We start from the raw sequence: 255,540 nt of genomic DNA on the forward strand, positions 1-255,540 counted from the left end.
GAGGCGAGAGTGATTCCAACTCTTCCATATATTGAAGACAAGCAGCAAGTATCAAACACTATAAATGGCAGAATTGCTAAATGATTATGACAGACTATAGGCACAGATTGCTTTAATGGGGCTTTTCCTTTCTGCCCATGAACCATCTATTAGTTGTAATTGATAGATACTCTTGATATACTATCATAGAGATTATGAAAATCTGCATCAGTGAGCACAATTAATGCATATTCAGATAAAATATTTGCATTCTTTAGAAGAAAAAAGTGGAAATTTTCTTTTTATATAGAGATTGGATGTCATCAACCTCTCTGCTTACTTCCTCGAGTCAATGCGCTATACTTTATCTCAATGAAGCTGAAAGCTTCATTCACGCTTTTGAGTTACTTTCAAACTTAATTTCTCTTACTCTCCTCACCAGCCTCCCTATCTCAATTCTTCATAAGCTCCAGCAAATCAGAATTCTGCAGCTTGTATCCTCTCCTGCACTAGGCTCCATGTGCCTATTACCCCGATAATATTTGTTAATAATTCTTGCATTTGATATAGCTCCATACGATGTCATTTAGACATCTCAAAGGGCTTCACAGAATACACTGTGAAGTGAATTGACTGTATATTTTGTGGGTACAACATGGCAGCCAATTGCACATTGCAGTGTCCCACAAACAGTCATTTAAAATAAACTCAACCGAAGGAAAAACGATCTGCCAATCAACTAACAACCGGGTTCCTACTTACTGCGAGGAGTCCTGTAGCTCAGTGGTTAGAGCGCTCGCTTTGCAAGCGAGACACCTGGGTTCAATTCCAGGCAGGGCGAAACCTTGGGCAAGTTTCCTTACTTCACACGCCTAATAATAATCCCTCCAAAAAAACAAAAATAAATTGATCATTTTCAATCTACGACTGTTTGTGGGACATTGCTGTGCGCAATAGCTGCCGCTTCGCCCACAAATATACAGTCAATTCACTTTACAACATATTCTGTGAAGTGCTTTGGGACGTATAGAAGACGTGGAAAGCACTATATCAAATGCAAGGATTATTATTATTATTATAGGTAAACAGAAGTGTGGGGAGTAAGGAAACTTGCCTAAGGTTTCGCCCTGCCTGGGAATCGAACGCAGGTCAAGTGCAAGGCAAGTGCTCTAACCAACATACTACAGGACTCCTATCCTCGCCAGGTTCTACATTCCAGGATCAAATTTTGGATCCTTTTGCTGAGTTTTAAATACACCAAATCATTGCCCCACTCTAACTCTGCAAAATTCTCTAACTTCATTCTCCCACCTATTCCATCCTTTCTGCAAACTTGGGCCACCTGCACCTCTCTAGCCCCCTCCAACTTATGACTGAGTGAGCTTTCAGGCATACTGTTCTTGCTATCTGGAATACCCTCCCAAATTCCTTCCACTTTACATCCTTCCTCTCTTCTTTCAAACCCCTTCTAAAAACTTACCTCTTCAACCACAAAATTCCAATCCACTCCTTCTTATCCATCTACTTACCATCCCGCTCGAGTTCCATGACTGTTGAAGTTGAGTCCATAGCATTTGAAAGGGAACTGGATAAATGTAATTGTTCTTGGAGAAAAGTAATATTAAAGGGAATGGGGAAAGAAGCTGCTGGATGAGTCAAATAGCCTTTTCTGAATCCATATTTTCTGTTCTATTGGCTACATAATGAGCTACGTCATGGCTTTGAGTGAAAGCAGCTTTGGGAGAATGAGGTGTCAAGTGGTCTCAGCAACTGAGGATATGTACATGAAAGAAGCTGGGGGCATTTCATTTGATTTGGACACTATGATGGATCAATCAGGGCAGGTCTGTAGAGTGTGAAGTTGCTTGAGTACATCACGTACGGCCTGCAGTAAAACTATCCTTAAAGATAGTCTGCCAACCCTGAAGTTGTAAAATTTGTCTTTTTCTTTGAAATGTCTTTACTAATTGAACCAATGTTTAAGGGGAAAGCATGGCACAAATCAGGAACAGAGTAGACAGTTTTCACAGCACCTTGTCAATTTGATTAAAGTGCTAAAAGACATTCAATCTGTCTTGTTGTTTAAAGCCCCCGAGAACAGCCTGTGGCCAATCGCACTATTCCAGAATTTTCGCGTCCCTACTTCACATACAGAGCTGCCTTCTCAAGTTGTTATAACAAAATCAGATTAGACCTCCAGTGTTCCTCTAAGCCCTCCTACTGTTAAAAAGAAAGTATCAAATGCTGTTATAAAAAGTATACAAATTCTATAAACTAAAAAAAGGTGTTTATTTAAAAGCAATGAGAATGTAATATTTTGCTTGCATTTTTTAGAAAACAAAGTTTAATCTATTAGAAATAAATTTAATAAAATATCTCAATTTTAGGAATTAGTATTGATTGTGTCATGTTCTTTCAATCGAAAAATAGGGAATTATTTTCATCCATTAAAGCATCTACTAAAAGAGGATAGACTGTTAAAGCTGCAATGTGTTTTCATTTGTAAACAATTTTAGAGGAAACATCTGGATAAGTTTTAAGAGGACTAACCAAAAATGAAGCAATATGTGTAAATTTAAATTCCAAATTAATTAAAAATGTACTTATAGATTAATTAATTTTGAGTTGCCTAAACAAATAGAATATCAAAATAGAAATTAAGCAATTTAAAAATAATTTAGTAAAGTGCTTCGGAATTAGACGGGTAAATTATACTAAATGGCTTTCACGTAAGGAGGACATCTCAAAGCGCTTCACATGATATCTTGTAAATTGGAGTGACTGTAATTTTGTGGGCAAACATGACAGTAAATTTGACACAATAATGTTCCACAAACAGCCATGAAGTGAATGACCCATTTTATCTGGGTGATTGTTGACCAGGACACTGGAAAACTCCATTCTCCATTTGATTAGTGTCGTGGAATCTTCAATGTCCACATGAAAAGGCCAGAGAGTCCCTCAGTTTAAAGTCTCATTCGAAGACAACAGCTCCTAAAATGCAGCAACCCCATAGTTCTTGCCCAGTTCGGAATTCCTTACAGGTTTGTTTTTTGCCAAATCTGATTATAAATATGTAGCAATAGATCTTCTATTTTATGGTGAGAGTAGGATGGATCAGAGTTGACTGATACCTACAATCTTTGGTCCTAAAGGTTCTCCATTTAGGTTCTCCATTCTCCTGCCTAATAACTGTCATCATTTTATCATCAAGATGATACTTATTAGTACAGGAGAATGGAGAACTGATCACCTTCAACATCTAGTATAACTTCAAGCCTTTTTTCGTTCCCCTCTTCCCCCAGCTCAGATACAGTCTTGGTCAGATGCAAAGCTCCCTCTATTATAATCTCAGTGGTGTTTCTCTAAAACCCAGTGTTGGAAGAGCACTTTATACTGCATTAGTGTAACAGTTCTACATCCCTTAATAGCCATCAATATGGCCTCTCTGAGTCAGGCTGCTAATTTAGCATAAAATTATAGGCTTGCACCCACTAGGAATTTTGTTGACATGCTTAAATGGTTTAGAAAGAACAGTTGGAAAGAATATATTTTCAATCCCCAGTTATTCTTACCTCTCATAACAATCATAACTGGTACTCTTACGCAGAACATCTGTAATCTAAACAGAATTCAGATAACATATTTTACCCAACTAGGAATGTGATTGTGACTGTTCAGTCTCCAATATTGCAGCACTCCCCCACACTCTAACATACAAAAGTTGGGAAATTTCATCTTTTGGATGAGACATTAAACCAAGGTCCCAATTTAATTGTACTTTAAAAGTATAATATTATTTAAAGATAGGAGTTACCCTCAGTATCCTGTCCAACATTCCTCCAGATAAAATTGATCGTTCACCTCATGGCAATTTATGGGATTTTCTTATGTGCAAAATGTCAGTGCCAATGCCATCTGTGCCTTCAGTGGTACAGTGCAATAAAAACATTGAAGAGAGGTGGTTATTTTTATATCCTGAGGTAGGTTTGTCTTCAAAATAAACTGTACATGAAACAGCAAGGTAACAACAACAACATTTCATTTATAGAGTGCCTTTCACGTCGGGGAGGATGTCCCAAGGCGCTGGACAGTTGGGTCAGGACCCGAGCAGGGGGGAAATGGTCAGGGTGAGGGAGGGAAGGGAAGGAGCGAGGAGAGGGTAGAGAGTCGAGAGGGGAGCTGAAGGCACGGTCGAAGAAAAAGGTCTTGAGACCGGCCTTGAAGAAGGAAAGGGAGGAGGCGGCGAAGGCACTGGGGGATGGAGTTCCAGAGCCTCGGGGCTGAGAGGCTGAAGGCCCGGCCACCGATGGTAGGGCGGTTGGGGTGGGGGATGTGGAGCAGACCGGAGCCAGAGGAACGGAGGGTACGGGCAGGTAAGTAGGGGGACAGCAGGTCGGAGAGGTAGGAGGGAGCGAGGCCGTGAATGGCCTTGTAGGTGAGGATGAGGATCTTGAATTCGATCCTCTGGGGGATGGAGAGCCAGTGGAGGTGAGCGAGGGTGGGAGTGATGTGGTCCCGAAGTCTGGTGCGGGACAGTACACGAGCTGCAGAGTTCTGAATGACCTGCAGCTTGTGGAGGGAGGTGCCGGGAAGGCCGGCGAGGAGAGAGTTCCCATAGTCCAGCCTTGAGGTGATAAAGGCGTGGACCAGAGTTTCAGCAGCGTGAGGGGTGAGGTAGTGCCGTAGTCTGGCGATGTTTCGGAGGTGATGGAAGGCGGTGCCAGTTGTGGTGCGGATATGAGGGAGAAAGGACAGCTCAGGGTCGAACAGAACGCCGAGGTTCCTGATGGCTTTGAGAGGTGGAGAGTGCAGCCTTGGATACTGATGCTGTCAGCGCCTGAGGTGCGGAGGCGCTGACACGAGCCAACCAGGAGGGCCTGATGGTTCCTCCCACGAGAAGGTAAATGGTTCCTCCCACGATACCTGGGAGAGCAAACCATCATTTTTTCTAACCAAGATTAAATGGCTGAGCTGTACTGCATTGTACACAGCAGGAACGTTATGGGCCCAGGAAAATAAACTCCAACTCAACCAACTGAGCAATTGTTCACATATTGTCACTACTATTCTGAATTGTGCCTTGCACAGCAAACAGGGCAGAATCTGAGCACCAGCAGCTATTTGAATCAGTTCTGAAGTATTCTGCAAGCTAAATGTGACATGAATATTGATTGCGAATTTCCAACAAAAGGCTTTAAGCAACACATGTTGGAATCACTTTACACATTGACACTTTCTAAAAGGAGAAAGTGGTGCCAGCATTTTCCTAACAGTGAAGTGTGATGTAGTGTTGTTCCAAAAAGAATTTAACTGTGAACAATTAGCTAGTTGATACAAATACTCCAAATGAGTCTTTGCTTTTATGTGTAAGAGGGTAGAGCGAAGAAAGAAAACAAAGTGGCATTCGCATCAGCACTTTGAATATTCACACATTTTTATTGGCACTACAATGTACAAGCTGTAGATATCCAAGCACAGGATTTCTGACAAAAGCACTTGTCTGTTTAAACTGCAATTCTTCCTAATGCAATTTCAGCATTAAAACTGAGGAACAATATATTCTATTGCAATACAGTAGTGCTATGGGATGAGTTGCCCTGTTGAAAGGACTGGTTGAGAAGGAGTCTCATTGTAGCACCATCTTTGACAAGTACAAATGATTGACTATTTAGGACCGCGTGAAGATATCACAGTTCTTCACACAGGACATATCATTTTTAGTATTTCTTTCATTTTATCTGTTTTAAAAGCAGTTCCGCAATGCCTGTCCCCTTCAGCAACTAGGCTCACAATTTGTCTTCAATTCCAGCTTAAAATCCTTCAACTTTGATTTATGCCTACAATCACCTCTTTCCTCTCTGCTCAGTGCCTCGCGCACCACTGTACACCAGTGTCAAATGTTACTCCACTTAGAATATGGCCACTGTGTCCAGCTGATAGGGGCAAATTGATTCTTCTTTGCTATTCTTGAATTTCTTTGTAAAGCAATAAGTAAAAAAAGAACAAAATGCAAAATACTGCAGATGCTGGAAATCTGAAACAAAAACAGAAGTTTTTGTTTCCAACGACTTCTGTTTTTGTTTAAGTAAAAAGAAGAACATGGTTATCAGAAGCCTGTAATTTCTACCATTGCTAAGTTGTTATTCATTCTTGCTACCAATTGCCAGGACTAGCTCACTGCAATCCTTAACAGAAATTGTTACAGAATCATAGAATTTTGCAGCACAGAAACAGGACTTTTAGCCCATCAAGATTGCGCTGTTGTTTTTCTTCAAACGAGTGCATATTTAATCCCATTCTGTTGTTCTTTCCCCAAATCATTTAATATTTCTCTTTTTCAAGCACACGTCTCATCTCTTTTAAAACTATTTATGGTCCCTGCTTCAGCAATGAAGTTAAGCATTGATTTAATACACTCCCATTAATATTTAATTGTAGCCAAAAATGTAAGCAGCCATTTTTCAGATAAACAATAAATACAAGTTAAATAAACCAATTACACTATATACTGGGGAATCTTAATATACCCCCCCCCCCCCACCCCGGGTACTGAGCGTATAACTCAATATAACCCCCCCACCCTCTCACTTAAGAGACAGATCTACTATGGATCCACTAAATCTAGCTTCTGATGTTGACTTGTTGGCTTCCCATGGTAAAAAAAAGTGGGTTGTCTGGTTGTCATTGATATTACTTCATATGCATTGCCCCCCATTGCTGATTTCCTATGCACAGGGACACCACTAAAATTCCTGTCCATTGCATTTTCGCTATATATAGGAAGTTTCGCTAACGTCATTTTGCGAAGGAAGTGAGAACAACAGAGCTTTTTGCACATAACACAAGCGACATCAAAGGTGACCTGACGACCCGGAAATTGGTCATTATTAGCACTTCACGTAGAAAGCAGCTTCTGAGCTACTGAATCCAAAGGACCGCATTATAATAAGATTGCTATGTATTTTGCAATGTGATGTCACTGTACTATCACTGGAGGGCAGACTTCGTAGAAATCTTCACCAATTTACCTGGAAGCTAACATCCTCTATTAACCAGTCTGTTGAGCACTGAACTGGAGATCAAATGATACTAGCTTCAAATCTTGCCGTATCTACTCAGCCTTTCACCTTGGCTCAATTGGTAGCATTTTCGCTTCTCAACCAGAAGATTGGATCTTGAGCTCAGTCTAGGCTGATCAATGCAGTATTGAGAGTTGTATGTTTGGATGACACTTCAGATGAAATGTTAAACCTGCCTTTTCGAGTACATGAAAAACACAAGCACAATTTGAAAAGAGGACTTTTCTTCTGGTATCACAGCCAACAATGGTCCAGATTAATTGTTATTTCACCTGCTGGATGTTTGTGAAACTTTGCTGTGCATAAAATTGCAGCTGCATTTGCCTACAAAACAAATTGCTACACTTCACACCGTGCCTTGAGATATGCTGATGTGATAGGCACTATAAAAATGTAAGTTCTTTGAAATCAATTAAAAATTAAGTACTCTTGGAGGAAATCTCAACTGGGTCTAGCATACAGAATTTGGAAATTTTATAATTACTGTCTTAATCTTGAAGTTGGTTTCTGTATGTCCAGGCTCCATGACTCCATCACCCCCACCTGGCTCCATTGGCTCCTCATCCACTGGAGGATAGAGTTCAAAATCCTCGTCCTCATCTTCAAGGCCCTTTCTCTTCCCTACAAGTTGTTGACAAAAAAAATGAATCTTTGCAAAGACAACGAAGGATAGTGTCTTCTTCTTCACCAGATTGATGTTCCATTTGTCAAAGCAAGTGAAACGATACCATATTATGTTATGTTGACCTGATGTTTGGACAAGTACAAAATAAAATTCCAGGCAATAAGGATCAAAAAGGCTGTGTGATCGAATCCTGACATAAGACATTTCAGAGTGTAAAACAGTGGAACCATGTATGTGCATACCGTAAAAAAGGTGGCTGCTGCTTTCACGTACAACATAGAAAGTCAATACATTTTACAGTAAAATCCTGTAAAGGGCTTTGAGATATCCTCTCTACTATAACAAATGTAAAGATTTCTGTATCCAAAGATATAAATATTCCAAATAACTTCATTGTCTCTTGCATTAGTTGAACAGATTAATTTGTATCGATCCAAAATGTAACTATTAATAGTTTGTGAGTATGTTATACTTCTGAATTCAATACTTTGCCAAATTCCAATTTGTAAGTCTTTGTACAAATTTTAAATGGCTTGTCAAATTTATCAAATTATAAAGCATTGAAAGTACAAAAATATCTCTCCACTAAAATGGGAGAAACAAAAGTACATCAGATGCTGGAATATAGCCAGTTTGTCATTGTCAAATAAACCAATCTGAAATTGGTAAAGACCACAATTTGAAATGAAATGTGTTTTTCAGTTCACATTCTTGGATTAGATATTTGCCAAAGTTCCTCAATGGATTTGCAAATGTTAATGTACTGTGTTTAAGCCAATTAAATCAGTGAATTGTCCATCTTCAAAAGAGGATATAAATCATCAATAATTATATTATTGAATATGGAATCTCTGAATTAGAATAGGGCGTTACCACCCTTCCTTTGTGCAAATGTAGGAGGAGATTCCCATGGCCCAGAAGCAAGCTAGAACATTTTCCTCAAGTATTTTATCAATTTGCTCCTCAAAAATCCTTATTTTGGCAACGGAGGTCTGGGATGGAAGGGAATTAACAACTTTGATTTTGACTTGCTTTGGTGTCACATTGGTATGCCTCGGTTCATTACTACAGAAAGATTGAGGTAAATCCCTCAAATGTTTGTACAGCTGGACCTGCTGTTGTTTTCAGGGTCTGTACTTTCAATTTTGGATTGGTCACCGTCATATCCCTATCCTCCTTGTCCTTCACCCTCCTGATCCCAATCAATAGCTCGGGTGCGGATCCCTGACTGTCCAGAGCTTTGGGAAGTCCTCCTGATGTGAATTTGTTGTCGTTGGATTGCAAATTTTGTGGCTTTTTGTAAACATCATAAGAAATCTCCGAGTTTATCATCTTACTGTTCACATTCCAATATACTGATACTGGGAGGGTCAATAATAACAATTCATATAAAAAGACAATGAATCCTTGTCAAAAAGTATATCTCAGATTAACACAGTCTTCGGGACTATCCTCTTCACTGAACTACAACTTGTGTTGTTGGAAGAATATACCATGTAGTCTTTGAACACATTACTCAGGCATATTTGCTTTTTCATCAGTTCCAAAATGGTTTGTACTACATGAGCCGTAAGGGGCAGACTGTTCACAATATTAATCTGTTTTGCACTTTTGATACTGCCAAAGTACATGATGTCTGATTAGTCAGATCTGTTCCAATTCAGCTGGGGAATTTGGGACTTTATGGTAATCATTGATCATAAGGGCTAAAAATTCCAGTTAAATCTTAGTTGGCTATTGTCTCCAATCTAAAATCCCTCCGAAAAATGTTGATACCATAAACATATGTCAACATATCTCAAATTAGTCTAACCAATTAATTAGGTGGTTGTTCATGGCATTAAACCATTTTCATGGTCTATCCAATAAAAGCTTGGGTTCTGCACAGGTCCATAATCCTTTACAAATTGAAACCATTCCTTCAACAAATTTCTACTCGACTCTCACAAATAATAATCCTTGCATTTGATGCAGCGCTTTTCACATCTTCTAGATGTCTCGAAGCGCTTCACAGAATATGCTGTAAAGTGAATTGACCGTATATTTGTGGGCGAAACGCGGCAGCCAATTGCACACAGCAGTGTCCCACAAACAGTCGTGGACTGAAAATGACCAATTTATTATTGTTTTTGTTTTGGAGGCATTATTATTGGGCATGTGGAGTAAGGAAACTTGCCCAAGGTTTCGCCCTGTCTGGAATTGAACCCAGGTGTCCCGCTTGCAAGGCGAGTGCTCTAACCACTGAGCTACAGGACTCCACGCCTGTGCTTATATCCCTCTACCTCCACTCTAGACTCCAGAACCACTGCTGTCCTAACAAAATGTCTGTCAGACATCAAGTCCTGGATGAGAGCTAACATTCTACAGTTGAACGTCAACAAGATCGATTGGCTCCCGTCAGCGTCTCCTCACTTCAGGCACTGACAGCATCACCATCCATGTTTGCACACTTCACCTTACTAAGCCAGTCCAGAACCTTGGCATCTTATTTGACTCTCAACTGTCCTTCCTACCCCGCTCTGCCTAGCCCCACCTCCACAACATCGCTCGGCTCCACCACTGTTTCACCCCGCAGGCTGCTGAAACCTTCATCCATGCATTCATCACATCTAGGTTCGACTATGCCAGCTCCCTGGTTGTTGGCTTCCCAACTCTTCCCCCCACAAGCTGCAGATCATCTAGAACTCTGCAGCTCGTGTCCTCTTTTGCACCAGGCTCCACGATCCCAGCACCCCCACCCAGCTCAACTGGCTCCCCATCCCCCAAAGGATAGAGTTCAAAATCCTCGTCCTCACCTTCAAGGCCCTCCACGGCCTAGCCCCTCCCTATCTCTGTGACCTGCTGACCCCATATCAACCTGTCCGCTTCCTCCGCACAACAGGCTGTGGCTTGCTCCATGTCCCCCACCTGGCCCACCATACTATTGGCGGTCGGGTCTTCAGCCTTTCTGCCCCCACCCTGTAGAACTCCATCCCACATTCCTTTGCCTCGCTCCCTCCCTTGCCTCCTTCAAGGCGCGTCTCAAAACCCTCATCTTTGACTGAGCCTTCGACCACCCTCCCCAATCCTGACCCCCAGCTCGGGTCCAAATCCCTGACTGTCCAGCGTCTTGGGACATCCTCCCAACATGAAAGGCTCTATACAAATGTAATTTTGCATTGTATATTCTGTCTCTTGTCAGGTTGTCAAGGAGTTGTGTGTAGGTGATGCTATTTGAAGACAACAAGCAAGTACTATGGAATTTGAAATCACAGTTGTTTGCAATGGTGCCTGCTCTGCTGGGAAAAGAATATCATACAATGCCAGTATTACAGAGAAAAGTTTGCTCATCTAATCTAATTCAACAGCTATTGCAAGTTCCATTTCTCCTGATTCAATAAAAATTCACCTCAGGTATTTTGTCAGTCTGTAAAGACTAAACATGAGCAGCTAAATCATTAGCAGCTGAGTCACATAGTAGGCGATGTAAATGATCATCCAAATTTCCCAGTGGCATATAGTACTATCCACCCACTTCACAAGTCATGGCACAGGCTTTGAATGTTCCATTTTCAGCATTACATTGTCGCATGATTCACTTGTTAGATGGATTACTTGTGACACAAAAGCTTATACCTTCCTCCCTACTTGAAAAGATGGACATAATATTTCAAAGGTCAATAAAGAAATTTCTAGTCAGCAAGTAAGAAATATTTTTAACAATGGCAAATGATATTAAACTCACTGGTTGATTGGAAACGCTGCTGGCACCGGAAGTGTTTGATGTGCTGTGCTGTTAATGAGCAACAGTTTTAAGTAGGCATTTGGCTCACAGTAATTCCTGGAGAAGGGGAATTGACATTTTGAACCAAAAATTTGAACAAGAGATTTTTGATCTTGCTTAGAAAGTCAAGAATGTTAAGCTTGCTGATTTATTGCAACTCTGCTGAGTGTTGACTCAAAATTTTTATACAGTTCATCAGTCCATGAAAATTCCATGCAGCAAAGGGTTGATGCTTCAAAGCGGATCTTTTGTTGCATTTACCTTTCCTATTTGCAGCAAGTGTATTTGTTTTCAGGGTTTACAAATCCAGCAGGGGCATTTGAAATTAAAATCACTTACTAATTTAAATTGAGTGAAAGGTTTATTATACAGTAAACCTCACATTAAGTCTTATCTTTATAAATCATATAATTGCCCAAGACGTACATGCATCCAAATCCCATTCAGTTTCCTACCGAAAAAAATTAAGTTTTCTTTGCACTAGTCGTATTTTATGAAGCAAATCATCTCCTAACTCGTAATACCGCTACCACACTTACCAGCTGCACTGAATCACAGGAAATGAAGTTCTCACCCGATGACATGTGCATACATGCTGCATTGAATTATGGATATGCAATGTAGATTATGGATTAAATCAGATTTTATATGATTTACCCAAATTTGACTAAAACTCATAGTTCACGCAACTCATATTATATGTTATGGTCCTGATTGATACGACTGATGTGAGTTTTATTCTATTTGAAAGAACACGCTTTGTCTCGATTCTATGATGAATAACTTATCGTCACTTCCGCCTTCTCCCTTGCTTGGCATCCGCCCCGTCTTTGTGAAGCGCTCTGCGACATTATCCTTTGTTAAGGGTGCTATATAAATGCAAGTTGTTGTAATTCCTCCCGATTCTAGAGCACTACAAAAATTCTTGGGGTTCTTTTCAGCAGTGGATGTCTCTTCAGTTCTGAAACTGGAGACAGATCCATTAATTCAGAATAGCACTAGGATTGCCAAATGTCTTAAAATGAGTGTTAATTTATGCATCATTTCACCTTATGAGAGATTCCATAATAAATGTAAACTGCAAAATTATTTTATGAACTAACCTTCAGACAACATGCTCCCATGGTGTTCCACCTGCAATTATTTTGCAATGCTGTCTTTTTCGTGGAAGGATCTGAGTCAATGTTTTTAATTTATTTCTCACTTGTTCAACAGTTCACCTGTTGCTGTTTTCTCAGCTCTTGGTTCTTTTGTCTGCTTGGCTGTCTGTTTTTCTATCTTTACAATGATCGTGCATCTATTTTCCCCAATTGCTTTGACCTTCAATCTCCACACCTCCTTCTTTCTACATTAAGATAATTTTGCATATGCTTTTTATGCCACTAATATATTTGTATGTTCTTCAGGGCAATGCAAGCTGTGTGCTACTGGGTCTTAGCTCTTGAAATTAATAAAGGTCCTTGATTTAATCCCTTCCCTGACTCCAGTTTTTATTTTTCAGAAATATTCTAAATATTATGTTGTTGATATTATCCTGATATTCTCTCACGCACCCATACATTTCCATTGTATCTCTTTGATTCTGCTTTAAGCATCTCACTTTATGCCCATTTTTGATGAGTATAGCCAAGAACAGGAAACAAGGTGGGTGAAGATCCTTAAATAATTTATCACTGTTTTATATTACAGATTCTCAGGTCCTTCACCTCAATCTTTTCCCACCCTCCTCTTTTTGCAGTTTTAGAATGTTTTAGCATTGAGGCTAAACCCATGACAACACTTAAAAGGAATTTGGATAGAGATTTAAAGACTAAAAATATAAGATAGAGTGAAAAACCTGCAGTTTGGGATGAAGTGAGATAGCTCCGTGGAGGAGCTAGAACCAGCTCCTTTTATGATGTAATTTCTATGATTCTTTAAATAAACCAGATGCATTTTACTTGGAAAGGTGAAACATACATGCACCTCACTCTGAAAAAGTCAAGTTATCTCAAATATGTTCAAACATGTTTGCAATCCATCTAATTTTGGAATACGCACCAATTATAACAAAAAACTCAAATCCAACATTGCTCCAATGTTTACATGAATTGTGAGTTCAGAGGGGTCATCAAATTCCCAGGTGTTCAAATAGGTTTGCAATCTATCCTATTTTGAAGCCACTACTACCACCATTTACAAAATAAAAAATGATAACAATTTGCATTTATAGGGCAAAATCTGAAAGCATCTTAGAAAACACACCCAACATTTTCTCAAACTCGATATGAGCTTGGAGAGGGAAAGGTCAACAAACACAAAAATACCTACTCTTTTCCCCATTCAATGATTTTTCTGTTTCCTGGAGACCAATTTCTTGAGTCTTTAACTTGTTGCACCTGGGTGAGATGGGTGTGTTACTGTCACTGGAAAGCAGGCTTTCCAATTCCTCCCTCCTTTTATTATCTCCCCTCCCCACACACACTGAATACTTTTTTTGTTTGCTGCAGACAACTGAATCTTACATAATGCAATGGGAAAATGTGAAAGCAACCAGTGCAGGATTCACATAATACTGTCAGTTATCCAAGGGGGAGAGGTAAGCACGGTTTCCTTGAGGCTGAGCTGGCTCCAAGGTGACATGCTTGGCAATGGACTAGAACTGATCTTCTGTTGATCCTCTGGATCAGACCAAGATAACTGATCCTATGTTGGTGGTCCAGTCCTGAATCAGGTGGGTCCAGAGTATTTGGAGGCACTGCTGATGACAGACTAGCCAGCCTGCCTCACCAGCAGGATTTGGAAGGACAGACCAGTCACTGGGGGCAGGGATTCTTTCCACTTGGCTCCTCGTTAGCCCTGCAATCCAAAGCCCTAGAAGGTGGGAGTGATCCACGATGGTCAAGCAGCGGGAAGCTTACCAAAAACCGTGAGGCACATCTTCCAGTTCTTACCCCTACTTCTTATCCCTGCATTTGATCGGTCCTCTCTCTACCCCTCCCATAAATGAATGTAATTTCTGGTCTCTTGGAGGCCAATGTCTTGACCCTTTCTGAGGAGCGGGGATGGGAAAGCAAATATTGCCACCGCGGGGCAAGTTTTCCAATTTTTCCATCTTCTTCTTCCTCCCCCCCACCCACCCCCACAAGCAACCACATCATCTCACAAACCAACCCTTTTCTGACTGGTGGGGGTGGGGATGGAGGGGGTGGGGATGGAGGGGCAGGTTTCCCAATCCTTCCATCCTCTTCCACACCCCCCAAAAAAAAAACAAGCCAATTGGAGACCAGAGGTGTTGAGTGTCAGTCGCTGTGGGATGGGATGGGGGGGGGGTGGTGTTGGGGGAGGTGGTGAGCACACGGTGCAGTCAGTCACTGGAGGGCAGGCTTTCCCCTCCCTCCCTCCCTCCCTCCACTCCCTCCCTCCCTCCCCCCACGGTATCCAGGAAGTGAGGTGAGCGGCTCCCCCCCGCCCCCCCCCGCGGCCCCCCTGACCCCGGAAGCTGAGAGGCGCCAGGCACCGACCAAGATGGCCGCGAAATCCGACGGTGTGGGGGTTACCGGTTTCGCCCAACTGCACAACCTGGACGAGACGGCGACCGAGGGAGGTGACGAGCAGCCGAGCGGGCGGCCGGAGGAGAGCACCTCCTTCCACATCTGTCACTGCTGCAACACGTCCTCGTGTTACTGGGGCTGCCGGAGCGCCTGCCTGAGGAGCGCGCTGTGCCGGCTCCGCGGGAGGGAGCACCCGGTGCTGGACTGCCTGTGGATCGTCGTGGCGCTGCTCGTCTTCTTCTCCGACGTGGGCACCGACCTGTGGCTGGCGGCCGACTACTACCTGAAGCAGGACTACTGGTGGTTCGCGCTGACGCTCTTCTTCGTGCTCGTGCCCTCCGTCCTGGTGCAGATTCTGAGCTTCAGGTGGTTCATGCAGGACTACAGCAACGGCGGCCTCGGGGGCGTGGAGGGGCTGAGCAGCAGCAGCAGGAGGCCCGGCGCGGCCGGTTACAACCGCTGCTGCACGACCTCCGTGTGGATCTGGCAGGCGGTCATTCACATCCTGCAGCTGGGACAAGTGTGGAGGTATTGTGTGTGTGTGTGTGGGAGGGAGAGGGAGAGAGAGGGGGTGGGGGGGTGGGGGGGGGTAGAGGATTGCAGCAATTATCTGGGAGAAAATGTTCAGCAAACGTATCCCCCTTTTTTTTGGGGGGGGGGGGGGCGGGGGTGAGGGAGAGAAATAAAGTTTTTTTTTCGAATTGAGGAAAAAAAATGCATCAAGAATATCCCCCCCCCCACTCCCTCCTCCTCTCCTCCTCCTCCTCCTCACGTCTGGAGATTATGCAGAGGATTCATCTCCATCTCCACCCCGAGAAACGAGGATTGGGGTAATGCAGATTGGTTTAAAGAGAGGAATATTAGGCATTCACGTCCTGCAGTTGGGACAAGCGTGTGATGATATTGCGAGATGAGTGATGAATTCCTCTTCTTTTTCACCCCCCCCCCGCTGCAACAGATCGGCAAATTGGGGCAGTTTGTAACGTTGGTTTTCAGCTCCCATCAAAAATGGGAGCCGAGTTCCCTGCCTTATTATCACCACAGGTGTTGTGCATTCTGCAGTTGGCATCAATAGGGAGCAGACGTGAGAATAAATCTGTGCTCGAATGACTCATGGCTCCTAGATCTAGGTTTTGGAGGGGTATAGGGTGACCTCCATCGAGAAACATCCATTGATCCTTCCGGCCTTAATTGAGTTCACAGTGAATGGGTATTAATAATCATTTCTTGGAGGCGACACACGACTGAATGTAACCCTGAACATGTCCTATTGTATAGTTCGAAATCCGGCTCTTGGAAGAGAACGGAGCTATTTGAAATGAGGAATGTCCATGAATTGCAATAATCAATCACAAATATGGTGGTCTGGTAACTTTTTAAAAAAAATCCATTGCTGTCATTTGAGGTGCGGGTCAGGATGATCAAGGGATTTCTTAATGGTCACTGTTAAAGCATTGATTGTGTAATAATTGCAGTTCAGTATTTTCTTAAGTCATTAATATACTGTTGGGACAAGGGTAGCTGTAGTAGAAAATGCAGTTTATTGCTGCAAGCTGAGAATATAAGGTATTCACTTTTCTACCACGGATTGTTGCTCATAAAGATGCTGCAGCATATTTGTTAAGGGTTTATAGAAATGTGTATTTGCTTTGGTTGAACTTTTGTGTTATGTGGGTGGCACACCCATTGAGGATGAAAGCCAGGCCACTGTTGGTGTGTTTTAAGGTAATAAATAATCAAATGTGTTGAATTCTTGTGTGGGAAGAATCTCAGAAATTGACAAAATGTTGATTTTTTTTGATACATCGAAGTCACGTATGTCATTTCACATTTGTTTGTAGTTGGTAAGAGTGAACGCTTGCATGCTTATATGCAAATAAATTATTTAAAACTTACAAGTAAGAGGATCCTTTATTCTGGAATATCATTGAAGCATTATTGAATATTGGACTAACTACATTTGAATTAAACATTTCTGCTTGAAACAACAATAAAACAACTAAAGAACCGTACATGTAGCTGGAATTTGACATTTCAAGATGAATTAATTGGTAATCTTCCTTCTGACATGTTAAGTACATTGCAGCAGAAACAAATACAGAGTTGGATAAAATGTGCACTGCAGATGTTGAACTGTTAGATTTTTTTGGGGAAAAAAAGCAACCAATATTGAATATTCTAATCTTGTAGGAATGACTTGTCCTGTGATCATTTGGAGTGAAATTATATAATTGCACCTTGGCTAGCCTGGATTTTTAAAAAAAAGTCACAGAATTGAGGATTTTAAAATGCATTTTAGGTATAAAGTGCATTTCTACCTACTCTCGGTGCCCTTCCCTTAGTTATTTCTGACTTCTGTCCACATTCTTGGTTTCTAAAAATCAGTGCCTTGGGACGTCCTCCCGACGTGAAAGGGACTATACGACTGTAATCTTGTTTTAAGAAAATGTGAATGCTTACTGTAAATCAAAGAGAAAAATTGTGATCTATGCTTTGTGTCAATGAATTTAAACTGCTTTGAGCTCTGTGCTGTTAATATTGGGTAATAATTATATCTACTGAAGCTACAGGAATTGACACCTTGCCAGTGGTGACTTCTGAATTTGCATTCTGTTAGTACTTTTACAATTAGGCTCTGCAGTAGATGTAAGTGTGGTGAGAGGCATTATATTCTGTAGTATTTTTCCAATTAATATTTAAGAGCTGTGTGTGTCCCGTTGCATGGTCAGCGTTTTGTTAAATATTGTTTTAACTGACAGCCTGATCGAAGATGAGTGAAATGGTGATTCTCACACCCACCCACTCGCTTTCCTGGATTTTGCTTGGAGTATAGCTCTTACTGGAATAAACGCTTCACAAGGAGCCCAAGGAGAAGACAGTGGTGAATTTCTTTAAATGAACATAGTGGCATTTCTGCTTAGACCACCAGGATTGATTTGCTCACTTCAGGGCAAACTTTGTGTTTATCCATTCACATGTGCAGTCAAAGCCAAAGGAATGTAAGAATCCAGCCATTTCCACGTCAGTGGTAAGAATTAAAATTATTTCTTGCTCTGCACTGTGTGAGCTCATCTTGGCCAAGTTACTATGATTGTCTGTATTGCTTTGGCTGGATAAAAGAAAAATCATTCGGAGTTTGCACTCCTCTCCAGCTATACCTGCTGGTTCAAATAACCAGATGAGGACATGATGATTCTTGGTTGCAACTTATTTCCAAAATTAAATAGTGAATACTTTGAGACACTTTAGATAATCTGAATATCACTCAGATTGGGGGCTTGGTGTTTGGTCAGAGACATGTCAGGAGAGAAAAATAAATATAAGAGAAATAAAGAATACAAGATGAAAAGGCTTCCTTTGGAAAGAGAAGCCTGGAAATATATTGTTTGATTGCTCAGTGGGTTTTTAAAATTGGGACAAGAACACTGAGTTTCTGGGATTCCATATTCCTTTGAGTTCTCTTAAAAACTTTGTTTGGACATGTCTGAGATTGTTTTCCCCTTGTCAAATTCATATAAAACTATGTACACGTAAGAGATTTATTGGTTCTTCTGTTAGTTTGGTCTGACTTTTTATGGACAGATGAAGAATGGGGAGCTCTCCTCTAGAAGTTTTACTCTCTTGAAGAGATTTTCTTGGATCATTGCGCTTAACAATCTCAGATTTCGAGGTAGCTATTTCAGTGCACATTTTCAAGTTTTTTCAAGCCTGAAAAAGAAGATTTTACTTCCACTGTTCTTTTTGGAATATCAACTCAGTCTGGATGTCAAGCCTTTGTACAGATTTATCCAAAGTAAGTTTGAAATGATCATGTAAGTTGTGCCAGTAGTCTGCAGGGAGACTGATAATTCTGGATCTAGATAATATTTACTTTGCATGAGATTCTTTTCTCCAAAATTGCTTTCATTTCAGTATTGGGGAATCAGTTGCCAATATCAACATGATCCAAACCAAGAGGTTTCATAAAGCAATGACAGCTTTCTCCAACTGCTGCACCAGCATGAGTATTCTTTAGATTCATTCAAGCATTCAGTTGTTGCCGGAAATTGTGCTCCAGAAATTTATTTCTTGGGGAAATGGATTTCTTGTTGTTGAAGAAGAACAGTAACTTGCATTTATATTCCACCCTTCATGAAGTATAACGTCTTGGATTGCTGTTAAGAACAGTCCTCTTATAACCTTTGCTTCACAGTTAACCGATTTCAAACCAAAGTGTTCAGGTTGAATTCTCTAGCTTAATAGCTCGAGTTTTTGTGAATTCTAGTTTTTACTGAACTTTTTGTGAAACTAACAATTGCACCTTTTAGCTCAACAATCTCCAGTTTATTTTCTTGAATCATGAATATTATTAAGTCTTTAACTTAATCGTCCTGAGAGATGAATAATTCTTAGGCTTAGTTTATGGATTCTGTCTCTGTTATCTTTCATGGTTATTTTTTCTTTGAGGTTTGAGATGCCTTCTCCAAGCATCTTGAGTTGAGATGCTTGTATTAAGTTGCTTTGTATATCTATTGCACTGAAGTTTTGAATGCCAGCATTCGCATTCCCTTCTTTCAGGAACAGATAAACCATCTGATGGTGCATCTAAACCTCATGTTCCCAAAGCTTCATTACGTTTTTGTGCAGCATCTAGAGATCTGGAAAAAAGTAGTTCTTATATAATCAAAACAAGTTGGCCTTCCACCTTTACAGCATTCACATTATTCAGAAGTTTTTTCAGAAGAGGCTGAAAAAATTGTTTGCATGGCTTATAGCCCCCTTGCATCTTGCTCTCTTGAAAGTGCAGCATAGAATTTTACAGAACAGAAGGGAAGGCATTCAGTCCAATATGTAAGCTATCTCTTCCACTCCTTTGCCTGTTCCAAATTTCTTTTGTATTTTGTTTTTTCAAATATTTACCCAATTCCCTTTTAAAAACTGTTATGAATTCTGCTTCAGTCACTGTTGAAAGGAATTTTCTTTGGAAAGAAAGGTATGTTCTTTTATGTAGCTCCATAATCTCATTTATCTTGTCAAAGACGGAGTGATCTTAATCTTCCACTAAAAGAGGACGGCTTCTTCTCGGACTTGCTAGAGCTGAGGATCAATGGACACAGGGCAGATCTGTTGTCAGCTAATGAACTTTGCATTTCTGAGTCTCTACTTGCAGCATGACTCTTGAGCGGGAAATAGGTTACTTGATGGAGTTCATTTGTTCTGTTTTAAATGCTTCATTACCTGACATGAGGATAAAACACTGGGTGCCCCTTTCTAAATGTATATTTTGCATATTATGATTATAAAAAAAGTGAAATTTCAGTCTATCCAAAACCAATGCCAATGATCAATGTCAATGGTTGCTTTAGACTTGGAGTTTTGAGAAGTGAATTTTTAATCACTTTGAGCCAATATTAGATGGCCTTGGACAGTGGTGAAAGGCAGCTCTTGGATGTAGAAATCTGAAAGCATCTAATTCACGCACAGCTTTGTATTGAAGTGTCAGTCTAGCAGTTAATGCCTTCATTTTATGATTTTCACAACTGTTTTTTCATGAATCTCTGCAAGCGTTTAAATTTCAGTTTGTGACTTTACAAAATTATTCTTAGCGACTTCCAGTTGGGTGACTGAGAAGTGGATCACTTTTCGTTCCTTTCCTTAATCAGCTGCCTGGATAAGATCAAGACGAGTACACAATTTAAAGATTTACCCATTTTAGTCTTGGTTCCTCCCACCTAGGTGTCCCTGAAATTACTTTCCATGGTGCTTCCGTATTCTCGGAGTAGGAGAATTGCATTCAGCATTTTCCAGACAAGTATGATGTTGCCACTTCAGGTGCTTGGATGGAGAGACTGCCTAATGGAGTTGCTCCCCTCTGTTTCACTGTTGTCCTTGAGAATTGGGGAGGGAGGAGGGAGAGAAGCAATGGGACATTTTTGCCTACAAAATATACAGTCAATTCACTTTACAGTATATTCTGTGAAGCGCTTTGAGAAGTCTAGAAGATGTGATAAGGCGCAATATGAAATGCAAGGATCATCATTATTTTGTAGAACAGTTGATGCTCTTGCCAAGGAAGTTTTGACCCTAGAGACACAGAAATTCTTTATCCTATGTTAGGAAGGTTCAAGAGTTGTAGGTTTACTCTCTCCGAAAGCCGCTGAAACCCTGGTCCATGCCTTTGTCACCTCTCAGCTGGACTATTCTAACGCCCTCCTCGCCGGTCTCCCATCCACTACCATCCACAAAATCCAGATCATTCAAAACTCTGCCGCCCACATTCTCACCCGCACCAAACTCCACTCCCCGATCACCCCAGTCCTTGTCAGACTGCACTGGCTGCCTATCCCAGAGAAGATCGACTTCAAGATCCTTATTGTATTTGAATCCCTCCACTCCTCTGCAACCCCTTACCTTTCTGACCTCTCTCCTCAAAACAGTATCCATTGCCTTCGTTCCTCCAGGTCTGGCCTCCTCCTCGTCCCCCGAGTCCTCCTCTCCACCCTCGGTGGCTGTGCCTTCAGCCACTATGCCCCAAGGCTCTGGAATTCCCTTCCTCACTCCTTTCGCCTCACCTCCTCTCTTCCTATTTTCAGGTCCCTCCCTGCTGAAGACCTTTCTTTTCGACTGCGCCTTTGGTCACCTTCCTCCCCATCCCCCTGGCTCGGCCCCGGATCCGTTACAGTGAAGCGCTCTGAGATGCCATCCAGCGTGGAGGGCACTATATAAATCCAAGTTGTTGTTGTTGTTGCTGCTGCTTTGTCGACAGGGCAGGAGGCTTTTAAACTACAGTAATTTGGACTACAGGTCTAGAACTCCACCCTGAAAGAACAACAACAACAACAACAACAAGATTCCATTTATAAAGCGCCTTTCACGTCAGGAGGACGTCCCAAGGCGCTTAAAAGAAAATTTTAATGTTGTAAAATTACTGCAGAAACTTTGGGTATTTCAAGGAGACCATTATTGCTCTGAAGGATGCATGCATTCATGTTCATTTTGAGATTCTCTCAAAGCAAACAGCACAGAGAAAGTAAAACTATCCCATTTAGTCTTGTGTTAATACCCAGAACCTTTTGCAGTGGTGAGCTTTCAATGACAATCATTTCATTTCTACCCATGGCTAGATTTAGTCTATCCTCAGCTGTGTGAGTTTTACATCTCAGTTAGCCGTCAGTTAAACCCCAGATATGAGAATAGGAGGTTCTAGGTTCTAATTCAAATTATGATGGTCCCACTCAGCCTTTTCAAAATCAGTTAATTGAATTTGCATATGAAGAATATCAGTAGACCTTCTTCTTGGGATGGCCATGATCACCTTTGGAGAGAATAATCCAGAGAGATTTAAAGCAACTTTTCTTTTTCTGCAAGAGCCATCAGCCACCTCTCTGTGTCTAGCCTCAATGGTGGCAGATGCGCAGGTCTACTATTTCCTCTGATAAGTAGAAGTATTCAAAATTCAACCAAAGAAGACTTTGCAACCATATACCAGCTGGGGAGGACTTTATTACTGAACCTATTGTAATGTGGGGGGGTGCAGAATCCCATTCAGTGCGTATAGATTCTTCTGAGCTTCCATTTGACAGATTGGCTCTTAAGAGTGCTCCTTCATATTATAGAGATACTAACACTAGACCATGGGCCCTGCTAAAAAATGCCTGTTCACACTGGGGAGGATTTCACAGCATATCAGCAGACGTCCACCGTCTGCCCTTTGAAGTTACTTATTATTGGTGAATAACAACTTTGTGTTTTCTGTCTTGACATCCTTTCTGAACTCTGGAAAAGGTCCATGCAGGCTAGTGATGTGAAAACTGAATAACAGCCTGCGCTGGAGGATCAGTTGACATTGGCTGATGACAGGAGATGTCTGTTAAAACCGGTCTTGTGCCCTCTTGCAGGAAGGTGTAAGATGTGGGAGTTACAGCAAGTATAATAAATATTAGCTCCTGTAGGTAACTGGATGACCCATGGAAGTTCCACTATGGTGTGATTTTCTGTCTCGCATCGGAGTGGAATTTACATTCGTTGGCACAATGCATATCTGGTTAGCTGAAGGATTCATTCATTATTTTTAAATTATTTGATAGCCTTGTGGTATATACTGCATTTTGGACCCCACAGATTCTCCTCTGAATGAGATTAAATGGGTTGAAACCGTTTAAGTTTCATCAAACCTTTCTTGTCCCCTTCAGAAAAGTGGCTGCTCTTTTCGTCTTGCCAAAGCTTTTGATGGACCAGGGGAAAGAATATTAAATAAAAATGTGTTTACTGATGTTCATCCAAAGGTGTTAGCTCCTTTGTTTTGTCTGCTTTTGTATAAATCCAAACCAGAATGAGGCTTTCTTAGTGTGGATTCACTGGGGTTTATCTTTGATCTGGTTGGCTCTCTTACTGTATAGAAAAACACATTTTTATGTAATAAACCAAGCAGCAGGAAAGCTTGCCGGACAGCAAGCTGTGCTGTTTCAGCTCTAGCATTACTCCAATACATACTCTGGGCTCCCCAAGCCTTGGCTTTTGTATTCTGAGATTTGTTTATCATGGCACAGAAGGTCCAATTGGTGAAATTGTCGCTATGCTGGGCAGCTCTTTGTGTACCAACTCTTCTGATCGGTTCAACTTGTGCCTTCTGCTGCACACATAGCAACTGTATTCTCCACTCTTATAAATCCATTGACTGCACACGAGTGGAGTTACATATATAATGTCTAATGTACATAGATATCACTCAACATGGAGCATGGAACTCAATGATGTGCAGCAACATGGGCATGTGCGAAAATCTGTTGGACCCTTTACCAGATCAACCTTCACCTAAGTAATGTTAGTAGATCTTAAATGCAGCATTAGGCAGTTTTGCTCTTGGTTTTTTTCCCTGCATTTCCAGTGATAGCAGCTATCATTGTAAACCAACAGATAAACTAAACCAAACATTGAAAGCTACTACATTACGGCTAAGAAGTTCTATCTTGCTGAATCGGCAGAGTTACTGCATTATTTCTTTTGAAAATACTGCAGAGTTGACTAATTTAAACTAAAAAAAACACATTCTGTAAACTGGTTCATGCCACGTAGAATACTCAGTTTAAGTCAAAATGTAGATTTGTGGCAGTGATAGGACTTAAATATTGTATCTGAATGCCTACACAATTTATAGGGCAGTTATACTGCACACCTCCAGTGAATGTAAAGTTTTTCATGTTGCATGGCAAGAAGTAGAGCCATCTTAACACTTCAGTGCAAGATGTTTTGTCCCAATGTAAATCTGTGTAAAAGAATGCAGCAATTCCCCAGTTTATTTAGGGATGATTTGGTGATAATTTACCGTAGGTTTTCTTAACTTTTGGCTCCCTTTCCAAAACAACTGAAGCTGAGCCAATTTTTGTTGTTCCTGATGCTGGTTCCATTGCTGCCAATTGCAGTGTGATGGTGCACAGTTGAACAAATGACATGAAGTGATTTTTGGGGGGCAAGGGTAGGAAAGAATGCAGAAGAGTGAAGCCTTGTGTTTAGTGGCATAACATTGGAGCACTATATTTGTTTGAAAAAATGGATTAGCATTTGTAGTACTAATGCAACTAATACAGCAGGTTTAATCCCAGCCGCCCTTCACACTCTAATGGTGTGAATTCCTCTGTTAATAATAATAATAATTCTTGCATTTGATATAGCGCTTTTCACATCTTCCAGACGCCTCAAAGAGCTTCTCAGAATAGACTGTAATCTGCTTGTTTGGACCCAAATAGTTTCCAGATAAGCATTCTCTCCCAGCTGTGTGAAAGTGGAGGCTTAAGAGTAGCAGAGCATATAAAGGGGCATTGATTTTATGGGAAGCCCCTTTCAAAGAGAAAGCAAGCTCTCTACCCTTATTTCAGTGAGTTGGTGTATTGCATTAGGGTTATGTCAACAAAGGTTATTCTTGTACATAAACGCTGAAAGAATAGATTTCGATTCAAGTAATTAGTCATAATTACAGCAATTATGTAAATTAGGTGGTTCATGATATCCCAGTGTGACAAATATTGCTGTGAAAGATAACAGCTACTGCAGTGCTTTGTTTCATGTTTGTAAAAATAACCCACCCATTTTATGCTGTTTATATGTACCACTACGTGTTGATGATTGTGTGTATTTTGAATTAGTAACTTCAACCTAGATTTTTTCCCTCATATTCTGTGATAATGACAGATGTGGAGTAAGGCTGTTTAAAGCCATCTAAAGCATGTTTTAAAAATCCTTTGGTATATCAGTAAATCCAGATAAATGTCAATCCCCTTACAATTGGAATAATTGCAAAGGAAGTCTTGCAGAGTTGGTTCACTTTTGAAAATTCAGAGATATGTACTGTGCCATTCGCATTCATCTGCATCCTTTGCCGCTTACGGTCTTGGGAATGAGGGTTTGAGTGTGTTACAGTATTTGGAAGATTAGGTTCAATGTTGGGATTGGAAGATAGGGTTCAATATTTTGTTGATGTTCCAATATTTGCTATGCGAACATTGAGAGGCACAGTGTTTATAAACTCGGTCAACATCCTCAAATGATCGGGGGGAAAAAAATCTATCTCTGGTCTCTAAGAACGTTGGGCATTCAGCAGATCAAGGAAGTATCCCTCATTTTCATAGCTGGACCGTTAAAAGTAGTGAAGAATGAGCATTTATCCTACTTTTTTGCAAAAAGGGACTTCAAAAAGTTAGTTTTTCTAAGATTGGATTGGATGAAGAAGGCCCTTCAATCCATTCGATCTCATCTTCCAGAATACTCATCCTAACTCTACAACTCTGATCTTACATCCTCTAGTTCTGCTGTCTTGTTGGATCCCAAAGTATTCATCTGGATTTACTTTTTGAATCCCATTTAAAATCTTATACACCTTTATGAGATCCCCTCTGAGCTTTCTCTCAACACTGAAGAGCCCCAGGGTATTGGAATATATTGCATTCATTGCATTATGTATACTATTACATTGGACATGGGAAGCGGCCGCTGGAAGGGAGGGCTCCCTGTACACTGACCTGTTACAGAGCAGCCTGGAGATGGAGGCAGCTTCACAACGGGCACATCAATTTGCCAAGGCCCCTCACATGTTTAAGGATTAAGCAGCTGGTACGGAGTAAGGCTGGTATGCAGCATTGGACCTCAAGAACATCAAAGTGGCTGGCATGATGCAAGCTGTCTTCTAAAAGTCCTCACACCATGCTGAAGGTCTGTCAAGATAGCCAAAGACGAACCCCTGAGGCTTGGGGCAACAGTTGCTGGGAAGCATTACCTGGAGTCGAGTTCATCAACATGTGTTTGTACATTTATTGTTTAGAATCCATCTTGATTTGATTTTCAAAGAGGCAAGCAACTGCTGCTTAAACTCCTCACCTCCAACTGGTGGAACTATCGCTCAATGGAAAGGGATGTGTGTCACAGAGAGTTCCTGGTACCTGCCATTCACCTAGTGAGAGCTCAAACCTGCGCTTATCCAATGTGAAATAACCAACTGGTGACTATCCTTTTTGACAGGCTCCAAGGTGATATGTTTGGCAGATTTGAGCCCACTCTCTGGGCTGTCTCAGTAGTCAAGTTCCTGAGCCAAGTGGGTCGACCCTAACTGGTATGGTAGTCCTAGCTGCAAAGCAGCAGGAAAGCTTGTCAGACAGGCCTCTCAATGGTAAACTATGCAGTTTTAGCTGGTTAGACTCTACTGTATCACACAGCACACACTGGAGTCCCCAAGCCTTGGTTCTTGCCAACCTGCGCCTGTTACTTTCTGAAATTGGATAAGCAGGGAGCGAGTGCACATTCTATTCCAATGAACATCTCTAGAATTTCCTTGGTTTAGTGGGATGCATGGAACTCTGGTTTGGTTCGAATACTCTGAAGCATTTTGATTTGATTTCACCATGTGTCAGACACGTGGCTAACCAAAAAAAAATCATTGGACAATGTTTTCTTTCTGTTCCATATTCCTGAGACTGATCTGAATCTCTTACTGTAGAGATAAGTACATAATTGTATCCAAGAAACCTTTGAGCTATATCCTATTGGATAATTGGGTCAGTGCCACAAAAATGCATTTCTCTGAGATAGCAGGGCTTGAAATACCACTGGTCTGTGTGCTGATGTCAGGAACATGGCTGATCAGGCCTATTGCACTGCAATGGGTTCTTGTGGAGTGATGTAGCTTAGTGGTGAGAACACTTGCTTCGCAAGCGAGAGGACCGGAGTTTGATTCCCGGGCAGGGTGAAACGTTGGGCAAGTTTCCTTACTCTACACACCTCTGTTTACCCAGCAGTAAGTAGGAACTCGATTGTTAGTCGATTGATGGATCACTTTTCTGAGGGTAATAATCCCTTTAAAGAAACTTATAATAATTTGGTAACTCTATCCACGACTGTTTGTGGGACATTGCTGTGCACAATTGGCTGCCGCGTTTCGCCCACAAAATATACAGTCAATTCACTTTACAGTATATTGTGTGAAGCGCTTTGAGATGTCTTGAAGCCGTGATAAGGCGCTATATCAAGTGCAAGGATTATTTATATTACTGTACTATGTTTTATGCAAGATATTTGCAAACTGCTTCCAACAAAACACCTTGGGCATGGATGATACATTTATTTCTAGACTATTTGATCTATTGAGCTGTGAACTGATATTATGATCAAGTCCTGGTTTATCTCTGAATACTACATGGAGTTGGTTCTTGGTGTGTGTGGGTATACACAATTTTTTAAAAAATGTTTTATTTGGATTAAGTACAGATCAGTTTGGCTATGCCAGTGATATTTCAGTAAAGTAAGGTTCATATTTTGCACATTTGTTGACAAAACATGGCATGCTTGCATTATGGGGGTGCATTGTGTGCACCTACTTGAAAATGCAGTGTTGTTGTAATGTGTAATTGCTTTCGATAGCACTTCCCTCCCCCGAAAGAAAATCAAATTCTTAAAGGAAATTGTGTCCCTGGTGAAATGCTTGCTCAAGTGGTAAGATAATAGTGTAAATGCTTTTGTTTCACGAGGTTACAGTTGTGCTCAGGATTCTAGCCCGAGGGTACAGTAAACATAAATGTACAGATAACATCAGCTGTTTGTGTTCTATATTTTAATTGCCTTCAATGTCCATATTTAATGATCCTACCGGAGATGTTTGGCTGAACAAATAGGTTCCCAACGGTTTCATTTGCAGTGCAAATGCACCAAATATCTCCTTGCAGCAACCCCATATTTTAGAAAGGTTATTTTTTCAGTGGTAGTTTCATCCTTAATTTAATTCCGTGGAGTGTACTTTGCATTCGTAAATATGTTTCTCCCTGAGGGAGTCGGTGCCAGTAATTGTGAATTTTGTGCTAATGGCTTGCGATCGTTTCTGCAGCTGCTGCGATTCGCTCGGACTCTGGCACTTGTGGAAATACTTGTTGTCACTGCTACACGTACTCCACACGGTATGATGAGCACAAAAAGCTGGCATATGCAGGGAGAATGCCTGGCTGCATTTCACTGTAGGTGCCTATCAAGGATGTTTAAGCATCTTTGAGTTTAGTGGAAAGCGGATAAGCTCATGTGTATAGCTTGTGATTCAGTGCCAGCTGCATATTGGCTTTTCCCAGTGATGCTCGCCTGCAGTAATTATTAGGAAAGAGCGATTGGTCCTTGGTGACCACATTGTCCTGTCAGACCTTGAACTGCTAAGGTCAGGATTTGAGTTTCTGATTCACATTAACTGGCTCGTTTTCAGTGATTTTTTTTTCACACACATACTACATCCTGATTGGATACATCTGGTGCCATGCCCATCAGTTTCCCATTGAGTATTTGATAAAAACAACAGAGAAGTAAAAGCAGAATGTGTGCAAGTCGGTCAGCATCTGAAAGAGAAAAAATAAGTTGAGGTTTGAGATAGTAATCTTTGTCAGAACTGCCATGATAGGATTGGAGAATCCCCTTTGTGGGATTTAGGGAGTCTTGTTGACTGATCAAGAAAATAAACGTGAGGAGCAAGTGAAAAGTTTCAAATCACTAACTACATGTGCAAAGACAGTTAAGGGGTCATTGACAGAGTGTGTATTGCTGCAAACAGGTATTAAAAGGCTATAGTATGATCCTAAGGTAATTGGAAAGGGACAGATTAGCAATGCAAAGGGATTAGAAAGACATAGGGAGGGGTGAGCACGCAGCAGAAAAGAAGTATGTTCTGTCTGGTTTAGGTTGTCCCTGCCTGATAATGGGACAATGCTATTACAGTAAGAGGTGCCATCTTTCAGATGAGATGTTAAATCGAGGCCCTGACTGACTGACCTCCAGGTGCACATTAAAGATCCCATGGGACTATTTGAAAAGAAAAGGGAGCTTCTCCCACTGTCTTGGCCAATCCTTCATATAAAAAGGATCTTCACCTCATCATTTGTAGGATTTTGTGATTGCCAAATGGCTGCTATATTCCCAACAAAATGTTGTGCTTTTAAGATGGTTTGACATGATAAGGTACTACAATAACACAAGTTCTTCTGCCGTCTTAACTAAATGTAAGATCTCAACAACAACAAAATTACATTTGTACAGCGCCTTTCACGTCGGGAGGACGTCCCAAGGCACTGGACAGACAAAGTTAGGGACCCGAGCTGAGGGTTGGGGTGGGGGAGGGTGGAGGGCAGTGGGGGCAAGCAGGGAGATTGAAAGCACAGTCGAAGAGGAGGGTCTTGAGCTGGGTCTTGAAGGTGGCGAGGGAGAGGGTGAGACGGAGGGACTGCGGGATGGAGTTCCAGAGGAGGGTGCAGCGTGGTGGAAGGCCCTCCCACCAGTAGTGGGGCGAGCGAGGCGGGGGACGTGAAGCAGGCCGGAGCCCGCTGAGCAGAGGGAGCAAACAGGATGGTAGGGGGTTAGGAGGTCGGAGAGGTAGGGGGAAGCAAGACTGTGGAGGGCTTTGAAGGTGAGGACCAGGATCTTGAACTGTATCCTCTGTGTGATGGGAAGCCAGTGGAGTTGGGCGAGGATGGAGGTCACAGAGCCTGGAGCGGGCACTGGCTGCAGAGTTCTGGACTATCTGCAGCCTATGGAGGGAGGAGTTGGGGAGGCCGACAAGCAAAGAGTTTGCATAGTCGAGCCTCGATGTAATGAAAGCATGTATGAGGGTTTTGGTGGCCGCGGTGTGAGACAATGTCGGAGACGGGCGACGTTGCTGAAGTGGGGGAAAGCAGAGCAGGTCATGGCGCAGGTGTGGGTTAGAAAGGATAGTTGAGGGTCGAACAAGACCCCAAGGTTCCGGACTGGCTTAGCAAGGCGGAGTGTGCAACCATGGATGGTAATGCTGTCAGCACCTGCTCAAGTATACATCCCAGGTCAAGTTATTTTTATTTTTATCATCTCCTGCACTAGGCTCCATGAGCCTATCACCCTCATCTTTGGTGGGCTCCACTGGCTCCCCATTCTCCAGAGAATTGAGTTTAAGATCCTCGTGATCACTTTTAAATCTTTCCACCGTGTTGCCCCACATTACCAACCTGCCCGCTCACTCCATCCCACAGACCCGCATTGCATCCCCTGCCTGTCCCATAACCTGCGGGGCCTTCAGGCTTTCTGCCCCCACCCTCTCGAACTCTATCCTGGTGTCACCTTAACTCCCCCATCCCTTTCAAATTCAACCACCAAATTGGGTGCAAATCCTTGACTGTCCAGCCAGCATCTAGGGATGTCCTCCTGATATGAAAGGCACTGTATAAATGCAATTTGTTGTTTGTTTCTTGTGTTAGAATACTGCAGATTGCAGCCTTTTGTTTTACTAAAGCAGAACAGTCAATTCTGGTTAGATGTTTTCTGCTGTTTTGGGAATTGAAATAGTGCAATTTATGATTTCTCTCTCACTACACACACACACTGCAGGAAATCCTGAAAGTCTGTCAAAGTCCAATAGAGAGCAAGTTGCCTCTCAATCCAGGTGTTTCACTTGTGCTTTGTTGAATATCCTGGGTATGTAATCAGAATACTATTAGATATTGAGTTGTTGGTAAGGTGCAAATTTGTGGCTGACTCCCATATTATGAACCATCACACTCTATACCAGCTAAATGTTGTCTTTGAGCAAAAGGCTAGCATGATTGCCTTAAGTGCCTAATGTAACTCTCCTGCCCTCTTTTTGCTGGCGATGTGATCTCAAGGTGTGTAACATGCTGGAAATGCTTGATGTATTAGATAACTTTGACAGCTGGATCTAGGTGCTAGGAAATCCTGCTTGGAATGGATTCTCTGATTCAGACAATTGCTGGGTTTAGGCTGCCCTCATCATTTGCCTTCAGTTGTTGTCTTTGGTTGAATGTCTGGTGTCGATAGGCTTGTTTCCACACACATACAGAACCATTGATGTCACTTCGTAAGGGCTGCAATGATGTTACGACCTGTGTACGCATGTAAATGAGCAGAGCATTTACCAGAATGGACTACTACCTCCTGGATGTAGCAGAAAGAAAGTCGGGTGTAAAATTGCCTGACACTCGGGTTTCTGCAACTTGCGCATGCGCAGAATATTAGGTGCCATCACATATATGATATATACATGAAACAAGACTGGGATTTTTCATAAAGAATTTGCTGCTCATAATGAAATGTTGCAGGATGCGCCACTTCACCCGAGTGTCTCTGAGGGTATCATAAACCTGCTTTCAAGGTATCTAAGCATCTGCAAGTCCCTGTGCTGTTGTGAATTCTTGATCTAATTCAGCCTGCAAACTCTTGATATTATGTGTCATTGGGTTAAAGATCTTTTGGTGACTTTGTTAGATGTGAAATCTGTTCCTGGTCTGCAACATACAAGTTAACGTTGGAGGAACGAGTTGTGCTTCACCATGAGGTACTAAAGATCATTCCTTCATAGAAAACAGCAGTCAGTCCAAGTTTTCCTGTTGTTACTACCACGTGCTATCAGCTGCTCGCAGCAGGTGCTTTCTAACACAAGCTGGCTTAGGACACGAGACTCCCACTGGGTGAGTGATCAGCAGCACAGTGAGGATCAGCAGCAGTGACTTTCCTCCCCACTGACATAGATGACTCGAAGTCTTATCAGTGCTCAATCTGAAGGAGTTCTATCACTGTTCAGTATAAAGGGGTTCTGTGTGCTCTTTGACATTCATTTATTTTTTCACGTTTTCTGTTGGATCTCACTTACTTTATAACATAACTACAAATAGATAAGACCTGTAAATAAAGGAGCTGAGTTCAAGTGACCAGTTTAATTGTGCTGACATTTCATGTCATTTAATTTTACCAGACAAGGTAAAGGCTGGCATTGAGAGACTCTTGACTGTTTCCACGAACTGTGTGCATCTTTTGCAAAATCTGCAACAATAATTGGAGTTAGAAATGGTTTGACAATTTTAATAAGGCATCTTTTCAGACATTACAGTTGAATTGCAGGTTTTTCTTGCCCAGCTAACTTTTTGTTAGATGGGCCAACCGGGTTCAGCTGCAGGCGACAAAACCAAGGGCAGACATCTCAAAATTAACCCAAATGGTTGCAGGGTTCATAGAGATTTGGAGAAATCGTACAGCAGCACAAATGGGTAACGGTTGCATTTCCCAAAACCTTATACATGTTCATTTAACACGTGTGGTTAACTCAACATGTAAACAGTGAATCATAACCTTGATCTTCACAACAGCTAAAGGCATTGTTTGAACTATACTTTTAAGCTTTTCTGTTTACTACCTGCATAATAATTATAGAAATTTGCCATTCAAGTGAAGCCATTTGAAATGATTGCAGGCAATAAATAAAAGGTTTTTATGAATGATGTGACAGTTGCCTCCTAATTTGAGATGTGATGTGAAAAGTGCTATGTAAGTGTAAATGTTATTGTAAATTGTACTGTTGTATGTTGCTTAACAATACTGTATACCAGCTTCCTTTTTCATTAGGTTTGTAACTACAGTATCTGGCTATTTACTAAAGGGAAGTTGATATATCATCTTTGCAAATTTGTTCCTGAATTCTAGCTGACAAGTACGAGGTAAAAACAAATCATCACTTGCTTGTGTTGGGCTGAAAGAGACAATGCGTTGCTTCTGTGTCCGCCTGTATGGTTTAAAATCCAGTGAGTGTTCCTGCAGTCATACTAAAGCTTTTGAACCTCAGTCTGTAGCAAATTATTTTACAGCAAAATATATTTGTTCATCGCTTTAGGATATGAATAAAGATAAAATTCAATCATGCAATATTATTTTTGCGAACAAAACACAAAATACTGTAGATGCTGGAAATCTGAAAACAAAAACAGAAGTCGCTGGGAACACTCAGCAGGTCAGGCAGCATCTATGGGAGAAAGGAAAGTGAGTCAACGTTTCGGGTCCACGACCCTTCGTCAGAACTCAAATGCAACATTTCTATAAGGAAAAAAAGCAGGTAAAAAATTAACTTGTATAGTATGTATACTGTATTTTTGTCCTGTAAGGACCATTTTAGCTCAGCATCTTGGGACGTTCTCTCGACATGAAAGACTCTATACAAATGTAATTTGTTGTCGTTGTATTTTGTCCTGTCTTGCCAAGTGGCCTGAACCACTCAAAATAGGTTTATCTCTCCAGTATGTTTTGTCTATTCTCTTCCAAGATGCATCCCCAGAAGTAGGAGAACAGACTTATCCCATTCGCATTCTGCATCCTGGTGATTGTGAACAGAATGATATTGATGTTTGTGGAATCCAAAGGATTTGGTCGCTCAATCCACGACTGTTTGTGGGACACTGAAGTGCGCAATTGGCTTCTGTGTTTCACCCACAAAATGCAGTCAGTCCACTTTTCAATATATTCTGTAAAGCGCTTTGACGTCTCAACGACGTGATCAGGTGCCATATCAAATGCAAGGATTATCATTATTAAATCAGACTTTTGACCTTTCGGATGTCCTCCCAACGTGAAAGGCGCTGTACAAATGTAGTTTTGTTGTTGTTTCAAAAGGAGAGGCCTCTTTCAACTCAGGAATAGATTTAAATCTTTTCCTGATACCTTTTCCTTAAATCTTTTCCTCGTACATGCATTCATCACCTCAAGGCTCGACTACGGAAACTCCATCCAGAACTCTGCAGCTTGTGTCCTCTCCCGCACCAGGCTCCGTGACCCCATCAACCCCACCCTCGCCTGGCTCCCCATCCCTCAGAGGAGAGAATTCAAAATCCTCATCCGCACTTTCAAGGCCCTCCACGGCCGTGCCCCCTCCTATCTCTCTGACCTGCTAACCCCCTATCAACCTGTCCGCTCCCTCCACTCAGCAGGCTCTGGCCTGCTCCATGTCTCCCGCCTGATGTGCCCTACCATCGGCGGACAGGCTTTCAGTCTCTCTGCCCCCACTCTTTGGAACACCATCCCACAATCCCTTTGCCTTGTTCCCTCTCTTGCCACCTTCAAGGCAAAACTCAAGACCCTCCTACCCTCTCTGCTCTCCCTCATTCCAACCCTGCCCCCCATGCTCGGGTATTGATCCCTGACTGTTCAGCGCCTTGGGACGTCTTCCTGACGTGAAAGACACTTTACAAATGTAATTTTGTTGTTGTTGTTTTCCTGAAATGGATGCTTTGTATTATGCACCATTTATAACCCCTTCCCTAATCCTGCAATGTGAAAACATTATGGAAGTGAAGGTATGCCAAGACGTGAACCTTTTGTTTGGCAGTTCAGGACAAGTTGAAGAGTCTCCCTCTGTAACACCTTGCCATAACAGCACAAGACTGAAGAACTTGATCCAAATGGCTATGTTGTTAATTGACATTGGAGACTTGTCATATTAAATGATGCTTATTGGTGAATGTCTTTCTAGTTTGCTGAAAAAAATTGCAAAATGCTCGAATTTAATCGCATTACTTCTAATTTTGTATACAGTTTGATTGTGTTAAGAGCTGGCCTTGAGTCTTTTTTGTTTGTTTATTCTCACGAGCAACATGATGGAATGATCTTGGCAGATTTTGCATTCAGGCACCCACACTGCTGGAAGTGAATTGGAGAAAAATGCTTCCTGTCATCCTTTGTTAGGGTCCAAACAACATACATATGGTGCATTGGCAGGGAAGTGAAATGACAAACAAGAGTTGGATCTTGGAATAGGGTAAAGCTAGGTTTAACCAATTATGCTTCAGAATGGGAGACGGAAGGGATGGTTTGCCAGTAATATTGGATCAAGTAACCAAATTGCTGCTGAAAGCAAAACCAATCTGCATACTTTAATGCATAGTTCCAAAGATTGTTTATATAAGATATAATAATAATTCTGAGGAGTCCTGTAGCTCAGTGGTTAGAGCACTCACCTTGCAAGTGAGACCTGGGTTCAATTCCAGGCAGGACGAAACCTTGGGCAAGTTTCCTTACTCCACACCGAGCCTAATAATAATCCCTCCAAAAACAATAATAAATTGGTCATTTTCAATCTATGACTGTTTGTGGGACATTGCTGTGTACAATTGGATGCCACGTTTTGCCAACAAATATACAGTCAATTCGCTTTACAGTATATTCTGTGAAGCGCTTTGAGACGTCTAGAAGATGTGAAAAGTGCTATATCCAATGCAAGGATTATTATTATTTTTCTGTAGTATCTTATGTCATCAGTGTTTCCAATCACTTCACAGGAGATATTGCAAAGTGAGTTGACTCTATTTCCAGGTGAGTGCACAGTACTATCCCACAAACAGCCACAAAGTGAAAATGACATTTTTTTTCTGGAGGATTGTTAGCCAGGACACTGCGAGAAACTTCCTTCTCTTCGAATAGTGCCATGGGATCTTTAGCATCCACCTGAACAGGCATATGGAACTTGGGTGTAATGTGTCATCCAAAGGATGGCACCTCCAGCAATGCAGCAGACCCTCAGCACTGCATTGTGACATCTTAGACTATACGAGTCCCAAATCACAACGTGAGGCTTGATCCCACCATATCTTTTGATTCAGGGAGTACAACCAACTCAACCAGACTGAGGCACTCTAAATTGGATTTAATTCTGTGTCCCACTCCCAGTACCTCCCCCAGGTAGCAGTTCCTGAATGAAATCCATGCCTTTGGCAGGTAGTTACTGAAGCTGACTTATTTTACTTTTGATCTTAACATGAAATGGACCACTCTAAATCTGTTTTAATATGACCGAAGAGCTGTTAACATATCAATGGCTCTTAGTACTGGTAAGGGATAGCTCAGCAAATATGTTTACTTACTTATGCACAGGGCTTTCCTCATCTCCCAGTAATGTACTTTTGGAAAATACTGTTTCCTGCTGTTAATCACTCACTGCTGGAAGCGATGATGAATGATTACAGCAGTATAACTGAACACAAGTTATACTCACAGTTAGCGAACAGCCTCTGGAGATAAGTTTAAAAAATGAGGGAGAGGAAGTAACTTGAAGAAAAATTTTGTATCTTCTCTGGGGAAAAAAACTGTTTGCAACATAGGATTTTTTTTAAACTCGTTTTACTGAAAGGATTCTTTTTCCCAGAAAAGGAACACCGTCTTTGGTATCGATGTAGTGCATCGGTGAAGAAGAATGTCAATGGGTAACAAAGTTGAAGGAAAAATAAACTAATTTAACACTATTCATTTGTCTTGTTCATAGCATACTAAAGCCCAAAAATACAATGTCACCTCACCCTCATCCATACACCTGAACACTTCTCTATCTCTGTGATCTTCTCCTACTGCTTCTGCTTAGTAACCTCAGGTCTGTTGTGCCTTCCTGGCCCCCTCCATCCTACCATTATTGGCAAATTCTTCAGCAACTACATCCCACCCTCTAAATTTCACTCTCTCATCCTCTTTCTGTTTGGCTTGAAATCCTACCTTAAAAAAAACCTACCACTGATCATTTCAGTCGGCTTATTTTCTCTTCTGCTCCATTCCCTGTTCCTCCCTTGTCTGACGTCCAACATTGTCTTTGTGAAGCACTCCACAATGTTATCCTACTTTAAGGGTGTTATATAAATGCAAGTTTTGTCTTGAGTACTTAATTATATCAATCAGCTTATTTAGAGTTTGATGCTCCAGGAAGCATCACGCTAAGTCAATGCACTTTAACGTGCTAAATGCCAATATCCTTTAATGTATTTTCACACTTTTTAACCTGATGCTCTCAATTCACTATCTTGAATTTCAGTCCCAAGCTCTTTCCCCCATTGTTCTGTTCACTGACACAGGTTTGAACTACTTGGTGATAATATCTGAAATGGACATAGATTGAAAATATCACCCACTCACTATCACACTTCACTGATATCCTAGTAATAACTACGCACTTAATGTGTGAGAGTTTCCTAGCCAGAATTGTATCTTCTAGTAAGGTGTCCATTTATTACTACTTTCATTTTTCTAGGATGAAAATAGTTGATGTTCCATTCCCGGTTATTCTTTAACCCACCTTCACGTTGGTGTGTATTTTTCTTTTATGCTGCTGTGCTTGAATACACCAGTGGATGTGACATCCAGGACTTGATGTGTTGATCCTTCATTGGCTGAACTCTGAAATGCTGAATTAATCGGGCATAATGTGTCACTTTTAAGCTGCTCACCCCATGATGGATGAAGATGATTTTTGTGTATTTGAGTTCAGCTGGTATAGTGGGACTGAAAAGAGATTTGATTGTAGTGGCTAATGTAATTTGCATTTGGATAGTGATCCAGATAAATCTGCTCTCTGAAGCAATATCCCGAGTCCCAATATATGTTCAGGCCCTTTGACTAATGTGTGAAAAGTGCCTGCCTCTTGAGGATTTGTCATTTTCTGAGTCACTGACTTCATGCACACGGCAAGAACACAAATCTTTTGGGGAGACTCTTTGACCCCGATAGTAGCCTTGCTTTCAAAACACTGATTAAAAACTCACTCTGTCCATGTCTCTGGGAATCTACCCTCATGTACACAGCACAAACAATTATCAAGAAATAAAGCGCTTTGAGATGTCGAGATGTTTCTCTGAGGGCTCAGCCAGTCAACAACCGGCAGCTGCGTGACGTCATCCCGCCCGCCTCATTTGAATCTCGAGGCCAGGACTCACTGGGAAGACATCACTGCCCCCATCTCCTCACTGAGCCTCACCAGCCCAGCCAAGCGGGCTAACCACTGTCCGCTCCGAGCCTCAGCGTGCGCACATTGGCTGCCGCAATTGACCCGAGCTGTTTCCCCAAGATGTTCCTGACCCCGTCCTCTTCCCTCCCCTACTCCCGCTCAACCCTCCTCTCTCTCCGCCTGCTCCGACTCCTATCCCTCCTCGACTCCCCCACGACCTTCCTCTGCTCCTCCTTTCACATTCTTCATCGTGCCCACCGTGGTAGACGCCGTCGGCTGTCCCACAGCACCCATCCTGATTGCCCCTTCCCCCACTTTCGTCGCAAGGCCCACCTGCCCTCACTCACGGGAGTCAACCTTTCCTCCCTCACTCACATCCCCATCCAACCCGTCTGCCCACCCCCTCCCACCCCTCATCCCCCCACACTCCCACCACTAATTGTCCCCCCCTCGGTCTGCAGAACGTCCGCTCATTAACCAACAAGTCCCTCACAATCCATGACCTCATCGTCGAGGAAAATATCGACATCCTCAACGAAACCACCTTCCCACTAGTTGAGGCCACACCTCCAGGTTACACCTTTCACCAAACCCCACGGCCTAATCGCCGTGGCGGTGGTGTGGCTCTCATCTCCCGGTCCCCTCTCGGCTTTTCCCCTTACTCCTCCAGAACCTTCCCCTCCTTCGAACACCTTACCCTCTACCACCCCTCCAGGCTTTCTTTAAAAATCCTCCTTGTTTACTGTCCCCCAAGCCTTCCCCCACCTTCCCCTTGGACATCTCCACCCTCCTATCTTCCCTCTGCTCTGAACGCCTCCTCATCTTAGGCGACTTCAACTTCCACTTCACCCCCTCCTGCTCTAGCTCTGCCGACTTCTCCTCCCTCCTCTCTTCACTTAACCTCTCCCTCCTCATCCACTCCCCCAACCACGACCGTGGCCACCCCCTTGACCTGGTGATCAGCCGGGGCCTCACCGTTTCGGACATAACCATCGTCGATAAAACCACCTCGGATCACCACTTCATCTCCCTCAACGCCTCGGTACCCCTTCCCATTTCCCAAACCTCCACCATTACATACCGTCCATGGAAAAAAAATTCCTCCCTCTCCACTGCCCTGAAGCAATCTGAACTCCTACACCTCTGGCTCTCACTGACCGATCTCCCCTCCTCACTCTCCTTTCTCCACAATTCCCTCTCCTCCATTTTGGACTCTCTTGCCCCCCTCACCTCCCGAACTGCCTCATACTCACGTAAATCTCCCGGTACACCGTTCCCTCAAGGCACAAGTGTGAGCTGCCGAATGCGCCTGGACCAAATCCAACTAACGGTCCATCGGCAGATTTGGCTTCACCACACCAAGACCTACCGCTGCGCTTTTTCCTCTGCCAAATCCTTCTTCTACTCCACGGTTATCTCGGAGGCAAAGGACAACCACAGGCTTCTCTTCTCCACCACTAACCGTCTCCTCCGTCCACCTTCCCATACCTCGCCCATTCTCTCCTCAAACTCCAACTGCGAGGAGATGCGGGACTTCCTCGAATCTAAAATCGAGGGGATACGTTCAGCCATCAGCTCCGTTCACAGCCAACCCCACATCACCTCTCCCTCATGACCCATCCCCCACTCATTCCTTCCTATACTCCTTCGACCCTATCTCTCTCCCTCCTCCCTCACCACGACTGTCCGCAAACTCAAACCCACCACCTGCTCTCTCGATCCCATCCCCACCTCTCTCCTCGTCTCCCAGCTCCACCTTCTGGCCCCTCTCCTGTCTGATGTCATCAACCTCTCCCTGTTCACCAGTTCAGTTCTCACCCCCCTAAAAACAGCCATCATCACCCCCATCCTGAAAAAACCTTCCCTGGATCCATCCCTCCTCTCCAGCTACCGGCCCATCTCTAACCTCCTATTCCTCTCCAAGGTCCTGGAATGAGTCGTCGTGTCCCAGCTCCGCTCCTTTCTCTCTCACCATTCCCTCTTTGAACCCCTCCAATCCAGTTTCCGCGCTGCCCACAGCACAGAAACAGCCCTGGTCAAAGTCACTAATGACATTCTGCACATCTGTGATCTGTGATCTGGGCTCCCACTGCCTTCTTGTCCTCCTCGACCTCTCTGCTGCCTTCGACACTGTCGACCACTCCATCCTCATACACCGCCTCTCTGCTTTACTCAATCTTCACGGACCTACCCTTGCCTGGTTCGATTCTTATCTTCTCTTTGACCGTGCCTTCAGCTCCCCTCTCGACTCTCTTCCTCCTCCTCGCTCCCTCCCTCCCTCACCCTGACCACTTCCCCCCTCCTCTCTCCCTCCTTCCTCCCCTCACCCTGACCATTTCCCCCCTGCTCGGGTCATGACCCAACTGTGCAGCGCCTTGGGACGTCCTCCTGACGTGAAAGGCGCTCTATAAATGGAATCTTGTTGTTGTTGTTGTTGTATCTCTCTCACCGTCTCCACTTCGTTGCCTCTAACGGTTTCTCCTCCAGTCCCCGCACTATCATGTCTGGCGTCTCCCAGGGCTCTGTCCTTGGCCCTCTCCTCTTTAATATCTACATGCTCCCCCTTGGTGATATCATCCGCAGACATGGGGTCAACTTCCACATATATGTGGATCACACCCAACTCTATCTCTCTGCCTCCACCCTCAACTCCAGGACCACTGCTGTCCTGACAGACTGTCTGTCGGACATCAAGTCCTGGATGAGGGCAAATTTCCTACAGTTGAATGTGAACAAGACTGAGGCCCTTCTGATTGGCTCACACCAGCGCCTCAGCACCTCAGGCTCTGGCAGCATCAACCTCCATGGTTGCACACTACAACTCACCAAACCAGTCAGGAACCTCGGTGTCTTGTTCGACCCTCAACTGTCTTCTCCCCCACATCCAAGCCATGACCCGCTTTGCCTTCCCTCACCTCCGTAACATCGCCCGACTCCGCCACTACCTCACCCCTCAGGCCGCTGAAACTTGTTCATGCCTTCATCATCTCCAGGCTCGACTATGCAAATGCTCTGCTTGTCAGCCTTCCCAACTCCTCCCTCCACAGGCTGCAGGTAATCCAGAACTCTGCAGCCCGTGTCCTCTCCCGCACCAAACTCTGTGACCCCATCTCCCCCATTCTCGCCCGACCCCATTGGCTCTCTGTCCTTCAGAGGATCCAGTTCAAGATCCTGGTCCTCACATACAAAGCCCTCCATGGCCTCGCCCCACCCTACCTCTGCGATCTCCTAAACCCCTACCAACCCACCCGTTCCATCCGCTCAGCCGGCTCTGGCCTGCTCCACGTCCCCCGACCCACCTGCCCGCCATTGGCGGGAGAGCCTTCAGTCACTCTGCCCCCAATTTCTGGAATTCCATCCCCCACTCACTCCGCCTCACCCCTCCTTAGCCTCCTTCAAGTCCCGCCTTAAGACCCTCCTCTTCGACCATGCCATCGGCCACCCCCTTCCCCCCCCGTGACCCCGGCTCGGATCTGAAATGCTGTACACTGTCCAGCTCCTTGGGATGTCCTCCCGACGTGAAAGGCACTATACAAATGTAATCTTGTTGTTGTTGTTGTTGTCTCAACTATATGATAAGGCACTATATCAAATGCAAGGGTTATCATTACAAAACAGCTGGCCAAAAATAGTTTCACATTTTAGAATTGTACCTATTTCTGTGACCCAAAAGTGGCTCTTCAAGTTTGAGTACACAACAATCCCCCAACACACGGAACCAGCCCCCAGGTTCTTAATAAGCTTCTGTGATTGAGCATTCAATCAAGCATGAGAGAATGTAAGTTACTACGAAATGCTGCTGCACTTGAGGACAGAACTACCACTGTCAGATCAGAAACTCTAACATCTCTTCTAAGTTGATTATAACTTTTAACATTTGTCAGAGAAAGTTACACTAAAATTAGTTGTAGGATGCCACTCCAATGCAGTGCAAGCTGGAAGTACACTACATTGTTGGAAGTGCCGTCTTTCAGAAGAGATTAAGTAAATATGGTCATTCACTTTATGCCTGTTTGTGGGACAGTGCTGTGTGTAAATTAACTGCCGCATTTCTGTACAAATAATTACACTTCACAGTAAAATTTTGTGAAGTGCATTGGGATATCTCGTCAACTTGATAAGGGGCTACATGTTTGAAAATTCCTGCAGAAGAATTCTGCTGTAACTGAGTGCTGCCGGATTCAGAAAGATCGGGGGTAAAGTACATTTCTTGAATTATTTGCAGTTTTTATTGAGCAAGCTGCTTGATCAGCACCTTGAACACAGTCTCCCAATTGTATTTTCTAAAAATCACATTGATTTAACATAAATATAACTGCTCAAGGACTATAAATCATTATGAATACAAGGCAGCCAGTTGGGAGTATTGGATTGATGACAAAAGGTTTGTTCTTATCTGTACCATCCTAGCACAGTACAGTTGTTGAGCCTCTTTGCTCTGGGTGCACATAGACCCTGTGATAGAAGATCTTTCAACGAAGAACACCAGAATTTAAGAACTCAATTTGGTTTAAATATTGCAGAAAATAAAAAATGGAACAATCCCATTTTTAAGAACACGTTTGAATAATGGTTATCTGAAAATTTCTATCATCGTTATTGATAAACAGAGCAACGTATTTGGAAGTATTGAAAAATTGATATAATGAGAATTGAAGCTTCTGGATTCAATATATGGATCCCGGTTTGATATTTAATCATTAATTCAGGTATCCCAGCAAGCATAATGTATGAATAACGGGATTTATTTCTCTGTTTACCAAGAATATCAACTGAGGTAATTGGTACGTATATACTTGAGGGTGCAAAGAGCATCTGTAATAGGAAATAATGGTACATTATTGTCTTCCGACAGTACAAAAATTAAACAAGATGGGATATAGCACCCAGTATCCTGATAGAAAGAAATATGTACACAATATAAAAAATACATACAAGTTGAATGATCTTGACCTTACTTGTTTTGTTTAGGGGAGGAGGATAAAGAAAGAACAGTGGAACATGCCCAGTTGCTTTTACAGATAGCACAAGTACAGGTTAGTAGGAGCTGAGGTATTGGTGAAGCAGTTGCAACTACACAGTTTATTAGTCCAGGGCACAAGTCAGCCTCCCCTTGCTTGCCTAGCAAGGGCACCCTTAACTGCTCAGGTGTTATCTTGTTAATATTTCTAGCCACAGACAATGTATTGTTTTATGCTTTTGCAATTTACAATTCATTTTAGTTGTCTGTCGGGTTTCGTTTGAATAATTCTAGTCTAATTATCAAAGTCTCATTGGTTAGCCAGACTTGAACAATCCCTGCAATTCTGTGGACTTACCTGCCTCAGGTATTGGATAAGTAATTCCACCTGCCTCAGGTGTTGGATAAGTAACTCCACTCTAGACAGGTGACTTCTCTCCACTCAGAATTATACATAGAAATGGGAAATACTCATTTATTTGGGTGGGAAGAAAAAAGTTGTCAAAGTAAGCTGTGTCTGGGAATGGAACATGTGCATTCCCCAACCCTAATATTCCTAGCTTCAGCTAGAGTAAGCAAGATCCATTTTTTCTTCGGTATCATCACTAGTCTGTATCAAGCACTCTCATCCCATCCTATATAAAGCTCCCATTACTGTATCACATCAGAGAGCTTTAACCTCAGTCTCAACAGGGCATTATCTTTGCTTCTTTATACTTTTTTTTTGCTTTATATACAGCAGCTATCCTTGACTTCTTTGCATTTTAGAATATTTGCACACTGAATGTCAGAACTGAGAAAGCTAGAAAAAGCACTAGTTTCTTATTGCGACCTGTTGCAAATAAATTTGTTGCTAAATTATATTGCATTAGGTTTTGAAAAGTTCACATTGTGTGCCAGAGGGATAAAGAGTCAACTGAACTTGTCATATTGTGTTTAGAGAAACGTGCATTTCCTGTGGAGTTGATTTTTATCCTAAGAGAATCCATAGTCAGAATATTCAATGAACAAAGATCAATTGGAGTATTAAATCTGAATCAAAGAGATTACATTTGAAAATGCTATTTTGAAGCTAGAGCAGCCTTTTGAAGTAAAGCTGAGGGTTCACAGCTGATGACACCAGTTTGTCGGCAGTTTGTACCACGTCAGCCAGGGCCTTTCAAACAGAATGTGGACTGACAGCATTTGCTTCAGGGTAAGTACAAGATAAATTTGGGGCAGTGGGTCGTAGATTTCACATGAAAGATGTCTAAATTAACAAACCAGCAGAGAGAGAGATCACGTGCACCATGTGCAATACTGAGCAGGCTTGGCCTGTAGCATTGTAAAATCTTCTGGTAAGGAACTCTCCGACCAGTATTGGAATCTGGATTAAAGTTAATTACTTGCAATTAAAAACACCATCGTTGATCAGATGTTTTGGTTTAATGACCCATTTTGCTAAGTTCTTTCAAGGTAGCAGAGGTTTGACAAGTGTTTGTTCCAGTTCATTGATCTGTGCTGTTTTATTCGCTTTTTTGTGTGATTACTTTTTTCTGAAGGTGACAATCAGCATTTGTGTCAACCCTGAATTGTGGTGCTGTTAAGAATTATGGTGTTTATTGCTTGCATACATATTGCAAGTCAAGTGTGGTACAGTGTAAAAAAAATGTTGCATTTGCATTTTTTGGCCCACTGCATTTGAATTATTGAATCTTCTGAAAACATGGTGTGTTCAAAAATATTGATACATTCTGAAAGCGCTTGTCATGCACTGCCTTTGTTTGATTCAATAAAAGCGGTGTAGATTTGATCCTCTAAGGATATATGTAGGGTTGATGAAAATCCATGTTTATTTCCTTCTGATTTGTTGTCAGATAATATCGATGATTGTATTTAATGAGCTCTTTTTATAAACTTTTTGTAGATGTTTTCGATGCAATAGATAGCCGTCTCCCATGTTGTTAGGTGGTCACACGGACATTGCGTTCTTCACGCTGTGAATGTGCAAGAAGTATTGCTTGCCCATTGCGCACATTTGTGGTGTCCAGGCAGTGATGTTTTGTGGTGCTTTCGAAATATAATACACTTTAAGAGGGCACAGGAAAGAGTGCTGCCCGGCAAGCTTGCTTTCAATGGCAAGTTACACACTTTTAGCTGGTTAGACACCAGCAGTACCCCAACATATACTCTGGGGTCCTCAAGCCTTGTCTCTCGCCAACCTGCGCCTTATACTTTCCGGAATTAGAATGCGTCCATCCTGGGAGAGAGTGCACATTTCATTCTGATAAACATCTCGAGAATTTCTGTGTTTAGGTGCGATGAATCGAATTCCAAGTTTGGATACTCTTAAGCATGGTGATGGGATTCCACGTGTGTCCAGACACCCGGCTGACCAAAAGAAATTCATCGCCCAAAATATACAATCAATTCACTTTACAGTCTATTCTGTGAAGCGCTTTGAGATGTCGAGAAGTCGTGAAAAGCGCTATATCAAATGCAAGGATTATTATTATTATTATTTATCAATCTCCACATCCAAACAATAATCCACTAACTTTGCACAGAAATGCCCTTGGAGACCAGGTCTATTAGGGAAGTTTCCACAATGCACACAATATAACTTGTTTCTCCCCTCCCTCTCTTTACGATATAGCTAATCTAATTGAATTCAAAAGTGATTGTAAACATTTGGGAATTTTTTGTTAAGTGAAAGACGTATAAATGCAAGTCGTCATATTTTCAAACACATATATTCACAATTTAAAAGGCATTACTGTATTTGTTTAAAATCTTCAAAATACGTATTGAAAAATGTTTTAATAAGATCATGGAACTGAGGAGTCCGCAAATATATGAGAGCTTTTTTTCCCCCACACCTAGTGTCATATCTGCTAGCATTTTCTTCAAAAATTGATATATTTCAATATTTCATTGTCCTTTACACTTCAATCCTCCTCGCTTAACCTGCATTATGTTACTGAAGGTAATAAAGTGCTTTAGGCATTTGTTTGATTGTAGTCTCTCTCAATATAAAGTCTATTTCTCTCTTCAACCTTGATGCTTGCACTTGCTCTGTCTTATCGACCACCGTTTCAGCTATCTAGCTGTGCGTGCAGTGTAAGCAAAGACAACTTTGATCTTATCGAGCTGATACTTGACGGGGGAGCAAGAAATATAAATTGGGGGTAGCGGTAGGATCTATATTGATGCACTTCACAACTGGAAGTCAACATGTATTTTTATGATTAAAGTTTACAATGTAGCTACTACAATACTGAATGTAGAAGCTCCCAAACCTTCCTTATTGATCTTGACTTTCTTTTGACCGTTTTGCATAATGATCTAATATACATTCCCCAAATAGGATAATGTTTTGGAGGCAAAGCATAATGTAAGAAATTAGTGTGGAAATTACAGTGCTAACATCTATATAATATATAATACTTGCGTTTGATGTAGTGCCTTATCACGTTGTTGAGATGTCTCAAAATGCTTTAGAATATACTGTAAAGTGAATTGATTATATTTTGTGGACGAAACACTGCACACAGCAGTGTCCAACAATCAGTCGTGGATTGAGTGCTAGAATTTTTTTTGCAAAGATTGTATTTTTAGTAAAATTATTAAAATTGGAGTTGATGTACAGTTCAGCCGTGATCTAATAGAATGGCAGAAGAGGCTCCAGAGGATGAATGGCCTACTCCTGTTCCTATTTCCTATTACCCCCCGGAAAGCAATCACCAATCGACTAAGAACCAGTAAACAGGCATGTGGAGAAAGGAAACTTTCTTAAGGCCCCACCTGGGAATTGAAACCAGATCCTCTTGCTTGCGAGGCGAGTGCTCGATTTGGATAGAACCTTGGTTCGATTCCCGGGCAGGGCAAAGCCTTCGATAAGTTTTCTTACTCCACACACTTCTGTTTACTTAGCGGTAAGTAGGAACCCAGTTGCTAGTCGATTGGTGGATCGCTTTCTGGGGTATTAATACTTTCAAAAGTTAAAATAATAATAAATCGGTCACTCAATCCACAACTGTTTGTGGGACTCTGCTGCGCGCAATTGCCTACCGTATTTCGCCCATATAATATACAGTCATTCTTCTTTACAATATATTCCGTGAAGGGCTTTGAGAGCTTGTGAGAGCTGCCCTGGGTTTAAATGCAGTCATGTTTTTTGAAGGATAAAAGCATCCGTGGGATCTTAGAGTATGTTTTTTACGATGAAATATAACTTGCTAAAATTATTATTTAAAAAAAACTTACAATGGACTTTTCAAAGGAGATGGCAGAGTGTGGTCACTGCACATGAAGAACTAATGTAGAGTGTTTTTACAGCATCCAGAGTTTTATTTGTTGTTTACTCCATTCTCTGTTTATGCTCGTGGTCACACTTGTAATATGGCTTATTGTTGAATAGCACTGAGTTATCTTAATGAAACTGCACAGTTTCGACTGCTAGCAACCAGACCTGTGGGAATAAATAACAGCCTGCCTCAGGCTACTGTGCTCTTCAGGAATTGCCACTGACCTTTTGTACTGTAAAGTGAGAAATGCCTTTGCGGAGGTGTGTGCAGAGCCATTTAACATTTCTCCTGCTCAGGTTTTAGACTGCTAAAAGAAGATGTCTGATGGGTCTGTTCACCTGATAGCAAAGCAGGAGACTGGCAGTCAATATTTTTAAAACTATTTTAAAGTTTGGTTGTCGATTACACCAACATTTATATTGGCAAGAATGCACGAACATTTGGTGCATATCGGAAAAAATGTGTATTTGCTTTGCAATATCTTCTGTGAAGCGCTTTGAGACGTCTCAACGACGTGAGATGTTGTTGAGACGCATCCTTTATCTCATTCTCACCAGGCTTCACTGGTTCCTAGTAACATAGTGGATCAACTTCAAAATCCTTAGTGTGTATTTAAATTCTGTCATGTTATTCCCTATAATATCACAACCATATCTATTCTGCTCATACTGCCCACTCAGCCACACTCCCACCCCCAGTCCCCTTATCCTCCAGAACCTCTTGATTCCAACCCCCAGCTCGGGTCAAACGCTTGACTGTCCAGCACCTTGGGATGTCCTTTTTGTTGTTATTGTTGGTTCACTGCTTGTTTACTGCGTTGCCGCTTTCCATCGGTGGTTGAAGTGATATATGCCCTTGTTCTCTGGAAAAAAAAATCCCAAATCCCTTCACCTTTGCACCGTCTCTCCCTTCGAAACTCTAAAACCTTCTCTGATCTTTCCTTTAGACATCAATCTCAATCTCCTTCCTTTCCTCCATGATCGGTGATCCCGATTGTCTTTGTAAACAGCATTGAGGAATTCACATTGTGTGAAAAAGGTGATCAGAAATGCAAGTTGTTGCTCTTGTGGGCCTGGTTTAATAAAAAGTCACAATTGACCACGAGTGGAAAGAGATGGCTTTTTTCTTTGATTCCATTTTTTTCCCACCATTATCAAGTTATTACAAGAGATATTATGGCAGGATGGATTTAGTCGTAGAACACAGCCCTCTTTATACTGTATATATTTATAGTGTCACATCTGAACACCCCCTTTATTGAAATCTGTGAATACTTGCTAAGTGTTTCTTGTGGGAGCAGATTAGTACAAGAATTTCACTAGCTCCCAGCATATTGTCTGTATTTCCTTTTCCATTTTGAAGGGTGCTGTGTTGCTCTATTAGAAGTGAAAGATGAGAAATGCAGATACTATACTGTGCCAGTAGGCAGTGACCTTGAAGAATACATCTGTATTTTCCCACTGCATCTTGAAACTAAAACATTCAGTACAGAAGTTGCATTGGTTTAGCACCTCACACTACAATTAAAAACAAGGAGCACAATTTTGTTCATTTGCACTTTGAAGTACGTTTTATACTGTGATGGGGAGGGGAAGTGTGTCGACATTTAAATTGTAGCAAGTTTAATTACTGGTATGTGGACCCTTCTGATAGCCAAAAGTTAGTTGGTTAAGTGGAGCAGTGTGGCTCTGAGTTAAAATGCTTGTTTTGAGCCATCATTTCAGAGCTGCCAAAAGGCTGAGTAATGTGTTTCACCACCATGTCGCCTGCATTTGTTTTTGGCAGTTATTACTGCATGGTAATGATGATTCCACATATATTCTGAATCCAGATCATTACCACAAAATTAGTTTCAGCATAGCTTGGCCTTCCAGCACAATTTTTTTTAGTGTGCCGTACGCAGGGTTCATTGAACCGCTGACAGTCACATTTACAGCTTATTTCATATCATAGTCTTGTATTTCATGTGAACACTGGAGTAAGGTCAGCACTTGTATGGAGGGTACCTGGGAGGAGAGGTGATGGAGAATGGTACCACATATATTCTGAAACCAAATGAAAATCACCATTTGCCCTGAAGCTCCTAATTTCCCCTTCACGCATCCCTTCCCTGTGTGAAACCTCTTTTTAAAATGAAATCAATGTTTTGCTTAAGGCACAGAATGAATAGCATTACCAGGGAAAAACTCTTCTGGTTTTGGATTTTGCTGCTGAATTGCAAATATCTGGAGCTGAAAATAAATAATGTAAAATGGCATTTTTTTTTACACAGAAAGAGAAGAAAGCTTGTTCACATTTATAAAATATCTTAAATTCTATGTGAAAAATGCTTTTTTTTTAAAAAAAAGGTTTTTTGCCATATGGGGCATCCGAAATGGATGATTTGACTTATTAAATCTCATAGCTTACCATTGAAAACATTATCTGGCAAGCTTCTTGTTCAGATAGGACCACCCTAGCTGTTTGGACTTTAACAAGAGCTGAGTAGAAAGAAACCCTCCTCCCAGTAACCAGTCTGTCCCTCTGTCATGCCAACAAGCCAGGCTGGGTGGCCTGTCAAGAACAGTGCCCTGGAATATTGCGGACCCACCTGCCCTAGAGACTGGACAACTGAGACTGCCACAGAGGGTCAACTCGATTCTGACAAACCTGCCAAATCACCTTGGAGCCAGGTCAGCTCCAAGAAGATTTTGCTTACCTCCCCCCTCTCCCCTCAATGAGGTGTATCTGAGTTCTTCTCTCATTTTTTCTGGGTCTCTTTGACTTCACAGTGCACAGTGCTTGTTTAGAGACTCCTACTATTTTTTGTTTCAATGATGTTAAAAATGTTATATTTTGGTATTTTAGTCAAATATTGAGACTTGAGACAACATTAGCCTGCTTCCTTTTTGCTGACTAGGAATTGTACAGTGGGGGTAAGGTTTTGTGCAAATTTGTATATCTAGGCAAATATACACACAATCACTGTAGTCATTATCAAGTGCAGTATTATGTATAACTTTTTTTTAACGGTGCAACCCACCCAGTGAAGTGTTAATTGAAATGGCCTTTGCGGTCAGATAAATTTGACACCCCTGGTTTATAGGAATGTTTTATTTTGATTTGAAGTTTGATATTGTGTCGCTGCTTTGATCTTCTGTTATGCTGAAGACCCAGTGCATTCATTGATTTTAATTACAACAGCCCCAGGGTTCTGTGGGTACACTGCTCCACCGCACTGTCAATGTTAGTCACTGGAAAATCAATTATTTTATGTACATAAATCAGTTTTGTCGGTTTCTGCATGAATAAATACAGACATATGTTGCATATAATTTTATTTGCATTGAGCCGTGGTTTGCATAACATTACAAAGATCAGTTACAGGTGCTAAAGGGGTTGTGCATCCTTCATATTAAGGTTCTCAAAAGTGGCATTTAACACAGTGCTGCATGGTTTGTATTGCATGGTGCATTCTGTATCTATTTCAGCCTGTAGGCTTCACTAGAGTGCTCACCTCATACATTCAATTGCTTATACCTGTGTGCCAGAAATATGATGCTGTGAAATGTAGCACTTTCATGCTATCCATACAAGATTTACTGTAAAGAATATCTGTTTAAATAAGGTTCTATTCTTTAAATGGAAGATGGTGGATTGCTTTGCAATATTTAAGATTCTATTAGTGTTAACATTTCCAGAATGTTTTGGGGAATCAAAGCAAGATGAATTAAAATTTATTTTATCTGTTCCATGTCAATTGTTTATGGGCATTTTCATTTGGAATTTCTCAGAATAAGGCATGAATCTAACGGAATATTTAGTAGGTGGTGGCAGTGCAGAGGACCTTGTGCTTTGATGTTTGTGGTGAAAGGTAGCACATTAAATACTTTTGTAAAACTATCAATGGAGTAATGTTCCTCTTTTGCACAAGTAAAAATCATTATAGTGTTACTATCTTTTAAAGAACTGAAATTATATGCAGCCTTTATTGACTGAAGGTCATTTTAAATGTAGTGTTGTGAAGCAAACTGAAGAGAAATATGTTTTTCACTAGAAAGACAGGTATGCTAATTAAATTTTGCCCACAAAATATGTCTTTTCAATTGGGTGTCTTGGAGAGCATTTGTGGTCCTGTTTTTTTCTATTTTAATTCCTGGAAACGTAGTTTACCTCTTGAGTGCTTGAGCATGGCCATGGCAAAGTCTTGGTTTCAGTCACTGAATAGGCTGTCAGATAAATGGTCCTGGGCTGATTGATAATGGAACTGGAATCATGAGTTATTTCTGGAGCTGTTCGACTGCACAACATGCTCCTCCTAATGATTTTATAAATTCTATTTTGTGCAGTTTTTTTCTTCTGGCTCAAAACTGGAAGTGACTTAGTAGCAAAACCTTAGTAGATTCTTAGTAGGTATCTAACGTACATCTAGTGTAGTTGCTGATCAAGTAGGAGTATACCGTATAGATTGAACATAAATTCAGGACACAAATGGGATTGAGAGGACCTAAAATGAGAATAAGCAATAGGCCATCATTCACACTCAAATGTATTATTGCTATGTGACTAAATGTGAATCATAATTCATCCATTTGTTTTTTTTACCATAGCTCATCAAAGAAATGAAGGCAGCGATGTAATGGTCAGTGTGCCTAGTCTAAAAGAAGCTGAAGCCTAGCAGACAATATCTCAGATGCCCAGCAGTCAGAGATGAACTCTACAGTAAAAATGGTAATAGTGAAAGCTATAAAGAAAAGACTAATCCAATCTAACATGCCCCATGCCGTGACAACCTCACCATCAGCTTGTTTGGCTTTACAACTGCTTGATATAATACTGTTTTAAGGATGAAGCCAGGTATAGTAGAATATTGATTTAAAATGTTCAATGTACACACTTCCTCTCTCTCTCGCCAACGCCAACGCCCACCCCCCCCCCACCTCCCCAAATCAGCAAACTTATTCTGTAGCTGAGCCATGGAGAGAAGGTTTGACCTCAAGTTTCTGGTCTATTGAATTGACTAATGGCAGCAGTCATGACTCTATCTCTATCCATCTCCTTGCTGCAAATGTGCGTGTTTGGATATCGAATGAGGCAAGATTGGGCTTGGCTGTGATATCCACTTGTCTCTTCCCTCTTCCTCCTCTTCCCTGAGGTCAAATAGTTTGTCAGGCCTTGCACATGAATGGTCATTTGGATGAGATATTAGAGGGCGCCCATCACCCAGGAAGCTTACCTGAGCATTGGTACCGTACAAGCAGAAGAAAAGCCCTCACCTCAGAACTCTGATGACAAACTCACTTTCACAGTATTGTGTGGAGTGATTGACTAGCCACGTTTGTGATGAATGACTAGTTTTTGTGGTCTGTTGGGTGGGATACTGTGTGACAGCAGAGTATTTCATCCTGCATGAAGGAAAAACAACCAGATTTGTTTCGATGACACATACAGCAGTGGTATTCCTCCTGTCGCTGTTGGTTGGAAGATGTGGCGGAGTCTCTGATGGAATTGTTAGTTTGATGGAGTGACTGACTGAAGGCAGCTGGAAAGAGACAGGCAGTTAGTTATTCTCGTGGTTAAAAGGTTTAATGGAAACTTTTCAACCTGACTACTTTGGTTTGTTAATCTTTCAGGGGCATAAATATGAATTTATTTAAAGCTAGAAGAAGTTTAAGCCATAGTTTCATTTTGAACATAACCACTGTACAAATGGCCTATGTGTTAAGTGGGGTCTGACCTTGGTCATGTGGTTAAGATGGCTTTCTGTTTATCCATGAGCTCACATGGTTAACTGGTCATCTAAATCGAGACTGAGGTGTCATGGTGTGTTTTAGATTCTTTTTGACAGCCAAATAGACGCGTTTTTGTTAGCTGAATTTTGATTTCCATTTCTGACAAATATATTTTTTGCGAAATGCTTACCCTGGAATACCTTGTGCAATCTAAGTTTTATTTTCATTCACAAATCTTAATTTAAAGTTTGTTTTAATTTTTTTAATTTATCATTAAGTGTTTTTCTTACCTGAATTTATTTTAATTGTTTTTATTTTTCCCTTTTGTCTCCTTTCAGGTTTTACAAAGTGTGAGATGTCCATTCGTACGAACATGGTGCCCATATTTATTTTTTCAGTATACATACATTGTAGATTATGTGAGACATTCAATGCAACATCAGTAGTAGGTGCTCATCATTCTGTAGTGGCAACTGAGAACTGCATATAGCTTTGCTTTCAGATATTGTTGCAATTTGCATTCTGCCAATTGCTGTAGTATCCCATTATTGGCCAAAACATGTAAGACTTTTCAATTCTGTTCTTCAAAGGAGTACAAATCTAGCTGTGCATTAGAAGTTGGAATGAGTTATTTGGATTAGTTTCTAATGCTTAGACAATCAAGTATGGAGGCATTATGGAACATATAAAATGAGGCAAGTTAGAAAGGATTTTAAAAAAACTCAATTTAAAGAAACTATAACCTGGTATTGGAACATGCCATCTCCTTTTTCTCTTAGTTTGAATTGATCATTAAATTTTGAACTGAATTTATTTTAATTCATGTTTTTATTTATTGATGTCCCAAAAAGTGTATCTGCATCTCTTTCCTTTTCCAAAAACAGTTTTGGGAGGAGCCTACCTCACATTGGAAACTAATTAACGTTATTTCTTAATTTCATTCCTATTGCCATTAGAATTCCTGTCAACTTGTGAGAACTACAGGCAGTTTTGTGTAATTCTGGTTACTGGAAGGAGTCCTCCACGTGTATTATGCTGCAAATTAGATCCCTTTGTGTGGCTCAGAGCAGGTTGGAGTGATAATGTTGGACTTGGATCCAGTTGTAAAAACAAAACGGTGGTTTTGAAAGAAAACCATGTGTGAAGTTTGATTAACTTTTAGATATTTGCTATTACAGGAAAATACTGCTGGCAGACAACTTGAGTGTTATCAAATGATATTCAGATTTAAAAGCATGTTTGATTGCATGAAGTTGAGTGATAGTAATGCCAGATTCAACAGTGTCAAAGCTGTTGTAAATCTTTAAAAACCTTAAGTGCTGATTGATGACCAGTTTGGATTTCGCAAAATCATTTGTCATGTTTGGTTATAGGAAGCTGTGTTGATAGTCAGGTGGCGAGTGGTTTCACAGCAATTGCTTGTGCTCCTAGTAAATATTTTAAGAATTCATTGAATCAGATGGATTTGAAAAGAAAATTTGGGTTCAAAATTTGCTGTTTCTTAAGGAATTTCATACTGTGGTTACTTGGGAAAAGTACTGTGAGCACTTTTGCTTAATACGCAGTTGTAAACAATCTTCCAGTTTGAATGGGCTGTGAAATGTAAAATTTAACTGTGGTTCTAACTTTGATTATTGCCAGTGCAGGAAAAGGTAAGGATCAGTGACTGATGGGTATAGCCCTGGCAGTGTTTAACTTAACTTTTGTCAGCAGCAATAGGAAGAAGTAACTATAATTGAAGACACCTAACTGCATGCCATTTTTTCCTAATGGATACTGATGCAGATTTAACAGAATAGGTAGTTGACCTTTTGACGTAACTTGTATTTTGAAGTTGTTTTGTAACTTTGTCTTTACTGTTTTTTTCTATACATTTTCTTTATTCCTGACATCGCTTGATTTGTAGCTCTGGAATAACCAAGTGTGCCTGTTTCCCATTGTACCACAACTGCCATCTCAAAGCTGGACAGTTTGTATTGTACATTTCACTACATAGTAATACTGGTGGAGCCCTTTGCCATGTTTAATTTTTGTTCTGCTTATTTTTAAACCACATTCTTTAGAGAATGTACATTGTTAAGAACTGAAGGAACGAAGGTGAATTTGACCTTTGTGTACATATCACCGTGATTTTTCAAAAACTCAATTAATACTGTGTTTAAAGATATCTTCATTCAAATCTGTTGCTCATGCAGATAATAGTCGTCAGGTGATTATGGGTTGTACAGGTTTAATTGAGGGAAGGGACATTCAAAATTAAGTTAATAGCATGTTTTCTTAAATGGATTAACTTCATTAACTAGAGCTTAATGGTCCATATCTCTTCAAAGGCCAGCGTGCAACCTAAATGTAAAAATCAAATCCTTTGGCTCTATAGATAGGTTGAGCATCTCTTTAGCTGTTTTTATAACTGTGCTCCAACTTGATGGGGGGGGGGAACTCATTTTGAGGCAAATGCATCCCTCAGATTGACTGATGAATCAGCACTTTGGAGTGTGTGCATTGGAGACGTCCTTTGTGTACCATCTTACCGCTTCTAACTAAAGGTGTGGTGAAAACAAGCAGCTCCTGTTTTAAGAGAAATCAGAATAAATCTGAGAATTAACATTAATTTTGAGCAGAAAAGAAGGGAGGAAAACAAAATAGATGGGAAGGATATGGGAATGTTTAGTCCTGAGATGCTTTTAGAAAGCTGTATGATTGCCTCAGACCAATGAGGAGCGGTAAGTATTGGTTCAGTGACGTTCCCTGCCTTTGATATGATCCACATAAATTATTTTCAAAGAAAAAAGTGTCTTGTCAATGCTGATTGTTTTTTAAAAAGGGATTTTTTTAAAAAAATGTTTGTTTCAATGAGTTTATTCACATTATCCTAATTACAAAGAAGAATAGATTGGCAGGTGTGTGGGAAATTTGAAATTACAGGAAAGCTTAATCATTGCAATGTCTAAACATGGAGATAAGATGAGTAGCTTTTAGGCAATAGAAGCTCAACGCGTATTGGAAGAAAGGTTGGAGAGAAATTTAACAAATACTGCTCAGAGGTTATTCAGACGAAAGTTACATATGAGAACTGTATAAAATGTATGTTTTCTATGTTGCGTTGAATGCATTGTATAAATACAAAAATAAAGATTTGTTTTCCATTTATTCTTTTTGCATTCTTTTTTTTAACCTGCTGCAATAAGAATTTTAAGTATGAAAGAATTTAGCAAGGTTTTTAATTACAATGCAGGAACAAGGAGAGAAAATGGATGGATCTAAAAACAAAAGGGAATAATGCTGCTATCAGAGGTTCTTCTGTGCTTGAGGAAATTTTAATTATATTCATCACATGTTCACTGTGGTTTAGAGTGCTGATTGAATTGTATGAGTGAAGATTATTTCACTTGAACCTCTACATTCTGTTATGGTATGTCAAAGGTTTGTTTAAGTAGAAATGGAAGGCATTTGAAATTCTACCTGTTCAACCAAATCCTGCATAAATAAATATTTATCTTTCTGCTTCTTTCTTGCTTTTTAGGATACATTTTTTGTTTATGGGCCCAGTTTACTCCCAATTGCAGTCAGTTGGATAGACGTAATTTTGACCTGAACAAAACCAAAAAATATCATTCCCTTTAATCCGTCACACTGTAATAAAACTCATTTTCATTGATTTGATGTATCAGAAACTTTGTAATCGTACCACAGTAATGGAGAATCCCAAAACAGCACTGGTAAATATTTGTTTTCTTTAGCATATATTATAATAATAATACTTGCATTTGATATAGCACCTTATCATGTCATTGAGACATCTCAAAGAACTTCACAGAATATATTGTAAAATGAATTGAGTACGTTTTGTGGGCAAATGAATAAAATAAAATGAGTGATTAACAAAATAATGCTTGCATTTAACATAGCACCTATAACGTTGAACATCTCAAAACGCATCACAATTGTATTGTAAAATATACTGTATATTTTGTACGTGAATGCGGCAACCAGTTTGCATGGCAGTGTCTCACAAGTGGCCATGAAGTGAGTGACCAATTTTATCTAGAGGATTGTTGGCCACAACACTGAGAGAAACTCCTCGTTCGCAATACTGCTGTTACAATTTTTGGTTTAACATCTCATCTGAAGGACAACACCTCAGGAAATGTAGCACTCCCTAGCACTGAATTGCAATGCCAGCCTAGGCAATAAACTCAAAAGTCCGAACATGTGGCTTGAACCCACAACCTTCTGATCAGGAGATGACAATGCTACCAATTGAGCCAGGCTAATACAGATCTCAGCCATCCCACTGTTCCCAAATATTAGTTTCTACAATTGTTTTGGAGCAGCAGATTATGACGGCTTGGCCTTTTCTCTCTACTTCTTTATGATTCTGCAGTACTTTTTCCCTTTTCTTGTTTGTACACTTTCTGCCTCACCTTGCTCTAATCAAGGTTATTATTAAACCTCATTAACTTATTAAAACCTCTTAAGATTGTTCCTGTCCCATTCCCAGTTTTGATAGCAACATGCCCTCTTTCCTGCATGATAGAAAGACATCCTATCCAGATCCATGTTTTCCAACACTGCATTCATTCAGTGTATATCCTAGATTTCCTAGATTGTGGCAATCGGATTATAAGACTCTACCACCAGTCATGGTGATCGTATCATTTTGTGTGAATGTTGTGAGATCATAAACCACAAAGCAGGTCACTGCGCATATTTTATGATTATAGTAACTTCATTTTCTACTTTTATTACCACTCCAGGTGTGAATTATTTTTAGAGGATGCGGCTTTAAAGCTTTCCTTGGAAGGAAAGTGGACAGAAAGGAGGGATTTTATACACGTTTTCATATACTTTCTCTGCTTTGAGTGTTAGATTCTGTTTATAGAAAGGGATGAGGCGAGAGATAATATGTGGACTATTTTGAAAAGGAGCTTGTTTTCAAAAGGATATTGACCCTTTGTAGGCGAGATGTTTTAAGCTTCCACACAAATCCAAGCTGTTGATATCTACAGATCTTGCTTTCATTAGCAAAGGTGCCCACACACTGACCCACAACATAAACTGCAGTGTTTGCATGAAAATTAGCATCATTATGAATCTCTTGTCAAATCAGCTTGTTTCCTGTTTTAGAGAAAATTAGGCCCTCAATGCACTTACAGCTGTGAGTAATGGGCAAAATAACTTCTGCATTTGTTCATTCGTTGGGCAAATTTCCTTACTCCACATGCCTCTGTTTATCCAGCAGTAAGTAGGAGCCCGGTTGTTAGTCAATTGGTGGATTGCTTTTCCGGGGGTAACAATCCCTTCATAAAAATAATAATAATAATAATTTAGTCACTTAATCCATGGCTGCTTGTGGTTCACTGCTGTGCGCAATTGGCTGCTGCGTTTTGCCCACAAAATACACTTGTCAATTTACGTTACAGTATATTCTGTGAAGCACTTTGAGACGTCTTGAAGACGTGATAAGGCGCTGTATTAAATGTAAGGATTATTATTATTATAATTCATATAATCCTTATTAGCTCCCTTGATTGTGGCACCTTTTTATCGAGTAACACGAAAAAAAATGCTCCTTTACACGTAAAGTGGCAATAACCATAAAAAGCAGTAGCAGGGTTTATTCCCCCTGTCACACCCCTCCATCTGCAAATTTCACGGTGATTTACCTGCTTTAGAAAAATAAGTGGGAGAAGAGCCATATTTGAAATTAAATCTAGGTGGGTCAGACATAATAATAATCCTTGCATTTAATATATCGTCTTTCAAGTCAGGAGGACATTTTGGAGTGCTTCACAGGATTTACAGGGAAGTGCAGAGACTGGGTCATAAACTAACACAACAGTCAATTTGCGTACAGCAGTGTCTCACACATGAAGCGAGTGCCCAATGTTATTTGGGGATTGTTTGCCAGGATATTGGGAAAAACTTCATTCTCTTTTCCAATAGTGTCAGGGGATCTTCAACGTGCACTTGAACAGGCAGACAGAATGACGGATTAATGTCTCCTCTTTAACTCTGCTCCCCTTAGCACTACATTGGAATGTCAGCCTAGATTATATGAGTTCAAAATCCCGATGTGAGGCTTGAACCCACAACCTTCTGACTTGGAGGCAAGAGTGCTATCAGTTGAGCCAGGCTGACACCCTTTTCTCAAGGCCTTGACCCTTCTATTAGATGCTGATTTGTACTCCAGTCACCTCAACTGCGGAGGTTGAAAGGCTGTGGTTACTTTATTGTCTTAATATGTCTAAGTTTAGATTCTCTTTGTGCCTGCATCGCAGGGTGAGAGTTGATCCAAATTTTTTGAATCCAGAGTTGGTGATGCAATCGTTGTAGAAGATTGTATACCAGTGTGTCTTTCTGTGCTGTAACAATTTATGATTCTATAAATTGCTCTTGGAATTCAAACCATGAACAATATTTAAAATTGGAATTTGATAAATACTTGAAGAGGAACAGTATAAAAAGGCATAGAAAAGACCATGGAACCTGGATTAGAGTAGTTAGCTCCCGCAGGTTAGCTAACATATGTTGGACTTGATGGGCCAAATGGTTGCCTCTTATGCTGTAATTTCTTTGGATACTTGAATAGCATATTGAATCTACACTACCCATTTTCTATGACATTTATATTATTTCTCTAATAGGATACCAAAATCTCTACACAGTACTCCAATTGTAGGCTAACTTAAGATCTTGTCCAAGGTCAACATTCCTTGTTTCTGTATTCTATCTCTTGATTTGGAAACCAAGGTTTCAGTTTGCCTTTATTTTGCCTCAGCTATGCCACCTTTAGTGACGTGTTCATCTGTACACTCTGCCTTTTTACTACATCATCCATATGCTTCCCATTATTTTAATTAACCTGAATCATTTCCCCATCCCTTCTCAATTATGTTTCTAATGAGAACATCCTCTGCTCTGAGAATCTCTTCTCATGGGAGAACTCTAAGGTGCACTTCTCTGAATTCTGTTGCTTTGGTGCGTTTTGGAAGTAAGAGTGGCTGAAACCTGCACAAATCTGATGTAAAATACAATACAAGTATTTGCAAACTACTAATTGTAACTTCCAGTTGGGAATAACATTTTGCTCACCAAACATAGCTAATTTGTGATTAGTGATTTGAAATATGCAAATCTCACAATATTATCTTCTTAAACCAGAAGTCAAAAATATCTTAAATAACAGTTTATAATAATAATCGTTGCATTTGATATAGCGCCTTTCACGACAGGAGGATGACCCAAAGTGCTTCACAAGACATACAGTCTCACTCAGTTTTGTGAGTGAACACGTCAGCAATGTCTAGCAAAAAGCCATGAAGTGAATGACCAAATATGGTTTGTGAATATGGCACTTGCAAATGTGGACTCACCAGCTTCTTTCAATTTCTAATTAAATGACCTAATAAGAAGAGGGATGTCAGTATCATTTACTTTGTATACTGTATTTATACATTGCTGAACTTCATTCTTTGTTTAGTTTACAACCAACCACAAAGATAGGAATTAGGATTAAATAACGTAATTCAATTCAGCATCATAAGAAATAGTCTTAAATCACAGCTGACATGGATAATATTTCATCTTCACTTTTAAAAAGACAGTATATATGGTCTTTACTACATGTAATTATGGAGCACCACTGAATTAACATGTCCAGGATTCTGGATCAACACATGTTTGATCATTCAAATCCCATCTGAGTAAGACTGACTTGGAAACCTAGAGCTGCTGTTACTCTTTGGGAAAGATTAATCCTCTTGTAACACACAAAAGAACCTGTAATCCTTAGCAATTGATTGTTTGAATTGATATTTTTATTTTTTATAAATACTGTAATTGCACCTAAATCTACTTGGCAGCCAACATGATTTGCTTTGACTTGTCTTGTATTTGAAGATACTTAGAATTATATGTGCTAGTGAGATAGCAATTGAACCAATATGACTATGAACAACGATTGCAGTTTGTAAATTGGTTTGTGAAGTTGGCTCGTGAGAGGAAGCATTAAATTTGCAAGGGATGCTTTTAACTTGCAATGGGATTCTCTCCTCATGGTTATGAATCATAAAACATAAGAAATGCTGGACAGAAAAAAGACCAAGGTCCATCTAGTTCACCTTTCACCTCCTGGCAGTTGCATACAGATATTTCCCGAACTATGTGCTTTATTCCATTATGTTATTTCCTAAAATAAAACGAATCTCTGTTTGAAGGAATCAATACTTCCAGCTTCATCCTTCTCCCTGTTCCACAGATTCACTATTCGCACACTGAAATAGTGTTTGCGTAGATTTGTTCTGAATTTACCCCCCATCAATCACAGGCCATGTCCTATGGGTTTACTGTTCTGGACAAGTTGAAACAGCCTATCATGATCTATATTATCTTGCCCCTTTAGAATCTTAAAGGCAACAATCCTACTGCCTCTCAATCTTCTCTTTTCCAGTGTGAACATGCCCAATTTACTTAGTTGCTCCTCATAGTCCAGTCCTTCCATTCCCTCAATCATTTTGGTTGCCCTCCTCTGTATCCTCTCAATTTCTCCCATGTCCTTTATGTACTGCAGCAACCAGAACTGTACACAATTCTCTAAGTATGGTCTCATCAATGATTTATACAGTGGCAGGATTACCCCTCTATTTCGAGTGCTTAAATCCTTACATCTCTGGTAATTGAGTTGAAAGGATATAAACACCCTGGTAGAATAAGGTTCAGTGAGTCCCAATTTGATTTTTGGTATAGGTGAGTTAATAGTATGAAAACTGTTCACGATTGCACCATTCATTCAGCCATAGTTTGGAGTGGGAACCTCATCTTGCGTCTTCTGGAGAAATACTATGAATATGGGTAATGGTGTCACTTCAGTATCATTCATTTTAAATGAAATTCCTTCAGTGACTGAAAATCAATTCTCAAAAATTCAGTTTAAATTGTGTCTGCAGTTAAAAACACTTGTAATATATTTGCTTGGGACTTTCTTGAATATTACGATTGTCATTCATATACATAATTTCAATGTTATAGTAAACCTATTCCAAAGTTTACAGCTCTCAGAAGTAAATGTTCTGTTGCAGGTTCAATGAATTTAAGATAAAACTTCCTTCTGATTGATTTTTTTCTGAAGACATAGAATCTTTTTTTCTTTCAAACTCGCGTGTTTCCCTTCTCCACCCACTGCAACTAATAGGATGGGTGAATAAGTTCTCACATGCCATCGCCCATTAGGAGGTAATGAGAACGGTCTCAGAATTGTACCCACTGCAGGGTACCACGATTGCGCAATTCATTCAGCCATAGACAGGGACCGCTTGGACTCTGCTTGCTGTTTTTATTATACACAACAGCATGGCTGAGATTTGATGGAATATAAACCAGTATTTGTCCTTTCTCTCTCCACCTCTTTCCCATCCACCACATTCACACACTAAATCCAAAATGGCAGCTGATTCATTTTGGCTAAGCTCACAATAATTTGTTTAAAAGACTATTTGACAGTTAATGAATTGGGCCTTCATCTGAAACAGAATAGCTATGTTTGTTTACAAAATACTTGCCCTCTCTATGAAGGGTTTCTAGATAAATATGTCATATTGTGCAATGCTAAGCCATTTGGATCAACCTGATAGCAGGGATGACAGTAGGAGACGTTATTGAATTCCAAGATGGAAAATGGAAATGGAAAAATCAACCAAATGATTAATGCAGAAATGCAAGAATGTGGATGTCTAGTGAGGACAATATCAGGCTGTCATGCTATCATGGTTGATTAACTGACAGTCCCCATTTGGACTTGCAGGTGAAGAAAAACACTTAACCAAGGCACCAGAGAGTAAAGATGATAATAATAATCTTTGCATTTGATACAGTGCCTTATCACGTCTTCGAGACGTCTCAAAGCGCTTCACAGAATATCCTGTAAAGTGAATTGACTGGGCGAAAAGTGGCAGCCAATTGCATACAGCAATGATGCCTTGAATATCCAATGTTTAAATCATCCCTCCACCTCCATACCAAAATGGTGACAGTGAAATTATAATTCTTTTAGTTGAGAGCCATATTGTATGTGGAATCTGTTCAGGCTCCAGCCCCTCTATCCTTTTCAAATAATTTCTCTCCTTTTAGTGTACCTGGAGCTACACCAGCTGCATAAAGAAGGTGGCAAAACTATTGCTTAGTCTGCTCTTCAGTCAGCTGCTAGAATCTGTGTGAGAGTGACCGGGGGGGGGGGGGGGGGGGTGGCTGCACTACCTGCCCAGTGTTTACTGGAAGCTGAATTTCCTCCTGTATCTGCGCTGTAATACTCCATGATTCTACCAAAAACAACAAATTGCATTTATATCGCGACTTTCACATGAGGAGTGTGGCCCATGGTGTTGGATAGTTCAAGGTTTGCACCCGAGCTGTCAGTTGGAATCAAGATAGGTGTGGGCCAAGGGGGATGGGGGTGTTTGACTGGAGGTATGGTCAAAGAGTAAGGTCTTGAGACGGGCCTTGAAGGGAGCAAGGGAGGGGGTGAAGAGGAGGGGCTCCGGGATAGTGCTCAGAGGGTGGGGGCAGAAAGGTTGAAGGCCCAACCGCTGATGGTGGAGCAGGTAGGGTGGGACATGGAGCCAGCCAATCCCCGCCAAGTGGAGGGATCGGTATGGTGCAGGTCACAGAGGTAGGAAGGAGCAAGATCGGCGAGGACTTGATTCAGGATAAGGATCTTCAACTATCCTCTGGGGGATGGGGAGCCAGTGAAGCCGGGCGAGGATGGGAATGGGGAACCAATGAAGCCGGGCGAGGATGGGGATGATCGGCTCCTGGAGCGTAGAGCGGGAGAAGACACGAGCTGCGGAGTTCTGAATAATCTTAGTTTGTGGAGGAAAGTGTTAGGAAGTCCGGTGAGCAGGAAGCTACTTTTCATAACTGAATGTTATGAAAGCAACTGATTAAGAATAACTGAATACTTTTCAGTACTATACCTTACAATAAACTGTTCTTCAGTTAAACTGTTAAACTATAGAGTGTTTAAAGCTGATAAGTGTGTTCAGCTTTTGTAGCATCTCTTACATAGTCTTACAAAGAGCAGAAGAAAAGAGCAGATCTACATAGATTCTCTCACCAAAGGAAAGTGAAACCTTCAGTACTCAGTATTTAACGCTATGTGGAGACTGGATCATTGCGCAAGGTGGGTAAGAGGGGATGCAACTATGATGATGTTGCTTAAAGCACGGTTTGAAGAGAGTTTCTTAAGGAGGGTTTTGAAGTCGGGAAAAGTTGAAAAATGAAATGATTATGAATTCATTTTCAAATGAACAGGAAGGAGTTTCACACTTAAATCACCATATGTTCAAAGGTTCTGTAGGTATTCACTGAAGCAATTAACAGCGCAAAAATAGTAACTGCTTTGAAGTGCTAAGATGTAGGGCATTGAGTAGCAAAACACATTGTAGCAAACGCACATTGTCTTTTTACCTCTAAGACTCTGATCCAACTTGAATCAAAAAGCTTTTTGTTGTTTCTTTTAAATCCAGGTGGAACCAGACTGTCATTTCTTACTTTACTTTATTTGATTTCAACTTTTAACTTTTACTTGATTTCAACTTTTGTGCTTGTGATCCATTAATACCTTGATGGCTCATAATATGTTGGGTGTTGACATTCTCAACATATGTTTTTTCCCTCAATTACTCTTATCCGGAATCTGTGATCTCTACCACTAATATCAGTTGCATATAGGCAATACAGAAAAAAAACTATACTGTATATGTAACATTTTTTATATTCACCTTACTCAATATCTTTGGTCATAATATATGCATCCGAGATGTATTCTGTCACATTCAAAGAGCAGAAGAAAAGAGCAGATGTACACAGATTCTCTCACCAAAGGAAAGTGAAACCTTCAGTACTCAGTGTTTAACGCTATGTTAAATGTTGTCTTAAAGAGGCATACACACATGTATAGTCCAGAAGTCCTAGTGATGGTGTTGGTATTTGGTAATGATGATAGTAGTACAGGATTCAAAAGTTCAATGCTTGCTTATGTTCTTGCAAACCGAGTTAAAAGCCCACCAACTCCTATTGTTTTTTAAATGAACGCAACAATTCTCAATCGCAGTTTTATTCCATGTTTTTCAATTTTACTATTTGATTTGGACTATCATCATGAAGCCTTAAAAGGCAAAATGATATATTAGCAACAGTGTTTTGCTTGGTATCAGTGTTTTATTTTGAAATGATTGTGTCGTCAGTGTTTAACAGGAATGCTTCTGAGCTATCTCTGTGCTTGTGTGTGTACGCAAAGGCACCAAGTAGGGTTTCTAGGGAAACCCAAGACAGGTCAGCAATCTCAAAACTGCAGCAAAAATTAAATGTAATTACTCCTTGTTTCCATTCTATGTGTTGTTTTGGCCTGGTTTCCAGATCTGTTGCCTAATGTATAAAATATTGAAAGTTTTTTTTGTGGAGGGGGATGGGGTTCATAAATCAACACACTTCTTCAAGGCAGTTTACAGATTTCGATGGTGGTGGTGATGTTCATCATCAGTACCATCACTCACAGACATCCGGTACAGTGCATCTCGCTTGTTTTTAATTTCAAGCAGCTAGTCAAATACCTCAGCAGTTCATCCGACAGGCATCTCTATCGTTTCTGTCACAGCTCTTGTTTCTCCAGCAGGTATAAATGCAAGTATAAAATTAGCTATTGCAAAACATTTTTTTTATTTTTAAATCACGGTTTTACTGGAACCTGCAGCAGTCAACCTGTGAGTTGCATCAATGTGATTGTAATCTGTTTGTCAGCCAGTTGTGATCCTATGCATTCACTTCCATCATCGATGGCATGTAAAATGTGACTTCATATCATTCTGCTCTAATGCAGTTTCAAGTGTTATATTGTTCCTGGATACATAATTATAAATGGTACATTTTCAAACAGGAAAATGTACTGTATCCTTGAAGAGGGTTGATGTGGATTTGCAAGTGTCAATAACAACAATATGTGTGTATAAAGCGCCCCTCATGTAGAGTAGAGTTCCAGTGTGTTTAGATCCAGAATATTAAGAATTATTTAACCACTGATCATTGATTCTTGTCAGTTACTGAACAACTGTACACCTGAAAACAAAAACAGAAGTCGCTGGGAACACCTAGCAGGTCAACAACAACAACAACAATAACTTGGATTTATATAGTGCCCTCCACGCCAGACAGCGTCTCAGAGCGCTTTACAGTAACGGAGCCCGGGACCAAGCCAGGGGGAGGGGGAGGAAGGCGTGGTCGAAAAGAAAGGTCTTCATCAGAGACCTGAAAATGGGAAGGGAGGGAGCGAGATGAAGGGAGTGAGGAAGGCAGTTCCAGAGCCTCGAGGCTGAAGGCACGGCCGCCGAAGGTGGAGCGGAGGACTCAGGGGACAAGGAGGAGGCCAGACCCGGAGGAACGAAGGCAATGGGTACTATGCTGAGGAGAGAGGAGGTCAGAGGGGTAGGGGGGTGCAGAGTAGTGCAGGGACTTGAATACGCGGGTGAGGATCTTGAAATCGAGGTCAGGCAGCATCTATGGAGAAAGGAAAGTGAGTCAATTCAGGTCCACGACCCTTATTCAGAACTGTTGGGAGGGAGAGGCTCTTAAGGGCTAACAGAGAAGGGGGAGGCAGGGCAAGGAAAACTAAGGAGAAATGGGGTAGAGGACAGGTGATGATGAGTTAAAAGAGGTGTTAATGATGCAAAACAAAGGGGGGATTGCAACAAAGCAGCGGAATAGATGTGTTAATACTGCAGAACAAAAGTGGGGGGGGGCGCTAAAGAACTTGTAACAAAACAGGCAGTTCAGGGAGAGAAAAGGTGTGTTTGGGACCAAGATGATGTGGTAATGGTCACAGAAGAGGGGGAGGGAGAAGGTGAACTGTTGTGGTCTGAAATTGTTGAAATCAATATTAGGACCAGAGGGCTGAAGGTCCGTAGCAGATAAATGCGGTGCTGTTTCTCGAGTTTGCACGGTGGCTCATTGGACACCCAACTCTATTTTTCCACCTCACTTTGCGACCCCCAGTCCCCTGATATTTTGTCAGTCTGCTGGACATCAGGAGCTGGATGAGCATGAATTTCCTTCAGCTAAATGTTGACAAGACGGAAGCCATACTCTTTGGCTCTCGTCAAAGTCTAAAATCATATGGTTCTCACCTCCTCCACCTACCTGACCTCCCCCTAAAACTCTCCAAACCCGTACGCAACCTAGGCATCAGGTTCGAACCCCAATTATCCTTCCTCCCCCACATCCGGTCCCTCATCAGCACCGCTTTCTTCCACCTCTGACGCGTCGCCCGTCTCCACCAATACCTCACTCCAAAAGCCGCTGAAACCCTAGTCCATTCCTTTGTCACCTCTCGGCTGGACTATTCAACTGCCCTCCTTGCCGGTCGCCCTTCCACTACCATTCATAAAAACAGATTATCCAGAATTCTGCTGCCCGCATTTTCACCCGCACCAAATTCCGCTCCCCAATTACCCCAGTCCTTGCCAGACTGCACTGGCTGCCTGTCCCAGAGAGGATCAACTTCAAGATCCTCACTTTTGTCTTCAAATCCCTCCACTCCTCTGCAACCCCATACCTCTCTGACCTCCTCTCTCCTCAACACCTTCGCTCCATCAGGTCTGGCCTCCTCCTTGTCCCCCGAATCCTCAGCTCTTCCATCTTCAGCCACTACGCCCCGAGGCTCTGGAACTCCCTTCCTCACTCCCTTCGCTTCGCTCCCTCTCTTCCTATTTTCAGGTCTCGGCTGAAGACCTTTCTTGGCCCCAGGATCCGTTACTGTGGAGTGCTCTGAGGTGTCGTACAGCGTGGAGGGCGCTATATAAATCCAAGTTGTTGTTTTCGTTGTTGTTCGAACAACGTAGGAGACCATGGAAGGAGAGGTCCGAGTGCGAGTGGGAGAGAGAGTTGAAATGGCAAGAAACCGAAAACTCAGGGTTGTGCTTGCGGACAGAACAGAGGTGTTCGACAAATCAGTCACCCAATCTGCGTTTTGTTTCCCAAATGTAGAGGAAACCACATAGTGAGCAGCGATTTCAGTAAATTACATTGGTTGTAGTACATGTAAGTCACTGACTCACTTGAAATCTGTGTTTGGGGCCCTAAACAGTGGTATGGGAAGAGGTGTAAGGGTAGGTATTGCATCTCCTGCTCTGGCATGGGAAGGTGCCGGGGGGAGAAGAACTGTTGGTGGTGATGGAGGAATGAACAAGGGAGTCAAAGAGGGAAAGGTCCCTTCGGAATGCTGAGAGGGAAGAGAAGGGAAAGATATGTTTTGTGGTTGGGTCACACTGGAGGTGCCGTAAATGTCAGAGAATTATTTTTTGGATGTTGAGGCTGTTGGGGTGGAAAGTGAGGACCTGGGGTACCCTATCACAGTTCTGGGACGAGGGGGAATGGGTGAGGGCAGAGTTGCGGAAAATAGGGTGGTCACGGTCGAGGACCTTGTCCATCACAATGGATGGGAATCCTTGGTAGAGGAAAAAGGAAGACATTTCAGCTGCTCTGGGGTGAAAGGTGGCATCGTCAGAGCAGATGCGGCAGAGGCGCAGGAACTGGGGAAAGGGAGTCTTTTTTAGGAGGTGGGATGGGAGGAGGTGTAGTCCAGATACCTGTGGGAAGTGGTGGGCTTGTAAAAGATATCTGTTGATAATCTATGCCCCAAGATGGAAATGGCGAAGTCGAGGAAGGAAACAACAACAACAAGATTCCATTTATTGAGTGCCTTTCACGTCGGGAGGACGTCCCAAGGCGCTATACAGTTGGGTCAGGACCCGAGCGGGGGGGAAATGGTCAGGGTGAGGGGAGGGAAGGGAGGGAGCGAGGAGGGGGTAGAGAGTCGAGAGGGGAGCTGAAGGCACGGTCAAAGAGGAAGGTCTTGAGACCGGCCTTGAAGGAGGAAAGGGAGGAAGCAAGGCGAAGGCACTGGGGGATAGAGTTCCAGAGCCAGAGTCGGCGATGGACCATGTGAATCTTATGGAGGGATGGAAGGTGGAAGCAAAATGGGTGAATTTTTCCAACTCACTGCGAGAGCAGGAAGCAGTCCCAACATAGCCCCAACACAGCAGGAAGCAGCCCGAACCCCAAAACTATACTGAAGTTGTCCAGGTATTGGAATTTGTTTAATTTGAATTTGGAGCAGATTAAGATAAACTCCATGGAAAGAAAGTCGTTTCTTAATTCTTGCTAATGATAAGCAACTTAACCGTTCAGGTCGCTGGGATACTGTCGCTGGTAATCTGGTAATTACAGAAAGGTGCTACTTCAAGTTTTGTGTGTGTCCCCCACCACCTTCACTTTCTTCCTCCATCTACGATATCCTGAAAGGTTAAAGTTTATCTTGATGTAGTTCTTTCTAAAAAGGGCCAATTACACCTCCGTTATTGACAACTTCCAGTAAGCATTCAGCAAGGAAGGAAGGCAGAAATGTTGCTAATCAGGATGATACATAACTCATATCAGCATCTGCCTTTTCTCTGCAAGATTTTAATTTTTGTTTTGTTTTTTGAGGGATTATTACTCTGGGAAAGCGATCCGCCAATCGATTGCAACCAGGTTCCTTCTTACTGCTAAATAAACAGAGGCTTATGATGTAGGGAAACTTGCCTTAGGTTTCATCCTGCAAGATGCTCTGTTTCTGCTCTCACCCATTTAGCCAACCATTGGAGATTCAAGCAAATGGCTATGACTTGGGCTTAGATTTTAGCATGTGTACAATTGCTATTGGCTCTTCTCTTGCAATAATTACCAGTTACGTTGAAGCCTTCCCCACATAACTCTGCCCGCCTTCACAGATTTTTAAAATGGACCTATTGAATCGGGAAAATTGTAATCAACTGTTATCCATTCCATTATATTGGAATGGATAACAGTCCATAATCTAATTTAAACAGCACTGAATAAACAGTAACTCCACAAATCATTACAATGTAATTTCTAGTGCTTAAAGTAATATTCTGAAATTAATAATAAAATATTATTGTATTAAGTGACTGACTCATCCACTCTAGTTTTGCTGCTGGAAAATAAAATCTGACGTGTTATGACTGACCTTCCATTTGGACTGTCAACATCTTGCTTTATCAAGGCTACAGTCCTGAAACGTGAAATTTTTAAGTTCTGATCATTGCTATCAATGGAACATTGAATAATGTCACAGCAAAGGCTGAGCAACAGAGATGTATGTATTTAAGCTCCGGCACCTTAGCAGATAATACGAAGAAGATGGCTTGACCATCAAAGCATGTTTATTTTAAATTTAAAATATTGCAATGATTTAAAAATGGATATAGCAAAGAGTTCCTCATGATTAAGTTTGAAGACATTGCTATTATATATTATATTATATATTATAGCATATTTTGAAAATAAAATGAAATGTGTGTTTGGTTTTGTTAACACCCTGTGAATCTGTCAATCTTTTTTATGTAAAGCTTTACTCCAACAAACAGATAATCTGTCCATAGCATAGTGATTAGCACGTTCACCTAGCAAGCAAAAGGACCCGGATTTGATTCCCAGGCAGGACAAAACCTTTGGCAAGTTTCCTTACTTCATATGCCTTTGTTTACTTAACAGTAAGTAGGAACCTAGTTGTCACTAATTGGCGGATTGCTTTCCTGGGGTAATAATCCCTCAAAAAACAAAACAAAAATGTGGTCACTTAATCCACAACTGGTATATTCCTGCGCACAATTGGCTGCCGTGTTTTACCGACACAAAATATACAGCCAATTCATTTTACATTATATTCTGTGAAGTGCTTTGAGACGTCTCAACGATGTAATAAGGCGCTATATCAAAGGCAATATTATTATTATTAGATTCTGATTTACCTTTACAAAGAGAGTGTGGCTGAGACCCTTAACATTTCAATGGAAATAGGACGAAGACTCATAGTGTAGACATTAAGGCTGAAAATTGCAAAAGAACAGATCAATTAAGAAGCCATTTTTAAAACTAAAATTGCAGTTTTCATTGTAACTGTTTCAAGGAACTGGTTAACGCTTAGTTGACATTAAAAATGTATCAACAGTAAAAAATTAATAATGTGACAAATGTAACAATCTGCGCATAATAAATGTTTAATAATATTGAACAGGGCTGTATTTCACAGTTACATTTAAAAGTACTGTTGAAAAGAGTAAGCCTGGAGCATGAACTACATTATTGAGGTTGGGTCCAGCTCATTAGTGTACAGTAATGTCACCCCTCCTTATTTTATTCTAGGAACATAAGAACAGCAGGAGACCATTTTCACTGTTGAACCTGCTCCACTAAGTTTATTAGATTTGTACATCTTTTTTATTCCCTTTTTATTACTACATCTTTTTAAACTACATAATAACTTTATCTCTCAACTATCTAACTATCTATCTAGCTTAGTGGTTAGAACACTCGCCTCACAAGCGAGAGGACCAGAATTTGATTCGCAGGGCGAAATGTTGGGCAAATTTCCTTACTCCACACGCCTCTGTTTACCTAGCAGTAAATAAGTAGGAACCCAGTTGTTAGTCGATTGGTGGATTGCGTTTCCAAGGGTAATAATTACTTCAAAACAAAATAATTTTTTTTAAAAATCATTCAGTCCACGACTGTTTGTGGGACACTGCTGCGTGCAATTGGCTGCTGGTTTTTTCCACAAAATATGCAGTTAATTCACTTTACAGTATATTCTGTGAAGCACTTTGTGATGTCTCGAAGACGTGATAAAGCGCTATATCAAATGCAAGGATTATTATCATTATTATTATCATCTATTCCCCATTTAAGCATCCAATTGATTGTGTCTGTAAAGCCTTCTAGAGCCATGAATGACACTTTTCCATAACCCTCTTCGTCAATAATGTTGTATGATCTCATTTCAAACTACCTTAGCTCTAATTCTCACCATGCACTGTAGGTTTAGTGCATACTTTGCTGTCCACCTAGGGTTACACATCTGTTAGTATTTGCAGTTTTAAAAAACCCCACAAGACTAGTGTATAAAGTTGTGTTCTTATCTCTAGGAAATTTGTACTGACAGGTTTTGCTTGCCTCCCCCTCCTGCACAACATTCGAAAGGCAAAGCAGGAATATAAAGAAAGATCAGCAGATAAAGAAAATGCCAAAGGATTTTATAAATGTATAGAAAGCAAAAGAATAGTTAAACAAAAGTTAGGGCCAATTAGAGGGTAAAAGGGAAATCCAGGCATGATAAATGAAGGTATGGCAGCACTAATGATTGAGTATTTCGCCTCAGTTTTTACAGAAGAGTGAGAATGAAAAACTGGGTGATTAGGTGGCTGATTAGTCAGTGAAAATAACTTCTCACGAAGAAAGGGTGACTTTGAGAAATAGTTTCAGAGGAAAGGGCAAAGTGGCTTAAGGTTCAACCATCAATGGTTGGACGGACTGGAACAGGAAGCAGGCTGGAGTTGCCACAGAGGTAGGGAAGTTCAATGGAAGCATTTGAAACCGAGGACCAAGATCTGAAACTTGATGCATTGAGAGGCATGGAGCCATTGGAACATGGCAAGGATGGGATTGATGGGTTCCCAGAATCTGTTATAGAAGAGGATACAGGCTGTAGTGGTCTGTATAGTTTGGGATGTGGGGTGGGGTATGGGGGGTACAGCTGGGAAGGACGTTGACTGGGCATTCTAGATTTGTCAAGCAAGACTTGCTTTTAAGAAAACCACACTGGCTATCTTTAATCAAAGCCTGTCTTTTGAAGTGATTAATCCTAACCATCCCTTTACTCTGCATCCAACCCCACCATTCTACAGCACTCGACACACCGAGTTGTTGCTTGAATCAATTTAAGAAAGTTAGCAAAGGGGATGATAAGAAGCAATTATTTTAACACAGTGTTTGGATGTGTAATGTCCTGCTGGGTGCGATAGTCAAGATAGAATCCATATTAGCTTTCAAGGGGGAACTAGATAAATATTTAAGATGGAGTAATTTGTAGAGGTATCGGGAAAAGGCAGGAAAAGATGGATTTCTCTTTTCAAAGAGCCAACATAGACATGGTGGAACGAATGGACTTTTGTGTTGTGAATTTCCATTGTCTTTATTTTTTGTTCTTATCAGTACCTGTGCTCCTCCTGATCTCGTTATATCTCATTATATCAATTTCTCTTGGCAATGTTTTCTTTTATCCTATTCATAAAACGGGGCACAAAGGCCAGGCCAATTGTTCTGGCTCTCCAACTGCCCAGCTGAAATCAGCTAACTCAGCACAGATCCCAATCTGGAACCTTTCTTAGTATGGTTAACCATATGTGGTTAAATTCCACATTGCAGTATTTCATGAATCTACCTATCAGAGGAATCTCAGTTTTGTATTTTCAACTGTCCTTAAAAACCCACATCCAAGCTCTGATCCATTCAGTGTATCTACCACTTCTGTAACATTGCCTGCCTTCACCGTTACCACTCTCCTTGGGCTGCCGAGACCCTAATCCATACTTTCATCATGTCCAGGCTAGACAAGTTTAACTCTCTGCTTGGCCAGATTACATTCTTCCTTTCACAAACTGTAGAATATCCAGAGCTCTGCAGCTCATGTCGTTTTGTGTCAGCTTGTCTCAGTGATAGCACTCTCTTGAATCAGAAGGTTGTAAGTTCAGGCTCCTCGTCGGGACTTACAATCACATAGATGATACTCCAGTCCTTTAACATCCATATGAATAGGCAGATGGGACCCAGATTTAATGTCTCATCCTAAGGATGGAACCTCTGACAATGTGGGTGTGTTGCATTGTCAGAGGTTCCATCCTTAGGATGAGACATTAAATCTGTGTCCCATCTGCCTATTCATATGGATGTTAAAGATCCCATGGCACAATTCAAAAAGAGAAGGGAATTTCTCCCGATGTCAAATAAAATTGGTCATTTGTTTCGTGGCTATTTGTGGGATTTTGCTGTGCATAATTGGGCTGCCACGAAAATACACAGTTACTCCACTTCACAATAAATCTTATGAAGTGCTTTGGGGTGTCCTCTTGATGTGAAAGGTGCTATTCCAAATATAAAGATTATTATTATTATTTTCCATACTAGGCCGCATGAGCCAATCACCCCCAATTATCCTTCCTCCCTCACATCCGGTCCCTCACCAGCACTGCCTTCTTCCACCTCCAACGCATTGCCCATCTCCGCCAATAACTCTCTCCGAAAGCCGCTGAAACCCTGGTCCATGCCTTTGTCACTTCTCAGCTGGACTATTCTAACGCCCTCCTCGCCGGCCTCGCATCCACTACCATCCATAAAATCCAGATTATTTAAAACTCTGCCGCCCGCATTCTCACTCGCACCAAACTCCGCTCCCCGATCACCCCAGTCCTTGCCAGACTCCACTGGCTGCCTGTCCTGGAGAGGATTGACTTCAAGATCCTCACCCTTGTATTCAAGTCCCTCCACTCCTCTGCATCCCCCTACCTCTCTGACCTCCTCTCTCCTCAAAACAGTACCCGTTGCCTTCGTTCCTCCGGGTCTGGCCTCCTCCTTGACCCCCGAATCCTCCGCTCCACCCTCAGCGGCCATGCCTTGAGCCACTATGCTCCGAGGCTCTGGAACTCCTTTCCTCACTCCCTTTGTCTCGCTTCCTCTCTTCCCATTTTCAGGTCTCTGCTGAAGACCTTTCTTTCGACCGTGCCTTTGGTCACCTTCCTCCCCATCCCCCTGGCTCAGCCCCGGGATCCGTTACTGTGAAGCGCTCTGAGACACCATCCGGCTTGGAGTGCGCTATTTAAATCCAAGTTGTTGTTGTTGTATCCTTGCCCTTCTCCACTGGCTTCCCATCCCCCAGCAGATCAAGTTCAAGATCCTCATCCTAACCTTCAAATCTCTCTATGATAATGCACCACCTTCTGTGACCGCCTCGATAATTAGAAGCCCAGTCGTTCCATCCGCTCAGCAGTCTGCTTCACGTTCCCCACCCTGCACTCCCCACCATCCATGTTCATGCTTTCAGCCTTTCTGCCCCCTCTGAAACTCCATGCCAAACTCCCTCCACCTCACCCCTTCCTTTGCCTCCTTCAAGGTTCATCTCAAGACATTCCTCTTTGACTGCTCTTTCGGCCATCCTGTCCTCTTCTGGGCCACATCAGGGGCTCGGCTCCCACCCTCAGTTTTTTGGGAGCAAATCTTCGACTGTCCACTGCTTTGGGACGCTTTCTCAACATAAAAGGCTCTATATAAATGTAAATTTGTATTATACACCGACCTGCTTCATGTCCCCCACCCTAGGGCTTTCAGCCATTCTGCCCCCCTTCTTTGGAACTTCCATCCCGGAATCCCCCCGACTCACTCCCTCCCTCCTCTTTTTCAAGGCACGTCCCAAAACCTACCTCTTTGACCACGCTTTCAGTCATCTTTCACCCCACACTCTCTTGGCTCTCACACCCAGTTCAGGTGCTGATCCAGTGCTGTAAATACACTTTGGAACGTTCTCCTGACTTGAAAGCCGTTATCTAAATGTAAATTGTGTTTACACTGAGACTGCAAGCTCTTCTCTCAAGTTTCAAATTTTTTTTTGCCTAAAACATACACCATATAGTCAATCGTATGAAACGTTTTGAGACATCCTCTTGTTATCAAATGTAAGGATTATTGCAACTTTAAGATAACTAAATCCTGCCACACAGTGACAACTCGTTCATCGCCTCACATTGCCAAAACGTTCCTATTTGCAGAGCACATTATATATAATAATAATCCTAACATTGATATAGTGCCTTACCACATCTGAGACGTCTCAAAGCACTTTGCAGGATATCTTGTAAAGTGGTTTGACTGTATTTTTTGTGAGCAAAACAGCAGCCAGGTTGCACACCTTATGGATTACTTCCACCTGATCCATTTGACACATCTTCATATTTTCTATGTGAAGAAACAATTGTATTTTATCCTGAGAAAATAATTTGTTTGGTTTTTAACAAATGCTGGTCACAAAAGATTTGAGATTATTACAGTGGAATAGGACAAACTTCCTGTTGAAAGGGAACTCGCTCAATTTATGTTGCAGATTGTCAATAAAATAAAGCTTTAAATTTAATTATTTGATTTGATTTGGAGTCTGATATGGAGTCTGTGGAAATTCCCAACTGATCTGGTGGTGCAATAAACCTGTGTTCAATCTCTGCGGTGAAACAGATTAAGACCATGATATTTCTTTCCATGTGAAGTATATAAAAAGGTTGTATCCACACAACCACTGAACTGGTGTAACTTATATAAAAGCATAATTAGTGATGAGTGAACAACTGACCGAGCTGATGCAAGACTCCCTTAAGGGAATTTGTACTGTAATGTGTAAAATGTATTGAACCATTGAACAAGCATTCCTATATATCGCCCTTCTTTACAAAATAGCCATGATGGAACATTTTGATGCAAAGTTTGTCCCTACTATAAAATGTATCAAAACAACCGAAATTAAACCTGATTTTTAACTATTACAGTTAGTATATTTTCTAAAACCAAGACCCAATCCTATTTAAAAATATTATACGAAAGGTTGATTTCGCCCATAAAATATACAGTCAATTCACTTTACAGCATATTCTGTAAAGTGCTTTGAAGCGTCTTGAAGACATGATAAGGCGCTATATAAAACGCAAAGATTATTATTATTTATTATTATTGATTCCCCTGGAAAGAGAATAAGATTGTTGGCTTGTCTGATGTTTGAGTTGATCTTTTTTAAATGAAAGAATAATATAATAATACATTTCATTTTCTCATAAATGGTGCCCAACATTGAAGTATTTTCCATTTTTTCTAACATTTTATAAATTCTTCTTTGATGCAGTAAATTCTGCTGTGATGCAGTAGAGACTGATTTTAGCTGAAATTGTAGATTGAAGCATCACAAGAAGTATAGTGTTAGCCACTGCACTGGCATCTCATGCACAAGTCCAATATGCATGTGATACTGAAGCACACAGAGCAAGATGGTCCCAGGCTTAATTTCTGCTCAGTATATAATAATAATCCTTACATTTGATATAGTGCCTTATCACGTCTTCAAGACATCTCAAAGCACTTCACAGAATACACTGTAGTATAGTGTATCCTGTGAAGCGCTTTGAGATGTCTCAATGACGTGATAAGGAGCCATATCAAATGCAAGGATTTTTATTATTAAAGTGAATGGACTGTATATTTTGTGGGTGAGATACTGAATTAATCTTCAGTTGAGGGAACAATGGGAATGCTACGGTTGGCCTTCGAGTTCTTCCACAGGCATGCTGTGTGCAAGCAGTGCCACTGACATCATTTCCTTTGCAAAGTGATGTCAGTGGCATTTGCAGCACACAGGAAATAACATCAGTGATGATCTAGCAGCTTGGAATTGATTCTTTTTATGTGGAAAGCCAGCTGGTTAGTGGTGGCAATCTGGGGTTTCCATTTCAAAAAGACACCAGTGCTGTAAGTGAAGTTGCACTATACTAAGTTGGGGTTTTTTTGGTTGGATACGAGCAGCAGAAAATTGAAGCTGCCTTCTCTTGTTTCCTGCCTGGTTGGAGGAGGGGTACATGCAGCTCCACAATAAGTATCTGATTTATTGATGAAGGAAAGAGCTTGTACATTTGCAACACCTCAAAAGTGTAACCTTTGTAGGCAAAATGGATTAGATGGATGCACAGCGCATAAATTTTGGGTTGTGGTGCAATGTTATTTCAGGTATTGGACCATTCAAAAGTCTACTGTATTGAGCAGACCGGATAGAGAAGTCCTGTAGCTCAGTGGTTAGAGCACTCACTTTGCAAGCGAGAGACCTGAGTTCAATTCCAGGCAGAGGGCGAAACCTTGGGCAAGTTTCCTTACTCCACACAGAGCCTAATAATAATCCCATCAAAACCAAAAACAATAATAAATTGGTCATTTTCAATCTATGACTGTTTGTGGGACATTGCTGTGCGCAATTGGCTGCCGCGTTCGCCCACAAATATACAGTCAACTCACTTTACAGTATATTCTGTGAAGCGCTTTGGGACGTCCTCCCGACGTGAAAAGCGCTATATCAAATGCAAGGATTATTATTATTATTATTATTATTATACTGGGGTGTGATATAATGGGTTTCCATATCTGAAAAAAGCGTATACTATCTTTCCCAATAATGCCAAAGAAACCATGTTAAAATAAATCCACTTCCTCCACAAATCGTGGATTACAAACCACTTATTCTGTTTCTACATAGAGACTCCCGTTTCCGCAAAGGTAATTGAGCAGGAACTCTAGATTTTGTTGTTTATTTGTGAGACGTTGCTGGGTGCAAAAAAATTGGATGCCACTTTCGCCTACAAAATGCACGCTCATTACACTTCACAGTGTAATCCTGTGAAGAAGCACTTTGAGAGGTCTCGATGACATGATAAAACATTATATCAATTGCAAGCATTACATTATTATATCCACTCAAACTTGGTTTTCTTCCCTTTTTGGGCAACATTAATCCCCCCCCACACACACACTATCAGACCTAAGCAGCACAGAGACCCGTGTGCCCTATGAAGTATATAAATCTCAATACCATAATCTCTTTTGATATATAAATCTCTGCTCTTGATCAAACTCCCCTCAGCAACGATCTGGGCTGTCGACTCGAATCGGCCGTTTGACTCATTGAATGAGTGCCCACAGCAGTGCTGGAATAATGTGCACAAGCTATCACGTGTAATAATTCTTACTACCCATTCTAGTCAAGTAATTACTAACAGAAATAGGTTAGAAAACATGCAGGTTAAAAATAATGAGCTGCTCTAGTGCAAAACTAGATTCCTGTTGTTGATATATTTACCAATTCTGGTTAAGTATATACAAGGATGGAGAGTGGCGTGGAAGAGGAATATAATTTGGTCGAGAGGAGTGAGTTTACATGTTATTTTAATGTCAAGTTAATCCTGAATGCTTAAGTTTCAGATTTGAAAACCTATCCTGGATTTTGATCTGGGTATGGTCTCCATTCTAAATGGACTGTAATAAATTGGTGGATTCTTAGTGACACTGTTAATTTTCCACATACTGAAAGTAGTGCAGTCAGTGTTTGTGCTTTTAGAGCAAAATTGACAGTAATAGAAAATAAAAGTTCAATCTAGTTTCACTAAATGCAAGTTTCATATATTGGTACTGTAATTTAACAACTGATTTCACTACAGGGGCTTGTAGTGATAAATCACAACACAAACCAAATTCCTTCATTTCTCCAGCTCCTATCTGATGTTCAGTAATAACACAGTATTACAGTTCACCGGCAGAGCATTCTGGTGTTGAGGAGCAGTACCAGTGCACAGTCAGAGCATTCTGTTGTAAAGTAAAGAAACAATGTCAGTTCACAGGCAGAACATTCTGTTGGCTAAGCATTCAACACCAACACCAACAACTTGGATTTATATAGTGCCCTCCACGCCGGATGGCGTCTCAGAGCGCTTAAATTACACAGCCGCACAGGTTTATTTTGGTCAACCCGATGTTCGCTAAGTGAATAATAATAATACAATAATAATCCTTGCATTTGATATAGCGCTTATCACATCTTTGTGACGTCTCAAAGCTCTTCACAGAATATACTGTAAAGCATAGGGACTGTGTATTTTGTGGGCTAAAGTAAAGTGAAAATGAATGGAGCAGATGGGGCAGTTAGGTCTGCAGGAAGAGCAGAGGTAGGATGGGCTGAGGCCGTGGGAGGGTTTTGAATTCAATCTGCTGGGGAATGGGTAACCAAAATGATGTCATTTAGAGAAAAGATGGTGTCAGTCATTAAAAGCACACTTACATTAGCTGTTCTGGGTTATTCAAACAATACACAGAACACTGCTGAAGTGGTTATGGCTTGTTTTATCCCAAATTTGGTCAAGTTTTTCATGATTCAATTGAATTGAACTGAGGAAAATAAGAACATATTCAATGGATTTGAATTGCTTACTGATTGCACCACCTCTTTGTTAGTGCTACAACTTGCAACTGCTTCAGTCCTCCATTACTCCCCCACTGCCCGTAATTCTTGCAGGAAGAATTACAGTAATACTCAGTAGTAATCTTTCAAATGTCCGAGTTTAAACTCGAAATAAATTCAAAAAGATTTAAGACAAATTTTGTGCAAATATGCGACTGTGAAATAAATCTCTCCCTGCATTGGAATCCTGTTGTGTTGATACGATGCAACAGAATATCCTGGGGAGCTCAGTCGGTAAATGACTAGGCTTGGGATAAGAAAGCCTCTGCATTTGAATCTCGTTGGGTGCATTGAGCTCTTCAGCCTTTTGAGATTGACAAGCTAAGTACCAAAGACTTCAACAAGCTCTGAAGGGATAGCCAAGTGAAGCTAGGCACGTAGCTGTCTGCAGGAATCCAAGTCATTGACGAGTCTGTCTGACCTATGACTGAAGGTGCAGAATTGTCCTAAACTCATTGAGGTGTTTCCCACATTCCAGTTAGCATTATGCATTAAAATAGTCATCTCTGGGTATTGGATTAACGCCAACATCACTTTCTGATTTGTCCAAGTGCGGTGAGTGTAGTGACCCAATGACTGACATATTGGCCATTTTTTCTTTTAATGTGGGAGTCGATTACCTTCTTATTAAAGAATCCTTCCCCTTTTAATTCATTTTCGGATACCTTACATTCGGCCCATCTCATTACTGATTTCAGCATATCCCGGGTGAAGGACGCTATGTAAATGTAAGTTATTGTTGTTTCAGTGACCAGTGGAAATGATCTCTTCCTATTTAACCTATCATATATCATAATCTTGAAGAGCTTGATCAGGTCAATCTTAATCTTCTAGCTGGTCGGGTCCTAGCTGGATATAGATTGTGATTCTTTGATGTTATTGGACACCAGAACTTTCTGCCTCTGTATTGAGATGCTGTGATATTCTAGAATGTGGTAATATTTTCATTTGCATCTATTAGGTCATCTTTCCCCTCCCCACCCCGCTCAGTAATACCCCCACCTCGGGTGCCCATCCAACACAGTTGAAAGAACTTTGCATCTCCTGTTGTGAAAGGTAATTTCTGAATGTAAATTGTATTTTAAACAGAATTTATAAATCAAACCTGTGGCTTCACAAGATTTTTGTAAATTGTGAACGATACAAAATACAAACATACAAATTGCTGCAAATATCCTGAAAAATGTACACCAATTTAATTGTGCGCATTTTGTTCCCAACAACAAGTTGCATGTATATAGTGACCTTTGAGTGGGCAGTGTCTTGGAGCTTGACTCTGAGCCGGGCAGAGAGGAAAGGTAACAAACCATAGGTGTGATGTGAAGGTGGACAAGGAGGTGGCAAGGAAGAGGGATTGAGGCAAGGAGTTCCAGGGTCTCGGGGCACAGTGACTGAGAGCATGCCCGCCGATGGTGGAGCGAAGGGCATGAGGGTCGTGCAGGAGGCTGGGCGGAGGGGGCGGCTGGAAGGTAAACAGCTTGGAGAAGTAGGGAGGTGCCAGTGATTTACAAGTGAATGTGCAATAGGGAGCCAATGGAGTCTGGCAAGGACTGGGGTGATTTGGTACGAGGGATTGACTGGATGAAAAAAAACAGTTTTGTGTTCCACACTTTCATACTCATGTCCTTGAATAGATCTATTACTTTTCCCTCCCCCCAATAACTTTCATCACCAGTCTGTGCCAGTAGTTGGAGAGTGAATTTTATTTAGCTACAATTATTCAATGCTCAGACGTCAGACAGATAATGAAAGATGAATTCAGTAGCTATGAGCTGCAAGTTGTTGAGAATGGGAGGGGATAGGTGAAGAAAAATAGGACAATCAGTAATCTACCTTGTTAGTGTCTTCCATACCAATGCAGGAACTGTACTCTGACTACATTCTTACAAGAAATCTGCCCTGTGTAAAATATAAAAACAACATAGTGAGGTTTAAACTAACTGGTAACCTCAGAAAAGAGGAAAGGTATTTTGTATTAATTGAAGTGCAAGTTTACTAAATAGTGTAAATTCTCTGAGGCATGACAGTGACTATGAACGCTTCAAAACTGGCAAAATTGTAGAGAAAGTCAAATAAGTCATTCATTGATATAATATATGTATAATAATCCTTGCATTTCATATAGTGCTTTATCACGTCTTTGAGACATCTCAAAGTGCTTCACAGAATATTCTATAAAGTGAATCGACTATATTTTGTGGGTGAAACATGGCAGCCAATTGCGCCCAGCAGTGTCCCACAAAGAGTCGTGGATTGAAGTGACAATGTTAAAAGAACATTTAAGGAATTATTACCCCTGGAAAAGCGATCCATCAATCGACTAACAACCGGGTTCCTACTTACTGCTAGGTAAACAGAGGTGTGTGGATTCCAAAACCGAACATTTTGGAATCGAACCCAGGTATCTCGCTTGCGAGGCTAGTGCTCTAACCATTGAGCTAAAAGACTCCACCCACTGAACTACAGGACTCCACAGAATTTCGTACAGAAATTGATGAATTTCTTATGAATGGGGGTGGGGGCTGGAAGGACAGATGATGCTTAAATGTCACAGTTGAGTGAGCTGGATATGTTTAGCATGCAATGAGTATTAGTGCAGTTCTGTTTTTCACTGGTGTAGTACCAGTGTATAATCAGCCCCATTGTAGCTGCAGAGGCCACTTTGTTACCTCCTGTCATTTTAAAAGTCCCATTAGTGGAAAGGTCAGTTGGAAATTGTAGGGAGGTCTAGAAAGCCCCAAGTCAAAACTTTCAGTTCATAGTCAAATTAGGAGTGTCAAACTCATTTGACTTTGGGGCCAAATGAGCAGGTAAGTATGAACTACAAGGAAGGGTAATCTAGCCATAACTGACATCACTAACTGTTAAAGTGGCTGCCATTGTGAAAAAACTTCCTGTGAAAATGGTTGTCATTATCATTGCTTCCTGTGCACTATGTGTCCACACAGAATGAGGGAAAGATGGCAAACACTCTCATAAGTCTATGAGGCACCTCCTTTATAAGCAGATTTACACAACAGTGAGGCACATTATAATGGGGTAGTCCTGCATTTGGGCAAGGGAGGTGACATCTCTTTAATAACACAAAAGTATTAATGTCTGATTTATGGTTTGATCACCTGCACTGAATTCACCTGCTTCTGTGTCAATGTAGATGGGAGGAAGATTTCATGAATTTCATGTGTTTCTAGACAAGGGATCAGTCTCACACCGGAGGCCACTGAAACCCTCATGCACGCCTTCATTACATTGAGGCTCGACTATGCAAACTCACTGCTTGTCGGCCTCCCCAACTCCACAGGCTGCAGATCATCCAGAACTCTGCAGCCCGTGTCCTCTCCTGCACTAGACTCTGTGACCCTATCATGCCCAACTCCACTGGCTTCCCATCATTCAAAGGATACAGTTCAAGATCCTGGTCCTCACCTTCAAAGCCCGCCTCCCTCTCCTACCTCCTAACCCCCTACCATCCTGTTCGCTCTATCCGCTCAGCGGGCTCTGGCCTGCTTCTCGTTCCCTGCCTTGCTCGCCCCACTATCGTCAGGCGGGCCTTACGCTACTCTGCACCCATCCTCTGGAACCCCATCCCGCAGCCCCTCCATCTCGCCCCCTCACTCGCCACCTTCAAGACCCATCTGAAGATCCTCCTCTTCGACCATGCTTTCGATCTCCCTGCTTCCCCGCCGCCCTCCCCCCCCACCTCCTCCACCCCGACCCTCAGCTCAGGTCTGAAACTCTGTCTGTCCAGCACCTTGGAACATCCCGACGTGAAAGCCGCTATACAAATATAATTCTGTTGTTGTTGTTCTTTGCAAGATACTCGTTTCCGTTCTGGATAATAATAATAATAATAATAATCCTTGCAATTATATTGAGCATTATCACATTATTGAGACATCTCAAAGCACTTCAAGGATATACAGTAAAGTGGATTGTATATTTTGTAGATGGATATATGTCAAGCTAAGACATTATCTTTAAGACTTATTTACAATTAAAAGTAGTGTTAATAATAATAATAATCCTTGCATTTGATATAGTGACTTATTAAGTCTTATAGACGTCTCAAAGTGCTTCACAGAATATACTGACAAGTGAATTGACTGTATATTTGTGGGCGAAATGTGCAGTCAATTGCGCACAGCAGTGTCCCACAAACAGTCGTGGATTGAGTGACCAAATTTTTTTTAGGTATTATCCTTAGAAAAACGATCCACCACTCAACTAATAACTAGGTTCCTACTCACTGTTAGGTAAACAGAGATGTCTGGAGTAAGGAAACTTGAACAACATTTCGCGCTGCCAGGAATAGAACCCAGGTCTCTCGCTTGCGAATCGAGTGCTCTAACCACTGAGCTACAGGACTTCACTGTGTTTGAGGGGATGTCCATATGTTATCTCTCTCTGCCCTCCCTCTCTCTCTGAGTGTCTCTAACTTTTTCAATAACTATATATACCTTTGTCTATAGTTTAGCTATAAAAGTATTACAGTGTGTAAATATTAGAAAGTTACCTTCACTACAACCAACAATTTAGTTGTGCGAACTGGATTGTGCAAGATTACTGAGAATCCAATCCTCAGTGCGATACTAGGAGCGTGTTGTATTGCTGGAGGTGCTGTCCATCAGACGAGACTTTTTAACCAAGGTCCTGAATGCTAATGTTGACATTTTAAACCGGGTGAATGTTAATGATCCCATAGTAATTCCAAAAGTGAAGGGAGTTTCTCTCAGTGCCCTGGCCAATAGTCCCCCAAATAAAGAGACATCTGAACGACGTGATAAGATGCTATATCAAATGCAAGGATTATTATTATTATTATTATTATTATTATTATTATTATTATGTGACAACACTGTGGGCAAATTGGCTGCCAAGTTTGTCTACAAATACAGTCAATACACTACATTTCGCAGAAGCACTTTGGTATATTTCGATGTTGGGTGCTCTATCAAAGGTAAAAATGATTTTAAAGCAGGTTCACTTTTAGGGGAATCGGATTGGAGACCCCACATTGTACTGATTAAACTTCCAAAATGCAGCCAGAAAACCAGGCGTCTCTATCAAAGAGCATAACTCTTCAAATCGCAGTTCAAAAATGTGATGCATCGGTGGGCTTTCTGCATGTTTACACAGTGATGTTATGGGTCATGTGATTGGAAGCATTGCGATGGTGACTAGGTATCATACCTTGGTGTTGTAAGGTTGGTTATAATTTTTTGGAATCCTCCCCACCCCCCAACACATCTACTGCCTTATGATGGGGTCTTCCTGTATTGTTCTTAAATGATGGCAGGTATATCTCGAACAAACAAAAGATCTAACCTCTCAAGGAGTTAGCATTTCTCGTTTGGCGATTTTTTGGTACCATAAATATTGCAAGATAAAAACCAGTGTGTATCTGTACTGCAAATCACCAACAGTGACAAAATACCCCATTTTAGCTACTCTCTGATCTGCTGCATTTGAAATACATTTACATTTACAGTGACGTGTGTAATAGGGCAGACCTCTGTCGCACGATTCTGATTATAGTTAACAGAACTTACTTTCACCCCCAAACACATTGAGAGTGGAGTTAACATGTGCACAATCAAAATCAGTTTCCTTAAAAGGCAAGAAAGCAGGTTATTCACTCGCTTGCAGTGATGACCACATACTGTGCTGCTGCCAACCACTCAAATGCCTTACCTTGTGAATAGCCTTATCTATTTTTAGGCCACCTTCTGGCTACAATGGAACCTATAACTGTAACATCTTATTCAAACCTGTACAAGATTTAAAGCAAATGCATGTGCTTACAAGCTGTTTCTGAAGTAGAGAGAAATAAATAGATTGGCGGATCGCTTTCCAGGGGTTAATAATCCCTCAAGAAAAATTTTGGTCACACAATCTGCAACTGTTTGTGGGACACTGCCGTGTGCAATTGGCTGCCACATTTTGGCCCACAAAATACACAGTCAATCCAATATATTCTGTGGAGCGCTTTGAGACATCTCAACGACATGATAAAGCATTATATCAAGTGCAAGAATCAAGATTATTATCATAGATAACCTGCAATCTGCATGGTGCAGCTCATTAACTGGAATATTTCTGTCTGATGATTGCCTCAGACCGAAGGCAGAATAACCATCATACCTTCATTGTGAACATGGGATAAGAATTGAGAATAGGAGTACCTATTTACCCAGATACATGCTCTTATCCTTTTGGAACATTGGAGTCTATCACACGAAGATCATTGAAGGTCTATTTGTTGTTTCATAATACTGCTTGGGAAAAAATAATAGTCCCGTATTGTTTGTACAGAGACAGCTACAATTAATATGAAATTGCTTTTTTACAAGCTTTACAAGCTTTAACATTGTGAAGTTAAAGATAACATTTATATATTTTTCCAAATTAAAAGAATTTTCTTGATTTCTCGATGGTTTAACATCATTGAATTGTCAACATTGAGAATTAAGCTCATGGTCTTGGCTAACATTCAGCAGTGGGGAGTTAGATTGTATTGTCAGAGGTACATTCTATCAGATGACAAATGGCCAACAATCCCCCAGATAAAATTGATCATTCACTTCATGGCTGATTGTCGGACATTGTTGTGCACAAATTGTCTGCCATGTTCATCTGCAAAATACACAGTGACTACACTTTACGGTGATGCTAAATGAGATTTGCTCCTGACGTGAAAGCCGCTGCATCAAATGCAAGGATTATTATGAATTTACACTTATATAGCATCTTTTATGTTGAGAGAATGTCTCAGAGCACTTTACAAAGACTGAACAGGAGCCCAAATTGGGTGGGCAACTAGGATATGTTTGGTCAACGAGATAGGTTTTCTCATAGCATTGGAAATCAAAGAGGGAAGTGGTGATATAGAGGGATTTTGGGACAGAGTTCCAGAGGGAGGGGGTAAAATGGAGTTGGCAGAGTCAAAGGAGTGGCTGGACACCGGAGATCGCAGAGATAGGTTGGTGTGAGGCCGTGGGGCATTCAAAAGCAAGGAGGAGAATCTTAAAGTTGATCACTCAGAGAGAAATGGGAGCTTGTGGTCCTGGGTATGTATGGGAGTGTTGAGCTGCGGAACCTGATGCGGGAGAGTATGTGGGCTGCTGAGTTTTGTATGATCTAGAGCTTGTGGAGGGTGGAGTTGACGAGGCCGGTGATCAGCTGTTGGTAAGGTCAAGCACATGGGTGACAGAAGTATAGATGAAGGTTTTGGCTGCGTTAGAGCATTACAGGTAGCAATGGCAAAGTTGGCGATGTAGTGGAGCAAATGGTGCCATGTTTGCAACCAGTCACTACATTCAACATTAATTACAAGTCAAGTGCTTTGATAAGTTACAATGTGATGAAATGATGAAGTGCTTTGAAAATGCAAATTCTCATTTTAATATGTACTTTATAGTAATTATTACTAGTTTTCCCTCTTTTTCCATTAGAGTATTGTAGCTGTAGTTAGTGCTGTTCTGGGTGTAATTTTAATGCCCTTCAAAGTGCAATTGCTTGTCTCACATTATCTCTTTCTTAAGCTCTTGGTTTACTTATTATTCAGATTTCTCCAGAGCTATCTCATTATTCAAGATTCCCATCTCTTGCTTTTCTGGTGACGTAAATAGCCTTTAGACATTAGGCTCTTAGTGCACAACTAAAGAGCATGGATTTAAAATGTGAAAAGCCTCTAGGAAGATTTTTATCACTGAAACTTCAGATAAAGAGGGCCCTTCGGCCTCTTTGATCCCAAGCTTTGAGAATACCCACCCTCCCATCCTTCATTAGAGCATCAAGCTATTTTTTTTAACAAGTCCAGCCTCTTGCCTCTACCATACTTCCTAGTAATCTGTTCCAGTTATTAATTACCTACTGGGTAAAGAAAAACTTCCTGGTCCCTGTCCTGTTTAGCTCACCATACTGTTTGCCTCATTTGCTGCTGGTTCACAAGACAACACTTGTCAAGAAAATGGCTTTGATCTGAAAAAAACCCTTGGGATATTGAGTATGTCCCCTGTAGGGAACTCCACATATGACTACAGACCTTTTGCTTTTTGCTCCAACCTGAGACTGCTTGGAACCCATTGTTGTGAGTCAGTGAGAGGTATGTGGGGTCCCATGGAGGATATGCAGTCCCTGTCCCAAGACACTTTTTTTTCAATTTAATATCTATCTATTTGACTGTACTGTTGGACACCTTTCTCCTCTCCCATCGCCCCCCCGCCCATCTTAGGTTACGAGAGTAAATTTTTACGGTTCATGGCGATCGCCTATTTTGGCAAAGCCATCAGCCACGAGGACCTGGATTAAGCAGTTGGTGTTGAGTAAGTCTTGTACACGACATTGTAACAGAACCTCTATATTCTAGAACATTAAGGTGGCTGTCTGTATCGTCCTCGCACCACACTAGGTGTCCATTTGAAATGCTAATGAGGAAACTTGAGGTCTTGGGAGAAACTGCTGGAAGGAATGACCCGGATTCTGGGTTTGTGAACAAATGCTCATATTTGTAGAGGTAATTCATCCCTAGGGGGGAGGGGTGGCCCTAGTTGGACAAGCAGCAGGCAGTTTATGTGTCAGCCTGACACAATGGTAACACTCTCACCTGTGAGTCAGAACGTTGTGGGTCCAAGCCCCACATCAGGATTTGGAATCACATACTCTAAGTTGGCACTCCACTGCAGTGCTGGAGGTGTATTGCATTGTTGGAATGACCGTCCTTCAGATGAGATGTTAAATAATAATAATAATAATCCTTGCATTTGATATAGCGCTTTTCACGTCGGGAGGACGTCCCAAAGCGCTTCACAGAATATACTGTAAAGTGAATTGACTGTATATTTGTGGGCGAACGCGGCAGCCAATTGCGCACAGCAATGTCCCACAAACAGTCGTAGATTGAAAATGACCAATTTTATTATTGTTTTTTGTTTTGGAGGGATTATTATTAGGTGTGTGGAGTAAGGAAACTTGCCCAAGGTTTCGTCCTCTGCCTGGAATTGAACTCAGGTCTCTCACTTGCAAAGCGAGTGCTCTAACCACTGAGCTACAGGACTCCACCAAGGTTAAACCAAGGTCCTGCCTGTTCAGGTGGATGTTAAAGATCCCACGGTACTATTTGAAAGGAGAATGCAGTTTCTCCTGGTGTCCTGGCCACCAAATCACCCAAATAAAATTGGTCACTCATCCATGGCTGTTTTGGGGACATTGATGTGCGCAGAGCTGAGTGTCGTGTTTTGCCCAGAAAATACACAGTCAATCCACTTTACACTATATCCTGTGATGCGCTCTGAGATGTCTCTATGACGTGTTAAGGCGCTATATCAAATGCAAGGATTATTTATGTTTGCAGATTGTGCTCTCAGTGGCAGGCTATTGGTTTTAGTTTATTTAACTCCAGCATTAATTCAACACACAGCCTGGGATCCCCAAGCCTTGGTGCTTCGCCAACCTGCATCTAATACTTTCCAGAATTAGGTAAGTTGAGTGTATTCCTCCAGGGCAAAAGGGTGTATTCCGTTCCAGACACACAGAAATTTCCATGCAGAGGTGGCCCACGTATTACATGGAATGGTCAGTGCAGAAACAGACTGTTCGGACCACCTAGTCCTTTCCAGTATTTATATTCCACATGAACTTCTAACCCTCTTTGGCTAAATGAAAATGTGGGAATGGATGAATATTCAGTTTTTAACTTATTACCTTTGGAAATTAGCGATTGTGTGCACAAATTTCCCCCCAAGAAATCGAGTGTGGATAGATGGGTTTGCGAGGTTAAAGAAAGGAGTAGGTCTTGTGAGCGGAATGGCCTTCCCTCATTCTGTATTTACTTAGATCTTATTGTTCAAGCCTTTTACTAAAATATTTATGTGAAACTTTAATATAAGAAAATATGGACTTAGAAAAAAACACTTAGCCATGAATCAAGCGCTGAGGGTCGCTACCCTGTGTGAGGGGCGCTATATAGATAAGTTGTTGTTGTTATGAATCCTACTCCTTCCAGTGACAACAACAACAACAACAACAAGATTCCATTTTTGGAGCGCCTTTCACGTCAGGAGGACGTCCCAAGGCGCTGCACAGTTGGGTCATGACCCGAGCAGGGGGGAAATGGTCAGGGTGAGGGAAGGGAGGGAGAGAGGAGGGGGGAAATGGTCAGGGTGAGGGGAGGGAAGGGAGGGAGCGAGGAGGAGGAAGAGAGTCGAGAGGGGAGCTGAAGGCACGGTCAAAGAGAAAGGTTTTGAGACCGGCCTTGAAGGAGGAAAGGGAGGAAGCAAGGCGAAGGCACTGGGGGATGGAGTTCCAGAGCCTGGGGGCTGAGAGGCTGAAGGCCACACAAAACCTCCCACACTATCTCCTGGGATAAGGTTCTTCTGAGATAAGATATCTTGATAGATTCCCAGATAAACTGCCTGAAATGGATTTATTGAAAAATGTTCCACGATGACTTCAATCTTATTTGAACAGACAATAAGTTACTTTTAATGGATCACTGTCTGACGTAAATGTTATTGACGTTGGTCACAGAATGTCAATAACATTTACGTCAGACAGTGATCCATTAAAAGTTGTTTATCTTTTTTTTTACAGAGAGTAGGGATACACGGGTCCTTCTCAAATTGGCAAGATGTGACTAGTAGAGTGCCACAAGGATCAGTGCTTGGGCCTCAACTATTCACAATCTATATCAATGATCTAGACAAAGACATCGAACTTAAAATATCTAAATTCACAGATGATACTAAGCTAGGTGGGAGAGTAAGCTCTGACGATGACACAAAAAGATTGCAAAGTGATATAGATAGGCTAGATGACTGGGCACAAAGGTGGCAGATGGAATATAATGTGGGGAAGTGTGAAGTTATTCACCTGGGTAGTAAAAACAGAAGAGTGGATTATTTTCTAGAGGGGGAGAGACTATGTAGTGTTTGTGTTCAGAGGGATTTGGGTGTCCTTGTACACCAGTCACAAAAATTTAGTATGCAGGTACAGCAAGCAACTAGGAAGGCTAATGCCATGTTGGTGTTTATTGCAAAAGGGTTAGAATACAAGAGTGGGGAAGTCTTGCTGCAACTGTGTAGGGCCTTGGTGAGACAGCACCTAGAATATTGTGTGCAGTTTTGGTCTCCTTATTTAAGAAAGGACATACTCGCCTGAGAGGGGGTGCAGCATAGATTTACTAGGTTAGTTCCTGGGATGAGAGGGTTGACCTACGAGGATAGATTGAGTAAACTAGGCCTATATTCTCTAGAATATAGAAGAATTAGGGGTGATCTTATAAAAACATATAAGATTCTTATGGGGCTTGACAGAGTAGACAGTGTGAAACTGTCTCCCCTGGTAGAAGAATCTGTAACTAGGGGTCACAGTCTTAAGATTAATGGTCAGCCTTTTCGAACAGAGTTGATGAAACACTTCTTCACTCAGAGGGTAGTGAGTTTATCGAATTCTCTACCCCAGAAGGCTGTAGATGCTCAGTCCTTGAACATATTCAAGACTGAGATTGATAGATTTCTAAAGGATCGAGGGTTTATAATAAATAATAATAATCCTTGCATTTGATATAGCGCTTTTCTTGTCTTCTAGATGTCTCAAAGCGCTTCACAGAATATGCTGTAAAGTGAATTGGCTGTATATTTGTGGACGAAATGCGGAAGTCAATTTGCGCACAGCAGTATCCCACAAACAGTCGTGGATTGAAAATGACCAATTTATTATTGTCTTTTATTTTGGAGGGATTATTATTAGGAGTGTGGAGTAAGGAAACTTGCCCAAGGTTTCACCCTGCCTGGAATTGAACCCAGATGTGTCGCTTGCAAGGCGAGTGCTCTAACCACTGAACTACAGGATTAAGGGATATGGGGATAAGGTGGGCAGATGGAGTTAGGTTAGAAGATCAGCCATGATCCTATTGAATGGCAGGGCAGGCTAGAGGGGCCGAATGGCCTACTCGTGCTCCTAATTCCTTTGTTCCTATGATTTGCCTAAATTGGATACCTATTCTAAAGCCAATTTAAATCCATAGAATATCAGAATATCTGAATTACACGTCCACAGATCTGTACATCGTATTGGAAATGTAGATGAAGTTGATAGTAAACCATCGAATACTAAAATTAAACCGTCTCAGTCAGTGATCTCCCAATTGTATATTCATTGTATGTATTCATGGTAATTTGTTGGAAATGGAATCTGAAATATATACCGAGTTTTATGTTTGAAACTGTTGAATATCCACATGCCTTTCTCAAGTGGAGGAGATCAAATAACATACAACCAATAACGTCTACAGTGAATTATGCAGGTCCTTGCTATGAGTCTAATACAATTTACATTCAGCGTTAGTACCTATGTGGTTGTTGTGTTGAAAAGTTTTAATCCCCGCCCCTATGGCTCAAAGAGTAATGTGTGATAACATTCAGCTATAAATATCATGAAGGTCCTGGGTTTGATCTTTGTTCCATGCTATGTTTCCCAATCTCATTTGTAGTAGTACTTGTTCACTGTCTCTGTGTAAAAGATTACTGCAAAATAATCAGGAAGTTGCTCACTTTCTACTCCTTTGACCTAGGATGCTGAAGCCCACTGTAGCATACCATTACCTTGATTAAAATCTGCTCTCTCAATGTGGTCCGGCGATCGAGCCTGGCTCCTTCTCAGTCTTAATGAACCAAGCTATTGAGAGAGCTGAAAAATGATCACGAAACTAAATGACATGCTGTGAATAGCGTGTAGGTAGTAGAGGCAACCAAGAGTGCTTAGACGTAGTATCCTTGCCATGCTTATCAATTCCTGTTCTTGTCAAGAGGGTGGAGTATTGGGGTATATGAATGTGCTAGTTATTGGATTGGATCTTACTGGGGAGTTTTGTTTTATTGTATGTTACTTAAGTGTTGTTTGTGCAATTTGTGCATGTGTATTCTTTCCAGCCCACATTCCCAAAAGCTTAGGAATGTGCATGGTTAGAGAGTTGCCATGACAATGATTAATTCTCACCTATAGTGAGGAGGAAATGTACGTTACTTGATTTGTAAAGTACCTGTGGCTCATGTGGAAATATATCTAGTCTTGGATATAGGAAGTGGTCAGTATTTCACACAGCCAGTAACACTGTATCATGTGTTGTTTTGGGCCTGAGGCACGAAAAGTTGACTTGAGAATTGAATATCTATATTGAATATCGTTCAGCCTCATAACACAGTCACTCCGCTTTAGAAGATATCCTGTGAAGTGCTTTGGGATAGTCTCCTAATGTGAAAGGCATTATACCAAATGCAAGGATTATTTATTTTATCTAAATTAAGTACTAAAATATTCTTCAGTCTTAATAGATATCGCCTTGCGTAAGGGATGAATTGTACAATCGCTCTACGGACTTGACCTGGGGATGGGGTGATGTGACACAAGCTAAAAGTGTCAACTTTTGGGAACAATTCACCTCAGCTACAGATAGCACAGGAGAAGGTTATTCAGTCCTCAAACTATTACATTTATTTTAAAACTAAACTCTGGGTCAGTTGCTAAAGCCTAATAACTGATTGACTGTGAAATGTTGGAAATTCCATTTCCTGAGTGTAGTGAATGTTATTTTTGAAGTGTTCATGCAAGAAAATTGTTTGACTCAGTCAGTTGTGATATTAATAATTTAACTCTGGTTCACAACAAGACTGTGAAGTTTTCATCTGTGTTTCAGTTAACACTTCATTTACAGGATCTGAATTTGTTTGTTGGCTGCACATTGGCTAATGCTTTATGTATGGAATTACTCAGCTGGTGTTCAGGAAAATAATAATAGTAATCCTTGCATTTGATGTATTCTTTTCACGGAGGGAGGACATCGCAAAGCGTCTTACAGGGTTTATTGTGAAGTATTTTGACTGGGTATTTTGTAGGCAAACACGGCAGCCATTTTGCACAAAACACAAATAGCCATGAAATGAATGACCAATTTTATCTGGCGGATTATTTGCCAGACTGTCTCTGTACTGCTCCCTGAGTCACTCTTTAAGGTGGCTGCTCGTGGTCATGTCACCGTGTTACAATTAGTTTTGTACCGATTTCTGGAGAGGTTATCTATTGGTACTGACTTTGTCTGCAGTTGACGTAGCTCAATCTGAACACTAAAGATGCGTGATAGGACACAAGAGAATCTTAACTGCAAATCTATGTCCATTAACAAGTTGACAGTCGAGGGACAGGGAAAAGTAGTTAAGCCTGTTTCTCTTCTTGCCTGATGCAGAAAATGAAAAAGAAGCTGTGAGCAATGATTAGATAGCCTAGGGATCTTCAGTCTTGAAAGGAGATGTCTCAGAGGGACCTTATAGAGGTGTATAAAATTTCAAATGGAATTGAAACGTAAACCGAGAACAATAGCTTACAATGCACCAAGGCAGTAGAACAAGAGGATGTAGGTTTAGAATTGCAAAGGACAATTTTAGTACAGACACCAGACATATTTCTTACCCAGAATAATGACTGGAACAGGTTGCCAGAAAAAGAGGCTGAGGCCAGGGCACTGGACAACTAAATGCCATGGTGGGAGGACAGTAGTGTGATTGTAGATTTTCTGGAAGGATAAGATCAAGTTGGCTGAAAGGCCATCATCATCCAAACATGTCTTATGATCTAAGGTTTTAGTGATTTTTACTTGCATACAGTTGTATTTTTTCATCTCACTTGAGCCTTCAGAAGAGCTCAACTTCCCTTTCCTCTAAGGTTTAACTGTAGAATTCTCAGATCTTTGAAAATAATAGTCTTTCTATGAAACAGCACACTGTTATGGAAGCAATGAATGCAGAATGAGTTATCTTGATGTTCTATTCAAATCCAGCAAGAAAAAAATATTTATTAAAGATATGTGTGTGGAATGTCTCAGTTAAGCTGAAAATCTTATTTACAGTAGATTCATGCCCAAGGGCGACTCACAGATCCAACAATGTACAGGAGACAACCATGGATACAGTACAAATGAAAGCTATCCATCTGCTGGTACTTTGAGCTTAATTCACTGCTGCTATCTTTTCACCATAAGATCTGATGCTCTTCTAACAGATTTCTGAGTGGACATGTTGTGAAAAAATCTGTCAATATTTTGCAAGAAATAGGTTTTCATGGAGATTGATTTGCTCCTATTTATTTGTATAATTCATTGTAATTTGGGCTTCTATTTATTTCTATAATTTGGTATAACCAATACAGGTCCCATTCTGACAGATAGAAAAATATTGTTTTATGAGGCGAATACAGAATATTGGCATTTTAGTTTCAGTTCAGCATTTATGATAACAATTCTTGCATTTGATATCCTGTTTTAATATTTTTGCAAGTTGTCCAGTGTTACACACGAAATGTGTGTTCCCGAAATATTTAGTGTACAAAAGAACCTTGCCTTGAGATAGGGCAACCTTCTCTCCCTCCCAAATAATTTTACTTGTGTTTCCTTATCTATGTGATCCATTTAGTTCATAAAATCTCCACCATGATTATGTAATGAGCACAGGGAATGGGAGATGTTGCATTTACTATCGACAGTCAGTACTGTGAAGTCAGGAATGTGGTAAATGCCAGCAGGAGTTTGCTGTCAGAGAACATTTTAATAGCTGTGCAGTAGCAGCGCTTTAACTGTTTATTACCTGTAGCCAGTGTATACGTTTGCACTCCTATTCTGTCTACTGACACGATCTCCTGTTGTCCGCCTGTAAAATACACAATAAATACGGTGAAGCGCTTTCAGAAATCCTCCCAACATGAAAGGCACTGTATCAAAAGATTTTTATCTCTCCAGCCAGAGAGCTAGATTGAGCGCTCGGAGGTGTATGTCGCAGTGTCCACGTGCTGAACCAATAAAAGGAGTGATGAGATCACAACGTTTGGATGAAGAAGAACAACAAAATATATCAAATGTAAGGATTATTATTATTATTATTAAAATTACATTTGTACAGCGCCTTTCGCGTCGGGAGGCGCTGGACAGACAGAGTTTCGGACCCGAGCTGGGGGTCAGGGAGGGTGGAAGGCGGGGAGCAGCAGGGAGATTGAAAGCACGGTTGAAGAGGAGGGTTTTGAGATGGGTGATCTGCAACCTATGGAGGGAGGCGTTGGGGAGGCCGACAAGCAATGAGTTTGCATAGTCAAGCCTCGATGTAATGAAAACATGTATGAGGGTTTCAACGGCCTGCGGCGTGAGACAGTGGCAGAACCGGGTGATGTTGGGGAGGTGGGGGAAGGTAGAGTGGGTCATGGCACAGATGGGGGTAGGTTCTGGACTGGCTCAGTGAGGTGGAGTGTGCATGGATGGTGATGCTGTCAGTGGCTGAAGTGTGGAGGCACTGATGGGAGCCAATCAGGAGAGCCTCGGTCTTGTTGACGTTCAACTGAAATAAATGAGCTCTCATCCAGGACTTGATGACCGACAGACATTCTGTCAGGACAGCAGTGGTCCTGGAGTCAAGGGTTGAAGCAGAAAGATACAGTTGGGTGTCATCCACATACATGTGGAAGTTGACCCCATGTCTGCGGATGATGTCACCAAGAGGGAGCATATAAATATTGAAAAGGAGGGGACCAAGGATCCCTGAGGAACGCCCCATGAGACGGTGCGGGGGCTGGAGGAGAAGCCGTTTGTGGAGATTAAGTGGAGATGGTGTGAGAGGTATGATCTGAACCAGTCAAGGACAGAACTGTGAAGGTTGAGGTGAGAGGCGAGGTGGTGGCTGAGGATAGAGTGGTCAACGGTGTCGAAGGCAGCAGAAAGGTCAAGGAGGATGAGGAGGCAGAGGGAGCCCTGGTCGCAGATGGACAGAATGTCATTTGTCACTTTGACCAGTGCTGTTTCTGTGCTGTGGGCCCATTGATCTCACCAATCTTGTAACATCCAATGAGTGCGGTGCCCTGGTTTCAACTAAATTTCCTCTTAACCAATTTTAGCCTTTGAATAGTCCACACTGTTCATTCTTCACTTCTTAGTCACATTCAGCTGGTAACTCCTGTCCTCCGGAATACTCCCCAAATCCCTTTGTCTTGCATCTTTTCTTTCTGCCTTCAAAATACTTATCTCTAACTGTGATTTTGGTCAGTATAGTCAAACTCACTCACTTTCCCTGCCTATTTGATGATCCCCTTTGGTTTGGTAATGTCTTCCTGCATGAAAGGTGCTATATAAATCCAAGTTGTAAAACAGTATTCAGTAAGTGAAAACGATAATTCCACTCCTCACAGCCACATATCTCTATTGTATGGCAACTTTACTGCATTGGTGTACAACTTCCTAGTGTGATTGAACTTGTGTGGAGAAGTAGCATTTGAACATGTGTAATACAAGTCATGATTCATAAAATTAATATTCTTGCATTTGATATAACGCTTTTCACTTCTTCTAGACTTCTTAACGTGCTTCACAGTATATACTGTAAAGTGAATTTGTGGGCAAAATGCAGCAGCCAGTTGCGCACAGCAGTGTCCCACAGACAGTTGTGGATTGAAGTGACAAATTTATTCTTGTTTTTTTTCTTGAGGGTTTATTATCGGGCATGTGGAGTAAGGAAACTTACCCAAGGTTTCGTCCTGCTGGGAATCAAACCCAGGTCACTCACTTGCGAGGTAAGTGCTCTAACCACTGAGCTACAGGACTCCACTGTACGGAATAAAGGGTACAGTCCCTTTTACAGCTGTGTTGTTTATTAATCCCCTTCACAGTTGGGCGCATGGATGATGTAGCCCATAACTTTCTTATTTCTAAATATGAACTTGTAAACTCAGTAAACTGAGGCTACAACCTTCTGAAGACCCATCCACAAAGCAGAAAGTTGGGTAACTGAGCAAAGAGGAAGAGTAATTGGGCAAAGCGGACATTCTTTACGATGGTATGAACGCCTCCAGAGAGATCAAGAACTGCTACAGTGTTGGATTATGCCAAGGTTTGTGTTCTGGCTAAGGGGCTTAGTGGAGAAATGTGAAAGGCTTGTGGAAGGGAGGCAGTTAAGGAAGATATAAAGGTGAGTTACTAAAATCTGCTCCAGGCAGACGGGTGCAAATGGTGAAGATTTAACGGTCGATGCTGAGAAACACCAATGACTTAGAGCTGCCCACTTGTGACCTGTAAAGGGTGCTCATTTTGAAACACAGACACCTCCAGTGGTCCAGAGCACAAATGTGTCCATGTACAAGAAGTGACCCAAGTGAGACTGAATAACTGGAGCACTCATTATGCGTGGTGCTCTGGGTTGTTACAGTGTTTACAGAGGATGCATTGGATATCCATGTCCTGATCAATAAAGAACAGCTAGCCTGTTCATTCCATCTTTGTTCATGATTGCAGAATTCAGATGTGCCCCACTTGGGTTGTTTATGTTGATTTTCTGATAGCTTTTGACTCGGTGTCTCATACTTGCTTCGTCTAGAAACTGCCTTTGGATCCACAGTGAACTCCTGGATCTTAACTGGGAACTGAAGATTCTTAAGTAAGGCAAGAAAATTCTACAAGTGTTGACCAAAATAACGCTCCTTTTTCTAGTCATGCTGCTTTTTAATCTTTTTACTGATTTATTGACTTTGCAAAAGTACCATTATTTACGAGTGAGTCTTGACAAAAACTGTGCGTAGGCTAATGCACTGCGGGGGTATTGCAACCGATTCTGGTTCTATTCTTACCAATAATCACTAACTTAGCGCCAACCATGGATTAAACCTGTCTTTATGGCTCAGCTATTCACTGGATAAAAGTATTGAGCAGTCGGGTGAACTGGTATATCTGCACACGAGTCCTAACGAGTTGTGCCGCGTTCGCCCACAAATATACAGTCAATTCACTTTACAGTGTGTTCTGTGAAGCGCTTTGGGACGTCCTCCCGACGTGAAAAGCGCTATATCAAATGCAAGGATTATTATTATTATTATTATTATTAATGTCTCCAGTGGGGGGTGCGGAGCAGGCTTGCAGGAGATACTGAGACAGACAGCACAAGGAAGCTAGTGCAAGACGCCAAACTCAAATGATGTGCTTGCTGAAGAAACTTGGCTTAAGGACTCTATCTCCACTGGTATTTATCTTCTTCAGAGTCTCAGGGGTTTAGATGATGGACGAATATTATAATAATCCTTATAATCCTTGCATTTGATATAGCGCCTAATCATGTCTTCGAGACATCTCAAAGCGCTTCACAGAATATACTGTAAAGTGAATTGACTATATATTTTGTAGGCAAAACACGGCAGCCAATTGCACACAACAATATTGGTAAGGACACCAGGAGAAATCTCTGCTCTTCTTTGAAAAGATGCCATGAATTTTTTAACTTCCATTGAATCCGCCAGAATTGGCAGATGGGACCCTACAGTTTAATGTAACATGCCTAACGCTTCAAGTAATTACTGTCAAGTGTAACAACTGTTTTTGTAGGCAAATGCAGAAATTATTTTGCACCGACTAGGGTGCAAAATAGAAACATCTGAGAGGTGAATGACCAATGAATCTGGAGGATGATTGGCCAGAACACTGAGAAAAACTATCTTCTTTTTACAACTAGTGTCATGGGATTTTCAATGTACACCTGAAAACAAGCTGATAGAACCTCAGGTGAGCATCTCATCTGAAATACAGTAGCATTCCTCCAGTACTGTACTAGACTACAAGCTTAGGTCGTGATATTGGATTTCAATCCACAACCGGAACAAGAGAGTGTTCTACTAATTGAGCCAATCTGAAACCGGATGGTTTATTAGACGATTTTTTTGTGACTTTAATAATAATAATACTTGCACTTGATATAACGCCTTATCAAGTCATCGAGACATTTCAAAGCGCTTCACAGAATATATTGTAAAGTGGATTGACTGTGTATTTTGTGATTCTGGCCTCCTGTTTGTCCCTCGTCCTCTCTGCTGCACCATCAGTGTCCGTGCCTTTAGCCACTATGCCTGAAACTCTGGAACTCTCTCCCTCAATCTCTTCCCACCCCATTTTCAAATCACTCCTAAAGACCTTCCTTTTTGATGGTGCTTAGGGTCACCTCCCCACTCCCTCTCCCCCGGTTCAGAGTCAGACTCCGCCACTGTCAAGTGCTCCAGAACGCCACCCCAGGTGAAGGGCGCTATATGAATGCAAATTGTTGTTGTTGAAGACAGGAGTGAACAGCTTCTGAAGCATGTTAATCTTCGTCTCTGCCAACAGTTTCTCCTCCAGCCCCCGCACCATCTCGTGCGGTGTTCCTCAGGGCTCTATCCTCAGTCCCCTCCTCTTCACTCTCCACATGCTCCCCTTGGTGACATCATCTGCAGACATGGGGTAAATTTCCACATGTATGCGGATGACACCCAACTCCATCTCTCTGCCTCCACTCTCAACTCCAGGATTACTGGTGTCCTGACCGACTGCCTGTCCGACATCAAGTCCTGGATGAGGGACAACTTTCTCCAACTCAACGTCAGCAAGACCGAAGCCCTCCCAATTGGCTCACGCCAACGCCTCCGCACCTCAGATGTTGGCAGCATCAGCCTCCACAGCTGCACACTCAACCTCACTAAGCCAGTCAGGAACCTGGGTGTCTTGTTTGATCTGGAACTGTCCTTTCTCCCCCACATCTGCGCCCATGACCAACACTGCCTACACCACCTCCGCAACATTGCCAGACGCTGCCACTGCCTCACCCCTCAGGCTGCCGAAACCCTCACCCACGCACTCGTCACATCAAAGCTCGATTATGGAATCTCCCTCCTCATCGGCCTTCCCAACTCTTCCCTTCACAAGCTGCAGATCATCCAAAACTCTGCAGCTCGTGTACTCTCGCGCACCAGGCTCCGTGAACCCATCACTCCCACCCTCATCCAACTCCACTGACTCCCCATCCCCCAGAGGATTGAATTCAAGATCCTCGTCCTCACTTTCAAGGCCATCCATGGCCTTGCCCTCTTCTACCTCTCTGATTTGCTGACTCCCTACCAACCTACTCGCTCCCTCCGTTCAGCAGGCTCCGACCTGCTCCATGTCTCCCGCCTGACCTGCCCTACAATCGGTGGCCGAGCTTTCAGCCTCTCTGCCCCCACACTCTGGAACTCCATCCCACAGTCCCTTCGCCTCGCTTCCTCCCTTGCCTCCTTCAAGTTTGGTCTCAAGACCGTCCTCTTCAATCGTGCCTTCAGTCGCCCTCCCACCTCTCCGCCTTCCCTCACCCCTACCCCACCCCTCCCCCATGCTCGGGTCCTGACTCCTTACTGTCCAGCGCCTTGGGACGTCCTCCTGACGTGAAAGTCGCTCTATAAATGTAATTTTGTTGTTGAAGTCAATGAACATTCTTACTCGCTGTCTTCTTTTTTCTGTGAGTTTCTGTTGCTTCGCCTCCTCTTCCTCCTGCCTCCTCTTTTCTTGTTCTTCAATTTTCTTCCTCTCCTTCTCCTGGTCTGCCCTCAGCGAAGCCAGGTATGCCTCACCTTGTTGCTGCCTTAGTGCTTGTGTCTTGTTCCTCTCCTCTCTTTCGAGATGTTCTGATACCAGGTACATGGCATTAGCATCTATAATAAGCGTCAGTTGATTGACAAAATCTTCTGGCTACAAAAGTCTGCCAAATGACCTGCCACAGTCATTCTCTGTTCTAATGAGTGGCTGAGTGGAGTACAAGCAGTTCAGAAAGGTAGGAAGGTGCCAGGGCATGAAGTGATTTACATGCGAGTGAGAGGATCTTGAAATTATCCGTTCTACGTTATGGAGTCAGTGGCGTCTGGCAAGTACTGGAGTGATAGGGGTACAGAGTTTGGTGTGAGTATATGGTGCCAGAGGTTTTAATTAATTGTACTTTATAAACGGTGGAGCTGGGGAGAGGAGGGGATTGGAATAATTGAGGAGGGAGGTGATGATTATATGGATAAGGGTTTATGCTGCATTGGGTGTAAGGTATAATCAGAGACAGGCAATGGGATGAGGTGGAGAAAAGGGTCCTGAATGTGCCATAGGAAGCTGGGGATCAAACCTGGCGCCTAGGTTACGCACAGGTTCAATAAGTCTGAAGGATAGGCTGGGATGTTAAGGAGGTCAGAGACACAGGTGAGATGTTGTTTGATGGCCAAGAAGGATGGCTTCCGTCTTGTCAACATTCACCTTCAGAAAGTTGTCGCTCATCCAGGACTTGATGTTTGACAAGGAAGAGGACAGAACACCAGTGGACCTTGGGTTGCATCTGGGGGAGGAGTAGCAGATTTGGGTGTTGTCCGCAGTCTGCATAAATGTAAAGGTTGACCCCATGTCTGTGGATTACTTCACTGAGGGGGAGCATGTAAATGAGGATAAGAAAGGCCCTAAGGATAGAGTCTTGGGGTATGCCTCAGGTGACATGGCAGGGGCTGGAGGCAAACCCATTTACAGAGAATTTACAGAATGCAGAGGCACAAAGTGTTAAAAAAATATTTCTTAGCAGCAAGTAGGTTTAAAAGTACCAGCGAGATTGCTCTCTTCAACTTCAGGAGTTAAGAGAATTCGTTAATGTTGGCTCTTTTGTATTATGTTTGCAATCATTTCTTATTACCTTTCTTAAGAATTCTAAATCTTCCCAGCAAACCACAGTGTTATGAATCCCTAGTGTATACAATAGGACTTTTCTCAGGCCTCTAGTACCTTTGGGGCCATTTTACATTTTGAAGACTTACAGTGAAAAACCCAGTCAAGTGTAAAATCAAGCTGTTTTCCCCCCACATAGTGCTATTACAGTGATTTGAAGGATATACACTGGTGGATTCCCTATAGTGTTTTCATTGTTTAAAAACTAGAGCAAATGTATTGCAGAGCCGAATTGTAGAGCGAAATAATTACAGCCAATTTCTTTTATATCTGTCTTTGAAGCTGCATTAAAAAGAATTGTAAAGCGGGAGTTTGATATGGGTTTTTTGGTGTTTGTTAGGAAGGTTAAGTAATGTATGCTTAAAAAGCCATGGAATATGAGAGAATACTATACAAAATAATAGTTCTGAGTGGTTCATTGGGGGATAAATGCCTGTGAGCTACTGGAGCTCAACCTAAGAGTGCACATGGATGACGAGAGGCACTGTTCACCTTTAAAAGCAAACCTAACAAAGGGTTATATCGTCAAGAATATAATTTGGCCCATTTGTGATACGTCTGTAATCTCCATGTCTAATCTTTTTCCTCCTCTTTGAGTTCAGGAGTGGGGAGGGACGAAAGTGCATTTTAATCTGCTGGGAGATGGTGCAAAATGGGATGAAGGCTAAGTAATGTCCCTGTGAAGGGGAAGGAAGGAATATCCAAGGTAGTGTCCTCTTCCCACATAATATACAGTCAATTAACTTTGCAGTATATTTTGGAAAGCACTTTGAGACTATCTCAAAGATGTAATAAGGCGCGATATCAAATGTAAGGATTATTATTATTATTATTATTCCCCCAGGCTGCTGTCATTGCATCTCCTGACAGTTGGCCAAAGGTGGAAGCCTTGATGCAGGATTGAACAGTGCTCTCATCTGCAGAGCCACGTGGCCTGAAAGTCTTTGGGGAAGCCAATGCAATTTTTCTTCAACACCAATCTGGTGGAACTTTGACCAGTAAGGTCTGAGTGACATTCCCACTGAAGCAGTCAGAAGTCTTGTGCAGCAATGAATGAAGAGTGAAGGTGTGTGCACTGCTTTGCTACCTACTCTGCTACACAGCTGCTAAACAGGCTTCTTATTGCCTGATTCCTGCAGAGCTCTGAGGAGGAATGATGGAACTACTAATAATTCTTTCCTTCTCAATTTCATTATCCCTCCTTATTATCTCTTTGTCTCAGCTGGTAGTGCTCTGAATCAGAAGGTTGTGGGTTCAAGTCCCATGTATGGTCTTTGAGCTCACAGTCAAGACTAACACTCTAGGGCAGTGCTAGAGGAGGGCTGAATGTTGGAGGTGTCGTACTAAACTTGTTTTGGTGACGTCCAACGACAAATTTCAATGACACAATCTCAAGGTTTTGGATTGTTAGATGGGAAATATCAGGGTCCACAATCGACTCACATTACAACAAGCCTGTGTTATAACAAAATTGTTGTAACGGGGTAATACTGTGATTGGTTCTTCACTCCATGGCAGTTTGTTTGCTTTATGTAAAATGACTGTTGCATTTTCCTACAAGCAAAAGTAAAAAAGTATAAACAACCAAGGAAAATTGGCTTCAAAATTAGGCTGAATTTAAAAAAATTCCGAAAGTACGCACAGATTTAAATTTAAGTTATTATTTTCGATCTGCACTCTCTGGCTTTTTTCCTTTTCTGCACGTTTGCCTGAGGTCTACAATCTGTTGTTAAGTAGCAGAGTGAGTGCTTGAACATCAGGAGTAATGACATGTCAATGCAGATTTGTGCATAAGTTAGCATTTTGCACACTTTGTGGAGGAAATTGAGCCCCAATACATTCAGTCTGTCAAGGGAATGATTGTGCAATACTGTGTATAAGTGGAGTGGGGAGGGCGGGGGGTGAAGTGCCCCTTTTCAATGTTAGATTGTTTGCAAGAGAAGAAACAGCAAACTCACAGCCAAGTGCTACAAATCATCAATGGCTACAATTTTCCTGACATGTAAAAGATTGTTGTTTATATCCCTTGAGCTGTCGACCTGCTGAAATCTGAGAAAAAATAAACCACAATGAGAGGCCCTGATGAAAATGAAAGCAACTGGGCTGAAAGAGATTGAAATACTACAAAACACATTTGAATGAAGTGGCACAAATGTGACATTTGCATAAATGGGTCACGTAACTATGAAATGGGCTCTATATGAATGAGCAACCATAATAATAATAATGTAGCTAAATATATTCACTTGACAATATGTAAACCCTTTGCTATTTACGTAAAGAACAGCAACCAACAAGAGTGACATCAAAAGGTAACATCACAATAATCTGGGACTCACATGTGCCTACAGTGCCAGAACGGTAATCTACAATAAACCAGATTTTATCATAGAAAAATAAATAGATTGTACATGCAGTATCATTGATGTGGCAACAACTTATGAAATAAGGAACTAGAGAAGATCTACGTTAACCTACAAATTGAATTATTTGGTAAAACATCCATTAAAATGCGATGTGGCAGTGTTATTGGTCTGGTTAATCCATCACTGAAAACCACTTAGAAACTACATCGATGGAATGATCTAAAACAACATAATAATAATCCTTACATTTTGTACAACGCTTTCCACATAGGGTGGATGTCTCAAAGCCCTTCAAGGATGTATTGTAGAGCGCAGTGACGTGAGTTTTTTTTAAGACAAATGCGGCAACCAATTTGTGCACAGCAATGTCTCTCAAACATCCATGAAGTGAATGACCAAAGTTTTTACTTGGGGGAATTTTAGTCAGGACCTTGGGAGGAGCTCGCTTTTCGAATAGTGCCAGGGGATCTTTAACATCCATCTGAACAGGCAAACGGGGCTTTGGTTAAACATCTCATCTGTAAGACGGCACCTCCGAAAATGCAGCACACCCATAGCACTGCATTGGAGTTTCAGTTCATGAGCTTGTAAGTCCCAACGTCAAGTTAGAAACCACAACTTTCTGCAAGTGGTGCAGTGTGTTAGCAAGTGTGTTACCGACTGAACCAGCCTGACACTTTATGCAGTAATATGTTCACACGAGTGAATGACTGAGATCAAAGATGCCAAATTTAAAATTCTTAAAATTAAGAAAAGTTTATTTTTAATATTTAAGACAGTGTCCCTTTAATGTAACATAGTCCTTGGTAAAAATAGCTGAGTCTTCTGACAGGAAACCAGCAAAATGCCTGATTGTCTTTCCCATTGAAATAGTTCAGTGGTGGCAACTCTCTTCTTCTGCCAGTAAGGGTACTATCGGATGTTCATTAATCATTCATTTGACTCTGGTCTATGAATGAGTGAAATCTATCCCTTCGTTTCTAAGAGCTTTTATCATGTCTATGTAGAGAAACTTTTTTTTAATATAAGTTGGGACAAAATGTGAGATAATGTTGAGATCGTATGAGTACCATTTATTTTCCAGACAAACACAGTTTAAATGGATGGGACATAAAAGGGGCATTATTAGTTTGATGTAGTGTTTGAAATTGATGTTTTTCCCCCCCACATAGCCATGATGTGATTATGTAAATCACAAATTGGAGTACAGTACCACGTGGCTTACACCTGGAGAAAAGGATACATAACTTCTCTGGCTCTTTTTCCTCTTCAAACTCCCCAGATATGATTCACCAGAAGTCAAGGGTTTTTCATGAAGAATAATTCCCTTTAATGACCTAAACCCATTGGAGTGGGCTGATGGTTTGAAATTTTCCCCGCCTCCCCCTTCCCCATTTCCTGTTTCTAATCTCAGGTGTGCTGCATTGGGTAGCAACTGAGTGAAGGAACTTGGGAAAAGTTGGGAGAACCTTGTTAGAGGTTCAGCCTGCATGAAATGACATAATGGATTGTGGGCAGCACTCTTCATTCAGATATCATGGAGAGGGATTTTATGATGCCAAATCAGGGGCTTGCTGAACCATGTCTGTGTCTGGTTACCTCTGATCAGTGATCTGAGGTGATTGATTCAGTGTGCACATATCTCCCTTTATAACAAACACAATAACAGGGCAATCCAATAGACTGCATTTCCCATTTCATTTTTATCTTGCATTTGCCTGTTTCCAATCAGATCCGTTTAAGTTTTCTTATCATCATCTGTAAATGTTCAGAATACCTACAATAAACCTGATTTCCATTCCACTCAGCGCCCTCTTCCAGTTACTAACAAGGGGGATTGAAGTACACTTACTGGATATTTGGACAGATTATTTCTCATGGTTAGAAGAGTTTTGTTTTGTTATAATAAAAATAATAATAATCCTTGAATTTGATATAGTGCGCAATCACGTGGTTTAGATGTCTCAAATGTATTGTAAAGTGGATAGACTGTATTTTGTGGGCAAAACGTGGCAGACAATTGCGCATAGCAGTGCCCCATGAACAGTTGTGGATTGAGTGACCAATTATTACCCCCAGAAAGCGATCCATCAATTGACTAACAACTGGGTTTCTACTTACTGCGAGGTAAACTTGTTGTTTGGTATTTAAACAATAGGTGTCAGTGAAAGCTACTGGGACACTTTGCTCTTCAGTGGATAGGATCTGAGTGTGAAGTGCTTAGATTGTTAGGTTGCTTTTCCTGACAAGTGATAACTTTTTGGTAGTCAGGTCAGATACCGTGGTCTGGCTCTGTGCCCACACTTTCTTCCTTTTTTCTCAATGGGATGAAAGGACTGGCTGTTTGCCAGACACTACGGTGTCTCTGAGTTTTTATCAATCAAATCAGCTGTTTGTAAGTTCAATGCCTGGTGCAGACACTGAGGGATCAGATTGCTTTCAGTTAATGTAATTTATCAGAGAGGTCATCCTAGGATTCCTCGCAGCTTTTAACTCTTCAATCTGAGGAAGTATCCTTTGACACTCTGTGTGAGTACTTCCTTTGTGGGAGTCTCCAGAGATCTTGTTAATGCAGTCCTGCATTTCTAAATTATGCATTTCAAAGCATCCTTATGTTGCACTCACATAAAAAAAGGCATTTGACTTTCTTTTTTGCAAGCGTGTTTCATTTCCTTTTAATTAAGAGGGGCGGACAAGGGCCAGGGGCCATGGTGTAGGACACCACCAAGGTTGGAAACAGTAGGTGATAAGATAAATCAAGAAGTAGTACTTAGGTGAAGCTGAGTTTTTATTTTACTATATTGTACAATCTTGAAGTGAACAACAGCAATCTTACATTTATAAAGCAACTCTCACATCGAGAGGATGTCTCAAATTGCTTCACGCACCTGACTGAGAGCCTGAGCTGGGAGTGAAGGGTGAGACAAAGGTCTCATGGCGGGCTTTAAAATGGTGAGGAAGGGGACTAGGCGGAGGGGCTCTGGGATGGAGTTCCAGAATGGCTGACAGCTTACCTATAGACAATGGTAGATCAGACGGGGGATATTCAGCAGGCCAGTGTTTGCTGAACAGGGAGAGTGGCCAGAATGGTAGGGTTGTAGGAGGTTACAGTAGTAGAATGGGTGAAGCCCTGGAGAGGGCTGTCAACGTATGTTTACACATGCATTTATAGAACTCACAAAATTCACACATGGTTATTTGTGAGGAACTGAACTGTGGAAAACTGGCTTTCAAATTAAAACTGCATTTATAATAATCCTATAATAATCCTTGCATTTGATATAGTGCCTTATCACAGCTTTCAGAAGTCTCAAAGCGCTTCACAGAATATACTGTAAAGTGAATTGACTGTATATATTGTGGGCAAAACACAACAGCCAATTGCACATAGCAATGGATGTATGACAAATAGTCATGGTCTGAGTGACCAAGTTATTTTTAAAATTTATTTTTAAGGAATTATTGCCCCAGTACGGTAATCCGCTAATTGACTAACAAATGGGCTCCTACTCACTGCTATGTAAACAGAGGCATGTGGAATAAGGAAACTTGCCCAACGTTTCGCCCTGCCGAGAATCAAACCCGGGTCCTCTCACTTGCAAGATGAGTCCCCTCACAACAAAGCTACAGAACTCGTCATTTAGTTCTGATTGCACAATGTGAAAATCTGCACAATGTGAAATTTGATCGTAAGACTACGAGGGATGGGATATTGCTGTACGAAAAAAAAATTGCGCTCTCTTACAAAATACAGTCACTACACTTTCCAGTATGTCCTGTGAAGAGCTTTGAGACGTCTCTTAACATGATAAGGCATTATATCAAGTGCAAGGATTATTATTATCATTATTATTTTTGGGTGTGTCAAATGAAGTGCAACCAATAAACTGAAGCTAATTGCAGATTGTGAAGTATTGGTATCTGAAATGGAAATTTAGTATTTCGAGCACAAGATTCATACATTCCTGATATTACTGGATTGAGCAACAAAGAGTCTGTTGTGTAATGCGAGGTGCATGTTGTACCCAACTGTTCATGTAGCTTGTACCATCAGGAGTAAGATATCGTCCTGCTCTATTAAATTGCAGACAAATAATGGACGAAAGAAACGGTACATTAAATTGAAGAAACAGTACAAGATTGCAAATAGTTTGCATGGAATGTGCAGTTTATACATTCATAACATTATTTCACTTGGATTTGTTTTCTATTGAAATGTGTAAATAAGCTACCATTTGCCTGCAAAAAAAAACCTGCGGGCCGCATGCAGTCCAAACTGCATTTCATCCCGTGACAGGTGTGATTAAAACTCCCAATTTTCCAGCACTAGTTTGTTTGATTTCATGGACAGTGTAGCTGTGATCACTTGGCTCCATTGATTTCAGCGCCTGCTGAGATCTCTCAACTGAAATCTAAACCTGTGCTTTGCTCCCTGGAGAATTCACTTTCTGATGGTTACAGACAAGTTGGCCATTGGCTTGTCTCTGCCATGTGATTTAGATGATTTTCTCTCTCTGTCAGCTTGTTACATCTTTGTGCTTCATGTTCGAGAGAAATGGGTCTGAGAAAAATACTCTCGCCTTGGTACCTCCTGAACTCTTAAGACACAATACCAACACTGTGTCATCAACACTGTTCTGTACTGCGAGTATAAAATATGAATACTAATAAGAGCTCAGGAATTCGGTAGATTGCACAGACCAAGTTTGGACCAAATGACCAATTTAGAATGCTAGCACCACCTCCTTTCTCATTATTCTGTAAATGAGTCTGAATGCAAATGCATCGCTTTCAGTCTCAAAGCACAGTACTCACATTTCAAAAGGTGTCACTACATCAGAGGTCAGCATTGTACCTAGCTGTAGTAGGCGACTGCAGCAAGGTTCAACACCAACAACAACCCCAAAATCTCGTTCTCCACTGCCCACCACCTCCTCCCCGTCCCGTCTCAAGCACCCTCAATCCTCACTTCCGGTGCCAAGTGCGAAGAGGTCACTCAACTCCCCCTCCTCTGCCCACTGCTGGCTGACACAATCAACAAGTCCCTCTCCCTAGGGTCTGTCCCATTCCCCCTCAAAACCGCTGTCATCACTCCTTTACTTAAAAAACCTACCCTTCATCCCTCCAACCTGACAAACTTCAAACCCATCTCAAACCTGCCCTTCCTTGTCAAAGTTTTGTCCCGTGTCGTTGTAAATCGACTTTGCTTCCACCCCTCCCTTCACTCTCTACTCGAACCCCTCCATTCTGGTTTTCACCCTGCCCACAACAAAGAGATAGCGTCGTCAAAGTAACAAATGACGTCCTCTCTCTCTGTGACCAGGGCTTCCTCTGCCTCCTTGTTCTCCTGGACCTCTCCGCCACTTTCGACACAGTTGATCACACCATCCTCCTCCACCACCTCTCCTCCCTCACCCACCTTATGGGACCGCACTCTCATGGTTCGAGTCCTTCTTAACAAAACCGACAACAATACATCTCAGCAAACAATTTTTATTCTCGCTCCAGTCAGGTCCCTGTGGGGTGCCCCGAGGCTACATCCTTTGTGCCCCTTCTTTTCCTTATCTACATGCTCCCTCTCGGCGATGTTTGATGGACATCACCAACAACAACAACATATTACATTAGTATTGCACCTTTCATGTCAGGAGGATGTCCCAAGGTGCTGGACAGTCAGGGATCCGCACCCAAGCTGGTGGTTGGGATCAGGAGAGTGGGGAGGGCACGGGTGGGAGGGTGACCAAAGGCATGGTCGAAGAGGAGAGTCTGGAGATGGGTCTTGAAGGAGGCAAGGGAGGGGGCGAGGCATAGGGACTGTGGGATGGAGTTCCAGAGGCTGGGGGCAGAGAGGCTGAAGGCCTGCCCACCAATGGTGGGGCGGGCAAGCGGGGGATGTGAAGCAGGCCAGAGCCTGCTGAGCGGAGGGAGTGGACAGGTTGGTAGGGGGTGGATCAAGGCTGCAAATTTCCTGCAGCCATACTCTTTAGTTCCCTTCAACGTCTTCTTTCTTATAGGTCTGAACTCCTCAACCTCCCCGGGCTCTCCCTCACGCTCACCAAAACCGTGCGCAAATTAGGCATCAGGTTTGATTCCCAGCTTTCTTTTCTCCCCACATCCGTTCCCTGACCTGGACCGCTTCATCCCACTTCCGCCACATTGCCCACCTCCATCCGTTCCTCACCTCAGGCTGGACTATTCCAATGCTCCACTCACTGGTATCCCCAGCTCCACCTTACACAAAATTCAATTAATTCAAACCTCCGCTGCCCAGATACTCACACGGATAAAACTCTTTATCCACATCACACTGGTCCTTGTCAGGCTCCACTGGCTCCCAATTACTGAAGGGATCAATTTCAAGATCCTCTAACTTGTTTCAAATTCCTTCATGCCGTTGCAGCTCCCTACCTATCTGACCTGCTTACCCCCCACTCGACCTCTGCTCGGCTGGCTCTGGCTCTTGTTTGTCCCTCATCCCCTCCACTCCACCATTGGCGGCCATGCTTTCAGCCACTATGCCCTGAAACTCTGGAATCCTCTCCCTCAACCCCTCCGCCTTGCCCCCTCCCTCCCCACTTTCAAATCCCGCCTAAAGACCTTCCTTTTTGATCGTGCTCACGGTCACCTCCCCTTCCCTCTCCTCCGGCTCGCTGTCCGACTCCGCCACCATCAAGCACTCTGGGATGCTACCCAGGGTGAAGGGCGCTATATAAATACAAGTTGTTGTTGTTGAGTGTGCTGCTGTTGGTCATTGAAATGGAAATATCGATTTGACTGCTATTCTGCAGGCAGAAAATCTGCGCAAGCTAGTGTGGTTTTGTGCATGGGAATGCAACGATCAAAACTGTGACGTGTGCTGTGGTTATTATCACACACTCAAAATTCCATCCTGGTCGATTGTCTGGCTGCGGAGGAGGTGATGGCTGGATCTCTTGCTGGCTCACAGCCATTATGCTTTCAGTTTGTGGAGTGCTGATTACCCCAACAAAAACCTCAAGAGTTAAGCTGCTGTTCTGGGAACCAACCCACGTGTTGGCTTTGAGCCCAACTGCTGTCACTCTGTGTGTATGTGTATGTGGGGTGAGGGGGGGAGGGGGTGGGTGGCACCTGCAGCCGGATATTGGCAGGGATAGGAATTTTTTGTGATGCGATACTTATGCTATGCACAAAACCTGTCAATACATATGCACTTCGCAGTAAAATTGTGTAAAGCAATGAGATGTCTCGATGACATGATGCACCGCTGTATCTAATGCGAGGATTATGTGTTGATGGTTGCCTACAAAATACACACTTTATAGGATAAAATTACACTTTACAATGTGTGTCTTTGCTTAAATTAATGTATCAAAGTGAAACTCCAGTGTAAAATTGCTTATTCACCCAGAGCACTTTGAGATGGCCTCCGATCTTGAAAGGGTTATTATTTTTATATATATATTATACAATTATTAATATTGAATGCAAGGGTTATCATTTATTTTTAATCATACGCCACAACTTTTACCCTCAGTGTTTGTGGCAGCGTTACGGCTCAGACTGCGCAAGCCCTTATGTCAGTGCCAGTGTGGGCAGTCTGAGCTATAGAGACCACACTGGGGTAATGTCATAGAGAACGATCCTTTGCTGCTGGAGAATAGAAACATCAACAACTGCTCTTGTTGCCCTGTTATCCCCTGACCCCTGACTATCAGTTCAAGCTACCTGAGACCATATTCACTTCCCTACACTCAATTCCAAAGCACAAAACTGCTCCATTATGCAGAACTTCTGCCCTGAAATGTCTGTCAAATCATTATGATTGAAGAAATGGAAAAATGGGGTTATGCCTGATTCAAAACCATGTGATGAATTTCACTAGGTTGGGTAATCCCTGCACAGAGGAACACACGATCAATCTCAGTCACAGATTCGCGAATATCTTTAGTCGGTCACTGCAGTAGACCATGGTCTCCAAGTGAACAGCTGTGAAAGTAGGAGAAGGAAACCAAAGAAGCAAATACTGACCTTCAACATTTTGAACTTAGTGCTCGGTGTGGAACCTCTGTTGTGTGTCTTTGCTTAAATTAATGTATCAAAGTGAAGCTCCAGTGTAAAATTGCTTATTCATACTAGAGGAACCCAGAGCACTGGTGCTTTAAACCAGTGTTGTCGGGTTCATTGTGTGGAGACACACAGGAAATGTCTATCAATTTACGTAGATGGGGACACATATTGGTAGCACTCAATGCGACAGGGAAAATTACTAAGTGAGCTTGGGACTCACTGTGGCTTAGATTCTGGCAGTACAGTAGAATAATGGCCTGTTGCTGCCAGGGCTGGGTTCAAATGCATGGGATTGACGGCAGTGCTGTTAACTAAAATAAATGGGGGTAATCTCAATTTAGTTTCTATTAGATATATCTAAATATACAAATGCCCCTTAATTTGGCATTAAATTGTTGTAGGTCTGAATATAAATGACTGTTTTAAATCTGCCCCATCTCTCACCTGAAATAAAGCGTTTGATACTTTTACTTGGTGCAAATTGAAAAGAATTCAATTTTTCAGCACCGTACTTCATCTTAATGAACACGCATATGTTTTTTTTAAAAAAAGGAGCAAATGGCCTTTGAATTGGGACTAAAGTTTTTTTTCAAACATTGTGCAGAAGGCCATGATAAGGTGGACAGATGGGAAATTAACCCTGGTAATTGCTGAGAGTACAAAAGGCCTGTGGAATCTGTGCTGGTGTGCCAAGGAGCTTACCAAAATCTTCCCGTGGCTTAATGTAAGTGTAATCAAACCTAGTTTGTTACATGATTTGGTGGGTTTGAATGTTTAAATAAAAAGGCACAGAATGAGATGACAGCACTGCCCCAGAGCAAGTTTCAGATGCAAAATAATTAAATAGACTGTTTCCACTTGTGGGTGAGTCCACAGCAAGGGTCATAAATATAAGATAGCCACTAGCAGATGTAAGGGAGAGTCTAGGGGGAAATACACAACAACAACAACTGCAACAAGATTACACTTGTATAGCGCTTTTCACGTTGGGAGGACGTCCCAAGCCGCTGGACAGAGTTCAGCATTTCAGACCCGAGCTGGGATCAGGGGCGGGGAAGGGAGGGGAAGGAGGATGGCCGGTAGCATGGTTGAAGAGGAGGTTTTGAGGTGGGACTTGGAGGAGGCTAAGGAGGGGACGAGGCGGAGTGATTGGGGATGGAATTCCAGAGGTTGGGGGCAGATTGGCTGAAGGCTCTCCCGCCAATGGTGGGGCGGGTGGGTCGGGGACGTGGAGCAGGCCAGAGCCGGCTGAGCGGAGGGAGCGGGCGGGTTGGAAGGGTTTAGGAGGTCACAGAGGTAGGGTGGGGCGAGGCCATGGAGGCCTTTGTATGTGAGGACCAGGATCTTGAATTGGATCCTCTGAAGGACTGAGAGCCAATGGAGTCAGGCGAGAATGGGGGAGATGGGGTCACGAAGTTTGGTGCAGGAGAGGACACGGGGTGCAGAGTTCTGGATTATCTGCAGCCTGTGGAGGGAGGAGTTGGCAAGGCTGACAAGCAGGACGTTTGCATAGTCATGCCTGGAGGTGATGAAGGCATGAACAAGAGTTTCAGCGGCCTGAGGGGTGAGGTAGTAGCGGAGTCAGGCGATATTACGGAGATGAGGGATGGCAGAGCGGGTCATGGCTTGAATGTGGGGGAGAAAAGACAGTTGAAGGCCGAACTAGATACCTAGGTTCCTGACTGGCTTGGTGAGTTGTAATGTGCAACCATGGAGGTTGATGCTGCCTGAGGTGCTGAGGCGCTGGCGTGAGCCAATCAGGAGGGCCTCAGTCTTGTTCACATTCAACTGTAGGAAATTTGCCCTCATCCAGGACTTGATGTCTGACAGGCAGTTTGTCAGGACAGCAGTGGTCCTGGAGTTGAGGGTGGAGGCAGAATCATCCGCATACATGTGGAAGTTGACCCCATGTCTGCGGATGATGTCACCAAGGGGGAGCATGTAGATATTAAAGAGGAGAGGGCCAAGGACAGAGCCAGACGTGACAATGCGGGGGCTGGAGGAGAAACGATTAGAGGCAACAAAGTGGAGACGGTAAGAGAGATAGGAATCGAACCAGGCAAGGGCAGGTGTATGAGGATGGAGTGGTCGACAGTGTCGAAGGCGGCAGAGAGGTCGAGGAGGACAAGGAGGCAGAGGGAGCCCTGATCACAGATGTTCACAATGTCATTAGTGACTTTGACCAGGGCTGTTTCCGTGCTGTGGGCAGTGCGGAAACCGGATTGGAGTGGTTCAAAGAGGGAATGACGAGAGAGAAAGGAGTGGAGCTGGGACGCGATGACTCATTCCAGGACCTTGGAGAGGAATGAGAGGTTAGAGATGGGGCGGTAGCTGAAGAGGAGGGATGGATCCAGGGAAGGTTTTTTCAAGATGGGGCTGATGACGGCTGTTTTTAGGGGGGTGGCTACTGAACCGATGGACAAGGAGAGGTTGATGACATCGGACAGGAGAGGGGCCAGAAGGTAGAGCTGAGAGACGAGGAGAGAGGTGGGGATGGGATCGAGAGAGCAGGTGGTGGGTTTGAGTTTGCGGACAGTCGTGGTAATAATAATAATAATAATAAGAGAGAGGAGGACGTCCCAAAGTGCTTCACAGAATATACGTGAGGGATGGGCGAATCGAGCAATGTCCCACAGCAGGTTAGATGGAAAATGACCAATTTAATTATTGTTTTTGTTTTGAGGGATTATTGGCGTGTGGAGTAAGGCCAGGTTCGCTGCCTGGAATTGGGGACTTCAGGGAGGGAGAGATAGGATCGAAGGAGTATAGGGGGGATGGGTGGAGTGGTGGGTCATGAGGGAGAGGTGATGTGGGGGTGGCTGTGAACGGGGCTGAGCTGGCTGAATGTATCCCCTCGATTTTAGATTCAAGGAAGTGCAGCATCTCCTCACAGTTAGAGAGGAGGGATGGATCCAGGGAAGGTTTTTTCAAGATAGGGGTGAAGGGAATGTGGAACTTACTGTCAGAAGCAGTAGTTGAAGCAGACAGCATCAATCCATTTTAAGAGGATACTCAATATTTGTGTGAGGGAGAAGGGAATAGAGGAGAATAAGGAGAGGGAAATAGGAGGGGTGGTGGCTCATATGGAGAATAAATCCTGGCACAATCAAGTTACATCAGAACATAAGAATTTGCTAGGCAAAAGAAGACCAAGGTCCAGTTCACTTTCCACCATCCTGGCAGTTGCAAACTATATAATAAGAACATAAGATTTGAGCTGAAGACTGTGTAATTATATGCATGTAATACATAAGTGATTCATTAGTTTAATGTTGGTTTTCTGTAGCACGGACAGCAGTGTAAAGTGCTTTGAGATGTCTTCTTGACACAATATAAATGCAAATTATGTTGTATTCTATTGAATGAATGGATTTGGAAGAGTTAATATGCATGACCGAGGGTCCTGTGCTGTGTAAAGGATACAATAATAATAATAATCCTTGGATTTAATATAGTGTTTTACTATGTCATCATGATATCTCAAAGTGCTTCACAGGATATACTGTGAAGTGGAGTGACTGTATTTGTGTGGGTGAAAGCTGCACTCAATAGGGATAAAGCAATGTTACACAAACAGCCATAAAGTGATTTTATTTGGGGGTTATGGCCAGCACACATGGGGGAAACTCCCTTTTCGTTTCAAGTAGTGCCGTGCGATCTTTAACCTGGACAGATTGAGTTCATGTTAAAATGGTGATGGTATTTCAGTTAACATTTCATTTGAAAGACTGAACCTTCAACAATGAAGGATCACCACAGAACTACACTGGAGTGTCAGCCTAGACTGAGTTCAAAGCTCTAACATGGGGTTTGAACCCTCAACCTTCTGACTCAGAAGTAAGAGTGCTACCAACTGAACCAGGCTGACAACTATACACCTCACCTGGTCTCAGCCTTGGGTATATTTTGGATAAAATAAGTGTGTGATATTTAGAATCCAAACGCCTGAAGTTTCTCTTCAGAATTAGCTTTAAAACCACTGTCTTCAAATTTAAGGTAGTGCAGAATTTTAGAAAAATCTTAAATTCAGTCTTAATATTGAAATCTGGTTTTAAATATATATAGGAAATCACAGTACTTATCTGTTAATCTACAAAATGTCAGTCTTTGCCAAATAAAGTAAACTAGCAAACCAGATCTGATTACATACAGTATTTGGTGGCATTAAAGCTTCAACTGGACAGGAAGAAACGTGACCAATCCTTTGCTGCCATTTTGAACCAAAATCGAAGCATCAGGGGAATCGGAATTCTAGCTGGGGGAACATGAGTTCAAAGCAAAGAAGTGGGACAGATGAGGAACATCATATTTTTAGTTGTGAACCTGAGGGATCAGACAAAATCTTGAGGGCTTTAAAAGCTATTGCAATCATAATGGGCACCATTTTAACATGAACTCAATCTGTCATGTCCTTATGTATTTAAATGGATTCAGGTGCAACCTTGACAACATAAATCATGAATATAACCATTTTACCCAGTGGCAGAAAGTTCCTACTGATGACTTTATAAATGCTACAATTCCTGATATAATACAGTATCATGAAAAGTATCAGTAAGGCTACATTATTTCAGTAGATGTATGCAGACAACACCCTACTCTATCTCGCCGTCTCCACCCTCTACTCCAGGACTGCTGCTGTCCTGGCTAATTGTGTATCAGACAAGTCCTGGACGAGAGCCAACTTCCTCCAGCTGAATGTTGGCAAGACAGAGGCCCTCCTACTTGGCTCCCGTCAGCGCCTCCTCACTTCAACCACTGTCATTATCACTATTCATGGCTGCACTCTACACTTCACTGAGCCAATACGGAACCTCGGTCTCCTGTTTGACCCTCAGCTATCCTTCAACCCCCACATTTGTGCCGTAACCCATTCCGCCTTTCCCCAACTCCGCAACATTGCCCGCCTCCACCACTGCATCTCACCGCAGGCCACCGAGACCCCTATCCATGCTATCATCAACAACAACAACAACAACAAGATTCCATTTATAAAGCGCCTTTCACGTCAGGAGGATGTCCCAAGGCGCTGCACAGTTGGGTCATGACCCGAGCAGGGGGGAAATGGTCAGGGTGAGGGGAGGGAAGGGAGGGAGCGAGGAGGGGGGAAATGGTCAGGGTGAGGGGAGGGAAGGGAGGGAGCGAGGAGCGGGGAAATGGTCAGGGTGAGGGGAGGGAAGGGAGGGAGCGAGGAGGGGGTAGAGAGTCGAGAGGGAAGCTGAAGGCTCGGTCAAAGAGAAAGGTTTTGAGACCGGCCTTGAAGGAGGAGAAGGAGGAAGCGGCGAAGGCACTGGGGGATAGAGTTCCAGAGCCTGGGGGCTGAGAGGCTGAAGGCCCGACCACCGATGGTAGGGCGGTTGGGGCGGGGGACGTGGAGAAGACCGGAGCCAGAGGAACGGAGGGTACGGGCAGGTAGGTAGGGGGATAGTAGGTTGGAGAGGTAGGAATGGCCTTGTAGGTGAGGATGAGGATCTTGAAATCAATCCTCTGGGGGATGGGGAGCCAGTGGAGGCGAGCGAGGGTGGGAGTGGTGTGGTCCCGAAGCCTGGTGCGGGACAGTACACGAGCTGCAGAGTTCTGAATGACCTGCAGCTTGTGGAGGGAGGTGGCGGGAAGGCCGGCGAGGAGAGAGTTCCCGTAGTCCAGCCTTGAGGTGACAAAGGCGTGAACCAGGGTTTCAGCAGCGTGAGGGGTGAGGTAATGGCGTAGTCTGGCGATATTCCGGAGGTGATGGAAGGCGGTGCCAGTTGTGGTGCGGATGTGAGGGAGAAAGGACAGCTCAGGGTCGAACAAAACGCCGAGGTTCCTGACTGGCTTTGAGAGGTGGAGAGTGCAGCCTTGGATGCTGATCATCACGTCCCGACTTGACTACGCCAACTGCCTGCTCGCTGGACTTCCCAACTCTTCCCTGCACAAGCTGCAGCTTATTCAGAACTCTGCAGCTTGTGTCCTCTCCCACACCAGGATCCGAGAACATATCTCCCCATCCTTGCTTGGCTTCACTGGCTCCCCATCTCTTTCAGAGTGGAGTTCAAAACCCTATCTACTCCCTCAACTAGGCAGACACTGGTCTGCTTCAGGTCCCCCACACTTCATGCTCCTCCATTGGAGGTCGGGCATTCAGCATCTCTGCCCCTACACTCTGGAACTCTATCCCGCAATCCCTCTGCCTCACCCCCTCATTTGCCTCCTTCATGTCCCGTCTGAAGACCTTTCTCTTCGACTGTGCCTTTGGCCATGCTCCCAACCGCAACACCCCATGTCGTCCACCCCTCCTGACCCCAACTCCCAGGTTGGGTCCCAAACCCCAGTTTGTCCAGCCTATAATATATATAATAATAATAATAATAATAATAATAATAATAATAATAATCCTTGCATTTGATGTAGCGCCTTATCACATATTCGAGACGTCTCAAAACGCTTCACAGAATATACTGTAAAGTGGTTTGACTGTGTATTTTGTGGGGGAAACCCTGCAGCCAATTGTGCACAGCAGTGTCCCACAAAGAATCATAGACTGAGTGATCAATTTACTATTCTTGTTTTTGATTTTTTTTCGAAGAAATTATTACCCCTGGAAAAGCGATCCTCCAATCGATTAATAACTGGGTTCCTACTTACTGCTAGGTAAACAGAGGCGTGTGGAGTAAGGAAATTTGCCCAGCATTTCAACCTGCCGAGAATTGAACACAGTTTTTTCACTTGCCAGGCGAGTGCTCTAACCACTAAGCTACAGGACTCTAATATATATGTATAATATTTGCATTGTAGGCTGTCTACTATATATTATATATTTAATATAAAATCCTTGCATTTGATGTAGAACCTTATCACACCGCTGAAACATCTCAAAGTACTTTGCAGGACCTTACTGTAAAGTGAAGCGAATGTTTTGTGGGCAAATGAGACAGCCAATTGTGCACACAGCAACAACAACAAAATTACATTTGTATAGCGCCTTTTATGTCAGGTGGACGTCCCACAAACAACCATAGAGTGAGTGACCAATTTTATTGGAGCCGTTGTTGGCCAGGACACTGGGAGAAACTCCCTTCTCTTATCAAATAGTGCCATGGGATCTTTAACATCCACCTGAACAGGTAGACAGGAACCAGGTTTAACATCTCACCTGAAGGATAATAATAATAATCCTTGCATTTGATATAGCACCTTATTACGACACTTCTGACAATGCAATACATCCCCAGCACAACTTTGGAGTATCAGCTTAAACCGTGTGATTTCAAGTCCCGATGTGGGGCTTGAAACCACAACCTTCTGACTCCAGAGGTGACAGTGTGCCAGGCTGACAACTGATGAATGTGAATGTCGTCATAATAATAATAATAACAATGGTGAATGTCATCAGACTGTTTGGCCACGAGTGAGATCAATTGGGCCAAGCCCTATTGCATTCCCACCAGATATATCCACAAGTGCACTATCCAGCAGAGGTCTGAGGTCAGAAGTTGAAAGTCTTGCCAACGCCTGCCTCAACTAGGAGCATTCAGGCCAATCGCAATGTGTTCAGACCAATCCCCATGTCCACAGCCCACCGCAAGACATACCTGTTTGACCACACTTTTACTCATCTTTCCCCTCCTCTTCTTCAGCTCCCATCCCCAGCTTGGGTACCTAGCCAGCACTTTGAGAAGCCCTCCTGACATGAAAGCGCTGTGTAAATTGTATAACAAATTTCATGATGCCTCAGCTATGCACAGTCAACTCAGTTTGATAGGTTGTGTACCTTTCAAAAGAGACACATTATATATACTATTTGTAAAGCTAATTGTGCATTTTGGAGAAAAAAAAGGCAAGCAAATTAAGATGGTATATTTACTATTTTTTTAAAAAAATCTAAATGTTTTGCTGCAGCTCAAATCTCCATGCAGTATATATTATATAAGCTAATTGTATTTCCGTCTGCAGCAGTTCCTTCACTTTTCTTCATGTGCCGTTCTGATGATGGAAGCAAGCTGATTCACCAGCCGCAACAAAGTGCCTGTTCACTCATTATCTGTACAATATAAATATGAAGGAATTACTTGGTGCTGGCGTTTCACCGTAAAAATATCAGTGCTGGGTTGAAAGGCCGAGTCGGGTTGGAAGGCTCATTGTGCTATTCCACCATCTATATAGACTAACAACCAAGGTATGTTGCAAGTATAGGATAATGCCAGAAAAGCTGTTTCACTTGCTTCAAGACACAGCTATTTTCATCTCTATAATTCTCCTTGCTTCGATCCACGCTTCATGAAGCACTCCCAAGTTAATGATTTTTTTTCTGTATGAAGATCAATTATTTTACTACATACCCAGGTGACATAATAAATTGTATTTTTATGTGTCAGGGGGTAAAAAAAAAGGGGGGCTGAAATGTGATTATGTTTAATGCATTTACTCATCAATGGCCTGAAAACATGGATGAAATGTGAAAGGGACTAGTATTAGCTTTGCATAAAGAGTGCCAAAGTGAGAAATTACGTGTCGCTGTGTGGGAGAGTAGTAGCATCTTCTTTGATTTAATAATAAATGCTGATCTCAGCCGGCCTGAGCGTGTTTACATTCAGGGGTTCCTAGCCTGATAAATGAATGCGTGCATGTACAAAAAACAAAACCTAAGAAGATGAAATAAATAAACTTGGCTGGTTCGGCAAGGAGTGATGCCTTGCCCCGTGCAATGGTACATTCTGACTATGATGGATACATTGGTGAGGAGTGTGATGCGTGACTGGAATGGGAAGTATCAGCAGTTTGCATGCCGACTCGAGCATGGAGCCAGAGGAAAAGCATCTTGTCCTTTGAATTTTTCCTCATTTCTAGTAAAAACAAAGTACAATGTTTTGCGCAGATGTTTAGTAGGGACCGTTATGTTGAATGAACTAATTGCTGTAGCTCTGTATTTAATTGTTGGCAATAGATTGCCAGCTCCTCCTGTAGCCTCGTTGATAGAGACACCGCCACCATCGTGCAGCACTAGGCTATACAGGTCGTAAGTTAGATTCCAGTTTGTGGTGACTTAGCTGATCTTAACCAAGACAACAGATGAAATACAATTGTCTTTATTGGCCTGGGTTAGAAAGCAGAAAATCAGCCAAGGACCCTGCTTCTGATCACTATCCAAAGGCTTCTCTGCTTGAGTGAATATTATTAAGAAATGGGTATAAATGGAGTTGTGTCATGAGGAGAGCAATATTTGGACATTATAGTTCAGCCTGATTATAATGCACTTCACTAGAGCACAAATTGGTTGTGCATTGTGGCTGCACTGTGAACCCCACTAACTGTGCATACCAGCTTCTTTCACACATTTGTCTTTTTGAGGTAAAATAGCCAATTTTGCCATCAATGTCAGTAAGTAACGTATGTTTCAACAGCTTTAGTTGTTGGTACTCTTGCCGCTGAGACAGAAGGATTTGGGTTCAAGCCCTACGTCAGTGGTGACCATATTTCGTAAACCAAATCTGGTGATACATGTATATATTAAAAACATTTTTTTTTAACCCTAATTCCTGATGCTGGCAGCACTGGAGAAGCTTGTTGGATTAATAGCTGTATTTCTCTGATGAGTGTATCTTTTTTAGAATCTTATTGTTCTTGCTCAGTTTGTGGCTGAACTCAAAAGGCAAATTTGGCCACGGAAACACTACCTCATCCTATATAAACTAAATAAACTAATATTGCAATATAGTGCTGGTAGAGCACCTCATTGTTGGAAATGCCATCCTTCAGACGAGATTATTAAAGGGTTGATGTTAAAGATTTCATGGCACTGTTAAAAATCAAAGGGAGTTATTCCCAATTCTAAGCCAATATCGCTCTGATAAATTGGTCATTTGCTGCATGGCTGTTTATGGGATATTGCTGTGCACAAATTGGCTACTGCACACCTACAAATACCACCTCCACCTTACAGACATGATAAGGTGCTATATCAAATGCAAGTATTATTATCAAATGCAAGGATTATTATTATTAACATGGAGATGATAACATAAATAAATGTATTTTGCTTAATCATTTTGAACAGCCAATATTCTTTAAATGTTTTCCACCTCATGCTTCCTCCCTCCCTGCTTCATACAGTATTTCTCCAAGATTGCTTTTGTCTTCTCTTTTTAAAGAGATTTATCTCCATTGTGATGAGCCTCCTTGCACAAAACCTCAAGCACTGTGAGGAACTGATAACACAAAATGAATGCAATCTCCATTAAGTTCCTTATTCAAATCTAGAGTTACTCCTAAATGCCAGTGTAAGAACCTGAAATATATCAATTTGGTACAATTATGTTGTAATGAAGAATCCAATCAAACACCAGAGGCATTAATGGGAGATGACATAGACCTCCTTGTCTAATGGAAGGTAATGATACTCAAAACAAACTCAATGGCTTCATTAAAACAATAATGGAGACAGAATGCATGTTCGGTGTCCTTTCACCTCTGTGTTCAAATCTGGCCCAGTCGAATGGGGTGAAAGTTTTCTTTTGGCTGAATCCAGCCAATGTCTTGTGCTTTTGGGTTGTGGTGACAGCTACCAATGGACAAAACTACTCACTGAGTCACCTCTTTGGTTGCAATAGTTACTTTGGAGGTGCTTGGATCGAGGGCACCTCACAATATTATACCGAACAACCTGGAATGCAAACAATTTCAAATTGCAGGCAATAAAGCAAGCTGTGAATTTCTTCAAACATCAAGTCCAACCAAGTTTGCCGAAGGTAGGCAATACCATGGGGTTTAACCCAATCTGATCTCTGAAACAGCCATCTTTTGTACGTTTGATCTCCTATGTGTACATTGCAGCCTGTCTGTGGGAAAGGTCAACCACCCTTAGGGTATTCTATAAAGTCTAAACAGGCTACTAGAAGCCAGAATTTTATAGGAAGCTGAAATGTGAACTCACTAAATACAGTATTTTCAAAGCAAGGAAGGGTAAATTCCTCTTGCTGATAAGTTGAAGCAGTTTTGATGATGTGTGGGTAATATGGGAAAAAATGTGTGAAGTGATTGCCTAACAAGTCATGTGTCAGGTTCTTTAATAACATTAAAATTGTTTCATTAAACATTCTTGGGCAGTCCCAACAACTTTCAAGGCTGCACTGATTTGCACAATAGGAACTGAGGAACAGGAGGAGCCTCCCTCCGTTCAGCAGCTCCAGTCTGCTCCATGTTTCCCGCCCGACCCGCCCCTACCATCGGTGGCAGGGGTTTCAGCCTCTCTGCCCCCACACTCTGGAACTGCATCCCATGGTCCCTTCGCCTCGCTTCCTCCCTTGCCTCCTTCAAGGCCGGTCTCAAGACCCTTCTTTTCGATCGTGCCATTGATCGCCCTTCCGCCTTCCCTCGCCCCTACACCACCCCTCCTCCATGCTCGGGCCCCGACACCTGACTGTTCAGCGCTTTGGGACATCCTTCTGACGTGAAAAGGCGCTCTGTAAATGTAATTTTGTTGTTGTTGTTGTTACCAGTTTATTGAATCATTCCATTTCCTGCTTTTCTCCCATGCCCCTTTCTTCCTTCACTTCCCAGTCATCTCTCTGTCTCCTTTTTAAACACCAACAACAACTTGCATTTATATAGCGCCCTTCATGCGGGGTAGCGTCCCGGAGCGCTTCATCTTAATTGATTCTGTCTCCCTGGCCTTTTTGGGGCAGTACTTTTCACATCCTTACTATGTCCTTGTGAGGTTTTTACAAGGACGCTTGATCTAAAGAAGTATACTTTGTAAAAGCAAGTAAATTACCTGTTGAGGACATTCTCTAATTCTGTCATATCTTGCTCCAATAGCACTGTTGTTTTATTCATTTGTTTATGTAATGAAATGCATTATTCTTTAGCCTGCAAAGCTTTGTTCGATTTGTGTGAGTATCTCTATTCTAAGTTCTGACGAAGTGTCGTGGAGCTGAAATGTTGACTCACAATCCTTTCTCCATAGATGCTGCCTAACCTGCTGAGTGTTCCCAGCGACTTCTGTTTTTGTTTCAGATTTCCAGCATCTGCAGTATTTTGCATTTTTTTTCTCTTTTCTAAGATTCTGGGCTAACATGGCATGTGACCATAAACATAACAGCGTTGGTGTGAGGGAATTGTTAGCTCCCTGGAACATATATTCAGCAGTGTCTGATGAACACAGATGTAGTTTTGAAAATCGCAGGGGAAAAGGATTCCGCTTGCTGACTTGTTGCTTGTCTATTATGATAGGTGATGGTTACCATAACAAAAGCACACAGTAAATTGTGATAGAAATAGTCAAATGATTTAAAAGTGTTTACACGTAAGTAGATTAATAAGAGGATGAACAGATATCCTGATTTTAACACATCTGTCCTCATATCCTGATGGACCTCCAGACTCATTAATATCTCACTTTGATGTATCAGTGAGCGAGAGCGTAAGAAACAATTGCCCGGGTGCCTTTTTAAACATGGCATTTAAAAAAATCAACATTTGGCATAAATATTTTATTGGGCTCCAACAAAGTTTAAATTTAGCATTTTCTAAAATATTGATTAGGAATTAAACAGGTGTCCCAGAGATGGATCTTCCCAGTCTGGTTCCCAATGTTGATGTTTGTAAAGCAGGGTCAGGTATTCGACTTCCAGATTGCGGAGTTCGATTGCCAGCTGGCAGGACAGCGGCTTTATTAAAGCCCCAATCCTGCTAATCAGCAGTTCAAACCAAAAGTCAAACACTGAGCCTGACTTCACGGATGTTTGCATCGAGAGCCATGTCAAAAGAGGAAGGGATTCTGGCATTAGTATTTGAGGAATTTCTGAATTTAAACCACACGTGAGCCCCCATCGTTTCAGTGTTTGTATAAACAGTCCACCACTGCTGACATAATGTTGTTCTGGCGTCTTTAAAGTCAATAACTTTTTACAGGTCTGTGCAGTGTCATACTATGTCGGCGGCAAGTATATCACAGTGCAAATCTGATCACTTATGTTTATACGAATTGTCAATGGATATTACTGTAATCTGCTAAACCAGATGCCATTGTACAGAGATGTAAAGGATGTTATTTCAAATTCTTGATACTTTACACAAAAATCCCTTTGAGGACTGACAGCTTTTTTCATTTTTCAAAAGCAGTATTTCTCTTTCATAAGACATTTGCCAACGTCTGACAGATCTTCTGGAATGTCACATCTGAGTGTTGTTTGAATTATGAAATGCAGTTTGGTTTTGATTAACTCACAGAAAGCACGTCGGGCCACAAAAGTTATGTTTGTGTGTTGAGAAAGAGAACAAAGCTAGTTCAATCCCTCTTGCACCACTGGATCTTAGCTGTGCGGCTCTCCGGAATTGCTGAAAGAAGAGAGAGCCAGGAGAAATTTCAACCACTTCTTGGTGACCAGTTGAGAAGGTGATCTTTAAAGCCAACATTCTTTGAAGTTCAGCGCCATTCCAATAAAGTGGAAGTATTTTTAATATACATCTTATATTTATGTATGAAAGTTTTTTATATATATAGTTGTCTTTGAAGTATACAGTATGCTTTACAGTAAATTCTGTGAAACACTTTGAGATGTCCTCTAGACATGAAATGTATTTCAAATTCAAGGTTTTTATTTTATTTATTATATTTTTCTGTGTCTCCAACAGATGATCATGTCCTAAGTTCCAAAATGTAAAACTATTTTTGACCACATGATCTGTATGTACGTTTTTCAAACCATGTTGGATTGTTCAACAACTTGTATTTTCTTGCATTTAGAGCTGCTGTGGGGGAGCATGATAAATCTGGTATATTCTTGTGACTCAATATGCAGAGTAAAGGAAATGGAGCCAGCTTCATGGCTTCCGAAGGCAACAGAGTGTACGTAGATTCCAAAATGTTGCTAGTTCGCCAACAAATACACAGTCGCTGTACACTTTATAGTAAATCCTGGGAAGCACTTTGGGACACAATGTGTTAAGGTGCTATATCAAATGTGAGGATTATTGTTGTTAGTTACTGGTCAGATGGAATGACTGTACTCCAGTCTTCAGTAGCTTCTCTCTATTGCGTCATTGCTTGACGAAAGCAGATCATCAGTGTCACTAAACAGGCTGTCAGAGGGTCCCTCACATACCAGGCTGTGACTGGTATCAATTCCCACTTGCTGTACATTTCTTGGGAAGATGTACACCTTCTCTAGAATAACTAAGCCCAAATCAACTGGAGCAAACAATCCCAAACTGACATTAAATCAACGTTGATTTCTTGGAACTTCAACCCTTAGATGTCTATTTTGCCATACATGAGTCAGAAACCCAGTGTTTGCAATTTCTTAGCTGAATCTGAACTCACATCAGAGTTCCCATTAAATCCAAAAGATGAGAACAATGCTGGAGGAGAGGCTCAAGTACCAGTGTTTACTTGACAGATGATGGGTCTTCATCATAATTTCATTGCACCCGCGAACCAAATAATTACAGTACCTGCAGCACAAATAAAAATGTCAAGTTACTGCAGTTATTGTGACAGTATCCGTAACAGAATGTATTTAACAGCCAATTCATCCAATCAATGGAATATTGGCTCAGAACTCCATCCCCCAGTGCCTTCGCCTTGCTTCCTCCCTTTCCTCCTTCCAGGCCGGTCTCAAGACCTTTCTCTTTTACCGTGCCTTCAGCTCCCCTCTCAACTCTCTACCCCCTCCTCGCTCCCTCCCTTCCCTCCCCTCACCCTGACCATTTCCCCCCTGCTCGGGTCCTGACCCAACTGTCTAGCGCCTTGGGACGTCCTCCCGATGTGAAAGGCGCTCTATAAATGGAATCTTGTTGTTGTTGTATTACATCAGGAGTCCTGCAGTAAAGTGTGTGCTGGTCATACTGGGGCTAATATGCTTAATAAGCAATCCGATGGGGATTCTTTCAAGCAACCAGATGTATGTCATGCCAACCCAAGGCAATATTGCTCCAAAAATAACCCACATTCCGATAAGTTGGGTTTGACGGGGTTTCCTTATTTATTAGAAGCATAGAAATTTGATTCATTGTATTCGTGTCAGTGTTTGCACCTCCAATAAAGCCACCCAACCAAATCCCAATTCATCGCTCTTACTCTGTAACCTCCAACAACCTTCCTCTGTTTGTACTTATCTCATTATAATATGTAATAATCCTTACATTTGGTAGAGCCCCTCATCACGTCATCGAAACTTATTATAGCACTTCAAAAGAATTACTGTGAAGTGTAGGACACTGTATTTTGTTGGCAAATGTGGCACTCAATTTGAACATGGGAATGTCCCACAAACAGATATGAAATGGAAGACAACCTGTAACAACCACTCCTGGTGAACCATTTCCTGTTCCGATAACCATTTGGGGAAAAAATTATGTCTACTTGTCCTCGAATTATCCTATCAGCAGAAATATTAAGGAATCATGTCTATAATTGCTATAGATTAGAAGGCATTGATTTTACACAATGTAAAGGAAAATAAGAATTTGGGAATAAGGAAATAATAATAATCCTTGCATTTGATATAATAATAATAATCCATGTATTTGATATAACGCCTTAACATATCTTCAATATGTCTCAAAGCGCTTCATAGAATATACTGTAAAGTGAATTGACTATATTTTGTGAGCGAAACGTAGCAGCAAATTACACACAGCAGTGCCCCACAAACAGTTATGAATTGAGTAAAATTAATTCTTTTTTTTAATAGATTATTACCCTTGGAAAAACTCTAACCACTAAGCTACAAGATTCCACAAAAAAGCCCATTCAGACCACAAAAGTCCATTTTGCCCATTGTGTGTTAGCCTGACTCAGTTGATAACACTTGCCTCTGAGTCAGAGGGTTGTAGGTTCAAGGCCCACACTGGGACTCTGAGCTCAAATTCCAGGCTGACACTGCTAACCAGTACTAAATTGACACTCTGATCCTGTTGCCTTTGAATCAGAAGGTTAAGGGTTTAAACCCCAAGTCAGAAATTTGAACTCACACAGTCTAGGCTGACACCCCAATTCAGTGCTGAGGCAGTGCTGCATTGTTGGAAGTGCCATCCTTTGGATGAGACATTAAAGCAAGCTGCCTGTTCAGATGGGCGTTAAAGATCCCATAACACCAGTCAACAAGTGAGGGTCGTTTCGCCTGGTGGCCTAGTCAACAATCCCCCAACAATTAAAATTAATTACAAACAAAAACAGAAGTCCCTGGGAACACTCAGCTGGTCAGGCAGCTTCTATGGAGAAAAGAAAATGAGTCCATGTTTCGGGTCCACGACCCTTCATCGGAAGTGGGGCATAGTGGGAGAGAGAGGCTTTTAAGGGGTAACAGAGAGTGGGGAGGGAGGGCAAGGAAGACAAAGGAGACAAATGGGGGAGAGGACAAGGATGGTGGGTTAAAGGGGTGTTAATGATGCAAAACAAAGGGGGGATTGCAACAAAACAGGGGAATAAAGGTGTTAATAATGCAAAACAAAGGGTGGAAAAAATTGTAACAAAACTGGCAGATCAGAGAGAGAAAAGGTGTGTCTGGGACCTAGATGATATGGTAATGGTCATAGAAGAGGGGGAGGTAGAAGGTGAGCTTAAATGGTCTGAAATTGTTGAAATCAATATTGAGGCCAGAGGGGTGTAAGGTCCCTAGCAGATAAATGAGGTGCTGTTCCTCGAGCTTGCACTGTGGTTCATTGGAACAGTGTAGGAGACCATGGATGGAGAGGTCAGAGTACGAGTGGGAGGGAGAGTTGAAGTGGCAAGAAACCGGAAGCTCAGGGTTGTTCTTGTGGACAGAACGAAGGTGTTCGGCAAATCAGTCACTGAATCTAATTGTTCACTTCATGGCTATTTGAATATTAAAATTAATTGTTCACTTAATGACTATTTGTGGAAGATTGCTATGTTCAAATTCGCTGCCATAAATAATAATAACAATCCTTGCATTTGATATAGCATTATTCATGTCTTCTATATGTCTCAAAGCTCTTCACAGAATATACTGTAAAGTGAATTGAGTGTATATTTGTGGATGAACTGTGGCAATTGCATGTACACAGTCACTACACTTTACAGTATATTCTGTGAAGCGCTATGAGGTGTCCTCCTGACATGAAAAGCATGATATCAAATGAAAGGATTATTAGTGTTATTATTTATATTAAAATCCTGTGAAGCACTTTGAAACATTTGAAATGTTTTGATGACATGGTAAGACACAATATGGATTGCAAGAATTATTGGTTAAAATATAACTAGAGTGCAGTTTATTTATAAAAAATGATGATTTTCACTGCTTAAATAAGATCTCCCCTAAGCTTTCTTTTCTTTAGTGTGAACATGCCCAGCTATCATGGCCTCTCATAGATACTTAATTCCAGGTATCAATCTATTTGCCCTTCACATTCCCCCTCCAAAATGTCCTTACTGTAATACAGCAAACAGTTGGATGTAGTACTGAAAGCACTAAAAGGAATGGTACATATAAGCAAGAGCATTAAGAAAATACTTAAAATGAGCTAATTCGAAACTTGGGAATCTTGAGTGTATTTTCAGTTACTGCTGCAGTTGAACCAGCTAAACCTGTAAAGCTTGCTGCTGGGAATACTGCCTGACAAGCTTCCTGTTGCTTAATAATATTCATAATAATAACAATAATCCTTTCATTTAGTATAGCATCTTTCACTTTGGAAGGATGTCCCGAAGTGTTTCACAGGATTTACTGTGAAGTGGAGTGACTGTATTTGTAGACGAACGCAAACAACCAATTGCAGCAGTATCACACAAATGTTGCAGCAACATCGCACAAACCGTCATAGAGCAATTGACCAATCCCTCCACAACTCCTGGTAGTCCTGGTGAGCTGCGTACAGCTGGACACACATCCTTACCCATGGAAATAATAATAACATTCCTTGTATTTGATATAGCACTTTTCACGTCTTCCAGACGTCTCAAAGCACTTCACAGAATATATTGTAAGCACAAAGCCAATTGCGCACAGCAGTGTCCCACAAACAGTCATGGATTGAGTGACCAAATTATTATTGTTTTTTTAAGGATTATTATCCCCAGAAAAGTGATCCACCAATCGACTAAAAACCAGGCTCCTACTTACTGCTAGGTAAACAGAGGCATGTGGAGTAAAGAAACTTGCCCAAAATTTCGCCCTGTCGAAAATCAAACCCAGGTCTCGCTTGCGAAGCGAATGCTCTAACCACTGAGCTACAGGAATCCACGGAGGTATCTGGATGCAGAGCTATCTGGATACTAATCACAGTGGATTCCAAGCTCTGGATACATAAGTAGGTGTTCACTAACCTATTCTACAGATCAGTGTAGACTGGAGCCCTGCCTCCCATTTTTACCACAAATGCACCTCACTACGTGGTGCTAGACTTTGCAAATGAGGTGAAGGAAAGCCCTTGCATGGCCAGGAGAGACTCGCCTGTGAATTTTCATACAAGAGCTTCTAAGTTCCTACTGCCGTTGATACAGGCTCTTCCCTAAAGGCAGAGTCCTACTTCCAAGGCCCATTATCATGTTACCTGCTTTTCCTCCTCAGACCAGCCATATATCACTCAAAACAACAAAAACAACTTGCATTTGTATAGCACCCTTCATGTGGGGTAGCATCTCGGAGAACTTTCACAAGAATAACATTCACTATTCTTGATTTAATAATGTAACCAATTTTGATGTATGTCGCTTTTAAAATGTAAACACAGCTCCACATATCCAAGAGAGATTGCAGTCTATGCACCTCTTGCTAGTCATAAATGTCACTACTAACATGTCCCTGGTTGACAGCTCTGCCTCTTATCTGGAGAAATTAAAATAGAAATGGGAAATATGAGATAAAATTGAGCTGTCGGCTTCTCAGAATTCGAGGGCACCATGGTTTTCTTCCTGCTCGGGCACTATCATCGCTGGGCTCACTCTTAAGCTAATTAAATAGCTTAAGGACTTTGAATACACCATTCTCAGTTCCAGTAGTGCTCCTAACATTTTTGCTAAAAGTCAGACTGTTGCAGGGTCAAACACTTAATTAAGATAATTTTTTCAGGCTTTGTGGGATTCCATGCTGCCAGCAACGGTTGTAATTATGCAATAAGCCTATTCCAAAATGATGTGACAGACCTCAATTTGTCTCTGCGTTTGCTGTTTAGTTGTGTCCAAGCAAGCAGCTATGCTTTAGGGATTACCTCATCACATTGCAGTTGTTTATTGCATGGCACGGATTACCATATCCCTCCTGAAAATGAGACCAATCCTCAAAGTAAGACTTGAGGGGCCACAATTGCCATGACCTTAGATTTAGAACCATTGCCTTAAAATGTAAGATTGTGCAAAATTTGGTTAAATTCTGAAATGCAGCTTGAATTTGGAAGCCGGTTTGCTACCAATCTTTTTAAGAACTGCAGAAAAGCAGCTTCCAAATTTAGACTGAATTTAAAGATTTCTGTGCGGCTCATATAACAATGGTCATAAGGCTACACCCAGATCACGTGGTCAAAAATAGTTTTACAGGTCATGGAGTCTTGTAGCTTAGTGGTTAGAGCACTCACCTTGCAAGTGAGAGGGTTTGATTCCTGGGCGGGGTAAAACATTAGGCAAGTTTCCTTACTCCACATGCCTCTGTTTACCTACCAGTAAGTAGGAACACGGATGTTAGTTGATTGGCAGATCGCTTTTCTGGGGTTAACCCTTAAAAAAATGTGATCACTCTATTCACGACTGTTTGTGGGACGCTGCTGTGTGCAAATTGCTGCCACGTTTGGCCCACAAATATAGTCAATTAACTGTACAGTGTATTCTGTGAAGCGCTTTGAGACATCTCAAAGATGTGATAAGGTGCTATATTAAATGCAAGGATTATTATTATTATTTCAGATCACCTGCTGCTATGAACTTTGCTTGGAGGACAATCATCAACTGGTCCTTATTGCAAGAATTTATAGTATGCTGTTTCCAATAATAATAATCCTTGCATTTGATCAGCTGGGTGTCTGAGCCATACAGAAATCCATCACCATGCTTAAGTGTATCCAAACCAAACTGAGAATTCCACATATGCCACCTACACATGTACATATCCATCTGTTTCCCTGCAGGGATGCTCCCCGTTTTCTTAATTGCAGTTGGGAATATTGTGTGTGTTGGGGTTTTGCTGGAGTTTAACCAATTAAAGCCACGTAGCTTGTCATTGTGAAGACTGTCTGGCAAACTTCCTGCTGTGGGACTTCCTCCCGAAGTGAAAGGCGCTATACATATGTAATTTTGTTGTTGTTGTTTGTCCAGCTAGACCCATCCTACTCTTTGGCTTGCAGAGTTAATGGGAGTTGAGGAGGAAGAATCTTTGTTCCCAGTGGCGGGTCTGCTCTAAATCCTGCCAATGAGCCAGGCTGCCTGGTCTATAATCAATCAGATTCCCAAGCCTGTTACAAAGAATTTACAAAGATATTCCATTGCTGTGCACATCACCTTGGAGCCAGCTCAGCCCCAAAGTGACTCCTTCCCCCCCAGCCCACCAGAAGATAATCACTAGTTATTTTGTTTTTAATCACTAACAGCATCAATGATACACTGTAGGATCACTGTATTACTGATGCTGTTAGTGACTATGAATCCAGGTTGAAATGCCTTTTGCTGTTTGTATGCCTCATTAACAGGAAGTATTATTGATTGATGAATGAGAGACAGTTCAATTCTAAATCCAGGCTTATAAATTAAACAGCATATCCTATTTCCTTGTAATATTGCAGTAAAATAAAATCCAATGTCCCTTTAGTGGAGCCAAAGGAGCTAGTACCAGCTCAGAAACGATGGACTCAATGGCCTTCCTTCTGTTCTGTAAACTTTTTCTGATTCCATGAAACCAGGTGCTCACAGCACCAACCTACATAATAATAATAATAATCTTAGCATTTGAAAAAAAGGTCTTATCAGGTCATTGAGACGTCTGAAAGAGCCTCACGGGATATACTGTAAAGTGGATTGACTGTGTATTTTGTGGGCGAAACATGGCTGCACACAAGTGGAGCTGGTGCGAAACCTCAGTGTCTTGTTCGGCACCCAAGTATCCTTTTAACCCCACATCCATGCTCTGACCCACTCAGCTTCCCCCACTTCCGTAATATTGCGCACCTCCACCATTACCTCACCCCTTGGCCTGCAGAGACCCTAATCCAATCATTTATCAAGTGTAGGCTTGTCTATACCAATGCTCTGTTGGCTGGACTACCCATTATTTCCTTATACAAGCTGAGGTCTATCCAACAACAACCACAAGTTACACTTAATATAGCACTTTCCATGCAGGGTAGCGTGTCAGAACACTGAGGCCCATGTCCTTTCCCACCCTGGGCTCTGCAAGCCTATTATTCCCATCCTCATCCAGCACCAATGGCTCCCTATCCCCAACTGGTCGAGTACAAGATCCTTGTCTTCACCTTTAAATCCCTCCACAATCTCGGGATTTTTCCTCTTTGACTGTGCCTTTGGTCATTTTTGCCTTCCTTGGGATGTCCGGCTGACGTGAAATATGCTATATAAATATAAATTTGGATTGTATTGTAAATCATGGGGTACAACAGCATTTCAGTTTAAATTATAGCATTCAGTCTTGGAAGCCTACCATTGCCCACCAGCAGAAGGAAGAAAAACTCTCTACAAATCCATATTGGGAGAAAAGAAAACTGTAGGATTAATAGTTCAATTTAAATAATTTTATTTTATTAGAACCTTTTCACTTAATTTATGGTCTCTGGGATAGCAGTGCCTCTGGTTTGCCTCTTTTTTGCTCAGGAATAAGACAAAATGAGGGAAAAGCTCTAAATCCCAGTTCAGTGGACAATCCACAGGCAATCCAGACCATGTGTTATCAGAAGCCCCAAGTCATATGGTCAACTAAGAACCAGAGGTGAAGAGGTTAATTTGTTTCTATCACATATTTATAATAATCTTGCATTTGATATAATATCTTTCACATTGGAAGAACGTCTCAAAGTGCTTCACATGATTCACTATAAAATGTACTAACTGTGTGTTTTGTAGGTGAACACTGCAGCCTATTTGCGCAGAACAAAGTTTCATAAACAGCTATGAATGAATGATCAATTTCTGGGGGATTGTTAGCCATGGGATCGGGAGAAACTCACTTCTTTTTTCAAGTAGTGCCGTGGAATGTTTAACATCCACCTGATGAACATGACTGCAGCTCACAAGTTGCATAACAGACTCTGCTGTAAGTATACAATAAGTCGTAATATCCTTCAATACTATAACCCATTGCTGAGTTCAGATAATGTTGGTAAAACTTTCCCTTCATAGCTGAGAACGTTGTTGGCATCATAAAGCCATTGTGTTGACATGCTACATCCTGGTGTTTTCCCAAGCTTGGCGAATTTACTGAAAACAACATTATATGTTTATGTTGCTCAAGGTGTCAGCAGAAGCATTATTTTAACCCTTTTACTGCCCATATGAGTAGCTGCAGGTGCCATCAATGCAATGCTGAGCTCTGATTATTGTGATGCTCTCAACTGCCTGCATTAATCACCGCTAGTTATTAGGTTAGAATGATGTTTCAGTTCTTAATGAATCGCATTGACTTTTTGTGCTGTTCATTTACAGGAATGAACAGCTAGAAGAGATGAAATTTATTGACCGATTAATCTCGAGTGCCACTTGTGCCATTCACTCACACCTAAATTCCACTTTCCGCAGGTGAAGGGGTCAAACCCACAGAGGGTTTACCCTGAGATTTAGTCATATAGGACATAACATCTTTTTCTTAAAAAAAGAATTATGCATGTTGGTTAAATCTAAAATTCAAGAACTAATGTTGTAAATTGATAGTTTAAAACAATGCACCCAAATCTGGCAAAATGGTCCCAGGAGCAGACATTAACTTCTGTTTTGTGGCCCAGCGAATTGAAGCAAAGTAACCAGAAATGAGAGCACAGATTTGAAACATCCTCTCTGATCCTTCCTCTCTGATCCTTCCTCTTTTACCCCCTCCCCCTTTCCCCCTCACCCTCTTTCCCCCTCTCCTCCTCCTCCCTTTTTCCTTTCCCTCTCCCCCTTTCCCTCTCCTCCTTTCAGTTCCCCCCCCAGATTCTCCTTCCCCTCATTCCCAAGTTCCCAATGTCTGCTCATGTTGGGTTTGGCCTTATGCTTACTGGTGGCTGCCTCTAAGAGACAGCATTGACAGAGAACTCCTCCATGGACAATGCATGTGGCCCACAAAAAATACAGCTAATTCACTTTACAGTATATTCTGTGAAGCGCTTTGAGACGTCTCGAAGACGTGATGAGGCACTATATCAAATACAAGGATTATTATTATCCAGTTTGCCCTCTCCCCTTAATTTATGGAATTTGCGTTTAAATACCTCTTTATCTGCAAATAGGATCCAGAGCATTATTTATTTATTTTCTTATTAATTCTAAGAGAAGTAGAATCAAACCTCATTAATACAAACTTCTGAGGATCAGTAAAAAACATCCCTTCTTATCGGTGCTTCCAGCTTCTTTAATGATTATAATGGTCTTTGCAGTAAGGACTGAGATGGACGATTGTTGCAGTCACCGGCTGGTAATAATGAGGCTGCCCTGTGAGATTTCAGTAGGCAGTTCATCCAGAATCAAACCCGTTCACAGCTGGCTCTCTGAATGCTGGCTGCGGTTTTCTGATCCAGTACTTCATGATCACACTGGGTGCTCCATTACTGCTCTCCTCCCTCCAGCTTTTGTTCTCCTCTGACCCCTTATTGGGAAACTGAAGATAAACCCTTTGACTGTGACATCCTTTCTGCAGCAAAGGATTACAATTTGTACGAGGGGAACATCAACGTTACTGGGAGGAGAGTGGTTTCAATGAAGCAAATCATTTACACTGTCTCCTCCCTGAGGGCTGCTAGTCCTAGATGTGGCTGCCAAAAGCAGCTGCTTGCGACCTGCTATTGCAGCTCTCCTGCATACGAAAGTCTCTCTTGGGTGTGGAACTATATCTGGCCAGCTGCCAATTCAATGAGTGGTGATCAGAATCGATCCTGGTGCAGTGATAGCAATAATGCTGCCAGCTGGGGTTCCCCGATAGCTCAGTGAACCAATGCACACATGGCACTGAGCTATACAGAGCAGCAAGCTGTTGGTGTTGATCCTGGATTGGTGCTGAACTGGCCAGGTTAAGAAAAGGTTAAGAAAATGTGCTGTTGAACTCGTTAGCATCCCTTGTTCACATATTTCACACATATCCTTTTGGGAGGACTCCTGTTGGGAGAACTTAGTGGGAAGACTCCTGTGGGAGGACTCCTGGTTGGGAGGATTTCTGACACAGAGACAAACATTTCGTCTTTATTAGTATCCTGTTGGGAGGACTCCTGTTGGGAGGACTTAGTGGGAAGACTCCTGTGGGAGGACTGATACACACACAAACAGACATTTTGTCTATATAAATGTATCTCTCTAAAAGGCTGGGTGGCCTCTGTTGCTACTTTGTTGCAGAATACCATGAATACTTTTTGGGGGCTTAATTAAAGCATTTTTTAATATAGCTCATGAGGGATAGGAGATCCCTGAAAAAAATATGCCCATGACGCTCCACCCTGTGAGACCTTTCATATGAGGTATAAATCATGTCTCTACGTCAATTGGTTATTGAGTTCTTTGTGGACAGACACTTGCCCCCCCCGACATTACGTCTTTATTAGCATAGATGTGCAGTACCTTGCATTTTTCTGTATTGAACTTCATTTGCCAGTCATCAGTCCAAGTGCATGCATATGAATATCATTTCCCCCTTCCTCAGGGAGGACATTTCAAATGTCTTTTAGAGAATAATAACTTTATATCAATATTATTTAGAGATTGCAAGGAGTGAAAGATGGTATGATATGTAGCAATGGTTTTAATTTCACAGTACAGTTAGTTTTGTTTTATAGTCTTTTACTGAAGCGAAACCCTCCTATAAATACTTACAATAAAACTCCCTTTATAGTGAAAAGTTTCCGACTTGCTCAAGCAGTTGCAGTTTGCTGTGATATTTAATTAAGCAGGTTTCATCATATTCTGGGACTGGGTTGTCACTCTAAATATTACCTTCCAATGCATGGCAAATAAATTTTCTATTTTAAGTACAACTGCATGATGATATGAACAGGAATAGGCCATTCAGCCCCTCGAACCTGTTCCACCATTCTATAAAATCATGGTGATCTGTACCTCAACTCCAATTACCCACCTTTGCCCCATATCCCTTAATACCCTGACCTAACAAATCTATCCACCTCGGTCTTCAAAATATGAATGGATCCAGCATCCACAGCCTTTTGGGAGAGAGTTCCAGAGTTCCATAACTCTTTAGGTGAAAAACTGCCTCCTAAGTTCACTCCTAAATAACCCTGGTCTAATTTTAAAATGATGCCCCCTTGTTCTGGATTCCCCACCAGAGGAAATAGTTTCCCTGTCATAAACATTGTTTTTTTTAAATCACAAAAATATTTTTTTTTGCCAAACCTTGTCTTCTAACACTGGGATTTCATTTGGGATATTTCTTAATTTGATTCTTGGATAAGCATTGTTATCATCTGTTTGGAAGCTCCACTCTGGAAGTAGATCTCATTGGAGACGAATTCCTGATTATTGAAAGTATTCAGAGTCATTTGCAGAACTCGGAATACTTTCAAACACCACAGATTAGACCCCCGTGTATTTACTTTGCCCACATGCATATCTGATATATCCATTCTTCATTTACAGCAAATCAATGAGTGTCCAGATTATTCTCACTCCTCCCCGACTCCCTAGCTCAACGGCAAGCTCTGCCACTGTTAAGCGCTGTGATGCTGCCCACGCTATATAAATGCAAGTTGTTGTTGTTGACTTGTTGAACTAGCAAAACAGCCTGACTCCATTAAGTGTAGCAGATAAAGGTCATTGTTACCAAAAAAAAGCTCTTAATCTTACCTGCGATTCTGACTTTTTGCTGGACAGTTAAAATGAATATTTCATTCTGCCAAATAGACATATTAAAAAATTAAAACGCTGTCAAAGTTTCAATGAATTGCTTGCCATCAGCCTGTGAATTTTGGTTTTAAACTCTCTTGGCACGTCCTCAAATTTATGTCTGTGCTGCCTGTTATGTGAAACAGAAATAATTGTGTGCTGAGATATTTCAGTTCCTGCATCAGCCCTGCAGATTTGACGGGCATTTTTCATCTTATTGATTTTGAAGGAGCGGGGATTGAAGAAGAGAATTTTAGTTTCAATTGCTTCTATCTGCGCAATTGACAGAAAATGTTGCATATAGAAGCTCAGGCAGGTTTAAGGATGACTAAAATACAAGGGCACTCGGATGCTAAGAAAAGCTGTGGGCTCCAGCTGGGGGAGGGGCCTTTTACTACCGACTCTGTGCCATCATCTGTAAGATCTCTGCAGAGAATATCTCACTGGTGACAGTCAGTTAGTTACATCAGTGCTTTCATGAGTGTGGGAGACCCATAACTCTCAAGTGCTTCAGCTGCCAGTGAGTTATGACAGGTTTCCACATGTGTAAAAGAACACCCGGAACAAGCTGAGACTGAGAGTTATTCTGTTGGATCAATTTGTGCCTGAAGTCTTACACAGCTTTAAGCACGTCTTCAGAAGGAACCGTGGCGTGGACGTTGAGTGCTGTTTCTGAATGTCAAGTGTTACTTCCAGTGTCAACTTAACCATCAGGGGATATGAAACTAATTCTTCCCATGGCATAAAACAAATACAAATAAGGAAGGTTGTTATTATTTTCGTGAAATACCTTGTAAAAAAAAATTAAATAATCTGGCAATGTATAGATTCAATATGCATTTAGGCCCTGAAAAAAATGTACTGTCACACAAATACTGCACATGTGATGCAATGACCTCATGTAAAATAGTTTTAAAATTTGCCCTGATAGTGTAATGGATAGATAGACCTGTAGCTTACAGGCCAGGAGCTCACTTGTTTGAATCCTAGTATGTACTAGGTTTTTGGAACTCAACTGGAGCTAAATGGAAAGGTTAATTGGCCCTTGCCCGCCTAGGGTCCCTGATCCCCCCTACAGCACCTGCTAATGGTTGTGCGTATGTGTGAAAATGGATGGAGAGAGGTCAGTCTCAGCTGTGATACACAACTGCGATGCTCTCTAAACTCGAGTGATCTGCTGACTATTACTGCCAAGGCTCTTACATGAACGATGGGCGGGGAACCCCACCACAGCAAGAGGAGGACAGAAGAGGAGCAGAGAGTATTTGCCAGTGGGGAGAAAACGTAGAAAAATAATTGGGCACACTAAATCCACGTAAAAAAAAAATTAGTTTGAATCTCAGTTCGTGCTACGTTTGCGGGACTTAGGTGTAGATAGTACATATGTGCAGAGCTGTGTGCAAGGTTTTTAGAATCGTACTGTGACCGGGGTCAGAGTGTCACTAAAGACCTCCAGCACAACTTCGCACATGTGCACAAGTTTTTTTNCGCGGTGTCTTACAGGCTCATGCCCAACTTCCTCATTAAAGCCCCCTGCACATAAGTGTACATAAAAACAATAATAATAATCCATCCATTTGTTATAGCACCTTATCGTACTGAACTAACTCAAAGCGCTTCACAGTGAATAAATGTGGATAATTTGTGTGGGGATAATTAGTGTTCTACTATAAACACTACAGTATAGTGAAGGGGCATGCTTGATCACATGCAGCTTGAGAATATAGGTATGGTTACAGTAATAACATAACTAGAATGAAAGCCTCACCTATGTGCCTTTTACGCTGATTTATAACATTCACTTCCTTACTATACTGCAGCAGAGGGAGAGAATTCAGTGCAGTTTTGAACATTATATCAAATGCAAGGATTATTATTATTATTATTATTATTAAGGCAGTGTGATATGAGTGTTGGAACTAAAGGTATGTCATAAATGCTGTAATATGTAGGATCATATGATAAATGCTGTAATATGTAGGATCATATGATAAATGCTGTAATATGGAGCAATCCCATTGTAAGACATCAACTTTTAAGGTGGCTGACAGACACCTTCCTATATTTAAGCAATACCTTTTTTTTAAACAAGGAGATGGAGGCCAGTTAACAACATTTGTGGTGGGTAAAGTACTAGAGGCTATAATTAAGGATGAAGTTACTAACCATCTCGAGGAGAATATAATTAAAAAGAGCCATCGATTTATGAAACGATGGTCACGTTTGACCAACTTAATTGAATTATTTGAAGAACTCACAGATAAATTAGACAAGGGAAATTAAGTGGATGTGGTGTATTTGGACTTCCAGTAGGCCTATGATAAGGTGCCTCAAAAGAGATTGGTGTCTAAAATCAGGTCATGTGGAGTCATGGGGAGGAAGCAGAATGGATTGAAAAATGGCAAGAAAATAGAAAACAGAGTAAGAGTAACACTGACAGGAAGTCGGAAGTGGTATTCCACAAGGATTTGTATTAAGACCACTACCATGTACATACATTTGGCCGTGGACATATGGTATCGAAATTCATAGATGGCACCAAACTGGGGAGTGGGGAGGGGGTGGGAGTTGGTAAAAAAATAATAATAATTCTTGCATTTGATAGAGATGCCTTATTACATCTTTGAGATATCTCAAAGCAACACACAGAGTATACTATAAGATGAATTAGCTCTCTATTTTGTGGGTGAAATGGGGCAACCAATTGCGCACAGCAGTGTCCCACAAACAGTTGTGGATTGAGTGATCAAATTATAAATTTTTTTAAATTTGAAGGGATTATTATCCCCAGAAAAGCGATCCGCCAATTGAATAACAGCCAGGTTTCTACTTACTGCTAGGTAAACAGAGACATGTGGAGTAAGGAAACTTGCCTAACGTTTCGCCCAGGGTCTCTCGCTTGCAAAGGAGGTGCTCCAACTAATATGTTACAGAACTTCTACAGGACTAAATAATGAAGAAGAATGCAAAAAAAATACAGGACGACATAAATTGTCTTGCAGAACAAAATACATTAATAATCACTGAATTTGATATATGAGGCATAAATATAAGGGACACACTAGAAAATCCTGGGGAGATTAGGAGGATCCCATGACTCCGACAGTGGTGACAATTAGAATTTACTGCTGGAAGGTGTGGTTGGAGCAGAAAACATCAACATATTTGAGAGGAAACTCAATAAATACATGAGAGATGGGAGAAGGAGACTAGCAACCTGACAACTCCAAAAAATCTGTTTTTCTACACTTCATTATAACAGACTTTGGATCCATGTGACCATTGTGTTACAAATGGGTTGTTCTTTTTACAAATTTTCTTTCTAGCAGTAGATTAGTAGGAAATAATGAACAAGTAATCTTGGGTTTACTGGTATTTAATAATAATAATAATCCTTGCATTTGATATAGTGATTTTCACGTCTTCTAGATGACTCAAAGCGCTTCACAGAATATCCTGTAAAGTGAATTGACCATATATTTCTGGGCGAAATTCGACAGCCAATTGTGCACAGCAGTGTCCCACGGAAAGCCGTGGATTGAGTGACCAAATTATTATTGTTTTTTTCTTGAGGGATTATTATCAGACATGTGGAGCAAGGAAATTTGCTCAAGGTTTCGCCCTGCCAGGAATCGAGCCCAAGTCTCTCGCTTGCGAGGTGAGTGCTCTAAGCACTGAGCTACAGGACTCCACACAATATTTCCTAAATTACTAATTGTTTTATACTCTTACAAGATCACCATGCTCATTATATTACATATCCCATTCACTGATTGTAAGCAAAATATGAGGAAGATCAATTACTCTTTGAAATACATTGTTTTGTATGAAATCATAAGGAGTTTTGTTAGGGTAAATGGAGAGAAGTTACTTCCACTGATAGGGGAGTCAGTAACTAGGGGACATTGATTAAAGATACACAAGAAGAGCGAAAGGAGAATTTAGGAGGATTTTTTTTACTGAGAGAGTTGTTGGGATGTGGAACACACTGCCCATTAGGGTGGTGATAGCGGATTCTATTTTAACTTTCGAGAGGGAAGTAGACAGGCAAATAATAATCCTTACATTTGATGAAAGGGAGGAGATGGAAGGTGTATGAGAATAAGGTGGGGCGGTGGGTTTGAAGCAATATCCTTGTTCTGGGATCCAGTGCGGTCTTGCAGTCAGCACTTTGGCACATAATCCCAATGTGAAAGGTGCTATATAAATGCAATTTGTTGTTTGTTGTTGTTGATTGGTCGAATGGCTTCTTTCTGTCCTATAGATTGCTATGTTTCAATGACTGCACCATGAAATTTCTTTCAAATAGAGTTTTAAACTCAGACTGACAATTGCACCAGTAGTGGCAGAGTGGCACAAAATATACAATTAAATGTTTGAATGTACCTCACATCATATCCACCTTTTGTGCACCTCCTACAATATCCACACTATCCACAATATCCACTTGACACCATATCCATATTCTCTGTTCACTTCATACCATCACCACCTGCCCTTCACATCAGGACTTTGTTTAATGAAAGTACCAGTGACTCTTTGTAAACATAATTGATATTCTATTCTTGGAAGTGTTCTATTATTAACATAATAGCTTGTCACAGGAACCATGTACCTACAAGAGGTATCATGAACATACCCTATCCACATAAAATTAGTGATACAGATAATACGAATATAAAGGCTGAATGATTAAACCTTGATCTCTCCATCAACCAGTAAACTATGACCATTTTCCCATCTATAACCCTCAGGCATCAATTTAAGCTAATTAGTAAAAGAGGGTTTATTTTACACAATTTTTGTTAGGATGTAGAATGCCCTGCTGGGTGTGGTGGTCAAGGCACAATCCATGTTAGATTTCAGGAGGGAACCAAATGGACGTGGAGTCCTGTAGCTCAGTGGTTAGAGCACTCGCCTTGCAAGTGAGACACCAGAAGGAGGCAATTCCAGACAGGGCGAAACCTTGGGCAAGTTTCCTTCCTCCACACACCTAATAATAATTCCTCCAAAAACAAAAAACAATAATAAATTGGACATTTTCAATCCACGACTATTTGTGGGACATTTGTGTGTGCGCAATTGGCTGCCGCGTTTGCCCACAAATATACAGTCAATTCACTTTACAGCGTATTCTGTGAAGCGCTTTGGACGACGTCTGAAGATGTGAAAAGCGCTATATCAAATGCAAAGATTATTATTATATCGAGAGAGGAATAATTATGGGAAAAAGCAGGTAAATGGGATTGAATGGATGGCAGTTTCAAAAAGACACCATAAATACTGTGGGCTAAATGGCCTTTTCCTGTGGTGTAGATTTCTATGGTTCTCAACCTCACTAAGCCAGTCAGGAATCTGGGTATCTTGCTTGACCCTGAACTGTCCTTTCTCCCCCACATCCATGCCATGACCGGCACTGCCTACCACCATCTCTGCAACATTGCCAGACTCCGCCACTGCCTCACCCCTCAGGCTGCCAAAACCCTCACTCACGCGTTCATCACATCAAGGCTTCATTACGGGAACTCCCTCCTCATCGGCCTTCCCAACTCTTCCCTTCACAAGCTGCAGATCATCCAAAACTCTGCAGCTCGTGTACTCTCGAGCACCAGGCTCCGTGACTCCATCACTCCCACCCTCATCCGACTCCACTGGCTCCCCATCCCCCAGAAGATTGAGTTCAAGATCCTCGTCCTCACCTTTAACGCCATCCATGGCCTTGCCCCCTCCTACCTCTCTGACCTGCTGACTCCCTACCAACCTGCCCGAGCCCTCCGTTCATCGAGCTCCAGCCTGCTCCATGTCGCCCGCCTGACTCGCCCTACCATCGGTGGCCGGGCTTTCAGCCTCTCTGCCCCCACACTCTGGAACTCTATCCCACGGTCCCTTCGCCTCGCTTCCTCCCTTGCCTCCTTCAAGGCCGGTCTCAAGACCCTTCTCTTCGACTGTGCCTTTGGTCTCCCTCCCACCTCTCTGCCTTCCCTCACCCCTACACCCCCCCTCCCCCAGGCTCAGGCCCCGACACCTGACTGTTCAGCGCTTTGGGACGTCCTCCCAACATGAAAGGCGCTCTATAAATGTAATTTTGTTGTTGTTGTTCTTAATTCTTTCTACTTTCCCAACCGTTAAAACTTAAATACTATCTCCATATCTGGGAGATTGTTGAAGCTCTTGTAAGTGCCAGTTTAACTCAGTTGATAACACTTTCACTTCTAGTTTAGAAGGTTCTGGGTTTCAAATTAGGTCTAACTGTTGATTTGTATAATTTTAGCTACTTTGGTTTTATGTTCTATATAAAATGTTTTTTTTATATATATATAGTAAAATGAGAGACCTGCTGAATCTTGGTGTTTTCAGCTCTACAATTCTGAAGTTCAATGTTCTTTCACATCAGCTTCCTCACATATTTCAGGCTTTCTTTTTAACTGTAACATCTCTGTTTAAATTCTTAAAGCTGAACTTACCAGAGCTGGCATTGTCTGAAGTCAAAACTGCATAAAAATCCACATTTGTCTGAGCAAGTTTTTGAAGAGTAACTTCTGAACCTGTACTGCTGATTGCTTTGAGGTTTGTTACTGTGTTGGTCCTTGAATTATTGTTGTATCAGTGCTGGAAATCTAAAGCTGAAACAGATTAATCTTACATGAACTGTCCCTCACTCTCACCATTAGGTAGGCAATACTGATAACAAGGCTTTAATTCAATCAAAGAGTTCAGATGTCTGTCATCTGATTACCCTAGACTGAATTTCTGTAATACAGCCTTTTATATAATTTATGAAGAATTATTTCTTTCTAATGGCGGCTGATCATTAAGTTTCTGCTTTTAGCTGTTGGGTGACGATGTTTTGTGGATCTGGACCTCACTGAATATTAAGTTCCTTCAGACAGTGAATTGTAACCAATACTGTAGTTTTGGCCAATGCACCCTGGATTATAATTGTTTTTAATTAATATGCATGAATGGTGTATCCCCAATCCTTAGCAACGCTGGCTCCGTGACCTTACAGTAGTATGTGTTTGATACCGTCGAATACACTGCCTTACTCAAAAGAAATTTACAGTGAAAACATAAAATATAATTCAGATCCTTGCCATTGTAATGTGAGTTGATTCACATCGGTATAAGAAAATCCTTTAAGAGTGAAAGTTGCAACAAACTTGCCTGTAATAGCCTCTTTTGAGACTGGCCCTAAGTGATTGTTGGAGGTGACTTTTCATACAGTTTTTCTTCAGAATGCAGATAAGGAATTGCTCTTCAATATCTTTAATATTTCTTCTTTCTAAACAATTTGTATAGTGATACTGAGTGAAAGGGTTGAAAAAACTAATAATAATGTTTGTGACAAGCTACTGAAGTGCCATAAGATGTGCAAATTGGCTGCTGCATTTCACCCACAAATTATACAGTCAATTCACTTTAAGTATATTCTGCAAAGTGCTTTGAGACGTTTCGAAGACATGATAAGGCATTATATCAAATGCAAGGATTATTATTATTATTTCTCACTCTGTCCTCAGCTATTTTACACAGATAGCCAGTGGAAAGGTTTCAGATGATTACACTGTATGCAAGAGAGGGATGGGTCAAGCAGTATATTAGAAAAGGATTATTGTCTTATTGGAAGAGAGTATTTATTCTGCAAACTGCTTTTTCGGCCAACACAACATCTGAACCATTGTGAAAGTACCATTGTGAAAGTACTTTATTTTTATAGTAGGTTGCTTGTTTTTAGGTTTAACCGCAGTCTGCACAGTTCAGGCAATAGACTGTCAGAGTGATGCTTGTGCCTATGATATTCTGTAATTTGCCATTGGGAAGTGGCTTTTTCCATATACTTGTGGAAAACTGTAGCTCAGTAGTTAGAGCACTCATCTCATAAGCGAGAGGACCTGGGTTTGATTCCTGGCCAGGGAGAAACATCAGGCAAGTTTCCTTGTTCCACACACCTCTGTTTACCTATCAGTAAGTTGGAACCCAGTTGTTAGTTGATTGGCAGATTGCTTTTCCGGAGATAATAATCCTTCAACTAATCCCTCCCTCCACACCTTCAAACCTGTCTCCCCCTCCTCTCTCGTCACCACCATAACCCATATGGAACCTACCACTTGCTCCCTTGACCCCACTCCTTATCTCTCAGCCCCACCTCCTTGCCTGTCTACTCGCTGACATCTTAAACCTCTCCCTGTCTTCTGGTACTGTTCCCACCCCATTAAAAACTGCTTTGATCACTGCTATCCTTAAAAAATCCTCCCTGGACCCTTCTCTACTCCCTAACTACTGCCCCATCTCCAACCTCCCCTTCCTCTCCAAGGTCCTGGAATGAGTTGTTGTTTCTCAGCTTTGCTCCTTCCTCTCACGCCACTCCCTTCTCGAACCCCTCCAATCAGATCTCTGTGCCGCCCACAGCACAGAAACCGCGCTGGTCAAAGTGACAAATGATATTCTGTCCATCTGTGACCAGGGCTCCCTCTGCCTCCTCATCCTACTTGACCTCTCTGCTGTTTTCGACACTGTCGACCACTCTATCCTCATCCACCGCCTCTCCTCTCACCTCAATCTCCACGGCACTGTCCTTGATTGTACCTCTCACACCACCTGCACTTCATCTCCTCAAACGGCTTCTTCTCTAGCCCCTGGACCATCTCGTGCGGCGTTCCTCAGGACTCTGTCCTTGGTCCCCTTCTCTTCAATATGTATATGCTCCCTCTTGGTGACATCATCCGCAGACATGGGGTTAACTTCCACATGTATGTGGACGACACCCAACTGTACCTCTCTGCCTCCACTCTTGAATCCAGGATCATTGCTGCCCTGACAGAATGTCTGTCATACATCAAATCCTGGATGAGAACTAATTTTCTTCAATTGAACATCAACAAGACCGAGGCTCTCCTGATTGACTCCTGTCAGCGCCTCCTCACCTCCGGTGCTGACAGCATCACCATCCATGGTTGCACACTCCGCCTTGCTAAGTCAGTCCGGAACCTTGGGGTCTTGTTTGACCTTCAACTATCCTTTGTACCCACATCTGCACCATGACCGGCTCTGCCTTCCCCCACCTCCGCAACGTCACCCAGCTCTGCCACTGTCTCACACCGCATACCGCCGAAACCCTCATACATGCTTGCATTACATCGAGGCTCGACTATTCAAACTCATTGCGTCGTCCTCAAAGCCCTCCATCTTCAAAGCTTCCCCCTACCTCTGTGACCTCCTAGCCTCCTACCATTCTATTCGCTCCTTCCGTTCATCAGGCTCTGGCTTGCTTCATGTCCCCCGCCTCACTCGTCCCACTATTGCTGGGCGGGTCTTCCACCACTCTGCCCCACCTTCTCGAACTCCATCCCGCAGTCCCTCCACCTCGTCCCCTCCCTTGCCACCTTCAAGACTCATCTCAAGACCCTCCCCTTCGACCGTGCTTTCGGTCTCCCTGCTACCCACCCTGCCCTCCACCCTTCCACACCCTGACCTCCAGCTCAGGTCCATAACTCTGTCTGTCCATTGCCTTGGGACGTCCTCCCAACATGAAAGAAGCTTTACAAATGTAATTTTGTTGTTGTTGTTGTTGTAAGGATTATTATTATTATTGAGATTGATATTTTTTCCATTGCCTGTGCGTAAATACCAGGCATCCACTTGAGATCCATGGCTACTATCAGCAGATATCAGAATCATAGAATCTTTACAGCACAGAAAGAAGTCATTTGATCCATCATGTTTGTCAGATGATAGTTTTCCTACTGGAGCTATTTAATCCCTGCTCTTTCCTCTTACCCTTTGTATTATTCTTTAAGTATTTATCCAATTTCCTTTCATGAGGAACAAAGGCAGAGCATCATCCATTGGCGTCCAGTGTGTCATTTACAAAATACTACGTATGAACAGGTAAAACAGATGCAGTGCAGAAGGAAAGTGAACAAATCTCTGGATATATTGAATAACCTGAAGTAGAAAAAAAGAAATAACTTGACATTAGGAAAATGGTTTGTCAAATATTTCCTATCCTAGAATATTAGAGAAAGGACTGGACATCACTAATTGTAACTGCTTGTAGTTTCTCTGGTGTGCCCTGAAAAGTACAACTTAGCACTCTGGTCATCTCTTCTTTTGTCTGAGCAGTTTGTATGTATAATGAGGACATGATATGAGACCGATAGGTGACCAATACTACAGGCATTGTCCCATTAATCCTTCCCTTCTGTTTCCAATGGCACATGGAATCAACCAGCGGAGAGCTCAGGTACCAATGTACTAGAGTGCTACTATTATTCCCACAACAGACCTTCTCTAACATCACAAGGTTAAGTAAATCAATATTTTATATATTATAGTATCCAGATGGCTTGTCCTCCAACTCTATACTTCCTAGCTAATGGGTTAGATTTTGGACTAAACATTTTAGGCCGTACTTTCTGTCACCTGTGAAAATAGTGTGAATTATAATAGAAGCCAAACACTGATGTGATAGGTTAATGCCTTACTTAGCAGTAATCCGCCAGTCAATTTTGCTTCCAGGAGCCTCCTGCCTAGTATTGAGTTGACAAGCATGAAGGAATCATGAGTGCTGTTAGGTTGATTGACACACAAATCTGGTGATATTTTTGGCACCATGTGCCACTTGCACACAGAATGAAAGACTTTGCCATCACAGCAGATGTGCGCATTCTCAGCTCGTGCATGTGTGGTTTTGTGGGAGGCTTGATGGGGAAAAGCAGCAAGAGCAAAGAATGCAAGGAAGGTAATGAGTGACATCCTTTGGAGCAAAGCTGCAATGATTTGAGAAGTGATTTGACTGATTGACTGCTCAGAGTTGCTCTAGGAGGTCTGAAAGATGCAACCCAGCATTCTGGTCATCACCTTTGCTGACAGCAGCAAGGCAGAAGCCCCTTTTGTGTTATCGTGCAGGTTATACAGCATTCACTTCTTAAATCCAAATTACAGAGAAAGATAATATATCAGAGCATTCAATAACAATAATCCTTGTATTTGATACAGCAACTTATCATGTCTTCTAGATGTCTCTAAGGGCTTCACAGAATATAGTATAAAGGGAATTGACTATATATTTTGTCGGCGAAACATGGCAGCCAATTGCACCAGCAGTGTCCCACAAACAGTTGTGGATTGAGTGATCAATTTATTATTTTGTTTAAGGAATTATTACCCCTGGAAAAGCGATCTGCCAATTGACTAACAACCGAGTTCCTACTTACTTGGAGTCCTGTAGCTCAGTGGTTAGAGCACTCGCTTTGCAAGCGAGAGTCCTGAGTTCAATTCCAGGCAGGGCGAAACCTTGGGCAAGTTTCCTTACTCCACACGCCTAATAATAATCCCTCCAAAACCAAAAACAATAATAAATTGGTCATTTTCAATCTACGACTGTTTGTGGGACATTGCTGTGCGCAATTGGTTGCCGCGTTTGCCCACAAATATACAGTCAATTCACTTTACAGTGTGTTCTGTGAAGCGCTTTGGGACGTCCTCCCGACGTGAAAAGCGCTATATCAAATGCAAGGATTATTATTATTATTATTGCTAGGTAAACAGAGGCATGTGGAGTAAGAAAACTTGCCCAACATTTCGCCCTCTGGGAATCAAACCCAGGTCTCCCGCTTGCGAGACGAGTGCTGTAACTACTGAGCTACAGAACTCCACAATAAACCTGATAGGATATCAGTGACTTGTGAGTCTGCTTCTGTTCCCTGCACTAATTCCAATAAACATTTTGAAATCATCTAAAACGCAATACTCAATGGGATTGTCATTAACAGTGTTACAGAGGGATTGAAGACTGACCTGAATATTGGAATCTTGTGGCAGAAATAGCGATATATGTAATGTGATTGTTATCACTAGCAATAATTATCACACCACACTGCATGTGGTGTGAAATGGATCACATCCTGCCCCAAAAGTCTAAATGATGTAGATTTAAAATATGTTAATACACAAAAGAACACTCAAAGCTAAATAAACCTTATGCTATAGTGAAAAGTGGCACAGAACACTTAACTTCAAATAGCCTGTATCATTTTGTAGCAGAAGGTAGCCCATGGGAGGTGTTCGTACCTCACATTAAAATTAACTTCCTAGTAACCTCTCTGAAAGCTGGGTTAACTCTTCCCCACAGGGTATAGATGAAAAGGCCACAGAATGATTTGCATAACCAGATATATCGTTTCCAACAGCAATGTACATTTTTCTTTCTTATGTTCCGATGCCAATTTTGTGTTGTTTCAGTTTTACACTATTTTACAACTACACCATTCTTACTCTTAGAGATGTAAGCTTTTTGCTGGATTCTCAAATGATGTTGGACGGCAATGAGCTCATTGTATACCCTGGTAGGTTCATTGAAAAAAACACTGTGTGGGAAAAGGTTAATGACAGTTGTGCATTTTTCAGTCCAAGCCTCGGCTTTGCTCGGTTTTTTACAATGAGATAAATCTGATTTATTTTATGAGTCATTGTTCCTTGATTATTTATTAGTAAAAGATGTTTGAAAATATTCCAGTGAAGTCTCTCAGGCATGCAGCCTGCAAATTGGTTTTCTCTGCAATGCTACATTTAATACTCCAGCAACCCTTTCACTTCCATTACGATTGTTCTCTATATCTCAATATAGGAAACCTGATGACAAAGTTATTAATGTATTTGGGAGTAGTTATTCCATAAAACAAGCTATGCCGGATTCAACAACAACAAAGCAGTCAAGCATGCATCAAGGATGCAAGCATCTACGGATGAGAGGTTAAACCAAGATCCCACCTGCCTGTTAAGGTGGTTGTTAAAGATTCCATGGGACTATACAAAAAGAGAAGGGAATTTCTCCTGCTATCCTGGCCAACAATCTTTCAGATCAAATTGGTCACTCACTTTATGGCTGTTAATGGTAAATTGCAAATTGGCTGATATGACCACCTGCAAATACAGTCACTATATTTTACAGAAAACTCTATGAAGAGCTTTGAGACCTTCAGCATAATAAGTTGTAAATCAAATGCAGGTATTATTACTGGTAGTTTATTGAGTATGAACAGAGAAATGTTTTCTTAAACATTATTCCTGCTTTTATCATACTGAACCCCAGTCTACATTTTCCACATTAAGTTAAATGTACCTGATTAGCACACAATAACTCAAATGCTAGTTAACAAAGAATGATTAACACCCAATGAGTCAAAGAGTTGCTTCAGTGAGCAGCTGGAACATACAGAAGCAGGATCCAAATTTGGTTTGGAGTGAGTCAGAGAACCATAAGTGTCTACAATTGATGTCAGTGCTTTCTGGTGAGGAAAGGAAAAGCCAGCCCTGGTTTCCCCCTTGAGCAGTGGAACTGCACATCTGTGAACTTGCGTGCAGTGTCCTCCAATGTCGAATAGCTTGTTGACACTCTATCAAGATAAACACATGTATAACAAAATACGAGGTCACTACACTTGATAACAAATTCTTAGAGCTTTGAGACATCCTCCCGACCTAAAAGTCGCCATATCAAATACAAGGACTATTTTATTTCAAATGAATAATACCTATTCTGACCAACAATTAGACATGTTCATGAACACTTTCAGGAAGGGAAGAAAAAGGGAGCAAAGCTGAGGTGATAAATCTATTAGGGGTTGGTCCTGGCTGAATGAAGTTAACAAGCAATCTCCAAATTCAATTCTCTTATACTTTCTGTGTGCTTTAGGTGACAATTGAAGTGCACGAGGTTTAAATATGGCTAACAGAGTTTCTTGACAGAATATTTCAGTAAATAGTTCCCTGACAGAGAATACTCAACTGTTACTGAATTCAACAATCTATCATGTGAGGGGTGTTTGCTTTGGTTGCAAGTGCTTCACAGCAGAAGAGTAGGAGCAGGCTGTGGAGGATGAGGATTTATTCATTCCAAAGAATTGACAGGTTAAGAACCTGCTACTTGGCATTGATGGAGTAGTTGTGTCAATGTTGTTTTTCGTCTTAACTGATGTGTAGAGGTTACTTGTCAAATGCAGACTTGGAATCGCCTTATGTTACCTCTGGCTGTAATGCTAAAAGCAGCCACAAAGTCCATGCTGCAGGTACCAAGCAGTGACTAAAGTGACATCTGTCCATCTACAATGTCCAGCTGCATCCTGGAGATCACAGACACACTTGGATAAATGTTTACACATTCATAAACATTACAATATTGAAGGAGGTCAAGTAGCTAATGATAGCATGAAATTATAATGATCCTTGTATTTGATTTGGTGTAATATTGACCCGTGTAGACGGGAAGATTTCAGATTTTGACACCTGTTCTAAATTTATTAGATCATGGCACATCTTTTAATCCTATTTCACTATTTTAGCTCTATATCTCCATATGCCCTTTCTTCCTGAGTACTGTATATAGCTCCCTTTCAAATATCCCAGTCAATTCTGCATCTATGGCCTTGTATGGTAATTCATTCCACATTCGAACAACCATCTGAGGAAAGTTTACAATTACAAGTACGTCTAACAGTAGATAGTGGACTAGAATTGGGAGCAGGAACCCTGCCTTCCAGCAGCAACACCAGTGCCATAGCCAAAGATTCAGTGGGAAAGTTTGGGTCATGCTCTGCTCAGCACGCGTTAGTGTTCTCAGGATGGGTGATTCTTTCTCAGTACCTTTATAAAACTGGCAGCTGAATGTGATTTTTTTTCTGTCTTTCTGCCGACATTGAACCATTGAACCACTTTTACTAGCCTCCCGCCAGGTCCATCTTTCGCAAGAGATCATATTCAAGTGCTCAGAATCTTCATCTCATGCTTCTTAATGGACTAGCAGGTGCCTGAGGGATCAATGCCAGAGCCTTTATTGTTTCTCCGAAGATAGCCACTGGGATCTGACTGATTTCAAGAGCTTCGTGTAAGTATTACAGTGTGCAGTACACTCAGACCAGATGGCTTCTCCTTTCCCTTGCCCACACTATGTAGCACTCTCACAGTACTGCATTAGAGTGTCAGTCTAGCCTCTGAACTCAAAGACCCAACATGGTGTTTGAACCACAACCTCATTCAAAATTTAGGTGATAAAAACTGCTTTAAACTGAATTGTACAGCCTTACAAACTGGAGAAGTCAAATAGTGATTGTCTGAACTCTCATGAGTTAGCTGATCTTAGCTCAAGTGGCAGTGGGATCAGTACAATTGTCCTCAGTGCTCATGGGCTGGGTGGGAAAAGTAAACCAGAGTATATGCTCATGATCACTATCCAGAGATCCTTTCTGAAAAGTTTACATGTGTATGTCAATGAGTCAAAGGTTTGTTGTGATAGCATAGCCTTGAAAACATGGGGTTCTTTCACTGGAAGATAAAAAGAAGATCCAACAGATGTCTTCAAAATTCTGAAAGGTTTGAGAGATGATTGGGGTTCATTGGGTCAAATGACCTTATATATTGTATCTTCCATGATATCTACTGAACATCATCAAGTAGGCTGCTGAGACTCGCCTGGGAAATATCATGTGAGTCTCTGTGTTCAGGATAGGTATAAATGACTGGAAAATTAGTATTAATGTTCTGGTATTGATTAATATTCCAATATTATAGCTTAAACTAGAAGTAAAAGACATGTTTTCAGTGATTTATTGAGTTAACCTATCCATTCACCCATTACTGTTCATCAGTTTGTTTGAAAGAAAATATCCTTGGTATAAGGAGTAATCTAAATGAAAAGTTTATCTAAAACATCAATGGTCTCATGTTTAGATCAAAAATACCTGTTGTATGAATTATTATGTATGTGACTAGACAAGAGAAATGTAGTTAAATAAGATAGGAGAATGAATAAGTGAGCCTGGCTTCTAGAGAATGCACCTCTCAGATCCTTGTGGTGGCAGAGTCCTTAATGAATACTGTGTAGACATTAAATTCAGTCTGTGACAGTTCCACTGCACTCTTCTAAAGGCTAATAGAACGTCGTGCTGCTGCTTCACTTAATTTGTGATACTTTCGGCTTCTCTGACAAGGCAGTTCTGATCATAGACACAGTGGGCATACCTGTCAGCCAAACAATTCTGCTGAAATAGATTGCAACAGTGAGAAGAGTCCCAGCATGTGTTGAAGGCATGTGTGGTGTACTAACCTCATTTGCACATGAAAATTAGGCCTAATGATCACATTTAATTGATGTGTTCTGTATAATGTGTCCACCTTGTTCTACTTTTAACATTGCAAATACACACTCTTCTAATTTCGAAAGATGGAGTGTATAGTTTTAGAATTACTGGGGGTAGTCTTGTGTGCTAATTAATCTGATTTACATAAGCAGTCTGTCTCATTAGCATATCCTATGTTAGTCCCACCAATATATCGTATATATCCTCAATTTTGTAAGAATTAACCACAGATTCTTTACTATGGAAATGTGCCAGAGGTCATGCCCATGAGAGGAAACATAAGAGATATTTATAATGTGATTTTTATAAATGTAGATATTACATGTAGGGGTTTCACAGTGCAAGGTTTGGAATTCATTGTTATGGCTCAGCACATTCATTAGTTTTGTCTTTGAAGTCTGACGGACTGACCAGGCAAAATTACTATCCTGAGCTTATTTTCAAAATGATCTGCACTTCACTTCAGCTGCCAATGCAAACTCTCATTAACACCTAGCTTTTAGAAATAAACCTGGCTCTGCTGTTAGCTTGACTCTGTTGGTTGCACTCTCACTTTTGATTTAGATAGCTATGGGTTCAAGCCTTACTTTGGTATCCAAATCCCTAGTCCAGGTTGACATTCCAGTGGAATGCTGGGGGGGCCACTGCATTCTCAGAGGTGTCGTACTTCAAATGATATTCTGGAACTTTACATCACCTTCAAGATATCTATTGCCGATATCTTTGTTAGAAAATAAAGCCTATACCTTGTATGCAGAAAGGCCTTTTTATCATTATGTGTTTTATAATGTTCTTGTAGGTTTGTATAATGCTGAAAACTAGGTGTTTTTTCCACTTTGAAGGATATTATGATTTCTGAGTGGGAAATATAATACACTAAAACTTGTATACGTTTTATCCTTATAAATCGTATAATCTCCGAAATCGTACACTCACCCGAGTCCCATTAAATTTTCTATCAAACCCACTTAGAATTCTTTGCACTATTTGTATTAATCACCTCCTAACAGCAATGCCGCTCCCCTACCCTCCATTACTTGTGCACTTACTGGCTGCATTGAATCCGGGAAACATAGTCTTGATCCGTTAACGCATACGCAGAAGAACTTAATTATCTGTGATTCCAATACTTGCAGTAAGTATGCATACACCGACTGGTCAAAACCCATTGAATCACGGGAAATGTAGTCTTAACCCTTCAACGTTTGCACATTTACTGGCTGCATTGAATTACACAATCGCAGTGCAGATTATTGATTAAATCAGATTTTCTATGATTTATACAGTTTGCCTGCAACTTGGACTTCGTGTAAATCAATTAAATGTTTTGGTCATGACTGATATGATCCAGTGAGTTTTACTGTAATCCAGTTTAGAACATATTTTTGTGGTATTCCTTATTAAAACAATTGCAATTCAATTTATATTATGTAGCAGCTTTCACATTGGAAGGGTGTCCCTAAAGTGCGTGACACTGCAGGCTAGGTACCCAAGCTGGGAGACGAGGGGGGTAGGGAGGGGAAAGAAGACTGAAAGCACAGTCAAAAAGTTGCACCTTGAAGTGGGCTTTGAAAATAGGGAGGCAGGCCGATGCTCACTGGGTGAGCGAGTGGCTGGAGTAGTAAGATTGAATGAGGTTGCAGAGGTAGATGCAAGACTGTGGAGAGATTTAAGGGTGAGAATGAGGATCTTGAATTCAGTGCACTGGGGAATGGGGAGCAGGTAGAACTGAGTGGGGTGGTAGGCTTGCAGAGCCTGGTGCAGGAGAGGACACGGTTGCAGAGCGCTGAATAGTCAGCACCTTGTGTAGGGAAGAGCTAGGGAGCAAGCAGGGTGATGAAAGCATGAATGAGGAAATCAGCAGCCCAGCGGGAGAGGTAATGGCAAAAGTAGGCATTGTTACGGAGGTGAGGGAAAACTAAGCTAGTCAGAACACAAATGTGGGATTTCAATGATATTTTGGGGTCAAACAAAACCCTGGGGTTCTGCATCTGCTCTGCGAGGTGGAGCGAACGTCCATGCAAGGTTGATGCTGTCAGGGTCTGAGGTAAGAAGGCACTGATGGGGGAACCAAGCAGGAGAACTTCTGTCTTGTAAATGTTTAAATTCCCACGGTATGGTGGAATCTCTGTTACAGAAATAGATTGCATGGAGCAAAGTTTCTGCAGGTCAGTGTGATGTATTTCTGGTTACTAGAAGAGGTACCTCATTTGCATATCTCAGATTTCTTATAAAAGGATTCTTGTTGAGAAACACCACCAATTAGAGCCCATTGTTTGTGATCGGGAAACAAAGTGGCAATTCCAGGCCATGCTTTGTTGCAACACATGACCTGGAATTGTTTGAGACGATTACTGGATGCAAAAATGAAAATGACATTTTCTTCATGCATTCAAACGAAAAAGGCTGTGAGAAACTCTTGTTGTGCTAATGGTGGGAACTCCTGGAATTCTCCTCGGAGAATAGCTGAGACACAAGGAGGTCAGATTCACAAAGATTGAATAAGGGAATATGCAGTAAATTAGAGGGAGGTTTCCAGTTTCAAATGGCTTCCTCTCCTGAGATGGTGATCACACTAAGCTGTCTCCACTTACATCCTTAGAGCAAAGTCATATTGAGCTGGAAACATTTATTTTGTCAGCCAGGTGTCTGACACACATGGCAACTCATCACCATGCTAAAGACTCTCCAAGCCAAGATAATGAGTGTTCACACTGACACATCACTGAGAGTCCCATAAACATTGATGTGCTGTATGCAAGACATTTGTTTTCGTGATCTTTTGATGACTACTGTAAAGGTTTTTCATTAAGGTTGGTATTGAAAGTCATGCAAAATATACGTTATCATATATACGTGGAGTCCTGTAGCTCAGTGGTTAGAGCACTCGCTTTGCAAGCGAGAGACCTGAGTTCAATTCCAGACAGGGTGAAACCTTGGGCAAGTTTCCTTACTCCACACAGAGCCTAATAATAATCCCTCCAAAACCAAAAACAATAATAAATTGGTCATTTTCAATCTATGACTGTTTTGTGGGACATTGCTGTGCGCAATTGGCTGCCGCGTTCGCCCACAAATATACAGTTAATTCACTTTACAGTGTGTTCTGTGAAACGCTTTGGGACGTCCTCCCGACGTGAAAAGCGCTATATCAAATGCAAGGATTATTATTATTATTATTATTATCATTCATAAAATGCCGCTGGGTGACTATCCTGGGGAGGAGGTAAGTGGGTCACCTTGGAGCTGACATGCTTGGCAAAGGAATGTCAGAATCAAATCAATCCTCTGATGGTCTCAGTAGTCTGGTACCTTAGCTAGGCGGGTCCATGGTATTCCAGGGCACTAGCCAGCCTAGCTCATCACTAGGACTTGAGGCAGGCAGTCACTGGGGGGAGAGATTCTTCCCATTCAGCTCCTGTTAACTTGCAAACCAAAGTCTAATGGGAAGGAGAGTCCAAGCTAGAGAAGTAATTGGAAAATTTACCACGCTGTGCTGTCAATGGCAAGCTATGTTGTTTTAACTGGTTAAATTCCAGCAGTACACAAATGCACCCTCTGGGATCCCCAAGCCTTATCTTTTGCCAATTTGCATCTAATACTCTCTGGTATTAGGTAAGTAGGATGCATCCTTCTGGGAAGAGAGTATGCATTCCATTCTAGATAAGAGAATTCCCATGTGTAGATCGCATGCATGGAATCTGGTTTGGATATTCATTTTAAGCAAGGTGATGGGGTTCCTCATCTGTAGGATACCTGGCTGACCCCCAAAAAATCTCTGGCTTCTCATTTATGGAATTCCACCTCATAGAAATCAGGAATATAATCATTAAAATCTAAAGGTGACTGGAATGAGAAAAGATCAAATGCCCCATCAAGCTGCTTATTCCACAGTCTTTGAAAACTGGAACCAAGCCACCTTGCCGGATGTCTGATTCACTTGGAAAATCATTGTCTTGCTTCAGATGATCTAAACCAGACTTCCACACATGAATGAAATTTTCCCTGTGCCTGGAATAAGCTGCATCCTGATTACCTAACCTTGGGAAGTATTACGTGCAGGTTGCAATTTGGTGCAGATTGGCAATAGCCAAGGCTTAAGGAACCCAGAGTGTACATTGGGGTACTGCTTGGGTTTAACCATCTAAACCTATATAATTTGCTATTGAGAGCACTTTCTGGCAAGGTTCCCATGCTTGTCCAGCTTGGTGTACACTAACTGCTTGTTAGCACTTTGGTTTGCAGGTTAACAAGAACTGAATGGGAAGAATCCCTGCCTCCAGAGGCTGGTCTAACACTTCATGTCCTGGTGATGTGCCAGGTTTGCATGTCTGGCTTAAACAGTGCTTTGGAGAACTGTGGAGTCTTGGCTAAGGAAGTGGATTAGAGAATTTTAACTCAATTCTGATATTCCGTTGCCAGGGAAGTCACCTTGGAATCAACTCAGCCCGAAAGAGAACCCCAAAGAGCTTGCAAACTAAGCACCATGAAAATATCTTATTCTAACATAACAACCAATATACTGATAGGATAGTGGTAGTGGGGTAAAAAGTGAAATACAATAAACTCCTGATAGCTCGTCACTCCAAAGGAAAAGGGCTTAGTGACAAGTTATCTGAAGTGCCGAGTTAAGCATATGTATAAATGCATAATAAATGTGGCCGGGATATTGTCATCACGATGACTTAAGTCAGGGTGTCCAACTGGCGGCCTATTTTTTCATCCGAGCACCACCCGCCCTCCCTCCCTCCCTCCATTTCATCTCATTTAATTTCACTCCATCTGGAAGTGAAACACAAAAATATTGCTTATGGGGCCCGTGGACGTTTCTCAAATAGGGCATCCAACCCTCAGCAACCAAAAGGTTGGACCACCCTGATTTAAGTGATAGTGACAAGTTAAGGCAAGGTTGAATTATCAGGAGTTTATTGTGTGTGCTATGATAATTATCAGGGGTAATATATTTTATTCATTTGAATTCTTCTTAAACTTATGCTCAAATGAAGGCGCTGCTGATGTCTGAATCAATGGCCAACAGCAGGTGAACAACCCCCTCCCCCCCACTACTCCCCCCACACACACAAATACACACACATGTACGGATGCCAGTGTCGCGATTGAACTAACAGCATTTCACTGCAGGGTCTTGGGATACTGGCCTAACTCATCTGTTAAAGAAACACTTTACATTCACAGGATTTCTCTAGCTCAGGTGCTTTGAGGGCAGGTTGTTGGATCTAAAATGCAATGTTTCTAATGGTATTTCTTAATAAGGATGCCTTGGCACAAATGGGGATTCCTTCCATTCACTGAAAATACATGGCAATATCCCGTGGGAACTATCCTTCAACACAGTCTAGTTCCTGCGTGTGACTCAGAATTCTTAATAAGGAATCCTGTTAGAAACCTTATTGTAACAGTTGTGTTTTGGCTCTTTTGTACATACGTCACTAGGCACTGCTCTAGCGAGGATGATCAATGAACATAATGTTAAAAGGGAGTTGACTGTGTTGGTCTCTCCCTTCAGGTGCTATGTTTACTCAGTACTGTGTGTCGAAATACATTTGCCTATTATTTCTGTTGACATCTTTTTATTCATTTGAATCCTTGTTAAACTTATCATTGTCTGCAGTACCAACACTGACAACATATAATTGCTGCTTGCCTGGAGTGTTTTATTAAGATGACATAAAGCTGCTCAGAGTTGTTGATTAGGAAATGCATATGCAAACAGGTACATTGTATGGGGGGGGGCAATTTTATTGAAGGGGTCAAACTGATGTCAAATTGACCACTTTGCAGGAAGCAAGTAAAGCATGGAGCAGAGCCCTCAGTCTGATTCAGTTTCCCTTTCCCATTAATGGGAATCAAGCGCTCCAGGACGCTACATGAGTGAAGGACACTATATAAATGCAAGTTGTTCTTGTTGTAATGGGCTGTCATTGTTGGGTTCGTGTCAGAGTTCATTTCAACACTTTCCTCAGTGTGTTTGCCATTAGCCTCTGATACGAACAGAGACCATACCAGGGGAGATTCTAAGATTGTAAGACTGTTTTGGCGAAAAAAAGCCCTTTTGTCCATTTGGTCTAATTCTTCCAGAATCCCAACCCTATTGTCTTTCCCATGACATTGTTATGCTGTGTTTCTGAAATAGGAGCCCAATCTTCTGACACCTACTATCTTTCTTCATAACCTGATCAATCTCTTGTGTAAAGAAATACTTTCCGGTGTCTTCTGAAATTATCCTTCACAACCCTAAACCTGTGCCCTCTTTTTCTGCTACATTAGATTGTCTGAAAGTAATGTTTTAAGTTTCCTTTCTTTATCTCACATTATATACAGTCAATCCACTTTACAATATCTCCTGTGCAGAGCTTTGAGCCGTCTCAATGACGTGATACGGTCCTGTATAAAATGCAAGGGTTATTATTATCATTTATTCCCATTAAGTACTTTATATATCTCCATAATGTCTCCTTTAAGATGTCTCTTTTCAAAGCTAAAACATGCAAACTGAAGAGACCTCCCATTGACATTGCTTCAATGCCTCTTCCAGGCTGCAAGATTGTGGATTTCTTCCATTGTTGGTTGATCTAACTCAGTAAAAGTATATGAAAGCAAAAAAAACTCAAGGTTGCCTCAATTCTAAGTATTAAAAAATCACGATTCCAAAAAAAAAGCACTGGGGCGAACTAGAAGACCTACCTGGAGAGGAAAGCTCCACCTGCTGGTATGAATCAAACATTCCTTATCAACCACAAGGAATGCTTTAAAACTACTGCAAATGTATCCTTATTTTTCAAAATGCACTGAATATATAATACATTTCTTGAGCATCTTTCAGAAGATTTTAAGCCATGTATTGATAGAGTACGTATTGATTCAATGTATTCTCAGAATAAACTGTACATAAGATTGTCCGTTCCTCGTTTTCATTTGCATGCGGGACTGTTAGTCTGACCTAGAAAGCGTTGATGATTTTAACTGAACGCTGTGTTGTTTTGTCACTTGCTATGTGCCCCAGAGCCGACCCTAATTGTTTTTATAAAGCTTTTGTGATAGGATAATACAGATTTATATTGCAGGCCTCAGCTACACTCCCTGCAATAAATAGACACAATTTATGGAGGCAGTGTTTGAGAGGATATTGTGTACCACTTCAAATGCTACCAGGCACTTCTGCCTCAGGATGCAATGAATGCTTCTTTTCACATATGCCTCAACTGCCCAGCAACATTAAAAACATAGAATGGTCACCCGCAGGTATAATGGAAGATTGCTAATTGCTATGGTTACAGTTTGCCAATCCAACCGAGTTATTGCTGGCAGGTTAGTAGTGAAATTTATGTAGCAAACTGGCTGTGTATTCTCATAAAGCCAGTTACTAATAATAATTGAATTAAAAAGTACAAAATAATTGACTGAATAATTAACCCTGTTTCTTTTAAAAGACACTCTCTTGTCTGCATCCTGTATAGAATTCCTGCTTTTTCAGTAAAGACTGTTACTCCATGTTTCTCAATATGCTTTACTCACTTAAAGATCTGGACAGCAGCTAATAATGATAATAATAATTAATCCTTCCATTTAGAGGTCCTGTGACTCAGTGGTTAGAGCATTTGCCTAGCAAGTGAGAGACCTGGGTTCAATTTCCGACAGGATGAAATGTTGGACAAGTTTCCTTACTCCACTTGCCTCTGTTTACTAGCAGTAAGTAGGAAACCGTATTTCAGTTGATTGGCAGATCACTTTTCCAGGGGTAATAATTCCTTAAAAAACAAAATAATTGGTCACTCAATCCATGACTGTTTGTGGGACACTGCTGTGCACAAGTGGCTGCTGCGTTTCGCCCACAAAATATACAGTATATTCTGTGAAGCACTTTGAGATGTCTCGAAGACGTGATAAGGCGTTATATCAAATGCAAGGATTGTTATTATATTATTATTATATATATTTGATTTCGCACCTGATCACATTGTCAAGACATCTCAAAGTGGAAATTCCCTTCTTTATTTGAATAATGCCACAGGATTTGTCGAGGAAAGAATTGTAACAATCACTGTATGTGCTGCACAGGGTGTGCTGCATTCTTTTATTAAATGACTTAAAGGGACCTCCATCCTATTTATTAATTACCATTGAGAGGACAGTAGGTATTCTGCAAAGATGAGATCAAATGGACCTAAGGGCCTACTTTGCCTACCTGTCTTGCGAGTAGCTCACTCTTCAATAAAATCCTTTAAGAAATGTTCTCAGACTGGAGTTACATAGGATGAAGTTTATTCACTTTGTGGTTTCATGCCTTTTTCACGCGCGGGCATCATTGGGATTCAAAATATTGTATTTGCAACTTGGAGGTTAGTGCAGGAAAATCGCTCACTGTTTTACAACTGAAATTGCTGGATTGCTGCCACACTGGCTTAAATAAATCTCAGGAGAAAAATTGAAATTCTGAAGACCGTCAAATGTTGCTTTGCGCCCCATGTTTTGTTTTCCCTTTGTTGAATTTTTGGTTCTTTCTAAGTGCTTTGAGATGCTATCCCGTGTGAAGGGTACTATATAAAGCAAGTTGATGTTGACCCAAGAAATGGGTCAGGATCAGAACACCTGTATTGTATTGTCAGCTAAAAATGCATACAGATCTGCCTTTGCCCAGAGAGAACGATGGTTCTGTTGACCTGGTGGAAATCAAGTGGTTAAATCGCTGCAGGAAACAGTATGAGTCATGATGAGTTGCCAACTGTGCTGTGAGGTGGGCCACTGCATGAAGTATAAACTGATATCCTTGACTCATTTGACCCTGAGCTGCTGGTCTCCTTGTGGACCAATCAATAAACAGCATAGGTGCAAGAGCGCAGAAGATTCTGGAAGCACTGGGCTGGAGGCGATGAGCTGCTGCAGTAAAATAAATGACATTCTATTTAACTCCGAGGATCCACCACACCTTTCACTTCCCCAGAAATGAAATAAAATGCAGCGATTGAGTTCTTCGTACTCCAGCTGTTGGAAAATTGGATGGAACGGTACTCTCCTTATCAGCCTTTCTGCCTCTCGCACCTACAAATGTGAAAGCCACGAATGACATGAATGCAAGCTCTTTGTATTTCTGTTTATAAGATAAGCACGTTCAGGTGCTGTGGGAACCTCAGGCATCTGCACTTGGTAATTTTCTGCTCTTGCGTACAAGCCGGAAATGACAGTGCCTGTACTGGCAGCTACGATTCCCAAATCAATATCAGTTCCTGTCAGCAAATGTAACATAAGTTGTTCAATGATTTTGTCTGCTGTGATCAGTAAAGCATGCAGTATTGTAGTCTGTAGTATGGATACAGCATAGAGTACTAACGCGTTGCTATTCATCAGACAGAAAGGCCTCAGCACTTCTGAAGGCAAACCACTAGTATGCCTTTTTGTTCCTATTGATTTGACATGATTTTATTACACATGAGCAACGGGTTACTGGATTTGATTAGAAACGGCAAAATGTTTTGATTTATGAATTTTATTCCACTTGAACGGCTGCCGATTCAGTTTCACGCCTGTCAAGTTGACTTGTTCGGAATATCCGCTTACATCCAGTGCATGCTGAAAGGCTTCAAATTGATGCTGGAAAGAAATCACAATGACCGGCCTTCAAGAGGATCATTATTATGTTCGCCTTACAAGTTACAGTTACTACACTTTACAGTATATCCTGTGAAGCACTTTAAGGCATGAAAAACACTACACAACAACAACCAACAACAAATTACACTTTATAGCATCTTTCATGTCGGGAGGATGGCCCAAATTGCTGCTTTACACAAAAATGTAAAGATTATTATTTATTTATCATGGTTTTGTTGGTAAACGGAGATGGATTTCAATCCCTTTAAATGAATAAACCTCCAAGGAACATTTTGAAATAGTTATTCGGGATTCTTTTCAACCTTATCAAACAAGTTCTTTTTGAACTTTAAAGTATCTTGAAGGTGTTGAAAAAGATATAAAGTTTCATCAGAGATTCTTTGTGATTAAGTTGAATCTGTTATGAAATGTCGCATTTTTCATTCCCATGGATTCAGAATGAGTTACACAGAATATTTTAGGGAGGGTTCATAAAATTACACAATTGGTTTGAATAAAGAAGGCCCTTGGGCCCATTTGATCTCATCCATTCAGAATATTTTTTGTGCTCCCATCACAGGAATGAGCTGCTTTTTCAATGAGTCCAATGTCCTGGCCTCAACCTCCCTTCCTGGCAATCTGTTCCATTCGTCTTAATTACCTGTTGAGTAAAGAAATACTTCTTGTCCTGAAATTGCCCTTTGCAATTCTAAACCTAAGTCCCCTTGTTCTACTGCCTTGGTCCATATAAAAGGATTGCTCTAGGTTTACATTTCAATCCCACTTAAAAAATGATATACGTCCATAAAGTCCCTCAGAGACATCTCCTTTTAAGACAGAAGAGTGTTAGTTTGTTTAATTGTTGCTCATAATTCATTTCTCAAAAAGTTGGGATTATCATGATCTGGAAAATGTAAGAATATCGAAAAACATAAAGAATTTAGGAGCGAAAATCTGCACTGGTGGTACTGTACTGTAGTTCTTGAAATATTCATTCTGATACTCATTCATGAATCACAATAATGTCCTTCTAACTATAGCATTTGTTGAGGCTAATAAAGAACTGACAAACCTGGAGTCTCTCCTCAGTTCTCTAGGGCAATGGGAGTTGTGCTGTTCAGAATGTTATCCTAAAATCTATCTGTATGTATGAAGGAAACCCTGACGAGGAGTTGTTTAATGGCTGTAATTCAATCTCAGGGTCCTGCTTATATTCATAATTCAATTGAGCATCACTGGTGTGGTTTGATGTCATGAGAACCTATTGATTGAATTACAGACCGAATAATGGACACCAGGGAGAAAGCAGTAATCCTATCAAGGGTTCAGATGGTGTCATAAACCATGAGAGGGAAGCTCAAATGGTTTATCGTGGCCTTTTGAACCCCAAATGGAATTATAACCTTGAAATCACTCTTGAGGTATCTATTATTTCAGTATATTTGGTGAATATTGTGAGGTGGTTTAACATTGGTGTCAGTTTGGCTCAGTTGTAGCATTCTCACCTCAGGGATAAAAGATTGCAATTTCATGCCCCACACCAGGGCTTGTGCTCTTAATCCAGGTTGACACTGCAGTACAGTCCTAAGGATGTACTGTATTGCTAGAGCTACCATCCAGGGTTTCATTGACCACAGTTTTTCAGTAACTATGCAGTTTTCAAATCAACAACAACTTGTATATATAGCACCCTTCTGGCAGGGCAGCATTTTGGAGCGCTTATCATCATTATTAGGTTTAAATTGCAGGAGTCCCAACAGGATTTTTTAAATGCTGTCTCTTGCAGGTAACTGGATGTGATTCATACAGCCCATTGGCTCAAAATTAACAATTTGTGCAGAATTTTTACAAAAGTCTTCAATGGAGTGAGAATTTTGGAGAGAAAATTAATTTTAAAAAATGTGTAAAATCAGATTCCACATTTCTATCCAATTTTTCAAAATTCTGCATGACCTTAATTCTTAAGACAGTGGTTTCAAGCTTAAGCCCATGAAAAAAAAGTTGATTTTTTTGGGGAGTTCTGCTTGTTTTGGGGAACTTAAAAATCAGAACTATAATGTTAAAATACCGATACAACATGGGTGGGTTATTCATTTAAAGTTTAATCCAGTTTCACTTCATAACATTTGGTGATTTTATGGATTATTCATCAGGATATCAGTGTTTAGAATAAATAGGAGCAAAAGGTTTCTGTAATGTGTATAGATGCTGATACATTTTAGATCAAGAATTGTGTTTGAAAATACATACTGATTAATGATCATGATCAGCTTTTTGATTTCAGGCTCTTTCCCAGCTGCGAACAGGCTTGAAACTTCTGCCCAATAAGGTCAGAAAGTAAAATGATGGCCTCAGAATGACATTTGCGATTCTTCTGGGTCAGAATTTTCTTTCTTTTTTTAATGCATTTAATTCCTCCCTCCACAGGCTGCAGATAATCCAGAACTCTGCAGTCCGGGTCCTCTCCTACACCAAGCTCCGTGAACCCACTCTCGCCCGACTCCACTGGCTCCCTATCCTTCAGAGGATCCAGTTCAAGATCCTGGTCCTCACATACAAAGCCCTCCATGGCTTCACCCCACCCTACCTCTGCGACCTCCTAACCCCCACCAACCCGCCCGTTCCCTCCGCTCAGCCAGCTCCGGTCTGCTCCATGTCCCCCGACCCACCCACCTCACCATTGACGGGAGAGCCTTCAGCCACTCTGCCCCCAATCTCTGGAATTCCATCCCCCAATCACTCCACCTCACCCTTCCTTAGCCTCCTTCAAGTCCCGCCTCAAGACCCTCCTCTTCGACCATGCCATCGGCCACCCCCCTTCCCCTCCCCTCCCTTCCCCCCCAACCCCAGCTCGGGTCTGAAATGCTGTACTCTGTCAGCGCCTTGGGACGTCCTCCCGATATGAAAGGCACTATACAAATGTAATCTTATTGTTGTTGCATGAAGTAGTAAATAACACAATTTCATCCTAGAAGCTACAATTCGTGCAAAGACGTCCAGTGTATTCACATTTTGAACCCCACTATTTCTTTTCCAACAGTAAAATGTATCTACTGTGGTTCCATTTTATCGTCTCGCTACACTGTCATTCTCAAAAAAAATGTATTTTTAACGTATAGTATGCATTTACTGAACTTGCCATTTGTGGTGAAAACCTGACCAGCCTTCACATTCAGACACACTCAGTTTGCAGCGCAGAAGTAATCAGTTACAGTAGACTGACTTAATACCATCCCCATCCAATCTGCAGTATATGGTTACGATGCTGATCTGACCTATTTGGGTCAGAGCCATATTATTTATTGCCAATGTGTCAATAACAGGACACCATTAGAGGTCACTGGTCAATTACTGTTCAGTTAGAGGTGCAGCTTGAATCAAATTATTTTGATGAATCTAGAGTCACTATTCTTTTCACATATCCAATAACTGGTCATTTTAAGCTACTTCTAATGAAATAGTATGCAAATGAATAACTTTGTTCTTCCAACTCTGGTCTATTGCTTGCTGCTCATTCTATTCACTCCACCTTACAATGGTACCCGCTTTTGCCACCTTGTCCCAGACTTCTGGAACTCTTCCAAAACCACTTTGCCTTGCTGCTGTGCTCTCCCTGCCTTTGAAAACCTCGTAAAAAGTATATCTTTTGGATCATGTCGATCATCTTTATAATTTCTCATTTTTCTGCTTTGTGTGCATTTGTGAAGAGGGTTGAGACATGACATTATGTAAACTGCTTTGGGACTCCCTCCCCATGTGAAAGGTGCTATATAAATGGAAATTTGTATTATACACAAAATAATAATAATAATAATTTTTGCATTTGATATGGCACCTTATCACATCTTCAAAATGTCTCAAAGCACTTCACAGAATATAGTGTAAAGTGAATTGACTGTATATTTTGTGGGAGAAAAACAGCAGTCAATTACACACAGCAGTGTCCCACAAACAGTCATGTACTGTAATTGCACATTGTTGTTGATGGTGCGGTGTGTTGCAATATCTTCTGACAGGAGACACTGGAACTAAAATTTTTAAGAACATTACATTTCAGGGAGGCCTAGGTTTGATTTGTAGTCTTAGTGGAGGTATTGCCACTTTCAATCAGGGCTGTGTGTTGGAGCGAGGGTAAAATTAGCCTGGGGATAGACTTGACCCTCTGTGTACTGTGTTGGCAGTTGTGCAGATGCCTGCAAGCTAGATTGTCCTCTTGCCTGACTGAAGAGGTAGTAAGGTACAAGAAACTCGTCTGTAGCAAAAAAAAATATTTTTTCAAATCTGATAATATTTTTGGTCAACCGGGTGCCCATCACCGTGCTTCAGAGTATCCAAACCAAGCTGAGATTTCCGTGCATCCCACCTACACATGGAAATTCCAGAGATAGACTGTTAGAATGGAATGCGCACTCTCTCCCTAGAAGGACACATCCTGTTTACCTAATTCTGGATTAATATAAGGCACAGTTTGTTAAGAACCAAGGCTTGGGGACTCCAAAGTGTGCGTTGGGGTACTGCTGGAGTCTAACCAGCTAAAACTTTTATTCAGAACTCTGCAACTCTGCAGCTCATGTACTGTCCCGCACCAGGCTTCGGGACCACATCACTCCCACCCTCGCTCGCCTCCACTGGCTCCCACCCCCCAGAGGATTGATTTCAAGATCCTCATCCTCACCTACAAGGCCATTCACGGTCTTGCTCCCTCCTACCTCTCCAACCTACTATCCCCCTACCTACCTGCCTGTACCCTCCGTTCCTCTGGCTCCGGTCTGCTCCACGTCCCCCGCCCCAACCGCCCTACCATCGGTGGTCGGGCCTTCAGCCTCTCAGCCCCCAGGCTCTGGAACTCCATCCCCCAGTGCCTTCGCCTTGCTTCCTCCCTTTCCTCCTTCAAGGCCGGTCTCAAAACCTTTCTCTTTGACCGTGCCTTCAGCTCCCCTCTCGACTCTCTACCCCCTCCTCGCTCCCTCCCTTCCCTCCCCTCACCTTGACCATTTCCCCCCTCCTCGCTCCCTTCCTTCCCTCCCCTCACCCTGACCATTTCAGCCCTGCTCGGGTCATGACCCAACTGTGCAGCACCTTGGGACGTCCTCCTGACGTGAAAGGCGCTTTATAAATGGAATCTTGTTGTGTTGTTGTTGTTAAGCGCTCTGAGATTCTGTCCAGAGTGAAGGGCGCTATATAAATGCAAGTTGTAGTGTTGTAAAACTGCATAGCTTGCCATTGATATTGCTGTCTGGCAAGCTTTCCTGCTGCTTGTCCAGCTAGGAACACTCTACCTGTAGGGTTAACAGGGGTTGAGTGGGACGAGTTCCTGCCCCCAGTGACTGGTCTGCCCTTCCAGGTCCTGCCGATGAGCCAGGCTGGTTGTGCTGGCATCAGTAGTGCCATGGAATACTGCAGACCCGTCTGGCTCAGGAACCGGACTATTGAGACCGCCGCAGAGGGCTGGCTTGCTTCTGACATTCCTTTGCCAGGCGTGTCACCTTGGAGCCAGTTCAGCTCCAAGAGGACCCCACTTATCTCCCTCTCAAGGAGGATAGGACATTTATAGCTTTCTGTCCTTGAAGAGGGATGAGCATGACAAGAGTGCCCTTCACCCCTTCTCACCGCGGTTCTTCAGGACAGTGTCCAGGCTGAAGTTAGTGTCCACCATGATCCTGAGGCACTGATAAGAGTCAGCAATTGGGCCTGAAGCCCCTTGTATCTTCCAATCTATTCCCTCAGTGTCTTCCCTTGGGCTGTGCAGAACCATGATTCTGCACTTGGGGGCGCCTACCACCATGTCCCATCAGTTGGCCCAATGGGCTGCCTTGCCTTACCTCCCTTTCCAGAGGGATGGGCTCAGTAAATCCACTGTCGAACCTTACACGGATCTTGGAGCTGGTGTACACATTTCAGATAAAATACAGGATTTGGCCATGTACTTCTATTGCTTCCACTTTCATCATGAGGGCCTGATGAGGCACTTGGTTGAAAGCCTTGTGAAAGTCAATGAATGCAATGTAGGTGGGTTTCCCCTCAGTTTACGACGTTCTGTGATCTCATACAGAGCTACAACCTGCCCCATGCATTCCTCACGAGAACGAAAGCCAGCCTGCTCCTTCATGATCAAACTGTGAGCCTCCAACAACAAGAACAACAAAATTACATTTGTGTAATGCCTTGCATGTTGGGAGGACATCCCAAGGCGCTTTACAATCAGTGTTTCGGACCCGAGCTGGGGGTTGGGATCTGGGAGAGTGGAGGGCAGGGGGTAAGGAGGATGATTAAAGACACGGTCAAAGAGGAGGGACTTGAGATGGGCCTTGAAGAAAGCAAGGGAAGGGACAAGGCGGATTGGCTGCTGGGTGGAGTTCCAGAGGGTGGGGTCAGAGTGGCTGAAGACCCACTTGCCAATGGTTGGGTAGGCAAGGCAGGGGATGTGAAGCCTGCTGACCGGAGGGAGGTTGGTAGCGGGTTAGGAGGTTGCAGAGGTGGGGGGGAGCAAGGCTGTGGAGGGCTTTGAAGATGAGGACCAGGATCTTGAACTGTATCCTCTGTCTGAAGCCAATGGAGTCAGGTGAGGATAGGGACAATTGGGTAATGGAGCCTTGTGCAGGAAAGGACACAGGCTGCAGAGTTCTGGATGATCTGCAGCCTATGAAGGGATGGAGATGGAAAGGTTCCGGACTGGCTTAGCAAGGTGGAGTGTGCAACCATGGATGGTGATGCTGTCAGCGCATGAGATGAGGAGGCGCTGACGGGGGCCAATCAGGAGAGCCTCGGTCTTGTTGACGTTCAACTGAAGAAAGTTAGCTCTCATCCAGGATTTGATGTCCGACAGACATTCTGCCAGGATAGAGATGGGGTGGAGGCAGAGAGATAGAGGTTCGGTATCATCCACATACATGTGAAGTTGACCCCATGTCTGCGGATGATGTCACCAAGAGGGAGCAAATAGATATTGAAGAGGAGGGGACCAAGGATAGAGCCCTGAGGAACGCCGCATGAGATGGTGCAGTGGCTAGAGGAGAAACCGTTTGTGCAGATGAAATGGAGACGGTTTGAGTGGTAGGATTTGAAGCATTCAAGGACAGAACCATGAGGTGTGGTGAGAGGAGAGGCGGTGGAGGAGGATAGAGTGGTCAACAGTATCGAAGGCAACAGAGAGGTCAAGGAAGACGAGAAGGCAGAGGGAGCCCTGGTCGCAGATGGACAAAATTTCATTTGTTACTTTAGCCAAGGCTGTTTCTGTGTTGTGGACGGCATGAAAACTCAATTGGAGGGGGTTGTGAAGGGAGTGACGGGAGAGGAAGGAGCAAAGCTGGGAAGAAACGACTCATTCCAGGACCTTGGAAAGGAAAGGGAGGTTGGAGATGGGGCGGTAATTTGAGAGCAGGAATGGGTCCAGGGAGGGTTTTTAATGATAGAAGTGATGACCGCTGTTTTTAAAGGGGTGGGAACAGTGCCAGTGGATAGGAAGAGGTTTATGATGTCTGTGAGTAGAGGGGCAAGGAGGTGGAGCTGGGAGGTAAGGAGAGGGGTAGGGATGGGGTCGAGGGAGGCAGGTGGTTGCTTTCATGTGGGTTATAGGGTGGTGAGAGAGGAGGGGGAGGCAGGTTCGAAGGTGTGGAGGGAGGGATGGGTAGGGGTTGGGCTGTGAGGGGGAGATGGGCAGCAGATAGTAGACGGGTGGGCAGAGGCAGCTGAGCGGATCCCCTCGACTTTGGTTTTGCGGAGGTCAAGCATCACCTCGCAATTGGCGTTGGAGGAGAGGATGGGCGATGGGTGAGAGCGTGGGCGGAGGAGCCGGTGGTGATGTAAAAGAGGAGCCTGGGGTTGCTCTTGGCGTCCAAGATTGTCTTGGAGTAGAAGAATGATTTAGCAGAGGTGAGGGCAGAGTGGTAAGTTTTGATAAGGTCCAGCCAGATCTGCCGATGGACTGTTAAATTAGATTTGAACGATACGTGTGATACATATTGTGACAACCCAAAGCACCACTTTAAAAGCCACTGAAATTAGCAAGATCCCCTTATCAAACCTGATAATCACATAGCAGAATAAGTTACAAACTATCTGCAGTCAATAGAACAGCCTCAATGGTTAAAAGAATAGTTGTAAGTTTGCTCTAAATAAAATTGATTCTGAGAATGCCTGAATTATTACTTTGACTACATTGGATGAATTCTGCCGTATTTCTTAATTGAGAAATGTTAAATTCTGCGATACCAACTCACAGGAATTCTTCAATGCAATCTATTTTCAGAGCGAGGTTCCCTCGAACTGGCATGACACACTTGGCATACTTTCAGTTCACAGAAGGAACCCTACTCAGAGTTGTTCATTAAGAAATCCTATTTTGAAATACCACAAAATTAACCCCTATATTCGGAAATAAAACTTTTTTTTATATGCAAAATGTCAATTTATCTTATAAACAATTTTTGAACGAAATGGGATTTTTTAACCTGCAGAGCCACCTAGAATAAACCATTGCTACTTTGACATCCAATCTCCCACAACTCAACATTAGTTATGGATATAACCATTGGATGAGAGTGTGGGCACAAGATTGAACAAAGATTAAAAATTTCTTCATATTAGATTGGAGAGAAGACCAGGTGGAATTACAGGGCAACACTTAGGAAAAACACGAACCAATAGAACAGTATAGGAAAGAGCAAGAGAAGAAGTGGGAGCTTGTGTGGATATAAACACGGCACAGACTAGTTGACCTGAAGGACCTGTTTCCAAGCTATATCACTCTAGGTAATTTTGTAAGCAGAATCACCCCAGAAAACATTCTAATGGCAGGTTGTGTTTAGGCAAAGTCTTGATGTTAACTTGATACATCATTGTCATATGTATGTAATGACATCAAGATGTACATGCGAATGTGCAACATCATTTGCCACAGGCAGCCTCCAGAGGCTTCGAAACATTGTAAAAAAACACGATCCAGTTTAATAACAGCTTCTAGGACTCTGTGATACAAAAGTGGTATAACGTAGCACACTTCTATTTCTATATAAATTTGGTACTTCATTAATGCTGGCTCCAGCTGACAATCTGCATCAGGTTGGTTCAGTTGATAGCACTCTTGTCTGAGTCAGAAGGCTGTGGGTTCAAGTCCCACTTTGGGGCTTTGAGCTCATATGTTGTTACTCCAATTCAGTGCTGGCTGTGTGTTTCATTGTTAGTGGTGCTATACTTTGGATGAAAGTTAAACTGAGGTCCCATCTGCCAGTTCAGTTAGACATTAAAATCCCATAGTACTATTCGAAAAGAGATAGGAGTTTCTCCCGGTGTCTGAACCAACAATCCCCAAACTAATATTTCCTTGGTGGGGTGAAAACCCTTAGGCAAGTTTCTTTACTCCACACACCTCTATTTACATAGCAGTAAGTAAGAGCCTGGTTGTTAGTTGACTGGTGGGTTGCTTTCCTGGGGATAATAATCCCTCCCCCCAAAAATGTGCTCACTCAATCCATGATTGTTTGTGGGACACTGCTATGTGCAATAGGCTGCCATGTTTCGTCCACAAGATATACCGTCAATTCACTTTACAGTATATTCTGTGAAGCGCTTTGACATATCTCAAAGGCGTGATAAGGTGCTATATCAATGCAAGGATTATTATGATTTAAGCCCTTTGGGACGTCCTCCTGACGTGAAAAGCGCTATATCAAATGCAAGGATTATTATTATTATTATTATTATGATTATTATTATAATAGCATAGAAGTGTGATGGGGGAGTGAGAGTAATGAACGATACCTGAAGTCATGTGGCATCACAGGGTAGAGAGTTCAAGAGTATCACAGCTTAAGTAAAAAAAACAAAGGCTCACAGAGTGAGCATGAGGGAAATAAAGATTCACAGCATGAAACTGAAACCCGCAGAATAAATAGACATTGATATTACAACACAGAAGAGTAGGGAAGAGACATAATGTTTATTACTTTCCCTGGAAAGAGGTAGTACAAAGCTGATGAGAGGTTTGGAGGTTTTTTTTAAATTACACAACATGCACTTGTATAGTGCCTTTCACAACAGATTGAATGTCTCAAAGTGCTTCATAAAGATAATGGGGATTACCTGAGGAGATGGGAATTTAAGGATTTCGACCAAAGTACAATTAAAGAGTTTGGATTTTTAGAGTGTTTGAAGGTGGGGAGAGAGAGGAATAAGGAGAAGAAATTTTGAGAGAGAGCTCCAGATGACCAAATCCTTCATTAGAATGGTCCTCAACCCTGGAAGTGTGCCCCATGATAATATATATTACATATTAAGCCTGAATAAATATGAGGTAGTCAGAAATAATTATATACTCAATTGTAATATAATGAACGTTTCATGGAATAAAAAAGCAAATTTGATTGGAGGCGACGAGCAATAACCTGAAAACAATTCCAGAGCTGAGAAATGAAAGAAGTCAGCAATTAACATAGGCTGGTGTTAGGGTTATATTTGCATTTAATGCCTATCTGGTAAATGATTTCATGTAATGCAAATACATTTTACAGTCATAAAAACAAAATCCCCAACTGGAAAATTGCAAAAAGCCTCTTCTCCTGTGATGTAAATCTGAGAGCTGTAACTGTATTTAGTTAGTTTTATAGGTATATTGAGATATTTTATTCAATCACACTTTTATATTCCAGTATGGGGAACTTTTAAAGCTCTATAAGAACAACATAGAGAGGGTAAGAATACAGAATGAGAGCAGAGGTTGTTGAATTTGCCTATAAAATATATAGTCAATTCACTTTACAGTATATTCTGTGAAGCACTTTGAGACGTCTCGAAGATGTGATAAGGCGCTATATCAAATGCAAGGATTATTATTATACACACTTCAGAGTAAAATCTTGTGAAATGCTGTGAGATGTCTTCTTGATGTGAAAGCTCTATACCAAATGCAAAGATTACTATAATAATAAAAAAAAATCCTTGCATTTGGAATTGTGCCTAATCAATGTGACAAAGTGCTTCACAGGATTTTATTGTGATTGTAGTGACTGTATTATGATTGCACTTACTCTTCTCCACAGCAACCTCTCCACCACACTCGACGTCCTTGCCCCCCTCACCTCCCGAACTGCCTCCTATTCCCGATCCTCACCCTGGTTCACCAGCCACCTCCGCTCACTCAAGGGCCAGGTGCAGGCTGCCGAATGCACTTGGCTCAAATCCGGCCTGACAGTCCACCGCCACATCTGGCTGGACCTCATCAAAACCTACCGCTCTTGCTTCGGCGAAATCGTCCTTCTATTCCAGGTTAATCCTGGAGGCGAAGGGCAACCCCAGGCTCCTGTTCTCCACCATCAACCAGCTCCTCCGCCCTCCCCAACATGCCTCGCAGATTCTGTCCTCTGATTCTCACTATGAGAAAATGCTGGACTTCCTCGAGTCCAAAATCGAGGGAATCCGCTCAGTTGCCACTGCCCCCCCAACTTCCACCCCCTTCCTACCTCCACCCCACACAATTACCCATCCGATAACTACCCATCCCTCCTTCCACACCTTTGAACCTGTCAACCCCTCCTCTGTCTTCACCACCATATCCTCCATGAAGCCCACCACCTGCTCCCTGGACCCCATCCCTACCCACTCCTTAAATCCCAGATCAACCTCCTTGCCCCACTACTCGCCGACATCATCAACCTCTCCTGTCATCTGGCACTGTTCCTTCCCCCCTCAAAACAGTCATTATCGACCCACCTTGAAGAAACCTTCCCTTGACCCATCATAGCTATCTAGCTACCGGCCCATCTCAACCTCCCTTTCCTATCCAAGGTCCTTGAGAGAGCCGTTGCCTCCTAGGTTCTATCCTTGACTGGTTCTGGTTCTACCTTTTACATCGCCTCCACTTTGTCGCAGCAAACGGCTTCTCCTCCAGACCCACACTGTCTCGTGTGGTGTTCCTCAGGGCTCTGTTCTCAGTCTCCTCCTCTTCACCCTCTACATGCTCCCCCTTGGTGACATCATCCGCAGACATGGGGTAAATTTCCACATGTATGCAGATGACACCCAACTCTATCTCTCTGCCTCCATCCTGAACTCCAGGACTACTGGCGTCCTGACCGACTGCCTGTCCAACATCAAGTCCTGGATGAGGGACAACTTTCTCCAACTTAACGTCAGCAAGAGGCCCTCCTGATTGCCTCACGCCAGTGTCTCTGCACTTCGGGCGCTGGCAGCATCAGCCTCCACAGCTGCACACTCAACCTCACTAAGCCAGTCAGGAACCTGGGTGTCTTGTTTGGCACTGAACTGTCCTTTCTGCCCCACATATGCGCCATGACCGGCGCTGCCTACCACCATCTCTGCAACATTGCCAGACTCCGCCACTCCCTCACCACTCAGGCTGCCGAAACCCTCACCCACACATTCGTCACATCAAGGCTCGATTAAGGAAACTCCTCCCTCATCGGCTTTCCCAACTCTTCCCTTCACAAGCTGCAGATCATCGAAAACTCTGCAGCTCGTGTACTCTCACTCACCAGGCTCCGTGATCCCATCGGTCCCACCCTCACCGACTCCACTGGCTCCCCATCCCCCGGATGATTGAGTTCAAGATCCTAGTCCTCACTTTCAAGGCCATCCATGGCCTTACCCTCTCTAACCTTCTGACTCCCTGCCAACCTGCCCGCTCCCTCCTCTCAGTGGGCTCCGGCCTGCTCCATGTCTCCCGCCCGACCCGCCCTACCATCGGTGGCCGGGCTTTCAGCTTCTCTGCCCCCACACTCTGGAACTCCATCCCACGGTCCCTTCGCCTCGCTTCCTCCCTTGCCTCCTTCAAGGCCGGTCTCAAGACCCTTCTCTTCAATCGTGCCTTTGGTCTCCCTCCCACCTTTCTGCTTTCCCTCACCCCTACACCACCCCTTCCCCGCGCTCGGGCCCCAACACCTGACTGTTCAGCACTTTGGGACATCCTTCTGACGTGAAAGGCACTCTATAAATGTCAATTTGTTGCTGTTGTATTGTTATTTTAGGAACCAAAAATTTAAGAGACAAAGTAGAAATGTGTTAACAGGTTGTCTGAAGCAGAAGGATTAACAAAACATGAGTTCCAACAACAATAACAAATTGCATTTATATGGCATCTTTCATGTCGGGAGGATGTCCCAAGGTGTTGGACAGTCAGGGATTTGGATCCAAGTTGGAGGTTGGGATTAGGAGAGATGGAGGTAAGGGAGGGTAAGATTCGGAGGGTGGCCGAAGGCACCGTCGAAGAAGAGGAGCTTGAGACGGGCCTTGACGGAGGCAACTAAGGGAACAAGGTGAAGGTAATGTGAGATAGAGTTTCCAAAGGTGAATGCAGAGAGACTGAAGGCTCGACCACCAATGGTAGGGCAGGCCGGCGGGGAACATGGAGCAGGCTGGAACCTGCTGAGCTGAGGGAGCAGATAGGTTGATGTAGAGTTAGCAGGTCACAGAGGTAGGAAGGAGCAAGGCTGTGGAGAGCTTTGAATGCAAAGACGAGGATTTTGAACTCTACCCTCTGGGTGTGGGGAGCCAGTAGAGCTGGGTGAGGCTGCACTGGCTCCCCATCCCCCAGAGGATTCCCCATGAACTTCATTTGATGTTTTTGTTGTTTTGTGAATGTTACAGTGAAGTAAAGAATATGTATACTGTGGCACAGGAACATGTTTCGTGGAGTCCTGTAGCTCAGTGGTTAGAGCACTCGCTTTGCAAGCGAGAGACCTGAGTTCAATTCCAGGCAGGTCAGGGCGAAACCTTGGGCAAGTTTCCTTACTCCACACGCCTAATAATAATCCCTCCAAAACAAAAAACAATAATTAAATTGGTCATTTTCAATCTACGACTGTTTGTGGGACATTGCTGTGCGCAATTGGCTGCCGCGTTCGCCCACAAATATACAGTCAATTCACTTTACAGTATATTCTGTGAAGCGCTTTGGGACGTCCTCCCGACGTGAAAAGCGCTATATCAAATGCAAGGATTATTATTATGTTGCTCATTCAATCCGTTAAGATAAGGGAAAATCTGTCAGGTCAGAATTTTGATTTTGCTTTTAACCACATTGCTGGTCAACCTGATCATTATTATTGATGATATTATATCCTGCCACATTTCTTTCTCCTCCCATGGTGTGTGATATATTTCCCCCCAATTTGGTAGTTAACAGAAACCCTTGTTTGTTTCATAGAATCACAAATACAATTTACAGCACAGAGACCATTTGACCCATTGGGTTGGTGCTAGTGCTAGCTTGCCCATGAGAGCTATCTACCTTATTCCCATTCCCTTCTTCTTCCTCCATATTCTTTCAAGCTTCTTTTGGTTCTGTTTTAAATACTGTTACAAAACCCTCAATGGCCTTGCTCCTTCTTACCTCTGTAACCTACTAACGCCATATCAACCTGTCCGCTCCCTTCACTCAGCAGGCTCCAGCGTGCTCCACTTTCCCCGCCCATCCCGGCCCGCCCCACCACAGGTGGTCGGGCCTTCAGCCTCTCTGCCCCTACCCTTTGGTACTTCATCCCACTTTGCCTTGCTCCCTCCCTTGCCTCCTTCAAAGAATGCCTCAAGACCACACCTTAGGTCACCTTCCTACCTCTACACACCCGGCTCTCCACCTCCCGTCCTGATCCCAACCCCCCACTAGGGTTCAGATCCCTGACTGTCCAGTGCCTTGGGATGTCCTCCTGATGTGAAAGGCGCTATACAAATTAATTTGTGATTGCTTTTGTTATGGACACTGCTTCAACAGCCATTTGTGCAAAGGTATTTCACATTCCAAAAACTTTCTGTACAAAAATAAATGTTCTTTGCAAACTTAGAATTCAATGACATGAGTCACATTAAAAACCTTTTCATGAAGAGAGCGTTCCTTTAAAAGGTTTTGAATAAAATGTGCAACGTGCTAGGGTTTTATTTGCCAGCAATGCTGGAGTCTAAACACTGTGCATTTGTCCAATTGATATGGAAAATATCCTGGTAATGCCCTATCCCACGTCGGCCTGGGTTCTCTATGGGTTAGTTGGAAAGCATTTTGCATTCTGTGGACGAAAGCATTGCATCATCTGACATAGAGTAGTGAGTAGTGTATCTGGTATTCTTCCAGTCATTTAATAAGCAAAAGGCTGTCAGGCCTGTGAGCGTGGGTGTTTAACGTTGCTGAAGGAAACACTGTGACTCACCATGATTGCTAAAACATTCTCAACGCCTCTTCCATTTTTATTCCTGGGGGGATTGGGTTCGGAATACAGTGACGGCATGAATGTCCATTGTTGACACTCATGAAGAATAATGTACCAATGATGCAATGACGCAAGCAGCCACTTATTCTTCATGGAAGCTGCTGCCAGGTTTGTGAATTACATTCAGACTGGCATGTACTGAATAACCGCAGTCTTCTCTCTTTTGATTTCAGAAATCATTATGCAAGTTTATTGTATGACTCCTATTGAAATCTGTGGATGTGTTTCTGAAATTTACATCGTAATTCAGACAACATTTAAATGCAGCAAATGAGATACATTTTCAGATTGAATCAGTAGTGAATGATACTATAATTTCCTCCAATTTAGTGATACACTTTACAGGAGATTAATTCAAACACTCTGACTGTACAAATAAAACACTCAGAGAAATACAGTATTATATGAAAACTGGTAAGGGTCTATCCATCCATATATAATATGCTACAGCTATATCATTTTATTTCCTTTAAATAAGATGGATGCAGATCTATGAGCTGATGTGTTTTGTTGCTCCACTTGAATGGAAAGGTCAAGTATAGTAATTTTGTTCACAATGCTTTGCAGTGTAGTTTAGATATCATGTATAAAATAAGATTTCTTTTTGCTTTATTGAGAGAAGGCCAAGGCCCATAGTCATTAATACCACCAGAGTTGAAAAGAGGTTTGGTTTGATCTCCGAAAGTGAACTAATTAAAATAAAGTACCAATTTTCAAAATACAATAATAATAATCCTTGCATTTGCTGTAGCTACTTATCATGTCTTTGAGCGCTTCACAGAATATACTGTAAAATGACTTGACTGTATATTTTGTGGGTGAAACAGTTAAAGATCCTCGCTTGGAAGCTGCTTCAAACCACAGATGTTTGGCCCACTGGATGCACAAAGACATTTGGCATGCTAGAGATGGCATCACCAAAAGTGGGGAGTGATAAGTTTTCTCCCCTGCATGTGCATGCCCTTTTAAAGAGATAGGCCATTTGAAATGCATCCAAATCCTAATTAGCCTATATTAGGCCAAATCCTTGTTGTGTTTGGTTGAATGGTTATCCCATGTAGGGGGTTCAAAGAATGTTTGTTGCAGATGTCTGTTTGTGTACTGTCTTGTGTGCTCTCTTGTTATTTATGCTGTACTTTAGCCCTGTACAAATTCAGTAATTTTTAACAAGAATAAATCTTCTTGGTCACTGAAGCATTGACATTGGCAAGTAATTCATTGAGGAAGATGTTTATGGAGTTTATCAGAGAGATACTTACCTGATGACATAAGTATAAATAACTCCTGTGACCATAATAACTAGGAGGTATATGCACTCCTACCAGGAAAACCTTGGCTGTTTGTTAACATGAGATGAGATATGTACAGCAGAAGGTAAATCACTATTTATTTATTGGGCTAGATTTATTTTTTCTGTTCAAACAGAATTACCACAATGACAGAGGTGTATGAGAGTTGTGTATGATAAAAGCCTGTGTTATGTGCCCGAGTTTGTTTGTAAAGGTTGGAATAAAAGATTCAGCAGGCTTTGAAACCATTGCAATGTAAAATTAACATCTATGTGCCAGTAACTCTTGGACTTTGAATACATTGCTAGGTGCTTTAAAATGATGGAGGCAGATGCTTCCCCCGGCATCCTATAGCACAATAAAAACTTGCATTTATATAACGCCCTTCATGTGGAATAGGATTTGGGATCACTATACAGTGACGCCTCTGTTAACACTGTCACATGCTAATAATCCTTGCATGTGATGTTAGTATAATGTTGAAACATTTCAAAGTGGTTCACTAGTCATTGTTGTCAATTGGCATTTGTAAGTAAATACAGCAGCCATTTTTTTGTAAACAGAAAGGCCCCAAGGTCATGAAGTGAATGTCCAACTTATCTGGAAGATTTGCTGGCAAGGACACTGGAATAAACGTCCTTCCAATTCAAGTGCTGCAATCATAGAATCACAGAATTATACAGCACAGAAGGAGGCCATTCTGCCCATCATGTCTGTGCCGGCTCTTTGAAAAGAGCTATCCAAATCAATCCCACTCCCCTACTCTCTCCATAGCCCTGCAAACTTGTCCTCCCCAAATAATTGTCTACTTCTCTCTTAAAAGTTGTTATCGGCTTCCACCACCCTTTTAGGCAATGCATTCCAGATCCGAACAACTCGCTGTGTGGAAAAACTTGTCCTCACCGCCCCTCTTTTTCTTTTAACACCTATTTTAAATCGGTGTCCTCGGGTTACCGACCCACCCGTCAGTGGAAATAGTTTCTCCTTGTCCACCCTATCGAATCCACTCATAATTTTGAAAAACTTCTATTAAGTCTCCTCTTAACCTTCTTTGCTCCAAGGAGAATAATCCTGGCTCTCTAGCCTCTCCTGATAGCTGAAGTTCCTCATTCCTGGTAAATCTCCTTTGTACCCTGTCCAATGCTTTGACATCCTTCCTGAAGTGTGGTGCCCAGAACTGAACACAGTCTCTAGCCGAGGCCTAACCAGTGTTTTATAAAGGTTCATCATAACTTCCTGATGTTTGTATTCTATGCCCCTATTTATAAAACCGAGTATCCCATATGCCTTTTTAACAGCTTTATCTACCTGTCCTGTCACCTTCAAAGATCTACTTATATGAACCCCAGGTCTCTGTGTTCCTTCACCCTCTTTCAGATTGTACCATCATCTTATATTGCCTCTCTTCATTCTTCCTCCCAAAATGCATCAGTTTTCATTTCTACACATTAAATTTCATCTGCCACATGTCTGCCCATTTTACCAGCCTCTCTATGTCCATTTGCAGTCTGCTACCATCCTCCTCACTGTTTACAATAATTCCTAGCTTGGAATCTGCAAACTTGGAAATATGATGTACTCCCTGTACCCAAATTCAGGTCATTTCTATAGATCAAAAATAATAGTGGTCCCAATACTGACCCCTGGGGGACACCACCTCACACTTCCCTCCAGTCAGAAAAAACACCGTTCACCACCACTCTCTGCTGTCTGTCTCCCAGTCAGTTCTGTATCTGCTGCACTGTCCCTTTAATACCGTGAGCTTCTATTTTGCTTACAAGTCTCTTACGTGGCACTTTATCAAATGCCTTTTGAAAATCCATATAAACTACATCAACTGCACTACCTTCATCCACCCTCTCCGTTACTTCATCATATATTCATATTCAGTATATTCTGTGAAGCATTTTGAGACGCCTAAAAGACATGAAAAGGGCTGTATCAAATGCAAGGACTATTATTATATTATTATTTAAAGATAGATAAAGAGGGGGTGAGGCAGAGCAATGGGAATTCCAGGGGCTCCATACTGCTAAATATAAAAGCAGTATAATTACTTTACTTATTCATAGCTAGTTATCCAATGAATCGATGGGTTGAATATTCAGTGCTTTTTAATTGATTTGATAATACATTGAACCAATTAAGAAATGTGACAAAGCAAAAGAGGAATAACTCCTTTCGTTCTCATGCTACTTTCCAGACACTAAAAATAAATATTCGTGCTTAACATTATTCACAAGATTTAGAATTCATCATACTTCCAAAAGGAAACTCAATGTGCAAACACCCTGAGGCAAATCCTTTGAGATGATTCCATAAATAGGCCCGTAGTGGTAGAGGATGGAAAGGATGTCATTGTAGGAGTGAAAATTGTGAAGTTCCTTAACAGGTTCAATGTACTAGTAAATCTGTTAAAAAGCACTGAATTTTCACCACATTGATTCACATAATAACTAGACATAAATAACCAAAATAATTATAGCTCCTTCTTTATTTAACAATATGGAAATACAGAGGCAGTGCTGCATTTGGGGCTCTGGGTTTACATCTCCCTTTAGCCCTCTTTCCTGCTTTCCTTTTGCTCTGACCCAAATCATGCTTGACCTCCAATCTGACCCTTTGCAGTCTCCAGGACTGCGTACCCCAAGCAACCACCTGACAGTGGCCACTTAGTTCTATCACCAGGGAGGGATGTGTTGAGAAAGGCTGCAGACTCAAACACTGATACATTTGTGAACTCTCTGTAAACGACTTGCTGAAAAATGATTGAATATCTCAGAAAGCTTAAGGATATAAATAGTTTACCTGTGAATCTGGCCTTTTTCAATCTTGTGTGTTCTGTCCTTTTGGAAAAGTTGGAAAGAAACTTGTGCAATTTCATCTTTACCCTCAAACTTACGAAATATAGTTTCCTGTTGTAAAGCAGGTGTAGCATTTAATTTTGTTTAACTTCTTCAAAATTGAGGAATACACTTGAAAAATGTGCTGAAAAGAGACAAGTCATGGTTGACTTGACTGACTCGTATACAGGCAGGAAGGAGGCGAGCAAAGGGAAAATATAACTAACATCCAGGCTTGACTAAGCAAACTCCCTGCTTGTCGGCCTCCCCAACTCCTCCCTCCATAGGCTGCAGATCATCCAGAACACTGCGGCCCATGTCCTCTCCCGCACCAGGCTCTGTAACCCTATCACCCCAATTCTCGCCCGACTCCACTGCTTTCCCATCACACAGAGTATACAGTTCAAGATCCTCGTCCTCACCTTCAATTTCTTCACGGCCTTGCCCCCCCTATCCCCCCCCACACCTCTGCGACCTCCAAACTACCTACCAACCTGCCTGCTCCCTCCGCTCAGTGGGCTCTGGCCTGCTTTACGTCCCCTGCCTCGCTGGCCCCACCATTGGCGGGTGGCCTTCAGCCACTCTACCCCCACCCTCTGGAACTCCATTCTGCAGTCCCTCCACCTCACCCCCTCTCTTGCCTCCTTCAAGACCCATCTCGAGACCCTCATCTTTGACCGTGCCTTTGATCACCCTCCTTCCCCCATCTGCCCTCCACCCTCCCCGATCCCAACCCCCAGCTCGGGTCCGAAACACCGATTGCCCAATGCGTTGGGACGTTCTCCCGACGTGAAAGGCACTGTACAAAATGTAATTTTGTTGTTGTTGCACTTATTCATTTCCCCAATCTTTTCTGTCCTCCTTCCATTCCAGCCTCAGCCCTGGCCACAATACTGGTGAGAGGCTGGACTCAGGAGTGAGACATGGAAGGTAGCAAAGAGGAAAGGAATCATTCTCAAATACCAAGCTTGTGCCTACTGTTTACATATGTGTGCAATGCAGCAGAGAGATTGGTTAAGCACAGATCATTTAAAAGAATAAGAATGACCATTTCAGTGTCCAATAGACAGATTGGTTCAGTTCACCACTTGCTGTGGCTCCTTATGGGTGAAGGTTCAGCCCTGAGGAAAGTCAATGAACAACAACAACTTGGACTTATTTAGTGCACTTCACGCTGGATAGCGTCTTGGAGCGCTTAATAGAGGTGGAGCCCGATGCTGAGCCAGGGGTAAGGGGAATTAACAGAGGATTGTACATAGGAACATAGCAACGTACAGGACTGGAAAAATTCACAGCAGTAGGTGGGTTAGTTTAGATTTGTTCTACTTAATTCATCTGGAAAATAGGTGCATGTGGAAAAATGTCAAGGCACCCTTCTCTGGGAGATTAAGGTGAAGAAAACAAGAAAGCTTCAAGTGCTGCAGGGGTATAGAAGTGAATTTGAAAGCTACATGCACCCTCTTGTGGCTGAAAAACAATGATTTATAATGATTCTACTTCTGTAACAAATGTAGCACTCAGGTGTAGTAGTACTTTGCTGCCTAGACATTTCTCACAGACTGTTAACCCACAGGCAAAGCATATATTTCACTCCATTGGGCATATGACAATATCCTATTGGTCTGAGACCAATTGGATTTTTTTTTACAAATTATATATCCGAGGAAGTGAAATACTTGTTCTCTTCTCTAATCCTCAGTCTGACTGCTCATTCCTTGGTCCATCTTTGGTGGCTGACCTCTCAATGACTATCCTGACTCTGCAATTCTGTGCCAAATCCCATTAGGGTGCAAACTCTCCCTTCCAACCGCTCTTCAAAACCCTCTCAATAACTATCTCATTGACATTGCCTTTGGTCAACTTCCACAAATGATCCTTCTTCCCACCTTGCTCCGTGATTCACATTGTGCTCATCAAGGGCTAGGAGCTGTTATCTCATGAGGCTATAGAGTGCTTTGCTACAAGATTACCACAGGGCCAAAGCTTATCTGTCTGTTTGATGCTCACCTAAAGAATGTTAAAGCTGTAAAGAGTTGTGATCAAAGGTTTAGATGCACTAGATCTTGCCAGGGTAATTACTGGAATTCTTTGGGAAAATACCTAAACTGGTGGATATCAAGCTATTTGGGATTTCATAAGGCATTTGATGAAATTCCACATGTAAGTCTTTTTTTTAAAAAATGTTAGAGCCCATGGAATTAATGTTATATTATGCAGTTGGGCTGAAAACTGATTTAGCAATAGGAAGCGGGAGGCAATGATTAATTGAAAAAGCTTCATTGCCGAGCAGAGTTATGCAAAGGTCTCTTCTGGGTCCCCTACTGTTCAGACTATTTATAAATGACTTAGAGAACACTTCTTGTAATTTTGTAAAAAGTTACCAGTAGTGCTAAGCTATGTGGTCATGAATGACAAAAAGGAAGATAAGTAGCTTTCAAGGTCTAAAAAATTCAAGCAGATGGCCCAAGGAGTAGCAGAGAATTATTTCAGAAGGAATGTAAGATAATGGATATTACAACAAGTGACAGACATACTGTGCAATGAAGGGGTGGGGGGTGGACGTGGGAAGGATTGACAGGAATGGAGAAATTCATTGGTTTGAGTGTGATTATTTTTTATTCACTGAATGTTCAAGTCAGTGTGAAGCTGCTGTTAAAATGTTGATCAACAGTGATCTGTGGTGTGGTTGAAGATAAAGCTTTTAAGGCTGATTTTAAAGGTAGGGAAGGAAGCGGTCAAATATTATAGAGCCAATGTTTCCAGCAATTGCTTTTATTCGCTGGGTGATTAATGATTTCCATAATGACTTCCAGTTCAAATCTCTTTGTTTTTGTGCAACTGAAGTGATCGCATTTCTCCCACCCATTTTATTATAGGGTAACTAGACCAGAAATTAAAACAATTTTCACGGTCCATTTAAATTCAGGCAAAAAGATCGGAGTGCAAAAATAGTGAAATTACATGGGCTGAGAAAAATACTGGTTATAAAACTAATAATCCTTGCATTTGATATAGTGCCTTATCACATATTTGAGATGTCTCAAAGTGCTTCACTGAATGTACTGTAAAGTGAAATGACTGTATTTTGTGGGCAAAACGCAGTAGCCAATTGTGCAGGGTCCCACAAACAGTCGTGCATTGAGTGACCAAATAGAGTACTAGGTTGAATCTCAAAGGCATTTGAATATAAACTGAAATACTCTGTTCTGATCTGTAAAGGATTAGTGGGGTGACCATATTTGGAATGTTGTGTGTTATTTTGGGCATTGAAAATTACATTCTAACGCTTGGGTTCAGAGAAGACCAAAATGACGATAATTGAAATAGACAAAAGGTTTGCAGAGCTGAACCACATTGATTTTTATTGGTTTTACTGGTTTGATCCAGGTTTTAGAAATGATGAGAGGATTTAATTGTGTAGATGTTGGTAGGTTTTTTGTTTTGACTTAGAAAGCAAAACTAGACATGGGCTAACCATATTGCTGCAGAGGACTCCATTATGGTTTCACTACTGATAGACTGGGTATTTTTGGTATGATTGGTGAAGGGTTGGACTGAATTGTCCGAATGGCCTTTTCTTGTTCCATACTTTCAAATATGCCTTCTGGAGTCCTGTAGCTCAGTGGTTAGAGCACTCGCTTTGCAAGCGAGAGACCTGAGTTCAATTCCAGGCAGGGCGAAACCTTGGGCAAGTTTCCTTACTCCACACGCCTAATAATAATCCCTCCAAAACCAAAAATAAAATTGGTCATTTTCAATCTACGATTGTTTGTGGGACATTGGCTGCCGCGTTCACCCACAAATATACAGTCAATTCACTTTACAGTGTGTTCTGTGAAGCGCTTTGGGACATCCTCCCGACGTGAAAAGTGCTACATCAAATGCAAGGATTATTATTATTATTAAGGCCACTTGGATGGGACAAATGGTCTGTTTCTAAGCTGTACCTTCTATGAATCTATAAAACCAATGACTTAGTATCTCTGGCTTGAAAGGAATGACCTCCAGAAGAGGAGGAGATGGGAGTAAACTGGTGAGGTTTTAAAATCCTTTCATTTGGAGTCGTGTAGCTCAGTGGTTAGAGCACTCGCCTTGCAAGCGAAACACCTGGGTTCAATTCCAGGCAGGACGAAACCTTGGGCAAGTTTCCTTACTCCCACAGCTAATAATAATCCCTCCAAAAAATAAAACAATAATAAATTGGTCATTTTCAATCCACGACTGTTTGTGGGACACTGCTTTGCGCAATTGGCTGCCGTGTTTCGCCCACAAATATACGATCAATTCACTTTACAGCATATTCGGTGAAGCGCTTTGAGACGTCTAGAAGACGTGAAAAGCGCTATATCAAATGCAAAGATTATTATTATTATAGGCACCTGCAACAATACCACAGAGCTTGAAGGATTATAATAATAATCCTTGTATTTGACATACCACCATGTCGTATTAGTTATCATGTTGCCGAGACATCTGAAAGCACTTTACAAGAGTTACTGTAAAGTGTAGTGACTATATATTTGTAGATGAATTAAGCAGAAAATTGTGCCCACAGCAAAGTTCTACAAACGGCCAGAACACAGGGAGAAACTCCCTTCTCTGTTTGAACAGTGCAAGGGATCGTGAAAAACTACCTGAACAGTCAGGAGGTACCTCAGTTTAACTTCTCATCTGAAGGACGGCATCTCTGACAAAGTAATGCTTTCGCATTATTGCTTTGGAGTATCAGTCTGGAGTGTGAGCTCAAAGTCCTGATGTGGCCTTGAACCCATTACCTTCCGACTCAAGCGAGAGTGCTACAAACTAGATTTATGTGGTGGGAAACATAGGAAAACTGACCTAATAGGACTGATTAGAAATGCCTCCGGTGAACCTGGGTCAAAATAATAGTTGGATCAAGTGTAGCAGACAGCTGAAGTAGCAACATTTGTTCACCACAGCATAAAAATTATATCTTGTCAATGTAATTCCTTTTGTTTTCAGGATAATGTTCATGCTCAGCAGTACATGCACTGTTATTAATACACTATTGTAAATTGGTAGCTTTAAATCTGTAGTTTCTTTACACACCTGAACAACAATAAATTGACTACACAAATGTTCAGGATTTCAAGCATCCAACAATGCCACTATACCCGTGCTACTGGAGGAAACATTTAATAATAATAATCCTTGCATTTGATACAGCGTCTTATTACATTTTTCAGCGTCTCAAAGTGCTTCACAGATTATACTGTGAAGCGAATTGACTGTATATTTTGTGAGCGAAACGCAGCAGTCAATTGCGCACAACAATGACCCATAAACAGCTGTGGATTGAGTGACCACATTTTTTAAAATTTAATTTTATTTTTGAAGGGATTATTACCCTGGAAGAGCAATCCACCAATCAACTAACAACCGCGTTCCTACTTACTGCTCGGTAAACAGGCGTGCGGAGTAAGGAAACTTGCCTAATGTTTCACCTTGCCCGGGAATGGAACCCAGGTCCTCTAGTTTGTGAGTGGAGTGCTCTGACCAATATGCTACAGCACTCCACAAATTTCTCCATGTAATAATACTGTATAATAAAATAATAATAATAAAGTATTTGATATAGCACCTTCCATGTCGGGAGGATGCCTCAAAGGGATTCACAGGATTTCCTGTGAACAGCAGTGACTGTGTATAATTCAAAATGCAAATTTTGACAAGTAAACAATAAAAATGAAAGTATCAGGATTTTACATAATTCTTGCTCTTTTATCTGGTGAGCTAAGCCCCAAATCCTGCCTCCAAATAATCGTTAAGCATAGTTTACTGGTCGAAATCCCACTTCTTGCAACATGCTGGCACAGTTGCTCCTTGGGAGGCCTCCTGGCCAATTGTTGCTTGGAGGCACCTTTTGTATCAAAACCTCTGTTGATAATTGACTATGATTTCCACTAACACAGCATTCACATGCCAGAATCTGTCCGGCTGGGAATCTGTCCAGAGGATGGAGGGGACAATAATTCCTACATTGGCTGGCACAAGTATACAAAGTCATTGCCAGGAGCAGCTGGGATTTGCACTGAATACACTCCAGGATGATGGAAAACTGCTGCAGTATAGTGGGTTGAAAGATAATTATTTTTCAGCTATTCTTAACCTCTTCACTGCTGCAATTCATAATTATCGTGACGTCTTCAAGGATGATATAATTATGATATAATTAAATACCATTAACTCTGTAATGTTCAGGACTTTCTGCCTTAATACTGTCGATTATTAACCTAGAAACTGAGATTTTACAATCTTAGGATGGATCTCCATAATAAGTAAGAATTCAGGGGGAAAATGTTTAGATTGATTGTCCTGGCCAGTGCTTTACATGCATTTAATAATATTAATAATCCTTGCATTTGTTATAGTGCCTTATCACATCTTCAAGGTGTCTCAAAGCGCTGTACAGAATGTACTGTAAAGTGAATGGATTATTATTGGCAGCCAATTGTGCACAGCAGTGTTCCACAAACAAACGTGGATGCAAAGCCAAATGCAGAGGTGTTTGGGTCTGTAGAATTAGACTGGGGTTTAGACTACCCACATTCCAGCAACTATGCAAGTTCAATCCTATGCACAGTTTAAAAAGATATAGTCTTCCTGGGTCTTTTTACATGGCATTGTCTTCACAAACCCGAACAACGTGGGTAGCATTGTCTTTTGAGCACTGGCCTTGGCTCCATATGTTTATGGATTTCAATCCTAGTGGCACCACTTAGCCCTGTTGATGCTGATGAATTGAGTACTATTAGCAAAAATTGCTCGCTGGAGGGAGACAATCTGCATCTGAAAAGGTCTGCAGTATTGTAGGCTCTGTTGATGATTGGCCATCCTGCCTGGCTCAAGTAAAATAAATAATAATAATCCTCGCATTTGATACAGGACCTTATCATGTCAAGTGTCAGAAGTGTCTCAAAGCGCTTCACATAGTTTTCTGTAAAGTATAGTCACAGTCCGTTTGTAAGCAAAACTAAAATATGGGTGTGAAAATGCCTTATTGCAGATTCGTTAACTATTGAGACCTAGTATTTTTTCATTCATTACTAAAGAATGGCTGTGGAATCGATTCCCTCCTCCAACCCCTCCACCAACCCCTCCTCCCCATCCTCCAACCCCCAGCCCCGCTCCATTACTGTGGTTTTGTTCCTTATGTTGATTGGAAAACAATTTGCCATTATGTTGTTTGTTGCCTGAAGGCACAGGCTCCTTTTTAAATTCTAGAGCCAACATTTTAGTGCTGCTTCACAGAACACTAACTGAGTTAACCTGATATTCTCCTTATAGCTGCACTCAAACACTGTGATCAGTGCAGCATTGGATTGGAGAAATCCTCAGAGCCAGCCATTATCCGCAATCTTAAATTGTAAGACAACTTGCACTTAACAGCACCTTTCATGTCGAATAAACTTCTCAAAACACTTTGTTTTTAGGAAAAGATTGTAAGGAATTTAAGTGCTTTGCACATTTACTAATCCAGTACAGAGTTGTATAATCATATTAACTATCCACATTCTGTTCAGTCGCATTGAGGGTGAGATGCAAAATGACATGGAAGTATGATTTTATTTGCATCAATGTGGTCAAAGTTTGTAAAGTGTGTTTGTTCAACAATTTGTATGTACTCCTCTGGTACTGGCATGATTAATCAAGCCTTGCATGGTTTTGCTAGCATTTTGAACAGAGTTGGGTGCTTTCAACAGCTTGCGGTTTAGTCCAGTCAAAATGATTTTTTTAATGCAATCTTAGCAGAACCGATTGCTCCTCTGCTATGATTTCTTTATACCCTAAGCTTTGTTACTGTATTAGCTGCCAGGATCTGAATGCAATACTGTTTGCAAATGGATGAGCACAATCCTCATAGGACTGGAACACAACTGGAGGGATTCATTTTGCTTTCCTCTTAGTGACCTGCCAGCTGTTGTTTGACAAATGCTTGTCGATGTGGGACTGAGACGTTCGCAGTGATTGAAGGTGTGAACCTTGTGTTGAAGATCGGGGGTAGCAAAGCACCACCTGAAATATATAAACACAAAACTGAATTTATGGCCAGGAGGTTTTTCTTTAATCTCGTTTTCTCCACATGTGAATCACTGTCCTGGACGAGATAATCTGACAGTCTCAACTGTGAGCAGATGTATGAATGAAAGCAACTTGCTGAACATTCCAGCTGTCAGCCTCCCCAGGCTCCCCATCTCCACTTACTTGGTTGACAAGGTGTTAATTGATCCTATAAATGCACAAGGCTTTTCAACTGCCTCTACAGTCACATTTGATGTAAGTTGCTCCTTCCATATTATCTTAGTATGAGTCACATTTAGATGGTATTTCTTTTGTTAAGGAAAATCAGTCCATTTCCTTTCGATGCACTCCCCCACTCCCTCATGTTCCCATCTCAGTCCTGTTAGCCACCACTATTATAAGAGTGATCTTCTATATGTTATTCCATATAGTAATAATAATCATACAAGATCCTTTATTATATAAACTAACAGATACAAAAAGAAACTGCAAGACAATATGGCAATCTCATGTTTCAGATGAAATTACATTCGGAAGGGTAAGCCAGATTGATTTATGGCTCCACTCTAAGGGTCCTCTGTTCCATTGTAAAGGAAGTATTCAGTATTCCGGGATAAAATGGAATAGTTTCTAGCTGGTAAGTTGGTATTTATAATATAATAATAATCCTTGCATTTGATCTAGCACTTTTCATGTCTTTGAGACATCTCAAAGCGCTTCGCAGAATATATTATAAAAGTGAATTGACTGTATATTTGTGGGCGAAACGTGGCAGTCAATTACACACAGCAGTGTTTCACAAACAGTCGTGATTTTTTTGATGATTTTTTATTTCTGATATTTATATCAGAAAAAATATTTCTGATGGAATTCCTTAATGAGGAATATCATTAGAAATCTGGAATGTTTTGTAAGTTTGCTCCAGAAGTAGATTCACGTCAGAACAGACTTCTTGCGAGTCACATGTAATAAAGTACTTCTGGTTACCGTGACGAGCACTTATTTAGGCAAATCAAACAATTTGTTAAGAGATCCCATTAAGAAATATTGTAATTTAGAGTACAATTAATGGATGAATGGGCATGTTTATCTAAAGGGTGTGACTGCTGATTCAAAAAAGTGCATTGTACTAATAGAAATGGTTGTATAAAGGAAGCTTTTTATTGACTCCAAGAATGCCTCCCTTGAGTAACTTTTACATGAAAAGATACAGAACTGTTACTTTTCTATTGCATTGTGCAGTCTCTCAAGGGATGACACCTATCATCTATCCCTGAAAATGTTCAGTTCGTAATGCCTTAACACTTGTTCACAAACAACATTAAGATCATATTGGGACAATGTGGAACAGATTCAGCAGTCCCACGTCACCAGTATTCCCACACCGTCAAGTAATACAGTCTCAATTTGGTCCCCAGTTGGGAGAGCATTCCATCGAGGCCTTTGTACTTTAGTCCCCCGCCTCACCTGCTCTACTATTGGCAGGCAGGCCTTCTGCCACTCTGCCCCCACCCTCTGGAACTCCATCTTGCAGTCCCTCTGCCTCGCCCCATCCCTTGGCTCCTTCAAGACCCATCTTAAGACCCTCCTCTTCGACTGTGCCTTCGATCTCCCTGCTTCCCCCACTGCCCTCCACCCTCCCCGATCCCGAGCCCCAACTCGGGTCCGAAACACTGACTGTCCAGCGCCTTGGCACGTCCTCCCGACGTGAAAGGCGCTGTACAAATATAATTTTGTTGTTGTAGTGTGGCCACTTTATTTTTAAAGGTTCAGCCCATAATGAGCCTTTGGTGTTACTGAAGTTTACAGACAGAGACTTTCTCCACCTGTGAGTCCAATCATTTCCCAGTTATAACAGTCACGGTCTCATGCTAGATTCAACATCAAACCAGAGTCAGAGATGTGAGGTGAATGGAAATAATGTCCTGGATGTTTATGAACACCAATGTTTTAATGCAGTAATAATATTAATGATAATTATTAATAATTAAAAACCTTGCATTTGGTATAGGACCTTATCACGTCGTCAAAACATCTCAAAGCACTTCACAGGATATACTGTAAAGTGGATTGACTGTGTATTTTGTGAGCGAACTGCGAGAGCCAGTTGCACACAGCAATGTCCCACAACAACCATGAGCAAATGATCAATTTTTATTTAGGGGATTTATTGGCCAGGCCACTGGGAAAAACTCACCTCTTTTTGAATAGTGCTATGGGATCTTTAACATCCATCTAAACAGGCAAATGGGATCTTGGTTGAACATCTCATCCGAAGGACGACACCTCCCCAGCACCGCATTGGAGTGTCAGCTTAGACAATGTGAATTCCAAGTCCCAATGTGGGAATCAAACCCACAACCTTCTGACCCAGAGAGAGAGTGCCACCACTAAACCAAACTAATGTAAGATTTGATGTAGAGGGGGAGTGGGGTGGAAACAAACAAATTGTGTTCACTATGGAAAATTATTTGTGAAGTAATATTACTTTGAATTCTATTTCTCCCCTCCATTTGCTCTGACAGACCAGCCTCACAAATTCCAATGGCCTGCAGTCACACCTCTTCCAATAGTGAATTTCACAGTGGACTGAATTCCTGACAGAGGCTAAAATACTGTTCACTGATGTTGTGGATCTCAGAGGAAGTGTGCAGTGGGATCTGTTCGATGCTGTTTGACAAAGAGTTATCACTGAAGCTATCAGCCATTGACCAGTCCTTCAGGGTGTACTGGCTAGATACAGCATGTCATTTATTTACTGTTAAAAAAAGTTACAGGAGCAGAGATCGAAAAGCTAAGAGACAGAGTGCCTTCTGTGACTACAATAATGGCAACTCATGTTGTAGGCTGGTGTAATTGCACCTGAAGTGCTGGAGGTTTTACATGATAGAAGTTGTCATAGTGCACCTTGTATTAATTACTGTAAAAGTACTATCAGTGAAAATTTATAGGAATATCAATTAACCAACCAGAAGCATGTTTACTGGCATTACCATGTTATAATGCTTCTTGCAACAAATCAGTTGACCTTTGTAAGCTCATTCAGGAGATTTTGATATAACCCAATTTGAGTTAGGCGAGTGCCTGGGCTGGTATTCCCTCAATAAGGCTAGAATGTCTATTTCCATCACTCAAACTATCTGCACTGGCTGAGATTCCAAGATGGTGGCACCCAGAGCTTTTCAGCCCGAATTGGAGTGGCCATTATTCAGAACTGTAGGGGAGGAAAATATTCCAAGATACACTTTAACCTCATTCCTCAAATAAAGAATGTGTTTAGGAACATTGGAGTATTGTCACAGACCCGTTGGGCCATCAACAAAATTAAAGCAGAAATTTTAATTTGGTCACTCAGTCCACAACTGTTTGTGGGACACTGCTGTGCGGAATTGGTTGCCGCATTACGGCTACAAAATATACAGTCAATTCACATTACTGACCCCTGACACATTGACTTTCTGAAGTTTTTCTTAGCTCTTTACCCATTTAAGCCAGCGGGCAGTGCAACCAAGTGCCCAGAAAAGCGAGAAAGCTGAAACATGAGAACGTTTTACACTACTGTTCAAAAAAATTGCTAGGAAAACAGAGTACAAAGTGGTATATCTATGTGGTTATGGATATCTGAGTGTTTTTACAGGGAGGTGTGAGTTAGAAAATTATTTAAAATCATATTAGTTGGGAGAATATCATCAAAATTGGGACTGCCTCCAAAATAACAATAATATTAATCCTTGCATTTGATATAGCGCTTTTCACGTCTTCTAGACTTCTCAAAGCGCTTTACAGAATAGACTGTAAAGTGAATTGACTGGATATTGGTGGGCGAAATGCGGCAGCCAATTGCGCACAGCAGTGTCCCACAAACAGTAGTGGATTGAAATGACAATTTTTTTTGAGGGATTATTATCAGGAGTGTGGAGTAAAGAAATTTGCCCAAGGTTTCGCCCTGCCGGGAATCGAACCCAGGTCTCTCACTTGCAAAGCGAGTGCTCTAACCACTAAACTACAGGACTCCACCATTGAGGGGTTTATATGCAGGCCTGAATTGTATTTTGTTTTAATACATTTTTTTTAACAGGGTAGATTCTCAAATTTGAATGAACCTTTCCTTGTTCCATAAGGAAGCACCTGGAACCAACGTGGTGATCATACTTGATCATATTCCCAGCTGAAGAACATGGGCACTTTTTTGATGAATGGGCTGGTGATCTATATGTCATGCTTCTCAGCCCATTCAATAAAAATTGGACACTACTGATTCAATTTAGGAAAGCGTACAATACAATTTACACTTATGTAGCCCCTTTCAGGTCAAAAAGATGTCTCAAAGCGCTTGACATTGCTGGTTGGGCACCTGAGCTGATGGTGGCAACTAATGTGGAGGGGACAGATGATCAAAGCGGAGTCAGAGGATTATTTTGAGTCGTGCTTTGCACGAGGGGTGGGAGTGAATCAGAGAGATTCTGGGATGGAATTCCAGAGAGTGGGGACAGAATGGCTAGAAGCTCGCCCGCTGATGCTCGGGCCGATAGGACGGGGAGTATGAAGCAGGCCACTGTTGCTGAGCAAAGGGAGTGGCTGGGTCAGTGTCATTGAAGGAAGTTGCAGATGGGGGGTGAGACCGTGGAGGGATTTGAAGGTGAGAATGAGAATCCTGAGTTTGATCCACTGGGGGTTGAGGAGTACAGTAAAATCAGAACCCATGACTGCCAATTAGGGCTGGCATATCGATAACTGCCATTGTACATGTCCAGCTTCATCATTGACATTGTGTTCACGTTTACGTGCAGTTTAAGATAGCCTTATGTTATTTTAATACAGCTCACTGAGATCCTGAAACTGTGGAGTATTTAATCATCTCTTTATTGATGCATCTGCTATCATTTTCGAGTGTTGGGTGGGGGGCTCCTGATACTTAACGCTTTCAAATTAAATGTTATATTTTGGAAACAAAATTCTGACCTGACACTTTTTAAAATTCTATTGAAAATATTAAGAGCAGCATTTTTTTACACTGGATCTGACTGACAGCGTTTCAAGCAAAGACAACATAATGAGTGTGTTAAAAAATTCACTTTCTAAACGTTCCACTTCATTGGAGTGTTGTTTTTAAATTCCCCATTTGTCGGATGCTGTCTTCTTTAAGCTTTCTTTAATCAATCAGCATATGTATTCGAAAGTACTTGAAAGTGTACAGTTCTCCCCACAAGGGCTCCCCATTGATCTTGATAGGAAAGGCTTGCATTCAAGTGTTGTTGCTATTTATAGCTGTTGCATAGCCATCAGTTTGCACATATTTGATGAAATGTGGATCAGAAAGCAGTGCGTAAATGTCTTTTTTATTAACAGTAACAGTGGGGCGCTGGTGTTTCTGAAAGATTACAGTGTAAATTTTGGCTGCACTTCAAAATGTAGGTGTCATTGTAGTACTATAGCTGTAGTCACTTGGTGAATCATGCCAGTTCCATTAATCTTTCCTCACCAACCTCCCTTTGTCTGAGGTTTATCACACTAAATGTGCATAACCAAAGTAATTATACTTAGCAGCAAAAAAATGTCCTTTCCTACGTATTTAAATTGGTGATACACGTTTACTTATTGAATTATGGTTTTGTTAATCATTTGTGCCAGGAATTGTAGCTGTGGAAATCTAAATAAGAAAATGCATTTCAGAACAAATCTCCCCAAGATCGAAGCTGATGGTATAGGTTGTTAGATAGGACATGGTGTTTGCATACAGGTGTTTGCATGCATACATAGAAGAAAGTCAGTTGGATCCTGATCTCCCTTGTGCCTGTTAAGGTTCAGAAGTGAATTTATTTAGTAAATTTCAGCACGGTACTGAATTCTGAATGCAAGCTGCCCAGCAGTCTCTGTTTGTTATATAAAAAGAAATGTTGGGAATGTGAAAATTCCCTCCAAAACATTGGAAATACACAGCAAATCAATTAATATTGGTAAGCAAAAGATAGGTTCATGCTTTGGGTGTAACTCTTCATCAGAACTTAAGCTCTGATCAAGGATCACGCATGCAATGTTAACCACTTTCACTTTAAGATAGTGTTGGGCCCGTGGTTCATTTTCAGCCTTTTTGGGTTTACTTTTGAAGTGTGCATTATTTAGCACACATTTGAGTCTGTGGACTATGGTAATTGGCACATTAACTAGCACAGGGATTTTTTTGTGAGACTGGGAGTGTACTGTGCCATTGATGCAACAGAAGGGCTAAAGGTGGGTGGATATAATAGTTCTGGTTTCCAGCACTGTGATGCTTCACTGATGATGAGTGCACAACCACAGATGAGTGACATTGCCCTATATTTTTAGTCTTTTGTTCCAGCGCAATATGCTGCTGCTTGCACTTGATGCTGATAGATATATCATAAAAGGACAATACTTAGTGGTCCACCGAGTGAGAAGATAAGATATGCAAAACAGGCTGTAAAGGATTGTTGTTTTTTTCCCTGGTGAAACAGTTATCATAGAAATATAAATTGCCTCAGCAAAGAAACCAGCCATTTGGTCCATAATGTTTGCACTGGTGTGTTTCTCCCTATGAACCACTTAATCCGAATTGCTCCCCATACCCTTTAAATACTCCTTTTTTTAAAAATGACATATTAATAGATATTAGGATTTATAGCTAACATACCTAATTACAAGCGCTGAAAGGTTACATTTTTATAAAGTAGCTGATATTTACAGTAAGGTCACTGGACTTCTGGTTTGGCTGTCACTAGTCATAGGTTATTGTTGTGAAATAAAAATGATAATCCTTGCATCGATATAATGCCTTTCACATCAGGAAGACATCCCAGAGAGCTACATAGGATTTACTGTAAAGTCCAGGCTCTGCGACCCTATCACCCCCCTCCTTGCCTGACTCCACTGGCTTCCTATCACGCAGAGGATACAGTTCCAGATCAAAGCCCTCCTTGCTCACCCCTGTCTCCTAAACCCCTACCATCCTGCCTGCCCCCGCTTTGCCTGCCCCACCGTTAGCGGGCAGACCTTCAGCCACTCTGCCCTTACCTTCTGGAACTCCATCCCACAGTTTCTCTGCCTCACCCCCTCCCTTGCCTCCTTCAAGCTGCATCTCAAGACCCTCTTCGATTGTGCCTTTGGTCATCTTCCTTCCCCTCCTGCCCTCCACCCTCCCCGATCCCGACCCCTAGCTCGGATCCAAAACACTGTTTGTCCAGCGCCTTGGGATGTCCTCCCGATGTGAAAAGCTCTATACAAATGTAATCTAGCTGTTGTAGTGATTATGTATTTCGTTGGCGAATTTGGCAGACAATTTGTTCACAGCAGTGTACCACAAACAGCCATGATGTAAATGCCTAATTTTATCTGGCATATTGTTGGCCTGGCCACCAGGAGAAACTTCCTCTTTTTTCCAATATTGTCTTGGGATCTTTGACATCCATTTGAACAGGTAGACGGGACCTTGGTTTAACGTCTCATTCGAAGGATGGCACCTCCAACAAGGAAATGCACAATCAGCACTGTATTGGAGCGTCAGCCGAAACTATGTGATTTCAAAATCTCAAGGTGGGCTTGAGCCAACAACGTTCTGGCTCAGAGGCGAGAATGCTACTAACTGAGTCTGGCCGACATTCAAAATCCTCATTTGTTATCATTGCATCAGAGCACGGAGGAGTAGTAGGAAGCAGAGAAATAATTCATTTTCTAATGCCAGGACAAATGTAATACATTCATTGCCAAGAAAAGCTTCAGGGGATTTGTTTTGATACTTTTGTAACAATGAATCATTTTTTGCCAGTTACACTATGATCTCTATCTTGAGATTCTTGACTTATATTAAAGAAATTTAATCATGATGAGAATCTGTTTCTCTATTGTTGTAAGCGTTTTAATATTGAAATAATCAGGTAAAGTGAGGATGATAGTTAGATCATAGACTCATTGCTTTCAGTCTGTTAGAACAGAGGAAATAAGCACAGGCAGCATTTGCAAACTCCAACACTTGTCGCTAAACACCAATAACAACAACAAGATTACATTTGTATAGCGCCTTTGATGTCGGGAGACTTCCCAAGGCCCTGGACAGTGTACAGCATTTCAGACCCGAGCTGGGATCAGGGAGGGAGAAGGGAGGGGAGGGGAAAGGGGATGGCCGATGGCATGGTCGAAGAGAACGGTTTTGAGGTGGGACTTGAAGGAGGCTAAGGAGGGGTGAGGCGGAGTGACTGGGAGATGGAATTCCAGAGGTTGGGGGCAGAATGGCTGAAGGCTCTCCCGCCAATGGTGGGGCGGGTGAGTCGGGGGACGTGGAGCAGGCCAGAGCCGGCTGAGCAGAGGGAGCAGGCGGGTTGGTAAGGGGTTAGGAGGTCGCAGAGGTAGGGTGGAGCGAGGCCATGGAGGGCTTTGTAGGTGAGAACCAGGATCTGGAACTGGATCCTTTGCAGGGTAGGGAGCCAATGGAGTCGGGCGAGAATGGGGGAGATGGGGTCATGGAGTTTGGTGCGGGAGAGGACACGGGCTGCAGAGTTCTGGATTATCTGCAGCCTGTGGAGGGAGGAGTTGGGAAGGCCGACAAGCAGGGCATTTGCATAGTTGAGCCTGAAGGTGATGAAGAGTTTCAGCGGCCTGAGGGGTGAGGTAGTGGCGGAGTCGAGCGATGTTTCGGAGGTGAGGGAAGGCAGAACATGTCATGGCTTGGATGTGGGGAAGAAAAGACAGTTGAGGGTCGAACAAGACACCTAGGTTCCTAACTGGCTTCGTGAGTTGTATTGTGCAACAACAATTGCATTTATATAACGCTCTTCACTTGAGGTAGCATCTCAGATTGCTTAACAATGACAAACCTAGGCAACAGAAGAGGTCATTGAAGCAAATTTCTATCCATGGGTAAGTTTTGATTTCTCAGGTTTCTCTACATAGTGAACAGTAAGATGAAATCAATAAAATTGTAATAACAGTAACAATAATCCTAACATGTGATATAGAGCCTTTCACATCGGGAGGACTTCTCAAAGCGCTTCAAAGGATATACTGTAAAGTGTAGTGACTGTGTATTTTGTAATCGAATAAAACATCAATTCAAAAAGTCAGGAATGTGAAGCAGGTGGGGCAGTAAAATCAAGTCTGTTTCTCTGTAATCACTTTCTAGCTCCGTTTGCTTAATGAATATACAGTTATATTTTGCTGGAATTCAGACCTCTCTGACTTATCTGGTTAGGTTTTTAATTTGATACATTAACTGTCGGAGAATTTGAATCAGATCCATCATGTGTCACCCTTTGGAATGGCAATTTTTCTCATTTGTATTGAAAAAAAGGTCATCTATTTTAAATCCCATGAAAGTCTCACTCCTTGAAAACAAACATGCTCAATACATTTTTAAATGAATTTGCAACTGTGTCACTCTTGTGCCTATAACTGGTAGGGTCATGCTACTGGATTAGTGCTTTGAAATTTACCAGACATGTAGTCTTGTATTGACTTGTACAACTATTTCACATTGATGTGGAAAGAGCAGGGAAATGGGATTGGAGTAGATAGTATAGCATAGGCACAATGGTTCAAATGGCCTCCTGTGTTGAAACTTCCTTGATTCTATAATTTTAGTGTGAGCGTCAGTGCCACCCAGTGCTAAACATGTGAAATAGACGATTCACTGTCACAATTGCTGCAGTATTTGAATATTACACATACCATAAATCAAAGTATGACATCAAAAGTTAACTTTCTACTTTTAAGTAGTTTGATCCTTATTTTGGTCAACTGAGTGTCTGACACATGTGGAGTCGAACCAGCAAAAAACACTTAGGTTGCCATTGATATCACTGTCTTCGCTACTTTTGGGGCATCAAAAAGTGGCTCGCTGAACACCCTCACCAGTCCAGGCAAGTCTGCACCACATCTGTAGCTTGTTTCCAGTACCTACTGAGCCGCGATACCCATGACGGGCCATCAATTAAGAACAATTTAATAAGGAAAAAATGATTTTGTTGGCTGACCACTGTGTTAGAGTGAGGGTAAACAGGATCTGAGGGGGAAGAATCTCTGCCTCCAGAGACTGGTCTGCCCTTCCAAGTCCTGCCAGATCGGCCGGGCTGTAATCAGCAGCGCTTTGGAGACTGTGGACCTGTCTGGCTCGGGAACTGGAATACTGAGACTGCCACAGGAGGCTGGCTCGATTCTAACGTTCCATTGCCAAACATGTCACCTTGGAGCAAGACTTCTTTGTATTAATTGTTTTACTCTTGCAGCTTCTCCTTTCCGTGCGTTCTGTTATATTGCTGTACACAGTTAAAGTGTACATTCTGTGTGTGCAGTATTGACTTGGAGAAAATGTTAAAGCTGTTTTCCTCCTAATTTTTTTCTAAACTTTTACTGGCAGGTTTCTCTTGTAAATGATATTGGTGTTCCAAATGAATGTAACAGCAGCATACCACATCTTAATATCATCCACTGCGGTTTAATATGCTGCAGAATATCATCCAGAAAGTATTTTGAAAGCCTAGAAATTAGAAGTTGGATGCAATTTATAACATTTAAATTGATTACTTTTCATTCTTGTTGTGAATTTTACATGATGACTTGAGATATTACAAATGCAAACAGTTTTGTAAAATATAAAGTTTATTGGCTTAATTGTATATTACACAAGGGCCAACAGTTAAGAGCTACAATCGTAGACAATACCTTGAAGAGGAAGGAAAGTCTGGGGGAGTACTTGGAACAGAAAGCATTTCCCCTGGACCTTGCTTCCTCTTTAATGTGCATGCATTGTCCAGGAGGGACGAATGACCAAAGGATTATTGTCCCAAAATGTTGGGACTTAAATGGGTGTCTGCATGGGCCACTTAATAATAAATAACCATTACATTTGGTTTAGCGCCTTTCATATCAGGAGGATATCAGTACGTACCAAATTGCTTCACAGGATATGCTGTAAAGTACAGTGACTCTCCGTTTTGTAGGTCAAAAATCTAGCCATTACTGGACTACAACAACAACAACAAGATTCCATTTATAAAGCGCCTTTCACGTCAGGAGGACGTCCCAATATTGTGACTAAATAATGTATATCAGTATGTAACTTATCTTCTCCTATTATCGTGTTGTAACATATTTATTCTTAAAATATTATTTATATTGTGCGTAACATTTCATATAATTATTCCTTCATTAAGGGAAAAAAAACTGCTGAATCCCCATATAGATAAATGATCACCTTGGCAATGAAAAATTGGGGCGTGGGGGGGAAATCTCATTAACAAAAGAGACCCTCTTGTTTCAAACTTTACATTGAAACAGCTGTTGCACCCAAAGATTATTTTAGTATTCAAATATTCTGTAGCTTGCTGAAATTGAATATTTGGGATATATTTAATTACAACAGCAGGACATTATTGCAATTAACTGTATATTTGGTGTGTGGTTATATGATTCTTGGTTATTTCATCAATTTTGTCAATGGATGCATATGACATTTGCATTGCTAATTCCAAAAAATACATTTCAGTGCATCACTGTCATTCTACTGTAGCACAAGACTTGCATGCATTATTTCTTTGTTGCAGTTGTTCAAGGCTGGCTCGATGATAGTAATTGATTGATTAATCTTTGGCTGCGTATAATTTAAAATCAGTGAATTGGTATAGGCCCAAAGATTGCAATGTCAAATATGATTTACAACTTCAAAGTGATTTCAGACTTCTATTCAACACTATTTAAAACACTGACTCTTGAAGTGTTAAGTGCTAACATTTTCCCTTAATGATGTTAAGACTATAGTATTCCCCAAATTCCTATACCACTGTCATCTAATATCAACAGAAGCTTTGCTCAGAAATCCCTATCACAATTTGTGCTACTGACGCCAGTTCAGATTACATGCCATTTTGTTGCTGTTATTTGTGAAGCTCTAGTTCAAATCTTGTTTTTTTCAGGTATATCCGAACGATGTACTTGGGCATTCAGAGCAGGAGGCAGAAAGAACACCAGCGCCGATTTTACTGGGCCATGATGTACGAATATGCAGATGTGAACATGCTGCGCCTTCTGGAGACATTCCTGGAGAGTGCGCCACAACTGGTGCTACAAATCTGCATAATGATCCAGAAAAACCGGGCAGAAACATTACCATGTAAGTGTCTATATTATACCTCTTGTGCCTACATGTTTTGATCCGAATATGAATGTATATGTGAACTGTGAAAAGAGAGTCCAAGTGTTGGTGTACACCTTCAGGAAAGTGCATTATTAAAGGTACGGGGAAAAATGTATATTTGACAACATGTTTCCTCCTTTGTTTTAAATGCATGCAGAGCAATGACAGAAATTGCATTGAAATACATTACTGCAGCACTTGTGCATGATGCTATCATGTTGGAAATGCCACTTGTTCCTTCCACCTCTCCAATGAAAAAAAGGTTGTCAAATATATTGTGATGAAGATGGTTCCGTTTCATGTGCAGCATTTAGTTGAGAAGGATTTTTTTGCCATAGCAATTCCAAGTTAGGAGTGCAAACAATAAGCAACATTACACATTATATTTACTTGGAAATGTTCAATTATTTGACCAAACGTAACTGAATTAAATTAAATGAATTAAATAAATTTATTAAATAAAGTAAATTAAAGAAACAATTTCAGCTAAAGCAAGAACATATATGGTGCAAACATTTTTAGTTTACTTTGAGACCTCACCAAAAGGATGTTATTTGTTAAATAAATATATTCTTTCTCATGAGTTTTGAAAGGTACTTATAACATCCCCGATTGCTAAACTATTTATCTCCACCCTCCCTGATCCCGACCCCCAGCTCGGGTCCAAATCCATGACTTTCCAGCGCCTTGGGACGTCCTCCCGATGTGAAAGGTGCTATACAAATTTAATTTTGTATTGAATTGCTACCTATATACTTGATTTGCAGAAAATCTTATTGTCGGTCAAGATTCCAAGAGTTTTTTTGCTTCTTAACATATCGTTGAAAACTACATTCTTTTCATGCCCTCGCCTTGACCAGTTACGGATCCCTATTAAGAGATTTGGGACCCTTTCCCTTGCCTTTGGGAGTGGGTTTCACCTGCAGGCGTTTTATATTCCAGATATTAAAAGTAAAAATCTTGTTCTGTGGCTTCAAATATCCTACTTGTACATGTACTGTCTGATTCTAAACATATTCTGTGACCTGCTTGGATGTGACCTGTTAATTTGTCTGTGGAGGTTGAAATGCATTCAAAGAATGAGGACGATCATATCAAAGGTATATAATCCAACATTGCTCCCTTTGAATGAAGTTATCCTTTGCCTCTAGGATAGGTTAAGCAGTATAATCAATGGGTGGAAGTGAAAATGGATATACCGGCCCTTATAAATCATTTTAACCTTACACCATGCAACTGTCCCTTCTCACATCCCTGCATAGTCACCATTACAGTCCATTTTCAGATCTCGTCAACCAGAGATGGCTCAGAAATTTTCATGAAAAGAATTTAAGATTCTTAACAAATGTCCACTAAATGAATAGACTGTTTAACAATGAATACTTGCCCACAAATTTACAGTCAATTCACTTTACAGTGTGTTCTGTGAAGCGTTTTGGGACGTCCTCCCGACGTGAAAAGCGCTATATCAAAATGCAAGGATTATTATTATTATTATTATTATTAATTACAAACATTTCTTTGCTTACTATTACAGCAACAACTTGCATTTATATAGCACCATTCACACGGGTAGTATTTCAGAGTGCTTATTAAATTTCAGCAGATTGAAAACAGAACAAATACTTTGAAATATGCATTTACATTGTGAAGTAAATTATCAAGAATACTAAATTGTACATTTGGTCCAGAAGGCAAATCAAGAGGATATGTTTCACTGGATTAGATTGTAATACATTGTGGAGTCCTGTAGCTCAGTGGTTAGAGCACTCGCCTCGCAAGCGAGAGACCTGGGTTCGATTCCCGGCAGGGTGAAATGTTGGCCAAGTTTCCTTACTCCACACGTCTCTGCTTATCTAACAGTAAGTAGGAACCCGGTTGTCCTTGTTCCCCTCCTCTTCAATACCTCGGTGACATCATCCGCAGATATAGGGTCAACTTCTACATGTATACGGTTGACATCCAACTATACCTCGCTGCCTCCACTCTTGACTCCATGACCACTGCTGTCCTGAAAGAATGTCTGTCAGACATCAAGTCGTGGATGAAAGCTACTTTTCTTCTGTTGAACGTCAACAAGACCAAGGCCCTCCTGATTGGCTTCTCTCAACGCCTCCACGCGTCAGGCGCTGACAACATCACCATCCATAGTTGCACCCTCCACCTTGTTAAGCCAGTCCGGAACCTTGGGGTCTTGTTTGACCCTCAACTATCCTTTCTACCCCACATCTGTGCCATGAACTGCTCTGCCTTCGCCCACCTTCGCATTATCGCCCGACTCTGCCGCTGTCTCACTCCGCAGGCCACCAAAACCCTCATACACGCTTTCAACCTCCTAACTCCCTATCACGCCCCCTCCCTTGTCTCTTTCAAGACCCATCTCAAGACTCTCCTCTTAGATCGTGCTTTCGATCTCCCTGCTTCCCCCACTGCCCTTCACCCTCCCAAATCCCGCCCCCCAGCTCGGGTCCGTAACTCTGTCTGTCCAGCGCCTTCGGACATCCTCCCGACATGAAAGGCGCTATACAAATGTAATTTTGTTGTTGTTGGTGTAGTTGTTAGTTGATTGGCGGATTGCTTTTCTGGGGATAATAATTCCTTTCCAAAAAAATAATAATAAATTGTTCACTTCAATCGACGACTGTTTGTGGGACACTGCTGTGCACAATTGACTGCTGCGTTTTATCCACAAAATATACAGTCAATTCACTTTACAGTATATTCTGTGAATCGCTTTGAGATGTATGGAAGACGTGATAAGGCGCTATATCAATGGCAAAGATTATTATTGTTATAAGTGCATGTGTTATATCTATTCAGGCAAAGATTGATTCCCCCAGATACCGCATTTGAAATTCAATGTTATGGTGGAAGAAATTGCCCTAAACTACATTGGTAAGGGATCTTCCCAGATTATTTGTGCTCAGCTGATAAACTGGCTGGTGGCTTCCATATGCATCCAGGATGTGAAGAGGAGAAATTGGTTAGGACGAATGCAAAACCAATCCATTCAAATCTGCTCTGACGGGGTGCCATCTGTCCAGGAGCCAGGTTCTTATGAACCAGGGTGACCGCAAGTCATTCTAATTGACTCATTTTTAGCCATCAATAGATCTACAAGAAAAAAGCCCTGATACTGACAACTGTTTTCTGAAACTTCTGTGTCAATTGATATATAAGTGTATTTCAAAGATCAACAGGAAAGCTAGTATATGGGGATCAATGGTATTTGTGTGGGTTTATGATATGATGCTCATGAGATTTTTAAGACATTTGAGAAGCCAAAAATTTTAGATACCTGAGGGAAAATTTGTGAGTTTCAAGGATCCATATATGCAGTTTCAGAATATACTACATAATTTAAGGTTTTTTTTGAGGTTTTAAAATCCTGGTGCAATCTTTAAACTGTGGATCTTTTCATATGTGCAGTAAGGCTACAGTTTTATACAATCACATGTATCAACTGTACAAGATGCTAATTTGCATCAGACTAATGGGCAGAACGATAGAACATTTGCTAAGTGAAGGATAACAATTCAAAGAGTATTGTAACTGAAGGTAAGTAATCTCTTATTTTCTCCATTTGAAATTGGGGTGTAATATGCAAAGATTTCTAACATGATTCCTTGTTAAAAAAAACAACTGGAAACTCTTTCTGGTAATCTGAAGTACATCACCATGTCATGCTTACCCATAGGAACTCCACTTTGGAGTTCCCTATGAGCGTGAGGTACTTCCACTTATCTTATTGTGAAAAATCCTATCAAGTAGTACCTCTTGAGGGCAAAGGAGAACCTAAGTTTCCAAGCAGACTAGTCCGGCTTTCACAAACTGTATGTCCTTTTGTTTTTACAGCCAAATTCAATAAATTGAATAAAAATGTGAAGAATCCTGATAAGGCTGCCTTACAAGTCTCTTCTTAAGAAAGTATTTAAAACTAACCACATTATGGCTATTAATCATGCAGAGTAGCCTTTAGTTCAATCATTTTTGCTTTCTGTAGATGGAGTACGTTCTACTGCTTAATAAATCATACTTTGTTTTTGGTGATAGGTTTACCCTAACTTTACCTCCTCAGGGCATAGTTGAGTGCATCTTCTGACCTTTTTAGTTTTGTCTTCGTAGTAACAGAGAGCTGTCCTCATATCCACATGATTCAACCTGCGTTCCATTTCAGATTAATATGGAAAAGGGAAGATGGAATGGTGATTACTTGTGCCAAGTGGAATCAGACAGCACAGGATGTCTATGCACTGCTCTGTCCTCATGCCAGATGAGGTAGGGATATTCAGTGACTAAGCCATACAGCCTTGTAACTTATACTAAAGCCATTAGAATGACAGTTTTCCATGTAAGGAATATTGTGTCACATGTAGCTACAAATTCAAAAGAAACATGCATCAGTTTGCGCAATATTAGATAAAAATCCCATACTGGGACTAAGCATTTGGAGGTGCCCTCAACTTCCAGAAGATTCACCTTTTAAATCGAAATACTGAAGTATGTGCTCATACCCAATGTAATAGGGAATGAAAACTGATATCGCTTTGCATGTAGCCTGAAATAATTTGGATTTTATGCCTCAGTATAACAACCTGTAGATAGTAAAGGATCTGAGATGTCACATATTGTTGGATCTCCCTCACTTCACAGTAAATGTCAAATCATTTTATTTACTGTTCTATATAATATAAATCACCTTTAGTGGTAGATCGTGAAAACTTATTCTGTTATCAGTTGAAGGCTTGACAGTGCTGAGGGCCAATATTCTCTATTAAGGAACGGCAGATCCTTTTTGTCCGACAAGGTGAAGGATGAGTCTCCAGAAGAAAACTCATATGAGAATTATAATTATCATTGTCAGGATACAGTAAGTATAGGCACCCTAACGCATCCTTACTCTGCCTTGCATGACCCCTGGAATCAGCAAGAAAGAGAGAATGCATATAACATTGTCTTCTGCTGAGTCTGTAGACCGCTTAGAAACAAGACTTTGGAATCCAAGACTCATCAAGGTTTTAATCAACCTATTTTAAGAATGTCATGACAATGACCACTATGTATGTAGTCGAATTATGCTTCTACTGAACAATATCTGGCTGCTATGTTGTGGATTGTCAACAAAATAGTGTTCTCAGAGTATTCTTACAGAGGCTCAAGAGCTTTATCTTTGTGTGTCTGTCTCTCTCTCTGCTTACTTTTGTGTTTGAGCATTGTGATATTTGTCCACATAATATTGTTAGCATAAACACCCCACCTCAAATCTCGACGTATTTGATGTACTATTATGACATGTGGAGGAATTGAATTCCATCTGCACCTATTCTTCTCAAGTGATACCACATCAGTGAGGAAGCCATATGTTGTGAGTTGTAAAATATTGGTTGTTGCAATCTGACAGAATATTGATTGCTATGAAATTCATGCATGTAGAGCAGGTACTGGATTTGAACATTTCAGGCTTTATCTTTTAGTTCATTTCAAATGGGTGAATAGTTAAAGTATCAAGCTGATCCTAACTTGAACTTTACAAAGCCAAAATCAAGCAATTAAACCTGAAACTCAAATTAGGCTTTGTTTTTTGAAATGGATCTGAAATCAATTGATGAATTTTATGTTTTGATTGTTGATATCTGTTTATGTAAGTTTAGATGCAAATATAGAAATTTGGTGACCAGACTAGATAATCATTATCTCTCACAAAATATACAATCAATTCACCTTACAGTATATTCTTCAAGCGCTTTCAGACGTTTCAATGATTCAATAAGGCTCTATAACAAATGCAAAGGTTATTATGTTATCCTGTTATTATCATTAATTATTGTAACTTGATTCAGCCCATTTGATCGTATTCCTCCAGAGCACCCGTTTATGTTACATAAGATGCAAATATAGAAATTAGGTAATCATTATCGTCCATATACCTATTTCTTGACTATATACAGTCAATTGACACCCTAATGTCTTCCTAAAAAGCAGATTTTTAAAGGAGTCCAGGGGCCTCAACCACCTTTCATGGTAACCTGTTCCAGTCGTTAATTACCCTCTGGGTAAAGAAAAGCTTCCTGGTATTTTTCTGAAATTGCTCTTGTGGACAGGCATGTTATAACGTCCTCCGAGGACTGAAGTAGTAAAGCATTTATTGATATAGTCGCTGAGAACATGCAGCAGGTCAGGCAGCATCTGTGGAGAGAGGAAAGTGAGTTAACATTTCAGGTCGATGACCTTTCGTCAAAGCTGGTATTGTTTATTGATATTGTGTCTATCACCTCTGGAAAAAAAGCTGAAAAGATGGGATTGCAAATTGTATTTCAAATCTAAGACTCTGCTTACTGAGCTTACTGCCTGAATAACTATCAGTGCTGTATCCAACTTGTCTTCCTTTTGAAGAACCTATTTCTTGAGATCCATGACAGGCTTTCTGCCATCCCTCCCACCTCTCTCTAAAAATCCTCCTAATTTACCGCCCCCCAAAATCCTCCCCTACCTTCATCTCTCACATCTCTACCCTCCTAGCTTTCCTCTGCTTCTGCTCCGACCGCCTCATCAGCCTGGGCGACTTCAACCTCCACTTCACCCCCTCCTGCTTTACCTCCTCAGACTTCTCCTCTCTACTCTCCTCTCTCAACCTCTTCCTCCACATCCACTCTGCTACCCACACCCATGGCCACCCGCTTGACCTGGTGATCACCCGGAGCCTCAACGTCTTGGATATCACCATCACTGACAAGATTATCTCTGACCACCATTTCATCTCCCTCAACTCCCAAATCCCTCTCCCCGCTGCCTCCAAACCATCTTCTACCACCCATCGAAGAAGATCTCCCCACAATCCCTCTCTGCTGCCCTGGAGTCCTCTGAACTCCTCCCCCTCTGGCCCATCACTCCCACCAACCCACTCGCTGTGCTTACTCTTCTCCACAGCACCGTCTCCACCACACTTGATGCTCTTGTCCCCCTCACATCCTGAACTGCCTCCTATACCAGATCCTCATCCTGGTTCAGCAGCCACCTCCACTTGCTTAAGGGCCAGGTGCGAATGCTGAATTCGCCGAATGCACCTGGCTCAAATCCATCTGGCTGGACCATATCAAAACCTATCGCTCCGCTCTCACCTTGGCCAAATCATTCTTTTACTCCAGGTTAATCCAACCTCCTCCTCGTCTTCCTCAACCTCTCCGCTGCCTTTGACACCGTGGACCATTCAATCCTCCTCCACCGCCTCTCCTCCCACCTCAACTTTCAAGGTTCTGTCCTTGACTGGTTTAGGTCCTACCTTTCACACCACCTTCACTTCGTCGCAGCAAACGGCTTCTCCTCCAGCCCCTGCACCATCTCGTGCGGTGTTCCTCAGGGCTCTGTCCTCAGTCCCCTCCTCTTCATCCTCTACATGCTCCCCCTTGGTGACATCATCCGCAGACATGGGGTAAATTTCCACATGTTTGCGGATGACACCCAACTCTATCTCTCTACCTCCACCCTCAACTCCAGGACTACTGGCGTCCTGACCGACTGACTGACTGCCTGTCCGACATCAAGTCCTGGACAAGGGACAGCTTTCTCCAATTCAATGTCAGCAAGACTGAGGCCCTCCTGATTGGCTCATGCCAATGTCTCCGCACCTCGGGCGCTGGCAGCATCAGTCTCCACGGCTGCACACTCAACCTCACTAGGCCAGTCAGGAACCGGGTGTCTTGTTTGACCCTGAACTGTCCTTTCTCCCCCATATCTGCGCCATGACCGGCACTTGCCTACCACCACCTCTGCAATATTGCCAGACTCCGCCATTGCCTCACCCCTCAGGCTGCCGAAACCATCAGTGGCCGGGCTTTAAATCTCTCTGCCCCCACACTCTGGATCTCCATCCCACGGTCCCTTCGCCTCGCTTCCTCCCTTGCCTCCTTCAAGGCTAGTCTCAAGACCCTTCTCTTCGATCGTGTCTTTGGTCTCCCTCCCACCTCTCTGCCTTCCCTCACCCCTACACCAACCCCCTCTTCCATGCTCGGGCCCTGACACCTGACTGTTCAGCGCTTTGGGACGTTCTTCCAACGTGAAAGGCACTGTATAAATGTAATTGTGTTGTTGTTGTTGTTTCTGCAACATCACAGGAATAGAACCCGATTGTTCTGACATCATAGCACTATCTCAATAAAAAGACGGTTAAATTACTGTTCATTGTCAACTTAGATTGAAAATCACAAAAGACCTAAGGGTCATATTTGTAAAAAGCCAAATGATATGTGGAACCTAAAGCAACTGATGGCTTGATTACTTTAAACAAAACCCTTAGAGTCCTGTCTTACATTTAGCTCACTTGCCCATGTTTTCCCATGTCTATTGAAATCAGTATAACAACCTTCACTGGATTTTTGATGTATCAGAATTGTGGATTCTGTGATTGGGGCTGTGGCTGAGGAGCATAGGTGGTTGTGCTACTTTTCTTATGACTGGTTTGAAGACTCAGGTCTGGAGTGTTGGCACAAGTGACAACAAACAAAACTTTTTATAGACACCAAAGGAATTTGTTCTGAGCGTCACTGTTGAGGTATCCCTGGTGGGCTAAATTTCATGAGCAATCAAGAAAATGTTCATTTAGTGTGTAAATCATGTTGCTAGTTTTGTCCTGCTTCATAGGCCTTATATTCTAAGAGCTCCATAATCTTGGCCAGAATATTCAGGGCTATTGATATTTGGTTTGCAGCCATTAAGCCCCGCTCTCTGGAACTCCATCCTATCCTTCCAAGTTTCTCCCACCTTCACCTCATGAGAGACGGTGTGAGAGATAAGACCTGAACCATTCAAGGACAAAGCCTTAAAGTTGAGGTGAGAGGAGAGATGGTGGAGGAGGATGGAGTGGTCCATGGTATCGAAGGCAGCAGAAAGATCGAGGAGGACGAGGAGGCAGAGGGAGCCCTAGTCATAAATGGACAAAATGTTGTTTGTCACCTTGACCAGAGCAGTTTCTGTGCTCCGAGCAGCACGGAAGCCAGATTGGAGGGGTTTGTGAAGGGAGTGGTAGGAGAGGAATGAGCGAAGCTGGGAAGCAACAACTCTTTCAAGGACCTTTGAAAGAAAACGGAGGTTGGAAATGGACTGGTAGTTAGAAGGTGTGGATGGGTCCAGGCAAGATTTTTTCAGGATGGGGGTGATTGTAGCTGTTTTTAGGGGGATGGGAACAGCGCCAGATGAAAGAAAGAGATTGATGGTGTTGGCGAGTAGAGGGGCGTGAATAGGCGGAGCTGGGAGGTAAGTAGAGGGATGGGGATGGGGTCAAGGAGCAGGTGGGGTGTTTCATGCTGCATATTGTGGTGGTGAGAGAGGAGGGGAAGTGTGTACCTATGCAGTGAAAACAGTTTAAAATGTGGAAAGAGGATGGATAGGGGTCGGAGTCTGGGGGGAGATGGGGAGGGAGGTGGCTGTTGGAAGGGCTGAGGCAGCTGAACGGATCAGCTCGATTTTGGACTCGAAGAAAACCAGCATCTCCTCACAGTCAGAGCTTGAAAAAACAATATAATGAAGGAAGAGATGAGGGGCTAACATTCTGTGGTTTGCTTCTACTCATGTTAAGAATATACTCCGGTTAAAAATACACTTCTAAAACCAGTGAACAAATCATGGAAAAGCAGTTGAACATGTATCACATTTACTTTGACTTTCAAGATCCGGTTTTAAATCCTTGAAAATCTTGTGATGCAAAACCTTCCCTGAAACGTAATTCAAACTTCCCTTGAGGTTTATACCAATTTTTATTGATATTTTAAACAATACAGATGATTCGGGCAACTAATAATAATGCACTGTGTGGTTACTCTTTTTTTCATCCTCTAGAAATACATGCATATTTCTTTCATGTTAGGTTAAAGAGACCGAAAAAGTGATATAGAATTTGAGTTAAAAATGTCACAGTTTCAAATTCAATGTAATGGAGACATGATTAGCACTACTATTTACCTTTGCTGGGAGAAAAGTGAGACAAATATGGTATATTCTGTTGTTGAGCTACTTCCTTGGTGATGAATGAAATATTGGTCTCATTTTTCTCTTAATGGAGGGAGGAATGGAAGCCTTGTCAGATTCAGAGGTATCAAAAATTGATACTAGGAAAGATTTTTTTTAGCCATGGTAAAGCAATACAGGGGGTCTAAAATACAACAGGAAGCTACAAAGACAGTGGAGTCTTGTTATAACATGATAGTTGGAATCCATAAAATGCCAATCTGTGTGCTATAGTGAAGCTTTGATAACTGGTTTCACTGCACAGGTACACAGCTGACTGGTTTACTCCGCACATGCGAAATAGTTCCTCTGATTAAAAAAAGCTGCCTTCCTGCAAACAAGATGTGATGATGGTAGTGACCTAATATCTGGAACTCAGACATTTTAGAGGAAAAGCTGGCCGAAATACAGGAAGCGAATGGGACAGCTGCGTGTATACTTTGATGTCACCTATTTTTGGCTGTGTGGGAATGCATCAAGTCACACATCCAGTTATAGACAGGAATTGCTAAATGTAATTTCTCGTTACAAGTGTCTTATTTGTAGTGCCTTTATATGTATGTGCCATTGCTGTGTAATTATTTTGATGTGTAAAGGGTAAATGACAGACAGCACACCATAGTCCTGCTGGAAAGTATTTAATTTTAAATCTGATCCTTCTAGTTTGTTGTCATTACTTAAGTTAAACAGCCTACGCCATCTTGTTCTACTGTTTACACCAACTATTCCTTCAAGACCTGGCTCTTTTATCTAATGGGAACAAATTCAGCTCTGCAAACCCCTTTTCTTATCTTATGGCTTTATTCCTGTTGCTCCTCTCTGATATATCTCCAATGCTTTGATTCAGTGTTATTTATGTTGCAATATCATTGTGTGATGAGGTTTCCTTTACAGGAAGGTGGGGTGGGGAGGAAAGTTTTTTTTTAAATATCATGGGCTCTATTTTCAAACTTCTGTTGTGCTGCAGATAATTTTGATTATATTTTTGCCTAACCTGGAATTGTGAAGTTTCTAGAGCTTGAAGTATTTTTCAGATCTCCAAATTTGCACAGATTCTTACGTGTTTACGAGGTCAAAAGGCATCTGGCAATATTTTTTTCCCACAGGCTTTCAAAACCAAGAACCATCAGGTGATACTGCAACATGTGCCATGTTACAAGGTTGTACTAGGTTGTACATTCATAGAGCCTCTCAGTTTAGTTTAACCACAGCAGGTACTTTGAAATGGCCTGGGAGCTGATCTGTAACTGCCCAGTCCAGGAAAAGCACAGAAGCAGGGAAGATGAGGTAACATAGAAGTGGGTGCCCCTGTCAAATTTAGTAATGTTTTTCCAGATTATTCTTTTCTTCCCTGTAACATAAGTCTGGAGTGAATTAACATCCGAGGAGATGAGTCCTAGTGATGATCTGGATATTTTTGTCCGGTAAACTTTGAATGGAAAATACTGTCTTCTTCCTCCTCTCCAAAACTTTCTCCTTCTTTGACCCCTGCTTGGCGAAATAGGGTGGTCGCAACATGGATCATTTATATGTAAAAGTGATTTACTTCAGAATTAGGCTATCAAAACTCTGCATCCATCAGGTGGCGTGCCAACATCATTTTGTATCAGGGTCAGGATTCATATATCTCCTGGGGAGGAGGGAAAGGTTGCCAAAAATGGGATGCCCTGTGAGGGCAGAGAGACGAAAAATGGGGATAAGATCAAGTGCAGAACAGTGAGACAGATTCTCTTTGAAATTCATGGCGGAATGCCAGCAGTTCCACTCAGAGCTGGCAACTCAGGCAAAGAGTCAGAGAGGAAGGACAAGCAAAAGAAAGGGAACGAAAAGGATACAGTGGTATAAGAGGAGTCAGTGATATTTGGATCCAATAAGAGTTGAAAGAACTGGAGTCAAAAGAGGGAGGTGAAAGAACCTTTAAGCCCAAGGGGAATATCTCTGGATAAATAATAGATTAAGTGTTGTGATTTAAGTATCTGACAGCAATATTCCCTCCACTGTCAGGATGCTAGGATTGGTAAGGTTTCAATAGGATCATCTGGACCTGAAGATGTCATCGCTTGGCCTCTTGAGTCCAGTCCTTTGCTTATGATCCCTAATCACCCTTTTATTCCTTTCCTTCAATGATACAACAGTATCTACAATTGGAGCACATTTCATTTACTCTTCCCAGAGCACAATGGATCAGAATTCCCATGTATCTGATTACCTGCAGGAGTTACTATTTGTGTTTTCACCCTCCTTTATGTCTAATGGAAAGTAATGTAAACAAAAAGTTCACCCTCAATTCTTTTCTTCCCCCTTTGAAGTTTTTAGAAGGTCTGGATACTGCTCCAAAATCCAGGAGATTAAAAAAATAATAGTTTTCAATAATTTATCTCCTTCAAAATGAAATCCCTGTTAAGTCAGATCTAGCGAGAAATTCATGTTGGAGTAAATGAACTGAAACAATCAAATACGTAGAGTTAAGTCTCGCTCTTGGTGGTTCAGCTCATGTTCTTTATAATTATGATTATAATGAGATCACATATAATTGCTGTGTGTGACAAGTTTCAAGAAAGATGCCTGTTGTGCAAGGTGCCTGCCAAATTCTGCATTGAATAGATCCAAGATGAAAAGCAATACATAAAGTTACGGAAATGCTATAGTATGATGGTTTAATATAAAAACATGATATCTGACCGATGATATGATATTCTGATTTATACTGAGAATCTTGATTTCCCTTCAGTGAAATGTATAATTAATAATAGATATTTGAGAGGTGTTGGAAATGTTTTAATTTCAAGATTCAGATAACATTGTAAACTGTGAGAGAAAGTTCTTGTCATTAGGAAGTTGCCTTTACTGTGATTATTGCAGCATTGCAATCACTTTTTACATCTCTTATTTAAATTAATAAGTGCAATTTTAATTTTGTTTGCAGGTTTGTATTCAATATGTGGTGTGTTTTTGTGGTAATGTCAGATATTGAGACTGTCACTGATTGCCAGTGTTCTGCATTAGTTAGAACTGATTGTTGGGATGCATTTCTTTCCACACGGAGGGTTGTGAAGATGTGGAATACTCTGCCCAGAAAGCTGTAGAGGCAGAATCAATAGGGATGTTTAAAAAAGGGACAGGTAGATGCTTGGTTAATAGAGGTATTATAGGGTGTGATGAAAGGGCGAGGCATTGGGATTAAACAATTAGCCAAGATCTAATAAACTGGTGCAACAGGCTCACTGGGCTGAATGGTCTCCTTGTGATCCTACGTCTCTGTGACACATGGTAGCAATCATACTGCGCCATTGATATTGCACGATTGCTGAGAAATGATCTGCACTTGAACTGCCAGTTCTGAAGATCACCATCATGACTTTCCTAATTAAGAAATCTATAATGAAACACCGCAAAATTTACCCCAACAGTAGTAGCACGTGCAATGAGAAAGTGCAAAGAAAAAGGCCTCCTTATAATTCATCGATGAAGGCTGGCTATACAATGTACTTGTGGTCTTAATGTCGTTTTCCCCAGCGAACTATAAATTGTTACTGTAGTTCCCACCTTTTCATGATGTATGGTGTACAGATTTAGCACTGCTAAATATTTTAAGAAAGTTCTTAATCATGACAGCAACATAACAGATAAGATATACTCATACCATTGTAAGTAGGAATATTACTTGGATGAACAAAGTTGTATTTACAGGACGAAAATGGCTATGTGTTACTTGGAATTAGGCAATATGGTAAATATTGATGTCACAAAACTTCTGACTTCTGCACAGATTTTCAGCCTTTGTCGTTAAGGTTTGTTTGAACCAAATAAGTTGTAGACTGAAGTTATAATAGTATGTTTTTTCTCTCTCTCTCTCTCTCTCTCTCTGTCATGGCAGGTTTGTCCTCTATGGCCTCCCTGATGTCCCTTGCCTGGGTGCTGGCTTCATATCACAAATTGCTTCGGGACTCCAGGGATGACAAAAAAAGCATGAGCTACAGAGGTGCCCTAATCCACATCTTTTGGCGTGTGTTTACCATATCATCCAGGGTCATTTCGTTTGCATTGTTTGCTTCTATTTTTCAGTTGTATTTTGGAATTTTTGTAGTTGTACACTGGTGTGCCATGGCATTCTGGATCATCCATGGCGGAACAGACTTCTGCATGTCCAAGTGGGAGGAGATTCTGTTCAATCTGGTGGTAGGGATCGTGTACATATTTGTTGGTTTAATGTCAAAGAAGGCCGGACACGATATCGAATGTTTGCCTATTACACTGCAATCTTGACAGAAAATGCTGCCTTGACTTTTCTTTGGTATCTTTACAGAGATCCCACAACCACCGACTCTTATGCCATGCCAGCACTGTGTACAGTTTTTGTTTGTTTTGCTGCTGGGGTAGTGTTTATGCTCTTGTATTATGGTTTACTGCATCCTATGGGACCACGGACAAAGATCTTTGCTAGTTCCTGCTGTGCTGAGCTGCTCTGGGGTATCCCTCTACCTCCAGAGCTGGAGGCTATGGCAGCCACACCAGCAGCACCGAGAGGCTCCCAGGCCACGCCGACCCGAATGGCAGAAGAGGAAGAGGAGGAGGATGCAGCTGAGACCTGCCTGCCTGTATTCCAAGTGCGACCCACAGTGCCACTTACACCATCCGGCCGACCCTACCTACCAGAGGGACCAATCATCAAGATTGACATGCCAAGGAAAAGATACCCTGCTTGGGATGCCCACTTTGTAGACAGAAGGCTAAGGAGGACTATTAATATACTACAGTACGTAACCCCCACATCAGTAGGTATTAGGTATAGAGATGGACCTCTTGTATACGAGCTGCTACAGTATGAATCTTCATTTTAAAGCTTCACCCGTTGATACTAACAGAGAAGTAATTATGTTTACGCCAGGCACTCTAGACACTGTCATTCAACTCCCAAAACATATAGCCCACAGATATGTTTCTTTTCCTGGTAGCTGTCTGTATATAAAGATATTCTATATGTTTTCTAAGTAACAAAAAAGTTTAAAAATCTTTTTACGTAGCAAGATACAGTATTTATACTGTACACTTGATGGTGGAAATCTTGTGTTCAGCAAGATATTTTCCCAATGTTAAGAGAAGTCAGATACACTTGCATTCATACACACACACATGCACACAACACACATACACACAGAGTTTATGTGTATGCAGAGCATTAACGGACTGATGGTGTGTGGAACTGAAAAATCAAATCATGACCACCATTCAACAAGAAAACTTAAAAGAGCAGCTTAAATCCTTTTCAGGGATTTAGGGAGCTCATGGAGTTTTTCAGTTCCACAATCCCATACTTGGCAAAAAAGTTATGTTTCTAAGTAAATACTGTGTTTCTTCTGTGTGTAGGTGAGCTTTTTATTCAAGTAATAAGCTGTTATTACTGTCCAAGGTGCAACCATATGTCAAGTACAGCACATCCGATCCTTGACATATAGTTTTTTTTAACAGAAATAGTGCTGTTTGGTTTTGTAATTTACGGAGTGCTTTTTTATTTAAATAGTTGCAGAAAAAGTTATCAATTTTATAACTTGCAACATTGGGAAAACTGGAGTTTTTCTTTACCTGAATATACCTGAATTTTAACTGGTTACAACAACATGAACCACAGTGTTATATAGCAGTTATGTTAAGTCCATCAAGCCTTCTGCCATGCAGGAGTGGTGCAACTTCCCTGGCTAAAGCCATATGGTGCGATTCAGTAAGCCAACGAACAGCCTATAACAGCCTAGCTTTTTTTTTTAACCCTTTTCTGCCTGACCAGGCCTTTGCATGTGGAACGTGCATGCAACCTTCTCAAAAAGGGTTACTCTTATGACTTCCTTGTGCAGCTCAGGTGTATTCTGGTGCAGAGATTCCCAGATAGCTTTGACATAGGAGTATTTAAAGGATTCCGATAATAATGTGGATAGAGATTTTGCTGCCATAAAGCAATGCCTAATATGACAATTGTCATGAGATATAAGGTGCAAGGAGGATACAGCTTAGATAATTTGCATTTTTAGCTCTGGTGGATAGGATTTCTTTGTTCTATTCTTTGATATTTCTTTGATATTAACAAAAATATCTAACGTAAAGAAATGACTCATTGAGTCATCCTTTGACGCTTCAAGGAACACAATCCTGCTTCCTAACATCTACAAGTATATTTTGAATAATTGTCTAAAAAGTGAAACTAACAGCTGTTGTGATTTCTAAAAACTATTTAATATCAAAGCCTTTCTCCCAAAGCAGTTTAAAAGTTTGGGATTTTGTTTTCCACCAGAAACATTATTCTATCATCCTCCTTAGATGATTAATATATTGAAGATATTTTTTAACAGACAAAATTCTTTATTTTCTCAATTCACTTCAATAAATGGTATCTCTTTGTAAAGTGATTGTAATAATAAGTAATAATAATTCGGCCAATTCGGCCAATTGGTGCTAGCTTCTCCCCTGGAGCTAACTACTTGAATCTCAATTCCCTGCTCTTTCACAGTATACATCTATGTTCAATTTTAATCCATTTATGCATTTCATCTCTTAAATTTGGTTAATCCTCCAAAAGATATTGAGGGAAAACAGTGTAGCTACACATTACTGTACAATGTCATGCATCCATAACATTTCCACTTGCCAATCACCCAAATCAATTGGCTCTTTTTATCAACAAGATACTGACCAAATATTGCTAAAAATTAAATGGACTAAGCCACCATTGGAAAAACGCTTCTCATTGAATACGTAATTTTAAATAAGAAGGAGGGTATTCGAACATTGATCACATTCCTCTGAGTTATACAGTACAGAGTTCCCTAATCTTGTTCTAAAACATTGTACTTTAAAGAGCTGACTAATTTCCACTGATACAAAGAAAGTAATTGCTCATTTACATAAGAACTATTATAGCAAATCCTGTGAGGTAAATGTACATCTGCTCCTTGTGGGCAATGTAAGTATTTATTAAAATGTATGATAAAGAACTCCAGCTCAAACAGTATAATGCAAAATGCAATGTACATTTATGGCTTGCAATTGTTTGGAGAATCATAGATTGATTTATTACCTCTGCCCAGCCAAGCATTATCCTTTTGATGAGGGATGTGAGCAAAAGTAATTTTATTTAGTTATTCCCGATGGTTTAAAGATCAGGTAATTTGTGGTTCTAAAAACAACTTTTCAAGTAACTCCCACATCTATGATATATTATGACATTAACAAGTTACACAAAGATTGTTTAATTTTGTCTAGCAATTATTTTATTCTTTAGAGTAACCAAGTGAAAGGTAGTAATGTGCCTGTGCTGAATAACTTAATACTGGAGTTATTGTAAATAGATTTAATGATAACTGCAGACTATCAGTATAGTAATTAGGCCTCCAACACTTTCAATGTACTTATAATAATAATAATAATCCTTTCATTTGATATAGCACTTTTCACATCTTCTCGACGTCTCAAAGTGCTTCTCAGAACACACTGTAAAGTGAATTGACCGTATATTTGTGGGCGAAACGCAGCAGCCAATTGCGCACAGCAGTGTCCCACAAACAGTTGTGGATTGAAAATGACCAATTTATTATTGTTTTTGGTTTTGGAGGGATTATTATTAGGCGTGTGGAGTAAGGAAACTTGTCCAAGGTTTCGCCCTGCCTGGAATAGAACCCAGGTGTCTCGCTTGCAAGGTGAGCGCTCTAACCACTGAGCTACAGGACTTCACTTGGCTGCCTTTCTGACCTGATCTCCCCAATTCTGTTCCATTTTATCTCTCCCCCCTTTTTATTAATTTTTTCGTTCCTCTTTTTTATTTTATGTGCGGTTTTAATTTTGTTTGTGCGACGTTGCTGGCAGAAATTAGTTGCTGGGTTTACGCATGTACATTTTTGTACTCATTTTGGGATGTGGCATTTATTGCCCACCCCTAGTTTTCCTCAGAACTTGATGGTGATACATTTCTTTAAGCCTCTGCAGTCCTCCTGACATAGTTTTCTTATAACTAAGTGGCTTGCTAGGCCATTTCAGAGGGAGTCAACCATTTTGTACGAGACTGGAGGCATGTGTAGGCCAGATTTCTTTCCCTTAATGACATTAGTGAATCAGTTTTTTTTGACCACAACAGCTTATATTTCTATAGCACCCTTCACATGGGGTTTGCATCTCGGAATACTTTTATATCAATCCGGTATCTTTTCAGAGCCTGTTCAATCCCAGGAAGACCCCGTTTGTCTCCATCCTCCAAGTAGAATTTTTTGCTAATGAACCTCAGACTAGAATAGTTAACTACATCCTCTGAGACTGCAACCCAGAAACTTCAGTTCCCAGCCCAACCGAAGCTACTTAGGATGTCGAAATTATATCAGTGTGAAGTAAATCATTTACATCTTATAAGAAAGCCCGTTTCCATTACTAAAGTTGAGTTATACTGCTACGGATTTCAAATTGTAAATTTATATTGGTCCACTAGAGTTGATAATGGAGCCAATTAATAATAATAAACCTTGCATTTGATATAGCGTCTTATCACGGCTTTGAGACGTCTCAAAGCGCTTAACGCTTCAATTAAGTGGTAATGGAGTCAATTTAGTGGCACAAATTTATCACATTGAATGTACCTGGATGTGCTGAAGGTGGAACCCCCGATGCTTTTCTCAATGCTTTACATCAAACTAGGTCATTGGCATTGAACTTCAGATTATGGCCATTGACTACCAATTAGTACAATCTTGGCTACTGAGCTTTCCGTTTAGTAAAAACGCCACTGGTGGACATCGCCATTAAGAACACCATCGGAGAGGGAGGGCTTCATTTCTGGCACTTCCAAATGAACACCATGGACATTTAATGTGATAAATGTTGAATGCATTATTAAATAGATCCCAAGGTTCAAAAAGAAAGTATTGACCTTCTCATTCAGTAAAAGGTGGAAAAAATATTTCGATGACATCTCACCTGGTATCGAAAGAACTCATTTTGGTTCTGCCCTGCAAGATATTCATTTTCTACATTGACCACAACCTTTTTTTCGTGCTATTTTGATTGAACTACATTCCTTAATTTGTATGTGAAACTGTCTCCTGGGGAAACGTTCTGCTAGATACTCCCTGATTCCAAAAGATCTAGATATTCCCAAGATACACCCAGCTCGGGTGCCCAGCCAGAACTGTTGAGTGTTTTGGGACACTTCCTGACGTGAAAGGCATACTGTAAATGTAAATTTGTATTGTATGACATTGATTACCAAAGGTAATTTGGCAAAAATCTTAAAATATTTCATGCATCCTCATGTCTACACTGATTAACCCTGGCCTGATTCCAATCTTAAGACAACTGCTGCTTTCTTCACTCCTTCTGCCTTCTCCCCACCCCTTCCCTCAGCCCTTTGTATTGACCATTGTGTGCTTTGAAGAATTTGTCTATCTCAGTCTCAATGTCCAATACTTTTCCCAACTACAGGTATTTATCTAATTCTTTTTGAAGGAGTTAATCGACACAGGATCAAACTTTGTTGGGAATCGATTCCACGTATGCATTGTTCTGCGCAGTAAGAAAAACTCAGTCTCTAATCTTATTTGAGGTTATTTATTTTAAACCTATGCCCTATGACAGTGATGAGCAGGACATTAACATTAACGTTGAAACACTTTTAACTTGTTAATAGGAGACGAATGTATGTCAGCTGATTTCCTACAGCAGGTGCTAATAACTTACCTTTACAATCACGTAAAATGAGAGGGACCCCAGGCCTATTTAAATGTTCTGGTTTATTTTTCTCAAAGATGAGACATAGTTTATATTGTTCCAATCAAAAATTGTGGCCAAACTAAAACACTAAGGTTTGGTAAATGTGCTCTTTGTAAAATGAGCTGTATCTTCCTTGCAAACTTAACAAAGGTCTGGAATGTCAGATAAGTGTGCATTGTGCAAACCACAGTTTTTAGGTATGTGTATATATTTGTGTGTGTGTGTGTTTTTAACTTTACTGTGTCATTGCGCAATAGCTGTAAAATATCTGTCCACAATATTGAGGAATAACTTTTCATTCGCAGACTTTGGTGCACTGTTGTTTGCTGGGGAGTCTAATGAACTCAAGCAAGAGGAAGCTTTTCACTAACAAACAAAAATCTGCCTATTAATTTCTTGACTGCCTAGCACAATACAGTAGTCATTTATTTGTTACACTATAATATTTAGTAGGATACCTTTACGCAACTTTAGTAAATTAACCCTTTATGTACTGAGACAATGGGACACTTTTTTGTTAGTATCTGTAGACCATCTGCCATTTAGGATCTTGTTTTGTCAAACAGATCTTGAGAGACAAAAAGCATTTGTAATGATGTTATATTGAAAGCGGCCTATCAATTTTTGCTGAAAGATGCAAAGAAAGTAACAGACTGGAAAAAAATGCCCTTCCAGCGCTCAAAGGGTTAAATAGTTTCATTTAATTATATAATGCCAACATCTATATCGCCTAGTGTGATTGGCTGTCAGGTGTGTATTAGCAAATCGCATACCTTCCCTGAAACAGCATAAGGTAAGGGTGATACATTTCTAAACACACTAAATTGATGTACTTTTTTAATAACAGAAATAGTGTGATTTATTTTTCTAAACTGACGTTTAATGCTCCGAGGCATTATATAATAGTGATAATGAACAATAAGGATTGTATTATTGGTTGGTAAATTGCACTTTAAGGCAACAAACTAAATCTGGCATGCATTGCCACCCAATAACCAAGACATTTCTGTTCCTTATCACTGAAGCAAGTTAGTATTTTGTGTCATCACATTTCATCATATGTGTTCTCATCACATATTTTTAACACAAGCAAACTTGCTGTAGCATTTGCACAATGTGAAAGACACACGCAATTGCAATTTAGCAGCCATTGAAGGACCTAGTTAGTGAATCATCCCAAGGGCTTTCAAGGTTAGCTAGTTAGCCAGTTTAATAATCCGGAGTGTTAGAAATTCAAATTTGCATTGCTAAAAGTATCAATAATTTAATTTGCTATATTAACTTGTTTTTTTTATAAAGCAGCGATGCTGTAACACTTTTAACTTGTCTTAATAGGAGACGAATGTTTGCGAGCTGATTTCTTATAGTAGATGCTAATAGATCACATTTTACCATCTAAAGTGACACCCAGATGGTTATGTCTTCAATAGCAGTGGGCCAAAGCCAAACACTTCATACTGGTGCTAGCAACTTGTAAACTTTACAGGTTGCATTTTACAATCTGCCACAGTGACTTGTCATCCAGACAGACTAATATGACAAGCTGTCAATGTGAAACTCTTAACAGGAGAACTGCTAAAGAGCCCAGGTGCTTTTATTTGTTAAAAACCAATATTGAGACATATGAGATAAAGGGTTAGCAGAAAGTTACTTGAAGCTTTTCATTTGTGTATCAGCTACAGTTTTAAGTATTATTTTAAATTTTAGTGAAGCAAATGATCAGTTGCACACTTTAGTAGCAAAGATGCTGTTCATTAACACGGACCTTACTTTTAAGGATGGGTAAGCTACTATAATTTTATTATTTTAGGTGTATGTACACTTGGCTGTGGGAGTACATTGATCCATGTGACATAATGGCAAACAACTGAACCTATTTTGTAATTGGATGGTGCTCTTCAAACCATATTTGACTTCCAATTAACACAAAATTAGCACAAAAATAATAGCAGGGAAGCTTACAAATAACATGAAAGGAATCTAACAAATTATATTATATCAAATTCCACCTAACTATGAATTGGTGCTGTGATTTCTCATTTTTTGCAACTCTTTTGGAAGACATGCACCAAAATAATTCCAAACAAATTATTCATAACTAAATTTTGTGTGCCGACCCCTGATTTATTTTATCTTAAAATTCTCCTGCCCCATGCGCTTGCCTTTGAGCAAACACATTGGCAGCTCCCTGCTCTTGGCAGTAACCAGCCAGTGGGCAATAGAAACAATACAAAATAGCTTCCCTCTCTGTCCTCTGTCTTCCTTCCCCTCACTCCCACAGTGAGGAACAGTTGTATTCAAAAACTTCTAAGAAGCCTACAGCTGGATCTTGCTGTGTGGGGAAATCTCAAGCCCAATGCTGAGAACTACCAGTTTTTATTTGTTTTATGAAATGCACAATAACTCATTTGCTGCTTGACTGAGATTACCTGCATCTTTTAAGATAATGTCTGTGTTATTGACGACAAGCTATAATTTATTATGCTGACCATGAAAGCCCGACATTTTAAACCATCTAGCTTTAGAGAGTGATTTTAAACAAGCATAACCCCCCCACCCCCATTGCTTCTCAACCTTGTGGTGCCTTTTCTCAAGGTGCTTATGGTACTTCTATCAAGGCAGCCACTTACAGCAAACAACAATGCCAGTACCTTTTCGTATTATGTGCCAGTGCAGTAAAAAAAAAGATTCACTGTATATATTATATGTGAGGTTCTAGTATAGCTGTGTGGAGAATTTGGTATTCTCCTGCAGGAAACAAAACAATTAAAAACCATAGGGTTCTCAACAGGAAACAGCTACTGTGTTATTGGGAGCAACATCAATAATCCAAGGTGCTAACATCGAACCTCAATTTTATATAGTCTGGTTTTTAGAAAACAAAATATAAACCGAATACTTCCTGTGAAGCCTTACTGTAGATTGATATAGCTGTTTATCCAAAAACAACACAAAGAAACTGTAAATAGTGTATGGAAGGAAGACTTTACTTTTTCCTATCATGTAATGTATATGTTCAAAATGTATGTCTGATTAGTGAACTACTCTTACCTCAAGTCAGTTGAGAAGTCCGTTGTTATTTTTTTCCTATCTCAAGTTGCAGCAATCCATGTGAGGCTGAACTTTGCCCAGGTGCTTTTTTCCCTTCTTTCTGAGGAAGAGATGGGTCTGTGAGTTAGTCATAGGCTTACAAGTGATGACAAATTTATTTAACAAAATGTGCATGAAGTAACTAAGACAGGATGTTTATATGGCTGTAAATGTCAGGATTTTGTGAGCATGTGTGTACTGTACGTACATTTCCTGTGTGAGTTATATACAGTTAACAAAAAACAAACAGGAAAAAGAGATGTTCAGAAGATATTTTATCTGATAATGTACTTTCCACCTTGATACGAAGCCCCACCTCCCAACTATGCAATCTTCCAATCTGTCCAACTCCTAATTCTGGCTAATTTTTCTCCTGTATTCAAACAGTTTTTATTACATGTATCTCGTATCAACAAGGTGAAAGTGCTACAGTGATTTTTTTTCTTGAAGTATAAGCATTTAGGTCATGGTGACTTAATGTGATCTTGAATTTGAATTGAATTTAATGAAATGGCATCTTCAAATTGTGCCAGATTTATTTTCCATTTCCAAACTGCTTCAGTTTTCCTTTATTGTAGTTATGTATCTACCTCATTGATTTCTCTAATTTTCCTTGATTTTGACATTTACTTCCTCTTTGAAATTCAAGAACCCATTTATAGAAAGTACACAATTAAATCAAATTATTTTTGCTTTTGCAATAAGTCGCAAAGTCATACAATACTCACTGATCACAGTCTTGACTGGCCCCTACAACAATTACTGTGAACAGTAGAAATCTGTGTATAAATTGTGATACACTGAGTTGGAAATAATTGGATGTTATGTCATTGCTTTAAGTAATTGCAATTTTTCATTAGTTTCTACAGTGTGTATAAGGGAAAGATCAATGGTGACAAGTAACTGCACCGGCATTCTAATAAATTCTAACTGGTATAGACGTTTCCAACAATCCAGATACCAATGATAAATTACAACCTACCCCATATTTCATTTCGGGATGATCTTCACTTTATGAAGATATTTTTCAATGCTGACACCATTTTCCCTTGTCATATTTTACTTAAAGCACATCACATCACAAAGCAAGAAATTATTACCAGTATCGATTATGTTAAATAATTTTAGAATATCATACTTCACACCCAAACTTCAAGAATCCAGTCAGTATATACAGTAATATATAATAAATATAAATAATATATAGAGTAACATAATTTTTTACAAATTTAAAGCAAAGTTAAGAAATGCCTTTTCACAAAGAGCTTGTATTGGGATGTGGTATCAGCAGTTGGGTAAGTGGTCTCTGTAACTATTGGCAAACAAAAGATTTGTCATTTCCTCCGATGTATTACACAAACTGTCTGCAGAAACTAGAATTGTGAACCATGTGGTAGATTGTAGTTGGAACCCAGAATCAATGAGAAAAGCTATCAGAATTGTGAATACTTGAAAAATAAGCTTCCAGATATTTCATTTGATTTGGGCCATGTCACTCCTCTCTGCACTTTCTAAAGGAATGCATTATTGATTTGAAGACTTCACTTTACACTTCAAATCCTGGATGCAAAAATGTCCCTAAAGCACAAGCAACATTGACTACAGAATGCAATCTTTTCATTTTTTGTTTCCACATTTACAATTAATACTTGACGGTTTATTTAAAGTTGTGCTATCTGTTAATGAAAGAAAAACATTTGATAAAGTTTTAATTATTAGCTAGTTATCTGATCACACCCGTGCGCATAATTCATCCAGACCTATTCACATCTAATCTTTTTTTAGATCTATACATGACTTAACAAAACACGCAATGCTACAGGTGTACCACCTGGACACATTTGGATAGGTTAAATTGCCATTTCAGGAGACTTCAATTGAGCACAAAATAAGTTTTAACCTTTTTATTAAGTATTATTGCATATGAGTGATAATCCAAATTTTAATAGTTTAAATAAAAGTGGTTAGGAGATGCTCACACTATAAATAACAACACAATCTTTGTTCATCTGCAGTGGTGAAATTATTGCCCTATTTATACTACAGAGGAGACTTACCTTCTCCTCAAGTAGAGCAATTTGGAGTGGGAAATTGGATTTATATTTCCCACTCCCAATCACCAGGCAGTGAGGAGAAATCTGTTCGTGCACAATTCAGTACATGTGCAGAATTTCACTAATCAATGTTTTGGAAGTAAACCAGTAAACTTGTTAATCAATTGGCAGATTGCTTTTCCAGGGATAATAATCTTTAAATAAAAACAATAATAATGTGGTAACTCAATCCACAAGTGTTTGTGGAACACTGCTGTGCGCAATTGGTTGCCGTGTTTCGCCCACAAATGTACAGACAATTCACTTTACAGAATATTCTGCGAAGTGCTTTGAGACGTCTTGAAGACGTGAAAAGCGCTATATTAAATGCAAGGATTATTATTATTTTATTAAATAATTTAAGGGGTGGTACCATGGACTGACTAGTCAAGAATTTTTAAACTTTTTTGTTAAAGCTTAAAAATGTTTTTATTGAATTTGCTTCAGTATAAAAGGGACATTAAATTTATCTTCTCCTTGTAAAAAAAAGCAGCTCTTGAGATAATAATGATAATAATCCTTGATTTGATATAGCGCCTTATCATGTCTTTGAGATGTCTCAAAGCGTTTCACAGAATATTCTGTGAAGTGAAATGACTGTGTATTTTGTGGGCGAAATAATAAGATTTAACCATAGGGAAACAATAGTATGTTGAAAACAGGTTGCTATTGCAATTATTAAAGAGTTCACATTTACTCTGAAGGAACAATTCCGCTTTATTATTTGTGAAATGTATGTTTTTTGCAGATGCATGTACTTCGAAAAGAATTCTCAGATCACCTGCATTGCTAAAGTAGCCTAAAAGAAGCTGAGCTTCTTTTTTGTGTGTCCAACAATTTTCCCCTCAACAACTGCCAATGAAATCCAATTTTATCTGAGACTTGAATACTGCTTCCATATCTTGAGAAACCCTCCTAGCCTCTCTTTTGACTCTGGACAGAATAGGAGGCTTCCCTCAAATCTCTCCTTGATCATTCTCTGCCTGTTGAAATTTTTCCTGGCCTTCTCTATTTTATCAATACAGTATTGCTCTTGACATTACTCTTCCAAATGCTTCTTCCATTCCTCTCACATGCCAAGTAGATTATCCAACAAGGCTTTCCTTCTGTCCTCCTCATCCCACTGTGTTGTAATTAATATTCATTCAATTGTCTGAAGAATATGGAGCACTTTATCTCCTTCAGTCTTCCCTTCCTCCTACAATTTCAAAACCAAAATAAATTTACTACAGAATTTCAGAACCCAAGATTGGCATTATCTCACCTCTTTTTAACAAATCATTTTCTCTCTTTTTTTCAATATTGGTGGTGCATTATGATGCATTATGTAATGACTAATCTAAGTTTAAACAAGTACTGGAAACTGTTAACTTGGTAAAAATTCAAGGTGCTTCAGTTTACAAATAGTAGTATAAATTGCATTAGTTTGAAGTGTTTCCAATTTTCAAATGATCCAATGCTTTCCTCTAATATGCATGGAAGAATACAGTATACTGTATATCCTGTGTGGCAGCATTCTTCGAGTTTGTGCACACATCTGCAAAACATTCTAACAGTGCAAAATAGCCCATTGCAAAACACTTAGTTATCTTTTACTACACTTGAATTGTCTATGACTGTTATGTCACATGTGCAGACACATGGTGCAATGTATGTCGTATACCTTGCGTAGGTTATACACGTCAACATTAGTGAGTATGCTCAATGGACTTACTCAGGTACAATGAACTATCCAACAAATACTGTACTCCAATTTTAATGTGTGCAAGCAGACTCTAAATATAATATCTCAATGGACAGTTTCTTTATTTTAAAGAAGTGCTATTTTGATAAGGGCTGGAGATTCAGAACTTGCACACTGCAGCTTTAAATTCTAAATTGTCGGGATTTCTTTAAAAAACTGAAATTATTTCAACCTCCTGACACAAAGCTGTAAATGGCTAAAAGATCCAGTATGTGAGAATGCTGGAATAATAGAAAACACTTGGTGTAGATCTAAATAATGCCATGGAGGTAAAAGCATACAAGGAACTTAGCAGTATTAGCCTTCATTACTGTCTCAATCATGAGACAGTTTTTTTGGTGCTCCATCCTGGTTCTTCTACCTATTAATTTATACCTTGAATATTTGTAGTACAAACATTGTTTACTTGACTTGCTATGAGATTTTATGTTACAGTCTTTAGTAATCCAAATTTAGGAGTGGAATTTAGGGCTAAATTAGTGCAATATTTTCTTATTTTATTAATTTGCATCCAAAGCACATTTTCCACAGGAGATATCTACATTCAAATACTATCAGATGAACAGAACACTGGTGCTTGCTGGGAGTTGCACATGCCAATCTCTCACGTCTATTATCTGCTCACTTCATAGTACAGTTGTTGCTTCTCTTAACAAGTTACAACTGGAACTCCATGCAACAACAAGTCAAAATAGGTTCAAGAATAATTATTTATCTGACCTGCTTATGATCTATGTTGATTTCAAATGACATAACGCTAGTTGTAATGATATGTACTAATCCAAAGTCTATACTACAAGCTATTTCTATGCCAACCTGTTGCTCTCACATACGACAGTAATGCAGTCCTCCATTGTTCATACTCAAGATAGGAGAAGTTGTTTGGTTTATAACTAAACAATAACTAGCAAAAGTTACTTGCAAAAGAAGACTGAAATACCACAAAGTAATATTACATGTGACACATCAGGCATTAACTAATAAGTAAATTATGCCATTACCACCTCAGTTACAACACCTAATCTCCGATAATGTATATCAATTTGCTACTTGAAGATCTCGATTTTAATTCTGAGATCACAGCTCAGTAGAGAAAATCCAAACATTTTGATATAAATGCTGGTATAAAATGCATATAACCTTTTTTTCAATCCGGTGCAAAATTGTCCCTTAAATTGATAAGTTAATGATTGAAAGATAAGGAAATAATTCACGGCAAATATTATAATATGGTACAGAAGCACAGTGGAGTGATACAGCACTGAAATCGAATGGGACGTTTGATGATTAATTTGTGAGTTTTGTACCTTCCTTTTCTGTACTTAGATGTTACTGCATTAATTAAGAAAGCTATTTGTAAAAAGTGGTTGTAATGTATAATTTTGTAAATGTAAAACAATAGATTTGTTCTTTTAACCTTTACTGTGCTGAATTTCTCAATAATTGGTGCACAAGTCAGGGATACTCATGTATTAAACTGCAGATGAAACATTTATTCAATCTAATGAGACAGTGCCTGCATCACAATGGTTAGACCGTAAGGCTTGTCTCCTGATTGTAATGTTACTGTTTGATTAACTTGAAAAAAAAATGATATTGTTTACAGTCATTCGACCCCAAATCCCACTATTTCAGTGGCAAAAGACCTGTACAAAGGCTTTATAGATAATATCCAATAGACCACAAAAAACATGTGCATTGTTTCAGGAACTGTCAGTCTGGGCAACTAGTCATGTACAAAACACAGGCAAAATTAAAACTTCTGGGTATTAGAATAATTAATATTGATTGTGATGGGCATAGCTAATCCTATTAAAAACACATTAATAATGTAATGGAATCAGCTACCTCTAAATCACATACATGTATCCTTCTTCCACTTGATTTCAACAATGACCCCAGACTTTTAAGTATTTCTATTATTTTTCTTAGTTATAAAAGAGAGTGAAAAGCGAATGGTTATCAAGCTGAACCTCACACTTTTCACACCATTTTTTTTGGAATGACTATAATTCATAGTTACTTAAACATTTCATTTAAAAAAAAGTTTTAAGCAAATTATCCCCCAAAATACCCCTTGAATTAACATTCTTCCACATAAACGTGGTGCTTAAAATCAAAATGGATTGATTAGCTTTCCACTAGAAATCCTACGATCTGATCATCTCTGTAACAATGTGATAGGATCAGAGGAAACTGTGTGGACCTGAATCAGAACTGATCACATCAACAAGACTAACAGAAACCATCTTAGCATTTGTGAGGCTAAAACTGATGCCGTAGAAGGAAGATCCATTATGATGAGAAAATCATTTCCGGACATAACCTGGTCTGCTTTCCACAAAATGCAAGGAATAAATCTATGGGAAATGTAACAAACTTGAGATGCCTAAATACTAGAAATTGAAATATTTTTTTTCTCACCATGCCCATGAGTTGCATAAAGATTGCCCAGAGAGACACCATGATGCAATGCATAACAGGCCAACAAAATCCACAGTTAACAATTTTGCCCACACAAGTTGGAAATGTTAATAGGAATCAGACAGCATGATGTTAATGCTTCTATATTTTGACAATATGCCTTATATGTGCTGTGTCATTGTCTTGTCCTTTATTAGCTTTTCAAAGTCCACTTAGCAATGTGGATATATATTAAGTTTTGAGCCAGTTGACCCTTATTGTATTGTATTTTGTATTATTTAATGTAAACTTTATTTGGTAGCAAAATCTTTTCCTATTCTTTGAGAAAGAACCTTTTCTATGATATGTGTAATGTTGTGTTGTCCAGATTCTATATACAAAAAAACAAAAAATATATGTATATGATGTATCTGATATTTGACAGCTTCTCGCTGTTACTTTAACAAGTATAATTACGAAAAAAATGCATAATGTCAGTGTTTAAAAGTTTAAAACTAGTTAAGATGTTTGTGTAATCTTGCATGGTCAGATGTACTTAGTGAAACGTTGAGAAATGTTGTTGAGGTCTTCAGTGCACAGGATGGTTTCATTTTGACTATAATGGTGATCGGTTGTTGACCAGAAAAATAACTCCTTTTTCCTTTGATTGCATCTTGTCTCCAAATAGGGTCTTTTGAGTTTATCTATTGTACTTTAATACTGTTCCTTAAAACCAGGTTGTGGAAATTAAAGCGGTCTTTGGCATATTACTGTCCAAGAACCACAGTATTTTTTCTGTTGTGTTCAATAGCAGCTATTTTTAGTGGGGTGTAGTCAACTGAGTTAAACCAAATTCTAAAAAAAAAGGTCTTTTGTTTCATTGCTATACAAGGGTGCTGTTTTTGCTGGAACAAGATATGTGCTACGTTCGTAATTTATCTCTTTTTCTGTATAATGAGCTGAAAATGACCCTAGCATGTGACAGCCCCCAAAAATCTCAAATTGTTCCTTTATTTTTCCCCAGAACAAAATAACCAAAAAGTTAGTAGCAAACAGGCACCAAAGATCATAAATATCACATGTATCTTTTGTGTTACCTGAATGTAATGCTAATCAAATTCGCATGAAGTCATTTAAATTTAACAATTATGTTCAACCGATATTACAAAGAGCTGCTTCCCTATACTGATGGAATCTTACGTTATACGAAAAATGCTCTACTGGAAAAATAAATTGGAAAATAGCTTTTTTTAAAAATAAAAGTCTGATGAATTGGTGCATTTCTTGTGCATGATGTCACACCTCCTTAATCTGACTGTGTGACGAGGAAGAAATGAGCTGCAAAGCACTCAAGTGAATATTTGTTTGATAATGATAAGATTACCCAATCTCACAATGCCCTTTTATTTATGATATTAAATTCTGACATCGCAGACTGTCTTTGTGGGTGTGTGTGTGTGGTGTGTGTGTATTTCTAAGCACTCTCATCATTCTGTGTCCTGCTGTCTGATATTCAAGTTTCATTCTTGGCACTACCAACCTTGTACCTTGTGTCCAAAGCAACATCATGGACACCAATGACAATTAATAACCTGTGTTGTGAGTGCCATGAATTGGACTTCTGGGAATGCACATTCACACAATACAATGCTTGTCCTGCTGAACCGCAAGCATACTCTGAGCAAATAATGAGGTGAGTGACCTTTCAGATTTGGTTTAATTCAAATGTTTGTGTGTGCGTGTTTCTTACGTTATTCATCTGTGTATTTTTGTTTCTTATATGTAAAGCGACTGCAACCATAAAAAAAATGTCTCTTGACCTTCACCAACACTTTCAAAGTCTGTGGCTGTCTTCCCTTGGACATTAATGAATGTATATATCCTAAGTGCAGAACATGGCTTGCTTATTTAGACTGATTGGAAATTGCAGTTTTAAAAATATATTTATTTATCAAATTGAAGTTCTACTGTTTTTGCCACTATTTACGTGGTTTTGGGGAACGTAGTGTGTCAAGACATCACGCCAAAACAAACTTTTTTTTTGTTGTATTTGTTAATGTTCTGTTTCACGGGACACATTTTAAAACGTTTAAATGTCATTAAAAATGTTTTATTGTAACATGTACAGATAAAATCATCTGGACAAAAAAATTTATACATGAATCAGAAAATATTTATTTCAAATTTTGTACCTTTCCATTTTAATACATTATGATGTATTGATTGAAATGAAAAAAATATATAAACAATTTTCATTTTATTAAGTTGTTCTTGTGGCTTTTCCTATGTAAGCACAAACATGGCTTTGAAACTTCAATATGTTTCAGTAGTTACAATAATAATACTTAAACCTTTTTCTTTCATCTATTTCTATACTAAATCAGATCAGGAAGCATTTCTTCAAACAGAGGGTTGTGAGGATATAAAAACTGCCCCTGAAAACTGTAGAAGTGGAATGAATAGTGATGTTTAAAAGAGAGGTAGACAGATACTTGATAGTGGAGGCATGAAGGGATATGAGAAATGGATAAGATTGGGATTAAAAGATCTAGCAAGATGTCACAAACTGGTGAAACAGACTCAGTGGGCTGAATAGCCTCCTTCTTTTCCTGTTTTCCTATTTTCGTAGATGCAGCAGTTCAGACTGTACAGTGGAGCTCTGTGTTACAAGACTTTACTGAATTGTCTTGGAGACCATGGTCTTGGGTGACTGGGTGGTGCAGCACTTACCCAGAGCACCTGGACTTGAATCCAATCCACATTGATAGAATCAAATATTCCCCTTTGCTTATTAAAAGGATTCTACGGAACACAATTCCACAGAGAACGTGCATCCACCACTTGCAGTAAAGGGTCAAGTGGGGTCCAAATGGTTCTATGGAAGTTGATGTTAAGACTCAGTAATATTGGCAGACTCATAAAAGTTTCAGTGTTTTTCTGGTCTGTACTATAACTGGGGGAGGGAATATTGTTGTTCCAGAAATAAAACACAGTATTCAGAATAAGAGGCACAAATAATTAATCCTGATCCATTTCTCCCCTACCCCAAATTTATATTCCTCCAGCATAAACAAGAACCCATACAATTGCTCTTTCAATATTTTAATTTAGTTGACGATCTATTCCATGTATGTGTGAACCATGGAGGAAAGGCAATGGAGGTGAATGAAGTGTCAACAGTGTCAAAGGCATCAGGAAGGCTGATGAGGTACAAAGAGTCCCATTGAATTCATTGCATAAAGGAAGTGGATTGAATTCAGTCTGATTTTACAATTGGCATGCATAAGCACATTAATACTGCACAACAGTACAGTTAATGAGAGGTTTTAATGAAAAGGTAAGACATCATTTGAGATTAAATTAAAGACCCAAATGGTGACAATAAAGCAAATATATTGTTTTTTTTTCACTTTTTTGGCATCAGTATAGTAGCAGTATACTGCCCACTCACATATTTTAGTTTTCCTGGCAACAATGAACTTAAAATCAGTTGGTATATCTGTGCTTCAGATGCAATGTTCAAAACCCTAAAGGGTACAGATAAAGTGAACCTAAATAATATTTAACATAGCCACAAATTCTACAAGGGGGCACAAAATCAAGCTCAAAATAGGGAAGAGGAACAAGCAGTATAGATTTAATTACTTTGGACAGAAAGTGATGAATATGTGAAATAGACTCGTCAGAGAGGCAGTGGGGCAGATTGTTTGAACATAATTCAAGAAGAGATTGGGTAGGTATTTGATATAAATATTAATAATATTTGATGGAGATCAATTGCCGAAAGGGTTTGAGGGATGAAGTTGTGTGTTTTTTTCTTTTGTTTTGGGCACCAACCTGATGGCTCACAATCAACTTTTCCGGTCCTATACTGCACATTCCTAAACAGCAAATTCATTTGCAAGTTCAATTCACAGCCATTCTACAACCAAATGATAGATGCTTAAACACATTATCTATGTGATTCCTTGCCCAAATAGTAACTAGTAGATTTAAGACTTGATTAATATTAGAGCACTTTAAAACTGCTCACTGATTTTTCCGCAATACCACCGAATAATAATCTTTATTATAAGTAAATAGCTTAACATCTAATTGAAGGTGGTCTGCTTTCCAGGTTTATGCAGAAGCCCAGGATGTTACATGTTACACTGAATATTCAATAGACCTCCTGTGGTATGTAGCTGGAGGAAACAAAGCTGGATTTTTCTACAGGAGCTGTTTTGGAGCCAAAGGGAATTATCTTTCTCCTGTGTCAAGGTTGTTAGATGCATAGGCGTTCACCTACAAAATACAAAGTCACTGCACTTTACAGTTTGTCCTGTGAAGTGCTTTGAGATATCTCGATAACTTAATAGCTCCATCCTTGGCCCCCTCCTCTTCCTCATCTATATGCTCTCTCTTGGCGATGTCATCCACAGACATGGGGTAAACTTCCACGTGTATGCAGATGACACTCAAATCTACTCCTCCTCCAGCTGTGACTCCAGGTCTGCTGATGTTCCCTCTGCTTGTCTGGCAGACATCAGGGCCTGGATGAGCGAAAACTTGCTACAACTCAATGTTGCCAAGCCAAACTCATTGGCCCACCTTCAACACCTTCTATCCTGCGACTCTGACCTCCTCAAACCCCCCCGGCCTATCCCTCAGACTTACCGAACATGTGTGCAACCTAGGCATCAGGTTCAATCCACAGCTATTCTTCCTTCCCCACATCCGGTCCCTGACCAGGACCGCCTTCCTCCACCTCCGCCACATTGCCCGCATCTGACTGTACCTTACTCCAGATGCAGCCGAAACACTCGCACGTGCGTTCATCACCTTCCAACTTTTCAACTGCCCTCTTTGCCGTCTCCCCAGCTCCACCATACACAAGATCCAGCTGATCCCAAACTCCACCGCTCGAATACTCACCTGTACATGTGGTGGAGGTGGAGGAAGGCAATCCTGATCAGGGATCAGATGTGGGGAAGAACAAATAGCTGTCCATCTGTGACCAGGGTTCCCTCTGCCTCCTCGTCCTCCTTGACCTCTCTGCTGGCTTCAACACCGTTGACCACTCTATCCTCATCCACTGCCCCTTCTCTCACCTCAGCTTTCACGGTTCTTTCCTTGAATGTTCAGATCGTACCTCTCACACCACCTGTACTTCATCTCCACAAACGGCTTCTCCTCTAGCCCCCGCACCGTCTCGTGTGGCATTCCTCAGGGCTCTGCACTTGGTCCCCTCCTCTTCAACATCTATATGTTCCCCTTGGTAACATCATCCGCAGACATGGGGTCAACTTTCACATGTTATGCGGATGACACCCAACTGAATCTCTCTGCCTCCACCCTTGACTCCAAGACCACTGCTGTCCTGACAGAATGTCTGTCAGACATCAAGTCCTGGATGAGAGCTAACTTTCTTCAGTTGAAAGTCGACAAGACTGAGGCTCTCCTGATTGGCTCCCGTCAGCGCCTCCACACCTCAGGGGCTGACAACATCACCATCCATGGATGCACACTCCAGCTTGCTAAGCCAGTCCAGAACCTTGGCGTCTTGTTTGACCCTCAACTATCCTTTCTACTCCACATCTATGCCATTACCCACTCTACCTTCCCCCATGTCCGCAACATCGGCCGACTCTGCCACTGTCTCACATGGCAGACCACTGAAACCCTCATACACGCATTCATAACATCCAGGCTTGACTATGCAAACTCTTTGCTTGTCGGCCTCCCCAATTCCTCCCTTCATAAGCTCCAGATCATCCAGAATTCTGCAGCCTGTGTCCTTTCCCGCACTAGGCTCCGTGACCCAATCACCCCTATCCTTGCCCGACTCTACTAGCTTTCCATCACTCAGAGGATACAGTTGAAGATCCTGGTCCTCACCTTAAAAGCCCTCCATGCCTTGCACACCCCTTCCCCTGAGACCTCCTAATCACCTACTATCCTGCCTACTCCTTCCACTCAGCAGGCTCCGGCCTGCTTCACGTCCCCGCCTCATCCACTCCACCATTGGCGGGCAGGCCTTCTGCCTCTCTGCCCCTACTCTCTGGAACTCCATTCTGCATTTCCTCCGCTTCAACCCCTCCCTTGCCTCCTTCAAGACCCATCTCAAGACCCTCCTCTTTGACCATGCTTTTGATCACCCTGCTTCCCCCCCTGCCCTCCACCCTCCCCAATCCCGACCCCCAGCTCAGGTCCGAAACATTGACTGTCCAGCTCCTTAGGACATCCTCCCAATGTGAAGGGTACTATACAAATGTAATTTTGTTGTTGTTGTACTAAACACATAACTAACTTCACTCCAGTTCTAGCCAGGCTCCACTGGCTCCCTATCCCCAAACAGATTGATTTCAAGATCCACACACACCTGTTTTCAATTCCCTTCATGCCCTGGCATCTCCCTACCTCTCTGACTGCTTACACCTCAATCCACAACCTGCTGCCTCCGCTCAAAGGGTTCTGGGCTCTGCTTGCTCCTCCTGCCGTCTGTTCCACCATTTGTGGCCGCGCTATCAGCTACTACGCCCTAAAACTTTGGAACACTCTTCCTCTATCCCTCCACCTTGCCCCTTCCTTCCTTGCCCCATCTTCAGGTCGTGCCTGAAAACCTTCCTATTTGACCATGTCTACGTTCACACCCCCTGCTCTGCCAAGCGCTCTGGGATGCTGTCCTGTTTGAGGACATGCCGCTATGTAAATGCAAGTTGTTGCTGATAAGGTGCAATATCAAATGTAAGGATTATTATTATTAATATTATATAAATGCCTTTGAGTGTCAGAGCCAATGTTACTGAGACACGAAGAGGGATCTGCTTGAGGATCAACTGCAGCACCAGGATACCCAGAGTGAATACATTGAACCATTTCCCCCTGAACAATCTATACAGTTCCATGAAAGGTGAAAGTCCTTGCAGGAAAATGATTTACAACTTGGTGAAGGATGCCAATCTTAGAGATAATATTCAAGTCTATTAGATCAAGATGAAGTTGTGCTCCATAAGGCAGGACTGTAGTGCCCTTGTTGTTATCACAAATTGAAGGTGGCACCAATATGGACATGACCTGTGTTTCTGGATACTTGAGTGCTTGTCCCTTCTCCAGCACATAAATGGATACTAACACAATATTATTTTCCCTATGCAAAACAGCAGAAATTGGACTTCAATTTTTGTCACTGCTGGAATTTCCACCAAAATAATGGGAGTTGTGGGGCTGTCAAGCAAAGGAGCTATATTCTCTCTCACTGATTCAGCTTTCGATGGGAACAGCCATAAAGCAGTGTTAATGGAAATCCTTAGTATGACTTGTTCCCGAGAGAAACATTCATATGAGCTAAGAGATGCAATTATTAGAATATTTCTTCAGAATTTTCAATAGTCCTTAATTCCTTTCAATTCTAATCCCAATATTTGGAGGAATGGATTAACTGAATTACTCCATTCTGGAGGAAAGAAGCAATTCACTTACCATTTTCCTGTATGCTTATTTTCCTCTTCGGTTTCCTTCTTAAAATGGTGATGTCATATTTCCATCTCATTAACATTATTATATGCCTTGTTAAGGGAGTTGCTGTGATTGGCTGACTTACAAAAAATGAAGCCCAATTTCTGCTGTTTTGCATGGAGAAAATTATAATATGTTCAGTGAACTACTGTCAAAACTCTCATATTGCCTGGTTAAGTTGAAACACAATCATTGTATACAAAGAACCTACACATTCCTCTTTCGGAAATGTGCTTGATGCATTCAACGCATGCAAAATATTCAATTTAAGATAAGCATATGGAGACGGTAAGTGTCAAGTCATAATGTATGAAAATGCAGGAATTATTGCTGACTGATATATCTTCATGCTTTGCAATGTACATTTCTTTTCAAAAATTATTGTTTGAATATCCAGCCAGCTATTAAAAAAAGTAGATATTTATAGCACACATTCATGTTGAAATATCTCAAAGTATGTAAGTAATTACTATAACATGTAGTGATTTTTTGGGGCAAACAGTAGCGATTTTTGCTAACAAGGTCCCACAGACAGATTTGAGGTGAATTACTATTTAATCTGGGGGATTGTTGGTATAGGCGGTGGGTGAAAATATTCTTTGGGGGGAGAGGGGGCTGAGTAAAACTAAGGCAAAGGTTGGTCCTTTTTAAGACAGTTGGCTTGACTGAGAAGTTTATCAGACCATCCGAGAGGAGGATGCCCTGATGAGCAGCCACTGAACTGGAAGTGGGTGGGTGTCCCCGATGAGTTGGGAGAGGGCAAGAGGGGTCCCATGGGTGCTGTGGGTTGGGGCTGGTTCTCCTCAGAGCTCAGGGCTTTCCTGTCCCAGCTCCCGTTAAAGAGGTGAGTTATAGATAGACCTTTTGGTGGGGGGTGAGGGCTTGGAGGAGAGGGGCTAAGCCTCCTCTAGTCCTCGCCACCTGCTGCCTATGATTGTTGGTCAGGACACTGGGAAAAAACTCCCTTCTCTTTTCAAATAGTGTTAGGAGATTTATAACATCCATTTGAAAAGGCAGATTTGACCTCAGGCAGAATGTCATCCAAGAGACTGTAGCTCTGACAATGACATTCAATTTGATCATTACTGACAACGTTTCATATAATTAGATATCTGTTGTGATGTATTTTAGGAAAATATTTTGCAAAATAAAAAAAAACTTTTTCTAATTACAAACAGAGAAGATGTTTTGGGACTCGAGTCTAATGTTGCCATAATAATAATAATCCTTACATTTGATGCAGCATCTGTCACATTGGAAAGATGTCGGGAGAATGACACAAAGCACTCCAGAGGATATACTGTAAAGTGCATATGTTAAGAACTTCCTCCAAAATAAGGTCCAAATTATTAATTACTACCAAATGTTAATTGTAGAGTTTTGCATTTCTTAATGTCCTATATTTAGTTTTGAATGATTGTTGATATCATCTCATATTCAATTCATGCATCAACATAATACTATAGTATATAGAGGAAAAATTTGCAGTTCGTGATTTCATAATTAGCATGACAATCATTAACATCAACAACAACAACTTGCATTCATATATAGCGTCCTTTACGTAGAATAACGTGTCGTAATTATCACAAAGTAAATTTCACCTTTAGATATGATTCTAAGAATGCATGCTAGACAAATACTAAAGGTAACATAATATTTCCATATAGCTGATCGACACTTTTCAGTTAATTGTTATAACAACAACAAATTACATTTATATAGCACCTTTCACGTTGGGAGGACTTCCCAAGGGGCTGGACAGTCAGGGATCTGGACCCAAGCAGGGGGTTGGGATCGGGGGGATGGGTAGGGGTGGAGAGTGGGGGTAGGAAGGTGACCCAAGGCACGGTTCAAGAGGAGGGTCTTGAGACTTGCCTTGAACGAGGCAAGGGAGGGAGCAAGGTGAAGGGACTGTGGGATGGAGTTCCAAAGGGTGGGGGCAGAGAGACTGAAGGCACGACTGTCGATGGTGGGCCGGACCGGACAGGGGACGTGGAGCAGGCCACAGCCTGCTGAACAGAGGGAGAGATTGGTTAATATGGGGTCAGCAGATCACAGAAATAATAAGGAGCAAGGCCACAAAGGCGAGGACAAGGATTTTGAACTCTATCCTCTGAGAGATGGGGAGCCAGTGGAGTCGGCAAGAATGGGGCTGATAGATTTCACGGAGCCTGGTGCAGGAAAGGACACTTGTAGAGTTGTAGATGATCTGCAGCTTGTGGAGGGAAGAGTTGGGAAGGCCAACAAGCAGGGAGTTGGCGTAGTCGAGCCAAGATGTGATAAATACGTGGGTTTCAGCGGCCTGAGGGGAGAGGCAGTGGAGGAACAAAGCAAGGTTGCAGAGGTGGGCGAAGGCAGAATGGATCATGGCATGGATGTAGAGTAGAAGGGACAGTTGAGGGTCAAACAAGATGCCAAAGTTCCGGACTGGCTCAGTGAGGTGGAGTGTGCATCCATGGAGGATGATGCTGCCAGTGCCTGAGGTGTGGAGGCATTGAAGGGAGCCAATCAGGAGGGCCGCGGTCTTGTTGACATTCAACTGGAGAAAGTTAGCTCTCATCCAGGACGATGTCTGACAGACATTGTATCAGGACACAGTGGTCCTGGAGGATGGAGGCAGAGACATAGAGTTGGGTGTCATCCACGTACATGTGGAAGTTGACCCCATGTCTGCGGATGATGTCAATAAGAGGGAGCATATAGATATTGAAAAGGAGAGGACCAAAAACTCAGCCCTGAGGAATGCCGCACAAGATGGTGTGGGGGCTGGAGGAGAAGCTGTTTGTGGAAACAAAGTGGAGATGGTATGAAAGGTAGGATCTGGACCAGTCAAGGACAGAACCATGAAAGTTGAGGTGAGAAAAGAGGCAGTGGTCAACGGTATCGAAGGCAGCAGAGAGGTCAAGAAGGGCGAGGAAGTAGAGGGAGCCCTGGTCACAGATGGACAAAATGTAATTTGTCACTTTGACCAAAGCAGTTTCTGTGCTGTGGGCAGCACGGAAAGCCAATTGGAGGGCTTTGAAAAGGGAGTGGTAGGAGAGGAAGGAGTGAAGCTGGGAAGCAACAATTCATTCCAGGACCTTGGAAAGGAAAGGAAGTTTGGTGATGGGGCAGTAATTAGAGAGCATGGATGGGTCCAGGAAAGGTTTTCTGAGAATAGGGGTGATGACGGTTGTTTTTAAGGGGGTGGGAATGGTGTCAGTGGGCAATGAGAGGTTGATGATGTCTATGACTAAAAGGGCAAGGAGATGGAGCTGGAAGGTAAGATTGAGGAAGCAGGTGGTGGGTTTCATATGGGTCATAGTGGTGGTGAGACATCCTTCTGACATGAAAGGCGCCATACAAATGTAATTTGTTGTTGTTGTTGAGAGAGGAGTGGGTTGACAAGATTGAAGGTGTGGAGGGAGGGATGGGTAAGGGGAAATGGGGAAGGGCAGAGGGGGCTGAGTGGTTCCCCTCAATTTTGGTTTGGGGGAAGTCCAACGTTTCCTCACAGCTAGATTTGGAGGAGAGGTTGGGTGAAACATGAGAGGGTGGGTGGAGGAGCTAGTTGGTGGTAGAGAAGAGGAGCCTAGGATTGCCCTTGGCCTCCAAAATAATTCTTCACGACTCAAAGCTAACTTAAAAAAAAATCTTGGTTGAGTTATGAATTTTGGTTGAGTAACATTTCCCGGAAAGCCAATTGGAGTTAAACAGAAATGTCATATTGTCATATAACTAAGAAAAACAAAAATTATATTGGTAGCTCAGCAGTAAAACTTAATTACAAGACAATATTTTTTGATTTTTTTTTGTATTTTATGTGTATTTAATAACATAATATTGTTATGGCCTGAATTCAGGAATTATATTTCAGTGTTAAATAATAATAATCATCATAATAAATCTTGTATTTGATATAGCTCCTTATTACATCGCTATTAACGTCTCAAAACGCTTCACAGGATATACTGTAAAGTAGATTTTTGATTGTGTATTTTTGGGGTGAAACCCAGCAGCCAATTGTGCACAGCAAGGTCCCACTAACACCATTGGAGTGAGTGACCAGTTTTATTTTGGGGATTTGTTGGCCTGTACACTGGGACAAACCTCCTTCTCTTTTCGGATAGTGCCATGGGATCTTTAACGTCCGCCTGAACAGGTGTTCAGTGTTCTGTTTAGTGTTTCATCCGAAGGACTGCACCTCCGACATATGCAACCTGTTCCCGTCCCCCAAGGAATCGTATAAATAGCAATACAAGCTTGACTCCATTCAGTTAATCATCATCAAAACCTGTCTGATATTAATTTCAGTGATTCCGGATCATACTTTCAAAACTTATTTAATAAACTCCAAGATAGCTGCTAGTGATTCCCATTTTATCTTTGAAAGCTTTAAATTATAAGTGTGCCTGCACTTCATATACTCATATACTCATGGCCCTTGAAGCGATTACCCTCATAAAATCAGCATTGCCTACTTTTTTTTATTGGTCAATATTACATTTAATAAGGGAACTATAGTGTATTGGGAATGCTATCAATCGCTTATAATTTACAACATTCCCAAACAGATTTGATGTGTTCCTTGAGATTATTGATTTGAAAGTATCAGTTTGTGGGGTGCCATTTTTTGAAATCCAACATTCTTGTTGTTCCCTCTGCTTTTCACACTCTAGTTTATTGTTCACTCCTCACTTCCTTCATTCCATTGTCATTAGCTGAGCTATAAGCTATTATGCCCCTGTCATTTTGAACTCTCTTCCAAAACTGCCTTGCTGCCTTTCTCTCTGACTTCAAACACCTCCGAAAACATATCTCTTTGACAGTGTCTTTTGTGAGTGTCTTTAAATTTCAGGTTTCCCAAATTGGTGTCCAACACAACCAACACAAGTATGTTAAGACATTCATTTACATGAAAGGTAGTCAGTATATTTAGAGTTGTAAAAGACACAGATTTTCTGAAAACATTCTAAATTTGATATCCTAGGAGACAGATAGTGTTTACTTACCTACGTTTTAAAACTCAGATAGCACATTATATTTATCTTCTATTGCATGCTGAAAATGTATTACATCCCTTCAATTTATTGTCCTCTTTATCGTTGATTTATTGTTTCCACACATCATAAATGCTGCAAATTACTTCCTTTATTATAGATGCTAATATTTTCTCATTCCAGTCGTTAAGTTAACTGTTCAATAATTCCCAAGATCATGTTTATGAGCTTTAAAAAATCTGAATCATATTTTCTTCTGGTACCACACATTTCCATTGAAATACACAAATTAATTTTACAGCTTCTTCCCTGTACCTCATGTTAGTACTATTATTCAGCCTATTCTATCCTGAACCTCACGAAACATATCAACAGAGTCTGAGGCTCCCCCATGAGCCAATGATAGAACTTTGTTGTTTACTGGCAAGAGGACATTGGGTTAGGTCAAGGTCATTGTCCCCTTGACTATGAATGTGCTGCTGTCCTGAGTTTTCTTGTAACAATTCCTTTCAGACTTTGTCTGGGGATCGAGTGGATGTCGGGCAATACTGCTTGTCAAAAATAATTCAGTAGGTGGCAGAAATCTTATTCCCTACGGTAACCAGTCTCAACCATTTTCACTGGGAATCAGAGAGAACAGTTGTTTTTGTGTAACCAAAACAGAGAGATCTGGGAAAACTCAGCAGGTCAGGCAGCATCTATGGAGAAAGGAAAGTGAGTCAACATTTCTCACTTTCCTTTCTCCATAGATTTGGAGTCTTGTAGCTCAGTGGTTAGAGCACTCGCTTTGCAAGCGAGAGACCTGAGTTCAATTCCAGGCAGAGGGCGAAACCTTGGGCAAGTTTCCTTACTCCACACAGAGCCTAATAATAATCCCTCCAAAACCAAAACAATAATAAATTGGTCATTTTCAATCTACGACTGTTTGTGGGACATTGCTGTGTGCAATTGGCTGCCGTGTTCGCCCACAATACACTGAATACAGTCAATTCACTGTACAGTGTGTTCTGTGAAGCGCTTTGGGACGTCCTCCCGACGTGAAAAGTGCTATATCAAAATGCAAGGATTATTATTATTATTATTATTAGATGCTACCTGACCTGCTGAGTTTTCCCAGCTCTCTCTGTTTTTGTTTCAGATTTCCATCATCTGGAGTATTTTGTGTTTTGTTCTGAGTTGTTTTTGTGTGTTTCCCATGGGTGCTTAAAATTGTGGATTGCAGAATCTGACATTGAGTAAGTAAACAAGATTGACACATTTCAACACAAAGGGTTTCTGATCCATCAGTGTGTATGTTTTGCACATCAAATAATCACGCACGTCAACGTACAACATCCTGGCTTCAATGCATGACTGGTTTGTGATGAAAAATTAAATTTTTTTAAAAATGAGAAAACACTCTAGGGTGGCTTCTTGATTCAGAGGCTATGAGCTGCAACTTTGGCTACTGACTCCTATCAGAAATTCTTCATATCACTGCAGAAAGAAGATACAAGGAAGTAAATGAGGCAACAAGGAGAATGAATTAACATTTAATTGCAAAAGCAAAGTTGCCTCCTATAAGCCAGTAGCTCAAATGAAGTTCTGGCTTTGGAGACATCACCATTGGAACAAGGGATTGGGAAATCAGCTTTTGGTCTATTCAGTTTGATGAATATCACATGGATCTCTTATATGACCCTGATATTTCAATTCACACAGTTAATCCACTTACGTGTTTTGGGGAATAACAGTATTTCACAACTATCGGTTGTGTTAACTATCATTAAGTGGTAACACATTCCTCCCAGTATTTTTTTTAAAAAAACAATACTTAAAAGATATTCTGAAGGATGTAATTTACAATACAAAATAGCTTGCTTCAACAACAACAACAACAAGATTCCATTTATAGAGCGCCTTTCACGTCGGGAGGACGTCCCAAGGCGCTGTACAGTTGGGTCAGGACCCGAGCAGGGGAGAAATGGTCAGGATGAGGGGAGGGAAGGGAGGAAGCGAGGAGGGGGTAGAGAGTCGAGAGGGGAGCTGAAGGCACGGTCAAAGAGAAAGGTCTTGAGACCGGCCTTGAAGGAGGAAAGGGAGGAGGCAAGGCCAAGGCACTGGGGGATAAAGTTCCAGAGCCTCGGGGCTGAGAGATTGAAGGCCCGGCCACCGATGGTAGGGCGGTTGGGGCGGGGGATGTGGAGCAGACCGGAGCCAGAGAAACGGAGGGTACGGGCCGGCATACGTGGGGGGGATAGTAGGTCGGAGAGGTAGGAGGGAGCAAGGCTGTGAATGGCCTTGTAGGTGAGGATGAGGATCTTGAATTCGATCCTCTGGGGGATGGGGAGCCAGTGGAGGCGAGCGAGGGTGGGAGTGATGTGGTCCCGAAGCCTGGTGCGGGACAGTACACGAGCTGCAGAGTTCTGAATGACCTGCAGCTTGTGGAGGGAGGTGCCGGGAAGGCCGGCGAGGAGAGAGTTCCCATAGTCCAGCCTTGAGGTGATAAAGGCGTGGACCAGGTTTCAGCAGCGTGAGGGGTGAGGTAGTGCCGTAGTCTGGCGACATTCCGGAGGTGATGGAAGGCGGTGCCAGTTGTGGCGCGGATATGAGGGAGAAAGGACAGCTCAGGGTCGAACAGAACGCCGAGGTTCCTGATGGCTTTGAGAGGTGGAGAGTGCAGCCTTGGATGCTGATGGTGTCAGCGCCTGAGGTGCGGAGGCGCTGACGTGAGCCAATCAGGAGGGCCTCAAATTTACGCACAATGAGCTGAAGAAAGTTGTCTCTCGTCCAGGACTCGATGTCGGACAGGCAGACTGTCAGGACATCGGTGGTCGTGGAGTTGAGGGTAGAGGAGGAAAGGTAGAGTTGGGTGTCATCCGCATACATGTGGAAGTTAACCCCATGTCTGCGGATGATGTCACCAAGGGGGAGCATATAGAGGGTGAAGAGGAGGGGACCGAGGACAGAGCCTTGAGGGACACTGCATGAGACAGTGCTTCAAAATATAAAAAGCAGATGAATGGAACTCAAACTTACTGGGAGGGCTAAAGAAAATTAACAATGTGTTAAGTTCACAAATCCTGCAAAATTTACCCCATAGAAGGCAACATTATTATTAGTTTATTAAGGTATTAGTTTGAATGCTGTGCTCTCACTTTGCAGTCTATGCATAACAGGAATAGACAAAAACACACAGACACACAATCATTTAGGTTGGCCAATTCACAGTGTAGCAACTCCTCCTCCGTAAATCTGCACTCTAATGCTAAATAACAGTCTCCCTCCAATTACTTCTACCAAAGTATTCCAAGTGGTGTATACAATATTCACATATTTGCATGGTCTCTTCATGTTTAGCCAAATAAAATGGGTCATTCACTTCATGGCTGTTTGTGGGGCATTTCTCTGCACAAATTGGCTGCCACATTTACCCAGAAAATAGTAATTGCACTTTACAGTATGTTATGTAAAGAAATTTCAGATGTCCTACCAATGTGAAAGGTGCTATATTCAAATTTAAAGATTATAATTACTTTATTACAGCTACATCTATAAATATGTGCACTTCTCTACCTAATTCTTGAAATATAATATTCTGTTATCTCCCACTTGAACATTTCAAATGCGTCACTTGCCGATCCCCCTCACTCCACCATCCATAAACTCCATCTTATCCTAAACTCCACAACTGGATCATCACCTGTACTACCCCACCTCACACCCCAAAAAAATTCAATCATCATTGAGCTCTTTTAACTCCCAGTGGGTTGAGTTCAAGATCAACACCGCAATCGATAAATTCATTCACGCCATAGCACCTACTTATCCCTCCGACCTTCATAAAGTGCGAGACATTATCCTACGTGAAAGACACTATATAAATGCAAATGTTGTATGTAAAACGTTTTCTATTCCAAGTGGCTTCATTGACAAAAGCAACATTTCATTTTGCAAGTGAAACATATTTTCCCCTTATAAATATAATCTATCAGAAACTATTTTCCTCATATGCACCATAATCTACTTTTCTAATTTTATCTTTATTTGACACCTAATATTTCACTTTAATTTTTGCCAGCAATTTTTGCCGGCAATTTATAGCGCGCCTTTCACGTCAGGTGGACATCCCAAAGCGCTGAACGGTCAGGTGTCGGGGCTCGAGCATGGGGGAGGGGTGGTGGTGTAGGGGTGAGGGAAGAGAGGTGGGAGGGCGACCAAAGGCACGATCAAAGAGAAGGGTCTTGAGACCGGCCTTGAAGGAGCCAAGGGAGGAAGCGAGGCGTAGGGACTGTGGGATGAAGTTCCAGAGTGTAGGGGCAGAGAGGCTGAAAGCTCGGCCACCGATGGTAGGGTGGGTTGGGCGGGAGACATGGAGAGTGGACCGGAGACCGCTGAACGGAGGGAGCGGGCAGGTTGTTAGGGAGTCAGCAGGTCAGAGAGGTAGGAGCAGACAAGGCCATGGATGGGCTTGAAAGTGAGGACGAGGATCTTGAATTCGATCTTCTGGGGGATGGGGAGCTAGCGGAGTCGGGCGAGGGTGGGGGTGATGGGGTCGCGGAGCCTGGTGCATGAGAGTACACGAGCGGCAGAGTTTTGGATGATCTGCAGCTTGTGAAGGGAAGAGTTGGGAAGGCCGATGAGGAGGGAGTTTCCATAGTCGAGCCTTGATGTGACGAATGCGTGGGTGAGGGTTTTGGCAGCCTGAGGGGTGAGGCAGTGGCGGAGTCTGGCAATGTTGTGGAGGTGGTGGTAGGCAGTGCTGGTCATGGCGCGGATGTGGGGGAGAAAAGACAGGGTCAAACAAGATACCCAGGTTCCTGACTGACTTTACATTTTAAACTCTCCTTTTCATTGTATTAAGAACCTGTATTTTTTTTTCTTTATACTATTTTCACCTTCCAATTAGAGCTAGGTTTTGGTATTAATCTTCCAGTATGGATTGAAATATATCTGTGGTTTACATGCTCTGCAAAAATCCATAAATCTGTGTATTACAGGAAATTAATACATCCATTATAAAGTATTCTCTTCCACATAGTTTGTAAGAGAAATTCATCACACAATTCTTTCACTTGTTAGCAAAATATTTGGATTACTCTTCACCAGCAAGCTGCTGGATATCTACCATATCATGTCTCAAACCGAAAGAGACACTCAACTGGTATGCACCACTGTTTGTCACCAAACATTTTTCATTGCAGTCGCATGAATCAGCACCCTTTCTTCCTGTTCCTGATACTGTTCTTAAAGGCTTGGAGCAACACAACAAATTAACACCAAATATATATTCCACCTCCAAAAATTTGGGAAGACTGCCAAGTTTCACAAATCTACTAGGGGTCCCACACTAACAAGAGCCTGCTGGAGGTAGGTGTTGTGCTAATCTTCACCACATCTTAATGGAGCAGAATGAAAGAGGGGCAATTCCAGACTCTCTTCACAAACTCCACATATTTAACCCAGCCCTGGCACACAATGGTGTCATTATGGCCAAATGGCATGCTACTTAAAAGATCTTAGTTTCAGCTTATCGAATGACCTGCAAATCCACTTTCAAATGGGGGTACCACTTTCAGCAGCGCCCAAGATTGTTCCTCTTGATCCCATATTGCATGTGCTTACTACCCACAGCTGCAAACACAAACCAGACTGACCTGGAATGGACAATTGCAAACCAGGGTCAAATCTAGATCAAAAATAACATATTTTATAATGTGCCAAGATTGAATGTTCAAATGTGATAAAATCAACAAAAAGTAATACAACATTTGATGAAGGCCTGAAAAAGCCTAGAAATGTCTACTGAGACATGACTGTACAAAAAACTTACCACTTTTGGTCATCTTTCCCCTCCTCCCCCCACTCCCCAACTCAGACCGTCAGCTCCGGTTCTAGCCAAAATTGTCAAGCCCCTTTGGGACTTACTTCTGATGTGAAAGCTGCTATATAAGTGTAAATTGTTATTGTATTGATTAAGACTGGTGCTGGGAAATCCCAATATTATCCTAACTGATGTTACAGCCAATGTATCCAGTGCATCCTGCCTGAAGTGAAATAAATGTACACTATATAAAAATCTACAGAGGAACCCAATTGACAAAGATTTCTTCAAAATTAATAAACCTTTGTTTGAAGAACAACTGATATGGAGGAACTCCATCAATAAGTACTTCTGGGATTTTTTGTAAATCATTTGATGGTGTGAAGTATTGGTGTTTCACCATTCAATGCTGTCTAATCAGTACTTGGTAGTTTGGGTCCATGAGTCAAAGCTGTGCTATAAATGGGAACTTCATTTTGCGACTGCTTATATTCACTTCACGTGTAATCAAGATCACCACTGACATTGCAGAACCCACAATCGCTGTGTATTCTAAGCAGGAAGCCAGTAAGATGGAAAGAGGATACAGTTCACCATTTTACTCCATAAAATGCGAAACTGCGGGATACTGAAGCACGTTATAATGAGGCTGCTCTGTTTCAGGAATTCAGAAGAGGTAGAAGGAAGAGAAGCTTTAAACTTGTGTCTCGCCTCTTGGTAATGCTGAGCGTTGTTATGAGAAAGTTGTATGGAAACTCTGGTGATTGAAGAGTTCTGAAGTTCAAAGGTATATTGGTTGTAAGTTATTGCTAGTTTGGGCATTGTTGCGAACATTATCAAAATCTTAAAGCTTTAAATCAGCTGCCATCAATTTCATTGTGGATTTATACCCTCTGCTGGCTGCTTTCAAAGTACGAAATACTCATTATTGTTATTATTATTATTATTCATTGACCGATACTTTTTCACTGATGCTAAGAAAATCTCATTTCTCACAAAATCATTTAGAAATAGTATTCACAGATGCAATTCTGTTGGGGGTATTTTGTTTTAATTGTTCTCCAGGTGTTACTACTGTAGTTTTACAAAAATTAAATCATGCTCCTTGTGGGCAATTTTGCACATCTGAATTTCTGAAACACGTTAGTATTAACAATAATTCTTGTACACTGTTAGATTCAATGAAGATGACAGAGATGATTCCAAATCTGAAACTTTAACATATGAAGGAACACTCATAGAATTAACCTAGGGCCTGACATTTTCCTTTTCATTAAAAACAGCTCAACACCAGCATCCCTGTGGAGTCCTGTAGCTCAGTGGTTAGAGCATTCGCTTTGCAAGCGAGAGACCTGAGTTCAATTCCAGGCAGAGGGCGAAACCTTGGGCAAGTTTCCTTACTCCACACACCTAATAATAATCCCTCCAAAATCAAAAACAATAATAAAAATTGGTCATTTTCAATCTACGACTGTTTGTGGGACATGGCTGTGCGCAATTGGCTGCCGCGTTCGCCCACAAATATACAGTCAATTTACTTTACAGAGTGCTCTGTGAAGCGCTTTGGGATGTCCTCCCGACGTGAAAAGCGCTATATCAAATGCAAGGATTATTATTATTACTATCCCAGAACAATTTGCAGATGAATCCAAACAAATGCTTGTGCACATAGTGTAGAACCAAGCAATGAAATCATATGTGGGGGAAGATAGCATTTGCCTCTCAACACACACACACACACACAACTAAAGTGGGATTGATGAAGGCTGGATTTATTTACGGTGTTAGCCTTTTTGATATTTGATAATTGTGTTGTATATACAATTATCAAATATTATATATCATATTGTGTTGTATATAAATGCAAAGTTACATTTGTATAGACCTTTCATGTCAGGAGGACGTCCCAAGGCGCTGGACAGTCAGGGATTTGAACCCAAGCAGGGAGGTTGGGGTCAGGGAGTGTATGAGGGTGGCCGAAGGCACAGTCGAAGTGGAGTGTCTTCAGACGTGTTTTCCAAACTTCTGCACAAGTTTACACTTTAAGATATGGTCTTATGGCTAAGGCCATAAGAAGGTTTGGGGACTAAGATTCAAAGCATTTCAGACCATATAAGGAAGGAACAGGTTGCGAGTGAGAGCTTGGAAAGTGTGAGGATTCTGACATTTGGTTAATAGTTGGAACTATATTATTGAAATATAAGAATTGCACAAACCAATAAATCCCCAAGATGGAGGATCTATAACCCAGCCAGGATACTCAGAGAGATAAGGCAGGAGATTTGTGCAGTGTGCACAGACAGTATGTGGAATTAATCACCACTGAGAAGGATCCTACACACTGGAAGCAAGCAGATGTTGTTCTCATATTCAGGAAAGGTGACAGAATAGATATGTATATATACATTGCACTAAATAATGTACCATCTACTCTCTTCACAGAACATGGGGAATTCACTGGAGTGACTGACACCTGAGCATCGACTGACACAGACTCCCAGTAGAGATACACACTGTGTGGTTGAAGTAGATATTGTTGAGGAAGAACACAGTGAGACACTGAACTCTGTTGAGGAAGGGTAGTAGTAATGCAGAAGGTTATGAGTGGACAGTTGGTAAAACAGGGAGTCACAGCAGACTGTATGCTCCAAGTGAGTTGTGCTAGGATACAGATTGTAGTGGGATTATTTTCAAATGAAAGCTGATATACAAATGGAAGTCACTTGTCACCATTCAGGCATTGGTAAGTGATCTGATCAGTGTAAAGGAATCGAACACTGTGATAAGCTGTGCTATCACCTACAGCAAATTAAATGGAATACAGATTGTCTGCACTGCAGTCTGCCACTGAGGATGTGATAATAATCAAGTGTTATTTAAAGTGAAGATCTCAATTACACAGAATATAGACAGAGCAGAAGCTTTGTTCATGAATCTTCACACTGTTGCTATGGAGGTGCTATGGAACCGTGACTATCTTGGAGAATGTTTACAAACACCCTTGAAACATACACAAATCAATGGAGCTCTTGAGAAGATGGTGTCAAAGAGTATGCATGGTGCATTCATTGTCAGGAGTTATTTTGTGTCACCCAGAATTACTACACAATTGAGAGTATGTGCTGTCTCTTAAAGTACTGAATATAGAGCATCTAAAGTAGCAGAGACTTCTGCAAATTTATCCAGGTTAGTTGCAAATACAGGAATATCTGTCATTCCAGTTGCTTTTGGGGTTATTCACTAATAGTCAGGATATCTAATAAAACACTGTATGTACACAAAACAGGAGAAATTCCCACACACAAGGAGCAAACACAGCAGCACACCACATTAAATGAATACACCACAAACACATATTGTTAAATGACTTTTATCGTAATATATAAGTGGAGTCCTGTAGCTCAGTGGTTAGAGCACTCGCCTCACAAGCAAGAAACCTGGGTTCCTTGCTCCATCTGCCTGATAATAATCCCTCAAGAAAAAAACAATAACAATTTGGTCACTCAATCCATAACTGTTTGTGGGACACTGCTGTGCGCGAATGGATGCTGCGTTTCATCCACAAATATACCGTCAATTCACTTTACAGTATATTCAGTGAAGTGCTTTGAGACATCTAGAAGACATGAAAAGCACTATATCAAATGCAAGAATTATTATTATTATATTATATTATATATCTCACAATGTCATTCTTTAATTCTGCCTAAAACAATATGTTAATTATAGAAAAAAAAGATTTGCATCACACAAACAAATGAAACAGTAGCAGTTACATTGTAGTGCCCAACTAATCTAAAATACGGATTTTTGTGGACAAATGAGCATGTTAGCTATTTTGCTGACAAAAAACATCATTGAGCTCTGCTCCTGTTTGTACAGATGATGTAATACAACAAAATGCATTTCTATAGCGCACTTCACATGGGGTAGAGTCCCCGAGTGCTACAACATTAATAACAAACAAGGAACATGAAAATAGAGTACCAAAACCGTAACTGGTTATAATCTGTTCAAATACTGTTTTTTTAATAAAATTACTAGTATTATTTTGAAAGTGCTGCAGCTTCCTTGCCACTTTTTTCCTGAC

General features: G+C 41.4%; 1 protein-coding gene across 1 annotated transcript; it reads left to right on the top strand.

Moving 5' to 3' along the window:
* Positions 1-14,956: 14,956 nt before the first annotated feature.
* Positions 14,957-218,938, top strand: LOC103185804 (XK-related protein 6). Its single transcript, XM_042333420.1, is given in 4 exon segments — positions 14,957-15,510; positions 203,878-204,074; positions 217,975-218,292; positions 218,295-218,938. Coding segments are annotated over 4 exon segments (1,713 nt in total).
* Positions 218,939-255,540: the final 36,602 nt, after the last annotated feature.

This window comes from Callorhinchus milii, unplaced genomic scaffold (assembly GCF_018977255.1).
Source record: "Callorhinchus milii isolate IMCB2004 unplaced genomic scaffold, IMCB_Cmil_1.0 Scaffold3, whole genome shotgun sequence".
Lineage (NCBI taxonomy): Eukaryota > Metazoa > Chordata > Chondrichthyes > Chimaeriformes > Callorhinchidae > Callorhinchus > Callorhinchus milii.